At 28.4% G+C, this 210,483-nt stretch overlaps 7 protein-coding genes across 16 annotated transcripts; 4 read left to right on the top strand and 3 right to left on the bottom strand.

Moving 5' to 3' along the window:
* The first annotated feature begins 1,590 nt into the window (after window positions 1-1,590).
* LOC114122232 (netrin-B-like) lies at window positions 1,591-73,878 on the top strand. Its single transcript, XM_050203078.1, has 7 exons — window positions 1,591-3,327; window positions 43,349-43,537; window positions 66,731-66,880; window positions 66,948-67,058; window positions 69,741-69,809; window positions 72,145-72,319; window positions 72,432-73,878. Exons 1-7 carry the CDS (start codon window positions 2,070-2,072, stop codon window positions 72,574-72,576), a joined length of 2,097 nt encoding a protein of 698 aa, XP_050059035.1. The 5' UTR covers window positions 1,591-2,069; the 3' UTR covers window positions 72,577-73,878.
* A 4,018-nt stretch (window positions 73,879-77,896) lies between these two features.
* LOC114124540 (syntaxin-8) lies at window positions 77,897-80,429 on the bottom strand. 3 transcript variants are annotated; one of them, XM_027987824.2, is made up of 8 exons: window positions 80,279-80,429; window positions 79,948-80,077; window positions 79,511-79,705; window positions 79,347-79,433; window positions 78,523-78,701; window positions 78,340-78,432; window positions 78,179-78,280; window positions 77,897-78,119 (listed from the first exon to the last, which is right to left on the bottom strand). In XM_027987824.2, the coding sequence occupies exons 2-8, from the start codon at window positions 79,977-79,979 to the stop codon at window positions 78,061-78,063; spliced, it is 747 nt and encodes a 248-aa protein (XP_027843625.1). In that variant the 5' UTR covers window positions 79,980-80,077; window positions 80,279-80,429; the 3' UTR covers window positions 77,897-78,060. The 3 variants fall into 3 exon arrangements, with proteins under 3 accessions (XP_027843625.1, XP_027843626.1, XP_050059181.1); XM_027987825.2 differs by having other exon boundaries at window positions 79,948-80,177; window positions 80,279-80,377; XM_050203224.1 differs by having other exon boundaries at window positions 80,156-80,302.
* Window positions 80,430-80,580: 151 nt separating this feature from the next.
* LOC114124538 (transmembrane protein 184B) lies at window positions 80,581-94,053 on the top strand. 2 transcript variants are annotated; one of them, XM_050203223.1, is made up of 9 exons: window positions 80,581-81,133; window positions 85,352-85,511; window positions 90,042-90,207; window positions 90,308-90,398; window positions 91,276-91,443; window positions 91,510-91,679; window positions 91,751-92,004; window positions 92,113-92,197; window positions 93,785-94,053. In XM_050203223.1, exons 2-9 carry the CDS (start codon window positions 85,353-85,355, stop codon window positions 93,913-93,915), a joined length of 1,224 nt encoding a protein of 407 aa, XP_050059180.1. In that variant the 5' UTR covers window positions 80,581-81,133; window position 85,352; the 3' UTR covers window positions 93,916-94,053. The 2 variants fall into 2 exon arrangements, with proteins under 2 accessions (XP_050059180.1, XP_027843624.2); XM_027987823.2 differs by lacking the exon at window positions 93,785-94,053 and adding an exon at window positions 92,673-93,541.
* A 3,271-nt stretch (window positions 94,054-97,324) lies between these two features.
* On the bottom strand, window positions 97,325-141,635 carry LOC114124572 (BTB/POZ domain-containing protein 2-like). Of its 3 annotated transcripts, XM_050203007.1 has the most exons (5): window positions 121,774-122,314; window positions 112,070-112,192; window positions 106,531-106,734; window positions 101,983-102,451; window positions 97,325-100,617 (listed from the first exon to the last, which is right to left on the bottom strand). In XM_050203007.1, the coding sequence occupies exons 1-5, from the start codon at window positions 121,782-121,784 to the stop codon at window positions 100,033-100,035; spliced, it is 1,392 nt and encodes a 463-aa protein (XP_050058964.1). In that variant the 5' UTR covers window positions 121,785-122,314; the 3' UTR covers window positions 97,325-100,032. The 3 variants fall into 3 exon arrangements, with proteins under 3 accessions (XP_050058964.1, XP_050058966.1, XP_050058965.1); XM_050203009.1 differs by lacking the exons at window positions 112,070-112,192; window positions 121,774-122,314 and adding an exon at window positions 141,292-141,635; XM_050203008.1 differs by lacking the exon at window positions 112,070-112,192.
* Window positions 141,636-145,516: 3,881 nt separating this feature from the next.
* LOC114124550 (transcriptional repressor protein YY1-like) lies at window positions 145,517-149,727 on the bottom strand. 2 transcript variants are annotated; one of them, XM_027987841.2, is made up of 7 exons: window positions 149,254-149,727; window positions 147,730-147,896; window positions 147,484-147,622; window positions 147,174-147,408; window positions 146,939-147,108; window positions 146,725-146,864; window positions 145,517-145,984 (listed from the first exon to the last, which is right to left on the bottom strand). In XM_027987841.2, exons 1-6 carry the CDS (start codon window positions 149,589-149,591, stop codon window positions 146,741-146,743), a joined length of 1,173 nt encoding a protein of 390 aa, XP_027843642.1. In that variant the 5' UTR covers window positions 149,592-149,727; the 3' UTR covers window positions 145,517-145,984; window positions 146,725-146,740. The 2 variants fall into 2 exon arrangements, with proteins under 2 accessions (XP_027843642.1, XP_027843640.1); XM_027987839.2 differs by having other exon boundaries at window positions 146,725-146,867; window positions 149,254-149,723.
* Window positions 149,728-174,245: 24,518 nt separating this feature from the next.
* On the top strand, window positions 174,246-194,514 carry LOC114124565 (homeobox protein Nkx-2.4-like). Its single transcript, XM_027987858.2, has 5 exons — window positions 174,246-175,112; window positions 183,351-183,481; window positions 184,300-184,395; window positions 191,924-192,010; window positions 192,301-194,514. The coding sequence occupies exons 1-5, from the start codon at window positions 174,704-174,706 to the stop codon at window positions 192,655-192,657; spliced, it is 1,080 nt and encodes a 359-aa protein (XP_027843659.2). The 5' UTR covers window positions 174,246-174,703; the 3' UTR covers window positions 192,658-194,514.
* A 5,934-nt stretch (window positions 194,515-200,448) lies between these two features.
* On the top strand, window positions 200,449-207,733 carry LOC126551275 (uncharacterized). 4 transcript variants are annotated; one of them, XR_007605146.1, is made up of 4 exons: window positions 200,449-200,874; window positions 205,620-205,661; window positions 205,719-206,152; window positions 207,140-207,733. XR_007605146.1 is itself a non-coding variant. In XM_050204183.1 (3 exons), exons 2-3 carry the CDS (start codon window positions 205,706-205,708, stop codon window positions 207,185-207,187), a joined length of 495 nt encoding a protein of 164 aa, XP_050060140.1. In that variant the 5' UTR covers window positions 200,449-200,874; window positions 205,620-205,705; the 3' UTR covers window positions 207,188-207,731. The 4 variants fall into 4 exon arrangements, 3 of the variants coding, with proteins under 3 accessions (XP_050060140.1, XP_050060141.1, XP_050060139.1); XM_050204183.1 differs by having other exon boundaries at window positions 205,620-206,152; window positions 207,140-207,731; XM_050204184.1 differs by lacking the exon at window positions 200,449-200,874 and adding an exon at window positions 202,975-204,300 and having other exon boundaries at window positions 205,620-206,152; window positions 207,140-207,731.
* Window positions 207,734-210,483: the final 2,750 nt, after the last annotated feature.

Here is a 210,483-nt window from a genome sequence, read left to right as displayed (position 1 = left end):
TATATACCAACCAAAAGTTAAGACTTAAGGATTAAATTATTAAAAGATAAGCGGGTATTTTAATTCATATTTATGTATCTATACAAATACAATCTATATATTATTTTAACTGTCGAAAGTTGGTCACAGTTATGTGTCATTGTTATTGTTTAAGAACAAATAAGAAACTTCTGCACAAATTAAACTTCTAACAACTATATTTTAAATTACTTTAAAGACAATCGAATAATGACATTGTGTAAAATCAGTGTGTACTTTATACCTTTATATAAATTTTAACAATGTATAACTTTAAAATTTTCATTAAACAAATTAAGTTATATATTTAACACGAATAACGAACAACCGCTTGTAAATATTAAAAACACCATTCAATTATTTTCAATAAAAGTAAAAAATACAGGTTATTCTAATAAAGTAACAACGATTTAAAAAATAGTTGGACATTTCTTTAGACTTATATTTAACCTTTTAGTTTATTAATCTCATATAATTTCGACTGAGTTAAGTGCTAAAATGCTGTACGTCATATAGCCGTTATTATATAATATATTTTCAGTCTTTCAATTATTCAGATATTAGATTTTATTAGTGTCGTGAATATTGCATCGGTGGCGTATTTAAAATCGACAAAATATCAATCGAAGGACAAAAATATTGAATATACTTCTATAACTCAAAAAAATTATTGATAAAAAAACATTTTTAAAAACTTGTATTCATTAAATACAAAATAAATTAAATTAATTATTCATTAGGGATTGTACGAAGTACAAAATACATAAATAAAAATAAATTATTTCTCCTTGACGTTTGTAGTACATAACATTTCTTTGCTTCGTCTAAATCGTCTATTTAGGGGAAAATCTTGTTAGACGAAGTCACTTTTAACATAGATTTTAATTTTTAAACGAATCTGCATCTAACTGGATACTGGATAGGAGACTTATAATACTGTTAATTAATGACTGTAGTCGTACACACTAATGTGAGTGCCTACTACCGAACAGAAATAATTTTGCATGCGCAAGCTTACCAATTTCGACATGGTATCTTGCCAAATGCCAAAATCTCGTTGAATTCGTTTTTCAAATTTGTATCAACTCTTTATTTTCGCTTAATTTTCCAGTGGTGACAAAAAAAAGTCGACGTCCGCGCGTTTGACTTGCACGGGTTAAGTGGGTTCTGCAGTTAAGTCGACTCTCCAGAACCGTATGACGACGTATACCATAATGTAATATATACGCACATATAACATATCACAAATATATATAAGTGCGAAAACGATGATGTTATGTGTAGAAACCGAAGAAATCGCCGAAGACGAAAATAAAGAAGCGGCATCATCGTGGACACATAAAGCAGAGGCTGCAGAATCAGAAGCAAAAGAAGTATAGGTATCTATCTATAATAACCGCATAGGTACAGGAGATTTGCCCGATTGCCAATTTCACCTCTCCTCCCGCCGGCCGGCCGGCCGGCAGCAGCCCCACTACGGCGCGCGGACCATTTTCCACCCGATTGGAGCGCACGAGTCCCGCTCCGCCCCGGCCGCGCGCGCTAGACGCGCGGCACCGTGTCTGCCGCCCGAGATCGCGGCAGTCAGTCAGTCTCCGGTCCCGTGTATCACCGTCGTGGTCCGCGCGCGCAACGAGGAACGAACAGAGAACGACCGTTCGCTGCAGCAGTGCATGTGCGTGCGTGCGTACAACAGTGTGTTCCGAGCGTGTGCATCGCGATTTATACCGCCGCCGCAGTGTTCGTAATATTATTACGTGCGATTATATATTATAATATATTCATAATACTCATAGTCGTAACTACCGCGGCCACCCCGTACGCGGGGGAATGTACGCCTGGCGTCCGGCCAACTGCGCGTAAAAATACGTAAAATTTATAAAAGACGAGTACGACAACGTTACATATTATTATTATCGGTTAAATGGCCTGCGCTTTTCGGGTGTATCGCTGAATTCGCGAGTACTTACCCGTATAATATTTCGTATAATAATTCGTCGTGTCCGACAGATTGAGACATTATCGTGTTCACTTATAAAAATCACATCGCGATGGCGTGCCGCAAAAACGTCCGCGTAGCCTTCGCCGTCGTCGTCGCGTGTTTCGCGATCGTTTCGCGGGCTACGGTCTCCGACGCGTCCGATCAACCGGACCCGGCCGACCCGTGCTATGACGGCGACCGGGCCCGCCGGTGCGTGCCCGACTTCGTCAACGCCGCTTACGGCGGTCACGTGGAGGCGACCAGCACGTGCGGCGTCAACGGTCCCGAGCGGTACTGCGAGCTGGGACCCACGTCCCAGGGCGTGTGTCACACGTGCGACGATTCGCAGCCCAAGCGCCGTCACCCGGCCGCCCATCTGACCGACCCGAACAACCCGTACAACGCCACGTGCTGGCGGTCCGAGACTCTGTCCGCGCAACCGGTGGACCCGGCGTCCGCCCTACCGCCGCCCGACAACGTGACGCTCACGCTGTCCCTGGGCAAAAAGTACGAGCTCACGTACATCAACCTGCAGTTCTGTCCCAAGGCCGCCAAACCGGACTCGATAGCCGTGTACAAGAGCATGGACTACGGCAAGACGTGGCAACCGTTCCAGTTCTACTCGGGACAGTGCCGCAAGGTGTACGGCCGTCCCAACCGGGCCGTCATCACCAAGGCCAACGAACAGGAAGCCCTGTGCACCGACTCGCACCGGTTCAACGGGGCCGGGTCGTCGGCGTCCCGGGTCGCGTTCAGCACGCTCGAGGGCCGGCCCAGCGCCATCGACTTCGACAACAGCCCCGTGCTCCAAGACTGGGTGACGGCCACCGACGTGAAAATCATATTCAACCGGTTGCACTTCCCGTCCGCGCCTCCGGAATCGTCGGCCGGAAGCAGCAGCACTACCACCACCACCACTAGCACTACCACCAGCACGACCGGCAGCATCTTGGGCGACGGTATGGACCCGAAATCGGATTCGGACGAACCGCTGAAAGGCAACAAGACGGGCGCCGATTTGCTCATGTTGAACCCGGACCAGGAGTTGCAGGGACACGAACCCGAGAAGACCACGGTGGTCGTGCCGGTGACGACCGCGTCGCCGTCCGCCGGCCGCACGTACCACTATGCGGTGTCCGACTTGTCCGTGGGCGGCCGGTGCAAGTGCAACGGACACGCGTCCAAGTGCATACCGTCAGGTCCCGGGGGCACGCTGGTATGCGACTGCAAGCACAACACCGCCGGACGAGATTGCGAAAGGTGCAAGCCGTTCCATTTCGACAGGCCCTGGGCCAGGGCCACTGTTCGCGATCCCAACGAATGCAAACGTAAGTACCTTATTCTGTTAGATTAACGTGTAATACCTTAAATTTCGATTTTAAAATGATATAAATTGTATGCCTACAAACGCATAAGTACTGGATTCAATACTGTTATCACTATAAATGTTAATTTTTAACAGTAAAAATTAAGTTTGAACGTATTATGTATTAAAAAAAAACTCATAGTCCGTATATAAAAATGTGTCACTCTGATTGATGGTTCTTTTGAACCTCTGCGCAAAATACATTTCTGATCTTAAAATCTCGGTGTCTTAAGTACCGAATTCTAATTTTTGGGATTTTGAAGTATATTCAATGTTGACGTATATTTATTTTCAAATATGTATTTTATCAAGGTTTATTTGAATTTTACCAGCCCACGCAATACATTATACAATGATGTGAAACTGCGATAAATTTTAAATAACGATCGTAGGTAATGTCGTTCTAATACCAGGAACCTGTGAATGATATCATGCATTATAACTTATAAGTGATTGATCAGTCTTGCATTAACAGCTAATCTAATGCTTAACTAGGTTCGTAATGTTTGGAAAACTGGGCAGGCATTTCGTGGTTTCGGAAGGGTATTAAATATATGTAAATAAGACTCGTTTTGCCAGAATTCCACCACATTCACGAAAATCGACATGAAAACGGTGCACTACATGTGTAGAAAACAGACATATAAACATTATCTTTATAGATCTATGTTAAAAAACGGCCGTTGTTTTTCTTTTAAACTGACCAATGGAAAAAAACATAAACCACATAGAAGGCATAGTAACCTCGACGGCCGCGGTCTAAATTGTACTTATATGGTATACTTAAGATAAGTTAACGAAGATATTTTCAGTCAATAATTTAAAAACACGTTTGTCACTGGCATTTTTTTTTTGTGCATACATCATGCAGTTCGATTCTCGATCAAACTGTTCTCTCGTCTTGTCATTTGCGAGTACGTTTTAAGTATTATAGTGGTGTATACAAAATTCCAGTGGAACGAGTCTTGTGTGTTATGTAGGTACTCGTATATTGCGAATCTCATAATATCCGGTCCGACAAAACGCTTCTCCCGTTTCCCAGAGTTACAAGCTAAGAATGGCACGTCAAGGTAATAAGACAGTAAGACACCTTACTGTCTTATTATCATTAGATAATATATTATATATTATTATGTCAACTCGCTGTATTATTCACTTTGTTCCTTGTATCCTTTTAGATAGATGTTATGTTAAGCATATAGTTGGGATGTTGGGTTGACGCTTGGTTGGAGTTACTTCGAATTAATTGTATTTATGTAGTGTTCAAATATACGTGTATCTAAATTCTAAATCTAGATACTTGAAAAGTTTGATAGATCTTACTATTTAAAGTTAAATTTTAGTAATTTAGATACACCAGACACCAGTTCCTCCTATTTTCATAAATTCATACGACACATTTTTTTTGTAGATTATTATTATATATTAAACTAGGATTTTATTGTCTCCCAAACATCTTTTGTACCTAACAATTTCAAATTATTATAATGACGAAAAATTACAGTAATTACACAATATATTTTTTTAAACTGGAGTTACTTTTATCGTAAAAACTTTGGAAATATACTTCTTAAGCACAAAACAATCAAAAAATAATTGATTTCATATAGAATATTAATCGATAAAAAACTTGACTTTTCATTATTTTTTTTACTTCTACTTGCTTCCAGGAAAACACATTCATACCACTGTTTTTATAAGGCAAACTGTTAAAATTAATTATACCTAATTTAAAAAAAAAAAGTACACATTTCTTAATTCTGTAATGCACACTTTTATTTTGCACTACTCACTTTGTGTCGGAATTTATTAAAATATAGTAGGTAGCTGATAGACGAATATTGCGCAGTCCATTGATTATTTTATTTGATTTAGTAAATTACCACCTTCAATAACATTTAAAAAATGTTTCAAAAGAGGACAAGTTTGTTAATAAATTATCCAATATTTTATGTATGTAAAAAATTAATATAATTTGAATCTAAATGAGAATAAGTTTTATAATAAACATAAGTCAGTGACTCAGTTATACGATAACTTCAGTACTTGCCGTAATAGTTGTCTGCAGTTTCCGTAAAAAACCTCAATAATCATCGATTGTCAATGTATAAAATATTCTAGGTCCCTATGAATTAATTTACTTATTACGACCGTATGGTTTGGTTTACTTTAATTTTATCAATGAAATCAGTGCATTATTGTTATTAATTGTTTACACCTATACAATATTACAATAGCAAGTATAACTACTATAATAGTAATATATAATAAGATAATATTATTATATCATATTATACGAAAAAATATTCATGATTAAGCGCAATACAAAACATATTACATTTTGACTTCAATTAGCCAATTATGACCATTATAGGTAATTACAATTAGGTATACAGCATATTTGCACAACAATACACATTTTCTTTTGGCTTCTCTTTATCGTAAATATGGATTTTAAATTTATTTTTCAGTACTTATGTTATATAATAATAAAAACAAATACAACAAAAATAAACACTAAACAGTTTTTTATTATACGTCAATAAATCAATAGTTATCAACACATCATTTAGAAAGTATAAAATAGTTGATTAAAAACAAATTTGATGTTTAATAAATATCTAGTAAAATTAATTTTTTATGATTAAAAAAAAACTTGGAATGTATTTAGGGCTTAAATAATAATATTATTGCTTTACTGCTTATACCTATGCTAGGTTATATAGATCATATATCATAGATCATAGATCATAAGTATTAAATTACAATAGAAACCTAAATTAAAATATATTATTAGACACTCGTATATGATACACGGTTATCGTTATAAGTTTTGAGTATTATCTATACTAGACTATGGTGTATATTAGTATATTATATTATGTTAAACATTTTAAACATTGGATTTATTTAATTTTACTGTATATTAATTATATAAGATTTATTTAGGAATAGTTAGATTGTAATTGATTTTAGTGACGAATCGTTTGAGTAGGTACATTGAGAAGAAAGTTGTAAAACAATTTCTCGTGATTTTTGACTTTATAGTTTATACTATTCTGCAGACCTATATAATTTTCCTTAACTAGTTAAACTTATCGGTTTTACTTGGTTTAATCGTTAGAATTTATGGTTAAATTATGTTAAGTTTAGTAAGTTAAAAATTGATAAAATCGTGTTTGTAAATTATAACATTTAAGATGTATTTACACAATTACATCTACTTGCAATCTGAATTTTTGACTTAAAAACTAATAAAATATTAACGTAACGCTTATACAAAATAAAAGTAATTTTATTTATTTTATATTTTTATATTATTTTATATTTTATAATTTTATTATTTAATTCATATATAATAAAGAAAACACCATCAATTTTTAATTGTACTTATAATAATATCCGAATATATTGTCAATAATGTTGCGAAACATCAATACGTAGATTGTTGTATTATAAATAATTATGATTATTGAACAATAATTATAATTATGTACCCAAATAGTCTAAACTTTTAAATGCTAAATACTCATATAGTCATAAATAATAATCTGTATTATTATTTATTAACATTTTTTAGCTCTCAGTAACTCATGAATTATAAGACAATAAAACACATATTAATTTGACACCTCTGTTCTGAAAAATTAATTTCATCTTGAAAAGTAACCTGAAGGGTCGAACTGTATTTATTTGAAAGATCAATAATAATTATGGCTATTAGATTCTTGACAGAGCTATAGAAAGCGAAGATACTGGTTAACAATACACAATAGTAATCTTCTTTTATTAATACCTACTAAAAGATTGTTATTTTTGAGCTGTTGTGACTTGTACACTATTTAGTTTTATAACAGTTTAATTTTTTAACGTAGTTACAAATATACCATATGTACCTATTTATTGTGTACTATATAAAATAATACACATAGTATACTTATGATAATACTTATTATTAGACATGTAGTCGTACTAATCTGACAGTGATATATATTAAATAACTATACCTAAGTAGTAAGTATAAATTACTATAAATCTTTTATGACGCTATCGTCAGTAAAAAAAAAAAAAAAATTGGAACGTTCTTACTATACGCAAAAGGAAATATTAGTGGTTATAGACTATACCTAGTTGTATTAAAATCACGACCATATATTATTGACCCCGATTTCGATAGGCTCTACTGCAGATCATCAAATTGGCTAGTTCGGTCTATATATTATTTCGATTGTAATCGTTCAGTTTCATGCAATCGTGGATCAACTATCGTTGAGATTTAACAATGGATGAATTGTTATTTCTCTCTCTTTTTGTCATTGACCCCCGCAAGCTATACAGTCGACGACTGTACCCCATGGTACAGGCGTACAGCATCACAAAAACGCAGACGGACATCAGATTAAAATCTGTTTTCGTGTTATTTTTTTCCCCATCTCCATCTCTCTTGCATACGAACAAGCCGCAGCATACACTCACTATCCTCTTCCCATCTGGCCCAGGGTGTTTTGTATATTATGTACTCCTCGTTTTGGAATCTCTTTATTTATGAATCGATTCCGGTCACGCTGGCCAGCGTGAACCGGTTGCATAGGTGAGAAATAACAGGGCCGTTTATTAACGATATGACGTCCGCACGTGCGTAGACTTTTCGATTTCTTCTCAATGTAACAGCCATCATCCAGGATATATGTATTTTCAATTTATCATACACGCGAAACAACTAGTATGCCGTACTCTTTATTTATAAAAACGTTTCCTGTTATTTTAAGTGATTAAGTATAATTCTAATATGTTTGTGTTTCAAATTTAAATATCGACGTAATCGATGAAGTATATTTAAAACGATAAAAATAATGTTTATTGAAAAACATAATTATTTTCAGTGTTAAAAATTGTGTGAGTAATTAATAAAATACAATTCGTATGACAGTCTAGTGAGTTATCTTGTAAATATTCCAGAGTAAAATAAAATTGTTATTAGTAGTAGTAGTTTTGGCAGTCTGCGTTAGTTTGGAATTTATGTCTTACTATTCATTATAACTCATGTCTCATAATATTATGTTACTATTTAGAATTAGCAAGTTTACATTATTTTAATTAATGTTAAGCATGATGTACCTGTTGATGTAATTTTACAATACAAATGTTATTTTTTATAACAAATAATTATATTATTATGTACATACTTGTAACCATTTGTAATTTCTTCGTAACTATTAATTTGGTTGGTACTTAAATGTTAATACATTTGTTTTATTGAAATTCATTACAAAAAAGTAATACTATTTTATAACAAACATTATTGAGTTATACTTACGATTTAAAAATTAAAACAATTATGAATTTACTATTTTATTTACTCTAGCTTAGAAAATTTTAATTTTGAGTTAGAAAAAAATGTATTGCTCTAAAATTGCTTAATTATATGTACTGTATTAACAATTCATCACTTTATGCAGTGTTACATTCTCATGATATTTCAAAAATATAATGACATGTAAGTACGAGTATAATCTACTCAGTCACTCAGACAAGTGAAGGGGATGATAATTATTTAGGTTCATTGTAGGAATTTGTTACTCGTCATAATGTTAGGTATAAATACATATAGGTACGTACCTAAACTACACAGTTGGCTCAATATAATTATTAGGGTCGGTAGTTTATGGCTTGCGGCTATTGAAACATGCATGTAGGTATGTCGGTATGTTCTAAACGTTATCTAGATATTCTATGTTTTCTGTTTTAATACATATTTTTTTTTCAAATATATCGATTCGAATTTAAAAGAAAAAGAAAGGAATATTTATCAATTTTCACTATTTATTCTATATTTTATACTATATATACCAAATATATATTTTTTGGATAAAATTCATAGTTTGCATCAGTTTTAAATATTGTATTGAATTTATTAAGAGGTATTAGTGCTAAAGCTAAAGCTGTACCTATAGTTTTGACTGCTTATTCAATGTATACCGGTAAAATATATAAAGCAGTAAATGTTTTTGTGTAGACGGGATTTTAAAATTAGTTGTTTAATATATAATTTCAAATACTCTATAAAACCTAATTGAATAAATGTTATAAGTTCAATTTTTGTGTTCGATAACTATATTTCATATTTGATTATCTAATATTATTAATGTAGAATGTATATTTTGCGTATACCGACCTAATAATAAAAATTGAATTTATTTCTACGTATATCTTTATGTTTAAATTGATTCGTAAAAGTAAAATATGAAAATTTGAAAATGCGATTGTTAAAATAGGAACACAGAAATCATTCTAAATATATTGTCAGCTGCTGTGTGCTTTTAATTCATTGAGTAACTGTCAAATATTTAATCTTAAAGCCAGATAACGCTTTATCGAAAACTGAAAAAAATATTTAATATTTACAAAACATCTATAATCTAATTTAAATCTAATAGGTAAAATAAATTTAACACTAAAACGTCAATATATTTTGTAAATAGAATAAGTTGGTAGTTTTGTTAAAAAAAAATTGTTTTTTGTTTAGTTAGTAAATAAAAATATAGTAATAGAATAAATTGGGATTTATAAATCTGAGCATTGTGTGTCGTGACTACCGCCGTGTGAATATCGTGTTTGCAAAAACGGACTTGCTAATTTGCAAACAGGATCCTGTCCCCCAGTGCGTTTTTGCACTTATCCGGACGCCGCCAGACAGTTTTGTATGTATCCACGAGTTGACACTGCAGAAAGCTGTATAAATCTCCGTACGCCTTTCCCCTTATTGAATACATTGTTGTAGTAGGACAAAATGACACGACACTATCCCCATATGAAGAGATGGATGTTGTTACTTGTTATACGTTTAATGGGATTTAATTTTACATCGACTGTGTATTTCGTTTATTTTTTATAAATGTTCATTAAAATATTTATTATATTACATGCAATTATATTATTTTACATCGATGTTGAATATTGACAAAATTAAATTTGTTCATTTATTTAATTATTATGTGCCATATAATTATAATAATAATGAAGCTTGTTATAACGTTTGGGTTGGTTAATTGAGTTACCTACCTCTTCAAATTAATTTTCAATTTTCTAATTATTTTTATTTATTCATTCTTAAATAAAAATATTCCATGATTTATGATGTAAAATATTATTAGAAGTACACCGTATACACATATAATGTATTACGATAATAGAATGTATAATCGATATTTCAATAACAATTATAAATAATACTAGTATCGTGTATTTTGAATTTAAGGTTTTGTTTTTGTTTGCCGAATCATTTTTTTTCAATGGTTTTATTCTATAAAGTAACCCTTTAATGAAAAATGATCAGGATAATCCTGAGTATTGTTAATGTGCGATGAAATGTTATGCAAATTATCATAATAGGTGCCACCGCATTGACTAGAGACCACTCCCATTTCAATTTTCTCAATTACTCAACCGAAACGTACAGTATATTGATGATAGGAGATTTTTGTCAGTTGTGTCAATATAGCTGCATTTAACGTAGGAGTGTTAAGCTAGGTATGCAGGTGGAATTTATCAGACCTAATACAAATAAAAACCATGACTTTAAAAAATATCATATTTTTGCATCTAGAATCTATAGCTGATATTAAATGTATACATATCTATCCGTATATTTATACCCTGTTAAACAAACTTATAAGTTATAACCGTGGTGCTGCATAACCAAATATATTTATAATATGTGTTTTAATATTTAATATCTTAAAAATGCGTTCCGAACACGTATTGAACTGCTATTATGTTATTTAAGTACATTATTATGGTATATTTTAATTTAGTTTAATATTTAAAAAGTATAGGTAGTGCGTGTAAGTATGTAAGGTATGAGCAATTCAGTTTATATATCGTTGATTAATTTAAAATGTTTGTAGTGATAAGCGCATATAATATATTCCTTTAAAAATGTCTCGTTTATAGGTAGGCACTAGGTATAGTAGGTACGTAGCGAAATCGCAAGGTTGTCAAAATAATGTTATCAGTGAATACCATAAATACCATATATATATGTATGTATACACACACACACACACACGGTATAATACAAGTATTATATAGGCGTCTGAAACGTGTTGGGAATTCGAAACATTTTATTCGAGATTGAACTCATCCAGATTAGTTCATTCACGTGACACTTTTGAGACCTAGAGACCTTTGTGAGCGTCGCCTCCACTGCATAATATAGTATAATATTATATAATACACGTCGAGAATGCAATTCATATTATTCTTCCTCGGGCGTCGTCCACGCGCATAATAATATTAATAACAAAACGATATCGCGTATTATTTCGTTATGTTGTTATTATTATTATTATTATTGTATCATTCGCCTCCGGAGGATTTCCGCCAGACGCTATACTACCAGACGCATTTCGCGTTTTCCGAGAGCACCTTAACTTTGACAACGATATACCCGCTGCTGCATAGCAACCGTCGTATAATATGCCTTGGTTCGCCCATACAGTACATCATTGTACAACACATCTGTTTCACAACTCTGTGGCCGGCGGCTGTGGAGGCGCAGGGGCGGAAACGGTTTATTTTTGACCTCTCTGCGTGTACATTATTATAATTTATTATATTATATACGTATAATAATATATATATATATAATATATAATATACGTCGTCTGTCGGGTAAAAAGGAACGATTAAATAAAACGCGAGCTTAGGATTTTTGTCAAAACACGCGTGTAAAGCGCGGGGTCGTTTTGTCTAGCTAGCTGTTTATCGTTATTGCAGCCCGTTTGACCGTAATTAATAGCGACGTGCGTGAATCGCTCTAATAAAACTGTTAACGTACGCCGCCGCCCGTTAAGTACCGCCGCCGCCGCTGTCCGTTTGTCCTGTGTGACAATCGCTGCAGCAGTTGTGGTGGCGCACAGCGTTTTGTTGGCAAGGCGTAATGTCGCACCGTCGCGCCAACCGACGGGTGTATAACGCGCGCGTATATTATGAAAATGAGCCGTTTGTGTAGCAATAATAATAATAATAATGGTATAAAAATTTCTACACACGTTTTTATTGCGTTGGCTCGACGACAAAAAGGTTAGGTTTTTTTTTTGTTTTACTAATATTTTTTTTTTCAAAAAACCAGCGTGCGTAATCTGACGCGTAAATTATGAGTTCGACCGCGATCGATTGAAAATTTATAGCTTTTTCTTGATGGGATTTTATTTTGCGTCTTTGAATCTTTGCAGTAATAAAGGAATTAAGTTATTCTTTACATCGATTATACTATATTATGTCTAATAATTAATATACGACAAAATTCAATTTTGCATAATTTTATAATTTGCTAAAAGAGTGATAAAAAGTTAAAATCATTAAAATGTCGACTTAATAATTATTTACTTTCATAGTTACAAGTCATAGTTGTATATAGGTCATTAATGCGTAAATCAAATTCAATATTGTATATATTGAATTAATTACCATCTTTTTTTAATATACTACCCGAAAAAGATTTAATAAACTATTGTGAGGAATTGTCATAAAGCAACATTGGCTAAAATAACGATGACTGGAAAAATGGTACACATGTTCATCATTTAGAAAATAATATATCCATTCAATTTAATCGTTAGGTACAATTGGATTGTCAAATACTTATATATAATGATACTATATACATAATTAATATACCTATAAATGTTCATATAAATTATTATAGTTTTTAGAAATACATACTAATGATGTATTAGGTTTTAATAAATAACATTCGGTTATCTCGTTTCCTTTGTAGGTACTTATATAATATATGTGGTGAGTGGTATCACACTATATTGACGGTATTTTATATTTTAAGTGGATATGAATAATTTTGAATGACTTTTAGTTGACTCCAGTTTATCATATAGATACCTACACAATTAGAAACTAACTCTAGAACTAACCAAATATTTTAATAAATATGATTTTGTATAATATAAATCAATTCATTATCTTCCTGGTTTTTTTATCAGCATAAATATTTTAATTTTTGTATTGGTTTATTTGGTTGTAGCAATAAATTATTGTTTTTTAGTTTGTTCGTTTAGTGTGTTTCTATAGTTAATTATTTTATTTTGTTAAGTATCTTTTAATTCCACTAATAAAATACCGATCCCTGTTCATTTTAATTGACGGCTAATAAAACGTATCATGCATAATGTAAATATTATTAATTTTTTTTTAAAAAGAATATACATTTTTTTTTGTAATATTATTTCATATAATATCCCTCAGTTTAATTAACTTTTTTATAATGATGACTCCTACGGGTTAAGACACATGTGGTGATACCTTAAATAGTTCTCATAGCCACAATACTCTGCGATTTATCATGTTTGCTTTGCTTAACGGATATAAACTTATGAAATTTTTTACAATGTAGGGATTACTAACAAGATGTATTAAATTAATAGAAAACTGTATTTTGGACCTGCGTGACCCAACCAAACATAGATTGACAGTCGTACATAATTTAAAGTTTTAATTATGCCTATTTATATTTTAGTGTCGTCGTGAAATTTAATCCATGAAAACCAATCATAAACTAACCATAAAGTGAATAAAACGTACGGCACTGTGTACGTTTATAATTTATGAACCGGTATTTTTTAAATTTACAATTCACACCTACGGGCTGTCAAGAAGACCAAAGACTCACTTGAATCCGAATCATGTATACGACCCGTTTACTACTCTGATACGTTTGAGGCGCCAAATCTACAATAATATTTTTTTTCGTTTGTCGGTCGATCTCTCTCTCTCTTGCTCTCTCTATTAATTCTTAAGAATTATATAACATTTAAAATTAAGTAAAGAAGTCGAAAATATGTTTATCCAGTATATAATATTATACTTTAAGACCCGTCTTACACGCACAAGTGATTAACAAGGCTAAACTTTTTTTTCGTTATTTTAATAATTTAATCAAAACCCTTATCTTAGGTCAAAGATTTTACATAATATTTGATTTTAAGATTTTAAATAATAATACAAAATTGATATCGATATACAGAATATTCATAAGTCATAATAATAATTATACAATTATAATATTATTGAAAACACGTTTTTTTTTTGATTCGTCTATTAACATTATTTTTATTTAAACTTTGTATTAGTTCCGAATTAAAAATATTAAATTTCTACAAAGCAATAGTATTATATAAGTTATTTACCAATACATTTCAAGTTTAAATAACACGCTTGTCTGTATGTTTTTATAAATAATATACTAAGTACTATTAGTACTAAGTAGTAAGTAGTTATTTAACGAAGCATTTTAAGAAATACAATATTACGAAGAATTGAAAGTTAAAATAATAATAAATATTATCATCAGATAATAAAGATGTTGAACCTTAATTTTTGATATAATTGTACAGTTTTGTTTTACATAGTAAAAATACTGACTGAATACATAAAGCGGCTGATTTTGAGTATTAATTTAATTTCCCTTACTTCAGGACAGTATTATAGTAGTGACTGGCATGTTACAATATTAATTTTAAAATAATATTAAATCATGGCTCATTAAAAAAAAAAACGATTTAGGATGGAGATTGGTAAATACTGCACTTATGCTTAAATGTTTTCTCTTCAACACATTAATTAGAATTGTACATTTTTCAATGCTTAGAAACACCACTTTGAATGTCAATAAATGGTTTTTTAAAGTATTTTCCAATTAGAATATTAGATTCTATTTTCGATCTATATAATATCAAAATTTAACAGTCTGATATTGTGTAATTTTAAAACTTTCTTATTTTTATATTCATACATCATACGTGTACATTTATTTGTTACTTGAATAATTTTTTTCATATTTATTTCTAAATTTTATATAACATATATTACTTATGTATTAAAAGTATCAATGATTGTTAAAATGATGTTAAAATATATTTAATTATAGATGAATATATTCTGTTTCTAAAATATTAAATCTGAAAAGCAATATACCTACTTTTGTTGAAGAAACTTTAAAGTTGAGAAAATGATCTGAATAAAAAATGAACAAGCGATGTTTTTGTGTTGCACTTCAGTTTTTGGACTGTTTAATTAAACCGGAAAAAAGTTCTGTCGTATAAGTCTGTATGAAATATTATAAGTCTAGTATATTTATATATAAACACGATTATTATACAGAAAATAAGAATTCGTTTGGAATTAGTTGTAAAATATTTAAATATTTAAATGTACACAATGTGTCTTAAAGGAATTGGTTTTTACATTTTGACATAATTCTTGAATGGATCTAAACAGTTTGCTTACTAATTTATGATATAATTTTATCGTCCTCGACGAAAAGTTAATAATAATATGTTAATTTTATTGAAAACTTGATAATACAATTATCTATGTCAGAATGAATTATAATACAAATAATTCTTAGCCATACTATTAACATTTTGTGTGTAAAAATCGTGACGTGCTTACAATTATAATTATGACGTTGACTTAAATTTCCTTTACACTAATACACTATGATATTATATTCACATCAATATCCATTAATTTGATATGTCTTCAGTTCAAATATGATTGTATTTATCTCCTAGAAATAATATTAAGAAATAGGTAAAATTCCGTATACAAAAGTGAAATTTACTTATATTTTTAAATTATAATCATTTTAATGTATGAAAACTTTCAATTTTAGTTCCATAATTTTGGTTTTATATCAGTGGAATAAATAAATATTTGATTTTTTATCCTCTAAACTACATTTTATCACTACCTATTTGATTATTAAGCTATTATCAGTAATTTTTAGAAAAAAATATATGTTATAGGTACATATTTGTGATAGAAAAATTAAAATTAATTGATTAGTCAAATTTGAAATACATAACATAACATTTATATTTGAGTACAAAACTAATAGTTATATTTTATTATTTATTTCTTTGTTAATCTTTTATTAACTGATTTATATTGTGCTTTATATTCATAATTTAGATAAATGATTAATATTCATTTAATATATATTTTTATCAACATTTTAAACTTGAAAATTACCTATAAATTATGATTTATAATATTGCCAACAATTAAATGTTACACGTTACACCATTACATGACCAAGGATAAATTCAACGGAGTTAAAGGATCAAGCCACCCCCCCCCCCACTCCATGAACTCACGTTACATAAATACTATAAAAACAAATTTCTCGTGTAAACACACAAATTTAATCTAATAATCAAACTATAATATACTTAAATAAATAATGTGACTATATTAAATGAGATTTATAATTTGTAATTTAATAAATTATTTGAACTCTGGACATAAATAAAAAATAATTCATAAAAAGTAGAACAATTATTATGATAATACTTTTACATATTCGTTAATTTTAAACATTATATTCAACATTATATGTAATAATATTATACCATCTCTGAATAATAATTTAATAAAAATAAGTTGAACTAAGAATGAATTAGTATAATACTTCAAAATAAACACGATAAATATTTTGTGTGATGCACAATGTACATACTTCGATCTGGATCCATTCCTCGTTATTGTCTATAAATGCATAAAACAATAGATCTATTCCCGATTATCATAACAGATATAAGAAACATGTTTTTAGCCCTTCGGGAAACTACAATATTTATGCATAAACCCAACCTATTCTTATCAAACGATTTTACTGTTTCTACTAAAAATCGTTTATGTGTAGGTCTATAAATCGTGAAAATTAAATTTGTTAAGGATAATTTACTTTAGTAACTATTTCTAAAAATACTAAATCATTATCAATTATAAGTAAATAATTATCAAATAATCTTTATTCAAATTGGTTTTTTAAGATTGAAATAAACAAAACTTAGTACTTAAGTATTTTTTTTTTAATGTCGACGCAGTTTTATGATAATATAATGTACAATTATATTTAATTAATTAATTGATTTATAATTTAATAATAACTATACAATTTAAGTTAAAAAGCGAATAATTTAAACTATTCAAATTAAAAATATTATTAAATAGTTTTGAGTACCTATATAGATTATTATATTATGATTTATTAAGTTTCTTTTATAATTTATGTTATAAATGATAATTAAGTTCATATATTTATAAATTACCAATGATAAATATTTTTTTTGTTTTTTTGATTAACAAACACCTACTCGTCCTACTCATAGGTTTCGTCTATCCATGAAACTAAAATAGTATCATAAAAGTAATTTTTATTGACCTACATTTACCTTGTAATGTGCAACTTGCAGTAGTTATCATTTATATGTATAATATATTATAATTGGCTTGATATATTTCTTCGGTTATCTCGTTATCTGTATATAAAGTTATAAACGTGTATTACAATATCATATCTCGTTACAAATATCATGACTTTGTCATGACAGATATTATATTTTGTAAAAGTATTTTGTGTTAAACTTTGCCCCATCGGGGTGAAATGGATACCTATTTGTTTCTCAATAGTATTATATTATGTAGATTGTAGGTACCTACTATGTATGTTACTTTTCCTGTATACCAAAGTGCCTCTGGACTTCATGGGGTAATTATTATTCTCGACTAGGTAGTTGTTACTTTTTGATAAGTATAGGTATATATTATATATTTACATCATATTGTCTATAACAAGGTCCTGCCAAGGGTTTTTTTGTCTTAAATTTTTATTTATTGCTGGTCTCCGCCGGTTTTGAGAATTAACATTTGCCCGTTGGTGGTGTCTTCCTTAGGATAAAATGGAAATTCTAAGCTCCCACGCACACTTCTACGTCCGGTCATAAACATATCGGTTTTGTTCTGTATATTTTAGTGTGTACAAATTACGAATACCGTGCGCTTCAAAACTACCTACAAATGGAAAATATTATATGTTTCGTGAAAAACGATTGTTTTATGGAAGTGTAACGTCTTTGTTTGGATTTTAGTTATTTTTTTTTTGGTTATTTTTCTAAAGTGGCGGAAAATGTTTGCATAATTTAGTTTATTTGAATAATCATAGTATATATACCTTAAAATAATATCTAAATAATATGCATGTATACTGTATTAAAAATAAAATGTTGAATTACAATTCAGTAAAATATTATTCCACACAAATATAACACTTATTATTGTTTCATTTTAAAAACCATAATATTATAAGAAAGTTATGTATTTAAAAATATTTTCTTTATATAATTTTATGATGTCAACGGTTTGAACCAAAAATATAAATTATTTTTTAAACTAAAAGTGAATAATAATAACAGTGAAATATTTTGCTGATATGTTAATATATTTGTAATTCATTGGTATAAAATGACAACCCATTTGTAACATTCAAAAATATTGATAGGACAATGCATTAATACTACTTAAGTTTTGTCATAAATTAAATTTTCTATACTAAGTATACCTAATTAATTATAAGTTATATAATACATTGTCTTATTTAAATTAATTAATAGAAATTATTATACTTTAAGTCTATTTAAAAAATCGTATTTACTATTTATTTATGTTATAAAGATTCTACGTAATATAGGAAGGTTTTATTAATATATTATAATACATTTATTATATTATAACATCAGTCATCTATAATAAAACACGTCGTAATATAATTTTTGTGTTTTATAAGTATTTTACGCTGTAACAGTTCCTCAATAATATTGTATTGATAATTATTTTCCCATAACAAAGATAATTTTTCATTCAAAATTTTCATTAGAAAGAATAAAAGTATTTTGTATTTTTAACTGCCGCGAATACAAATTATTTTCGTACAAGCATTCGCGTTTCTCTAATAGCTACTTAAATTGTATTAGTATTAGACTATTAGACATTAATATTTATGTTCCACGAATTAAGAGTATAACAAATTACAACTTCACACAACTATTCACATTTATTGTGTGTTACGCGCTTGTAGTATTTTTGTTATTCTCGAAACTGACTCATCTTATAGTTACTCTTGTTACCTTTATTTATTTTTGCAAATAAAGTAATAAACTTATTTAATAATTTTAGATTTAAAAATAAATAAGAACATTATTTAAAAGTGTTTTAAATAAAAAAATACAATTTTTTTTAGAAAAACAAGTTTTGGCTATACGTGTTACAAATTACAATCAGAAATCGTAAATAATTCATGACCCATTTGTCCATAATCTCTAAACCGTTTTGTCCAGACAATCTTTTTACCAATATGATTTTATTACTAATAAAACGGTGACTTATTTTTCATCACCCCAACGAAAATTCGTAGAAATAACAATCGTAAAATGTGTCTTGCGTTTTTTTTACCTCAAATATAGGTGCCTATACGTACTCGATTATTACAAATTCGTTACTACTTCTGGAGGAACTTGTATTCAAATTTAAGGATAAAAATATATTATATGAGTACCTACCTTCAATTTATTGTATACGCTATTCATTTATGTACGTGTGTGTCGTGTGTATATGTATTATATTATTGTTATTATTGTATACGTTGCCGGATAATGGGCTCGTATTTATCACATAGTGCGAATATTGTCATTCATGGACAATGTTGCCCCGCGGATACTCTATTAATAACGTCCGTGTTTGACAGCACTGTAAAATATGCGATATGGGGTCGTGTTGGGGATCGAAAGAACAGAAAGAGATAGAACGAAAGAGAAATGGAGAAAAAAACAGTGGCTTTGTGGAGATTTTTATCGGCTGTAAGCATATATGTATACCGTATATGAGTATACACACACCGGTACTTGGGGTTTTATAAGCGGCGAGATATTATACTATAAAGAACCGGTGGACCACCTGCGCTACAATATTTTTGTTCGTCCGATATTTCTACAGTTTTACAGGATTCGATAATATTATTGCGTGCTTATCGTATAGAAATATTTAAAATAAAAATGATTTTGTAATATAGTAAAAAAATATTAAATATATAAAATATTAATATTATTAATATTATTATAAATGATGATTTAAGTTCCTTTGAGTTTATAAAATTTTAAAGTTAATGTTCATTTAAAAAAAAAAAACTGGAATAATAACCAACAAAAATATTGTTGTATACTTTAAAATTAAACATAATATGTTAGTTATTACACAGATCGATATTAATATAATATAATGACTATGGTCTATGATGATTAACAAATAACAAGTTATTTATAGTAATTAACCACCAATTTTAATAAAATTAAAGGATGGTTTGTGATGAAAACGTTATGAATAAAATATGTGTTGAGCGTCATGTGTCATATGTGATATATTAATATGAAGGAATTTAAATGATATTTAAAATTTTTTTCAATACCTAACGAATCTTTTTTTAACAGTGTTCTAGAAAATATGAAAATATCTGCTTGAATAATATTTTTATTTGTCTAATTGAAAAAGAATTTCTTATATTATTTTGAAAATTTTACTAAAAAAAAAAAAGAATAGTTATTTTATGTTTTTGTTCTCGATTACATGAATATTCTAAAATTATAGAGGATATAAAAACGTTGTACCTAAAACTTTAATTGTAGTCTTTAGAGTAGGTAAGATATGTAATTTTAAAATAGATATTATAATTAGTATAATTAACAACTGTATCAACTATCAGGTACTATGACGGGTATAATACGAATTATTGTGTACTGTAGATCACATTATTGATACCTTTTCTGAAATAAACATAACCTTATCTACTCCCTACCGCCTACTTAAATTTAAAAATACACCTGCACGATTTTTTTGTTTTCATTTACAAGTTACGTATATTTGTTCTACCGATACTATAAAATATTTATAAAAATATAAGTAAAATATAATTATATTTTGTTTCAAAACTTAGTTAATTAAATGTTAAAAGAATAATCTACATATAAAAGTTTTGTCTCAAACATATGATATGATGATAACTTAATATTCCATAATAACATAAAAATATATTGGCTAATTAATTATTTTTTTAAACAGTTGACATGCGTGATCTATAGATGGTTTTTCAACATTTTCCATTTAAAAGTTTGTTACTCTGTAAACAACAATATTATCTAATATCTATGTAATTTAAAGTTATTTAATTTCACTAAAATGTAAATACTCTTATATACTTACAAATTCATAATTTTTAGGATAAGATATATAAGATATATCATTTATAAAATAACTAATTATTTTTTTTATAATATTTTTAGTATACACTTGAATATTTAATGAATAATTTTGAGGATAAAATCTATTTAAAAATATATATTTTACATATTTCATTATAAGATTTATATTATATTCTTTACTTTTCATAGTAACTTTATAAGTAAACAATTTGAACGTAAATATTTGTGTGGGAAAATTTCTGAAACCATTTATATATTATGTAATTTTTATTACTTGCATTATAATTATGTCATTACCGGCTTTTACTTTGAAATTTCATTTTTATTCTTCATATGCACGTATATATTTTTCCTGAAATATTTTAAAATCTGATAACAAAAAGTGCATCATTTTAAATTTTAAATAGATGTTTAGTTTATTCATTAATTTGTCTATTTGCTAAAAATAAATAATATTCTTAACCTAAATTTTAATTTTAAAATTTATTTTAGATTGAATATTTTATTAAGTATAGCTAAAAATAAGAGCAAAGCAATGTTTATCAAGCTATATCTTATGTATGATCATACCAGGTTAGGTTATATTATTTTACTAAGAGCATTCGAAATATAATATCTACATAATAATTAAGATAAAATATATTAAATTGAATATCTATTTTTGTAAATTTTGTGGTATTTTAATTTAAGTCATATTATTTTTTACCAAACACGGAATTATATTATACTTCCAAAATATAATTAAATATTTCATATTTACCTACATGTTGTTATCATTATTTTTAATAACTAATAAATTATTATATAATTGACTATTAAATTTTAAGACTTAACTAAAGACGTATATTTTAATATCATATGTTTTAATGTAAGTACTCAAAAATGTATATTCAAATTTAAAATTATAATTAGATCGTAATACAAATCTTTCATGTGTACATTATATATTTTTATGTGTAATTACGTAAGTAATTTGATAATTAATATGAAGCCTTAATTTTTATATAGTTTGAACAAAATGTTTTTACACGCAAACATTTAAGAAATTAAAATAGCTTAGGTATTTATATTTTAAGCGAAATAATAATTTTTTTGTTTGAAGTAAATTAATCATTTGCAATGGGTTAGTTGAGTCTGTTAAAGACTTTATCTTTATTTTATGGAGGAAAAAACACGGTAAAAAATAACGTTCTGGATATATCTTTTACCATGAAGCAAAACCGGCCATCTGAGTTCCAATTTGTATTCAACAAGTATTCAGACTCTGTAAGTCTGTTTTTTATTTCTACGTTTCATTAGTGTCTCGCTACTCTTGTTGGAAATTCAGACAGTAAAGAAAAATAACTTATTCCAAGCACATGTCTTTTGTCTGAAGTCCGAAATCGAATTTTTTATTAAAATAATTTGAACGCTGAAACTAAGGACCTAGGACATTCTGGATTTCATAGTTTTGTTGGCTCAACAAAACTCGTTAGTTTTGTCATAAATTTTCTTCCAGACACCATTTTTAGCCGTTATACATAAAACACACGTTCTAAATACATTGAATGCATGAAATCAACCATTTCGTCATGGAATGAAGTTTTATACATATGGAATACTTATTGGTTACACATGTGTTCAGATACATCGCGTGCCTTTATTTTATTTTATTGTATTTAAGACAAACGCGCATATCCTATACATTCGTCGAACACATAATATTATAAACGTGTATAATAAATAATAAATCAGCCATTGTTGTATGTCGCGCCAAGCAGTCTAGTCCTACGGTCGTTTGTGTTTGTGACCCTTTTGACCTTAATGGTGCACAACCAATAGTAGATGGTTTTTTCTCATTATTACTTAATATTGACAATGTAATCGCTACCCAGTCATCGGGGATGATTTTCGAAGAACATAATATCGTTATAAGAAAAGGTCACGGTCAAAATTCTTTTTATTTTGACGGTCTTATGTTGTCGAGAAATTTCTAAGTAGGTACTGTATTCAATGTTAGAGTAATAATAAAGTAAGAATTTTAAAATAAAAATATGTATTTTAATTGTTTCATACATAATATTATGATATAGGCGGATATTCATCTACCTTCGTTTTTAATAATAGATTCTATTTTTCAAACTTTTTTCATCCACAATATAATCGATTTTAAATCCAAAACTACTGGATGAGAATACGTTTTAAACTTAGTATGAAATGCGCGTAGGACAGCGACTATACAGAATCATGTTCGAACATAGGTTTCCACAGCCAAAGTGTGTTGCTGGTTTATCCACACCATGGTTATGACTTATGACTGAAACCTGTCGTAAAATAAAACTTTCCAACCACCTACATGAGCAGACACAGTTCCCACCATTTTATGACCTCTTATATAGTTGTACAACAGTTCCATGCTGAAACTAAGGAGGGAGTTTTGTTGTACTCTGTATTTATATTATCTCACTCTCATGATGGTTATAGACATCGAAATAGAGAAGGCATTTTAAATAAATAATAACATTTTTACAGAAAAAATCCAATTGCTTAGACCGTTTGAATCTCTTAAACTAATCGGTAGATAATAATTATTGTAATAAACTAGACAATATTAAAAATAAAAAAATTATTTCGGGTATAAATTTACCTATGTATAAATATTCTATTGGTACAAAAAAAAAAATACATTAATACTCTTTGATAATTTGTAATATGTTTGGTATTTAAAATTAAAGATTCTTATGTTTAATGTATTTATTGTTTGTATATAATATTATATTTATACGTATTTGATGATTCATGCTATTACTGTATACATTATACAGAGCACAATTTAATCATCAATGTTTGTAAAACAACCGTCAATCAAGTGTAAAATTAAATGTTCTACCTTCGGCATTTCAAAGGCTAAACAATTTATTTTAAAAATGATACACAATGGATTCCTCAAACGATGTAACGACACTAGGTAGTGAAAAAATTACTCTCGGGTTCTTCAAGATAAGAATCTATATAGACCACGGGCATAAGAAAAAAAACAATAGACTACTTCCAAATTCTTTAAATACGTGGTCGGTTTGTTTTTGAATGACTACAGAATGAAAACACGTTCTCTTCGTTAGCGATTCAAGTATTGTTCATTGCGACTACCACATTTAAAAACTTCAAATTTATTCACCATTAAATAATTTGTTCGGTCTAATTTTTTCTTATAACGTTTAGATGTTGTCATACTTTTAAAGCTTAAAATCGTAATGGAATTTTATTTACGGTTTATACATATTTTTACTATTATTATAATTTTAATACAATTTTACAACCTGTGTGTGTTAGATTTTACAAGATGAAATTTATAAAAAACAATTTTACAATATATTTTCCTGCTGTATTTTTGAAACAGCTTCTAGTGGTAATTTCAAAGTATTTTCCATAGTGATAAAAAAAAACAAATTGACACTTTTTAAGAATGTCACATAGAAAAGACCATAAGTTAAATTTGTTCAAAATAGATAGGGCGATGTCGGGTATAATGCAAAATGTAGACGTCCATTAATATTAATTTAAACACTATAAATCTTAACAGATATATAAATAAATGCAAGGTTTTTTTTTTTTTACTTTGCTAATATAATTACTATTTTATGATTCCTCATTTTTAATTCGTTTTAAGCGAATAAAATATAAGTTATGTACTTATGTGTGGGCACATTTAAAAAAGCCCATGCGGTTTTATTTTCAAATAAACTATTTTAAATAGGTATATTTTTTTTATTAAGTTGATAAATCATGTTATTTGGATAATTAATTTAGATTAAGTATTTCTTTGATTGAGATTTGGGAAATTTTCTTAAAAATAAATTTCTATTATTCTACAAAAAAATCATTGTGCTTACGATATACATAAGTAGAAAATGCTGAATACATTCAACAAATTTATAAAATAAGTTGATCACTGTTAACTAATAAAATATAACATAATATGTAACAAATATAAAATATGCTTATAGGATTTTTTTATGTTTTCATTATATATTTAGAGTTCTAAAATAATTTGATATAACATATGTAATACCTATTCTAAATTATTATTTTAAAGTTTGTTTTTCAATTTGTCATACACTCTTTCAAAAAAGATATCAATATTATACGCATATTATTTATTCGTATCTTTTAAGTTAAAACATAATTTTGAATTCATTTTACTAAGTTAATTTTACATAGGTAGGTAATCAAACATATTTTTAAATGTTCGATGTAAATTTCCTTATTTTTAAATCAATTTTGAGCATATATACTTTGTGTTTTTGGTGCATTAAATTCACTACCCTGTTTAATATTATTGTTATTATTAATATTATTATTAATTTGAATTAAATTTTTGACACATTATTTGGTGACAAAATCCATTTGACAAGTACGTAACGTAAATTGGAAATCAATGATTAATTTTATTGATTAATTTGAAATATTTAATGATACTATTAAGATACACAATACACATATTTCGATAAATATATTTATTCAGCGCAACAGTAGTTTAATTTAAAATTGTTCTAAAAATTTAGTTTTAATGGATTCATTTTCTTAAAATGTTTACAATTTAGATATTATAAAGATTTGAGGCTGAAGTTCTATAGAGTCTTTTATCTAAATTTCGGGTATTATAGAGGAATACTCTCCGCACGTACCTACACTTATTTAGCATTTTATAAATATTAGTTTGTTTTGTATGAATAATCAGTGAAAAGTGAACATCTAATAAGGTTTAAAAACTAAATTCTCAATTATATACGGAAAAAAATATTTTCCTTTTTTTATGTTTACAACTGACTTCGTAAATTTAAAAGAACGTTAAAGGCGAATAATGGATTTTTTTACTTTGTATCCGAAACCTACTGTATAATAAATGGTCGGAGGATTTCGCTCCTTGGCTACAAATAATAAAAAACTAACGAACTGTATATTAATATGGGTGAAGGGTGTATATTACGATGAAAAGTATTTGAAATAGTGCAAAATATTTGAGCATAATGCTAAATACACTTAGTCACGAAGATATTATGGAAACACATTTTGGTCATACCTAACCAACAACCGGATGCTTGCAATATTTGGTTGCACACCCGTTAACCGTCACTCACCTGTCCTTGCCGACTACCCATTGTTTCAAGTAATTACAACTGGCTCGGATTTATTTAATTATATTTGTCCGGACCAACGAGCCTTTTGTAGTTCCACTATGAATACTTGCTCGCCCTAATGAGATTTACACTGCCTATCGACAAATCAATTCCAGCCGAGTAAACGCTTTCGTTGATTTTGATATTTATTATTTATATATAATAATAAAATGCAGCGGGTGTATTCAGGTATACTAAAATGTCTTGCAATTAAATGCTCTGTGTTGCTTGAATGTTTGCTAATTCCTAAATTGGAGTACACCTACACATTTACGAATTTTGATAATATATTACGTATATAATAGATGGTAGTTTATACAATAAATTATGACATAATGTTGTACTTATAGTATAATAGATTTTCCATTCCATAACATTTGTCTATTTATTAAAAATAAACCTATTTCAATAATTTATAATTTGTTAACTTGTATAGGTATTATATTATTATTACTTCATTGATAATAATAATATCTATATAGTATATATTGCATACTATAACTGTTGTAACCTATAACTTTTGCGAATTTATAACTACTATAATTATAGTGACATTTATTTTTATAACTATTAATTTAATTCTATTGTTTATTGCTATATTTTAGTATAGTGTATGAACCAGTAATAATTCATAACCATGACATTTAAAATATGTCTTATAAGTAGGTAGGTGTACAATAATTTTAAGATACATCAATTAGTATTCAATTTAGGCTCTGTGTTATATCAAATTACAGGTTATAATATTTTAAATACTACTTAACATAAACAAAAATTAAATTTTTAATGAATTATTTATTTGAGAACGTAAATAAAATAATACATATGATATACTGATATAGTATAATTTAGTTAACATTCAACTATAAAAATTGAAAACAATTTTATCTAAAATTATACTAAGTATAAATAAAATATGTAATCTTCAATTTTTTAAAAATATACATTATGTGGTTAATTCTCAATATATTTTTAAAGTGAAACTTCTAACAGCTATTTTCGATTGATCTATATTCTATTCTATATTTAATTATATAAAGCAAGAATAAGTTGTACAATAGGTACTTATATAGGTATACTATGAATGATGGGTTATAACCTTTGATAATTTTATAGTTACGGGTCCCGGTTGACCGTTAGTAAAACACATTACGAATTTAGGGGACCGCGCCGTTGAGAAGTGCAGCTGTAGAGTATAATATTAATATATATATATATATATATATATATATATAATAATAATAATATTGCGATTAAGGTTCAATGGTAGAACACTGGCATGCATAATTTTATCAAATTATCACTTCAACATTCATGCAATGCACAAAATCATCGATCAATACGTGGACTATTTGCTTTGATGGATGGGTGGTCTGGGTAGTGTGTTTTTTCTCATCTATCGTTTCCGTGAAAGGGCGGAAGTTATACTGCTATTTTAATCCAGACGATTCCATCAGGGACTGCTGCTGCAATAGTGTACACATCCGCACATACTATATAGGGAGGCGACCGATTCGATTTACATGTTATTGTATTTTATCTGAATTAATTAAAACGATATTCGTCGGGCAGTGTGTGCGTCGTATACACCATGTATAGGGGCGGCACCGGCTTCTGCTGGGGTGAGTTTCAAACCTACCCTGCGGCGAAATATCCCCTTATGCTTTTTTTTTTTTTTTTATGAACACTATGCCCCCGTTCCACGATGACGACCCTCGCAGGATAAACACGGACGTCTTGAATTCCATCTCCCGACGATAATTATAAAGGCGGCATAATTGAGTCGTTACATTATGACTCCCCGAGCAATCTCAACCGGCACAATGGTACTCTTAACGCGTACGTTCAACGTTTATCTGGCTTATTTTCGCTCACCCACTCATCCGCATCTTCTTACATTGGATACCTACTATTTTTCGTTAATACGATTCGAAAATTGCGGTACTTGAGAAACAAAACTTATTAAATATACATACTATATTTATATATATTACATACGTTCATTTCTATGTCTTATGATTTTTATCTCGAAACCACGTAAAACTTTCTTATTACATAAAACTATACCTAACATATATTATTACCGTTAAATATTAATGTATAGTTTTTTTTAATAGCGTATTAAAGTAAACAAACTTATAAGTTGTATTATTGTTTTAAACAAATATTTGCATATAAGTTATGAACTATTATAAGTTTTAAATGACTGTCACCGTCACTTTTTTTTTAATAAATTACTTTTACATTTAAAACGTATATTATTATAGTCATAACATTATAAAATAAAAATAACTATCATTTAGGTAGATACGTATAAACAATAAACATAAATACGATATAAATTATATGTAAATAAAAAAAAACATTATCTAGAGTTAATGTATTTAAAAAATAAATATTTTATCAATAGGAATAAACTTTATATTAAACTATACTATAAAAATGTTTCTTGGAAGTACGAACGATTAGTTTTGTGATGTTATTCATATGATAGTAAATGTGGGTGTAGTATTCTTTAAAGCCAAGTAGACTTCTCAAATTAAACTAAATAAACTGTGTCCATTTATTTAAATATAATTATAACCACATCAATTGTATACCATTAAAACTACAAGATTTTAAATTTAATATACAAAAACATTTTTATTATTAGTCATGTACTCAACTTTGGAAGTATTACAAAGATTAGAAATGTGAATTTATATTCTTTTATTCTTATTTTTTTTTTTACTTTTAATAATTATATTATATTTTTTCTTACTTACAAGTATATAAATCCTTTGAAGTATTATATAATTTGTTCTGTAGTTACTAATATTATGTAGTTTGTAATGTTTGTATTTATTCATAACCAGTTTAGACACAAACTTTTACCTATTCATCGTAGTTTATTCATCATAATATTATGATAAGGTATAATGTAATTTATCAAAGATCTACAATCAGATAGGTATCATGAAATATAATATGATATTGAAAACTTGAAATTTCGCTATGAAATACTACTACATTATACTATTATTTATCACCAGAACTACCTAGCCATTACAGAATATTCAGATACTTCAGTATAATATCCAAGACGTCTTCTATTACAATTTACAATTATATTACAATTTACAAGTGATGATTTTAATTCGTGTTTACATCGTTCATAAATAGTTGGATGTTAGACCACACCTGAAGTTTTCTTTATGTCGTAATCATTTAAATACACATACTTCTCTCGGGTCACGCAGCCTTAGCAATTAATAGCCCTCAAAGGTGTCGAGATTTATTGCTTTAAACTTGCTAAAAATTACAATCATAATAATAATTATTAAACAGTATGTTTTGTAAAAATATGTAAAATAAAAAAGAAACATGATACGCCTATATATATTATGGGAGATTGTTTTGTATTTTTGGTTATTTGTAGTTACAAATTATATACATACATACTTATTTTTATAAGTTATTTATATTATATAATTTTATAAATTAAAGTTTGTATTCTATAGCTAACATCATTTTTTGTTTGTTTCAGGTGAGTTTCATACAATTTTTTCTCGTTATAAGCAGTAAGTTATTAGAAATTAAGTTCTACTATGGGACGGTTTTATAAAATAAACACTCATAGAAAATATTGTTATTAAATTATCATTATTTTGTTAGTGAAAATAAATTTAATGAGGATAATTAGGTATTTTTTTGGAAGTCATGAAAATTATAAATACATTTTATTAAATATAAAAAAACATTCTGTTAAGTTAATTGCTTTAAAAATGTCCACAGCTATAAACTGTTTGTTATAAGTATTTTTAAATAAACAAACAAACAAAAAATTACAATACAATGAGATATATTTTAATAATCAATTAAAAAAACCTAAATTGTCAAATTATTTATTCAATTTAAAAAAACTGTTAATATTAACATTTTATCACATTTTCCTAGAATTTTTAAACGAAATACAAGGAAAACGATGAATATTTATGTGGATTACCAATATTATAAATATTTAAATAATTTGAAAGATTTAAATGAAAATAGTATAATTTTTGCATATAGTAATTATTTTTATCATTTAGTATTATTAGACTGCAGTTTTGAAACTAGAAGTGACTTCTTTTCTCTTTTTTTAAATACAATTTTTAAAAATGAATACGTCCTATTTCATGTAATTTGTGTTGGTATGTTTGTATAATACAGTTGTTGTTTCATAATTATAAACATTTAAGGAAGCATTTTGTCATTTCACTTCCTCATGTTTCCACGCCATCATTAATACATTAAGACTATGAAAATGTAAGTACTGTCACAAAATACGACGAATTCTTCTTAAAAATGTAATTCTCTAGTTCAAAAACACTTTAATTGCTAATTAAATATTCTAATATACCATAATATGTTACGTAGAGTCGTATTGAATGAGTTTACCAAACTTAATAGAATTTAGAATATTCATGCATTTAAATGAATAGTTATATTCTTACAATTGTAAACTAAACAAATCTTAAAGATAAAAAAAGGAATTCAATAAAAATTTTGAAATAGTTTTGTTTGTAATAATTATTTACAAAAAAAAATGTATCTACAAATTATTTGGTAATTATAGTTTACAGTAAGTTTGGACATTTTTAGAAAATTTTAAATTTTAGGACTAGTGTATAAATTAAATTAAAACATAATGTCAAATTATGAAACAAATATATTCATATTCATATTCTAATAATTTATTCAGTTTAGAAATTAAATTATAAACCATAATTTTTATATTCTATAAAATTGCAATTTTTTTCAATTATTTAAATCTTTTGTAAACAAAAAGTTGCATTTCAGATATTGTTATTGTAAATAACTCGATCTAAGTTCATCAATATATTATGTATTTAAATCTTACGACATAAAAGAGGTTACATATATATAGACCACAGTTCTATTTACACAATTTGACGTGGATCTCATTTGTTCATATATATACACTTTGTATGGTAACTTATTCTTTACAAAAGAGGGTCATTTACTCGTAGGCGATTACATACTTGAAAATCGAATGTGTGGTATATCCACATCTGTCGAAATCCCGATTTGGAGTGCGCGTCATACAACAATGAACACTCAACGATATCGGTCAAGTGCGAATGCAGGCTCGGGCGTTATGCTAATGAGAACGAGAAGCACCTGTATGATGTCGTTTATAATTTAGAGAATATACTGGAAAATAGACATCAAAACCCCGCGGGGAGGTTAGTATTTTCGGTCGCTAATCGCACCTCGAGCGTTTATCAGACTTTTCAATTAACGACCGTAAACCTTTGACCATTTTGTCTGCCTCGGGATCCGCAGTTGAACTCCCTAAGGGGTGTCTCGTAATTGACACATCATTCCATGTTTCTCCATGAAATAAATCCAATAGCAGACTCCCATTATTTTTTTCCAAAGCTCATTTGTATCAAATCATATTAGTTTGAAATGTAATCAATGTCGCGTTCAGTTTTAGAAAACAACTATCTATAAATGAATACCAATATAATAATAATATACCCTATTATTTAATATAAAACATTGATATAATTTTAAAAACAAAACACTATAAATATTTTTTTATATTTACCATTAAATTAAAAACAATCAGTGTATTGATTTACAGATTACTTAAATTTATTCTAAAATTAACTATCACAACTATAGATAAATAAATGATAAGAAATATTCTTAATTTTGTTTAAATTAAATTTTAATAATAGAATACTTCGAAGATTTGAATATATTACATTTTAGATTTTTAACTGATGAATAATAATTTAAATTTGTGTTGATAATTTTAAATTGTGAAAATTCGTTATGTACCTATGTATGTACCCATATAATTTATACTACATTTATACAGATAAAATATTTATAACAATTTTAACACTTTCTGCCAATTTGTAAGAAGTTAAAAACATGATTCGATTTGTTTTCATACTTACATATAAGTAGTCTCAATAGTTTGCTTTAACTTAGAAAGGGTGGCAAATAAACATTTCTACGTTCTTATTTCTTATACACATAGAAAAGGGAAAATATTTCCCCCGGCAACTAATTTCACCCTCGAATGGGCTTGAAAATCCATAAAAATCTTTTTACACGCGTCGATGTTTCCAACCACACACAGTAGTTTACCATGACCTCCACTTCCTCCCCTTTTCTCATGTACGCCGAAAACAACTTTTCACTACTCCTATATACATATATACACAGTATATAAACTAATAATGTTCAGTTTACTTGGGGTTTCCCATTGCCCAGTAGATATTGAAATGAAAAATCGCCTGAGTTGAATTAGCCACATAAATCAACAAACTGCATTAATTTATTTGACTTGGAGTACTTAAAAAATAACATTGAAAGAAGTATTGTATAAGACATTACTCATAAATATAAAAACCAATTTATAATATTTAAAGGATTTCTGGTTATTAATGTATCTATCTGTATATGTATGTATAAAAGGCAATGTGTATATTTTTGTGTGGCTGTGTGTATGGTTGTGGATTATAGAAACTACTAAAAAAAAAAAAGTAGAGATTTTCCAAAGTGATACTAGAAAAGTTCAGAGGGTATGTTGAATTATGTTCGATAGGTGGAGCAGACAATTTTTTAAAAATATTTTTATCAATTATACTTATGCCAAATAAATTATTATATTATTAGTTATTATGTCTCAATTAAGATAACAAGATAAACCTAGAATTGTAACCAATCCAACGCTGTAGATAGAATTTTTTTTTTTTTTGAGGGGGCATTTAATTTTTTTTTCTAGTTTTTGCAATGCTAGAATACCTACGTATCATCTATAACTTTATGACCCCTTTATTCATTAAATGTTTACTATACATATACTTTTAACTTATGAATGTACTAGTGTACCAGTGTACAACCAAGTTAATTATTACAGTATACATTTAACACTACAGTGTATTAGCATTATTATAAACCATAAATTAATGTGTTACTTAGTTTAATTTAAGTATATTAATATGGATTATAAACATATAACTTCATTTTTAATTCGAATATTGTTATGAAGCAACTAAACAAATTTAAATGATTAAAAACATAATAAAAGTCACAGTTTATACGTGAAGTTGTGGTAATCAATTAACAGTGCGACGGTGTGCGTTTGTGGTATTTGTACGATACTACAAAAATGGCGTACATACCAAATGTACAACAAATAAAAATAAATAGTTGTCTCCAAGTTACATTATTATAATATTACATTAAATTATAAGACATTCATAACATTATATTTTAAGTATTGTGGTTATATTCATTATCAATGTATACTGTAATTAGTGTGTGGTGCGCTCCTCGTATTTATAAATAAAAAATAAATATTGAAGATAACGATGAAATTTAAATTGATAATTTATTTTAATATGATGCTTAATACTTCATCATTAATATTTGGAATTTATCAATGCAAATTCGAATAATTTATATCATAGATTTATTTTGAATTTTACAAATATATTAATGATAACATAGAAAATTTCTGTACAAACCAACAAAAATATTTCGGCGCGTACCGTACCCTCTCTGTGGTCCCCCTTGACTACGGCACTGATCCGATTCCCAATTCACTGCAAACGTAGTGCCCACTTTTATCGGATTTGTCTACAAATCGAAGTATACTGAAGCTGAAATGCTCGTAAACTGAGGTACCTCGAAAACGAAATAACTGAATGTTGAATTTTTCCCAAGTCAAGTTAAATAATAATACAAACATTTCTTTTATATACATTCTAAATTAGTATTTTTTTTTGAACTCGTATAATTGTACACTTCAAGTTTTTCATATTTAGGTATTATGTATTATATATAATGATTTAAAACTCATTTAAAAGGAAATATAATAATAGATAATAGTATAAGAAATTGTTTTATTCTTAATAACATATCATCTATTATGTATCTTTAAGTCATGTACTAGATTATTACTAAAAATAAAAGATGCTCATACAGGTTTAATGTTTTTTTTTTTTGAAACGCAATATTATTATTACATTTTTTATTTTACATCATTTTTCTATAATAAATCATTTTTATTCTACATTTTCGGAGTTAATATTTTTTAAAAGTTCATATTATCCGTTAAAGTAAATATATTTAAATTCTTATTTTTACCGTCAAAAATAAAACGGATTCAAAGTTATTAGATTGTCAGGTGGTGATGTATGGGAGATATTTTGAGACTTCTTGAATGTATTGTGAGATAAGTTTTATTTTCTATAAAAAAAAAGTAATTTAATATTCCTAAGAGCAAAAAATTTCAAAACTGATTTTTCTCAATTCTAAATTTGAACATTTTATTTCTATGTTTTTACAACTATATGAAACTATCAAGGGACTAATTTTTAACATATGGTATTTATAAGATCTTCTACATTAAAAATACATATTATATAGCTTGTAAACTAATATTATTGTATAAAAATAATAATTATATACAATATATTGAATGTTAATTCAGTATCCATTATTTTTTTACTAAATAATATAATTATATATTTTATGAAACATTATTTTACACAGTTGAGTTTTGATAATTGTTATTAAAATAAATATTGTTTTATTTAAATAAGATGTTCTCATTTTAAAAACAGGTTTGTTCATTCAAAAACATTTTAATTGGTCATAATTTTGAGTTACGTGGTTATTAGAAGAGATCGACTTTTAATCTTCGTCAAATGCTATTCTATTGTCCACTATCTGTCTAAAAGTTACGGAATTTTAATTGGAAAAAATATTTTAATATCCTCCGTTCATAAAGTGTCAAATGAAGTTTCTGACAAATTCCGCGTTGACAAATAGCCCAATAACACTGTCTGTTTTGTTTCCGGAACCGAAAACGAAGGGCGGACGTTTTATCGGGGTTTGTAAGGGTCTCCCAAAAGTCAAAACTCTTTTCTTTCTAGGGTATTCGTTGTTTTTCGGCCTGTTCTATAACACAGTGTATAGGATGTCGTCATTAATCAGGATCACTGCAGATGTCATAATAGGTCCTAAAAAGAGAAGGAGTGAAGATAGAGTGAAATCGACAAAAAAGTTACATTCTCTGTTTCCTCAATGGAAGTTAGCCAAGCCGGTGTCTCGAAATAGATATATTAAGACTTTTTCTGTATCCCAAGCGCCTTCACCCAATGTTTTAGCGACCACGGTAGACAACAACAGGCAGTACACTGCCAAATAATTAATAATGACCATCCTTTGTAATGTTTGCTAAGATAAGATTTTCATGATGATATATGTACTGGTACATATACGGTGTACGTCATAACATTACATCTGGAACTGTAGCAATATTTTAGTAGTGACCTATAAAATAAAAAAATAAAATCAATCGTTTAATGATTAATGATAATTTAATAACAATAATAACATGTACTATAAATTCAATCATAAATGTAGGTAATACCAAATATTATACATATATATTTCATTTTTATATTTTTTTAAATATTTTTTTTTTATTCTGATGTTTTTTTATAATTGTCATTAAAAAAAATATGATTATTTTAGTGTCTACTTTTATCATTTACTTGCACATATACAATTTCAACCTAATTTTTTATTGTTTTTAAAAAACTAACTAAATTTTAACTTTTGGGTACAATAAAAAGTCATTAATATAGTTTTATGATTATAGATGTACAATTTTACTTAGAATAAAATGTGTAATATAAATTTAAAAATAGATTTCATCTGAGTTTGTGAATTTGGGTTATTATAATATAATGTATATTATTATTATATTATATTTGTCACAAATTCATAATATCTGTGTATTGTACGTATCTATAAAGTCTTGGGTGTTCGTTGTAAAAGAACTAAAATTTTCCGAAACAATAAACTTAAATTAGGTACCCGCTTTGTGTTTACTGGTACTTTGAACTATGTTTTACAATATCTTTACTCTTTAGTTACTTTTGTTTATATACATAAAAACCTTTCGTTACTTTCAGTACTAAAATTAATAAAATATTGCCCCAGTGGAGTTCTTTGAATATTACCTCCGGATAAAAAAGAACGTCTATTTACTCTACCAAACTTTGCGCATATTGTTTTACAAAATTATAGTCAGAACTTTACTGATACATCACACAATATTTAACATGAAAACTTTTACTTTTTTCACATTGTTGAATTTTGTTTTATTAAATATCCTGATTTAGTAGTGTATAGTAGTTAGGACACTTAATTGCTATTCCTGTTGACCTTTTCCCTTTCAACACCAAACTTTATTTTTGCTTTTTTTTAAATTTTACAAAAAAAATTACAGTGGCATAGCAAAAATGCAATTCTAGTTAATTACTATTGTCTGCGCCTTTCGCTCACTTGGTACAACAATTTTTACACGATTAGTACTATACACACGGTAATACAAGTTACAATAATATAGTAATAAAATAGTTATTTATTTATTGTCAATCCAATTAAATCTCTTTGTGTAAAGTTGAATTATATTTGATGACTTTATTTTCTATTCTGAAAAACTCCTCGTGTTAAATACTATTTTTGACACTTGTGAGACTTGTGAACGAGACAGTTAAACACATTTCATCATCTCAAAGTATCTATCTTTATTTTAAATTATAAAAAGCTATTTTTGTTTAATACGTTTTCTATATACCTACGTGACTAGACTAGCTGTATAGTCGTGATGACGTCTACATCGCAATATTTGGATTGTGTGACGATAATATTTGTTTCCTTGCCTCCAGTATGTATTTTATGTATTCGTATGTTTTTCTTATACATTTATGTACCGGTGTTTGCTGTCTTATTCCAAAGAAGTCAGTTTCCGCTTCACAAGTTTGTCACCACTCCATCCATATCTGTCTATTTTACTTGTTCGCGCGTATCGTTATGCAATCCATTCGATGTGAATTTTTTCTATGGTCGTATTCAGTCATAGATATTTATATTATAGTACGTGCAGTATAGTATTACTGCACTTTACTGTTCTACAATATTTGCATTAATAATAATAATAATAATAATAATAATAAAATATTTATTTCTACGGTTAAGTTTCATAACCAGTAATAGTGGTTACAAACGTACATCCATAATTCATTTGTATGCGTGGGTGTGGGTGTTGTGGACATGTAGAAGTATAGTATCTACCTATATATATTCAGTCGCAGTGACTATTACAATATGTATACTTTGGAGTTTGGAAAGTACTTGATAAAAACGGATTCTTTCAATGCTTATAAACTATTATTTCGACACTCGTCCCTGATACCGCACGTTTCTCGTGCAAGACTTTTAGACTTAACAGTACCTATAAATTTTTATTTTTCAATTAATACCTAAACCTATTTCTTGAGTATTTTAATTACCTATATGGTAAAATTTGATAATAATAATGATTTAGATAGTTTTCTATCTAGTTTTTTCTTTTGTTGTTACTGTGCTTTAAATTGATCGTCGACAAACAGATGGTCCGTCGTTATTAACTAAATTTTTATCATTTTTGAGAAGCTATTTAATTATTTTAGATTCATTGACATTATATTTTTAGTAGTACAAACAAGATTCTTCTTTCAACCAATGCTTTGTTTATTATTTTGACATATCTATAGGCTTTGCCAAAAGTAATATTTTACGTCGTTTTCGAGGCACCTATAAAGATTACAAATTTAACTTTCTTAAAAAAATGTTGAATAAAAATCCAATAAATTATAACATTTATGTGTCATGGGGATTTTGAAATACGAGTACATATTTATTATTTCATTTTTTTTTTTAAAGATTAAATTCTTTAAAATAAATTACTGCTAATATATATTATTATATATACATACTATCTTAATGTTTATTTTTTGTAATACAATAAAACTTACCTTTATATATAAAAAAAAAAATAATAATAATAACATAGTCGGATTGGCCGTTTTAATATACAACTTTATATTTTACAATGTTTTGGTAATTTTCACTTCAACTGCTAAACTATAAGCACTAAATTTATTTGAACAACACTTATTATTTTAAAATCTAAAAAATATTATTTTTACATTATTTTCAGTCAAGATAAAACGTTTATTTATTTTTTTAAGTTTTTGTCTTTTTTGAATAACAACATACTTTTAAAATTTTATATTATGAAACAAATTATTTTTCAGAGTATTTAAATGTATAAAAATTGAAATTTGGACGAGTAGTTAAAGTGTTTAAAACGTTAAAGTATTTATAGTTTAGGTGAGCAAAGTGTAGTGGTACGGGGTACCCCTCAAAATATTAGTCTACTAATCCGCTTTTTATGTACCTATTGAAATACTCTGAAAAATATTTTGCTACAGCATATAAAATTATAAATTTATGTGTCATTCAAAAAAGGTAAAAAAAAACTTGAAAAAAATAACAATATAAAATATTGAAAACTGTATTATTTTTAAGTATTATTTTATTTCAATTATAGAAATTATTATGTAAAAAAATATTCTCAAAAACGTTAATAGATATTAAAATAATAAGTGCCGTTTGATAAAAGAATCTCTGTATATAGTTATAAATAATAACAATCATCGTAATTGTAATAAAACAGATATAATATTATGTTACAGTTTATTGTCGACATATAATATGTAGTTTATTATTTTTTTTATTAACTAAGTATATAAAACTTAAAATTAATATTTGATAAAATAGTTAATATTCAATGTATTTTAACGAACGATTTAAGTTATTAATAATTTATTGATTTTAATTTTTTTGCATTTGCATTTGCATTTGCTCACATACCTATTATTGCTATTTTATGAAAATGTTTTCTCTGATGTAATACTAAATTTAGTTTATGGTTTTAATAATAATTCTACTAAACATTTATGATAATATTATATTAATATACTTGTGTAATATTTTGTATCGTGTAATCAAAATCAGTTAATTCGAGAGATTTTACCGTAAATAAAATGTTTTAACTTTTAAGTAAATATGGTCATTAGTTGTAACTAGTCCGATGTTTTGAAAGCTGAAATACTTGATTTGAAGTTATTCTCGATCTCGTACATACTTAGATTTTATTCATCGTTAACACTAAGTGCTGTAATATTAAAATTTTAAAATCTTCTTACTTCTCAGTAGTTAGTATAAAATGTGTACCCACGAAAAAGTTAATTGAAATTTTGTATTCCAGAAAATGATACCTAATAACCGTGCGAATTGCTTATAAATGGCGATTTCCATTTTTATTATAGACATGGATTGTAAAATTATCCGACAAAATCACAAATCATAACCAACATTGGCAGACTTTCTTACTATATTATACATGCAGGACGTCGCTTAGATTTTTATTTATTTATGCACGTTTGAAATTAATCAGGCTCAAACGGGTCTTATGATTCTTCTATCATTATATCCGATCGCGTCGGCTTTGATGTTACTAAAGAATTCAATTACACGGAAGATTTAATACCGAGCAATTAGCCTAATATACATTATTGACATCTGTATGGACTTGAAAATACATAGGTTCAAATACAGATACAATACACAGACTCTCACGGATTTCGCTTCCGATCGCTTGCTTGTTATTTAAACCGTAGGTGACGCTGGTTCATTCCATCTGATTACTCAGATAATATGTATAGGTACCTACATTTACACACGTGCTCTCACATACGTTCACAATCACGCTTTTTCAGTAGGTATAAAATATAATATAAAATGTGGTAGATAATAATTCCAGAGGCTTTTTAGATCCGATCTAAAATCCTTCCTCTGCGTTTCGATTTAATTAGTTAATTGACCATGATTTTGAGGTATTTTAATCCGCCTCTGACTAATAGTGGTCATATGCATTATACCTGTAGGCCATACGTGTCGTAACTGTACATTATGCCGCCGCCGCCGTCCGCCCATAATTTACACACGTATGGTTCCGGATTACCACCAATGCACACACGTCGGACATCACAGCATTTTGAGTAGGTGATAATACATAATTACTGATTTTGCATTTTTAATTTTCATCATACAATCCAGTCATTATTTCGATGAACGATTATAAGTGTAGTAGGTACTCAGTACTCACGCTCTTAATGTGTTAGTCTTAACGGATGTCAGGTTCGTATAGGTAGGTAGGTATCTACTTTTTTTTAAGTGTATCGCGCATAGTATTGACATGTAAAATCGATACGAGTTTCATTAATTATATGTGTACATTACAATTTATATATACAAGATTATGTTTATTTAAGCTTAATCTTTTCGTTCTGATTTGTTCGGTATTTGCTTGAGTGGGATGTTGATGACGATAATAATATTTAAACTTTAAAGCATAAAGATAAAATATACATTTATAATGCGCATAATACGCTTAATATTTATTTACGTATCAAATCCGAAAACGGTTTAGTGTACGACGTACGTTCTATAATCTATACCATTTATAATTACTTAAAAAAAAAAAAAAAACTATAAGAATAACATCATAATACCTATTATATTCTTTGACGACTGGTATCTACTAAAAAACTAAATGAATATTTGTGAGACGTTTGTAGTTTTCTTAATTTTTTTCTTATGAGTTATACCTAAGTAATTAGTGTGATAGTAATATAGTGAATCACTATCAATTTAGTCTATTGGTATACTAAAAAATTTAAACTATAGTGGTTATTTTATTACATATTATAAAAAGATTATATTTTAGTAGTTTTTCGATCGTGAATAAAATCGAAATATTTCTTTAAGATGATACAATTATTAGTATTATAGCTTTTTGAACTAGCTGGTAATTATTGTAGTATACCTATTATTACTTATTCTTGTATGAATATGGTGGTATATTGTGAATTACCGGAACTCTTTAAACCTTAACCCTCACAGTTTCATTCACTAACAGACCCTAAATATCATGTCTATATATAGATGAGTTTATTAATATGTGACAAACTCTTGATTTTTTTTCATCATCTTTCATCTGTCGTCATTCTTCATAAATGTTTCATTTCTTTGAGTACTATTCGAATGTTTAAATTTTATTATGCATTCGCGTTATACATCAATATTAAAAAATATTTATGGTTAGTAATAAACAAATTGTCTCATAAACATAATGCATTACCTAGAGCAAATTGTTGATAATATATTATTTATTTTTGATATTATAAGGTTTGCAAATATCCAAGAGTAAAATATAAGACTAAAATATAAAAACTAACAACTTACATACCTAGGTTAAATAAAGCATATAAGAATATTCTATATGTAAATAAGTTTTCCTGTGTTGGCAGTTAAAAACTATATACATATATCTAGCCATAAATGTTAAGTTGGGTTGGTTTATTTTATCATATATCATTATATTAATATGGTTTTTCGAGTAGTTATTTAAAATTTACATAATATGATTCATTTTTAGGAAATTTAACACTACTTTTCTTATTGTTTGGTATATTTTTGAATAATTAATAATTATAATGAAATATTTAATAAACGTGCTCAAAAATATGCTGGGATGTGCACATTAAAAAGTAGTACAGTAGGTAGTTTAAAAAAAAACAAATAATAAAGTGTTTAATTTTTAAAAAAAATGCTGTACTTATTATGATTTTAATTTAAAATACTTATGGTACCTTTACGGCTATATTAATAGTTATAACTAAAATATTTAATTATAATAAATTTTAATAGACTGATGTGTACATATAATATTGTTTTTTACAAGCCCCTGGATCAAAGATGAACATTTTTTTTTTTTTAATATGCGTGAACGAATTTTTAAGTTCTGCGTAAAAGTAAAAACTCAACAGAAATTGTTAGAAGTTTCTTTATGATGGTTATACTACCAAAAGGTGTAACAACCCATAAACGTGAGTCGAAAATTAACGAGCAAACGAAGGTGAATTTGTCAAGAAGTTAGAACTTGATAAAATGTGAATTCGCAATTATTACTATAACCATAAAAGCAACTTCGAGCAATTAAAACAATTGGCCTTTTAAGGGTAAAGCTTATTACGCCTTGAGTTTATAATATATTACTAACATAAATCAGTTTTTAAATAGAAATAATTTCAATTGTATTGCTTTCAAATGATTTAAATATAGTTAGTAAGTATTACTCATAGGTAATATTCATCATGTTTCTACCTATTGTAATAAAAATAATATAATAATAAACTTACTATATTAATTAATAATAATAAATATACTTATTACAAATAAAATACTACAAACGATACAATCGCATTTAAAGACTTGTTGAATAATAATGTTAGTATTGTAGTTAATGTTATGTAGATACTACCTATTATTACATAAAAAACAAAAATATGTAGTGTTATATTTGTTATAAGCATATTTTAATGATTATAATGATTTGTTTACTTTCAGAATGTAAATATTATTTAATGCATAAAAATTATTTTATCTTTTTTTTTTTGATTTCTTGTTATTGTTTTTGAATTTATTGAGATTTAGTTTATTAGCATATCCATTGAGTTTAAAATATGTTTAAACGAATACTATATAAACTTATAGAAGCAAACGTACACATAAACATAGGTATACCGGGTACTTACCACGCAACTACTAAGTATGTAGTGTAAGTACTAGTGTAGGTCCTAAACTAGGTGACACTGTGTGTTTATAATTATGATGGTATCTCTACAAATGAATAATGTAAAATGAATGTAATAATAATAATAATATTTTGTTATGATTTCAGCTTGTAACTGCAACGAACATGCAAAACGATGTCGGTTCGACGTGGAACTGTACAAACTGTCGGGTCGGGTAAGCGGTGGCGTGTGCCTCAAGTGTAGACACTTCACGGCCGGCAGATACTGTCATTACTGCAAGGAGGGATACTACAGAGATCCTACTAAACCCATGACACATCGAAAGGCTTGTAAAGGTAGGTAATTATTTTTTCTCTATTTTAAATGAAAAAAAAAACGATGAAACTATTTAGTACATAGCTTACAATAATAATAGAGAATAAACAACTAAAACCATGATTCATATAAGTATAAAAGCAACTCATTTAACGGGTTTCGTACAATTTTAGTAAACTATTTTCATGTTCGTGTTTTTAAAAATGTATTATTTTAATTAATATACACCTTGAAAATAGGTACTTTATTAAAACACATATTATATAAGTGTCATGCACGTGCCTTCGCGGTCTACAGCTAGGTATAAAAAAAAATATGTATAGTGGACTATAGTAGATTATAGATTCATCATAATTCCCTCGTTTGACTACATTAAAATATATAATATATTATATTTGATAATCTAATACAAATTAAAAATTTACGTTATTAAATTCTTTACAAACGTTCTATCCATGATCGTTTTTTAATTGTACAACATATTTTTTACTGGGTTTCTTTTATTTATTATTTTTTTTAATATAATATAATATACGAGTGTCAACGTGATATTTCGTGATAGAGGATTGTTGGTTGTTCATATGTGATGTGTGCTATTTCGGGTCAGCAGAATGGTTTATTTATGCAGACTTTCCTTTGTGATAAAAAAAAAAAAAAAATAGTAACATAATATTAATAATAAAGAAAAGAAAATTGAAAAATCGTGAGGATTTAAAGATACCGGGTATATAATATGCTGATGGTATGGTGAGATCCTCGCTTATGATTCACGAACACGGGTGAAGCGCTATCAATAAACCGGCTATATGTTGTTCGGGTGAAAAAACGACCGGGGGGTTACATTATTGCCTAAACGTGACTTATGGTGTGAGATTAAGAGGCTAACATCTAACGATGATAGGGGATCAAAGTAATCGAATGACACGAGGAAACAGGCAATAAACGAGACAATTAAAACGATGTTTTGCATACGAATTAAAATATATTACAAAGTATTAAATCATATCGATATATTATTCATATCAGACACGTAATATTTACATTTTTTGAAAGTGAAATTATAATTTAAATTCGTCTCCTTTTCTATTATAATCTATTAAAAAACAATTGTCAAATTAAATTAGCTAGTACGCCTATGCATTTGGTGTAAAATATATTACATTTTTTTTTTACTGATTTAGATGTTGTTATTCATCATTTTGTATATCATTGGTATAAATTTGTGATCTATATCTTTGTGATTCAATTATTCAAAGTACACCATGAACTGCATACACTTATGTAGTATAAATTAGAAGAAATAATCCTATTTATTTAAATGAAAATTAAACATGCAATATTTTAAAAGGTGGTTTTAAAACGTGTTTTGAAAATTTTAATTTAAACACATGGCGAGGAGAGATAATTTACTCGATAGCTATGTATTAATAAAACGATAAATATAAGTGTAGACATCGTAATTAGCATATAAATGTATAGACGTAAATTATTTTATTATACTTTATACGCCTTTAGAAATATTTTTTTGCAATTGAGAATAAACAATTTAAGCACACAATGCTTATTGCTTATCCTATTATAAGATTTTCTCGAGGATTTATTAAATTATTGATATTATTATTAATATATATTCTTTAAATTTGTTTATTCAACAATGTAATAAAAAATAAACAAACATTTATGAATTGTTAACGAGTTTAGTAGATTTAATAAATTATATTTTATTCATTTAATAATTTTCATGTTTTATAGCTTACTAATGAGAAAAACAAATTGTTCAAACATATTTGTATTTATTGTATACATACTTCAGTAATGTAAAACATAAACAATTTTATGACTTAAATATATTGGTAGGCTTTGTTGTACATAATAACTAAGTTTAAACATTGAAAGCTTAATGGTAGAAGACTTCTTAAAGTTTGATTATTAATAATGTATGTACGCAACCCCTTAACCTTTACCATTTTGAGCCTCTGAGGTGAGTCTTTCCGTAATTATACACGGATTATTTGATTAAAATTTAAATGAAGACCTACGAGATGATAATTAATTTTGGCTTTTGATATATTCCCCTGTTAATCAAATTCAGTAAAAGGTTATATTATATCTCATGATTCTATAGCAACTGCTTAACTGCAAATCTTAAACTTTATTATATTATACTATTTTTATAGATTTCCCGATTACTTCATATTATTTAGTACTATAATTAATGCGATAATAATTTAATTTTACTAAAATAAATAATTAATATTATGTATGCTCTACATATTATATTATTCAAGTCTATGTTTATAAGATATTAAGATTTTTAAGATTATAATAAACACATTCTATATATTTTATAAAATAAAACACGAGCCTATCTAAATCTTTAAAAACTCGTTTTATCTTCGAATGGATAAACAAGTTTTAAATCTTATGCAAACTCATACTTATGTGTTTTATACATTCACATAAATCATAACACTTATTAACCCGATTATACATTATATTATTTTAAACTATTTTCTATATACTCGTAGTACCCTGTACGCCAGTACAATATATTTTTAATTAAAAAACATTACCATATATAAACATTAACCATTCGATTGTTTAAAATATCATCAAAACTATTTAATAATTTCTAAGATATTATTAAAATATTACTACGAAATAAGAAAATTCGGTTTCATTTCAGTAATAACTGATACATTATTGTTTTCAATTTTAAAACCAATCAATAAAGGATAAAATACGACTGTAGTCTGCTCCTCGGATTATCATCATTTCAACTAAACATTTACTTTTCAAGCAAACACGGAAATACGGTTTTACTTCGGAAGTTAAGACAAAACGGATATTGCGTAGCATAAAACAAACGAATTGTCAATCGCCGTGTCTTTTTAGCGAAAAACAAACTTATTTCTGGGGCCTCTGGAGAATTCGTTCATACCTCGTAAAATCCTTTCGGTGCATACAATCACGCAGTTTTTAGAAATCAGAGCGATTTATTTCAACCGGATACATTTGACTGGGCCGGGAATGAGACCAAACTGGACGATATTTACCGTAGCTCGGGGCAAAGGTTAGACAAATTGATCCGTTTCCAGTAAAAACGGATTATACCCCTACACTCTCACTGCATGTACATATATCCATGCGCACCGTGCGCCCTGCGTGAACGGGCTTCTTTATCTCGGGGGGCTCGTCCATTGGACAAGTCAAAGTTGTCTACCTTCCGTCCTATACTCGACACACAGGGTGCATGTGATGTATACAATCGTTATACTATTGATGTGAGTAGGGCTTGCGACTCTGATGGATGTGTGTAAAAAGGCCCCTGTGACTAATGGACTTCTGTGTGGAAACGACCATAATGCTAGGTGCTTAAAAATGGAAAAGGATATGTTTCTTACTGCCCTCTCGCTCGTTCTTTTTTCAAGTGGTTCTCTTGTCTGTGAGCCCCGATAAACCTATGTTATTATATAAATAATATAAGTGTTCCAAAGTCTTAAGTATCTAAAGATTTTTTTTTTATGAAAATAAATCATACCTAATAGAGATCGAGTTGCATGGTTTTGTAAAATATATCAATTTAAGATTTTATAATATTGTTATAAACTTATATTGCAATTTTTTAATCGTATTTGTAGTATTGTTGTTTAGTTAATCGAATGTTATCATGCAAGTAATTGGATAAAATACTTTATTGAGTAATGATGATATATTACAGATATTTTAAATATTATAATCCAAATTAATTGGTCAACTTATTAACTAAAAACACTAGTGATAATATTTTGTCCCGATAATAAATTATTAGGTACCTAAGTAAATTATTATTTTAGAGTTTTCGCTTGTGTTATCATAGGTGACTTGATTAATAGTTTGAAATACTCTAAATGTTTGTTTTGTTTAGTTTGATGTTTTGACTGAAATGATTCTATGACCATCTTCAAAGTTATGTTTACTTATACTGGCGTTAATGAACTATATTATTAATTAAATTCAAAAATTGTATTCAATTTTTAAAGTGTTTCTTTAAAATAAACATTTAAAAAATAGAATGAAGTATTTATTATTTTATTAAAGATAATTCTCTGGTGATATTTTTAACATTACCACGGTCAAATGGTAATAAGCTAATAGGCATTATAAGTATAACATACAAAAGTATAACGAATAAAAAAATATTATACAAACAATACTATTATAACAAAAATTGTATATTCTTAAAACGTACCTAAGTCAAACGGTTTTTGAATAAAAAGCATGCGTACGCGTTGTTATCCAAGCGAACGTACTAATATGCAGAATATATTATTTTTTTTTCTTCAATGCGGCAATGCGCGCGCGTATGAGTGTGTGTGTGTGTGTGTATACCTATATGGCAGCATAAAATACTGTGTTTTAATCGCATTATGATTATAATGTTTTATTATTATTATTATTATTATTATACACACATAATTTGCTGTTGTTGTACAAACGATCTGCCAGCAGTTACTTGATTTTAAATATTTTTCTTTTTATTATTATACAAACGTAGACTGCGCTATAGTGCCCAGGGCACGTCGCGTCGGCGTTATTATACTATAGGGTAAACGAATCTGTTTTATTATTTTACAATTATTTTTTTTTCGGCTCCGACACGCTCTCCGTGCAAAGATTATATATGGTAATTCCGAATTCGGCAAATCTTATCCTCAGGTCAAATAGTTTATGATTGACGGTTGAAAAAAAAATATAACCGTCGTATAATACATATAATACGATTTGATACAACCTAAAAACGGTGAGCAACTGTGTTTTTAACAAACGTTATTATGCAAAGCGTTAGAAACTTTCCGATGTAGGTAATATATGCGTATATCGCGATATCGAGTTCACCCTGTACCGTACGATCGAGTACCTATGTATTTTTATTTTATACCTCAATGTGGGCAATACAAAGGCACCGACACCGCTGCTGCGCTCGTTATAACGTAGGTACCCAACATAATATTATACATTATATCACAATATTATGTACACAATTATATGTTTAACGCCAAAACTGATAACACCTACGATTTAGCCCGCAGGAACAGTAGTTATAACGTACGATATTCCCTCTTGTATTCGCGGCTGCTGACCAAAACCCGTTTTATCTGGAGCAATAATTATAGTCGCTACGTTAACATCGTCATTAGCAGTAAACCACTGGTCATTATTATTTTTCTTTGCTTTCCATATACGTGATATGGGTTTTTCGAAAAACTCGATTCATACTCATGTACATGTATAGGTACACGTTCTATTGTTGCGAGCTTCACTAATTAAACACATGGGACAAAAGATAGGTGCTCACAAGTGGATACCACAACGTTAATAATATCCGAAAGGCTATTTGACCGTAAAAAGAGCAAAAAAAAAAAAAACTGGGAGTATAAAAAAAAATGGTATTTTTCTTTATGCCAAAACAAGAGATTTGTCGTCGTTGTTAATACCCTGCAGGGGTTTCACTGCAGACAAAAATTATTACCTACACGAGAACCACAGTTTTATTACTAAAAATTTCTGGTAATATTTACTCTTATCAGATTATTATATTTGAACAAAACCGAAAAACATAATTTGCCTTGTAAAAAAAACAACCATCATTTTATATTTTTTGCAAACAAAAAATACTAGAAAACTATAAGAAATCTTCAAAATAAACTGTACTCGTACAGTATTCGGTATACATGCTATCATTATTCATTATTCATTTCTTATTGGATGTTATAAAACAAATCATACATCATAATATATCATGTATAAAATTATAAACTACTTATATACATTGCATATAAGTTATATACGAGAAATAATTATTTATATTATTATGGTACAATGGAGCATAACACTCAAATCGCATTTCTTAAACTTTGGTAATATTTCAAATGTAATCACAATGTACTCTGTAGGGTAGTGGTTAAGAATTGGATTTTTCATCATCGCTGTCATGAATCTTTTTGTAAATCATTAAAAAAAAGTAGTGAAAACAAGAATAATTGTTCTCGAAGCCCTTAGGCCAAAAACCTCAAGGGACCGAATCATGCATTGACACTTGTATTTATCATAGTTGACTGCTTCTGAAGATATTGGGGTAAAATAAGAGTTGAAAATCGCATCAGTTTCCTAACTATGAACAGTAAACACCCTCCAAACCCAATTTCAACTTATTTGGTTTTCCAAGTATTCAGGAGATGTACTTATTTTGTACATGGCTCCGAGTGAAAAATGATACAACAATGATGGATCACGAGACGTGTGAACTCAAATGTTTGAAGGTGAAAATGACATGGCACTTAAATCTAAATGGGTTTTTGTACTCACAACAGAAAATGGCTTTTAAAATTGGTAAAACAGGAATACAAGATATTAAATTTAAGTAAAATCTCTATGGACAAAAATTACTAAAGATGTTTTGTATACAAAATTTAACGTAATCATTTTTAGTTATTTAGACTTCAAATAGAGTAGCTAACAATATTGTAATATATTTTATTTTTTCTTAAATATATGTAGATGTACACAAAAATAATTAATTTACCTCATCTCAAATCTCAATATTTTACGATAAAGTGACAGTGCAACTTACAATTTATAAAACAAATTATTTAAAAATAATAATAATATCATATTATATATCTATACCAACCGATTACCACTAAGGTGAATTAATAAATTAGCCTATACTTTTCTCCTTAAAATAAAATACTACATTAGGGTTTACAATAATAACATTTATGTTTATAAATATCTGTTTTTAAATATTTTAATCATAAAAAAAATGTTAGTCTAAAAAGTATTTAGAAAAATCTCTATATATTAACTTAATTAATAATAATATATTCATCTTAGACTCATCATAAGTCACGAATATCGTAGATGTATCATTAATCTTCTTAGGTAATTCTATACAAAGATAATTGAATTAAAAAAAAACTTATTATATAATGCTACATATGTAACGACACAATGTACATCATTGCGCCAAATGATTGATAGTCCGTCAACACTTACGAAGTATTCTATCTAATTATAGCTTTAGTTAAAAAAAATGTATATATCTATAAAAGAAATGCATTTGGATATATTAAGTTTAAAAAAATGTCCCAAGCGCGAACAAAAATCTTCACAAAAACATTTTTATTTATAGTTTCTCTTTGTAAGCTAAAATATTACCATTGAGCAAACATTTTACAACAGTAATTTTACTTACAAAATTTCAATACTTCTAATATTATTGTATTTAAAAATTATAATAATAAACTTGTACATAAAAAATTATTTATATCTCAATAGTTATTATAAAATTATTATACTTAAGTCAAGTAAATGTAGTTTAGAAATATAAATAGTTTATAAATAACAATAAAGTAATTAAATAGAAATCATTTATAATGTAACAATAGTTTGTAATATTACGTTTACATTATAGGTTTACCTTATTAATTATTTTATTTAAACATCTGTAATAATACAAAGTAGTAAAATAATTAAGCACAAATATATATAATGTTTTTTTACAAAATACAAATACTATTTAATGCTACACCAAAAAAAAAGAGGGAAGAAATTTAATAGCCACTTGAAATAAAAATCTCTTTGATGTTTACTAGGCAGGCGCCATTAAAACCAAATAGGTATTTAAAAATAATATATACTATATAGGTATATATTTTTAATTGGTATGGTTAGTTTCTTGTATTAATAAACATAATCAAACTCTACTTTTACTCAAATAGATAGGTTTAATAGGTTTAACGATTTATCTATTCATTAAATGTTTAAATAACAGATCGGCAGGATTTTTTAACGATAATATCATAAATTCATAAAAATAAGGTGAAAATTCTTTTCTTTTTAATTTAAGCTTTATTAATTTTACTGTATTATATACCTGCGTAGCGTATTGTAATATTAATTGTAATATGTATTGTATACATTCATCGCAATATTCAGAGTAATCCAGTTAGTAAATTACTTCTTACTAAATTAATAATATTCATTCTTCGTAAAGTCGTATCTATAAAAAGTAAAAAGTAGTTAGAGATCGTCCAAACAGGTTCTTACCTATTATTGTGTTACAAAATGTTTTATTCACAGAAAACCTTACTTTACATATTATTTTCCTATTTTGGAATGTTTTTATTTAGTACCATACTATCATATTATAAGCTTGACAGCTGATGTTATAGGTTTTAGTTTGGTTTCAAGTAGGTATATATTAGCACAAAGCATTGTGTGTACATTACACGCATATTAAATTAAATGGTTTTTTAAAAAAATCAAAATCAAATTTAACAAGATAAAATTGTCTAACCTAATTAAAAAGAAGTAACATATTCAGACTGTAAACTTATTCTGTTAATGTTATGTGGTTTTTATCGTTGTTACACCATAACACATTTGATTTGGTTTTAAGTACATTTCGTATTTTATTGCTTTGGAATGTTTATATTATACATTCGAATTATCTTGTTTTGTTTGCGTTTTCTTTAAGTTTAATGCCAATCATATTAAATAAATTACATCGTGAGGTAGAAAAAATTGAGTTTGTAATATATAAACAAATAAAAAGTAAACTCGTCCGACTCGCTGTGAGAGACGCTAAAAATACCTATTTTGAATGTATATTCATCAACGGTGGTCCCGCAGTATAGTCGTATTATTAAAAAACACTTCGAACTGTTTCTCTAAATGATATTCAACACCTGGGTATAACTACGTTCGGGGGTCATCCATCAATGACGTCTGTCACATACCCCACACCCCCACCACGGCGATAAAATTGTTAAAGAAACAAAAAACCGGTAATCCGGCAAGCGGTAGTGCGCTGCTACCTACACCTCTGTCCTCGTATTATATATAAACATAATATTATGTACTTATTATACTATAAATGTGTGTATTTTAATATGCGTAAATTGTCATCTGTTTTTTTTTCTCTCATGCGATGCCACGCGATTCCTAATTAATAGGAACACCGAGCAATCCGCGATGTCAAATCGATGAAAATAAATTATTGTCCGAGTGCAATGATGTCCCCGCGCTGGTCGTGCGGGTGCTTTTGGATTTATTTTTTCTCTCCTACAATTTACGAGTGGACGTTTATTCGGCGGGGCGGATGGCGCGCAATATCTTCGAGATGGAAACCGGTAAACGGCTCTCCTGGGACAATTTCCTGCTCAGGGTAGATTGTTGACCTACACGTACGCGTGTACGTATATGTGCGTCTACTGTGCAGTATATAATCCCTTGGAGAAATCTTATCCTCGACAAGAACGGCCCGAACAACATTATCGCGGTTTTCACGATAAATCGCGTTTCTCTCATTTCTTCGGTTTCATTTTTGCTCTCTAACTTCTCTTTTTATTATTATTTTTGACAAATTGACCGTATATAATATCAATAAGTTTATTGTCGAGCACAACGAGATCGGCGAGGGAATACGCGATAAAACTTTATAATAGTTCATTAGTGCTATACCAATCGAGAACATATGAATTGTTGACAAAGCCCCGGCGGACCAGTTTTCGGGGCCATTGTATTTTAGTGTTGAATGAATCGGCTGGTGAGGAAAATATTATGTGCTTCTCGTATATTATATGCACTTGGAATTACATCTATAATGATAATATTGTTATGAAAAATATATAATACCGTAATAATGATACCTACAATACATTAAAAGGTGATATCTTTATTTGATATTTTTTAAATTATAAATATTTACATTTATATTATATCATAAAACGTGTGATGTTTGATGTGTCTCTACAATTTAAACTGTTTGAATAATTAAGCTTACCAATAGGTCGGTTATAACTTTTATTGCTGTGTGGACGGTAAAAAATTAAATTTATGAGAAAATGATTTTTAAATATTTTTAGTTTATCATTCAAAACTTTAAATCGTATTCGTCAAAAATAATTAAGTTTAAATAATATACACTTTTATTACCTAATACTATTTATATATTATGTTATTACTATAATGCTATTTCCTAAATCATTTTTATAGACTTAATGAGACACTTAGTCATCAATCAAAATAGATTCTAGAAATGAAAAAAATTATATACAATTGTATACATAATAAATTGCCGTATCTTGATAAGCGACGATTTATAAACATAAAAGAAAATATATTTATAAAAAAATATTCAAATATTTTTAGTTTTTAATTTAATTCAATAATCTCCTGTCAATAGTTTTATTTTTATTTAGTTTCCAACTGCATTTTTATGGTAATAATACAAATATCTTTTCCCTACTTATAATAAATACCTAATATCAATGTACATTACAAAATATTATACACTTCTGTATAAAATTATTTTATTACGTTATTTAAACAGCTAATGTTTCTTTTCAAAATTTAGAACAATTTCTGTATTAATATTTATTATAATATCAAAATATCCATACAAATTTAATATGTATATTGTATAGTTGATTTGTAAAAAACTTCATTTCAAAATTATGGCATTAAGTAGGTACTACTTACTAGAACAATTCTAAAAACTACATATTGAATGTTAAATTAAAAATAAAATTTACAATAAAACGATCATTCATATAATTAATACTTATAACAGATACTTAAAAGTATGTGTTCTTATAGTTTATAGATTTAATGTGTAAATACAATCCTTTTATTTACCTCCCTTTCTGTTTAAACTGTTGAAACCCGGAAATACGCTCTTACTGGACGTGGAACATCCCCTTGCATATGTGGGGGGACCGCATATAATATTAGGAATCTAGAAAAAATTACTGAAATGGTGTAAGCAGCACGTGCTCCGATTTTGCGGTCCGATAAGTCTAATATAAATCGGTTTTTTCATTTTCCCCCCAGACGTAAATATTAAAATCCGTCTAGAATGGGGGAGTATAGGGGGATAAATTTCGCTTTCATAAACGCGCTTAGGTCACCATCCCCCCTCTGTCTATAGTATACCTGGGTACAAACTACCATTGTGTCGCTCGGGTCCGACTTAGTGTCATTCACAGGAGCAGGCCCCGATCACGGGCAGATGTTCTGGTTTTGTTCGACCGGCAATAGTTGGTGATTGGCTGATTTCAAAAGTACTGTTTGTTTATAATAGAATCGTTAATGTTGTTTTGGAAGTTATTTGTAGAAAAAAAAATAAACGTTTATTATTTTGATCCATATTACAGCCGTCTTCCGTCTATAAACAACTTAACGTCTATACCTACTGCTGTACATAATATCCCTAGTTCTCTACAATACCTTCATTATGTATATGACTTCATAAATTCGGTTAGTTAGTTGAAATGATTTTATAGATAGGTATACGCTTAAATTTTTATTCTTAACGTAATCTGTAGCTAAAAAATTTATACAACAGTAAAACACATAAGTATTAATATTCAAACTTAGTATTTATTTATATTTAATAACCTACGGTATTATAATTGTACTAAAATTATTAGAAATATTAGTTATTATTATTGAGAACATTACTTACGAGTAAAATTATTAGGTTCATTATTTAGTTACTTAGAAATTATATTTTAAATTTAAATTTATATAATTTAGGTATTTGACAAAATTATAATAAATTTATTATTCTGTACAATCTTAACCCACTTATACTATAATACATTTTATAATGTTAATAGTTATGTGGGATGATATAGATACTAAGTTAGATAATTTTTTTCTTTTAGTTTTTATACTAAGCTATTAAAAATGTATGTATCAATACTTGCAATCTACTAAACAAGTCAAACTGTATTTATATTTTAAAGATAGTATAACACGATAAGATAATTATATTAGCTGTAAAGATATTATCTTTTTAGAAAACGAGAAATGTAATATTACTTTTATACTTGTATTAAATACCTACCTTAAGCTTTTCTATTAGACGATCCTTAGAGAATCATAATATATAAATTATTAAAGAATAAAAACGGTTTGGTATCGATACATTAAAAAAAGATTGATTAGCTGATTCGCATGTATTTTGCGTTTTCAAAAATTAATTAATAGTATATAAATTTAATATACATGTATAGATGATTTACTAAGCATACTTGCCCCCCCCCCTTTTTTTACTTCAACAATGCAGTTATTTAAAATGTGAATTTTGGAATTTTTGAATATGTAGGTATATAATTTAGATCCTAATATTAAATTCCTGATATGTTAGGTATGTACTTGTTAAAGAATGTTCTGTAGAAATACAAACTTAATTTTTTAAATGGGTACCTAACATTTTTTCTATTGTGCATTATTTAGAGGATTTTTTTTCTGAAAATTTTCTTACATCAAAATCAAAAGTTTAATGAATAGTTTTTAAGTCATTTAACTTTGTGTTTATAATTTAATAGATTTATAATAATGGGTTTAGAAGATATAGGAGTTATAGCAATTTGAAAATTTTTAATTATTGACATTATTCAATCATCATTATTAATTTGTAAAAATAGTACACTTATAATAAATACTAGATCCAACATCTTATTTTATATTTTTTTGAACCAATTTTTAATGACTTATAACCTGAGTTTAAACATTTTTATGATTGATAACTACTTAACCGAATTTTGAATTAAGTTAGTATATCAATATTTTCAAACAAATTATTCACTAAATAATTAAGAGTTTATATCGCCACAGGATGCTCCTGAAATAGTTTAAAAAACAACTAAATAGTTTCTATATTTCTGTACTAGATAATTTTTATTTTCTACTTAACAATCTATAATATAAACGGTTTTTTAATTTAAAAAAAAAACAGTTAATATAAAAATTCCAAAACTCTGAATTTGAATAAATTCATTATTCAAGGATAAAAGGGGGTGAACATGCTTGGTAAAACACTCTGTATTACTCTAGACTACAATAATGTTCTAAATCGAAAACCTCGATCCAATATATATTTCTTACAAAAAGCGCAATAGTAACCAACTGTTTTAACCCGACGGAAACGCGTGAGTCACCTCTCCCTTGTTTACACCATATATTATTGGGGCGCTGGGGATCAAACGGGAGACTCAATTACGGCCCAAACTCACTCCCTTCCGACAACTTGCACAACACATATAATATTATAATACATCGCGATTTCTTATTGGTATTATTACATATTTCTGTGGTCTGACAGTTCATGTGTTTACACCGAATATTGCGTTTACTGTTTGACAAATCGTTTTTTTGCAAGCGTTAAACCTATCCTGAGCAAAAGCCGACTCTGTTGGCAGGTTTTCATTTTGTGCCGATGCTATAAATGGTTTTTAAATTCCGCGCACGGAGATTTCGTTAGCGGTAAGGTCAAATACTGTATCCATTTAACCGTTCTTTTATACGCTATAACTGAATATATATATACATATATTACGTCATATAGACGTAAATGAACTCGTGCCGAAAGGGTTCTTCTTATCACTTATATTATTGTATATTTCGCGACTATACTTTGACCGATAGAATACAAAAACGATTTTTTTTCGTATTAAGTACCAAAAACGAATGCGGTCATTGATATTCTCTTGGAGACGAAAATAATAATAATAATATATTATAGCTACTTGGGCTTTGGACACAATGATTTATTGACGTAGGGTAAAATTTGTATTGAGGGGTATCAATGCGACGTCCTATATAATAATGTATGACGTAAATAATACAATACACATTATACATATTATATAATATATAGAATACGTGTTGTATATATAATAATGATATTTCAAAATTGACGACTGACGGTTTTTCAACGCTGGACCATATCTATATACATATGCAATTCGTACAATCATACTCTTTCAAGTTTCATTCGAATCTCTATTTTTCAGATACAACTATTAATCTATGTAGTCAAGTATGGCATTTTAAAAACGATATTTGTATAACGTATACTTATCTAATGTTATGTTATTATACATAACTTTATTAAGTATATTAGAAAAATACAATTAATAGGGTACAATTAGATTATGAACGTTCAGTTTCTGCTCAATTCTTAAATATTAATTTTTTAAATATTTTATATAATATAAAATAGAGAATTAATATTTAAAACATTTTTCCGTTAATACCAATAAAAAAAATTTTATTGAATCAAAAAATTGTAATGTTTAAAAATTTTGTCAAAATTGCAAAAGTTTGCAAATTATTTTGTAATTAAAAATAAAAAGTAAGTATATGAGTTTTTATTTTTATTTTTATTTTTTTTTATAAACATTTGAAATTAAAATTTGGACAAAAATAGATTTTTAAACATAAAATAACGAATTTAGTTATTTTGTTGTACCTAATCTAAAATATTATTCGTAGAACTTAAAATTTTTACGCAGGTGTATTTTTATAGGTATTTAATTATATACATAATGACATTTTCAAAACATTTAGATTAATTTTAAGCTTCTTCCTATTTTTATTATTTTTTTTTTTTTTTTTGTATGGATTTGTATCGAACCTATTCATGCTATTTTACGACGAATCAATATTTACTCAGAACATATTAAAAATAATATAAGTATCTACATTATAATATATATTCTTTAATATTGATTAAATTAAATATGTTTGATTTTTTTGGAAAATTAATTCAACTTACCGTATTACTAATTAATAATTTGCTATATACTGATAATAGCATATAAATTATTATAATAGCATTAATAATACATCATAAAATATAATAAACCTACTCAGTAAATAATATAGACTGACGATCTGTCTTCGATCAGAATTGTTTTTCGTATGTAATAGTTTATCATTATTCATTATTCATTAAATTTAACGAATACATAATATAGTGACTTATTCAATGGCGAAGTACATTCGACACCTTCTGTACAGCACAGATGAGCGTTTACCAGCTTTCCTCTTTTTATTTTTATATTTATACAAATGTAATTTGATATTCGGCGATATTTTAATTTATTAGCATTTTTATTAAATAAATAGAAAAAATATTTTGTGATTTTGTACTTGAAAACACGAATCACTTAAAATAAATTTAAATAAAATATACGCGTATATTATTATTAATATTATGAGAAGAGGGATGTGATTCCATTAAGCGAGTATAAATTAATTGCGGCGTAGATATTTTTAATAAAACACAATCTACTCGATTTTATTTTATTCGATGATATAAGGAACTAACTGAAAAAAGAATCTGAAATTAATAACTTTACTGTCCTTAGGTCTTGACATTCAATAGAATTTCTAAGTTTTTTAAAAGTTTAGTACTCAATGGATATTTCAAGAGTAATGAACTTTTAAACTCTATCGCACATTAATTTAAAATTTGTTTGCTTAAAATAAATTGTAAGTCAATTAATTTTCTTAATTAAAAAACCATCGTTCAAAATGTAGGTCTTATACACTAGATTATTTATTATTTTTTTTTAAAAAAATAATACAACAGTATTGTGATTTGATGGATTTTCTTTTTAAAACTATAGTGGATTTCGATTTCTTGGTAGCTACTCAAACAGTTAACAGACTATATGTACTTTAAAATTTCAAAAATAAAATTCTTTATAGAATATTCGCTGAGAACGATCTTTCTCAAAATAACGAATACCTTCTTGAATACCATCCCCTGCTTTACGTTATTTAACGCTTATTCGTATTTCGTATACGTCACGAGTATCCAGTAAATTGTTTTTTGGATGCGGTTTTTGATTGCCATCGACTGCCGCGGTCATCCTTTATAATATGCGCCCGTCCAATTTCGTTTATCACTGTCTCGTATATACACAAACAGAGGAAATAGTATGTGTAAAACCGGTAGTGTATATATGCGTACATATATATTATATCACATCCGTATATATATACACAGACAATAAATCGACAACTTATTAATGAGTGCGCCCTCATGTGTGTGATAGTTTGTCTGCGTCGCCGTGCGCCAGCATTCCAGCGTGGGTTATAGTATTATAATACAGGCTCGTTTGAAAATGCAGATTAAGTCGGACAGCGCGACAGGATAAAATACGTTTATTATTATTATTATTAATTTATTTTTCTCGTAGGGTCGGTAGTAGTTGTGGATCGGAGAAAGGGGGGGGGGCATCGATTTACGAAAACCTATGTCCGAAGAAGAGTTCGAGGTTACTTGGCGTAAATTCTATTTTACGGTTTTATTCAACTCGAATGCGACAAGTGGCTATATTATATACATAATATTATATTTGTTATGGATAGTGAAACTAGCGTCGGGCGAGGTCCTATTTCAATAATAAAATATGTCCGTTTGTAATTGTCATCACACGCAACTTATTTTCTTTTCTAACAGACTTTACTTAATAATATGCGCATATAATAATCCTTCATGGTTAGACCTAAGCAATGAACGAACACAGGACGTGGCTTATAACTCACGGTAATAAGTTATAAGTCTACGATCGATTCACCGTGGCACCAACTACCAAGTAACTATTACATAAATTAAGTCGAATGCAAGCTGCCAATGATAACACTTACTCGCGAGTATGGTATTAAATGTCTCTTTCTTCCATCTATCATTCAAATTTTCATTGTCGTCAAATTTACTAAAAATTCCACCAACCTTAAAATGCTTATTTTTTTAATCTCAAAATCACGTAGGTACCCAGTGTTGAAGTATAAATAAAATAAACAGTGTACGCTATTAAAGTTTTTAATTATAATTTTATGCTCAACAAACATATGTTATTTATAAAATTAAAATATTTATATAACTAAAATCTAAAAAGTTATATCACTTTTTAATTTATTTTTATTATCTACCTTCCTACATTAAATCTCAAGAGTAGTAATTTATTACAAGTCATAATAAATTAAATTTGAATATTTATTTTAAAAAAATACACTATTTTTAAATGTTTTAATTAATAGAAAATATAAGTATTGTATAGGTAAATTCAATAGTTCTAACGACGTGCCTGCAGTGATATTCGAAAATATTAATATTTAATAGTAATATAGAAGTTAATCAGTTTAGATTTCGATTGTATTATTATTATTGTTCTATGTAAATAAAAATCATTGAGTTTTGACTAGTTTACGTCCATTTTTCAATCAATTACATTTGTTGAATTATTAAAAAAAAAAAAATTATACACACGTAATTATGTGACGCACAAAACAGAACAGTATATTAATATACGATGTGTACATACAAACCAACTTGAATATTTTATATCGTTTTAACAATCAGATGGTTCGTATGCACTTAAAATACCAATATTTGTGCCATTCGTTTTTCCACTTCACGGTTGAATCCCATATACTACTAACAATATTTATACACACGTTTAACATTATAATATTTTATACAACAATTTAAAAAGTAATAATTTATAACATTTAACGTTTTCGATAATAATTCAATTTACATATTATATTTTCATTATTATTCCCAACTGCACTCGCTCGCCGGCGTTAAAATAAAAATAAGCCCGAAACGATTTATTAGTTTTTTATATTTTACACCGCGCACGCACGGTTATGATATGTGGACAACGTTACATGCCTATATACTGTGTGAACGTAACTTCGTTTGTCGGGTACCTACCTCGTGACCAAACTGTACCTTTTCGTTGTATATGTTTCGGGGGCTCGCGCGAAAGTGCACATTGCGTTATATTCTCAAAGAGCTTTTGCGGGTTAAAAGAGCCAGTAGGATTTAGCTGATTTATGTAAGTTTCCCCGTTGCCCGCAGCCTGCAGCAAACAAGCAGTTATTTACGCACTCGTGACGGCGGCGCATATATACCTATGCCCCAGCGGGTGCTATAATATAGTTTTCATTAAATCTTTCAGAAAGGTCGAAAAGTGATGCGATTTTTCACTAGCTTTACCGTGCACTAAACCTGCAGCCTTTCAGTTGAAATTTCCGGATTACCTACGCGTGAGTGTTCACCACCAACGTCCGACGTGGTAATAATAATGCGATTACGCGCACGGTTATATTTTGCAAATGTTCAAAGACCTAATTGCGTCTTTTATTAGGAACAGTGCGTATAACGTCGTCGCCACGTGCTTCGGTTATATACTGCGACTGGACTTGTAGCTAGTACCATATTTTCGTGGTTTGTCGTTAAATTATGATTTCTAGTGATCAACCTCGACGGTCATAATAACGATTATAATAATGATAATATTATGAGGGTCGTTACTTTTTAGTGATGTTTTAACCACGGCGGCGGACCGTCCCACGCATATGGTCGTCTTCATCGCCGTGCTACGGCAGTAGGTGTCTGTCGGTCCGCGCCTTTAGGGGGCTATATTAATTTCCATCGAGTTATTAGACAACCAAATTAAAAAAAATCCCCCTACCCTAAGTCTATTAACAATAAATTAAACGAGCTTCCCGTAATTCTATACCCGCGTGGTACGTTCGTATTATATACAGCGTGCATCCAAGACACGCGCTAGGCTTTTTTTCTTATTCAATTCAATTTAATTTTTATTTTTCGTATATACTCGATTTCGAATGATAAATACTGTATTATGAGTTTTCATTCATTATTTTATCAAATATAATAATTTTTAGAAAAACTCAAAGTAATAAAATATAATATAGTTATCATATAGGTACCTATAATGTATTTTCAAAGTTTATTTGATTTATATAGAATATATTAAGAATTTACGTCCTATAATTTATTCATTGATTTTTGTATTCTTTTTTTTTGTATCTATTATCCCTACGCCTGCTTAAGTACCAATCTATATATTAATTATATATCTAGTAATTTTTAATAAATATTCTAAAAATATAGCATCTAATTAGAGTAAAAATGAAACTATGAAAAACTACTCAAGTATTATATAAGTATATGTACTTATATATCAACCTATAGTATTCTATTATTAGTGCTTATCGTTATGTCAAGTTATACATGGATATTATATATACACATAACAAGTATAATTACAAGCCATCGTTTTTAGAATTTTATGGCGTGAAACCTAATTTCATCGACATTGATTACCCTAAACATATTTAAATCAATACACTGCAAATAATATAAATCTCGTTATAATGTACCTAATACCTGTACTGCAAGAAGGCCTATGTAATAAATATATTTTGTAATGGTTTTCGAAATGAGGATTAAGGTAGTACGGTACGACGTGCGATCGGTAAATTTCGTTAAAAAACAAACGCGAGCGTAAATTATTGGATCCGAACGACCCCTACACACTCAGCTTAACCCCGATTTAAGACTAATTGGATAACATTACCGGTTGGAAAATAATAATCGATTTTTATCCGTTTAAAAACTTTTCGAACAGTTTGCCGCGAAAACGAGGATTTATTGGGTCGAACAGACTCGCGGCTATCACGCCATTATGTATACTATAGTAACCCAAAAATCATTTATTTAGTACGCACTAGGTAGGTACATCTATATATATATCTAACTGGTAAACAAAAATGCGTTTCGTGCTCAGCGTCCTAAACTGTTTAACAGAAACGGATAAAATTCGGATAGAGGTACCTACTTCTTAATTATTGAAGCGCACTGAACGAATCCTTTTCTTACCTTTTTTTTTTCAAATAGAATCTCATTAACACTTCATTCTACTATGACCTCCGGCGAAAAGTGGCCATCAGTAGCACGCCATCATTGATTATTGTTATTCGTTCTAATAATTATCGTATCAATAAAATGTTTTATTTATCATCTATAAAATATCTCCGGGCGTTTGATATCCGCCCGACGCCTATAATATATACATAATATACATCTTAGTGGAAAAGTTAGTTAAAGAAGTGAATACTCAATAATCGTTCATGATTGATTGTCGTTTTTAATATTAATGATCACGAAGCGTGTAATTTAAATAATTATATTTGACACGAAAATAAACTAACGGTAACGAAACAATATAGCTTTGACGTGCGGGCAAACGTGTAATAATATTCTAATAAACTTTTTTTTAAGTCAGATAAATAATAATAACCGGAAGAATGTATATAATACGTACGCATCCATTACTATATTATTCATTATAATGTATGCATATTTTATTTTCTATATGGTGCGTACGCCCTCGAGCTACGCGGAAACACTCAAACACTAAATGCAAAACTTCGAAATGTCTTTCGAAACCTCCCCGGCAAATTGTGTAACATCGCTTTAGGCGATAATGAAGCTGTGTACAATAATGATGCAAATGTGCAGCGACATCATACTTATTTTTATTTTTCGCCTTTAAAGTATAAATTGCGCGCACGCTCACCTCTCTAAAGGGATGAACGGATTTATTAAAAAGTCTTAAAGGGGGTCGTATACACTTGTACCCGATCGCTTTCACCTTTTATAGTTGTGTTTGCTTTGCTACTGAACCTTTTGAACTGTAAACTAATTTTGTTGCCTATATTTGCAGTCTTGTCACAGACTTCGTCGTCTGCCTCTGCGACTGACAGAAGCGACTCTTTTGAAATGAAATTCTTGAAAAAAAAATGATTGTGTTATTTTTTTTTTCTAAATTAAAATATAATAATTGATATAGGTACATCAAAAAAATTATCTCTGATGAGATAAATTTGTCAAGAGTAACCCCGACAAGATTATTTTTATCATTTATGCGTAAAACTAAAAATAATGTTAAAACATATATTATTACCATGGGTGTGCATGTGTGTGTACGAATGAGTGAGTGTGATTGCGCGTATATAACGTATACTAAATCCATCCTATACAGTATGCCTACTTATAGTTATAATAGTGATACAATAATAGTTCTATGTCTGTAAATCAATCGCAGCTACGCGGGGAGCCATGACAGTCCGTAGGTGCAGTCCATTAAGCGGTTCACACTGTTCGACGATTTGGAAACAAATTCATTTCAAAATCTTAGTAAAAAATTAATGTATAAAAAAAAACAACAACAAAACGTTTGGCTATTTATTTAACTACATTTGGAACACATTATATTATAGAACCTATATATATTAAGACCGTTTCAACATTTTGTAATTAACACAATTCATCTATATTAATTTATGTACCTATAACGGAAATAACATAATATAAAATGTGTTCTAAATACAAAGGCAACGATTATATTTTATATTAAGTGCATACTATACAAAATAATGGTGTCAGCGTAGTTACGTGTATGATGGGCCTCATATATAAATAGTAAATATATTATAGACATTTAAAATAATTTGTTCACATGAATTGTCAACTCTAATGAAACACTTTAAGTTTTAACATTTGTATTATATTATTATCATTTGAATTATATTTTTTCACTTTATGAATTTAGAATAAAATATCTAGCACAGTAACTTCACACTCTGCATATTCATTAGTCATTATAGGTACAATTCATTAAATGTTTTCTTATGGAATGTAATACGAGTTAGGTAAAATAATCTCCAATCACCCATTTATACAGTAGGTATTAACGTTTATCTCGTAAAATTCGTTTGGGTTTTATTTTTATTCCGTTTATTTTTATTACTTACAGGTACATGGTACATGGATATTTTAAATTTGACTTTTTATCTATTGGATCTTAGTCGTAGATTTTTATTAACATAGAAATTCTCTTATATGACTATTCTATCCTTGAATATTATGACCGATTACCATTTCAGTAACTTAATTTATGAATACAAATTACGCAATAACCATAATATTCATAATGAATTCTTTGCCTATAACTATAACACATTTTATATTACATAATCAATCATAAAATATAAAACTACTTTATTAAAAATATGAAAATTTATTAATAGAATATCGCCGTGTAAACAAAATTAAAGATAATATATTTTTTTTAAGTATTAAATATAATTAAAAAAAAACGAAATATACTACCTAACTTATTTTGTATAAACAGATTTAATAGCGTACACTGTAAAATACAAGAATAAAGTAGTTATGATATATATTATGTATAAATTTTAATTATTACTGATGAACTCGTTAAAATACTTCATTATTATATTATGATTTTTTTTTTATTTTCAAGTTTAGATTACAAATAAGATTTTCAACCCCTAAGGGAAAATAACAATATTTTGTTATTTGGTGTAAACATTTTTGGCAGCATACTAATAAATATAATTTTGTTGTAAATAAAAACACAATATAATTGGAAATTGTAAAAAGTGTATAATTATAATTATTTATTGTTATTTTGTAAAATGCGACGTCATTATTAAAATTGTTTTTGGGGTGTTTGACGGGTGTGTCCCTAACTAACAAGCTTATAGGAAATTCTTCCAATAATTAATTTCATTCGGTTCATAAAATTTCTACAATATCCATTCATTATGGTAATTTTCCAAGGAATTAAATTCACCAATCGTCTGATTGGCAATTAAATATTTAAAAAAATACTTTTAAACTTATGCCCTGGGATTAATGCGATTTCGAGCCAAATTCTCGCAGTGGAAACTAATTTTACAGTACATTTGTCGAATATTCTAGTTTGTTTTTCAAAATATAACAGTAATAAATATCTTTTACCAGATCCTGACCTGTATTTGGACACCACTAGTGCACAATTCTTCTGGATTCAGTATAGTTACCCTCCGTTTTTTCATCCCTCGAGGCACCGGTGATTTAGCATCTCCTTAAAAAACTCCTATCTGATATACGTATACTTATCTCGGATCCCTTTTGAAATTACGATTCTATAAATTTATCGCAAAAATATATCGATTTTGGTTAAGACTCAGCAAATACATTCACCTAAATGTGTTTTTAAACCCTGTATTTTGACGATTTTACAATTACATTAACATTAAGCTAACTAGGTATATTTCTTTGTGACTAAAATAGATAATAAAAACTCTCCATTAAATTTATTTATCACTAAATAATAAATACGAAAAATAAACATTTTTCCTAGGAAAATTTAATTCTATACATAGGAAATCTATTTTTCAATTTATATATAATATATTATTTATTCGTATGGCAATGTATATATTATACATAATAAAACGTTAAATTTAATTTAAATACTGACTATATATGAGAGTTTCTAATCGTATAATCTTATAATTCGTATAGGTAGATACTTATAAAATATATTTATAAAAATGTTTTGATGTTGGTGCTAGTTATATCTATAGCTAAATTGGTTCTAAAGCTGTCGTTTTAAATGATAGTGAAACTATATTATAAAATGTAAATTTAAGTGCATTTAAAATAATTAAATAATTAAGCATATTCAATTTTTCAGCATGTAACTGTCATCCAGTTGGTGCATCCGGTAAAACATGCAACCACACTACTGGCCAATGTCCATGCAAAGACGGTGTGACTGGAATAACATGCGACAGATGCGCTAAAGGATACCAACAAAGTAGATCGCAGATCGCACCATGCATAAGTAAAATTCAATATTTCTTATAATGTGTATTACCTACATAAGATTATTAATTATTCGATTTTTGCAGAATTGCCGTCTAAGATTTTCGTGAATCAGATGTCGTCGGACGCTCGGGCAGCTGGAAATGAAGGAGGTGACGAAGGAGATTATGATGAAGATGACGAGGATAACCGCCACGGTATTTATTTTATAAATAACGCACCTAATATAATACTATAAATTAACTTAATATTTTATTATTGGTTCTGGGTTTGAAATTGTATTTATTCATATCAATTTTTTTACTACTCTGATTCGTATATTTTTTTTATAGGTACCTAACTAAAATGTGTATTTTTACTAAAGTATTATGTTGTCACTCATTTGAAATAAAACTAAAAAATATAATTTAATTTAAATCTCACCCTACAACAATCTAAAATAATGAGTGACACGTCATTTCACAAAAAATGTATTGAACATTCAATAAACAATAATACATACATATATATTTATTGCTATAAATCCGATTATCAAGTAATAGGAATTTGATCATATTATTTATTTTATATTTAATATTATGAAAAAATATATTTTTCTTTATTTTTTTAGCTACCAGCTATATGTAAATTCGAACAAAATCGTTCGAGATATCGTCCCCGAGGGATTTAAGAATTCATGGGCAAATAGCTAGGTTCGGATCGAATTCGGGTACGTCCAAATCGTTAATGGATTACGGGCTCGGCCTGACCGACCAAGGGGTGTGAAGCACATTTATCAAAGTCAAATTCCTTTTTTTTTTTAAAGAGAAAGAAAAGATAATCGACAACATTTAACACGTTCATCGCGATAACTGCTGTAGTATAAACACGATTCTTTTTTCTTACGGGTACTCATTACTCGCGCGACGGTTGAAGAATGCCTATAGCGACTTCTGGCAGAAAAAAATAAGACATCATACATATATTTAAATATTTTATAGAGATATTTTAATAACATTTTAATCCTTTTTTTTCTTTCGTAAACTTTACTTTACATATTGAGGTGTGCAGAGAGAGAGAGAGAAAGAGACAACGACAGGACACTCAAGAATATTTCCTAATTTAGATAATAGTGCTACGAGAAACATTTTTTATTCTTTATATCTGTATAACAGCCGACTATACATCTCGGAATCAAAAGCGAGTAATCGCATTCATTTGAATTTATACAATGTTACAATTATTTTTATACGAGCACAAACGATTAAAAATTTTCGATTCGTCCGTGTAGAATGCGTAAAGGCCAGTGTAGATAAGAACTTTATTGTTGAAGACGATGAGGGTTAACTTCTTTGGCTAGCAGACAGCCGAATATAAATAAGCCCGTACGCAATTTAGCGAAGATGTTATCATCATTAAGGGTAGACCGGAGGCGTATAATGACCAACAACCGTCGATATAACGCGTGCTCGTATATATAAAGTGGCGTGCGTCTCGCCCCTCTGTGTTTTCGCGTGGAGAAAACCGATGGTTTTCGATCTCGGCCCACAACGCATTACGCGAACTGCGAAGACGACATTTTATCGTATGAAACGCCATACCTATATATACTGTGCAGCCGCAGGTTTAACATTCGGAATAATAAAAATATATACTTACCAATACATATACGCCGTCGATGATACGATTCGTCTAAAACGGTCTCGGGGGATACGCACACGTTAAAGTTAACGTCATACAACGTAGGTACTCGTATATAGCGTGTACCTACATACACTAGAGAAAGCGAGAGCGATAAGTGACTACAAAATGTACATCTTAAATTTAAAACTTATAGACATATATAATATAATATTATAATATATCGTGTACAATATTTTGCGGTGGTGCATAACTTCGGAAAACGTGTAAGGTCCTCGTGCCTCGTAGGTAGACGTACTCGTCGTGCGTACATCAACATTACGGATGACTTTTATTTATTCGTTCGTACGTGTGCGTTATGCTTGTATATTATTATTATGACGATGATAATGTGGTGTGAAGCGTTTTGAGCCGGAAACCTGACACCGATTCGATGAGGAGATTGACAGTTGTTATATTACTCTGTGTCGTCTGCACTGGCGGCGGTATATAGCGATACATTTACGTGAAAGGTGGAGGGGTTAGCAGACGATAGCGCGCGGAAACATTAAACCTGCCGCGACGGTGATAACTGGGCCATTAATTTATCCACATTTATACATGGGGTGGTCTCCGTTCAACAGGTTTATGTGGCCCGAATTAAATATTTCGTGTTTCGACTGACGCCCGCTGTCCATATTATAATATAATATACACGCAGTATTGTGTACATTCGTATGCGTTACAACGCGTGGGTATTATTATAATGATAATAATAATAAAAAGAAAAGAAACGATAACAAAAAAAAAAAAAAATGTAACGTCCGTTAAACAACTCGTGCTCGCGCCGCCACCTCTTTGAGATTAAAAACTCATCGTAAAATCATCCCCCGCCTCAACTCTAATCCCCTACGACAAGTGCGACAGTATCTTCGGTCTTTCGACAGGATTTTCGTATTTACCGTTTGTAAACAAATACTTAACATGTACAGGTATTATAATAATATGTACTATAGCTGTGTTACACATATATTGGGTATTTAATATATATATATAATATGTATTATTATTATATACTGCGTATTAGGTTTACAGTTAATTCTAACTGTACAAATAATAATATACATATGACAATGCACTCGTGGTTTACGTATCGACAAACCAACTATTCTTGTACACACAACATTATATTATTATAGTTTCCTTTTTTTTATGGTTTTATTGCGATACCCTGGATAATCGTTTTATCGTGTATTATAAAAAAAGTTTTTGTTCTACAGATCAATGCGGCAAGTGTCGATCCGGAACCAAGAGACTGAATTTGAACAAGTACTGCCATAGAGATTACGGTACGTATACTATTATTCCAGGTTAGGTTAGGAGTTAGGATCCCTACGGTCGAATGGCGTAGGGGCTGTGTTAAATTGTAAGTTACATAAAAGGAGATAGATGCGGACCAGACATCAAACGGGAGTCGCGGGTGTTCTTGAAAAAGACGTATTACACATACATAAATGATTTTTAAACGTTAATACACAAAGAAATTGAAGTACTGTAGGTATAGCTTAATAACATTTAACGCGTTTTTAAACACGACAAATATGAAGAAAATATGTATATGCATAGTATATGTACGTGTAATGTAAAAATGTAAATTTTCCCTACACGGGTTTATACAGGTATACGTATGGTTTATCTTGTACATAGTATAATAAATCGCTTGTCGAGTACACCGACAGACTTGCAGGAAAATAACAATAAAAGACACTATCTCGACGGAAACATCTACGAACTGTTGTAGCCTCGTAGGTTTATTTGTATTTTAAAACTAAATTAAAATAAAAATAATATTCCAAAGGCATTGTTGTATTACTGTAAAATACTTGACAGTTATTTGGTAAACATTTTAATATTAATTAGTCACGTTTTGTCTGACATCAGATTATAAAATAGCATTTATTATATTGATAAATAAAATATTGAGTTCGTTAATCATTATTAATCATACATTTATTTATAATAATATAATAATATATAGTATTTACACATTCAACCTCAAATCTAAAATAATATTTGTAAGTATATAACTAGTCCATTATCTTGCATCGAGTTATAATAAATAGTACACATATAAAATCTTTTTGTTGAAAACATGAAATTTAATTTAAATTATATTTATAAATCTAGCAAAAACATGTCAGAATCATTTTGTTTGCAATAACTCAAGCGAAATCTTATATTATAGTAGACTATAAGATGCAAAATATTAAAAAAACTCTTTTTTAGTAACAAAATTAAGTTAGTTACTAAATAAATAAGTGCTTTTGATTAATATAAACAGTATATTTGTTAATAGCTCAATGTTAAAAAGGGCTGATCGTTCTTCATTATAATATTGAAAAATGGATTACTCATTTATCAATCAAAGAAATATAGTTATAATTTAAACATTTAAATAACTAATATGATAAAGATTGTTAGCTTTTACATTTTAACGATATTTTTCATATGTAATATCGTTATAAAATAGCTATATTTTTTTGCCATAAAACCGATATAATTAAATTTAACCTTATGTAGGTATATAATCATACTCTATTATTAATCGTAAATGTTGTGGAAGGATAATAAATTGTCCTGATGATAGCTGATTTAACTTACTATTATATGAATTTAACTGTGATAGTTTGCAAATTATTGGTTTGCTACTCTGCTTATCTAAAGTTTATATATTAATAACTATACTTGTTTGAAATTTTATTTTTATACGTCGAAATTTATAAAAAATATATTTTACTTCAGAATATATAAAAATTTAAAATGATATAACAATAAAATCCGTTTTTCAATGATTTCAAGTTAAGTAAAAAATATATTTTCAAAAACGTATATACATTTCTTGATATTGATTACTTACTGTTGAAAGAATCACCTAGCATATTGTTATAATAAATATAATACTCTATATACGTATACAGGTTAGATATACGGTATTCGTGTAGTACCTATAAATTACATTTCTTTACTTTTTTGCCTTTAACATTTTAAATAGAAACCGCCGATTGTATATCTATAGAAAAACACATAGGTACCTACTTTGCGGTATACTTTACTTTGGGTAATATTTCTTTTACATAAAATATGACTTTATTCTAAAAAATGTAGAAAATGTAGAAAATGTTTTCATTTTACGACTTTCGAATATCGTAAACAGCTTAAATTTTTTAAACCAAAACATTTTCACGAAAACCAATCATCTTGATGGCAATACGTACGAATACAACTGTACATGTATAAAATTCCTACGCAACGAAACACGATGAAATCGTTATCGCAAAAATACATACATGTATATATTGTTTGTATAAAATGAAATATTTAATCATATTATATGAGTATATTATATTATATAATAATATTAATAATATTTACTATCAAACACTAGTCGTTGAGCTGTATATTATAATATCTATGGTTATACCTACCTATATGTACCTATATACGGTTATACATAATAATACTTTTTCCTGTATATGTAAGTGTATTATAAAAAAATTTAAATAATTATTTTAGTGACTTTACACTAGGTATACTAATACGGGTATAAGTGGTTTTCATATCAGTCAAAATTCAAAAAAAAAAAAAAAATTAAATCATTTAAAACGAGATTATATTTTTTTGCAGCGATATTGGGCAAAATTTCGGAGCCGATAGTGACCAAAAACTGGGCCAAGTTCACGATGAACGTACAGTCGGTGTACAAACGCAACTCGGGGTCGAGACTTCGCAGGGGACCGACCACGATGTGGATGCATGAAAGCGACCTGAAGTGCAAGTGTCCCAAGATCAAACCCGGAAGGTAAATATTTCCTTAATAGAATATTGCTCTACAGAAATCGCACACCAAGCGGTTTACCGTGTAATTATTGCGTCGGGTCGATGTTAATTTTTCTTTTCGTTTCGGTAAATAGGCTTTACCTGATTCTCGGCCGGGAGAGCGACGGCGAACGACGCGACGGACTGGTATTCACGCAGAGATCGATAGTGATCGAGTGGCGAGACGATTGGCACAACCGCATGCGGCGGTTCCAGAAACGAGCCCAACACTGCGACTAAACAAAAAAAAAAAGGAACAAAAACGTCACAAAAAATTACAATATATACCCTCAGAGTGAAATCACTTTTAAGATACATGTATATATTATTATATGTATACATCACATACCAGAACCACCATCATCCTCCCACCACACAACCGCTACTACCACCGGCCACTGAGCCAACTTTTTTCGTTCCCTCCAGGCTTCCATAATAATAATAATATATATACATACGATACGAGTCTCCCCTTATTATATGATTCTTTTCGTCCTTATTTTATAAATATTAGGTAGGTAGGTAGGTAGGTATACGTAGGTAGTAGGATACTCTTCATCCGTATAATATATTATTACTACTATATTATTATAATATATACACAACCGTTTATTTATTATTTCTATATTATGTAGACGTTAATCGTTTTAATTCGTCGACGTGTGGTGTAATGTCATGTGTGTGCGTGTATATTGTTTGAGTATTATAGAAAGTACGCACGGCGTAACCGGTAGACACAATAATATATAATATATTACACTGTATGGCCACTTATCTATCCTCCGTTCACGACATTATGTTAAACGTTAAATTTATTCACAATATTACCGATACTAATATCATGATGTACCTATACTCGTATTTTATAATAATTCTTTAAGTCATTAGGTTAGCGTCGAGTACGTTTTTCGTTTATTCGTATATATTATCAATACAATATAATAATATTGAACATTTTTATTATATACTTACCCATATATATATATCATGAATGTTTAAAAAATATATAAATAATAATAAGAAGTAATCTAAGCGCGTTCGCATTTATACATTTATACAAGCATATTATATAGCAATAATAAACAATAATTCCATTACATTATTATTATTATTATCATTATCATTATTACTATATACGATAGTATTTTATAAACTATTTAATAATATTAATTACCTATATTATCTACAACCAAGTGCGTTCTAGAACGAATAAACTATCCTTCTTCCCTTTGTATACGATAAATGTAGGCACGCTGCTATGGTATAATATCACATAACTATATAAGTAACCATCACATTGGATTAGGATGAGCGTCAAATCGTTCACTGCAGCGGCGTCACTTATTTTGGTCGGCACCAGCCCATTAATATTTATCATATTGCATATAATTCACTGATAAATACCTAAATCAAAAAATCTTTAGTCATCTCATTAGAGTTTTTGGTGTTCAAATTTATACATAGTATATAAAATATATATACAATACGTGTATGCCATAATATTATTGTCATAATATATTTATACTACATTATATTCAGTCCTTATTATCATTATATTATTATTATTATTATTATTATTATAGTTATAGACTATAATTATCCGTATAATATAAGTAGTAATTAGTATCTTATACAACATCGGTAATTCCTATTAATTTATGTTTTAAGGTACCTTGGTTTTCAATTTTTTTTTTTTTTTTTTTTTAAATATATAAATATATTATATACGCTTATTTTTTTTCTTTACTGCGTGTTTGATACTTGTAAAGTGTACGATTATTTTATTTTTGTTTATTTTTTATTTATAAATGAAAAACGTTTTTTTATTAACATATTTTATTTTATATTTTTTAAACAATTATCTACTTATCCACTAGCATACAAAAAAAAACCCCCATAATGTAAATATGATTATTATGAATATTTAATTATTTAATAATAATAATTTTTACAGAAAAAAGAAACAAATTGTATTAATACAAATTTTTTTTTTTATATATATTATTATATTTGTTATTTAATTTTGTGTTATGTACATTTTAATTGTCTTCCTCACCACTCTAATTTATTTGTAAAATTTCACTGTAGAATGATGTATAATCTTTTTTTTCTATCCAAATAATAAAAGTTTTTCATGGTTACAAAAATTTTCACAAAATTTTAATTTTTCTTATTTTATATTATCATTGTATTATTTTGGAATACAAGACCACCTGACAAAATATATTTTAAACTATAACAGCCAGTATTCCTACTTGAACAAAAAAAAAAAAAATGCATCATAATTATAATTTATAAAGTAGTGTGAAGAATAATGAAACATCTGTAAATTATAGTTTTTTTTTATAATGATTTAAAATTGCATCGTCGAAATATTATGATAATGCAGGGTAGATGTAAAGATAGGTACTTTTAAACGAACGATCGGGGCCTGTATATTTGGTACCAAGAATCGTAAAAAGTTTAATGATTTATAAATATAAATATTTATATATTTATATATTATACACCTACAATCTATACGTGGTTTGGTTGTTAACGAATTATTGAAACCATCGTTAAGGTTTAACGAACGCGTGTTTAAGGGGATGAATCATCATCTCTGCAAATAGTAGATATTTTATCTTAGTTTTTTATAATTAATTTGTCTATAACTGAACTATCGTTGAATATTACATTACTATGAACAAAAATGTATATGAATGATAGGTACATAGGTATTATTAGAGTATTAGCAAATAATATGTTAAATAGTGACATTTGTAACATTTTATTGTCCTAGTGTGTGGTTAAAATTGTTTATTTACAACCTCTTAAGAATACATTGTACCCACACGTGTGGTATCCGTCTAATGAACAATAGTAAATTGTACAGTCATAATAATCCATTTTACTTTTTTGTTTTGAATACTAAAAGATTTTAACATCTTATCTACTCGTAATTTAAATAATATAAAATATTATTTAGGGCCTCAGTGGCCTCAACAAAGGTTTTTTTTTTTGTAACTTTAATTTTAAAATACCTATTTATGCTTTTACTCCCCCCTACCTCCCTCTACAAATGGTTCTAGGGATACTCCTATCGCTTTTTATCATATATGGTGTATAATATGCAAACTTAACTCACTTGATACTGATATATAATTCATAAACCAAAATTAAATTTTAGGATTAAAATTAATGCTAGGGTATCTTTTTTATTTTGTTATTAGTTAAGACGTCTACAATTAAACTTTAAGTATACTTATCCAATTGATCACGTTGTCGAAGGCAGTCAAGTGTTATGTGGAAAATGCACTGTGATGAGTGACCACACAGTCACGATCTGAACGTTCTCACTTTTTCTATTTATGGAGCATCTCTCTGGAGCAACCATGTCCTTTACGTAGTCGGTTATGTTATAGGTTAGTGTTAGCTATCGTTTAAAGATCGGGATATCCAAGTTCTTAATTAGGCTGCAAAACTAAACTATGCTAGAATTCTACCACATTAGTTTCCGATCAACTATTCCGTCATAAAGATTTTCAACGAGTCTGGTCGTAGATTAATACGCAGGTTTTATAGATTTAAATCTAAGATTCTGGTTACTTGACGTGTCTTAGTGAAGTAGAAGGGATGTGTAATGCGTTTGATAATTATTTTGACCGCTCTTTACATATACAGTTTTTTACGTGAAATATATATGTAACATGTTGTAAAGAACCGGAAGCCATTCTGTCGGCGTTGATTTGACAGTACCAGAGATAAAACGCATAAATTCATGAAGTTGAACATCGATCAATGCTACAATGCAAACTATTTAACCATACCGGAGAGGAATGCTCAGCGGGAAAGTAGACTAACGGTAAGATTGACGTATGGTAAATCTCTTATCGTTAACAAGAGGTGACCAAAACCAGAATTATTATATGATTCTTCGTCAGAGCACTATGATAGTTTATTTAAGTCTAGATGAATCACTTGTGGAAACAGCACCCGCTCGCAAACGAGCGCTGAATGTGTTTAATAACTTATAATTATACATCGTTTACAAAATTCATTTTAGAGTCCTATTCAAAGAATAGAATCCTTGTTAGGTCCGCCCGTTCTTACAATTCGTTACCGTGGTTACCAAAATCAATATTAATTATTAATTAATTTCTCATACGGTATGCATTACATTATCGATAAACGATGTCAAAATAATATTCGATAGATGGCATAATCAAACATTATGGTTTACTTTCGGCAATTATTTTTAATTTTTATCAAGCGTGACTATTGCAGTTTAACATTATAGCTTATAAATTATACTATTTAGTATAATATGGTAAGATATACATGCATCCTAATTATTTATTATTCAATATATTCGTATAGTTATACCTAATTTCCATTCATAATAATTAATGTATATAATATAGAAACAAACAAATCTAACATTAACGAATAAAGAGTGTTTTCCCCTAGTTTTTATCCAATTACAATTCAATATTATGTAACGATAATCCCACGGCGTTGTAGATAGGCTACCAAATGTACAGATAAGTAGTAACAGATTAACACACCAACGTACTCTTAAGATACACGAGGTGGATGTATTTTTGTACAATAATTGTATTTTAAATATACGTTGACACCAAGTCTGTAAACTATGATATTATTACACTAATAGAATAATATAGTCTATAGAGTATAGACCATATTAGGTTAGTTAAAAGTTTATAACTGATTATTTTATAAAAATATTAATGTTGTATCAATAAAATATAATGTAAGACGTATGTATAACAATTACAGAAGGAATGTTGTTATTTAAAAACAACTTTTTAGTAATTTATTAATTATTTATGATTCACCAATAGTCTTTGTTTTAATTACTTTTAGGCATTAATGATCAATTGTTATTGTTATAAAAACTATAATACATATTTTAAATGTTTAGATATTAATACAATCATTACGGAGACTCAATAATGCTTACAAGATTAATTTTATTGTAATTCAAAAATATTAATTGCCGAGACATGAAACATTTACATACATTACTATATTTTACTATACAAAACAACATTTTCGAAATGTTTAAATAAATTTAAAGCTATTTAGGTTTACGAACCTTCAACTTAGATTGGTATTGTTTCAAAAGTTAATTTCAATAATATAATAATATACTATAATATAGTATAAATATATACTATTATAATAATGAACGATATAATAAATGCAATGTTTTTGTCTTTTTTTAAATTATTTAACCTATACTTATGTAATACATAAACAAAAAACAAAACAATATAAGATACGAATAATATGAGTGTATAACTAAAAATATATTGATATTAATTTATACTTCAAAACTAAACATCATTGTTAAAATAGAACCAAATTATTTAATTTGGAAAATGTTTGCATTTTTTAATTGGATTTATTATGAGTTGTAATTGTAATTAACTATTGAACTTAAAACTATAAATACCCAAATTAAAACTCATTTGCCATCATTTTATTAAATTTAAAATGTTGAAGAAACTGGAAAGTGATAAAAGATATTATATTAGATAATGTAAATATAATAGACTTATTAAGTATAAAAAAAATTTTAATTACTTTATTTATTTTTACAAAATATCCAATTATTAACAATTATAATAAAATATTTGATTATCAATAAATATTAAAAAGTATAGAAAAATAATTTTAACAAAATTATTGCAAGTAAAATTTGAATATTTTAACCAGATATCACGAGAAAGCAACAACAACATTTGCAATCAATAGAAGAATAATTATCACCCAAAGTCCTGTAAATAATATAAAATTGTTACTAATATTTTACATATTATAAACATCAATGATATACCTCGAGTTGAATCTTTTTTTAATATCTGAACTACTTCCTTAGTCTCATTTTCAATTCCAGCAGTTGTTTTGTCCATCTTTACCAATAGGTCATCAACTAGTTCTATAATACAATTTTATAAGACTTATAGTCAATCACAACAAATTGTATTTTATACTAACCATTTTGAAGATCGACTTCACTGCTTATGGTAATAGCAATATTTTTCTGTCTTGATACAATTGATGCCAATTCATTTAATCCATCATCTTGTTCTGTATAATTTTGAGCATATAATGTATGTTATAATTCATAATCTTATGTAAAGGCCTAAGATTAAAATCTTAATACACTATAATTTTTACCTTTGAGCAAATACTGTTGCTGCTGTTTAAGTGTTTTTTCATTAAGTAATGGTTGTTTATCGTCATTATAGTCATCATCATCACTGTCCAGCCACCCAGTAGTTGGCATTTCAGTTTTTTTGACCATACTAGTACTTGGTCTCATCAACTCCTGACGTTCGAGAGAATAACTATTATTTCTAAAAATAATACCATAACATAACATTTTAAATGATTTATAATTTATATACACATTGATATACAGATTATTCTCACCCTTTTTTCCTTTAATAATGAACTTTTTCAAATTCTAATTTTGGGAAATTCTTAATATACTTAAAGATCATAATTTTAAAATATTAAAAACATTAGTACTACTTAAGGAATGTCTTGTACTTCTATTTTTCAAAAAAGAACCCCTTATGTACTGTTATATATTAAGTGGATGATTAAAAAAATAAAATTGATGTACATAAATATAAGATTTTAGTGACCAGTTCGTCAATTATTATTAAAATGTTTATAATAAGAATTATAAGCATTAAAATGGATTTACAAAAATATAAATTAGATGTATTTTAATATTTAATCTAATATTTATTATACTAACACCATTTTTATAAATTAAAAATATTGATTATTGATAAATTTATATTAATTATTAAAATTTTACAATATTTTTCAAACTAGCTACTAATTCGAATTCTGATTTTGATATGTCAACATTTTTAGAAAAAAAATATCTGCCAAATAATTTACAGTAGAAAATGAGGGTACTTGGATTATAAATTAATAATTATTGTAAAAATCATTTCACAACATGGCAGTTTAAAAAAATATATTACCGATTTTGAAAACGTTGATTTAATATAATATTTCTGCTTTGGAGTAGCTCAATCATACGTTGACGTCGTTCCTCTTCATCTAGTGTACTATGTTAAATAATTCAGGAAAAATTAATGGGATATTATAAAATCACTTAAAATTGTATTTTCATAGCAAAGGATACACGGCTTTAGATGTTGCAAGTCCTCTAAGTTTATAAGACAACTGTTGGACTTCATCAGTAAACTGTTTTAGCCTAAGCCGCACTTGTGATGAATACAAAACATATTTTTCAGAAGACTTATGTTCTAATTCTCTGACATTTAATAATCCTTCAATTTCTCTATATAGTTTCTCACATGACTCATGTTCGATCAACCTGAAAATATATAATTTTTTTTCTGAATAACAAGAACGAACAATTTTTACAAAGATAACTTGGAATATGGTTACAATTATTAATTAAAATTGTATCAAAGCTTAGTTTAACTCCTAAATAAATATTTATTGCATATGCCTACTATGGTTGTTGTTCATAACTAGATAATATTCAATTTGTTATTAGACACTTGTATACAAATATACAATAATAAAAGTGGCACATTTTTCTCTTTGACTTACCACGGATCGTTGTCGTTGAATACAAGAGCCATAACTGTGTTAAGCGTCTCAAACGGTCATCGCAAGACACACTGAAGACTGTGGACTACGGCAGGTTCTCCCGGAATCGTTTGCTCTCGTTCACCGGTATCTATTTGGACCGTTTAAGATATGTTTAAATGTTAAATTATTAAATGGTAGTTCGTTTAGTAATTCGGAACAATTGTACCATAGAGAATTATTGGCAATATCTAACAAAAAACCTTAAATTAAATATACTATATATTTTAATCTTTTAATCCATGCAAAAATTTAGTTTTCTGTACAGTAAATAGTAAATAATCTGTATTACTTTTCAGTCTGTCGCACGCTCATATCGTATACTGGAAGTCTGCAATAGTGCAGATCGCAATGTTTGGATTACGCACGCAACTACCATAAGCTCAAGGTTTATAGATAATACAATAACACTGATAAGACATGTTTCTCGACGTTATCACGGCTGGCGAGAGGCCCGTGATAAGAATCGGCTGTTTTGGTCCCGCGATTGGCCCCCCGTCGTCATCTGTTGCCACTATTTTTTTTATAACACCACCGACTATATAACGCCGCTGCCGACGACGACGTCACGACGATCCACTTCTCCTCCCACTGCTCCGGCAGACCACAGTCTGCAGTTGTTCTACTCCTCCACGATCCTCGTGAGTCGTGATCGGCGCGCGCGCTGGCCGGATCAATTATCGTCGTCGCGTATTAAACTTTTTCCCTACCAGCCCACCACCGCCGCGATCGTCGTCAGTTCTCTGTTCTACCTTCTGCTCTTCGCACCTAACGTCCGGCCGCTTCGTCGGCGTGCACCGTCCGCGGCGCTTATTAAGAAGTACATTCACTTTTCGCGCCGCCGACGCATACCCATACAAACCGACACGTCGGTCGACTTTCGACGCGTTTCCCCCCGGGTCATGCGAACGGCGTTCAAAGAGACTAGGAAAAAAAATGTCCGATTCTAGCCAACAATATGTCGGTGAACACTTCGGTCCATTAAAGTTCCGCAGCTTCCGCCATGCTTCTGCTTGGTAGACGCGAAATGGGACAATAGCTGTGCTACCACTGGGTGAACGCTTGCTGATACCGACCCACAGAGGACGCCAACGATTCCTCCGAATCTCTCGTCATCACACTACAGCTAAAACTACACGTGCAGCAGGTAAGTGAAATCCAAAATGTCTTGGCAGTTTGTCTTGATAGCGATGATGTACCTATTCTGGTTCTTTTGGTTAGTATTAACGAGCATCTTATTGGAGTGACCACAATTTGGTCGGCTTTTGACTTCCTTCTATTAGGTACCATCGACTCATTTATCATCAAAACAAAAATATTCTCACTGTTTTGTGTTTGACTCTTTCTTTGTATTTAATGAGTAGCAGTAGTTGTACCAAACGTAACAATACTGCATTTACTAATCACGGATCACGACCATCCATGAGTTCTGATTGAGGCTTATAATATAATTATTGTTTTATACATACATGATTTAATTTCCTAAACTATAATAGGTATTAAATCTATGTTTACTAGGTAATTGTAAACCAAAAAAAATGTATAAAGGACAATTAATAACAATTTTCATTTTAATTTAATACTAACAGTAAGTATATAAATAACAGATTATTAACATCTAATTACCTATAATATTTCAACTTATGATATTGTTAGAATGAGGTATGTGACAGTTTAAATTATTTTCTTTATCTTTTAGGTAAGTGACCAGGTGAGATAATGAAAAACAATTTTTACTTTGATAATAAATGAATAGGTACTTAGTCATGAGCTCAAATATTGTATAGGAAACTGATTTAAATTATTTATTCGTTATTTTATTTTACTATAAGTGGTTATGAAATTAAAAATGTTTTTCATATCACAGTAAAAAATATTTTATGGAATTATCAGTAATAAATTTAACTAAATTTGATACCTTTTCTAAAAACAAATATTATATATTATTTTTTTTAATAATAGTAATGTTATTAAATGTTATGTAATAGTAACAGATAGTGTTTTTAATTTATAATTATATAACATTCAAAACCAAACTTAATTTCTTCCACTTTCCTCTAAATATTCAAAACTATTATTCAATAACTAACAATTTTCAAATGTTAATTTTTTAGAAATGTTATTTTTGGTATTCTACCAAGTAATTATTATGGAATAAATACTGCATCTGTTAGTTTTTTTTAATGTCAGAAAATATAAATATATTCAGGTACCTATTAAAATTATTGTTTTGCTCTAACAATAAAAATACTAAAAAAAGTACGTACCTAAATTAATAATAATAATTTATATATTATTAAACAAACATTAAATTATTTTTTTTTTTTTTTATCTAGACCAATTTTATAAATTAACAGCTGTCTTTATTTAACTAGTGTTTTAATAAATAATAATAGGTACTTAAATCAATTTATTTGATGCATTTTAAATTGCTCATTACAAAATTATATTGCATGATTATAAAAAATGTGGGGTATCTACAGATGTATATAGAAAATTAACTATAAAACAAAACACTATATTATCAGTATATTACAGTTTATTATAGTCTCATTATATACATGTAGGTTAGGTTGTATGTTTGTCAATTTTACATGCGAGTTACTTTTAATATTTAAAATTTAAATGCACCTAGGTAGGTAATCTTGATTATAAATTAAGAGGTTTTAATTTTGTTCTTTTATAATAATTTGATTAAAACAATAAATCAAATTATGACATTACAACATTTTTCTAATTTAAAAACGTATTAACTAACATTTTTTATTATTTTATCTATAGACATCGATATGAAGCTAAATATTTTTAACACCATCGATTTAAAAAAAATATCCATTCAGTAGGTACCTACCTACATAACTGTTAATTAAAGTATAATATATATATTTATTGTGTATCTAAGTACTTTACAGGTTTTATCTTAATTTCTAGAAAAAAAAATATCTACCTATCTTTCTAATTCTATATAATATATTTTGATTAGTTTGTGTCCATATTTTCTACAGCCATCTTTGCAAATCCAACCACTGAACTATATGTGATATAGAATTTTATCTGAATATTTTGTCCAAAAACATAATAGGTATTAATAAAAAACAAATAATAATCTACAAAGCTAACAATTCTGGAAAATTAGTAGCTGTTAAATTTATTTATTTATTATTACATAAAATTAATTACATAATATTTTGTTCATTAAAATTATTAATTATTGTGATTTGTGATTTATTTTTAAAAGAATATAATAATCATAATAATTTATTTGTAACGTCAACTATATTATGCTTCAAATAGGTTATCGATACAGGTTGTTGTACCTATTCTTGTTACATTTAAATTAAACTTATACCTACTAAAAATAATAGCACCTACATTGATCTAGAAAATATCTAATACGATCTATTATTAAAAAACATGAAAATAATGTTGGGTACACTACTGTGATACTTATCTTTTTTTAAGAAGTAAATTGTTTTAAACAAAAACAGTATGAATTATTTTTAAATATAGACATATCTTTTAAAATAAAAAAAAATATATCAAAATACTAGGTATCTACCTATAATATTATCTTGTATATATTTGGTGTAATTGCAAATTGGTCAATTTAGTATTTACTCTAATAATTTTCAGACTGATTATGTGGAATATGAGTAATTTTGATATATTGTTGTTAGATATATTGTATCTTGTTATTATACTTGATATACATAGTATTAAGGGTAGTATTATCTTTATCTTTATCATAGTTTAAGTTGAAGATCAAGTTATAAATGATAGTAATAAACTTAAAGTTGATCGATAAATTCAATATTATAATGTATAGTAAGTACCTAATGTTTAGACACTATAAAAATCCATAAAAAATTCAAAATCAGACCTATTACCTATTCTAAGTATTAATTTATCTTATTACAATAAAACTCATTGATTGCCATCTTTATTTAACAGTATAGGTTAAATATTATAAGTAGTTAAGTATTATTTAAAATATGATAACTATATTTTTGATACCAACAAATGTTATGGGAAAAATAACTTTATATGTTTATACAGTTAACACTGTAAATAACAGTTAAGATATAAGTATTGAAAATAAAAATTTTAAATTATTTATAGCAGCCTATAGAATTATCTTATTAAACTTTTATAATAAAAACATTTTAAAATGTGTAATTTTACTTATATCTAACCAAAAATACCTAATTACAGCGACAAAAAATCAAGCTGTCAGATCTTTACAAAAATAAATTAAATCTTAGTGGTGCACTCGCAGATAAATTCAGAAAAGAGAAACCTCAACAAAAGTACCGTTTTAAAATTAAACCAATATTAATGATGAAAAAAAAATTATAAATATTGTGAACTTTAGTTAAGTCAATAATTATTATTTAGGCATCAAAAATGAATTTTGTGCACTTTTAATCTAAAACATATGTTACCTAGTTTAAATCAGAGTTTAAATTGTATGTGCTACAATCTAAAAATATTCTATTAGGTACCTAAATAAAAAATAATTTTAAAAAACAAAACAAATGTTTTAATTATTGACTTGCTTATTTATTATATTAGTATTGTTTTTCAAGTATATTTAATCTTTTAAAAGTATTAAAATATAATTTAAAAAAATTTAAAGATTAACAAATATACTTCTGTTTCATCTAAATTATTATATTTAATCGTAAATATAAATAAAAAAATGTATGAAAGTATGAAATTAAATGTGTTGTTAACGAGGTTGTTAATATTTGTAAATTAAAATTATTTTTTTTTTTTTTAAATCCAACAATAATAAATTTATATTTATTCATATTATGAGTAGAAATTTGATACAATGTTCATTATATACAGAAATTCAATAGCTTGAACATAATTATATTATAATGTATTATTTTGTCAAAGAGTATCAACAATTACATTTTGAATAAAAACTAATTCCATGCTTCCTCTGGTTTTATAAAATGCCTGTTTAAAATATTATATTGTTTTAATTTTAATATACATGCACCATATTTATTGATTACTTACCTATAGGTTGTGTGTTATCTGTAGTTATAAGAGCAATTCAAAATTATATTATTAACAAAAACAATTTTTTTTTTTAAATAACCATCAAATGTCAACTTTTTCCACACACTAGGTACAAAACTAAAGCACAAGTAGCTGTTTCTTAAGTTACTTGATCACTATAGGAACACTCTGAATGACAATATAAATTTTAAAAGTTGAAAAAAACTCATTTTTTTTAATGAGACCAAGCATAATTTATTAAAATCCATGAAATGGTTTATAAAGCCTAAAATATATTAATGATAAAAAAATGTATATTTTCAATTTATACTAATTAATGTTTATTTTTGATTAGGATGGCAGCTAGTAATAATACAGACCCAACAACTGAAACTATAGAAGTTATCACGCAACGGGCTATGACACAATCAAATCCAATATTTTTACAAACTACTGCTGCCCAAGTGATCGCTGGACTATTTGTTTGGACAGCAGTATTTGTTACATGCCAACAGGTAAAATATATCCTTTATTATATGTTTTAAAAAATCATTTATTTTATATATATATACTTAAATCTTATAAATTGTCATATTATTTTTGTCTTTTTTTGATACCTATTCAATATTTTAACAATAATTTTTTTTCCATTTGTTATTATTATTGACACTGAAATTTTTTAGAATATTGCATAATTATTCCTTATAACTCTATTAGTCAAGTATTTGTCAATTTAATTTATACTTATATATTTCAAAATGTTTTAATATTATCACTATTTCCTGTTTATAAAATGAGATTATCAGGAATTCTTATTTCTTTACATTTCATAGAAAGACCTTTAAAGATAATTCTTTGTTAGCTAATTATGACAGAGGAAAAATATAAGTTATCACAATCATATTGGATAAATTTAAATATTAAATTTCTAACTGTAATAAAACTCATTTCATCAAATACAAATAATTTTTTTTGTTAAATTTAATTATTAATCATTATTTATAAATTATTTTTATTTGTAACAGTATGATTTAAATATTTTAAAATAATAGTTGGTACATAATTTATAACTATAATTTCATCTAAAATATTTTTGTTGTGATGTCTAGCATTGATTAAATTATTGTTACTCCCAACTTAATGGGAAAATTTAAAAAGAAGGGGATTTAAGAGTATTAAAAAAGTGTAAAGTGTTGAGTTCCCAGTTTAATCTTAAAAAGGTCATTGATGTTTTTTTTAAATTGATGGAGGATTTTTGAAGATCCATAATCAGGATATATAAAAAAAAAAAGGTTGGGAAACACTGCTATAGACTATATTTTAATATCGTCAAAGTACATAATAATAATAATGGCGTGTCTAATGTAGTAATGATCCAAGGTTTTGGTACTGTCAAGGTGAATTGTGGCTACATCCAAATGTATTTTCTATTTATTTCCTTTGTGGTATTTTTCATAAAATATGATTTTGTTTTTAATGATACTGAAACCACGTCATATGTAATATGTTCCCCTTATTTAAATAATGTTATTTTTTATATACTTTTACCCACCTCATATGATTAAGTAGTTCATTACAATTGATTGTGTTAAGATAATTCAAAACACGATTTGTATACAACTATGGAACTGTTATACAGTTACTTTATCTACATAGTACTGGTATCCAATGATTAGTTCTGGGAAAGAAAACCTAAAGTACAGTTATTGCAACAAAATTGGTGACAATAAAAAAAAAAAATGAACAACGTTTAAACAAGTATTACAATAATTATTAATAATTTTATGGTAATTATTATATGTCTTAAGAATAACATTATTATAGATAATTGTTGTTGACACAACTAATAACTACAAAAACTACGATTTATATTAACAAATTAATAATTATAATTTTTTATTAAATTATAATTTGTATTATAGAATACTTAGAATAATAGAGATAAAGAAAGATAAATATAACATACATAACAATTTTATTTAGTCTAATATTTTAATTTTGTTTTAGAACAAATATAAAGGTTATTTTTTAAATATATTTACTATCTAATAACTATATTTTATATAAACATAATAATAGGTATACTAAAATATTTAAAACCATGTATTATATATCACATAGTTCATACATATTACACTTATACTACCTACTTATTATAAATTTTAAAAATAAACAATTTTTAAATTAGCCTCAATGAAAATGTATGTTATAGTCTATAGATTTAAAATATGAATAATATAATTATTATTTTAACCCTTTGAGGCATTTACTTATTCATTTTTAGAATACTAATATTACAAACAAATTAGATATGTACCTAAATACAATATATACATTTATATACCTATAATTCATTGGTGTTTAAATATTTCAAAACATCTATTTTTGTTGTTTGAATTAAAATTAAATTTTGAAAGTATGTATCATTTTACAAATAGATTAAATAGGTACTTACTACAATAATAGTTTTAATTAGTTATTAATGCATTTTTCTTATTCAGTTTTAATATAAATTTTCATTTTCTTATTTAGTAATATTTAAAATCTTTAATATGTATTTGACATATTATCATAATTATTAATTGTTTCACTTCCTAAGATTGATCAAAAATAATATTTCTTATTTATAATTTTATTATTTTAAGTTATTCTTAAATTAATCACTCATGCAGATATTTGGAACAGTTAAATATATTAACAGTAATATTCATTTATCATTATTAATTTTAAACATTAGTACGTTTAACTCTATTAGCGGTTTAAATTTACTACTTTTGTAATTGGTGCGGAGTTATGTTAAACAATAAGTATCATAAACACAAATAAACCACAATTGATAGAAAATAAGTATTTCGCTGCGCCTGCGTCGTGTTCACCAAACTAATTATTTTGTTGTAAAATCGTGATCGAGAATATCTTCATATTATTCTATTTCTATGTTCTTTACTTGTATAACTACTGCTAGCTGTTTCGCTTTGATTTTGTTTCGTTTCGGCATTTGTTGCAAAAATGGTAAAAAAGTCCGTCAATTGCAAGCGTATTAATTAAATATTGTTTTTTATTACCCATTGGCTGTTATACGATTAATTGTATTAATATAAAAAATAATCAAATTTTAATTTCAATTTATTTATCTTTTACTGCAATACTGCAATATTTTTAAATAATATTTATAAAGGCATTTTTTAGTTTCTTTTCGTGTAATTGAATTATTGTAAAAATATTATCACGATTATAAAGCTACTGAAAAATAATATTACATCCAAAATATTTTTTTATGTTTTATAAAAATGGTATCGTTTATAATTTATGATATAATAATATATTATGATCTTTACAAAATGATAACGAATAAATTCTTCAAGTTGCACTCATAAATATTGCTTTTTTTCATTTTTACAATAGGTTTTCCTACAATTTATAACAAATTTTCGTAAAATAATTTTAGCTACTATGTTCTATGTATTATACTGAGACAATAAAACTTGGTGGTTGTCCTCTTCACAAATTGCCCGTGTATGACTCGTTCCGGGCAATGCACACTATAATCCTCAAATGAAAACGACATTACTATTGGTATTTTAAAGACATTTCTATATTGCCTATGTCATACTAGTTATTATATCTAACAAAATAGATTTAATAGAGTACACAAAGACCAATGAACTTCGTGATTCCCTATTATAAAATACGTGTTAAATATAGATGCAATACTATAGTAGCTTAATAACTGCTTAAACTTGTAAATGACCCACATAATTATATTGCAAATTATATTCCACACATTGCTATGTTAACAAAACAAAAAAAAAAACAATTATAACTGTTGCTTGAATAGCGAATTTTCATAAACTTCAATACTGATCACTAAGCAAAATAAATTAGCATAAGATAATAGGGGTCATTGCCTAATTAAGTTTTAACTAACCGTTACAATTTATTTTAAATTTATATTAGTATTATTTTAAGCTATTTAATTAATATTTTTGAATTAATAAACAAAAAATTGAAAAACGGTATATGATTATTTTCATTTAGTTATTGCGAGAGATGTGTATCAATACGGACCAATACTTTTATTATAATGGTTTTTTATAGTCGACGACATTTTAGTAATAAAATAGATGAGATTATTGGCTATATTATTAGGTACTTGTTAGTAATTTGTCAATACATTTCTATCGTTCTGTTTATAGACATCCCACTCGAAAATGTCCGATAAGATTATTATTTTATAATAATTAAATATAAAAATATTACACAGTTTATATTATAATAAATTTATTATTATTATATGCATCTAACGCATTATAGCCCAGTAAAACGACGTTTCGACATAGCTAGGTACTTATTACGCTTCTTACACGTATATCTAATGTACGTTCCATGAAAATGTTTTATATTAGCAGGTCATTACTAAATAGTGTGTTGTGTATGAAATAATTAAAATGATTAATATCTATACATTAAGTGCACTTAATACAAACTATCTGTATTTATATGGTTCGTGACGATGTCCATTGCCCACAGTAATATTTATTGCAGTGATTTAGAAATTATGGATATTCTCTAGAGAGAAGAAATTTTCTCATAAACAAAACTCTATCGAACAAAAAGGGTCCGTGTTCTGAAAACAACGAATAAGATATTCGATTTCTCTCTGAAACCACATTTTAAATAGTCGCCACCAGAAAACGATTTCGAATTTATTATGCGAATATCGATTTAATAAAATTTTGTTTATGCGTACCTATACTGTATTTTCAAAATAATACTAAATTATATAATTTAGAAAGTTTAAATAAAGTAACCCGTAATAAATTATTGAAAATGACAATTGTCACAATTGACATTTTTTTTGTCGCCTTGTTTTTGAGATCGATGATCCGTAACTTTTAAAATGTATATACATTGAATTTTATTTTTGTCTAAGTACAGATGTTCACGAAATGTTGATAGGTTTTAAAACTATTGACTTAGGTATACATTAATACTTATATGAGTTATAACACACAATGAAATCATTGTTATTTTTTATTTTACAGATATATTATCATCTTCGATGGAATACGAATCCAGCCGAACAACGATGGATCATCCGAATATTGTTTATTGTACCTATTTACGCACTACACTCGTGGGTCAGTTTGTTGTTTTTCAACAATGAACACTACTACGTGTACTTCTTTACAATTAGGGATTGTTACGAAGGTACTTAAATACACGTTTAACAAAACAAATAACTATTAATGTGACTTTTTCTTTTTTTTTTTCATATATGTTTTTCATTGTATTTATTTTTTCCTAACAGCTTTCGTGATATACAATTTTATGAGTTTATGTTATGAATATTTGGGCGGTGAAGGGAACATAATGAGCGAAATTCGTGGGAAACCTATTCAGTAAGTTGAATATACATATTATGCAAAATTTATTTTTATAACTTTATGTACAGAATGATCCATTTATATAGCTACACTACTTGTATAAACTCATTATTGTTTTTGGAAAAAGAGTTAATGTATTATAAAAATTAAATTCTAAATAAAATTACAAAATTAAGTAAACGTTTAGTCTACTGCTCCATTCATTTAAACTTAAAATGCTTAAAATAAAAAAATTGCATTTATAAAACCATTGCTAAATAATTTTTTTATAAAAATATTTTTATATATACTCTAAACCAGTGGTTCTCAATTTTTTCTGGACCATGACCCAAATTTTCACCTAAAAAGCTAACACGACTCATATGATTCCATTATTACAGGATCAATAAGTAGTTCTGAAAAATTAAAGTTTATTTATTACTTTATAGTTTATACTATAAATGTTATAGGTTTATAATGAAAATAATTTTACAAATATATTTTTAATAATGTGACGTACGAGTACACCATATAATTTTTATAATTTAAGTACATCCAGTATAAAATATAAATATTAAATATCTTAGAATCTATATAATTAAAAAAATCTTTAAGGCCCATCAAAAATTGACTTGCGACTCAACATTGATTGGCGACCTACATGTTAAGAAACATTGCTCGAAACATAGTTTAAATTATATAAAAAATATATTTTTAAAAAAAAATCTACTTTGAAAAATAGTACAGTCAGCTAAATGAATATAATTTAATTTGAACAATGTACTATATTATAATTTAGTATGTTGATGTATAAAAAAGTGTTAAGCTACTTTTGTATAATATATTAGGTGTCTTATATTTAACATAAATAATTAATTGCTCAGTTTTAACATTTTTTTTCTGTTTACATTAGGTCTAGCTGGCAATATGGAACATGTTGTTTGACAGGACGTACTTACACAATCGGGTTCCTAAGATTTTGCAAGCAAGCAACACTACAATTTTGTTTAGTTAAACCAGCAATGGCTTTTGTTATTATATTCCTACAATATGTTGGACATTATCATGATGGTGATTGGAGGTAATACATTTATAACTATAATTACGTGTTTAAAATATTTTAATATGATATATTGTGTTTACATAGTATGAATGGAGGCTACTTGTATGTCACGGCCATTTACAATATGTCTGTTAGCTTAGCACTTTATGGATTGTTCCTGTTTTATTTTGCTACTCGAGATCTCTTAATACCTTTCGAACCGGTCTTAAAATTTTGTACCATCAAGAGTGTAATTTTTCTATCATTCTGGCAAGGTAAAAAAATCACTGGGTACCATATTATGGTCTATTATTTATTATTTAATAACCAATATGTATTTTTTAAGGTGTATTATTGGCAGTTTTGGAAAAAGCTAAATTCATTGATCCGGTCATTGATTCTAGTGGTCAACCCACAAGTGCCGGTACAGTATCGGCAGGCTACCAAAACTTTTTAATTTGCATTGAGATGCTGTTTGCTGCATTGGCATTAAGAGCTGCATTCCCATATGAGATATATGCTAATAACTCACAAACAGGAACAGGAAATCCGACTAATTCACGTACCGTTACAATGCAAAGTATTTCTAGTAGTTTAAAGGTACACTTAAAAATATATATATATTTATATATTATATCAAACATATCTGTTGATACTGAATTGGTGGTTTGTATCCTATCAATTTTTACAAAAATTTGTTTTATTCAGGAAACAATGAATCCAAAAGATATAATGACGGATGCCATACATAATTTCCATCCACAGTACCAACAATATACACAATATAGTTCAGGTATGATATTTAATTTAACTTTTACATGGCATGTGTGTGTATTTTTATTGTTGTAATAGCTGTTTGCATTATGGAAATATTATTTAAAATTTTGAATAGTATTTATTTTTTTTTAGTTAATAATTTATTGTTATAAATTCTAATATAAACTAAATATATATTTTATCTTTTAATATATCTTTAAAAATATTTTGACTGATAAAAAGTTTATCTAAAATATCTAAATAGTCAAATAATGGTAAATATATTTCATAATTTTTAAAATACTTATACATAACATACAATATGAATATAATTAATAAATTGTATTTTTGCTAGTTACATATTAAATTGGTCTATGAATGAAAAAACATTAGGTCAGTGTTTGGTGTTTTATTCATTTATTTTATTTTATTTAAATTATTTGAGATGTTGCTATTGTTTTAATGTCTTATATATTACTTACAGAGTTAGTTTATTTTTTTTTTATTTGCAGACGTTGGTTCCTCTCGACCTTATGAAAAATTATAAGCATGGACAGGTGTTTTAGTTGAATTTTGCTCTCTGCGTTTTATTTTTAACCATTATTTTTTTATGTATTTTTTTTTTTATTTTAGTTATTATTTTTTAAATTTTATGTTCATAATCATGTTTTATTAGTTTGATACTCATGTACTCACAATTTTTCTTTTATTTCAAAAGAGGTTTGTATAATGTATATGTTTGTAGTGTGTAAACTCCTATACTGCTTGATTTACTTTATTGGGTTGATGCAATGTGATTTTGTTAAATGTATTTAATTATTATTATTATTTATGTTATGAAGTACTTAACACTATTTAAAAATGTTCTTAGTTTTGTATAATTTTTCTATTTTACTATGTTGGTAGTAACAACATGACTATGTATATTTCCATTCTCTAGATAGATTATTTTCCCCATAATTCTTACTAGTCAACATTTTTCTCTAAAATAGTAAGTATATTGTTTTGTTATATAATATACCAACAAAAACTTGCAAACAGATAATTTTTCTATGCACTAATTATTTTTAAGACATTGATTTTTAAGTTTGTGATCTGTATTTAAAAACAAACTCAAAGTTTACTTTTAAATTATTATTTTAAGTGTACCTATTAAAAGTATTTACTTAATTTAATTTTAATATCTATGTAACTTAATAGATAGGTATTTATATTAAATTACGTATTTATTTAATTAAAATATTTTTATTTTTAAATTAGCACTATATTATTACACTTGTAATAAGTGTTTGGGGAACGATCCTCGCAAACTTGTATTTTATAGTTAATTAAAATTATTTGTACAATTTATAATAAATACAGAAGTTTTCTATATTAAAAATATTTTAATTCATTCTTCCATCAATTTATTAGAATATTAGAGTGTCTTTCAAAAACTATATAAAATCATATTACCATCATAACAAATATGTTATATAATTAGTCTTCGTAAAAAACCACTGCAGGTAACTTATCAGACACATTTTAATATATTTCTTAAACATGTTTGTTTGTTTAGATGAACTATGAATATTTTTGTTACTGTTAAAATCTAAAGTTTTATATCTGGTTTTCAATATTATAGGTGGACAAAAAAACTATGGATCAAAAAGTGGAAACAACGAAACCAGTGGCAAATCAAAAACTGCAAAGAAACAAACACCCGTATATAATGAAAAGGCTATGTTATTGAGCTCTGACGAAGAAATACCTTAAATTATCTATTTATAAAAAATGTTATGCTCTGGATTTATTTCATTGCTTCAACAACATCTATATTATACAGCATATTATTTATTAAGTATCATATGGGCATATAACAAAAACATTGTGCAATATACTAGTCAAATACAACTTTAGTGCAATATTTCTTTAATACTTTCTATACAGCCAATCGGTTTCTTCTTGTTATTTCTCTGATTTTAACAAATATTGAACTCTTACGGTTTTTGCTTAAAATCAGGACATTGAATGTTAATTTGCACAACCCGTCCTTTATATTGTTTATTATATAATCGTTACTTAAATAAAGTTAATTTATCAGTGATATGATGAATGATGTTTATACATGTTAATATGTTATAACATTCAGTTGGCTCTGTAGACTATTGATCAGTAATTTTATACTTCCATATTATAATATATTATAATCGACTACAATATATTCCTGACTGTAGTTTCATAAAATTCTAGTCGTATATTGTTCTATTCATATTTTGTTTTCTAGTTTTATATTTTGTTCCAACTTTACAAAAATCACTAATAAATGTAACGTATATACTCGTATTAAAAAAAAAAAATTAATTCAAATCATTTTTACTTAATACGTATATATATTAATATACGTATAGTTATTAATTTAATTTACAATTATTAAATGTATTAATATCTAATTAACTTTGACTAAAACAGAACTATTCATTATATATTAAGATATATAAAAATACGTAATTTAAACCGTTCTACTTATATTATTCTATATGTGATTGAAATTAATATTCATATTAATTATATAATATTGTTTTTACAACTAATTTATTTCATTCTACTTGACTTAATGTGTCAAGATTTAATTTAATTTAATTTTAAAAAAAACCTTCAAAACTATTTCATACTTTATATTTATACCTAAATATATATTACATCTATAAATATAAATATTTATTATTATATGTATAATGATTAAAATATGATAATTGTACAACATATTTTATATTTTATTTTAATGAAATCAAAAATTATTATTTATAATTACTTGTGTATACAAAATATTAATACTTTGTATCTCTGATACATTAAAACATCTTTAAAGTTAAAATATACTTATTGCATTTGTTTGTAATTTTAATCTATGAGCGGTCACGTCTGAATCGAATATCTGTGTCTCTTAATCAATTTATACAAATGGCAATTGTCATTCTAATTCATCATTATATGTCATTATTTTATTATAAAAAAAAATAGGTATTCGTCTTCCTTCTGCCACACACTAAGTGCAAGTACACAATAGAACAATTAATTATTCCAGATTTTTACCAAACCACTACAACTAAAAATTACCTCATAAATATAATTCTCATACCATCTTTTGCTTTAAAAGAATTTTACCTTTAATATCTGATTGTACTTTGTACACAAAGAAATGGTTGTTAAAAATATCTAAAACTCGGGTAAGATATTATAATAATTTATTCTCAAGCGATATGAGAAGTTTTTCAGAGATGATAAAAGTTACAAGAAGTGGTACAAACTTTGATTTTGTAAAGGCCGGTTACAATTTTGTCACCTCAATTTAAAATTAGGTACCTTTACCCCCAATGTATTGGATTAACAGTAAAATAATAGTTAGTTTTTAAAGTGGTGAGCTGAATTTAATAATTAATCAACTAGATCTAACTATCTATAATGGGTACATAGGTATAAAACTATAAAATATATTATTTGTAAAGTAATAAGTTTGGATTTATAAAACCCATCAATTTGTTCATTCAAAAGTACAAGAGTTATGACGAAAAAAGACTATAGCTTCCCTGCAGAGTGGGGAACAATGTCCCCCCCCCTACGCCCGTCAAAACCATACGAGTTGGATTCAGCATAATATACGTATAAAACGTACATATAGAAAGTCGAAAACGGTTTCCTACAACGGCTACAACAGCAGCAGACAGCTGGAATAATATACTTTGTCTATTATACATATTTTATACACCGAATATTGTGCAGGTGATTTATTTTACAGGACGATTCGCTAAACATGTTCCCGCCATTTTTTCATTTAGGCAATAACGAATTTATTAAAATTCTAATTTTTGGAATATTTAAATATATTTAAAAACCACACTTAAAAATTCTTATTTTTTTTTATACTATTTAAGGATGGTCCTGTTCAGACTTCTGATTTTCAACAGAGAACCTCAATAAAATTTAAAATAACCTTGTTGCGATAATAACTAAGTAGGTACCTATAAATCATTTTTTAATTAAATAAATTGTATACTATATAGTTGAAAAATCAATAACAAAATACCCATTTTATTGAGTAGAATGCTTTTATAATTACATTTTAGAAAATTACATAACTGAAAGCTTGCTTTCATTACACCACAGAAGTACATACAGAACACACATCAATCTAATTTTACCCGGAGAAGTTTTTCGTTATTGCTGACCGAGGGGAAGACATTCCCGTCAGTCGGTAAAAGTGGAAATCGTGTTTTTTTTTTCTAAAGTTTGACAGGACTTTGTTATAGTGTTTCGAAAACGGACTCGACAAGTATAGTAGCAGCTAGGTATCAATAATGAATTATATATCATTTTAAATTTCACGGGACTCGTCAGTCTTTCGTTCTAAAGGATTTTATCGGGACAGCATTGACGTGCAGCCCCGAGAGTCCACAATAGATATGATGAGGATCAGAGATAGGCCCGTTGTCCGGGCGCTCCTGCGGCGGCTGTATATAACAATATTATTATATTGAACGTATAGTCAAAGGACGACGATAGAGAGACGCGTCGCACGATAGGTACGGGAAACGTCAAACAGCTGTACGGCCGAGAGCCGGAAAGGACACGTGTCTGAATTTGGGTCACGCGAATACGCGACGGCGGTAACGGCCCCGGGGCGGGCGAAACAAAAAAGTAAAATAAAATAATAACCGCATTATAAAAAGGGGTAGGTACCACCTACGTATAGGTGTGATGGTCGACGGCCGAGTGAAATGTAGACCGTATCATCGTCATCATCATCGTCGCCGCCACCATTGTGCACATAAAGTATAATATAATAATAATATTGTAAGTATAATATATTATGGTTTACAGATGTTCCGACGAGAGAACGGGTTGTTACGAGCGCGGCCGATCGACCGAAATGACCGACCCGAGCGCGCCACCCGAACGCTGCAGATGTGTGCGAAATTCAAAAACACACGACTCGCGAGCAGGCCTCTCGTCCGTTTACGCGTTTCGCATGATGTATGATACGTATACATTAAAAACATTTTGTCGGTTACTCGTAAACGGTTTTTTTTCCCCGATCCGACGTGTACATATACGTTAAATATTAAAACGAAAGCAAATTATTTGTAAAAAACAGAGGAGAAAAAAAACGGAAACAACACAGCGGTATAATATACACACACACACGCGTATGTATCACGTGTGTGCGATTTATATATTTTTTTTTATATATTATTCAATGTTCGTACACAAAGCGCCAATATAAATATTTAAAACTAACATATTATAATATATTATATCGTAAATGGTATTGACTAGAGCCATATATTTTATATATATAAATCGCGTGCTAAACATTTTACCCTTGATGACGACAAAAATATAAACATTTATAGTTTAATAATAATAATATTGTTACATATAGGTAATCATTAATAATTTCAACTGCCGAAAACGTCGGCAAAAACAATTAATAAAACGACGATCTACGATTAATACAATGAATTTATCGCAAATACATAATATATAGAATTTAGATGGTAAACAATTTTTTTTTTCAAATACAAACCCGAAAGTATTTAAATTATAATAATATGATACGATCATATTATAACATCGAACAAAAAAGTAAATTAAACATGTACTAATATAACGGCTTAAAAATATGGTAATATCAATAATAATAATAATAAACATTTCGGGTTAAAGGTCATCGAGGAAGCTCCGAGGGTGGTGGATAATTTAGTTTTGAAATGTAAACAGCAACAATAATACACGATCGATAGGTAAATAATATTATTATAACAGCTCGATTCATAAAAACGCAAAAAATACAAATACTTAAAAATTAAAACACTTAGACATTACTCGTGAAACAATAAAAATATCAGTTTCGTCAACACACGATTGTTGACATAAAATAATAATAATAATAATAATAAAAATCACTTTTTTCACAAAATAAAAATAAAATAGTATAAAATATATAGTTTGTCCGTATTAGCCATGTATATATGTTTATATATATATATTTGAATAGTACTTATTTAAAATATAAATATGCGAATGACGAACGTGAGACTATATCATATTATAATATTTAATATTATTTAAATACTACTATTTAATATATATATATATATATATCGTGTACCTACGTTCCCTATTCGGTATATACTTTTTTTTGTTCAAAGGATATAGTGACAATAGTAAATTCAAATAACTTTTTAGCGCGTGCGAAGCAAAAAACACAAGTGCGGGGTCTGGTGAACACGGCCAGTGAAAAAGGTGTGTGGGGCCGTGGGGGGGAAGCGGACGTGAGTTGCAGGATGAAAATGTCATCGTCGTCTCGAGCAGCATCACGATAATAATAATATTGGTAAGTTCGCGCTTAATAATGACTACTACGACATAATATTAATAATAATATATTATAGTGATAATAATATGCGTATGGATAAATTTTTATGTTCGGAAAACGAAATGCGCACTGGAAAATAGAAAATAAAAAATAAGTATTAATTATATAGTTATTGCTCCTATATAAACCGTGATGGCGGTGTTATTATATATTGTATGGCTATAAAACGTAACTGGCACGAAATGTCGTTAAAAACAAATTTTTAATCGAGCCGTCAAGAGTGCGGTTTCCTCGTGGCGCGGACGAAAACATTTTTTGACGCGTAGTATACATTATTATTATAAAATATTATTTATATTATTATGGGCTGCTGCTGCACGTGCGTACCACCGAAAACGGAGAGGCGGCGTGTGTTTGTGCGCGGGAAAAGTGCAAGGGGAACTCGAGACGGAGTAGTACATTATATATATTATATTATTATATAGATTTTAATATCATTATAACGCGTAAACATTTTGTTGTTTATTAGTTATTATACTGCAGTTGGGTCGGGGCGAAAGAAACAACGTACCTACCGTTGTCGTCTAGTTCGTAAAAAATAAAACTTAAATTTAAAAACTATATGGCACTATAATAGTACAAAAATATTACAATGTAATAGGTGTGCGTATAACCGTATAGGGACTGTGTTGAAAAACTATTTTCGTTGAGCGTGATAATAATAACAAAAAATAACTATATATTATGGTATATTGGTATATGGATTTGGATCTCGGTTACTACGAATAATTTATCGACAATAATAATATATTATGTTATAATATTATGGTGCGTTGGACATTATAATAATCGTCAACATATTGTGAGAGCGGTGTGTCTACGACAACATTATTATGAATGAGTGGGTTATACGTTTGCAAAAAAAAAAAAAAATAATAATAATAATTCGTCAGACTTTTGGTATAATACATTGTACGCGGCGTGACTTCTCCTCGTAGTATATATTATATAATATAGGCACTGCACAATATACAAAGATTAAATTATATTATATACTTAAACGGTTATATTTGTTCAAAATTAGAGAAATAAAGGTTCTAAGAAGGTTCTTACCACTCCCGTACGAGGCAGTAAATATTTTTTTTTTTATAATTTTTGTTCATACGTTATATTTTTTAATATTATTATTGTTATTATACGTATACGCGCACCGATGACGCGCGTGGGGGGGGGGAGAGACAAACTCTGGACGTATATCATAAATCATAATATTAACATTTATAATACGTTTGATCGAACGAAAAGGAAAAACAATTATTATTTTGAGATCTTTTTGTGATTTTTTTTTTCGAGTTAAGGTAAATTAAATTTATCTCTACACACTTTATGAACGTACCACACTCAAACACAATGTAACGTACGATATTAGGTCTGTTCGCGTTTAAGTGTGTGTGTGTGTACGAGTGATGGTGAGGTGGAAGTTGGGGGGGGGGGAAGGAAGAGAGCGGCCGCGTTCAACCGAAACACACGTCCAAACAGTAAATTAGACAATTGCAAAAACAGCTGTCCGCACACTTTTTCTTGTTCTTCTTGCCGCCGTTCTTCTTGTTCTTTTTGCCGCCCGTACAGCACAACGACGACCGTTTTGGCGAATTTTCGAACTCGGACGACTGACTGCTGTCGTCGCCGTCGCCGCCGCCGCCGTAGTGGCGCGGATCGCCCGCGGCGCCGCCCCTGAACGACGACGACCGCCGCTTGATGACGTACGACAGACTGCCGCCGCCGGCGCCCGCCGTCCCGTGGCTCCGTTTCGCCCGGGCCGTGGCCATGTACTCGAGCGTCTCCTTGGTCAGCCGCTGGCACGTCCACTTGGGCTGTTTGGGGTTGAGTATGTGCTTCATGAGCACCGCCGTCTCCTGGGCGTTGAGCAGGCCGCTGGGCATGGGCCCCGACAGGAACTCGTTGGCCGTCATCTGCAGGTAGCGCACCGACAGCAGCACCGTGTCGTCCAGCACCGCCCGCCGGTTGGCCACCGTCAGTTCCAAGTGCTGTTGCTTGCACTTGTGCGTGCACCACCTCTCCACCGTCGCGAACAGCACCTGCGCAAAACGAGAAGTGAGCATTATTATAATACGCGACTACGTTATAATAATATTGCGCGTGTTCATAAATTATTAATGCGTCGTGCGATTACAATATACGGCGACAACGTGAAAATACATAAATTATTATCGCGATATTATGCATGTAAAACGTTTAATACCTACGTTATTATACTCGTATAATATACCAATACGAGTTTAAATCTGCACGTGTTGGACTTCGCCATGCTTATGCGGTATTTTGTGGTATATAAATCATTTTATATATGATATCGTGTTTTTCTTACGAGGAAAGAGTGTTGGTAATATCTACGCCACTGCTGGCTAATGTAAAAACCTAGTATATAGTCAAAGGTACTATAGAAGTGAACGACTACGATAAAAGCAATGAACCGCCATATTCAAATATCGATGGAGAATAATACTCACAAACAGAATTTATTGTCATTTAGCAAACAAAGTACGAAGCGGTGGAGCAAAGCTCATTAAACACGCGGCTAATAATATAGGAGACAGATCACTTGTATAACTCGATAACTCGGAGATCACTCGAGAAGCCAGAAATGGTTTAGACTTTATACCAGACATTTTATACAATATCTTAAACCCATTGATATGTGTAATCGGTGTAGGATCGTGAACTATAGAACATGAGAAGTCAGTGTATAATATATTATGCTTATATATTATATCAAAATTGAACCGATAATAAAATTAATAAAAAAATATAATTGCACCACAGGAGATTATAAATAGTATAGTAGAACATAAGAATGACTCAGACAAAAACAGAAGCTTAAGGAATTAAGGACGCACGATTGGTACATAGATGGTAGGAAAGCATTAGGCTATTTTTTTTTTTTTTTTTGAGTAAGAGGCTCAAATATTTTAGAAACTCGGGGTTACAAGGAAATTGGTCGATAATTGAAAACAACCAATCAAATAGACAATAAAAATTAATGTGTGTAGTATGTGTGTGGACTTGTATTGTCAACTACAGTTAATCGCTTATTGCAGTATAATAGTAATAGATATAATACGTCGTTGACATTCATCTATAGCTAGGTAGTTACTATTTTTTGTCGTACAAGTTACCGGCCTAAGCTATTACATGTTCACAAGCGTAGATACATTATATTCGTACATTTTTTTTTTTTAAAAATCTTATAATTTTTCTATAGGAAATGGCTGAAAACACATATTTTTTTGGTCACTGTGTGATTTTGATTTGGCGAGAGAAGGAGCACACGCACACGCACACGATACGCATATACTTATATTAAGTATAAATCATGTTTTGATTCGAACTTAATATATCAGTAATCAGTACGATATTATAATATTACACGAGCGTCGCCTCACCATTTCGTTGGACACTGCTAGTCCGTCGCGTCGCAGCAGTTCCCTGAGCTCGACCGTGTCCAGTTCGTCGACGCTCTCGTCAGTCATCACCCGATCAGCGTTCCTGTCGATGAACGCCCCGCAGTAAGCCAACAGCGTGTCGTAGTGCTGGACCATGCGAGCGAACGCTTCGGAGTGCGCGTCATCGGCGGCCACGGCCGCGGGCATCAGGTCTTGAAGCGGCGGTGCGGTGGCCCGGGCCGTGGGCACCGGCGAACAGGCGGCAGGCTGTTCGCGGCGTGGCGCGGTCTGACCGCCGTACAGCCTGGCCGCCTGGTACACCACGAGCACAGTGTCCACGGTCAGGTTGCGGGTCAGGTAGACGATGCACTTGTCCACCAGGTCCACGCACATGTACTTGTTGGCCAGCCCGAGCGTCTCGAGCGCGGTCACCACGGACTTCAGTTCCACCGTGTTCTTATACATGAACCTATAAGGCGAAACAAACGGTGTTAATGTATCAGACAGATATATAAAAATATCGGTATACATATATAATATTACTATTTCGTATTGGAAATTTCGAATTTCCCAGATAAGTATTTGATTTAAAGTTAATAACGTTTTATAGCTAAAGTCCCTCGTCCATTTCCTATATATTACAATCCAACCCCTATTATTAATCGACATTTCATTTTTATTACTCAACTTTCGTTCCAGCAAAACTTAGTTTGTTAACATAGTACAATCCTAAAAATAAATATTTATTCCTCTATAAAGTCAATAGTTTAAGCTTTTTGTTATTTTTTTTTTTTTTTTTATGATTAGTCACTAAGAAAAAAAAGGTTTTGAAATTAATCAGTCTACTGCGACTACTCGAATTACATTACGTAGATATACATAATAAATATAATATAAACAGACGAGAGTTTAACTGCATATAATATTTATGACGATGACAGCGTTAAAGTTATTCACTGTTTTATTTTAAAACTTTTCTTAGTAGGTATAATATATATGAATAATCTACATTATAATTAAAGCGCAAAGCATCGTTATGAAAATTAAAAATAAATTCACCCATGAAATGTCATTTGATTTATTGATTATATTAAATTGTTCCTAAAAATCTCCAAACCTCCAAATTTGATCAGCATAACAATTTTTTTTTTTTTTTTTGATGGCACTACGCCAATAAATACATCTTAATACCTGACATGATAAATAAAACAATTTTAGGCTATGATTAATAGAGAACGGAAAAAGATTCTTTAAAATCCTCCTATTTTTGTTATTATTATCAATTAAATGGAATCAATCAAATATTACTTGGGATAAATAGCAATAAACGTATTTGATAAAAATGCTTTTCTTGGAATACTCTACAGATTTTTATAATAAATCATCTGATAAATTTATGATCGGTAGTAAATATGAACTCAAATTTAAATTCACTAGAATTTAAGAATAAGCTATCTTACTATGATAGATCTAGGAAATTTGTATTTGTATTTTTTATTTTTATTCTTAAATAAAGCATTTTTAATCATATCAACTTAAAATAATTATGAAGTAAAAAAGTAATTAAGATAGAAGAAAAAAGTTATTTACAATAATATCTATTGCTAGTTATACGGAAATAATATTTTTATACCTATCCAATATAATATATTATCTAAACATTCTAAACGGTAGAAATAAACAATTCAACTTATACTCATCCACGATTTGTGTGTAAATTAAAAACATTTAAAAAAATTAGAGTAACAACTTTTGTTGAAAATTTAAGAAATTATAATACATTTAAAACGTTAGTGTATTTATCGTTTACTTATTGTTACTGTGCATAAATTTCCATTTCTATAAATAAACATATTCACTGTATGCGCGTGAGTCACTACTTCAGTAATACATTTTGTAAAGGATAATCTAAGAGACTAAAAATAAAATATAAAAAACTTAACTAATCTAAACTGTTTGTATTTAAAATAAAATTATATGGATGCTTTACTTTCCGCTTTATCGATTTAATTCGTTTAGGCAGTGTGTGAAATTTCTTATCGTTTATATCGACGGAAATAATGTTAAGAAGAAAAAAACTTAAGTGATTGATGAAAGATTAAGCAAGCGGATTAGGAGTGAGAGATTGGAATCTCTCACTCCTTTTAAAAATATTTTCTGTAACACAAGCCTGATAAAGTTACAAATAGTATTATATTCGTGCACCTTATAGAAAACCCTTATCCAAAAACACCATCATACAAGTACACAAATATAATATATATATATAATACATATATTGAATTTAATATACATCTGACATCTGACACCGTAGTTCCTTGAAGTATAAATTCTTTAGAATTTATGCTCATTGCTGACACAGTGACACACTATGATAACTAATAAATTTTAAATTTAAGCACAGATATTAGTTTTAAATTTTTAAGTATGCTCTATAGTTGCGTTCTATAGTCTGTAAACTACCTACTATATAGATACTTGAGTGCTCGTATATCCAAGGACAATAAGATATTATAATATATTAAACGAATGAAAAAAATGGTTTTAAATTGTTATAATGACAACTATATTCGTATTATGCCACACACGCCGCAGCAAAAAATAGTATATAATTTATTTATTATTTGCCATTTTCTTATCTCGACAGGAAAATGTATACATACACACAAACAGGATAGTAAATAATCGTTTTCGAAGTAAATAATAAGTGAAAAATTTGATGACTATTGTTTTTTTAATCTATTTACATTTCTGACCTAAATGCGCAACACATTGTAATTATTTCCATCAAAATAGTATGTGTTATAAATGTTATAATGTATCGCATACATTGATCAATATGTATGTATAAATATTAAATAGATATTAGATACTAATGATACTATATATATGCATATATTTTATATATAATTGTAGGCAAAAATATACTTCAGAACGTATTCTTCAACAAACACATTTTGAATTTAAATTTATTCATGTATACATAAAGCAAAAAGCAGTTGAAGAATTGTAAAGAATATTAGTTCCTGTTAACCCGCTGTCGAGTTCCATAAATTAAACCAACTGTTTAGTATATTAGTATATTATATTATAGCATACTCCAGCATTGGCTCACACAATCGGCTTAATTAAATCATATTATCAAATAATACTAAACAAACAATCAACTACAACTACTCTTGACACTTTTAAACTTAATATTTGTAACATTGTAAGTAAAACAGTTTCTACGTCCATTTCGGCACCTAAACTTAGTTGAAATTTAATAATATATTAATATTATTAATATGTCAATATAATTAATTATGATGAATTAAAGTCTATCATTTTGTATATTATATTATATCGACGGACAGTCTCAAATATTTTTTATAGACAACGAAGGTAGGATCGTAGGTTATGTTACGTACGTTGGTGTTGACACAGTTCTTTAAATATAAAATTATTACACGATGAATTATAATAATATGTGAGTACGATAATTACTATGTACCCATATACAAAGTACATAATATATTTAAATTTTCAAGCCAGTGTTTAAGATAAATTAATATTTCTAAACGTATGTATAACTTTTAATTAAAAATTAACGTTAAGCGTTATCGATATTTTATTATTATACTATTACACGTACGTACGTTTGGCATAAACTCAAAAATGTAATATTATAATTATTTCCGATTTATTTATATCCATAATTAATGCTGTACATACGGATTGTTGTAATTTATGTTTTTATTAAAAAATAAGTAATTTTATTAAATAGCGTGATTTCTAAACGACAAATTTCAAGTTTCTACGAGTAATATTGATCGATTCAAGGAAGTAGTAGAAACACACCGCTATCTGTCGTCCTTGTCTAATATTCTAACATGACGTGCTCGAGCAAAGTAAAAAATATTTTTCGTATTATTATTATTTCTTACTTATTATATTATTAAACATTATAATTAACTCTTTCAATTGTCAATAAATGGGAATAAACAAAAAAAAAAACCAAACACTATAATATTAAGTGTAATACAAAATTTTCACACGACGATATATTGTAATATAAATAAATGAATCAAACAAGCCATCGATTTTATTTTTTAATTTATTTTTTTTTAATTTTTGAACCAAATTATAATAGAAAAAAAGATTTGTTTAAATTGTTTTTAATATTGCAGTATTGAGTATACTATAATTAATCACGTTGTGCGAAACCCTTTATAGTCTAGGACAAGTTGCGATCAATATATTTCTATACGTATGTTCAACCGTAATGTAAAAATTGGGTTTAAAAAATAATTTAAAAAAAAAACCAACAGCTGTTTCTAACTGGACCTCTACATATTTGTACTTTAATAAAACATTTTGATTTGTTTTATAAAACTATATTATTAAATACGTATATAATATTATATAGACATTTCTTGATGTTTACTCGACGCAAATATGTCATCGTGAGATAAATATCTTTGTTATAGAGTGCCTATAAAGACTATAATATAGTATAAGTGTTTAACATTAAACAATTTATCGTAACATAAAGAAACCACAGCTCACTTGAGTAGGTTGTCGAAGGCTCTAGGGTCGTCATCCGGTATGTGGATCGGGGTGCCTTTTTTCGACCAAGGTTCGCGGAGCATGGCGTCGAACACCGGGTATTGACATAGCACATCTATATGCGCGGGAAACCTCCAACATTCTGGATCTCCAACTAAAAATATGACGTCACTGCCCGCTTCGTTGTTGTACAAGTTTTTCCACCTGAAATCGTACAAAACAATATATATAATAAATAATAATTATATATACATATATATATATATATATATATGTGCGTGTGGGTAGCTATATATTTTACGGGCAAAGTACAATATGTAGTTATACTGCACTATTATGGCCAAGAAGAGTCAATTTATTGTTATCGTTTAGTTAAGTGGTCAGAGTAAGTAAAATTTACACATTGTTTGGACGTAGTGCATAATGACCAAATTTCAGTGAGCACACTGTAAAGATTATAGGTACAGTACACTCAGATTACTTTCTGAGAATGCATTTATTAGGTTCTGCATAAAAATATTAATTTATATTTTTCATAATAATTATAATAAGATACCAAAAATATAGCAAGGAAAGCTAATATTTTACATTTTTTTTTAGACTTCTATACTATAACAATAGTAATTGTTTTAAAGAGATTTTTGAATATTTATAAAACATATATTTTTTTACTCATATTCTTTATGGATTTGTTTACAATGTTTTTCAATTACGTAAAGGTTAAATTTAATTTAAAATTTTATCTGTAATTATTATTACTCATAAAATAATTCACATCATTTTAAAATCTTTTTCTCAACATACTAAACTTTAAAGTATATAATTAACTTGATTTTTTTAAGTATATTTGAACCTAACTGCTTTTAATTTTTAAATTTAATTTATATAGTCGTAATATAAATACAAAAAATTATTCGTTATAAGCTGTAATAGTAGGTGTACAGGCAACGCATTAATGTTTCAATACTATTTTAATTTTTAACCAAATAATTATTAAATTTATCTAAGTACTATACATATAGACCAACGCCATCATCACTGCAGTGTATTTCGAATTTTCGAAAGAATTATTTTTTACACAAATTATACGATTTAGTTATTATGTTATTCAAAACAAATAAGTGTTTATTCCATAGAACATATTGCCCAAAATGTGAACAATGTATGAATATCATAGGTTGCTCGCAATATATAATATACAAATATTAAATATAGCCGCACGAAATCTCCCGTCAACTTTTGACTCTGCGACCATCGTATATTATATTGTAGTAAAATATGTTATCACAGGTTCAAGGACCGCCGTCACGCCGGCGTTTCAATAAAAACGTATTCGTCATCGTCATAAGCAGAGTTATTCGGATTAAGTTTTTAATGATAAAATATAGAAAATATCGGAAGAAAATATTAATTATATTATTAGTGTATAAACCAATATAATATAACTAAAATGTGTCATAATAAAATACATGATTTATATAGGTACATCGAATAGCGTTCATCAATCACGGTCGTCGAGGTCGCGCCGCACCATTGTCACAAATTAACAAATAACACTTTTTCTTACTACACACTTGTAATATTATTAATAAAACGATTAAAATATAAGTTCACGATATATTTTTATTTATTATTAAATGAGATCGTAAAATGCTCGGCATTCTATACGCATAGAGCCATAGACCAATAAAATAGTATGCATCAACTATGCATATAGATGAAGTAATAACGCATGTACAAATCGTACTTCGGGTGTAAGTGCATAACAAAAGAATAATGACCTGCTCTTATTCGAGTGACTATAGATCAAGCACAAAGATTCTTTTCTACATTCCAATAAATCAAGAGGAAAAACAATTAGATACATCGATCAAGACTTAATGGAAAAATATACAAAAAAAAACCAAAGTATTTAAGTGTAACATATTAATATTCTATAATTGATAGGGTAACGATGCTATAATTTTACATTAGGACATTGATATTTGTTTTTGTATTTCTAGGAAGAAATAGCCAATAGTGTATATTATTATGTTTTGTAAGACTCGAAAACAAGTCTAATCGCAGCAAACCACGGCCACACGTGTAAAAAATAAAAGAAATTACAAGTCGACAGAGTAGTTTTTTACCAAACACTAACAATCAGACAATTGGAGACTGGAGTAAGCGGAAGAATAGTTTATAATAATTTATAAAACGAGTGATGGGGGTTTTTTCATTTACACATTGCATCGATTAAGTATACGTATTCAATAAACACGTCTTATTAATGTGCAGTTGTTATTATTACATCCAAAAGGAATAAAGGATACTGTTCGTGATAGTGAAAACATCGAAATACATAATATAATAATATAATATAAAAATAAATAAATTATGCACAAAAAGTCGTCTATATACATTAACAGCGGGATACTTTTTTATTTCCCTATGCAATTATGAAAAAATTAATTAGTTTGTAAAAAACTACATTATATAATATGTATATATTATGTTCATAATAAGCACCACTTTGTCGAATGTAGCCTCCGATTAATACAACACGACTCGAAATCATTGAAACGGTTAAGAGTAGTCGCGCGACTGCTATCATATTATAGGTATATACATGAACTGAATAAACTGCCGAAATCGTATATTATGTTAATGGAACTCATGTAATGTGCATGAGTAATTTTAAAATGACTATTTGATTCTAATACATATTTACAAATTTATAAATATACATATATACACTATAATATTATATTATAGTGTTGGATAACAATACTGTTGGAGCTATATCATTATTCATTATAATATTATATGATTGAATAGCGCAAGCGCGTCATAACTAGTACAAAACCAACGAGGTTAGGTTAGGACGTTTCAATAATACTTTGGTAGTTTAAGAAGATTTTGTCGTTGCGAGATAGAGAGTTTGAACCGTTTGAAGATCTCCGCTAAGAAACCTACACTTATCGAAATCTGGAATATATTTCATCACTTTGATATACGTTGGCGACTATATATATTATATATATTTTTTTTAATCAAAAAGATTATATGTATTATATAAATAGCAGCTATAACAGAACAACAGAAATCAACTAATTCTATGTGAAATTATTTGTTGGTAGACAGTTTGAAAGGTTAGTTTATATAGTTTCATGAAAACTACATACACATTAGCACACAAATTCACAATGCAAAAATATCTTTTTGCATAATATATTACATTATAGTATGAGTGGTATGACTTATGAGTAAAAGTTGAAATCGAGCAAACCTCAGAAATACCCGGCGAACTCCCCACAATACTTGGCAAAATGTTTATTTCGGCATTTTTCCAGGTAAACCCACTTGTGATCAACCTCATTTGGACAAAACCGTAGGGACTTTAATCTTAAGATTTAATTGCGATTTTTATTACACGTAATCATTTTTTAGTTATTATTGTATTTTATATATTCCTTATATTAGTTATATATATATATGTATTATAAATTTATACAGAATACTGCACCTTATCTAATTGGTATAATATCGCAGAAGGGAAGATAATAACTGTATCATTAATCATTATTATTATAATTAGATGTAATTCTTAAAAATAACACTATACTTTATATCGTTATATTTTTTTAATTATTTATATTTTATATTATATAGTATTTAATATTCTTCAATTTTTACAAGATGAGGTTAGTCATATTAGGTCTGCCCGCGTGTTTTTGTGGTTTAACTGATAGGTGTTAGTGTTTTGATTATATTATTTGATAAGAATTGATCAAGATTTTCGTTTTAAAAAATAATCTAATTAAAAATTTGTTCTTCATTTCAATAGCAAACTAAGTCCAAAGACAATTTAAATTGTACGATTGTATATAATTCATACATATAATACGAGTACCTATATAAGAATAATCAATATATTATGTTTAATGTTAGTAGATAATAAACAATAAAAGACGAAAAAATAAGGATTATTTTAAGTTAAATCGGATTTTATTGATTTTAACACAATTTATCTGTACCTACCTATATGTTTTTAATACAATTCATGATAATATATAACGATATAATGGATGTTCCACAAAAAACGGAAGTACCTATCGGGTATCAGTATATAGCCTAATATATTACGGACTACGATACGATACGGTATTATATTATTGTCATTTTGCAGGCAACACAGCTCCTTGCAGTAGATAGTAGTAGTAATAGTAATAATATTATTATATTATTGAAAATCGAACAAAACACCGGATTCCCATTCCCATATAAATATATTATAATAATATAAAATACGACAATAAGAATACGAATTATATACGTCTCGACGCGGGGGTGAAAATGAATATATATATACATAATGTCTATCGGTTTATTGACAGATCACAGACGAAAGGGAAGACGATTACAATGTATACGAAGGCATTTTAGCATCTATATGACGAGGTATTATAGTACGTATAAAGCCGATGTACCTGCAGCAATATGATTTTACAACCGTGACACCCACGTGAGAAAATAATAAATATGCTAAAATTTGCAATATCGCGGGCGGCATTCAACCGCGGTTAACAGTGCGTGTATTATTATATAGGTCGTGCTATGCATTAGCTGGACAACCTTTGATGGTAGTACAATAATCTTTCATCTTTGTGGCGAAAAGTATGAGGTCGCATTCCTTCAACGTTATAATAATAACAATAATATAATATATCGTCCCGTATTTCTGCACCCCTTTCTACCGTCTTTTCTTTTCATTTTTATTCGCAGGGTGCGAAGTTCTCGCGATCTCCGCACTTGACCGCCGTTTTTGTACACATAATACACAACATAACGGTACAATACCACGTCGTCGGTATTATTATTATTATTATTATTATGTAGGTATACGTATGCCACTGCAGGGTCTCACACAATACATTTACACACATATATATATATATATGGCATCAGGGTGCTAACAATGAATATATAGAAAACGAGACTCGTACTATTATTATTATTATTATTAATAATGTCCATCACAGAACCAAAAAGAGATTCTCAAAACGGTAAACACATATACAGAGTATACTATTATAATATATATATACTTACAGGGTGTTTTGTATATTTTACTGTGAAGTAGCTATAATTTAATCTCGTTTTACTTGATACTACAAATGTGTATAAATGTAATACGTAGTTACTTAAGTTATGGGTTATAACAATAAATTGTTGGCACAACTTTAGAATAATTGATATAGATTTACATTAACACACTGCATGTGGAAACTAACATTTTAGCGGTTTATGAAGAAAGGTGGTGTGCAGTTTTTAATTTTGATTTCATTGTGAATGGAATAACAATTAACAATAACTTTTGGTGCCTATACAATTTTATTGTTGATTGGCTGCGCAGTTACGAGTATTATAGTTTGCAATATTGCACCTAATCGTGATATAGTAAAATCACCCTGTATATAGAATATAAGTACAACATATATATTATGTGTGCTACCATAATATAACTTATAATTTATTATATATTTGTATTATATCTTACCTGCCGTCTTTCGAAGCATTTTGCGGATACATGATTTTCTGCGACAACCCGCGGTTTTCACCCAATGGTGACCCTCGATCTTCTTTTACTGCAATAGAAGAAGATGGTCTTTTGGGGGTACCGCTGTGGAAAAAAATATAAATCAATTCTTTGACCTTGACGAATGTGTTGTTCTGACAACATACGTAGGTTTTACTTTTTTATAATACTATTTTTTTTTAGGTATAGACATTGTATTTAGTGCATTATAAATAAGCAGCTTAAAAATAAAATAGACTCACTACCTGCTCAACAGTAGGACTTCAAAATTGAATGTGACAAAAGTAGTAGAAATTATTTAAGAACTAACATAATACCCACAATTTTTGTCATAAAAATTTTTGAAGAACCTATGTATACATTAATTTCGTTTATTTCTGTGTGATCGACATTTTAAATAGACATTTTAAATCTCCAAAATGTGATCATTTCAAATTTTTCGATAGGTATTAGAAATATAATATAGGTACCTACATTACTTCATTATTTTTTAAGTCTTTCATTGTTGCTCTATAATAATAAATTTAATGTTTTATTTTAGGTAATACAAATTACAAATCGTATAGTAATATAAATAGACAATATTTTACTGAAAGAAATATAATTCTAAAACCAATTGCTACATGGTCATATGTAGAAATATCAATATTGAACAATTTTTAAGATAAATGTATACTGTATAGGATCGTATAATATCTAATATGTGTACTTTGATAAATATATTTTTTTATATTTGCAATATAAAATAACACAAGCATTATATACGTAGTTACAAGGCCGTAACTGGGAGGATTCAAAGTCCGGACTTCTCCCGAAATGTTTAAAAGAAGAAATATTGTTTTATTATTAAATAATTAATTATTATGTAAATTAAAAATTTTAATGACGACTTGTGTTTTAAATCACGATAATAATCAAATTTTATATTTTTAATGTAAAAATGACAAATGTTCAGTATTTATATTTAAAAAATGTTGGACCTCCCCCACCGAAATTTTTTCAGTTACGGCTTTGCGTAGTTATGTTTTTAGCCCATTAAAGAAAGCATTATGAAGAGGACGTTTATATCGAACTAGCATCAAGAAGTAACTATGTAGACTTACTGCAGTTGAACAAGTTTCTTCCAAAATTTAAAAAAACTCGTCAGATGTCGTACTAAATGAATTAAATATAATGAAAATTGTGATGAAAAATAGTGTAAGTTTTAATTTATAAAACTGATCGATAGATTTTAAATATTGTTTTTAGACTATAGGTACCTCGAAAAATCTTGTAAATAATTAATAAATTATTCTCTGACTTATTTGATGTTATAATATTAAAACTGAATTTGATAACTTCGGTTGTGATAGTTAAACCGTTGGATAAAATGAATATACGCTAAGGTATAATATAACCTGTTAACTGCAGCCGTCGATTAACAAATTAACTACCTGATGTTCTTTCATAATTGTATTTACAGTATTCAGCATTCAGAAACTCGGTGTAACTAAATTTTTGATATCATAATCAATATATGAATTGAAAATTGTATGTTTTTAAGTAAAAAAGTATAAAAATAAAACTGAATATTGTAAATTCTACATGGAAAAAAATTCAAAAACAATAAATTTAATCTAATCAAAATGTACCTTCAATAACGTAGATACGGGAAAAAATTGAAAATAAAAATAATACTGTTATTCCATCACTGACATACCTATTTCAGGAGGGCATTGCAGATGTTACCAGCGGTTCCATACCTACTGTGGCAGTAGGCTAACTACCGCTGGTAGCCATCATCAACCTTCTGTTGTCCATGCGAACACGTGAACCAAAGAATATTTCGCAAACATTTCGCCCAAGTCCCGTTAAACAGATATACATGGCAGTTTCGTTAGAAGTAAGTAATAGAATTAAATTGTCGTCAGTTATTCCTACCTAGAGTTGAATGAGAAAAATCATTTTCATCCGAAAAGCGATCCCGAGTATACAATATACATATATTATATATATATATATATATATGTTGTTATTAATAAATCTGTATCGTTGTATATACCATGAATCTCGAACGACCACACAACACAAGAGATTTTTTTTCGTTGTATCTCGACCGCTAATTAGTCAATCAAGCTCACACTTTAGAACGTACATTTTATAATAAATAATAATTGATATAATATAATATGGCATGTGAACATTATCCTCGGTGATATTTTATTTTTTTGCACGATCAATGCTGCCGCATTGTGTGTTTAATTTTTACATAAACAATTAATATAAAACCGAGATAAAATGAACTCACACATTTTATATTACATATTATAATATAATGTATACAAGGATGAATCGCCGTCTGGGTTTCTTCCAATCAATCACATTATGTATAAGTTACTATACATATCATGGGAAAATAGCAGTAGCCCACCCTGTATATATATTATTCTTATTACTTATACTTAAACTCATCGAATAATGATAATATAATAATTATCGGAAATTCACACCAAAACACACACAACGTTCGTTCTTTCCTGTGTGTCCACGAATACGTATACGATAAGGACACCACGCCGGGGGCAATGCACAGGAAACCTCGCCCTGCACGCATACACACATACACACGTCTATATACGAGTATATACGCGTAGAATGTACGATTTGTAATGGAAAATCGTTTCCCGGCGGCTGCTTCTGTTAGACATATATTTATAGGGACAGCATTGTGTGCGCGCGCTGTACATAATATACAATGTTATAGTTTTCGGGCTGAGTGTATACTTATGTGTGTACAACCGAACACATTGACGATGAGATTTCATCTGGATCGCGATTCACATTCGTTTATACAAAATTCCAGCCTCCAAGTCCGTGATCATAACAGTCTACTATAGCTATACAGTCACACACACACACACACACACACACTCACGCTCGCTCTACCGTATACATAAAATATTTGATTTGCTAATGTGTCTGGCTGGGGTAACTCCTACGTTTACAATATATATAAATATATAAACAAGAAGAATAGGTAATATAGTACGCGTATATATAGAGTATACTCATATAAGTAATAATGCTGCTGCCGCAAACGTATATTTTTATATGAAAAATATTGAAAACCTATACATTGATTTAATGTGTACCTATTTATATAGTATAACAAACATCAAATAATGATAGAATTATGCCGTATTCGCATTACAGACAGTTAGGTATTTTATTTTGGTAGATATATATTATACGCGGTACGATATCAAAAACCTAACCTAACCTTCTTGTCTGCGCTCGTTCCGCCTGTGAAACCTGCGCGGTTATGAAATAAATTAATTTATTAAATGTATTTTTTCAAACGGCATTAAGTTAAATATTAGGTATGATTTACGAGTCTTTACTCTTTATTATAAAGGTGAATAGTTTATCAAAATAAAACAAATTACAAGTCGAACATATTTTTGATGTATAATATTGTGTTAATATGTTATAGAATGCAGCCTAATTATAGCTATAATTGTTTTTAAAGTACCCATCTTAATTATTATATTATTATATAATAAAAAACATATTATTTTTATTAATAATTAAATCATAAAATATTGATAAAACGATCAAATCGAATAAAAAAAATCGACTGCCTATTTTTAATTAAAAAATATAAGTTATTTTTTATTAACTTGTTATGTAATAATTGTATATACTAATGAAAGAAAATATGTATCAATAGTTACTACTTCCTTCCTAGTGGAATTACTTACAAAGTTCCAATGTGACGATTGAATATTATTAAAAGAAAATTACGAAGCTTTCAACAGCATCGTATCATTAATAATGTATAGGTACTTGAATTATATATTAAAATGATTAAATTATAAATTCAATTTAATTTAAATAAATAATATTTAAATGAAATAAAATAACACCTACTGAGTAATGTGAGTGTGCAAGCCTGACGGATAGTCCTGCAGTTAGAATACAACTTTTGACGCTTAAGGACAACCGTCGTAGTATATTTTGTCCTTGTCGCTTTATTTAACCTTTATCCCTATTTAATCTGACATTGACCTAGCACCCTATCAGTTATTAATATGTCAATTTAACTTTTTTTTTATATATTATATATATTATTTTAACAGCATTTTAATTTATATAAATGTATTATTATATTCGATTTTTTTAAGGAAATATAAAAATAATATCTGTCATATTATGTCTACGTACAATCAATGATTTTTTATTATTTGTACATGCACATATTATGCTTATTTGAAAGTCTACCAGAATAATATTTCTTTTGAATTTTTTTAAATAATTATGATACAAATTATTGGTGAGCGAGAAAGTCCAAATAAGTTGGACTAAGTATTTAGTTAAAGGCTATTTTAAAGGAGTTTCAATGGTTAAAAATATCATTAGGGACCATGATTTAAATTATTTGTCCGTGTTTCTTACGGTCTTTGTTTTCTTACCATTTTATAATATAAGAAGATATTGATCGTTAAATGAACAATTTGTATTCTTTTATAATAATCACATATTCCTTTTAATTATTTTTATTAATTACTAGATAGAGCCGGATAGAGGGTATATACTCGTAGAATCGTAGATATTTGTTTTACAGCAATGTATGCTTTTTTTGAATGGAAAAAAATTACTGAAAGAGGAAGTCTAACAATTTTATGTAATTTATCGATGACCAATTTAAATGTTTTTAAATTTTGAAAATATACTATAAAATACACTTAACAGATACTACTTTATAAACTGTATGCGGTAATTTGGTATGTAATTTATTAAGTATTCAGGAATCACATAAAACGAAGATTTACAAATGTTAATAATGGTTAAGATATTATAATAAACTAGCGGTTTCAGCAAAACCTAATCATTTTTCGGTTTACTATTGGGTATTATTTTTTAATTCAATAATTAATCAGTATTTTTGATAGCCGATAACCTCTAACCTAACCGGTAGTTTCCAAATATATGTATTTAGTATCCATTTTTAACTATTTACAATTATTAGAAACATTTTTAAAACGAGCGTTTAATATGTTAGCAAACATTGAGAACACTTATTTGAATATTACTTTACATTTTTAAATAGTATCATGACATTGGTTCAATAAATTATTCGTTAATTATAATAGTAAAATCACCGATTGTTGCAGGGGTCATACAATAACGCGAAGTAACTATAAATACTAAATAGGTAGTATTACAATACACATAGCTTAGACTACGTGCACAACAATATACATCAATAACCATTGATCGTTTGTTTAAAAAAATCTAATAAATAAAGATGAAATTAAATAATCTGTCTGCAGAACGTTGAAAAATCGTTCACATGAATAATTATCGTGACGACTTGCAGCAGATACATTTATATATACATATATTATACATACTATATACTTGTTATCGTATAACATTATTATCCAACTGTGGGACACTGGGTACTTGTAAAATGATTCGTTAAATAAGTGCATAGCGCGTATGGCCCGTATTATAATATTATTCTTGATTCGGACAACGGTGACCGATCTGCGTGTCGCGTGTGTGTGGAACAAAATATAAAATAAAGAAGTATTATAATACCTACATATATTATATATTATATTGTGCTCAAGCAGACACAAATGCTACAGGACGTATAGAAAAACAAAATCACTGTATGATATCCCCCGGAAAAAGCGACATAGAACTTAAATTTTGACCATTTTGTTGTTTCAAGGAAGAGAGCAGTAGCCCTGATTTAAAATTTAAAATTCTATACTTATTTAGTTATTTATATTTGTTAAAAAAAAAACTATAAACTTTAAGTTTTATAAACATTTAATAATTGTTTTTTTTTTTTTATTTATTATTATTTACTAAATTAGATACCATATGTTTCTGAGATGGATAAGAGTTAAAACAGTTAAGAGCGAAAATGAGTCAACATTGCAAACCTCGAAGAATATAAATATACTGTATCCGCAAAGGCTCACTGAAGTCTCTGACAATTATCTAAAACAACGCTGTTCGGTGTATAGTACATAATATACTATAAATAAATATGAATCTGGTGTAAAAAAAAATATCGGTCATCCCGCCTCCGACGGTGCGTTTATGTATTGCATGAATATCGCATGCAGGCGCAGCGATGCGGCGAGCGAACGTAGTGCCAAATTCTTTCGGCGGCTATTTCCGAACGCCGAGAGGACTTTGCGCGTATTATTTTTATCGGACACATCACCGCGGCCACCGCATTGATATATTTCGTAGTGGTATTATAATATTATCATATACATGTTGATGCTAAGTAAAGACGATAATATTATTATTATATATTTAGACCTGCGCAGCTAAGTCTTATATCCATTGCTTAAAATAGGAAATCTTTGTTGATAATGTATAGATGGATGAAAGAAGATAGTATAGAGGTAAATGGGAAATGTTTAAAATCTACCACAAATGTATTTTATTTATCGATATTGTGGATATTCTAGCTGGATGACCGACGGAATAATGTGAGAATTTTTAGATCAAAGACAATATAAGTGGATAATATGATTATTTAATCTAACTGCAATACTTTTGGCATTTCCTACTGCCTGATTTGGGATCTACTTGCCTATTGGAATAAAACATGATATGTACCTATGATATATTATGTATAAACACTGCTAAGATGATATCACGCGGGATGCAACTCCGCTGCACGAACCTGAGTTACGTTAACGTAAGTACAAGTACAATACATATGCGCCTAAACGGACTTTGAAAAAACTATTATCTACAATGACGGCTCGTCGTCGGTCGGTTACTTTTTGTTTTTTATTCGTCCCGACGATACGACACAATAAACGGTCCACCTAAATTATAATGCGCTCGTATTTACATACGAAGTGGTTTTACCGGGAACGCGTGCATATTATATACATAGAAGTATAAGCCAACCAATAACCGACCGACAGACCATCCTACCCACCCAACCTAACTATATATAATGTAATACTACTATACAATATAGTATAATATAGTCTATACTCTATGTACAATCCGAGATGGCATGGCTGTAGCAGTGAAAACACAAAAGGCGAGCGCGCGCGCGTATTCCGCCGGTAATTACAGTATTTTTCCCCCGCCACCCACCGACCAACCACCACAACCAACGGTCTTCTAATAAACGGTAACGAGAAAGACAACGAAGAACGTATAATAACGTGTGTGTATACAAATATTATAGGTATTGTATATGCTGCAATCTTTGTCCATCATCGTATTGTTTTATATCGAGCACTCGATAGTAACGTTTTGTCGAAAAAATCTGATGGCAATATCAGATCATATGGTACATTGGTATCTATATAGATCAAGAAGTCAGTTTGGGTTTCGACCTCAGCCCTCAATGATACTATGTATAACCAATGATATTATAATAAAGATGCTGCACAAGTACCAATAATTGCTAAATGCCATATAAATATATTATATACATTATACATGTTACGGCGGTTATGGGTACCTAGTGTCTAATAAATATTAAATATAAGTAATACCGATACAACTACGGGTACTCCCGTCCTTAGTATATATAACACGATTTTGTGTATAAAATCTTATTGCTCGAGTTGTATAAGTACAAATAAGACGTTTAGCTAACGTTAAGTACCTCATATAAGGCGCATGAATTAGTATTGAACTTATTTTACTGGACTACCCGACTACACAATATAATACTATTTTGTCACTTAATATTATAACTACAGTATCTATAATATATATATGTGGCTGCGTATTTGCTATGTATGCATAATGTTCGGATAATTCATATAAAATGATATGGCAAGGTAATGATATATTTTATAGCTGTGTATTATACACGAACATATGTACATTCGTATTGGTTCGACTATATAATTACAAAATATAATATGTTCGATGTATGTAGTTAAGCAAATTTCGATTACTGTAATATTTAAAGGACATTTTTTTTGTTAAAAAATTGTGTGGGTCGGCGATATGTTATTGTTGTATTCAATGATTCTTGAAAAAATAAATATAATGGGATTGAGAATTATGATATTTTATAAATTCGATACAAAAACAAAGTACCGACGTATATCGGTGTATCACATTACATATACGTTACACCAAAAATATATAATTGAAAAAAACATTTTTTAAATATCTGCTGCTGTTGCAGTAAGTCATATCTTTCCACACATTATAATACAGAATATACCTTACATAAATTAGTAGATATTATACTTAAACACCTGGTGCTTATATTTGTAAATAATAATTATTATATAAGCACCTATTATAATTTATAATAATTAAGTAAGAACATAATAGTTTCTTGAATGTTTATTTATTTTAGTTAGATGTACACTAGGATGTACAGAAATGAAAATTGTAAAAATATATTAATTATTTTTAATTTGTTTACTTTCAACTACCAATTTGAAAAAATATTTGTACCACTAAATAACATCAATATCCAAATAGTACCTATCTGACAACTGTATCAGCTACTGTGATGTAAAATATTGCAAGATAAATGAAATTATTTTAAAAAATATTCGCGTATTTATTAAGTATAAATTTCGTTTTCTTGGAGGAGAGTATAAGAATTTAATTTAAATGGCAATATAATATTCAGTAAATAATTATGTATAAAAATGTATAAATGTACAGTATTATATTCAGAAAAAAATAATGAATATAATAGAATACACATTATATTTCTATAATAGGACAATAGCGTATATATATTTTACGAAATAGTAAATGTCTATTAATATAATAATATAATATACTTTGTTTATTAGTCGATTTTAAATTTAATTACCTATGATTGTTGTTGTTTTTGAGGTTTATAAATAATAAGATACCTAGTACATGAATTGTACTATATATAGACACGTTGTCTATGCTGGGAATTCACTATTAATTTAAGTCTGTTGTAACCCGTATTTTTGGAGTAGATACACATTAATTGATAAAAATTAATTTTACATAATATTATCCTTAAATAAATTCACTATGATAAGAAGCGTAATCAAACAATCCAATCAACCGTTTTACAGGAACGTAAAAAACGTTGATCTAGTACAATAATTATAGACTTTTAAACGCATTACAGTGGCATAGCGCGCGTCTACATTGACTAACGAGTATAATTATTATGATTGATTTATCGACGTATTCGGCGTGCTTACCTATAAATTTACCTGGTATCTACCTATATTTAATGGAACTTTGATAATAATTTATTGACCCGCTGAACAGCGAATAATTTATTGTCTTAATGTTTGTACTTTTTAAACGGTTGGGAACGTATTAAAATAATATTAATATAAAGTAGTTCTAACATATCACGTAGGTAGGTATATCGTATTATTTATTATTTATACATCATATACATACAAGTATTAAACGTACCATTTTATATACACGAATGTTATATAGCCGGACGACGACACTATTGACGTAGGTATACGAGATATTCGGACAGTTGCGATACCATATTTTAATAGGCAGACGAGTCACGAGTGAATATAATATAATATACTACCTATATTAGTGCGTGCCTGCGATGGACGGAGAAAAAAAAGCATGACAAATCTATCAAAGGGACGGGATTTTTTTATGCCAACGAAAAAAAAAAGAAAAGAAAAAAAACGACTCACCTAAGTCCCATGGTTGGCTATTTCGTGTGCACGTATTATAGAAATAAAATTGTGTGGATATTATAGAATATACGGTAACACGTGTAAGTATAACTACAATATTATCCAATACAATATTATTATTTAATGCGTGCGTTCAACGTTCGGATAACGGCAATGATATCGAAGTTCCGATCTCGTACATCGTGAAAAGAAAAAAAAACTCAAGTATAAGTGTAAAAAAGCTTTTCACGAGTTCGGGAAAGATTTTAATTCGCACTTGTAGCAACACATGCGGGCCGATTAATAAAAAAAACAACAAAATCTTCGCGTTTGATTTTTTTTATTCAAAAATTGGCGTACCGCAATCGGTAGTTATGATTTTTCGTCTTAAATAAAAAAAATACAATATTATAATCTCGACGACGATAACGGGCGCACTAGGATTCGAACAAGCGCGCGCGCGCGCGTGTCAATGCACACTTCGCTTAGAGACCAACAGAGCCAGTGGCGTCGACGGTGTAATCGCCGTACGAACGCCGGCGAGCACACTGATCGGCCGACGCGTGTCGTCGGGTGGACGACGACGACCAGGCCTCCTCCGCCGCCGCCGCCGCCTCCGCCGTCGCCACCGCCTCTTGTGCGATAAGGGTGCACGTCGTCGCCGCCAGAGAAACGGCTTCCCCACCACCACCACTACCTCCGTAACCGTGACCACTATGATTAGCGGGACGGTGGTGCGAGGGCGGCGGAGCATTTGGGTTTTTATATCGTAAAATATAGAGCTGTATAATAGGTGTATAAGTGTATAACACGATATGTATAACAATAATATTATATAGGTATATTTATATTATATAGGTAACCGAAGCAACCACCGCCGCTGACGGCCGAGGGTCAACGTACAAAAAATGTACACACACACATACAATAACGTTTTTTACATTATTATTACCTATTATGTTTATGTTTACGCGTGTACAGTGCCAGAGCATATGAGTATATTATATATATTATTATTTATTACTGTATTATGTGATTGTCGGGCCGCGTGCGTTATTGGAACGCGATATTATACTTATTATAACGCACCGAGTCGATAATTATATATATATAAATTTTTTGTGTGTATGTGTAAAGCACGCGCGCGACGAGCCGTTATTATTATTGTAACGAGACGATTGTACGAGATTATGGTATATTATGATTCATAATATCTATATAATATATACTCGTGTAGGTATTAGGTAATAGGCATAGTCAGAGTAAGTACTATAATATATTTTGAGAAACTACGAGTGTATAATAATATAATATGTATAATATTATGGTATTAACCACGTTTCGCGTGGAAAAGTGATAATTATTACAGTAGTTTTCTCTGACTGTGAGCATATTTTATTGTAATATAATATACATAATATAGAGTACTGTGTCGCCTAAGTCCGTAGCCCATACGGCACTATAATACTACTACGACGTATGCGCATTCACAAATCACAATCTTGAATCACCTACATAGGTTAATCGCTAATACACATATATATATGCACCCGTTCACGATTCGTAAACAATAATATTATTGTGAGTAAAATAGTCTCGCGGAAATACGATTCGTGGCACGAAATGACCAGAGGTATGTGTTATTATTAAAGTATATTATTATTAATTTATTTTTCAATAATTTTAATTATTATTAATAAAGTACATATTACAACGGGGATTGGAACCAAATTTCAAGAATCATACCGTCAAATAACCAAGTTATTTTCGTATTATATTTTCACAGATATTGTCCATATAGTTTTTAAATTTAAAATTGTTTTCATAACAAAATCATATAAGATTACTTTTTATATTAAGTATCAACTATTGTTCATTAGAGTATGTTGTATTTGTATGTACCAATTATTGAATTATTTCTCATACAGTCATACATGATAATATGATACGTCCCTTAGAAGAATAAAGAGTAGTGAGTCTATAGGTCTGTATTATATTTTGTGATAAACACAATATATTATAAATTATTTTCTATTTGAATTATTAAACACAAAATATTTAAAATAAAAAACTATTCCCACGATATAAATGCAACGTAACCATAATAATAATAATAATAAATCTACAAAAGTCATAACAAATTATTATGTATTTAAATTTTAAAATATTAGAAATATTTAATTTTCTAGCATCATGATAATATTATATAATGATTAATAAATATATATACATTATACATGTATATATATAACGCCAATTTCACATTGCATTCATATACTTATTTTAAATATAATTAAATTATTTATTTATGTAACATGATATTGCAAATCATTACAATGGACATGGCTCTGCTGCAGTAATGGTATCTGATTAATACAATAAAAACCAAATACACGAACATTTATGAAATATTACAATTTAGTACAATACAATACAATTTACTTTCGTAGAATTAATTAAAAAAGTCATATCACAATACAGTTTATATGATTATTTATACTTGATTAGCATATTATAAAAACTGAAAAGGTGTACAATATTGCAATATTTAATACATAAATGTTCATAAGTATTTACATTGATTTTATGTTTTTAGACTTCACAATTAAAATAAAAACAGTCCATTCTATTTGTTTTTGGCCCACTGCAGTGGATATCAGTAATATTAAACATATCCAGTGTTGTTATTGAATAATTTGCATCTCATACATTGATAAATAGTAATCAACTAGTAAATACATACATACAGTGATACATATATAATCCTATATATTATACTCTCAATATTACATACAGCGTTGGCGCTGATTTTCTTACATTTTTTTTGCCTTCATAATTCTAAGTTCAAACCATTGTCGCCTTATAAGTGACGACACGTGAGTTGAGAATACTATAATATACATTGTGTTCAACGATAAAGGTAACACAAAATATTTCAAATGTATGACCCTGAATTTCATTTGGATTTTTTTTACTAAATTAAGTACTTAAAAGTTAGAAACAGTTATTATTGAAAAATAATAAAAATAAAAAATCAGGTGTGCAGCAAAACTATTTTTTTTAATTGCACCCACCGTCTTTAAGTTCGAAATTAAATTAAATTATTTTTTTTAAACATCTTCAACATGTTACTTATTTCTATCTTAAAAAATGACTTATTATAAGAGTAAATTATACTCTTATTGATTTATACTCAATGCTTATTGTATTTATCTTTGTATTTTACAAAGTTCCGTACATGATTTCATGTGGTTTCTTATAACAAATGTGGAGTCATAACTCTTAAGCATTAAATCAGTTAAAACTTCGTTAAAATGTAGATAAACTGTTCAAAAATACGTTGAATACAAGATGCATTCTTCGATATTTTAATTTACTGAATAACTATTATTTTTTAAGATAGAAAAAACTTTGTATCAAAATTATTTAAAAAGTTAATTTTATTCTAATTTGAACTCATAAAAGAGGGAGGGGTTATTTTTTAAAATTATAATTATTATTATTATATTCAAATTTAATTAACATTCTAAAATTTATAGTTGAACCAGCTTATTTTGTTTGGATATAATTTTAGTTGAACTCTATTTTTCTTACTTACATATGAACAAATAAAATAAGAAATACAATGCATCAATTTAAAAATTAAAAGTTGAAATTCAATTTTCATATTAATACTCTTTTTATTGTAGAAACGAGTAAGAAGTTATTTTATTAAAAAATAAATTAACTTTTATCGGAGTTTTCATTAGCTATAAATTGTAAAAAAAAATAAAAACAATTTCGACCCTTCTAACTTAATATTATTACATATTATAAAAATATCACATAAAATGTTTGTGTACTATTCAATTAAGAATCAATTGAAGGATGAGGGTCGTTTGCTGATCTACGAATAGCACATATTCTTGTTTTTAATACTTGGATTTGAGTTCTAAACGACATAGTATTTTTTTACCCCTATGGATTTATTAAAACAAAACTCTAATTATATACTTAAAATTTTTTAAATTTAAAACATGACTCATCTGCGCGTGCACTTTAATAATAATAAAGTTGCACAGAGTCGTTTCGTTTGCAAAGAGGAAACGCGTTTATTGAAGACGAACAATGGACATGAATGGTACCAGCACATAGGATTACCACATACATATGTGATTGGAATTCGTAATGAATCAAGATGCGTATCTACATCGATTATAAATTAATTTATGCATTTTTATTTACTGTTATTTAACATTAAAAGGTATATTTTTTCTGATAACATTTTAGAAAGAATGGGAATACAATGAACTTAAAACCAAATCGATTAAAATATAATTATAATAATCGTACGTCAATAATATTACCATTTTTAACTAATTATTTATAATTAACCAGTAATAATTATGAATTATAGTTTTATGTTTGCTCAATTATCGATTTTTTTTCTGTACCTATTAATTGTATATTCCATAATAGATATACCCACTATTTAAATTAAATATATGTAAATATGTTTATTTTTAGTTTTTTGACCAAGAATCTATTTAAGTTATAAAAATAAATACAAAAAACATACAATTTAGTTATTATTTGTTAAAAGATTATAACAAAGTACCTATCTCAAAATACACTATGATGTTAATCTCTCTCTTTTTTAATGTAGATTATATAGCAAATCAGTTATTTGCTATGATAATAAAATTTTGAATTCCCCCGTTAAGTCAGTTAGAAAAATCTATTGTTTTATATAGATACTTAGGTATATTATAATATTTCTAAACTGTTGTAGTTTCAATTTTATTTATCTGCTTTTTATGTTACATAAGCTATTTAAATTTACTACACAAACTTTTATCGGATAACACATCATTTTTTTTAAAATTAACCTTACATGTAAACTAACGTAACTACTTGATATAATTGATTAAGTAACTTTTTTTTCTCGTTCAATAATCAGCTACTGCCTCTATTAAATACGTTTGTATTTTGATTTTAGGTCATGTATGAATGTTTTAAGAATAATTAGGTATAATATTATAAGAACATTCAAAATAAAATTCTACAATTATTTTCACTTCAAACACATAATTATAATTATTTGTTAAATAGAACCACAAGACTACCTTGTATTATCATTCAATAAGAAGAGGTGGTTTGAAAATTCGGAAAACACATTTTTATTGCTGTTCAAAGTGTCGGTGAAAAAAGAAATGACCAGTCATCGCATACATACAGAGCTGGTCGTCCTTTTACCGTAAATAATAAATTAAATAACGTAAAATAATTTTTGATCAAGGCCAAAGGATGTATTACACTACATACAGATATAATATATACAAATATAAACTGGTCTACCTAGGGCGCAAAACCACAAGATTTAATACTCTCATATATTATGTACATAATATAATAACGTATTAAAACTAAATGAAAAATCGAACGTGCTATATGACGTTCATTATAGATACATTTTCAACTATAAGTAGACTGAATACGTACACAAATGATAATAGATACGCCTGATTTGATCTTTTCTTAGTTCTCGAGGGCTTATATTATTATTGCCAAACATTTGACCCGTTTTTATTTACCTAAAATGGACGCCAAGGACTCGGGTTTTAATAAGTTCTCAGTGTACGTATCGATTGAATTTATGTTCGACGCTATAGATTTAAATATTATTTAAATCAAAACATCGTATGACTGATATAATTTTTTTATTGGTTTGGACAAAATATATTTACAGAAATCACACTGACACATAATGGTTCATATAGATGAGATTAAACGGTATTAACATATTCATTAGATAACTTTTCATAGGTACTAATTAGGTATAATTATTATAGAAGATAAATACCTATTCAAAAAAATATGATTATCCCTGTTAAATATTTATTTTACTTTTACTATTATATATAATTACTCAAAACCCAAAATTTATCTTCTTATTAGTGAGCTTAAAGAAGGTTAAACTTATTATTACTACAGTTTACAGTAACCTCATAAGCAGCCATAAGTTATAACTATAGTATATAAATTTACGATGAAGTACGTCTTAATTATTCAAATTCAAATGTCAACCGTTATGAGGTTTTTACTATAATGCGATATAGGTGAACATATGGTTGTATAACATATTTTTGAATCCCGTGTAACTATCATCAATACTTAATGTTAATGGATACATACACCATACACGACTATTGAGTATTGACTATGGATACAATTTACATTTTAAGGATACCTATAAAGCAAAAATGTTTAACACTAAACTCAAGTATATATTCGTGTGTCTAGACTAATGCCCAAGAATCAAATGACAGGTTTATTTAAAAACCTATGTATACAATATACATATACATAAAAAAAATACTTATAATAATAATATTAACATAACAGCCACGGTCTGAATAATTATTATATCGTAAACGTAACTGTAGGCTGCAATATAGCATCTATATTCTATATTCTGTATAGTTTGAACCAAAAATGTTTATAATCGATGTCTATTTTCTCAGTGAAAGTAATTTGTTCACTAACAAATTTTTATCTTCAATTAGATTTAGTATTCATAAGATTATAAATAATGGTAGGTATAGGTTATATTTTATACTGAGGGTGATTTTGTCCCATAACTATTTCTTTTAATAATATATCTCGTTATCTCGATAAAATTGTCTTAAATATTTCTATAATATTTGTAATTTTAATTCAGTGTCTACTGAAAGTAATCAAATATCTTAGCACACATTATTCCAATTATTATATAAATGATGATTTAGAAAAATTTACACAATAACTTTTGAAAAATTTATAAAAAAAAAAAGACATCGTTATTTTGATCAAATTCCTCAAGACTACAATTCTCTTATACTTCGCGATTAAGTATTTTAGGGTGTTTTATTTCATCCCCTTAGAATTTAAGTCTATACATACGGTTATATATAAGTGTGTACATTGCCTTGAAATTTGACAGTCACCCTTCAGATCACATACAAGAGTGTAATTTTTACCATTCTTCACGAACCCGATATCTGTTCAATAATACATCTGCAAACTGCAGGTGCGTCTATCGGCGAAAGAGAAAACGGACTCAATGTCAGGTGGTCCGGCGGTCGCGTATATTATGTATAATAATAATTATATACAGAGAGACATTCGTATACAGGTTATATTATTTCATGTTTTGTTATTTTTTTTCGAACAAAAAAATATGTATAATTTATACGCCATCACACGCGTTCTGAAGCAATTATTCATCTGGACCCTGCCACGCTGTTCTAGTTGGCTACCGGGTTTTGCTTTTATACGATCCACACAACCGGAGGCTTTGCAGGTTGAAAATACGTGTGCAATGTGTGTATATATTATATAACATACATTCAATGACTTAGATCTTTTGTTTTTCCAGTGAAAAGCCACTATGCGTGCTCGTGTGCTTTAATTACTAACAATTTTTTTCTTTCCTCAATAGACAAATAAGTACACCAATATATTATGGTAGCAATAATATAACTTCCTATACGTGAAGTATTATTATTATATGTATATACATTATATATCACGCTTACCCCGAGGAATACTGATATATAAATATATATATATGTTTAGACAGCTATACAGCTATTCGTCTCCATATTTTGTTTAGATCTTTTGTTGTAGAGTCATTTTATGCTATTGGGTACACCGTACACGATAATAAGGACGTTCATTTATGATGCGACAGTTATTGTTTTTCACGTCGAATCGTTCAAGGTGATTAAAAGTATTACTCGGTGTAACGTGTAACACAAGGATAAATATATTATATCATGCGCAGTCTTACACCTAACGGGTGTTTCCAATTACGATTGAAAGTGCTAATAAATGTAATGGTGTATTTCTCGCAAGTCAAGGCATTTATGATCATCACCGTTATTATAAAATTGATATTGATATGTACTGCAGACTTTATAATTTAAATTCGTTCAATAATACAATTTAGCGTATTAAACGTGCATATATATAATTAACTAAAAAAAAATATTTATCTATTACAGCCTATAGTCCTATTACAAGTACTTAATCAGATATAAATCATATCTATTATAATAGTAGTGTGTAGTTATTTTTAAAATGTTTTATTAACACATAATAAAAAATATATATTTTGTCCGTTCTATTTAAAGGTATTATGTGTGCAGGAATATGCTGAAATTCAGAGTAGAGTTTTTTCTGTCATCTTTGCAGACAATAAGAAAACCTTTTTGAGACATTTAAAAAAGGAGTATTTGTGTATAAAAGAAACATGTAAAAAACGAGAGTGATTTGACTAGATTGTAAAATAGTCCTATATAACTGTACTATATGTATTATACACAAATATATACCCTGCACCTATTGAATTTCAACAGAACGTCCCATTGTAAAAAATCGACGTTTTTCTAACCCCTCGCATTGACCTTGTCACTCAAAACATTATGTCCCCAAAATATCTTATACACATACATTTATGTATAATTTTTTTTCGTACAGTTAACACACGTATACTATGCTGACAAATATACATACACTATATGTTATACATTATTCACATTACACACATCGAACGACATTTATTAGTTTTTGATATTTTTTATAAATTTTTTTTTTAGATAGTCCCGGACGGATTCATCCTAAGTCAGCCGAAATGATGGTGAACCAAGCGTGTGATCGTGCAGTACGCGTACTCATTATAGTATTATATATACAATTTATTTTCGTTATTATTTTTCGTCCGGGATCAGCACATTTTTTTAAAACCATTGAGGGCGAGGTTTCTGATGGCCAACAATTGTTCTACTCCCTGGAACCCAATAACAATTCGTGCTCGTACTCAAACAAAAACACACGCTCACGCGTGTAGTGTATAGAAGAAGTTTTTTTAGGAACATTTTTATCCATCTAATACGATCGTATTTCCATACAAATATGTTATTATTATATTATTATTAATAACATTACACTCTGTCCTCTCGCGGTTTTCGTAGTGGGCAGGAGCGGGTGTTATTGTAACACGCCGTATATTAATAATAATAATATATTACACCTATACTTGGAATTAAACACGATAATAAACACGAAAATGATATTAGGTGATCTCACAACTCATATCGATATCCGCCCAAAGACATTTTTAGCAAGACTTGAGGTGAATGACCTATGTGTCTTGGGTGACATTTTAATGTATATGGAAATACATACTTGAGCTTATAATTAATATAACTAAAAATATTAATGTTACATAAACTAATTTTTGTTCTAATTATATACAATATAGTATGGTAATATACTAATATTTATATGACGACATATATTGTAGATTATATTATAATCATAACTACAAGACTCTGACAGAGTTATCATTGTAGTTTTTCATGGTCGACGGTCGACAAATTTTATTACGATTACTAATTTACTGCAAATATATCTTTTTCAGATGTATTCCATTAATAAGGTTCCAATAGGCAATAATACAATAATAATATATTTTATACACATAATTATTAAGCACGCTCACCCTTTTTTTCGCTAAGTTATCGAGTAGGAACGTTTTTATTTATTATACCTATTTAAGGTAATTTTAGGCACATACAAACAAAACTAAGGAAGAGGGGTATAAATAATAACGAATTACGAATATAAACCGTAATATAGGTGAAATAATGTACGTCTTACACTCTTACCTTAACGCGTCGCCAGAAACCTATGATCTTAGGTCAAAGGAATTTGAATTTTTCTAGATTGGAAAGATGTTGATGAGGCTTGTAAGTATACGTACAAGACTGATTCCGCTTGCAATTTTCATACTGCTCGTCGCTATATTAATACTCTTCACAGATAATGACACAACAAGGATATCTATCAAAATTCAAAAATCGAGTACCGAATGATATTACAATGGATGCTAAGTAAAAAGTCCAGAAATTATCGCATTTCACTAATACTGATGGTCATCAGACCATGGCCAAAATCAAAAATATAACGGTTATCCATTCGCGAATATTTGATGAGTATATTTTGCAATAAATATAGTGTAGTATATGTGTCGTATACCATGAACAATATTGACCGTGGTTGCCGAATTTATACAGCGGTCAACGCATCTGAGTATAACCACGGTCGATGCGCAATTACTGCCGGCCTAGTACAATATAGTTAACGTTACTTTGAGCAAATTCGATAGCGAAAAACATTAACAATGCACACATTAACAATTAATAATAGATAAATTCTGGCTGTCCGTTAGCTAAACGACGGAGTAAATGTTAATAAATATTGTAAACACTAAACGCAAAGTGTATGGCATTTATATATAGTTTGCTTAGTTCTTGTACAGCGGTATAACCAGAACCGCAACTAGAGCTGAAATTATGTAAGACGGGTTTCCACTACATACGTGCGTAAAAATGCTTTTCTGTCATTGGTTGTGATATACATGATAAGCTTTTGGTATACCAGAAAGTTCATACGTTCTTAGCTCACGGTGTATAACCACGGTACCATGTAGTTGAATCTAGTTCAACTATTTCCGTTTGAATGGTCTGGATATTTGATTTCAGTATGATCGATCACTTATGAGAAACCTTCTATTATATATTATTACGCTTTTTTATAGAGCGAAAACATTTTTAAAAAAAAATTTAAAAAAACCTAACAATGATTAGAGTAAAAAAAACAAAAGGTAATTTGAGCATAAATTGTTTTTGTAAGAATCATCGAATTTGGTCATAATTCATTAAATTTTGTTTCAATACGCTATAGGTACGCATAAATATATAAATATAGTATGATTATTTTTATTAAGACTCAAGCCTCAAATACCCAATAATAATAATTTATTTCACCAAATACCTATGCAATAATTATTCTAATATAAAAATTAATTATTTACTGATAAAACTAATAAACAACATAAATCAAAATGTAATGGTTAATTACTTTGATACTTGAAACAATTCAGTTTTGTGTGTGTAATAATATTATTTAAATTTATTAGATGCCTCATAGACCGCATAGACAGAAGTTGCTTAGTTGCCAAAGTGAAATAAAGTCAACAATTTTATTGAACAATATTGGCAAATGAGCCTATGACTAATAACTATCCGCTGCTGTTTTGATCTTTGAAAAATATACTTAGATATAAAAATTATAAATAAAAACTAAAATTATCTTCTTTCATCTTTTGATTTAAAATTGAATAATAACTAAAATGATTTTAAAACGATTTGAAATATATTATAATGCATATTGCGTGTGTATAATGTATATAGTATATGTAGTTGTAGTAACCACGTCGATAGGTAGGAACTAGCAAGGTATTAAAGGATTATTTGTAAACTAAAAATATGCATTGCATTTTGTATTAATATGTTTAAAACTTATTTATTATTTATTTGAATAATGAATATATCTATAATACGGCTGTTGTACAACTATTATTATAGTTGATTAGATGTAATTTATACTAATTATAAACTAGTTAAGCCCGACCTCTAGGTAAGGTTCTTCGAGACTAAATAACACTTTTTTAAGACACAAACACAACATTACTTATTAATTAAAGTTCATATAGTAAAGTATTGCATTCTACAACTGAAACATTTGTATTGGATATGTTATTATTTTCGAAATATCTGTATCTCTAAGTTCTTAGTTTTAAAGAATTTTAATCAAAAAATACATTGTGATTAAATACTTATTAATTTTTAAGTAAAATAAAATTGATAAAATATAGTATTTTTTTACATGTTAGTGTCATATTAATATATTATGTACACTTATCTTATAAATGATTTTATAAACTTTTAATAATTTTTTCTGGTAAGAACACAATTTTCCAACCAAATTAAAAACTGAGACCAAATAAATCCATATAATATTTAGAATTATGACTGACACACTCTATAAAATTCGTCCGTCGCCACAGAGGGCACAGACAACAGTGTTTGATTATTATGATGTAATATATTATATTTACGTTTCTAGTTATGACTTATGAATTATAAATTATAATTAGAACAAATTTTGATTTAAAATTAATTGTTATAAAAATTATTTTATGAAGGTAGTTATAAACTTATAACTTATAAGAATTAAATGATTCTTTATTTGAAAATATATTTTACCTAAATTAAGTTTTGAAATGGCCTTTTACTTTATGCGTTGTTATTTTCAGACCAAACAATATATTCGAAATTGTTTGTTATTGGGTTAATTTATTCGCATTCTTTCGGTCGCTTCGAATTTATGATCTCAAACTAATATTTACATTTTGCGACCATTTTTGTAAAAAATACAACATAATGGTAGGTAAACACTAATAAACAGTAATAATATCGTGTAGTGCATTTCTTTCTAACGGTCTCGTAATAAATACGTCATTTTTGAATGCGTTTAAGAATCCATTACGATAAAAAAAAAAATACGTATAAGGCTACCTATTGACTATTAGTTATTACCTATACTACCTACCTACTATAAATTATAAACATGCAAAGAAAAAGAAAAAAACATACCTATAAACATGAAAATAAAATCTGTTTACTTTTAAATTCCAACGTACCTATACCAATTGAATTAAAATCATTCGGATCGAATTACTAAAACGTCTTTATGACGTTAAAACATAAATTAGAGAAGTTGTAGTGCATTTTTAAATTAATTTACAAAGGTACGATCAATATTTTAATATTATCTTAAATTTTCGATTGCATTTAAATATACTGACTACTGACCAGAGACTGTATTGTCGAATGGGCTGTCGCACTATTTGCATTATATTCATAAATATTAAGGTTTTCTTGTATCTATATGATTTATTCATAATATGTTTATGATTATATATTATACTCATAATTTATATAATTAGACATTTAGTTATCGAGATGAGAGATTTAAAGTAGTTCAGTAAAGCCGACCCAGTACATAGGTACTTATAAATAGTAACTAAATGATTTTTTTGTACGAAAAAACTCATGTTTTAATGTTTAGATTAATATTTGATTAAAACGCAAAAAATTACAATATCTTTGATAAATAATAATATAATCATGATAAAATAATATTATCAATATTTTGTCATGAACATAATATTATACCACTTTTATAATATGCAGTATAAAATAGTATTGATCATGACCAAAATATGTGATTGGTACCTTACCACTTAGGTATTATATTATTTTATCATTTGACATTTTAAAATTCTCGCTAAAACGGAAAACTTACGTTATGACGTATCATAAACTTTAGTCACATTATATAAATTAAAAATAATAGTTATTTGATGTATTATTTTGTAATTTACTAAACTGATATTATTAAGAATATTTATATGGTCTCATGGTCATCACTGTGTTTACTCTTATCATTTATGATTTTATGATAGTCTATTTTCTCCTTAAATAACTCATAAAAGTTGAAATTAAAGGTGTTTTAACTAATTCTAGATGTAAAATTAGATATATCAGCACAAGTTTTTGATCAATTTTTTGTATAAACTTGATTTTTAGGCTTGATTTAGGTACTGTTAAAAATATTATTTGCTGATGATGTTTCTCAATAATCATTAATCATGTTGACTGAGGAGGAGATATCCTATTTTTGATTAACACGGCAGAATATTCCTGAATAATATTCAGGTAAGTATATTATATTTATAATTAGTATTTGAAGAAAAAACACAGCAATTTATAAGAAAATAAATTAATGAAAAAATTTCAACAAAATATCTAAATATAGATTAACGCCCAATAAATCGCTGTTATAGTGTTATTATACGTAATATAGTAAATTCAATAATATACTATATATTTATAATTTTAGAAATTCCTATTATGTATAGTGTTTGTACGTTTACAATATTCTTTGACAACATAATATAACAAACATAATATTCTGTAAATCGTGTATAATACCTATGTAGAAATAGAATAATTAAAGAATATAACCGACAATTAATATCGCAAACAAATTTATAAAAAAATTTGTAATATTGATAGGTAGATATTAGATAAGTAATACGTTCAAATTTTGTCAAAATAGGATATTTAACGAAAATAACTATTTTAGTTATTTTATGGTAGTTCAATATATTTATAGGTAATAAATAAATTATAATTTATATTACCTAACATGAAACATTCAAAAATTGAAAAATTACACCATTTTTCTCGGATAAAAACCTTTACAAATATATAAAAATAAAGTTTTTCATTAGTTTTTTTTTAGAAACTTAAAAAAAACGATAGTGCAGATGAAGTACATCACTTTTTGATACATACATAGGTACTTTTAACTTATACATATTAATATTGTCTATAATTAAGCATACCTATTTTCTATTACTACACTATAGTAAATATTGTTTTGAGAAATAATTAATTCTTCCTGCTGTTGCTGTAGTGCATATAAAAAGTCTATTCTCCACTACTACATTGAAAGTAAAATAATAAATCAAGGTAAAGACTAAGATAATATATATATTTTAATCTTTATCAGCTACATGATAAAAATTATAAGTAACAACGAGTTGAGCATCCGAATGTATAATATAATATAATATTATATTCCTACAGCAAACTAATATAATTTTCATTTTACCTGAAACTTTATTGATTCCACAAATTCTACAATATTATGATATTTAACAATAGACATTGATCAGCCTGGTATAGGGAAGCATGACAATTTAAAATTCAACAATTGTTCAAATGATAGGTATTGTATTATATAGCAGCTATATTGGTACCGGCGCCGAGTATCGCCGACGCGGTCGGCCCGCTTCAAAATTCAAAAATACCCTTCTAATTTCTATAATAGTCTTGACCTACCGCGAACAACCACTCATAAGAGATTTTGAAAAACAGTGTCTTAACAGTATAATATGTCATCCCTAACCCATTATATTCAATTTGCTTGATGTCTCAGTAGTTGTAGATCTGCACTTTTTATCTTACTGAAACTGGAGTCTCAAGTCCTAATATAATAGAGATTATACTGATTAGAGGTATAACCAACAGTAAACAGTACACAAAAACGTCGTTTAATAAATTTTATGATAAAATACCATTTAACAATTGTATGGGTAAATATTGATCTATGGTAGTAATTGTAATACCATATAGACCTAATAAGGAGAATAAATTGTAATTATAGACTTGTAGTAGGTATCAGGTAGTATATAGTATGTAGTATAATATAGTGAATAGGGATTGACACAACTATATATGGGGGAAGGGAAACACAGAATGCATTCCAATTTTAAAAATGAGGTCCACAAAATGTTTCTTTTTATAAATAACACTAAAATAAAATAACATTTTAGTTGTTAATAATAATTGACGAATATATTAATAATTTAGAGGCCATGCAGAGGGGAAAATTAACCATAATCTGGGGCATTAGAATTTTCAGTCAAAAAAGTTTTATTCAATGTTGAGTTTAATTAATTGAATTTGTATAGGGCATAAGTACATAAAACTAATAAAACATTAAACATTGACTTAGAAAGTTAGAATAGAAGTAGGTATGCATCTAAGGCACATATTGTAGGTAATAATATCTGTTTATAAATCCGAACTAGGGAGAGATCTTGCATTCTTGTTAATCGTGAACCAGTGGTATAATCAATCTCCTAACATTTCAGAATGAAACACAATGCTGATATTATGACGATATTAGGATAATCTCAAATAATTTCGTATACTTGTCACAATAAATCAACTGAAGAGTCTCCTCTAGTTCTCTAAATCGTTTCTACATAACGATACCAAATGTGAATTTCTGGAAGTTAAGCAAAAATCCTCCGTTGTTGCTAATACAATTTATAATCAATGAATTCTTAATAAGTTTCAAAATAATAGAAGGATCAATTTATTTTACACGTTTTTTATATATTTTATATACATATATAATATTATAAATACCAGACACCTATAATATTATTATGTTGAATTAATTCTCATCAATAAATAAAACGAGACTTATCTTTATTCCCTTCTACGAGAATATCAATAATGTACAGAAATACAGAATACTGCATTCTACAGACTATAAAATTTACGATATTTAGATTTCAGAGCCGACAACGGTTACCATATAGTTATGAATAGTAGGTACCATTGATTATTAACATGAATAACATCACTACAGTTTTAAAATGATAGTACCACATATAGCGCCATCTTGTGGTCCAAAAACTACCCGTCGTCACTATATTCAGAATCAATTTTAAGATCTCAATCAGTCTACAATAGTAAAGTTGTACTGGTGTGGACCCTCGTTGCGGTATTCGCAATATTGTCATTTGTAATTAAATTTTCAAGTTACAAGTTTTTATCAGAAATTAGAAAATATTTAAAATCATTTAAAATTTTTCATATTATAAATGTAAGGTATATTTTTGTATTCATTAGTGTACTTATTCACTTATTATATTTTTATTTTGCTAATACTACCTATGTATTTTATTTTTATATCGTATTAGTCATGTTATAATGAATTGTGAGAACATACGTATTAGGACATAGGCAATAACCAATATCCAACACAGAATTATAGGAATTTAAAGGTCATTAATCGCACGTCCCACCTTAACTTTTACATTGCAGATTCAATAATAGTTTTATTATAATATTATTATACCACGTATACCTAATATTATGTTTATTTAAATTAAAGTTAAAGGCAGCGGCTGTACGCGATTAATATTTTATATTCCGCGACGGGCCACGGAAAACAATAACGATGATTAGGCACATTTATTTTTGATTGGACAGCTGTTCGCGGTTCTAATAGCACGATTTCGATGGCGAGATAGCCAAAATTGCGGATTTGATTGAGACAACTCGAAGGGAGAAAAAATCGACACGACACACGGCCGTCGTGTGATGTGTTCGTATAGGAGGTATATCTATATAAACTTGTGCAGTAACCTACAGGCTACAGTATTGATCTTTAGGGTTACAATGGTTATATAATATGTTATAAATGATAATGTGAGCTCGAAGCTTTTTTTTCGACGAATTCTGTTGATGATTTTCTATTTTTTTTTTTTTTTTTATTTCACTCTCGTCGTAAAATCATAGGACGCCAATAATATACAATAACGAAACAGACCGTCACCACGAATTGCTTAGTGCTTAGGGTCGGGTCGAGTGACCCCGTGAACTCATCGAAAAACATAATATATTATAATTTATAATGTACATAGCAACGTAAATACACCTCACGCATCGTAATCACATAGTCATAACACATTAATACACAAACACACACACACACTCATATATATTATATACTAAAAATCTTCTCAATGTCGTCGATCATATTATTGTATATTATAATATTATTTACATTCACACACGTCGCTGAACCCTACAAGACAATAATATAATATATATTAATAATATTTAGCAGGTAATTGTTGATTGGCTTACGTTCGTGTGTGATAATTTAGTTTTTTATTTTATTTCACGTCTGACCAATGACCATAATGAAAATTCAGGGATGAAACATTTTTAAGGGAGGGAGTAAGGCTGGATATAATTCTGAGGTCATAACGTCTCCGTAGAGGAACTTTCAGCTTCATAGGTCATAGACCCCTTATATGACGGGCCCTCAATAAAATCTTACACGCTTGAACGCTTCATGCGTGAATCATAGCTTTATATGATATAAGATACTTATATAATATGTTCAATGCTACAGTTTTGTGTAGGCACTCGTATACTGTATACCTATACGTAGTATTACAATTAATAAGGATTTTAAGGGTCTGTGTGAGAAAATTTGAAAACCCTCTGGAGTATCAGAAACCCACATTTCTGATCGGAATTTTTTCAGAAATTCTCATTTTTTTTTTTTTAAATTACTCTGTAAAATATCGATTGTCACAATTACAGAAAGAATATATTACGCCCTATCAGTGAATATCATTAATTATCTATCAAGTTGGCACTAACACTTTCTAGCAATATTGTACAAAAAAAAAAAAAAAAAATAGCTAGGAATTTTCTAAATTATCTTTAAAGTTTGCTTGGGCATCTAAACTTTGCAAATCAACAAACATGCCAGTGCCATCATAGCAGGCACACAGGCACATTGTCTGATCACAAAAAATACATGTGTTTAATTATTCAAACGAATTTGCTAGGTTTTTCTAGGATACTTGTTGGCTTCGTGAGAGGTTTCAAATTTTACGTCAGCACCGGCACATAGGCTAATTCAACATTCTATGATATAAAAACCCAGCAAAAAAGAGTAAAATATTGAATTTAAATACTACGTTACTACATTAGTTACTCTTTTTTATATTTTCTTAAAACTGTGATACTAATTCAAATATTTTATACTTACTATGTCACTTATTAATTATTATACATTATACATTATTAAATAGGTATTCTAGAAGTTATAGGTCTATATTATTTATTATACATTATAGCCTATAGGTCAATAATTATTTTTATTATTTTAAGCGTAGCCTACAACATCTATTATATAATTATCATTACAGTAATACACTAATATGTATTTTTTAATGCCTGGATTTAATAGAACAAAATCAAATAATAATTGTTTTGTTAAATTTAAAAATGCTAAGACAAATGCATTTGTATAAATTTAGTATTCAAAATTAAGCTATATCTGTATATTTTTTTATCAACAAAGATTATGATAACAAAACAGGGACATTTAAAAACTAGTAGGTTCCTACTTACTACGTATCAATTTTATTTGTTTAAAAATAAATTGTTAGGTAATTTTATATTATGTATCACGTATGCCTTAAATGTATCCCGAACTCAGCTATAATTATTATTATAATATTAAATAGGTAATATTTATATTCTATGTATAGTAAGTACATAGTCGACAGATTTTATTCTTTGAAGTTGGCAAAATCCTCCCCGAACTCCCTAAAAATAAATTTTAAAACTGCATATGAGATCCAGATGTCATAATATTATTATACGATAAATATAGTTATGCCTTTAATAAATTTATGTTATGGTGCTTACGTAGTCACCTACGTATATATATTTATAAACGCTGTATATTAGGTATTGGTATTATATAGTATAATAATATTTTTATATCTTCTACTGTCTACTATACCTGGTAAATATCAATATGAAAGTATAAGCTGTATGAAATGGCATGCTGTATAGTCTGTATAGTGACTATATTAGATTTCATACAAAGTAACAACTAACAATATAACATGTCAATATAATAAAATATATTACACTCGCTGTATAATTTTGTATACACCTATAGGTGTTGTATAGTATAATATTAGCAATAGTCATTGATTATAAATACTTAGTATTTATAATCAATGGTAATAGGTATATTTGAGAACCAAAAACTCAAATACAAATTGAAAAATTACAAAATACGCTTCACTGTTTTAGCATTTGCGAAACGTATCGCAATACTTATATATTATGTATGTAGGTATATTATAAGCAGTCATACCCGCGTGCGGAGTATCTGATGGCTATGCTATTGCGTGTATGTACCCACCTAAATATTGGTATTTGGTAACGATGGTTGGCTAATAGAACGGTGCAACGACGAGGGTGTACGGATTTACGCAAGTACAGAGAACATAATAAAAATAAATACGCGAGTTTTTATTTGTATATATATATATTGTATTATTAATCACAGAGAAAAGATGAATGAATAGACAATAACAAAAAACCAACAAAATACGATTACATCACAGCCGCACTATATTATTAAATCCAACAAAATTCACGAGGAGCTCGCGACCCCTTCCCGACAGGGAGGAGAAACCAAGACTACCCGCCCGTTGCGGACTATGTCGCGACGACGAACTACCATATAATACAATTCATACATAATATATATGTATACATACAGTATATAAAGCCTACCCGTTGGCGACTACACAGGGCTGATCGACCTGAAGATATGTGTATATACAGGACACTCGACGCTGCACTAGCGCTTCGAGCGAATTCTGCTTGCAACGAAAGTTTCGATGACTTTCCGTCCAACACGCTTCCCCATGCATGGCGCCCTCCCCTCTTTGGTTACGTACAAAATTCATGTACAACACTCATATTATGGACGTACTCGTTCAAAACCAATCGGTTTTTGTAGGTATGCATATTGTATAGTTATAATTCAAAAATAATAAAAAAGGTATACTATCTATTTAGGTAATTAATATATATTAATATTATGTGCATACAAATGTCAAATAATCGCGAAGTAATAACATCGTACTTACAATTTTTTTTAAATATAATTTTTGATAGCAAAAAATTCAGATATTCAGATTATTTTTGATTATTGATGATGATAACAAATTACCATAATTATCATCAAGGTATAGATTTTCAGAGAGGAATACTTTATTTTGAAAATAATAATAATATGAAAAATTGGATTTGTACTTAAACTAAAACTAAGTAGTAGGAATGTTGTATAATATGTAGGTATATATAATATATATAGGTGCCTATTCTTATATTCCAAGTATCTACTTTAAACTTTTCATTATAATGCATATTAGTTTAATAATTAGAGCAAATTATCATTATAATTTATAATAAAATATTTAACATAATTATTATTAACGATATTGCGAAAATATATTTATAAGTTTAAATGGCACTTAAATATAAAAAATAAAAATTCAAAATGTTATTTTTAATTTATTGATGTATAATATGTAAGGTATTTTTTTTTTTGTCATATTTTTTTATTTGTTAATGAATTTTCCATAAAGATTATTATTATTATATTATGCTGTGGATTGTGGTACATTATCTGCTGCATAGGTATAGTGTAAACTATAAGAAGATGGATGTATAACGACGTAACGTATCAAACTAAAAAGTTATTGAGTATTTTTTTTTTCGGTATAGTCTATATTAGTATACCTACTATTACATCATCTGCAGGCAAATGCGACAGTGTTTATAAACGAAAAAAAAAATAGTATGGTAGTGTATAACATTGAATGATATAACAAAACGCCAATTAAATTTTACCTACTTTGTAAAAAGGATTATATATACAGATATACTACCAAATGCCTTTGGAAATATAATTTTCTTTTATATTTGTTGAAAATTATATTATATGCTCTTAAAATAGTAAAATATTTTGGTTTAAAAACTGTCTATAACTCGTGAGACGTGAGTTATGCACAAGTATACTCTAAAAATATTAGTAATTTTAGACACGATTGTATAAAACATAATATATTAATACGTTATGATTACTTTTTACAGTGTACAATTACTACGATTATTCGTTAAAAATATGTAAACACGTATAAATTCTATAATCATAATTATAGATAATAGATATGCGTATAGACTATAGATACTATCTATCACCTATGTATGCCTTATAATGGTTACATTCTTACTAAAATAATAATATTTCAATCACAAACACAATTAAACAAATTTTTGTAGAATAATTAAAAATTAATGTTTCTATTTTTTAGGGCTATTATTTGGCTTATTACTCAAATGCTAAAAAGTTAAAGGGCTCTTCTCTTTTTCGAATAAATGTAAGTTTATGTCTTTAATGGTGTATTTTATATAGGTATACGAAAGTTATAACAGAAGTTTAAGTTTTACTTAACGAGTTTTTAAATTCACAAATATAGTTCATAGTTGTCAAAACTCAATAATCTGCGTAACACCCATGAATTCTACTTCTCTTATGATTTTTTTAATTTTTAAATTTTAACAAATATTTTTTGTTAATGACCAAAAAAACAGTTCCTATTCAGAAAGGCCACTAGACTTAGAGCAGAAATGTCTATTCCCTGCACTCGCATTTTTACACCATTGGCTTTACGAAAAATAGCGTACCTTGCTGAACGTTAAATAATCGTTGGTGATGCCATAATAAATCTATGGGATATAATTAACTGATATTGTTTATAAGTAATTCTAACACACACATAAGATTTTATGACAAAATTCTACGGCAAAGCAGCACCGTATACGGACAACATGTACCTACCAAAACATAATACCTGTAAAGGTTATGTTGTTATTAATAATATGCGTATACAAACTAGCATTTTCTGACCTTTGGGATTTCTCAGTCGTTTTTATTTCGTGACCTTAAGTCGCCACCACTTGCCGGACGGCTGTACGGTTAAAGTTATTGCGCCGGCTACGTGGGCAAAATCAATACTCTCATTACAGCGGCGATGTTCGTCTGTTTTAAAAAGGCCGCGCTATCGACATACATACATTTTATTATTTTTTTTCGTCAATGTTGTGTAAGCAATCGGCTGACAGCAATCTTCAAGTCCCCAAAAAACTTTTATGTGATTTTTTTTTTTTTATGATTTCATTTAGTAAATAATGCCATAGTGACTACCATTGCTAGCAGCTATTCTGCTATTTATAATATATTATATTAAGTACCTACATACTGCACTATTGAAACAGAATATATTTTTAGTAATTGTTAAATATTTTAACTGAAAAATATCTTAATTTTGCAAGAAAACCATTATATTAAGAACGAATTATAAAAAAATTTAAAAACTTAAATCACTATAAATATTTTGAAAATTTGTGTAAACAATAATAATTGTCTTTAATTTTTATTATAATATAAGTAATGGCCGATCATTGTATTGAGTACCTAACCTTATAAATGGGCATAATATGTAATAAATATGATATAGGTATTGCTCCATAAAAAAATATATAACTTTATCATAATATGGTTATGGTAATTTATGCAATAATATATAAAAAAAAAATTAATTGATGAAAAAGATCTTATTTTAAGTAAGTACCTAAAAATTAGTTTGAGGATAACACTCGTTTTTTATTTTTTACTTTAGGTACTGACCTCGAAAAAAATAGATTTATTTGTACAATCAATTAATATTTTAACTTTTATTTTTATATAAATGGGGGAAAATCTTTTAAGATTTATCATCTTAAATTTAATTTACTTAATCTTTAAAGTATATATTGACAATTTAACTTTTTAATTACAAAATTAGTATTACAATTAGTTATATTATGATAACATCATCTTTGTATCGAGGAACTGAATCCATGAATGTTAACTTATTTACTTTTTAGTTTTTTTTTAAATTTTTAAGAATTTTAAATGCAATTTTTTAACAAGTACATTAAATTTATACCCTTTAGGTACCTTATATATTACTAATCATAACTTTTGTAACCTTAAATAGGATGTCTCTGATTATGTTTCAAAAAATGTATTTTGTTGTGCCTAGCGCGGACCATCAATTTATTGTGATTTGTAACCAACATATAGAGATATTTTATTAAAACTCCAGTCACTCAGCTTCTTTACACAGTAATACTTATTTAACAGAAAGTAATTTTACTACACTAAAGCTTTTGATTAATATTATACTAATAATATACCTATTTGTAGTTGTTTAAAAATTATTCAACTAATTAAAAATATTAAGTATTTCCTTATTACATATTCTAAGATGTTATCAAAAATGTTTGCACCTTAAATATTTTTATATCTAAATTTTATTTTTATTAAGAAAAATTCTTAATTTGTATTATGTAATACTTTTATCACTAGAGTATTTTAATCCAGTAGTTAGTTTATTAAAATACTTAATTTTGTGAAAATAGAAGTAATTATTAAAATTTATAAATATAATATTTAGTATTCACATTCTACTACAATTTGTAGTTTAGAATATAACTTTTTTTAGACATGATAAGACACAACAAAATAATAAATATTATACAATACATATAATAAAATATAATATATCAATTTATCTTTACATTCAAAAATATAAATATATTACATACATAATATACATAAATGATTATCTAAAATGATCACTTAAAAAAGCCATATAAATTAAGTGTCTTAATATAAGTTAAAAAAAGAGAAATTAAACTTAACCTCACATTATTTGCTCTCTATTATCTTTGCAGTCTTATTTAAACAACTAAAAAGTTGTAAGTATATATTATAAAAAACAATTTATAATTTTTTTTTTTTTAATTAATTATTAACATATCAATTACCAACATGATCATTCAATGAGAAGGATTTTTAAAATAGGTATTTTATGTGTCTAAATTTACTTATTACTTAGTAGATATGTACAAAATTCTGCATTACATATTTGCTCTTAGAGTAGGTTTTGATTTCAGTCACGTGTTTTGAGGTACTAATTATCATCACGTTACACCTGAAAAATGTATAATAACCAAAATATTACAATTCTAATATTTGAATATAAGCAAATAGTTTATATTTATCTAATTGACATTAATAAAACGACAACTATTTGCAATATTATGATGTCAATTTTTTTTGTTAAATTTATTATAAAAACTAATAATAATAATAATAATAATAAAAATTAAACATTTTAAGTTATTATTAGGATTTGAAACAAATATTTATTTTAAACATATACACTATTTTGTGTAGTAAATTAGTAGCATAATTTATGAAAAAACCTGATATGCTGATCATAAGATATATTAAATTTTAGTGTTTTCACTAAGACAATGGATTTGGCTGTCACAACCAGTATAGATAAAAACATAATATTATCTTTAAAATTCATCAACATCTTGCAGTATACATTTCCTATTTCTTAAATGAGAACTGTGTATTTTAATGACTACACAACTTAAAAAAACTGATTTTACCTATAGATTAATAAGAGAAGTATGATATTGGATTAACATTATTGTAGTATTTGTAATTTATAATCAGTAACAATTGCATATTAGTTAGTTATTTATTAAATAAGTATATTTTTTGGTTATATACTTATAATGTAATATTTATTTTTCAATGCGTAATTGAAAAAACGTATTAATTATATATTATTTTCAATGTCTTCAATTAAATTAATAAATGATAAAAATAAAAAAAAGAACACAAAACTATAATTTTAATTATGAAGTTGTAACTTACTGTTATATTATAGATATTATTCAGCATAAACAATAAAATGCTGATGATCAACATCGGGTATTTCAACATTAACATACTGTTGATTTAGATCATCTGGTACCTGGCTTATTGACCGATTTGGTCTTGGTCGTGACATATGTCTACTATAAAATAATTTTTGTCAGTCTTTACATTTAGCTATATATTATACACAAATTAATAGTTCAATACATACTTTGCTTTTGCATGTGTTAATATATGAGACTTCAAGTTAGTTGATTGGGCAAACTTTTTATTGCATGCATCAAATGGACACACATATGGTCGGTCACCTGTATGTATCCTCACATGTGTTCTGAGATTGAAGTCTAATGAAAACCTCTTACCACAACCTTCAAAAGTACACTGAAAAAGTATGTAGTTCAATTAATAAATGAATAATAGGTTTATTTAAATTATGTCTTATATACCTGAAAAGGTTTTTCGCCAGTATGTACTAATTGATGACGTTTAAGTTTTGAACTTTCAACAAATGCCTTACCACACTCTGCACACACATGAACACGTGGTCCATGAGTATGCAAATGCTTTCGCATAGCTGAGTTATCGCGAAACATTTTTGAGCAGTTTTTGTTAGGGCATGCAATAGTGCGGTCCATCATTTCTGAACTATAAGATTTTTTTGCTTTTGACTTATGACCAGGTCTATAAATGTCATAACATCATAAGATTAACTAGTATGAACAAAAAATTTAGATATTAAATTTTAATTGAACATACCTCGCAAAGTCTGAGAGTTGTTTTGGATCACTAAGGTTTATTTGAGGTATTTCTTCAGAAATTGTTTGCTCAGTCATATATTCTTCATAATCAGGATCAGGATCAGGTTCAGGGTTGCTAACCTCTTCTAAAATGTAATCTATATTATGATAAAGAATTATTTTAGTTTTTGATCATCTTGAAATAATCGAACAATTAACATAATATAATATAATATAATATTATTATAGTGATAATAATTTATACCATCATCTGTCCCGGAAGCCCACATAGTAACAGAAAACTCTCCTTCCAATGTTCGAATTTGAACTTGCTTCTGTTCCCATTTTCTTGGTCGACCAATTGGTATTGGTTCAGGAGGTGATGGATGCGATTGTGCTAAATAGTGGTCTTCTGTATTTTCTTTCTTAAACCTAAAAATATTAATAATGAAAATGTACAACAATTTCTAATTAGTCTTTCACAACCTTAAAAATTACTTAAAACAAAATACATGTTGTTTAATTTATGTATAATTTGTAAACTATGCTAACTTAATTTTCACATAATTACATTTCTATTTATTCAAATACATAAATCAAACATAAGAAGTTTATAAGTTACACATTTTAAAACATTGAGTATGTAAAACGAATGGGGGCATTTTCTCATGCATTTCAAATTTAATCATAAATATATTTTTATCTTACAGTTCATCAAAAGATGGGTATCCTACAAAAATATAAGAATGAAATGTAGTTATATATAGTTAATGATAATATATGTGTAAAATAAAAATAGCTGACAAAATATAATGTTATGTATAACTTTTTTTTAATATATTATGATTAACAGTATTTATATAATACCTATCTAAGATAATAATAAAAATTAAAAAAAAGTTGTTAAGAATAAGTTTTCATACAACAAACTTATAGTTTTTACATCAATTTGTTTTTTCTGTTATACCATCAATTAATCTATTTAATATTTTTCCATTATTTAAGGTAAAGTAGTACCAAATCATTTCATACCAAAAACTATACTTAATTTTAGAACCATAGTTGTGAAGTCTACCTAATTTTAAATAAAAAATCAATATTGTCATTTCAAAAATTGTAATAAATGATACTGTCTGTTTAATAATTTATGATTATCCATTATACATAAAATAAGAAGCACATAACAAAGGTTAAAAATGTTAAATGTCTTTGAAGTTAACAATATAATATAGAGGTAGGTATCTCCTAACTTATATAACGTATCATAATCATTAAAAAAAATTAGTTTTGCCCTACACTGTTGAACAAACAACATAATACTAAAACTAAAATTCTCATTTATAATCAATTCAAAGATTAATAACAAAAACTATTATCTTTTAATTAGAGTGTATTTTAGAATTGTTATTTTAAATCAATCAATGATGTATTAGTGTAAACACAAGCTATAATTCACAAATAAACATAAGTAAATATTGATAATAGTGGACAGAGGGATGTACTGAATACAATTTCATATTTAAGTACATTGATAAAAATGTTGTAAATATGAAATATTGAAATCTTAATACATAACATTTTAGTTTGATCATAGAAGACCTACATGGGACCTCAACATCGGAACTTGATGTAGCGTGAAAATGTTCAATTATGTAGTTTTACAACCTTTATTAAGAGAAATCAAAACACATCCTATATGAACTACATAAAAAGTTTGGAGCACAAACTCTGATGATGGTAACAGTCAACCGTTGGCTACTGACCAGTCTAGTATGTACAAGCGGTTTACCTGGACGGTCCTGGGCTTTCAGGCTGGGCATACAGCTCTTGGGGTACGACACTCTCGTAAACGTAGGTGAGCTGACCATCATCCATATCTTGATGATGGTGGTGCTGGTGTTGGTTATGGTGCTGGTGCTGATGATGGCCCTGTAGAAGCATAGTGGTGTTCTCGTTTTTCGTCAGCCCTTGGACAGGCGTCATAATTATTTGCCGGCCGTTCTGATCAACCACGGTCTCGACGATTTCGCACGGCATTTCCACCGGTATTTGCTCGTTCAATTTCAATTCATCATCTTCGTCGACTTCAGTTTTCAATGTTTTCATGTAATCTGCCGGCGACGCCATTTTGTTTGTTATTGTTTATAGTACAAAAAATATGTCGCACGCACGTCCGAGCAAAGGTACGCGCGAGGAAAATGGCGACCGTCGAGCGTGCGCGTGTGAGCGTAGATGGTCGTCAGAGTAGACGGACGGGTAGTCGAACGACGCCATTTAATGTGGGAACAAAGTAATTTGCGGACAGATGGCAGAACATAGCGCGGTCAAAAAAAAACGTATTCGATAACAGTGCCACCAACCAAACAGGCGGTTGCGCGTCGCGTCCATGACCGTCGATGGCGTTATCAAAATGCTTCCGCGCGATCGTGAACCGCCTGTCTTCAATGTTTGCATCACTGTGGTAACCACACTAGCGCAAACCACGGATATAGATTAGAAATTTAAAAGTTTAGATTTAGAACGTCTCTAAGACTCTAGAGCCGTCAAGGCATAGTCAAGTTATTTTTACAAATTTTTTAATATAATAATATATGAAATTATGAAAGGAAATAATGCAAAATTTAAATAAGGTTATCAAGTGCAATATTTTTTCTTGGTTCTATTCATGTTCAGTTTTTTCTGGCCGTCGATGTTAACTAAGTATTTTATTCATTGCTGTAGTTTTAAGATTTATTTAAATTTAAGAAAAATTAATAAATATGTATTTACAGTATTTTTTATAAATTTGTGATCAAACCTGATATATTAGTGATTTACTTAATAAATGAGTGGTATGTTGTTTAAAATTATAGGGTCCAAGTTAAGACGAGTTCATAGAAAATAATCAAAGTCATATGTACTTAAAAATTATTTTTATGTTCTAAACTTTTAAATGTTACTTGATTGTTTTTTTACTAAACTGTCCTGGTTATTTTATAAATTTATCGAGTGTGTACTTTGATGCCATCACCCAATTCCGCCAATCTACCCGCTATGGTAAAATTATTACCACTTAAATTCACAATAATTTATGCTGATTATTTATTAGAAACTTACATAGGTGAAACTATAACATTTCTTCCAAAAATATGGGCATGCATGACAAAAAGTTTATGTCTAATTACTTACAATTGTGAATCTTTTCATTCACCCTTAAATAAACAGTAATATAAATCACATACAAGATACAACTATAAGTATATTTTTAAAACATTTGGTTGAAAACGTCCAGGTTAAGATGAATGAATCCACTTTATTAAAATGTACTAGGACTTAAAAGACTACAACTGATTTTACTGATTTTAAAAATAAAATATCTCATTACTCTTACAATATAAGGAGTGTTGCATTTAATTATTTCAAGTTAAAACTTTATTTTATACCTTAGTATATTTTTAAATATAATGAAACAATATCTCAAACAATTTTATGTATTTATGAATAAGTGACTTAATTTATTATAGGTACTATACTGACTTTTTATTTATTTTAGTTATTAGTTAGGTATAATATTCTTTTTCAACATTTTATGTTGTCATAATATAAACAATGTACAATTATTTTAAGTTAAAATTTAACAAAACAAGTAAATAATATGGATAATATCCTAAGAATATAGAATACCTGTATTGTAATAATTTTACCATAACATGTAGATTAGTGGAAACAGGAATCGAACCTTTTTTAAATTGGTGGAATCAGACAATGGTGGACACTGTCATTTCAAATTTTGACGGAAACGGGTAATTCCTTTTTTATCTTATTATTTATATGATAGATAATTTTTTATAATATATTGTTTGTTTTTATTTTTAGACTTACTTGACTCCATAAGTCATCAATTATTTTATCAGTGAATTGAAGATTAACAGAATACAGCAGCTTAAAATTATAACACTAGAAGCTCTCTAAAATCAAGAGTAAAATAATTATTTAATAATATAATGGAAATCAGAAAAAGAAAAAAATAAGAAAATTATGACTGAATAAGAACACATTAATGAAATTCATCTTTTTGTCATAAAACATTGTATGAACTGCTATTTGTATATAGCACTGCTACTAATACCATTATGATAGTTATTGAGACCTGTTATGTTGTATTATATGCTAAAATATTAATTATTTGGAAGTTGGAAATGTTGATTAATTTAATCATGCAATATTTTATTTATAATACGACTTATTTAAAGCTCAACTGAAACATAACATAATTCACTTAGTGTCTTAGTGATGTTATGTTAAGTTCATTATTGTTATAATGTTTTAAATTCAATGGAGAACTAAATTATCATATGCGTTCAAATAAAATTTTAGATAAATTACAGTGGAATCTCTATTTAACAAACTTAAAAGTTCTTTAAAAAAATTTACTATAAAAAAGTTAAAAATTAATAGAAATTATACAGAAGTTGTATTGAAAAAAAATAATATTTTTTTTATTAACTCAAAAAACTAATTTTTAATGTATAAAATTTATAATATGTTTGTATAATATTAATAAATTAATTAGAATAAAAAAATAGGTTTAAATTATATTATTAAGTATGTATATCAAATTTATTCTTTGTTGTCGAAGATAAGTTTCTCATATACTATTATACTGTTGTATAAAATACCTATGTACAATTTTGACCGTACAATATGTTTGCACTTATTTAAATAAATATTGACAAGTGTGTAGTTTGTAATTATGTATGAATATTGAATACAATAGTTTTTAAATTTGTTATAGAAAAATAATACAACATTAATTTTTAAATAGTAACATTTTTGAATGAAAATTGTATGGTTCCATAAAATATTTTATTAAATAGAGGTTCCAATGGTTCAACTATACTAACTTAAACTTAACTATATACATTCAATATCTATGAAGTAAATTTTGTTATATTTTACGGACAACCATTTTTAAAACTTTCTCTTGTTTATCCACTTTATCCTGAATTTAACTTATAGATAGGTAATAAAAAAATCTATAATATATGACTAAAGCTTTCCTTGTTCAATTTAAAAATAGAAATACTAATTTTGTTTTAAATACACAATATGAATCATATTTATTATAAATCATAAATGTTTTTGATAGAGTTAGGTACCTACTTGTAATTATTATAATGAAATATATGTAAAATAACTTCTGAATGATTGAACTGTTTACATATTATTAATTTGTCGAGGACAAAGATACAAATCTTTTATATTAGTCATTAAAAACTATAGTATGTATATAATATAAATTTGAATTATTATTATTATTTTGTACCCAGTAAGGAACAGATTCAAGTTACGGTAATAATTTTTTTGTTGTATCTGTGTAAACTTTAGTTTGATGTGATACCACTGTTATTTATTTTTTCTTTTATACAAATAGTACTTTAAACTTTTAGTGTTATGAATTACAAATTCATAGTTGGCTAACATGATGTATTTGAGAATCAAATTTAATCATACATATTTATACTTTTTTTTATATTAATATATTTTTAGAACAGAAAACAATTAAGATAAATTTTAAATCTCTTTAATTTATACTCATATCCAATTACTGTATTAAATACCTTATAATAATAATTAATAATAATATTAACAATTTTTTAAAATCTTGAATAGGTAACAAATAAAAATTATAGGTAAAAGATTAAAACTATCGGTATTATTACATATGGAACATTGGAAAATCTTAGATCTAAAACTCATTTAAAATTTACATATTAGAGAAAAATTTTACCTATTTTAACATTTAAATTTTTTAATCATAAAAATATGATTTTAATAATTTTAATTAACTTCATGTCTTCATCTATATAGTATTAATCGTAATAAAAATATTAACGAATGAAGTGTTTTAAAATCCATTTATTATACATTTTCAGCCTGCAGACTTATTTAAGTTAACACATTTGCCATTTTTATTAGGTACCTACTTATTTTATATTTACCTATACATTAAATATTAATTATTTTTCATAATTTTTAAGTATACTTAAATATATAATATAGAAACTTCTAGTAAATTAAAAATGCTATATTATATAATATAGCCTATATATAATACACCGCCAAGAACTCGGGAGAGCTCAAGTTTAAAAAGCAAGTACCTGTCTAGTATGGACATTTTGGTTCTCCAGCTTGACCGAATTATGCTTGAGATAGATACCTGTTTATGATGAAAAACTTAACAATGGTGTTGACATTTTAAATAACACCAGTTTTAATTATTAAGCGAGATAATACTTTGCAATATCTATCATATAAATTAATTTATGGATACCTACTTGCAAAATATTTTTACTAAACTTTTTCTCAATAATTATTTATAAATGGTAAGTAATAAGTGTTTATGAACATTTTGATAATGTTAAATTTTACTTAGCACAAATCAGATAGTTCATTCAATATTGCTATTAAACGCTTCAATCAACATTAGATACCAATTAACTATGATTCAATTAAATTCAATATTTTTGGAACATAAATTATTATTTATTACTATCGCATTATTTGGCACAATATAATTTTAAATGTGAACAAACATATTTTTTTTAGGTATTACAAAATGACTAACAATTAACAACGCAACAAAACAATAAATAAAATTAGTAATAACTAATAAGGTAATAAGTAGGTATATGTGTAGTTGTTACTTATTATGCTGTATTAGACAGTTTTTTAAGGAGTAAAATATAGGCAAACACACAATCACAACCAATTGCTATAACAAGAAGTGTAAAGAAATTAGATAGGTAATTTAAAAAAAAAATACTTGTAATTTTAAGATGAAATACTTATTTCTGATGTAATTACACAATTAGATTATGAACGAAATGATGACTGTATTAATTTTTCAATGATATGTGCATAACTAGTCGAAATAATGCTTTAATTTCAAACTTCGGGGGTGGTTTCCGATGGCAAAATGAAGATCTTTGGTGCATTATAGAGGTAAAAAGTAAACATTTTCTAACAGTTTTCAAAAAAATGATGGAAAAACGGGAATTATTACATAAAATCAATTTTCGACCAAATCGATTTTTTTATATGGTTGTAATTCAAAAACTAATACTTCAAGTAAATACTTGAAATTTTCACCAACTGTTTATATTAGTGTTATCTATATACAGTAAAGTTTTCAAAATATTTTGAATTTTTGTGCTATTTATAAACCACTAAAATTTTCGATTTTTCTAAGAATTTTTTTTGAAGTGTCGATAAAAAAATTTTGGATGACCAAAAAACCTTGAAAATTTTAATACAATATTCCTTATGAGTATAATTATAGTGATTAAAATATTATAAGAACATATAGTCACAATTTTTTTTTATTAGCATTTGAAGTTCAAATATTGACAAAAATTCGTTAAAATCATGAATATTTGCAAATTATTTTGTAGGTATAATTCATAAAAATTTCTGGATGAGTAGCTTAAAGCTGATAATTTATTACAAGATTTTCCATTATAGTTTAACTTACAATAATTATAAAAGAACTTAAATTTTGGTGTATTCAGACCATTAAAACATAAACCACCTTTGTCACCAACCACTGGAAATTATATCCTATAGGCGACAAATCATCTTCGTTCAGAATCGTATTTCGTATGACGTGTACAATGATAGGAACTTATCATTGGATTCAAATTTAACACTCCAATAGTGTATAATAGTGATCCACACGGCGCCTAATGTACAGCAGAGTGGTACCCACATACCCGTTTTTTACTTATTGTAGTAACAAAAGTTATAATAATTGAAAAGTTAAATAAAAGTATGGTCCATGGATAATAATATAGGTAATATAAGTTATAATACGAGTACAAGTAAGTGTTATTGTGTTAACATGCAACTTATAAATGTAGTTTTGCTATTATGGAGGTAAATAGTTAATCCAAGTGAATCTATATAGTGTACTTTATAAAGTTAAAAAAATTATTATGTACGGGAAAACAGCAGACTAAAAAAGGCTGTGCCATTAAACAAAATATCTAAAGACTATTAGAGCAAGTGAAACAAGTATAGATAGTAGACCTATTTTAATAATTCATATTCCTCAATGTGATTGGCTATTGGCACCTATATTGGCTATATTAATCACCTATTCATAAATAACCATAGTAGTTTCAGTCTTCAATAAGTGTACCAAGAACCTATACTCAATCTATTTCTTTGTTACTTTAAACCATAGGTGTATTAACGGAGTGAGACTTTTTTAAATTTTTGATGAAAAATTGTTTAATTATTTAATATTTTAAACTGATTATAGAGAGTATAGGTTAGTAAATATATTATCGTATATACAATAATATGTAAATTAATAATTGTTTTTATTTTATACAATAGGCAATAATAATATTAAATTTACATTTGATATTTTTATTTTCATTAGGTAACAAAAAAATTTTAATTTATTTTAAACTAATAACAAATCTTACTGAATTATAGTAGATCAAGCAACCCTTTCTAAAATAATTCTGCACACCATGTGAAAAATTCCTGCGCACGTCTATGCTTCTAACTTTATGTATGTAGTCATAATTATTACAGGTTTGAAAGTTAATACATTTTTTTTATATAGGTATAAAGAGCTAAAATAGACTTTTCATCTATACGTTACAAGTAAGAGTTATACCTATTTCAACGTTTAAACTTTCAAACTTTTACTTAAATCTCTATAACAATATACGCCTCTATAATAGGTACATATAAATTTAACTTAAAAATGATGCACGGGTACATATTATAACGCACGCAATTAAAAGTTTGGTCAAGAAAAGAATAACACGAAAACTTTTTTGTTGGCCGTGGATGATCGTATAGTATACAGTAATTATCCAGGATCTGCAGTGCGTACTCGTTAACTGTATTCGACAAATATATACCTATACAGTATACATATATTATGTAGGTGTATGTATAGAGCTCTGTGTAATACAGACAACTAGTTTGTTCCTATTGTGCACAGGCTACCGAATAACAACAAGGGGGATACGGAGAGAGTTTGTTCGGATTAAAGGGATAATAGACAGATCGGTTCATTGAGCTCACTGTTCGGAGATCTTTTTTTTTTAGCCGTACAAGTGCATTTTTTTTTTTTTTTACCTCCGTCATTATCGTCGTTGTATAATAATTTGTATTATATTCTTTAAAAATGTTCATTGTGCGGGTGCGTGTTTGTACCCATTGCGTCGGTTCGTATTAGATCCCACAAGTGCAAAAACACTGTTCAATCGACCGGTTCCATCGATAATGGTATTTACACGCTTATTATATTATGTAGGTACGTGACGCTCATCATCCATACCGCGAAACGATAACGCTACGGTCTTCCGACAGTCGGTTCGCTTACAAAGGAGTCGCGCGCAGGAACTATGCTGCATTTTTGGTATACCGGAAATTCTTTCGGCAACATTTAAACGCGCGTATTACACGGGTCACAGCTACGCAATATAATATATAAATCGCCTTTGTCGGTGATTTTATTTTACCGACAATAGCAAATTGGACCTTAAATGTCTCCTCATATATTACTACATTGTGTATAGGTAAGTAATTAAACGGTTTATGAATGCGCTAGCTGATCGATAAAAACGTCGAGATCCGATGCGACGAAGACGACATACAAAATAAAAATAAAAAATATATACATCAAATGGTCGGACAGGTAGAATTAAATTCGGGTATTTAGACTGTGCATTATAATGGAAATATCGAGGGTGTGCTAATACGACGGTGTATTATACTGCGGGTACCTTTGAATGGAAAGTATTACAAAAAAGCCGTGAGACCCGATTGTATGATTTTGTATTTATCCAAAATGAACATAGTATTGTGTAATAAACGGATATAGGTTATTATTATATTATTACTATAAAAGTACCTATACTGAATAGTGGTAGGTACCTATGGTGTATTTTAATGATGAGAGATATTGAAGAGTAGGTAGGTATAGGTTAGACATTTAGTTAATATTATACAACAAATAATGGTTAATCGATAAATAAAAATAATTTTAACTCAGTACAAATATCAACTACGAGTATATAGCAGCTGATATAATAATATAATGTATAGGCTCATTTTAAAATGTACTTTTATAGCTATGATATAATTCAATATAGATACTATGACTAATGTAGAATATTTGAATATTATATATTTCACCTACCTTTATGGCTGTACAGAACATAAACAGTATACACACTTGAACATTTCAAACAAAAGTTCTCGTGTGCTGAATTATTATATACTGACATAGGTGCATGTTATATAGTAAGTATCTTATTATATAATATACTGGTTGAACGTGGTGGAGTGGTGTAGAGATACCTCACAAAATGTTGGTCTACTATTCCATTTCTGCACCTAAACTTTAAATACTTAAAACTAGGGCTCAGATATCAAAGGATATGCTTCTTTGTTTATGTATGCGATAGAAATCTAATTTTTATACATAAATTCGTTTCACGACGTCATTTTAATTCCAGATAAATCAATTTATTTTAATTTTTTTTTTATGTAAATGGTTTTTTTGGCCTTTTTTATTGCTTATTTTTAATTATTCTAATAGTGGATTTTTATAATATGTTTATTATTATTAATAATAATAATAATAATAATAATAATAAAAAAATTATTTAATTAGAAATGTAAAAACTTGAAATACGGACTATATGTTTATATTAGGTTATTATTGTTTTTGTTATCGGTTTGATTATCGACCTACATAGGTACCTACAGCTTACAGTACCTACGGTCAGTACGCCTTTAAAATCGATATCGACCATTTCAAAATTTAAGATTTAGTGTTGTAATTTGAAACCTCTTGTATGAAGTATACACCGATCACTTTAGTGGATGTACATAGGTAGTTCGTTTTCTAAGTATAAAAACGTTTTATCAAAATGGAGCTCATTCTGCAGTCGGACAATAGATTCAGTTTCACTACTGCAAATCTAAGGAAATATATGGTACCTAGTTAATTATTTTTTAGATTTAAACTAATTTTTCAAATTTTTTTATGAATTTTTATGACTAGTACATGTTAATTTGTGGTCAAGCTTTTTTTTTGATTTTTTTTTTAAATAAAAGCTTAAAAATTAAGACTTATACGAATTATTACTCGTAGTAATAATTTATTTAGCCTATCTATATGATGAAAGAATTAATCCTATACGACGTAGGGGCTTATTATCAAAAAATGATAGATAAAGAATTTATTATTAATATTTTTAAAAATAGTTTCATTTTATATAACTTAAAATACGGCCGAAGGGGGGCTAAAGCCCTTTAGCCCCCCCCTCAGATCATCATGGAATATTCCATTGACCATTGAAATTTATTTTTTTGTTACAAGCTCGATAATTTTAATGTGAAAAATTAAACATGGCTTAGAACTTCTATATATCAAGACTAAATATATACGTATATTTTACATATCTGTATAGTCATATACAGCGAGAGAGATATATCTAATAATATTTCTGCAGAATGTATTTTAAATCAATTTTCAAAATAAGGCGTTCTTCAAAAAAAAAAAAACAAGATTAAGTATACTTAAAAATGTATTCATTTTGTAGTTTTATTTGTTTAAAATATTCAATTGTCATTTACTTAGTTATGGGTGGGCATGTAGAGTGATAATCCCTGCAATTATCTTTCATCGGAATAGGCTTGAGTAATTATTATAATGTATAATTAATAAACTATAATAAACAAATTTTGTAAGATTTCAAAAATACCTTTAAGGCTTTAAAGATATAAAATGAAGTATAAGTATAGCTAGTATAGGTTTATATTTTAATATGTGTAATGGTCACTTATAAGTTATAGATAGGTACTACGATTACATATTCACCGGTGCAGCTCGCGATGGTTATGGTATATTGGTATGTGATACATAAATAGTTGTTACAAAATAACATTTAATAACATAGGGTACTTAATATTGTTTTCTCATAATATTCCTCATTAAATATTGGTTTAGAACGTATGGTCGCTAACGGGCTAACGTAATTATACAATTATACAATAAAAATGATATACCGTTCTTATTTTATCCCCTTGTTACTTCTTTATTACAAATATATATATACGTATTTTAGGCGCTGCGACGTTTCTACATCACATGAGATCGAAAGTGCCGACGTCGCGGCCGAGTGCACAATTAAATTGTGTCAAATCAAATTATACAAAAAGCAGCAAGGTATATAATCCGATGAAGTCGCATTTTTGTTTGAGTACAGTATCTACCTCACCCTTCATATCGCGCGTATGTAATATTATAATTATATTAACCGTGGAAAGAAATGGCAAGAATATTAATTCTGCGAAACAATGTACGATATATTATTTACCCGTATTTTGATGCTGACTTTTGTGGGTGCGATCGTATGAGGCGGGTATGCGTGGAGGTGACGAACCACGAACGAGGAAAAATAATATTCACCCAATTGTTTAGTTAACTGAGTCCCTTATGTACATCGTTGGGACCTTATATATACCAGAATATTTATTAGGGGCAAGTTCATTCATACAGGGTGTTTGAAATTTTTGAACTTTAAACTCCAAAGTTCGAACGAGTAGTTTATGAGTTATTAAAATGTATATAATATTAAAGATACTAGTCCTTAAAAATGGTTTTATAGAAATTTTAATTATGTGTTTACGTGTAATATTTAATCTACATAATATTGGTACTTATATTTAACTTGAAAAATGTTTACAAATTACCTATAAAATATTAATAAATTATATTGATTAGGGTAGTAATTTCTATAATTTTAAAATCATCAAGCCTCCATACCTACTTCTAAAACTTATAGTAAGTATATACAAAGTTCGATAACTTAAAAACTTCTCTTTTGAACTTTGATTTAAATACATAAAAATGTTATTATAGTGTTACTTATAAGTTATAATGTACATAGTTTTGGTATTGTTAAACCATCAATCATTATACAGGGTGTCGCACCGTTTGCGAATTTGGCACTGACCCATTATATTATATTAAAATAAACATTAGGAATTATAGCTAGATTTTGATAGTTATTTTTTGATTAGGATAATATTTTTTCAGCATTTAATTGACGATCATAGTGATATTATGTGTTTGTTCTCGTATACGCATATATATATAGTATATACACACATAGATTCAAGTATACCACTCATATTCTTTTTCACACCTCTGTCTATTTTAAAAAGTACATAACTATATGATATTACTTGTTTATAGTTAATAAAAATTAGTAATTTAATTTTTCAAATAGCTACACAAATCAGCTCAAAACATTGGCTATATCTTTAATTATATATTTATGTAACAATAGAAACGCGCGTAAACAACGCATTTTTCTTCTATTTTGAGTAGGTACAGGTTAAAATACTATGCGAATTCGAATAACTGAAGATCATCCCTATTGATGAAATAATATAAATGTATATATATATTTTACAAAATCGTATTATTTCAAAAATACGAATTAAAACAAAAACGACGAAACACCCTGTATTGTGTATAGAAGCGCTGTCCGCTGAAGATCGTGTATATACGATGGCACCGACTCGGTGGCGGCGGAGTAGGAAAATAAATATTGCCCTCTGCTTGTATACGTATATAAGTTTATGTACAGTATATATAGATACTCGAAGAGCCGGTAGCGGGACGGGTCCAAGATGCGCGCGAGTTTTGTGTTTGACGACCTCTTGGATTTGTCGGGGCTCCGGTCGGCGTCGTGTCCCGTGTAAATATTTACCCGACAACCACTACCCCGCACCGCTGTACCGTGTGTCCCCTATATATATATATATAATATTATATATTCTCGATTAATCCCTGCGCCTCCTCCCCCCACTTTTGGTCTGGTTGGCGAAAACCTTTAAAATTTTCAAAACGTGTATATACTCGCTATATATATTTAACATTATAAGTGTGCGCATATACACGACGACGTTCCCCGTTTTGCTGCTGTTATTATTGCAGCTACAGTGATCCGATATATTCATATATATTATTATTATTATTATTATTAATATACACTCAGATATATACGCGTATAGCCGTGTGGGGAAAGGGTTGACCTTCGTTAGCCTTATATACATATATATATAAAGCATAATATACACGTACATTTATATTATGCCTTTAGTTTATGTCTATATACGTCATTATTATATGTATTATGTACACACGCATACATTGTATGTATAATATATTTTAGTATGGGAAGTAAATTATTAACAACTAACCCTTACCCGTTCGGCGGCAATCGATGTAATAGTTTTGTATTGTTAATTAGTTTCTACCCTCATATATATACATATACGTACACACTGCACACACGGCAGTGTACCTAACCTAATGGACGAGGAATAATGATGATAATATAATAATAATGACTTATCCTATTTATTGTAGGTATTGTGTTTGAGTTGTGTGCGACATCAACTGCACGTTATAAATTAAACAACAGTAGTTGATGAGTTTGTAGGCAAATGATTTTAAACGCCGACTCATTACGATGTATAGTTTGAATACTCGTGATGCTGTGATTTTTTTTTTTTTAATACTTGAAAATAATGTTATTTTTGAAATAATGCTATTAAATTAGTATAATAACTACGATGTGTGATTTTTTAAGTTATTTAACATTTTTTGAGACCTATGGAAAAAATCAAAAAATTGTCTATGTGCTGTACTTATCCACGAAGATATATTTTTTTATTATTGTTATTAAGAAAAATATAAAATTTTGCTTATTGCAGTTTAGGAATTAATTATTATTTTCTCTAATAATAATGATATATGTATTACAATATTTTTTATTTTTATTTTTTATACAATATACGATATTGATATTATAAGATGTAGGTATCACAGGAACAATAATAATTTGGATTGCACATTTTTATGTGATAATGTTTTTGTTGTGTAATACTGTAACAGTGCTGTAACGTTGGAGTTAGTAGATATAGTATAGATTTTGAGTGATGGTTTGTTTTTACTTTTTTAGTTGCCAATTGTTACAGTATAGTGAAAAGTATACTACTATACTGTAAAATATTTTCGGCCGTTTATAAACTTTAGAAATCTATAGAATTTTTTTTTTATAATTGGTTAAAGTTAAAATATTTAAAATAAGAAATAATATTATATTTATACTTGTAGTAATTTTTTAATAATTTTCATATTTTTTCTTTTAGTAAACCACAAAAAGTATTTCTTTTTTTTTTAATAATATACCACCGGTTCTGTGCTAAGAATCCCATGTCTGAATGTTCTCTACTTTTTTTTTTTTTTGAAATATTTTACATATGAAATCATTTTACTCTATTTAATATTTATGTCAGTATACGCAAACTACTTAATCGATTCTGGAATACATCAAGTCAGACTTCATAACGATCCCGGCGTCCATTGCCTGCTCTAAATGCAATGTACCTAGTCAAGAGTTTTGTAAACATCCGAACTGTACATATTATAACGGGTGCTCCCCTATATTTACGATTTATAATAATATTCTCTTTTGCCTGTCAGAGTATCGAATTTAATCCACTAAAACCAATTTTGACACTGAGGATTTATTCATTGATATTTTAAGAATAATATCAAATAATAAGTAATATTATGAATACATTATATTAAAACGATTAAAATTACTTAGGCGTAAACGATGGTATAAAGTATATTTTGAATATGTTCATTTTGAAAATGTATTTTAAATTTTAATATACATAGGTATACACTATACATAATACATATACATTATACACTATACAGGATGCAACTTGTCTATTTGACATTATTGCATTTGCACTAATATCGTATTTGTCAAATAAACGAATTACACCTTGCAGTATAGATGTATTTATGCTTACACATATATATGTATAGGTATATATATTACTATGCAGAAAGTCAGAATGTTAAACAACATAAACATTATATTGTATAAAAACCTACTATACACTTTTTTATATAGTATATATTTTATTTTGTATTAATTTAACTATTTTTTCAATATTATAGTAGTATAAAATACATCATTATAAATCATACTTTTTTGTTTGTCATATATTTATAACAATCATAATTCCACACGTCATGATGAGAGATAATAAAAATAAAAATAAAATAAGCCCCTCGCGTTCTGCTCTGCTTAAATAAATATATATAAAAGAGCAAAAGAGTAAGGTCCCTGAAGGTCCCTAAGATTCCTGCTGTGGAAATGTGGTTTGTACAAATTATAAGGAACCGTCATAATTGTGGAAGAGTTTAATTCAAAATCATTCCTTTGGAAATCATATTGCGTCGTTTCCTCCGAGCGGATTCTTTTAGGCCTTTGTCCATTTTTGGTTTTGTGTTATAAACATAAAAAAAAAAAACATCACCGAGGGTACGTTATTTTAATCCGGCAATAAGTACGAGTATATACCAGTGTACAATATAAAATTTCATACTAAAACATTCATAAATATATTTATACACACGTATGCATTATTTTGATTTCCTTTCATTAAAAAAAAAAAAAATATTATATGCATTACGCAGTATCTATATTTGTTATAAGACACATTAGAAGAGCTGTGAATTTATCGATTAATCTTATTCTGTATTCAATTATAAGCGAGGTGAAAATTAGATACAATACAATATGTCTGCATTCTATTTATTAAATTATATTTTCATACAACTATTGTTATAGTGCATATAAATATATAGTTTTATGTATATACATTATACAATGTAACAGTTTAAAAAAAAAAATATTTTTATCTATTTTTAAGAAAATATTGTAGACCAAGAGTTTCATAATAATGTATATTTATTATTTTTAATATTTTCATGCATAATATTGAAGTATAATATAAAATATTTTAGTGTAAAAAGCTTATTTTTCATAAATTATTTCAAAAAATAATTTTATTTATTGTAATTTGTAGTAGACATTTAGTTATTTGTTTCTATATATTTTAAATATTTTATAAGTATTATTTATTTTATATTAATTAATATCAAGCCATATATTACTGTGAATTAATTTTATCAATAGTTTATTTTTATATAATTTTCCATATTTTAGAATTGCTGGTGTATATTCCTCTACTAGTTTATATTTTCATAAGCGCATAATATCATGGTTTAATTTTAATGTATTAAACGGATAGCTAAACTTATAATCCTGTTCATTAAGATGTTTTTAGACTTTTTTATAAGTTGGAGATAAATAAATTTTAAATTCATAATAATATCCATGTGTATTTAATATTTATATACTACTTATATATAATATTTTAGAATTCAAAATATTATATTATGGTTATCAGGTTATGTGTATAGATTTAACATTTTTAAAAGTATAATAATAAACATAATAATATTAGTTTTATAAATAATTTAATGATATTACTATATATATATATACATATTAGATTAAGCAAACATGTTTTCTATACCTATAAGAATAGTAATTTTTAAGCACAATATCCATTTTTTTTCAATGATATAAAATCATATTATAATATTACAAAAAAGATAATATTGTATTTGATCTCGAAATAAAACGTTTTAAATGCTTTCGCGTATGTACATATAGTGTATTTAGTATCTACCACTTAAATGTTCATTTACCGTATATTATCCATTTGAGTACAATCGAATTTGTTTACAATTTATGTTTCGTTTAGTATACGGCCATACGGGTACCTTTAGATATTATATTATTAGACCGGTACTTAGGTATGTATATATATGTATATCATATAAGTAGTTATATAGTGAATCTTATATTATTATTATACCTAAAATATAATATTGTGTGTACGCGGGGGATGTATCCGTCAAGTTTGTTTAGTCCACGGACCAGGTGAGTTTGCTGTTTGCCATTATAGTAACGCACGTTCAGAATAATCGATGTTTATCTCTTTAAGTTTGCGTTTTATTGGTAAGCGTGTTTCATGCACGTGAACTGAACCGGAACTGATCTTCGAATTGACAATAATCGCTATGTATATTATTATGAGAACGCACGAGGGTCGCTTTTATATACCTACAAGTTTTTTTTTGCTATATTATTATGCATTTTCGCTCTTCGACCAAATTTCTTTTTGTGTTTATTATATGGATACTAAGTTTTTATAGACTATATACGATTTAGCTAAAATGAAGTAAATAAGTATACAACAATGATGATAAGATTATAAAATGTTTCTTTTAACAGCTAACTATAATAATAATAATATAATCGTACAGAAAAATACAAAAAGAAAACGGTTTTCGTACCTACTACAAACATTGATGGCTGCTGCCTGCTGTAGCAGTAAGCACCTAAAATTCGTATATTTTCGTTTGCAGGCTAACTGAAAGCAAAGCCTTAATTATCACGAACGAAAACTCGCGAATCACACGCGGGGTGCCGCAGTCAGATTTAATTTAAAAAGCATTTTTAAAAATCCTACTGTTTGCTCCCGGTTATTTTTATTTGTTTTGCAAAAACCCTGGCGCGTGTGCTCTTTATTAGTATTTGATTGGTGTGTACGGCCTCGCTGACATGCAATAATTGCTGCTAGCCCCACTGCCGCCACCGAAGCCACTGCCGCCGTACTACACCCGCTGCTCCGTACAACCGGTCGGCCGTTCGCCCGCACATCCCAGAACTACCCCTTTTGTTTATTATTATTTCAAAAGTCGCGTGCGTCGTTAAGGCCCACCTAAATCGTTATAAGTCGACAACGTAGTAATCACTAGGGATTATAACTACCTCAATTTTTAATGCAGGCAGCTCCCGTCAATATAATGAAAGAGGAACATTTATAGATGGTATATTTATAATAATAATAATAATAATAATAATAATAATATATAAGGGGCATGTATGACGTGCGCCACGTTTATAGAATCGGAATTCTTCACTATGTTAAATACGAAAGGAAATAATAAAATAGAATTTTTGTTCGAATGACCATAATTTACAACCAAATGCACGCCATTATATATATATAATATTATACGTTACCAGCAATTCGAATAATTTAGACGTCAAGCTTGATGCTATATGATTTTAGGTTGCATACATAATAATAATTATTTTTTAATTTAATTCTCATATTCATTAGGCATTATATAAAATTAATATTTATTTTATAGAATGGCCGCACACATATCATTTCTTTGGCTATGCTTGAAATATAATATTTATTCAAAATCGAATGTACAGTTTATTATCTATTATTTATTATTTAGAGAAACACTGAAGTATAAAAATGAATACAATTTAAAATTTATTTTAAATTATAGTTTAAACAAATACACTATTTAATTTTCAATTATCATTATTTTTTAAATTAATTGTAGTGTATATACTTTTTATCCACTAAAATTAATTTTAAATTTTAAATTTTAAATGGGTATGCGTTGTGCTTTATTATTAGGACTAAAATTGTGATAATAAATAATAAAATCAGAACTCTTGTTATTGTGTATATATGCGGTGTACGCATAATATCTATATAATTTCAACTGTTGTCATGATATTATTGAAATTGGATTTAAAATATTTTATGCTTGGCCACAATGGGCAGGCAGCAGCCTCTTCAACCAAAATTAAAATTAACAAAATTCAAATCCTCCAAAACAAATATTTGAGAATATTTCTAAAAGCTTCATGACTAATGAGAAATAGGCAAGTTGAAAACGACACAGGAATATCTCTCCTATCAGGGATGAAACTCAGTTTGAAAATCTCTATACATCAATCTCAAAAGCACTGATGGAGCATGCAATCTTATAACCTGAGAACTAAAAAAAAAACCGACGTTTAAAATTACAACGTATCAGGTCCATTATAAATTTATAAATAATTAAATATATATATAATATTATACAAGTATATTATGTTTTATAATTTATCATAACTTGTCCATATTTTGTGAACAAAGTATACATTAACCATAAAATTAAATTTAGAGTATAGTTATGATGCATTTAATGTATATATATTATATATAGTATATATACCTATGATTTTTATTTTATTCTTTTTAATTAAAATAATTATATTATATAATTATTATACCTAAATTTCAAGGTCTAACTTGATTTTCGTTTAAAGATTTTCTACACATTAATAAAATATATTTGTTTATTGTTTATATATAATTGACTTACATTGTAGTTAAATCACATCATATACATTATATGTTTCCCCATAAATCGATTTCAATCTGAAGTTTCATGTAATTATAATTTATAAAAATAATGAGTAGGTAGTTTTATTTATTACACTTATTACTTTTATATAATGGAGGTGAAAAATTATGTGTTTTCAATAGGTAGCATTATTATTGAAATTACACGATAGCTGGTATATAATTTGGTTTAACCAATAAAAAGGACGAGGTGTGGACTGATCAAGTTTCAAGTAGCCAAGACGGGTTCTTCGAGCAAAGAAAGAGGACACTCAAAGTTGGAGAGGTGCTCAAAAAGCTGCCGCTTTGTTGATGTTTCCGGGCGGAAACGGCACGCTCAAATAAATTTATTTCCTTTTACAAAAACCTCAGAGCTAAGGTGTCAGTTGATGAGAGGCTCTTCTTTACAAAGTACCCTATTGAATAATCGCCAAAGCTGCCATTGCTCGTTATTATACATTGACACATTTTCATCTTGTTAATATTTGTGTATACAGCAATATTTCTATGAATTACTTCGAATCATCAAAACATAAGTGATTTTTATGACGCATGTGGAAAACGTGTATTGAATTTGAAAATAAATATATTGTACAAATAGTATATGATTATTATTCATATAAATCAGTAGAAATTTTACAAACTGTTACTATATAATAAGAAGAGTATCAAAACATTTTTTCTCATTAATAATGTTTTACATAAACTAAAAAAAAAATAATCAAACTAAAATATAATTAAATAAAATTAATTAATTTTTTTTTTTAGTTTTATTTTTTGTAGCGGTTGGTGAATGATTTTCGGTGTAAACACGGTATAGAAGATAGTTATCTTCTATACCGTGGTGTAAGTGAACCTCGCGGATTTGCCGGTTTGCAAAACTGATCGAGAATATATATTTATATAGGTACCAATCTAATTATATTAAGATAATATTTTTAATTTTGGGGATTTTTCGTTTTGTAATGTTGGTTCCAATGATTAAACAGTCAAATGAATTTCTTGTGTATTTTTTCAATAGGTATAGAAAAGTTGTTGAAGACTATGTTTTTGTGTCTAGTCATTATAGACTTTACCGAAGTAAGCCAAATCCGAACAGGAAGATTTGACGAATTGTGAGAAGAAACATAATGTGAGTATAAAATGATTTATAACATATTATAACCATCTGTTGTATTAAACAAGAAATAATGCATTGCCGGAATCTGTTTATAAATAGTAATTTCTGTTAACTCAAAGATATATACATATAATACTTAGTATTGATTTCGGTTTGTGTAATATACTATATAATATTCACATAATATAATATATGCATTATGGAACGTATATCGTATACGTTGTACAAATATGTGTGTAACATACTACATTAAAATCAATAGTACAGAAACGAACTATCTGCTTTATGCTCACATTTAAATCTGCAGATTAGTTGTCAGTTCGTTGGGATGGAAAATCGTAAAAGTGTAATGTAATAATATTGTGTAGGTTGTCCGTAGATATATAGTGTGTACTACTGGATATGATGTTTGGCGACATTTGTTTTATATACACACGTGTAATAATATATAGGTATTAATGTCTAATGTAACTACGTATATATATTTATAAATCACCCCTTATATAAAATATAGTGTATATTTATATGTATACTCGTACGCGGGCAGACAGGTAGATACATATTAATTTCAGCAGGCTGCTGTAACTGGATACGGATTGAAACGCGATGCGCGAGTCGGGGCGTGCTCCTTCGCCGCCGTAGTCGCGTGTCTCGTGATTATTTTTGACTGCTGTAAAACGGGAACAATGCGCGGGGGAGATTTGGTGTATAATCCGCCGTGAATTCGAAACAATTCCAATATAATATTATAGCGACGCAGTGCAACGGCAGGTGAAGTGGCCAATAAAACGGTTCAAAAGACTTTAATCTTCCTTGCCCCGTGATGCGGAAACAAAAGGTCGGACCCGTCACAGCATCATATATATAAAATGCAGCGTATCTAATCTGCGTTTATGGGTCGTGGGTCATGGACACTCTAGAATCTAAATCACCCCGCAAAACAAGCAGAACTTGTTTGACGAATAACGCGTCAAACATAGGTACCTATATGTTATCATATTATATATACTAAAGGTATTAATCTTATTGTTGTAGTTTACTTGATTGGACATAAAAAAATTAAACTGTATTTTAAATTAAGTAGTGTAGTCAGAGGGCGACTTTTCCAATCAAACCGTCTTCATTTCCATTTAAATCTTGCATTCTCCAAATAATTTAACTGTATAAAAAGTTTATAAATTTTATAATTCCAATGAAGAATAATAAAAAAAATATATTTAAAATCTTTAATTATATATAATGGATTAAGTGGTGTTTTGTCAAATAATAAAATATAATGTCTATATAGATTATATAGTATATATTATTATACATTAATGTAGTAAGTTATTAAAGCCTGATGTTAAATGCAAATAGTGTAATATTGTTTGTATGTTCTATAGGTTAATGCATTCCAAGTAGGTACATAATTCATCTCATATACATAGTTATATATTCAACACTAGCCGTGGTCTAGTGGTGTAATAAATATATCAAAAGCGTGAAACTTTTATTTTGCATTTTTTAGCATTTTCAGGTCATTTTTAGATTCTGAATAGAACAATTTAACGTCGTAATACTGATTTTACAATGTGTGTTTCTTGTGCCTGCCATCACTATCATTTAAGCTAATAACAATGCTTAGGTTTTTAACTTTGGGGATGGTTCTAGTATAAAATTGTATTTACTTATGATTAGCCCGAGTTTTTATATTTTCAATTGTTTTCTGAAAAATTAAGAAAAAAAATCAAAGAAAAATGGGAAGTTTTGAGATAAATCAGTTTTCAGCAAATTGATTTTTTTATTTTGTTATCTTATAATGCATGAATTAATGATAGAATATGCTTGAAATTTTCGCTTTATATTTGTATATTACCATTTTCTATACATGGTATAATTTTTATTTTTTGAGATATTTTAAGGCATGAGAAATTTTCGGTTTTTTCTTTTGTATTTCTACAAATGTCGATAAAAAAATCATAGTTTACATCATTTTGATAAATTTTTTTTTTATTTTATGTAATTATGTTAATGATATTGATATTATAATATTATACAGAACTAAATTTCTCATCATCATCGTGTAATCTATGTTTATAAAATTAACTGAAAAAATAGGGTCTTCAGAATTCTCAGTTATTTCATTGTATTTGTGCCATTTTTAACATACTAATTAGTAATTATTATAAAAAATATGCATTCAGTTATCATATTTTATTTTTACGATTTTTATCAATATCAAAATGAAGTGATCAAAAGGATTTTTAGTAAGAAAAACCAGGTGGGTATTATTTTATGTAAGGAAAAATTTTATTTATAATACATTGAAGTGAGTTGAAACCGTTAAATGACTTTTATCGTTGACCGTGATAATATAAAAATATATAGAAATTTCATAATTTCCTCTTTACTATAACTACACTATTTTCTCGACTAACTTTCCTGAATACATTTGAACGTTAAATGTACATAGTATAAATAACATAATATAAATATATTAGTTGAAATTCGGTTTTCTTTTATTTCCATATAGATTTGGCAGTTTTAACTCCAACTATGGTTGAATGGGTTTATTGAAAACGCGCGCCCCCTAGCAAAAATAATAACATAACAGTGCCACTCGAAAGTCCATTTCTATGTCACCACAATGCATTCCATTCGTCGATTAGTGATATTGCACCAGGTATTTTTTTTATTATTATTATCGTTTTGTAGTTCTAACAATAATAATTACACGTCCGGAGGAGAAAATATATTATTCAAGGGGGGTATTTTGGAGTACTCTTAAAAACAACGTTCCTTATACCCCCCATCCGTGATGTAACGGAGTTTTTCTAAAAATGTACATGCTCGACATTCAAAACAATGGACTCTCAAATTCTCCTCCACCTATAAATTATAATACATGGGCATTAAAAATTTATTTTGAATAGAATTCATTTACTGGGGAATAAAATAAATCGTGTTTTGAGATAAAATCTTGAAGAAAAAAATTGACTTAAGGTTTTTGACATTTATTATTATATGTCTACCTATGTGCGGCTATGTTGAATTTGATTTTAATACGTTTAGGTTGAATATGTTACTGTTACTCTTCAAAAAAATGCTTTAGTTCTGTATAGTAATAGATGAAATAAGATTTTTTTATTAAATTGCCTATTAAATATTTTCTAAAATAAGAAAAATTGAGACTTATGAATTTTATTAAATTTACATACAGGACCAACTAATAGTATTATTGTATAAAATATTGACATTATATTGAATATTATGAAATTATAAATAAATTGTTATAACAAATAATAATGCTTCGTTTAATGGAAATCTTATTGACAAAAAATGTAAATACCTACTTGATATTCAATAGTTTTACAATAGTTTGAAGTAAAATGTGTTTCATATTATTGTGTTGAAACAAAAGATTACAACTTTTAATTATTTTAACATACGTTATGTACTTATATCTATAGTTTAATGTTTATTATTTTTATAATAATGTATATATTAATGTTAAAATATTTATTTTACTCACTATATATTAGTATGATAAATAAGTATTCGAAAAAATTAAGTATGTACTACCTAGATAAAAATGATTTTGTATACAATAATAATAAATTTAAACATTTGTTTTAAAAGCTCAAGAAGTCGCTCTAGTGTTTATATAAATAAGTATATAGGAGCTGGTATTGAATGTTCAATTCGAATTCAATGATAAATCATTGGCTATTGAATTTGAATAAGATAAACGACGTTTCAACCTCTATTTCCAAGGAAAATTTAGAAATATTAAAGAATGTTAGGTTAGGTACAATAAAAAAGCCTTGTATTTGTAACAGGCAAGCATTTCAAAATACCTTTTAACGCATAGCGTCAAATAGAAGACTTAGTTGTATAATCAGGTACCCTTATGTACAGGATAAAAAAAACTATTTTTTATTTCATAAAATTAATCATTAACGTATGTATATTTCAGTATATTGTGCTGTTTATTATATTATTAATTACATTTTAAGCGTATTACATAATAATAAATATATGAATTAAGAACTATGATTAATTCAAGATCATAATACGTAATAATAATAGATTATATTGTGTCCAATTGCTCATTATTGAATTATTGAACAGACATATAATATTATGCTTTTATATACACTGGTGGTTCAAAATATTTTAATATTTATTTGTTTTTGCTGAGCTTAATTATAATCAAAGAAATATCACGTAAGTAATGTAGCTTACTTTCAACGGATTCCGATTGTAATCTAAATATTCTGTATACTTATTTTAAAGATTGTATTTATAAAATTATACCTATACAATATTCTAAGTATAATGGTGTATATACATATACCTATATGGCTATGTGTTTTGTGTATATTGTGTATAATAGTTATTATATATTATTTTAATGAGTTATAAGACGAGTTAAGACCAGTAATTTATGTTATATATAGGTATCATTACACTGCAGCAGTGAGGTTTGAATATATTATTTGAATTATTGTTGTGAAATTTGCTTTGATGTTTATCGAGCACTGTTCAGAAATATTTTTTATACAAGCCATCCTGTTGCAAAACATCGCAAGTTGGATGTAAATCGAAACTTCCATCTCACGTTGATCCTTATATATGATATATACTTATAGATAAGTACACATGCCACAATAAATATTATATAGATAATAATATGTATCGCACACGTATATATAAGTATATATCTACATCATATCGACGTAACTTTCGGTTAACCGATTTAGGATTCTTCATACATATGTGTGTAGTGTGTATATAGTATATACCTATATATTTGAAGAGAGTGCAGCAAGCAAAGTATTTGGTATATGGTGGAGTCGATGTGATGCACTTGGTTAAGTCAAATGGTGTTGTCTTTCGCGGCGATAAGTACCTCTCGCCAGTACTCGTTTTGCGTGTAATTGATTACGCTACTTTGAGACGATGATGCTTCTAGCGCGCACGAGAGCCTCCCCCCACCATTGCCACTGCTATAAAATCCTACTTTTCCCATCGGCTCGGAGTGCCATATCAAAACCAATCCTGTGCACTTCGAGTATTTATTTTATACATATGACTGTTATGCCCCATATGTATACCACGTACCTAAATTATATATACATATAAAGGTTTATACACGACCGGAAATATCGCTATTTTTATTGCACCCGGTAACTGTTTTTATCTCCGACCCCACCCCTCCACCCACCCACCGATCCCCTTCCGAATTGCTACCGATTGTTATCTACGATTTTTACCCTTCGTACACGTATACGCGCGCTGCAGTGTAAAACATTTTTTCTTTTTCTCTCTTTTTTCTCTTTCATTTTTTTCATCGCAACCTTTCGCATTGTGTCGACACAGGTACCGTAGCTATTGGTCGCCGTTGGCCACGCCTCCTCACGGTTCCGTCCCACGGCCGGTTGGGTCGCGCGGGGCCGAGGGGCTCCGCCACTCGAGTGCGGCCCTCGAGTCCTCTCGTCGACGTCGAGTAGTCCAGTTTCGAGTGACACTAGTTTCGGGTGGTGCTCCACACACGAGAGCCTCAGAGTTTATTTATTTTGCGCTATTATTATTATTGTTTTTCCTTTTTTTCTTGGCTGCGCTACCACACACGCGGACCGCGTTCAAAAAAATTCGGAAAAAACCCGTTCACCGCGATGAAGTGATAGTGCAGTCGTCGATTTCCGGATTTTCTGCATTCCACCGTCGCCGAAAAATAAAAAACGGCGAAAAAAATTCGACGCGACCGCGGCCGCAACGTTTTTTCGGGTAAAATTTTTTCGGAAAAACCGCGAAAGTGGCTCTCTCGGTGACGGCCGCTTCGTCGGCGGCATCAGCCGTGTTCTCCGAGAGCTCGGGCGACCTGCTGCCGGAGCTCAACAGCGCGGACCTAGCGATGTCTCTGAGCCCCAAACCGCACCATCACCATCACCACAACCATCACGCTGCGCACACAACACCGTTCTCCGTTACCGACATACTCAGTCCAATCGAGGAGTACCGTAAGCTTGAGCTTTGTGGCTCACCTTCCCCATACCACAGGTCCAGCACGGCCGGTAGCACCGGTGGAAGTGCTTCCGGAAGCCCGGGAGCCATGTCCGGCGGTGGAGGTAATAACAACAACAACAACAACAATAACAATGTCCCGGGAGCGGTCCCGGCCGCGGCCAGTTGGCATCACGTGCATCCGCAATTCCCGGCGCCGCCGCCGCCGCCACCTCAATATTGTCAACCGGATATGGTCACGTCGTACGGGAATTCAGCCACGTGGTACGGAGCACCAGCTAACGATCCACGGTTTGCAAGTAGGTTTATATTATATAATAGTATTATAAGCATTAAGCACGTACCTATAAAAAAATGATATTAGCAGTAAACGATGTTTGATTGATTTGGAGGTTGCTATTTTGTGAGTTAGAATATTTTCTTTTACTGTGGTATGAAATAATTTTCAAAAGTATATGAAAATTAAATAAATATTTCACAGTCAGATATAACATTTTTTCTCAATAAAACATCAGCAGATTTTCGTGTATAATGTATATATATTTAATTTTTTTTTTAATTAATTAATTTAGACTATAATATAGTAAGAGTCGATTTAAAGATGATTTATATTGTCGATATTTGAAATTAAAACAAAAATTGTTAATCATACAGCAAGTAATATTATATATAATATAGGATTTATCTAACCTATATATATAAATAATTTTTAAGAGTATCCACATATAAAAACGTGTTAAAATTTTTATATTAAGTACTACGATTATACATATATTTACTAATTCACAGATAGTTTTACCTAAACCAGTTAAAATATTAGATAATTAATAATGTAGGACGTAGGTATATAAATTATGTAATTTGTAATAAAAGTTTATTGTTTCATAGTTTAATGATCATTAATTTCTTAAACCTGACGACTAAATTTTTAAAAACTGCCTAGTACACAGTATGTATTTATTTTTTTTACGTTTCTTTATTTATTTAAATAATTATATATTAAATAACTTATTACTATGGGGCTAAAAAATTATAGTAGTTCGGTTGAAAAATTTGTTTTAAAATGTTATCTTTTGCTATCGTATTGAATATTTGACTACATAATATTATGCATAAATATGCAATAAAATATTTAAAAATTAAAAATATTCCTATTTACTGCGACATCGATGGGTAATATAAATTAATTTTTTTCCTAAAAAATATAATCATAGACAATTTGAAATTTAGTTACAATTATTATTGTTACTATAAATATTGAAGTATTAAAAAATCATATTTCAACTACAACATCATATTTGTTGGTAAACATGTAAGGTTATTAGACCTATGTCCTATTTATTACTTATTACTGATTTATAATCATGTATTAGTATATAAATAACTGCACTAAAAACATATATTAAGTTTAACTGTTTATTGTTTAAGCTTAAAATAATGCGTTTAAAAGCAAATTTGGCAATAGTATAAATAATATATAGGTAATAATAACATTATACCTACTTATCTATATACTTATTATTACTTAAAAACATCAGCTGTTTTATATAATATGTAAATATTATTAGTATTATTACTATTATACGTATTAATCCATATAATTGAATTTTTTTCCACACGTTTTTATTTCAAATTAGACCTATAAAGATATATTATCGTTAATCGAAGGATGTTTATGTTTTTTCACACAAACATGCCCAAGCGACCGTAAAATACGCTGGGGGTGTGCATTCAGGGTGTCATATTGGATTAGACCCGGAGCCGTTTATACGAGAACCCCTTTTTCCGCAAAACATTTGCCGCGGGATGTACATTATATCTAACCGGTTATTACAACAGTCGTTATAATGTCATTATCCCTCTTTTTATTATGAACCTACCAAAGATCGAATAGCCCCACATACGCCTCGGTTTTGATCGACTGCCTAAAGCTTTTTATGGGCGGTCCTTGTCATTTTACATTCTATAAACACGTTAACACTATGAATTGATGAGTAAAATAAGATAAGGTAAATTATCTAACTTATACATACGAATATAGTATTTGTAATGTATGATTAATTTTTTTTATTATTACTATTTATAAATTGATAGGTATATTAGGTATATACTGTATATACATATATATATGTATATTATTTTAAACAATACCTTTTTTAACATGTGATTGTTAACGATCGGGTTTTATAGAAATTGAAAAATGTACACGTAGGACTTTGATACAATACAAACCCATCTATAAGAGCTTAGATTAACTTAAAAAGTTAAAAGCTATATACAATTATTAAAGTTCATTTATCAATAAATGAATAATCAATTTTATTCATTAACTTTTGTTGAAATCTATTTAATCTTGTATACATAGTGAATTAAATAGTATAATAGTAGTTTACACGAGCGTGTTGAAATTTTATAATATTTTAAATTAAATTGAATTAATTAATTGTATTATTTTTTTAATGCTCTATGAAATAAATTAAATATACATTTTTTTAACAATTTAGAATTAATATGAAAGTATTTTATTATTATCCAATAAATATGAAAACCATTCATTTTATAATACTTCAGATAAGTTAAATTACTTTTAACTAAATTTCCATACTATTCATATAGCATTGCTATCTGTTAGTAGATAAATGAGAGTTAGATCATAGTATTATTTAATTTCCAAAAATAATTAAAATAAAAAATAACAAATAACATAATATATTATATACATAATATACTTGTTATATTTTAACAAAAATATAACAAATTATATAATTCTGAAAATATATGCATATAAATTATTATTATTTATTAGCGTTATTCATATTTGCTCCTATTACTATTAAAAATTAAAGAATTAAATTATTAATTATAATATAGAAATTATAATTACACAAAAATAATATTTATAAATTTTATATTAATGTTATTATTCAATTTAAAAGTGCATGTATAAAATGCATTTTATCATTTAATTAACTTTTTAAAACTAAACAAAACTACCTTATTTTAAACGTGTTAAATGAATTTAATAAACATGTAGGTGTTCATAAAATCAAATATTTTAATTGAAGTACCACCTATACATATATTGTTTTCTTAAATCTCATAATGAAATCTCTTCGAACAAAAAATTTGTCTATATATAAATAATAAAATCGTGTTTTAACCATGTGTGCTTTGTGCGTTTAGACATGTGAGAATATTCTAACAAGGCTATAAATCGAATGTCTAAAATAATACTATGACCTCCATATACTACGAGTAACAATAAAATCGATCAGTATAGTCATAATAATGTTGTAGAGATATACCAGCTACGTAAGCTACGTCTGTTAGACGTTACCAAGCACATTTTTTGATGTGTGTTTTCCAATGATGTCCATTATATTATATACATATTATGAATGAACCATGCTCAAGCACGTTATACGAACTATTGTGCGTCTCGTTTATTCCGTTCAGCATTAAAATAATATTTGTCACCCTGTACATAGCTCGTGCAGTGTTTGCCTAAGAAATATTTCCAAGGTCTGCTGGACCTGTATTATAATACGGACCGGCTACCGATGTTTGGCAAATACAAATACGGCGACCGAAACGAATTCCATTCGGGAACGAGTGATGACGACTGCAGAAAGGGGGAGACGGGGAAGACTCATTAAATTTTTTATACATCGTGGCTTCGGAAACTTAGAAAAACATTGACGTAGTTTTGGTTTTGACAAACAGGTAAAAAATATACGCTTCCCGGACGCGCGCGCCCGACAATGCGCTTGTTATTGGTTTATTTCAATCGTATATAAACGAACCCTCTCCCTCGTCCGATAGCAATCAAGCTATCAAAATATTATCTTTTCTACCGGGGTTTTTTTTTTTTTTTGCTCTCACTCCTCTGGACGGGGGACACCCACGACGATACAGCAGTGATGTAGTAGAATGTTAAGATCACTACAGCAGGTATATCTGCTATAATGCGTTTTAAAAAGAACCTTTCAACGCGTTATTTCGTGTACACAATAAAATAATAATAGTAATAATAATATAATAGCCGAATTTCCCGATTTGTCGACCAGATAATCATCATTCATTCAAAAAATCGGTGGCAATACGCACGTGAAACGCCCACTCGAAAGGTGCCGGATGAGTCAATCGCGGACGAAAAATGCAATACCCATCCGGATATCCTTTATTCGATCACGCGTCTTATATTATGTTGAGTGATGTGGTTTCACGCATATTGTAAATACTAAATAGGTTTTCAATACCGAACTATCACGGTTGTTAACGCCTGTCTTTTGTGATATAATATGCATGTATGATATGATATAATTTATATATACTATATACGTCTATATCATAAATATTATTATTATGCCATGTTGCCGAACCGATGGAAAAGGAAATGCGGAATTATTGATGTGGGCCATATACGAAGGGGCGGCCATTAAAATAAATTGTGTTCGTCAAGGTCTGTCAAACCCGACCATATTGTTTTTTTTATACATATATAAAACGTTGAGCGGAACTCGTGGGATAATTGTACATTTTTCTTTAGGTTTGAATGTTTGCCTTAATACTGAAATCAGACAGAAAATTACGTGAGAAATCGAGGCTTGTAAATAGGTATTCTTTTTATTATATATAACGGTAACGAGTTTTTATATGCTCTAAAAAAACGGTTATTTTATAATAGACATACATAACAGTTTAATTGAAAAAAAAACATTAAACTGGTGTGATTTTGATTGTGCATTGATGAAAATTAATTTTTTTGTTTTGGTGAAAAATAAATGTAAAAGATGTCTTAACACTAATTAAATACTGTAAGATAATTAATTCATATTTCATAGTAAAAATCTATATATATATATAAATGAGTCAATTAATTGCTATGTTAAAAGTAATGGGTCCATTTCACAAAAACCGTGTTTTTCATATAGTGTCATTATTATTTAGTGATCTTTTTTTGTTAAATTCTTAAGCATCTTTATTCTATTTATTTGTTTATATGAAATTTAGGTATAGTAACATAATATACGATGGTGTAAATACCTACCATAATATTTTCATGGCCATACTACTTTTTGCAACTGTAAATCAACTTAATGATATAAAAATATTATTATCTCTCCTTAAATAAAAAGAGAAATTGATTGTGAAATGGTTGAATAATTTCGTAAGCATAGTTTTTCAATATTATAATAATTTTTAAATGGCTTAGCAATATAAAGAATAATATTGATAGTTATAATAAGTACATTTGTTATCCTTTGAACTTTAAAACTGTTCTTCAAAGTTTCTAAGTATGAATCTCAATAGTAAACACTAAAACATATTTTAAGCATTGAAAATACTAAAACGATAATCTTATAAGTTACTCGGAATAACAAATTTAAACACTTTCTTAAGTATACTAGAGTATATTATATTTCAGATTTAATATTATTTGTTGACTTGGAAAACATTATGATCGGAATTTTTAAAAAAATCCTTTAAAAATACCAAAAATGTTAATAATAATTTTATTGTTTTAAGACTTCAATTAAAAACCAGTATATTTCTATTGTAGGTATTATGAAGTCCTTGTAAAATAAATGCGTATTATAATTTATAGTCTTAAACTGTATTCAATAACATTTTTTTTTATTAACGATTTATTGGTTTTAAGATGAATAAGATATTTTACAAACTATAGTAAGTATATTATATCCAATTATTGACTAATAAACAATATACTAAATCACATATTAAGTTAGAGATTGTTTTGTTTTTATAGTCTATACATATATAAGGTACAGTAGAACCTCGATTATTCGTCCCCCGATTAATAAGGGCCAAAACTTGCACAGACTACTTGTGTGTTGTAGTAAAATCGTATTACCTTATGTATGAAAATATGTATGTAAATTGTAAATAATAAAAAATAATAATAATAATAAGGTCATCAATATGCATGTTATAATTATTAAAAAAATGTTTGTTGCTCGCTTACCCATCTTTTCGATTATCCGTCAAAGTTCGTTTTGTAAAAGAACATTTATTTTATATTATATTTTATAATGTGTGATCGCAAGCGATAGAAGATTGAACACTATAGATATTGCTTTAGTGACTTCTGCCTTAAAATATCGTATATTATCGTGTTAATGTAAAACATTCACCTTATCTTAATGTGAGATTAACTTATATAAATTATAATATTATACGTACGAGTGTATGACAATTAATCCGTAACAATAGCTTAGAAGCAGCCGTGTGTCTCAGATATAATTTATAATACAGCCATTTAAATTTTTTTTTGCATTACAACAATATAATAAACAAAATATTAAATTTATGTAATTATATTTTGAAGTTAATATATTAAACCTTACTATATAGTATACATAGTATTATTATTCATAAAATATGATTATTTTTTAGGTAGGTACAACTCGTTTCCCGCATATGCGCTTTTATTATATTATATACTTACAGGCATATATTTATATGCAAGATCACATAAATAATAAGTACAACACGCAATTACATACATTATACACATACTGCAACGCACTCGCGCGTTTTTGTTCTTACACCGACACGTGTCTTCGAATATATTATTGTTATATGAACAGGGTGTTTATCGATTCCTTAACCCCCTCCCCTTCACGACGATCGGCAAAAACCTGTCAAAAATCGTCTCTGGATAATGCGCGCACAAAAAGCTCGGAACCCATATCGCACGCTCCATTTGTAGTTGACAAGGCGCGGCTATATATAATATAGTGTTTGCTTTGTGACTGGCATGAACAATGTGCGCTTGTGTGTGTGTGTGTCTGATGGCTGAGAGGGTACATTAATATATATCGCCAGTTATATATATATTTATGTGAGCGTGTGTGTGTGTGTGTGTGTGTGTGTGTGTGTGTGTGTGTGTGTGTGTGTGTGTGTGTGTGTATGTACATTGTACGTATGTACGTCCTGTCATCAAAATAATAATTGGAACCTACTGTACTTGATTCAAACTATTTCGTATACACTTCGTCATAATTCAGACGTGCAGTTGCAGCGTAAATAATAAATATATTATAAATAATAATTATTAGGTATATCTCAATATCCTAATCCCGATATAATCAAGGAATTTAGAATCGTGTGTTTAGATCATACTTGGATTGAAGCCGTATCTACTACGAAGGAGTAATATATTATTTTATGGTACATCTTTGATGACTTAATTTGTGAAAAAGTCTAGAGAAGAAATCGCTCTTGAAGTCTTGAACAGCGATGACCATATCGAGTTCAGTAAGTTCAAAATGTTCAGATGAATGACATTTTGATATAAAACTGTAGTTATAGTTATTTTAAGTTTGAAATTTTTATATACCTATACAGTCGCTGTACTAAGTCGCTATACCTATACGGACACTAATATAAGTAATAACAATATGTCAATATTCGTCATAAAGTTCCTACGCTGGTAGTCGAATACCTTTGATATTGTTTTATTTTTCTATGTTCTTGTTAAATAATATTAGAAAACTAAATAAAATAATAATGTAATATATAGTTTATACATTTTATTATATTATGTAGTTTTTTCAAATATACATATAAGTATATAGGTACCTTACCTATACATGAAATATATAAAAAGTTGGTTAGTGCGAGCAATTTACACTAATTTATTAATTAATTGTGAGTTTTTTAGAATTATTTTCTATAAGGTTATGGATGATTTATGTACATTATAAGCTCAATAAATATTTATTTCATGTATACCTATATTATATATTATGTAGTAATATATATAGTAGAAGGATTATTAGTATTATGTTTTAAGACGAAATATCAAAATCTTTATATTGATGAGTGGTGTTTCATTAGATGTATATTATATTGAAGTACTTTTTAAAATCCATATTATTCTTAAATTTTTATTAATATGCATATATATATATACATACGTATTATATACCTACACACCTATTGAATAAAGGTCTAAACAACTTTAAATTCATAGGTAAAATGTATTGAGATGTAGTTGTACAATTAAGGACCAAGGTAACAAATAACAATACATATAATATTATATTATTTTCACTCACTAGTCACTATATCAATGATTAAATTTACTAGTATATATTTAATAAATTCTGATATATACCTACATGATATATTTTAATGAGGTGATAATATTATGCAGTCGCTTTTAGAACATCTCAATTACTTACAAATATAATACAATATGCCAATAATCTATATAGAAAATGTATAAAAAGTGAATAAAGTTTCACGTAGATCAAACGATATAAGCTTGTTCATATATACATATATATTATATTGTATTATGAAATATTCATGAGTTAATAAACGAGCATCTTACAAGGTGGTTTAAAGGGGTGTTGCAGGGATTATTCGCCAGACCCTTAAGTATATATGGTTTAGAGGTATAAATGTAATGAATTCCCAATGAGCGCTGTTTTTAGGCTGAAAAGTCGTTGACCTTTATTATACCATGCCAAAAATTCAAATTTAATAACGATCGTGTGTTATTGCAGTATCAAGATTGATGGGCTCGTCAAACACCCCGATGAATGGTATGACAAACATGGAATGCGATATCAAACCACCTCTACAGTTTCCACTTACCCAGAGACGAAAGCGGAGAGTGCTGTTCACTCAGGCTCAAGTACGTAAAACTCTCTCTCTATATTTATTATATATATATTATTTTATTTTACATAGGTGCAATTGTGTAATTTTGAATACGTTTCAATTCTTTATAATTTGTTTTTACGGATTCTAATTTTAACCTAATTATAGAGGAATTAAGCTTTCGATTCAGAAACAATATAATGATTTATTTTTTACTTTTATGTATCCGTAAGAATGATTTAATGGATATTATAGTTTAATGAGTGATTATGTAATACTACATTTAGTTGCATACAGCTAATTAAAATAATGTATAATTGACAATCTTATATTATTTTTAAATTAACTTTCTAATTATTTATTATCTTTATTTAAATGTGAAGTCATATCTGAACAAAGTAAAACATTCATCTAATATCCAATTCTATATAAAGTGTAATTTATTTTTAATGTTTTTAGTTTGAGTCCTTATACCAATAATGCATGTGTATTAAATAATACATTTACTTGTTATTTTTACGTGTGGACCTATTCTGAAACCCAAAACTATATTTACTATTCAAGTTCATAGATGTTTACAGCGCACTTAAACTGTCTCAAAACCCACATTTCTTGTATAAATGTAAACACAATCAGGCGTCACGTCAAATCCACGAAGGCATCGTTTTGACACGAACCACATCCATCCCATTTGTACATTTTCTAAACATCCACCCCCTTTGGGCTTTGGCTTGTATATTTATTTATTTCCTTTTCAAAATCGATGTCTTATCCTAGTAACCCTATATGATTTACCTTAGAAGAGACAAAATAATCAATAATATTATAATTATTGTATTGTTACTTTTACAGGTTTATGAACTAGAAAGGAGGTTCAAACAACAAAAATATTTATCAGCGCCCGAACGAGAACATTTGGCTAGTCTAATTCATTTAACTCCTACACAGGTAAATAACAAGTATATTCATAATATTTTTAAGCATAATCTACAGAAACTTTAAGGTATCAAATTCATTATTTACCTACATATAAGAATAAGTAAAAATAGTATACATTATTTTGTATATAAAAAATTATAAAATATAAATTATTCAAGTTTTTATGAGTTAAAAATTAAAAAATAATTATTAATCCTTATACTATAGTATAAACAGTATTATTATCAATAAAAGTTAAATTTAAAAACTATTAATACGATAATTTTTAAATACTTAAAATTCAAAAATATTTAAAATTCATAATTTTTATTTCCATATATAATTATCTTTTACGGTATATTATGATATAATAATAATATTAATTATTAACTATAAAATTCAATAAATTTACTTCTAACTTATTATTTAAACTGAATTTTCTAGCACGCAATTCGTAAAAGAATCAGTAATGAGTTATGACTAATAGTCTCTTCAAATGATCAAAAATGAAATTATAATATATACAGTAATGACTCAATAGTATAATTTATCACCAAATTCGTTTTTTATTGTTTTTCTCTCTTCTATCACGGTCACTGCCACGTAAATTGCTATGTAGTATATTGTCGATCCAATATAAATTTATTTTTATGACTGACAATGACAAAGGGTTCTAAGCTTTGCGACACTCAAGGATTTGCTGAAGTTCAATAAATAATATTCAACACAATAATAATTACTTATATAAACTTTATACTTGAAATATCAGACCACAATAGGTGTATTATATAATTTGCATACTACACGACTTGCTGAAGTACATATTATAAATCTGTAGATCATAGTTTATAACATTAACACAATTTACACTATACACTATACAGTATGTTAATGTACACAATCAGATAATTATATTTTTGGATATTATAATCGCTATAAAAATTTTATTTTTATATTTATATGACTCTATGGTCAATAAATTTAATGAACCTAAATAAAATATCAAACGTACATATACTTTTGATTGCATCAGTGCCTATAAAGTTTTTGAAGTGAAAATTTAATAACTGTGAAAATATCGAAGACTCATTTCCAAGCATGTGTGGTGTTATTTTAAAAATATTAGTTTTTTTTTGTTCTATAAAGTATAAACGCTTAATAAAAAAATAGACAAGTTTTATAAAATATTTAAAACGTCTTCTTAACTAAATAATATTATAATATAGTAAACACAGTTGAAATCTGTACTAAATTTGGACTCATTTAGATTTATCGTCGTATCTATTCGTATGTATATAATAATATAGTACGCCATTATTCTGTTCGAAGGTGAGCGAAGCTAGCTTATAATTTTATTACATCGAGATAGTCTATAGATCATACATTTTAATACCCTGCATGATCTCTGTACTTATATTTATAATTTATTATTGTGTTAGTATTATTTCTGTGTATAATATGTATAATAATATATAGTAGTATAATACCGTATTAAATTTATTTTTGGGATAATATTATATATAATTCGAGAGGAATACACATGCAGGGTATGGTGGATAAGAGGGTCAAACCATGCATATGTGCCAAGGTTCTGGATATTGTATAATAGTTATAGTTTAAACGAGTAATAACATTTTTGGATAAAAGGGTCAATGAGTTCAATTAGGAGGACATTTTTACACAAAATCGATATAATTAATTTTTCGGCTGGTGTGCAGGACAAAAATAAAATACATATAGTTAATAATATATTTAATCGTAATTCGTATTGTTTAAAATGTCGATTGGGTAATGAGTCACTTGATGTTTTATATAATAACACGATGATATGAGTTGAAGTAGCGCGATTTCCTTGAATCGGTAATAGAACAAATAGGGGTAGTAATAACGCACTCGTTCGCGTGTATAACTATGTGAAAATGGACTGTTGGCGTCCTGGTATAGTAATATTTACGTATAATAATGTTCAGAATAATCGCTGCATATTTATTATTATACGTTCAAAGTTATATTATGTTTATAATCGTATCCCACAATTATAAACGGGACGGATACACTATAATATTACGGTAGGGTAGTTATTATCTAAGAAAATGTTTATTCAATTTAGTACTCATCGTTGCTTTTATACCGGGGAAATGTACCTATATTTATTTCAATTTCAACTTCATATCAATACATTTACATTTGTATAAGTCGATACCTATACTTCCTATAAGGAATAGTTCGTGGCGAGAGTATTATAATGATAATTGATTATATTTTTTTTATTAAAGTAGGGTTCGTCGTCTTCAAAAGTCGAGTGCCGTTTAAGTGGACATTTTTTTGTAGTTTATCACGGTTAATGGTCGATGAACGATAGCCGCCTGCAATGATTGCGACGGCCAATTTTTTTGTTTCCGATAAAACAGACACAGGACAGACAATTATTATTATTAACGAGTTATATACGATGGCTGGTCGGACTGGTCGGTATACTCCGCGTATAATAGGTAAAACGCACATACCACCTAAATTATTATCGCCGTAGTGTACTGTACACATTGTCCGTCGCGAACCTATACATTACAATTTTCACAAAATTTTTTTTCGAAATAAAAAAAACAAACGGCCTCTCGTAATAGACGATAAACGCATGTACCTAACAATAATAATCTGTACGCGTGTAAGATTTCGGATGGCGTCGCGCGGCGAGATTATCGCGGCTCGACCGATGAACTACGCCCTATTGAAATCATCCGGCTTAAACGTTCGGGCTGCAGCGTGCGGTTAATGAGGCTTAAACATTTTCCGGGGTTACGCGTGCGTCGGGTGCCCGCCGCCACTCCGCCACCGTTCGGGTCTCTCGCCGCGCGCCGCGCACATATATATTAAACAATCACTACGATGATGCGATGCCATCGTCAGGGGACCGCTGCAACTCGTATTATTATTATTATCGTCTCTCTGGTCGCGCCGGTTTTCTCTGGTGCGCCACCCGTCGTCGCCCCCGTCCCGCTCGTCTCCACCGTGTATCGCACCCACCCGTCGTAATATACGGTGCGACACCGGGCTTTTATGTGTATTCTGTTTTTTTTTTTTTTTGCTCCTAGAAGCTTAATCGTATTTATCAGTGGCGGCGGTCGCTAAAATGTATTATTATTATATATATATAATATAATATCATACGCGCACATAATATTATAAGCACATGCGCACATATATAGAACGCGGTGGTGCCGCCACTGCTGTAGCGCGTTGCGCTGGGGGGGCACAAAAGCGTATTCATCGCGAGCCCTCCGAAAAACGTACGTCTGAAGTGGCGAGTGTATACATGCGCGGCGGCGGCGGCACCACTCGAGATGATGATCGGTATATATACGTACATATACCCGGTGTGCGCGGTGGCGGCACAGAACAATGGCCGACAGATTGTGCCTGGTACATAATGTACGCGGTATACGCCGGGGCGCCAGATGTTGCGGCAAAGACCCCGCGAATACCGTACACACGCTCACACATAATAATATATGTATTATATATTTTGTATAATCGCAGCGACTACTGTTTAGGTTTTTGTGCGCCCCCCCCCCCCCAACACGAATCACTTTTTCGGGCGCACTCGGGACTTATATAGAATAATAATAATGATAATACGCTCCTTTCCCCTCCCCCATATAGCCGCTGCTCGGAACGCCGAAATGTCGGTCGTCGAGAGCTGCGTCCGTATACTGGCTATACGACGAATATATTATAAGAATAATAATACATTTTTTGTGTGTTTACATTACCAATACCGTATTATTATTATTTATATTGTCATTATGTATTACTGCTATACACCGCGGGTACACAAACGTTAGGCGCGTATACGCTTCATAAAATAAATTATACATTATATTGTGGGTCCGACCGATTTTCTTTTGAATTGATGTTGTTTTTTTTTTTTTATCAGTTTTCGTTCAATAAACACGCGCAGGACTTCCTTGTCTTGCGCCTACGCGCGTATTCCGTGATCATGACATACAGTTTAGTAGTCGACGCTGATTATGGACTCACTTCGGCGAGACCTGCAGAGGATCTGAGTCCATTAACCCGAGTCAATAACGCGCGAAAGGTCAAAGAATATTAATAATATTAATTCTGCAGGGGATGTTTACAGTTCGCTCAACGATAGGATATTGATGTTTTTAGCCCCCTTTTAAGACTGTATAACAAAATAGTGACAAAATAGTACCAAGCCAAAGATGTAAAACAGAAATGTGATTTGCATTTTACATTATGATCGACTTTATTATATATAATAATATACTAGCTGTCACCCGCTGTACTCCGCCCCCGTGGATAGATGTTTCCAAATTGTGAGGCTGTTTCTTTGTCTTATAGTTATTTCGATCACAAAATGATATTAAGTGTGTATACCTTGTATACCTACGCAAAATAAAATAATAGATAGTTTAGGTGTTTATAAATGTTCATAAAATAATATATACTTATAGATAGTTGGGTATAACATTCTGTGGGTCTTCGCATCATACAACCAATCAGTGCGCTACTGACTTAAAATACTACTTTTCTATTAGTTATTATTATTATTATTATTATTATTGGATGCGTTTTAATCTATTTTAACTACTCGAGTCTCAAGATTAAGTTCGTCAGTTGTAGTTGGAACGCAGTGATCTATACTTCAAACCCCACAGGACCGTTCAAAGCACCGAACCGTTGCACATCTCATATACGTCGACAATAATAATTGATTCATCGTCAATCTTATATATACACATTTTGAGGTGGGTCGTGGGCGATTGTTTAACTATAGATATGTTTTAAACAATTATTTTAATAAACTATAATATACAAAACATATACGTCGAAATTCAAATTTTACAAGAGAGATAAACACTTATTTTGTGTAACTTGTTGTATTCCCTTTTCGAAATAAATGAAATACAGATACACATATACTCACATACTGTTACTATAGGAATACGTAGATGTTTACTAGATGTTTCGTTTTCACACCAAATAGTGTGTTTAGATACAAATAACATATTTCTGTAAAGATCTGATAATGTCAAAATATTGGACATGTTCCCTAAAAAAGTTGTATTCAGCAAACAGTAAAAAATTTGTACAATGAGATAAATTTATTCTCATCTAGTTTTGGCTCCTGGTGTCTTCCATCGCATCTTGGATATAATTTAAGCTCTGTAATTTCAAATTTGGGATGAAAACTATATAGTTTTCCTATAGTAATTACCTATATAGGTTATTTTGATGAAATCTGAGAACTGTGTTTTTTTATGGTGTATATATATTTTAACGTCATGTCCTTATCTAATAAATTTTTAAAGGGACTTATCCCCTAGCCTCTTTTATTTGTCCTGTAGAGTGAAGTAGGTACAGAAAATTTTTAAGGTCAATAAATATTTTTTTTTGTTTTGATATTTCATGATTTTTACAATTATTTGCAGAGCCCACTTCCTGTAACTCTGCTGATACTCACTGTTAAGTATTTCCTATTTTTCAATGTATAATACGGGTTCTAAGTATTATATTATTTACATTACTCGTTACCGACGTTATTATATATAATTAGGTATATAAGACTATACAAATAATATAGTGTACCTATACCTGTAGTTATTATTGCAAATTGCGTCCGAAAACTATGACGAGAACGTTCATAAACAGTTGATGTTTCATAAATATAGAACTTTTTATTTACTTATAATTTTTCACTCAATCGTTTATAAGTTTGGTATATTGTCGTAACGTTATTACATATTATATTATTATCGTGTCTATGTTTTGTTTTTCGAGTTATCCTGTATATAGTACAATAATTGCAGTAAGTACTTAATATTATACGTACTTGATTGGTATGCATTCTTATTATGGGTGAAAGTTGAAAAGTCGTTTATACGATTTCTTATGTTTTGTTGATATCAAGATCGTAAAATATGAGTTGTGTTAAATAATAACTTTAAAACAAATTTATAAATTTAATTTAATTTGAATTCTTGTCAATTAAAAATAACAATTTAACTAAGCGTTGACGTATAAGTAATATTTCTTGTCATAATACATATAAATTATATATTGAATCATAAAATATTCAAAGTTTCCTAGATGATACTTGATTCGTGATTGATGATTACAAGCTTTCGATATTAGGAACATAATTGATGAATTGTACTACTCTCTTTCGTATAATTGCGCTGTTTTTGTGGGTTTTAAAACATCAAATCCATCGCATTGAGTGGTTTATTCATATAATTAAACACTTGAAATTATATAGCTATTATACTTTATAAGTATATAATTTCATTATCGTTGGTCTTTGGTGAATACTGTATAATTTACGCTCAATTTCAATGTCATCATAACATATTATATTACTATAATATCATTAGTACGGCAGTAATTCGCGCGTCGAGCACATACTTATTGAAACAGTGGGACAACAAATGTTATAATAATGATACATAATGCGCATAATTAGTGTACTCTTGTGCGGAATATTTTAAAAACCTCGTTGGCGCGTGTATACATATATTATATATGATATAATAATTAGTATCGGTAGGTATCGTCATTGTCTCAATGATCACCGAATGACGGGTAATGCAATGATAATACACACTACACGATATGCATACGTACGCCTAATAATAATATAATATTACGTATGTCATTTGTGTATACCTACTCGTATAATGCACACATGATAAAAAAACAAGGACCATTTATACAACTGTCGGCGGCAGAGGCGGCGGTACAGACGTAAAAATCTGCGTGAATGGCGTGCGCTCGTATCGTTTATATAATATACGGACAAGTAGCCGAGTAGAAGCCGAGTACTTTTGAAAAGTGAAGTGAATTTATGTAGGAATTATTCGCAGATACTCGTAGCGGCGGCGGCAGCCTCAAGTATGCACGGCGGCGGCGAATCCCGTTCGTTCGGTCAAAAGAGTTAGTCTTTAAACCGTTATCCAAAAGCCACGTAGAGTGCACTCGGTTCGCGAGCACTTTTAAAAACACCTCTTCAACTTTATTTCCACTTCGTTCCCATTCACTGTCAATATTAATGTTGGTCATCTTTTGACTTTCAACAGCAACTTATATATAAATGCTCAGTTGGATTCGTTTCTATTTATATACTTTCCACTTCGCCTTTGACAATGTAATATAATTGCGATAATAACAATTATGTATACATTTTATATAAGTGTAACATTAATTGAAACCATAATTCACGACAACCGATAACGCGATAATGTACACGATCGAGTGCATATAAATTACCCTATTTATAATACGAGTACATACTCGTATACAATATACACGTACAATTGTAGGTGATTTTAAATTGTTTTATTTTTTACAACTGATCGTGTTGTAAAGAGGAGTAGTAGTTATAACAGTAAGTCGTATGTCTTTCGAATACTACGATTGACGGTCTGTACTCTATAGTCATCTAGAATAATATATAAATATAAAATATATGATACTTATAATATGTTATTTTTGTACATTTAAACAAGTATATGATTAATGGTTGTGTTTTTTACAGGTGAAAATATGGTTTCAGAATCATAGATACAAGTGTAAACGTCAAGCGAAAGAAAAAGCTATGGCCGAACAAAATGCCCAGAATCAGGTAAGATATTTTAAAAGATAACTGCGTGTAATTTACATTTAAAAATAAAATATTAATTTAGCAAAGAACATCGAAAGATAGTGTTTTGTTTAAACAGCAAAAAGTATTTGGAAAAAATACTAATTTTAATTTAAAATAATTCATTACTTATAATAATGGTACTTGTACTTGAGGGTACTTATCCTTTATTATCCTTATGTATAAGTAAAAGTCGTTTAAAAAAAAAAACCGATTAGATAAAGTACCTATCGCAAGTTAATAAGTCTTATTGGGTTTACTCTTATTTACAGGCTCAGAGTTCACCACGACGTGTCGCTGTACCCGTTTTAGTGAAAGACGGCAAACCGTGTTCGGGTACGTCAGACGCGTCCGGCCAACAGCCTCCGCCCGGTGGCAATAATTGCAACGGCCACAGTCCCGCTATGCATCACGGTGGCCACGTACCCGTCCCCGTCCACCCCCATCACCATGGTCATCATCACCATCACGGGTCGCCCAACGTCGGGCACCACCAGCAACAGCACCAACCGCCGCAACACCAATTGCTGACCAACACCGCGATGCCATACCCAAGACAGAACGTCAGCCAGCATCACCATCAACAGCAAAATATGTCTTATTTATCCATTCAAGGACGTGCATGGTGAGCTGTGGCCCATTACATTATTACCTATCTTATTAATAGACGAGTATTATACTTAGTGTAGACTTTCAAAAAAAAAAAAAAACTTCATATTGTTTTGTTTCATCAATACGAATTTTTTCGTGTGAATATGTATATTTTTGATAATATATATATACACACACCTACATAGGAAAACTATGCTTGTATTTAAATACATAGACAATTTTAAGCATGAAATATTTGAGAAAATGCAATTATATAGTGAGATATTAGGAAAAATTCTTTTATATTAAAAGCGTAGGATAACTATATATTAAGCCCGTTACGTATATAAGCACATGTACACATTTTTTATTTAATTTTATCTTGGACTCTCTAAGTCAATTAAATATTATTTGTACTATGTGTCTTAGTATTCTTTTTCGTTTTATAATTTGAACGTCCTACCTCCAAGTCACGTATATACTTATCGATGTGTAAAGTATTTTGAAACTTTTTGAAAATTATTGTGAATCGCAATATTTTTTTTTTTTTTGTATAGATGACATATACTATACATAGGTACTTCAATGTTCTGTACTACTCTGTAGGATAAAATATAATATAGCCTTATTCGAATAAGGCGATATTATTTGATATAAAATAGTGTGAATTTGTTTACCAAATTCAGCCCCTTATATTTATGAGAATATAATATGTGTTATACTATTTGATTGTCCCGTGATAGTTTCACTTTGATATTTTTTTTTTTGTAGCTACATAAAATAATTTTATCTATTTATTAATTAATAAGTTGCAAGTATATATAAAATATGTATACTTATGTATAAACCTCAAGTTTTAAAGCACTATAAATACTATTCTTAGTTGTATATTATTATATATGGTTAAGAGTTTTGTAAGTAGGCTTTAATATTATACAAAGAAAATAGACTGTTGAATAAACCTAATAATATATCTAACCTACCTGAAATGTTATTGAACAGTTTTTGTGTAAATTTATACAATCACTATAAGATGGTTGAACTGAAATGAATGTAAAACATTTCATCAACTATCCTATTATTATAGTCTCATATGTACCTATATGTATCTTTATACTAAGTCAAAGTTTAATTTTAAATTATTTGCAATGTATAAACTGTTGTGTAATTAATATAATTATAAAACGAATCATGTTTAAAGCTAAAAAATCCATGTCAATGTCCTATACCTATATTGCTATATATATATATATACCTATTACCTATGTTGCAATATGCATATTTATTTCAGCGTTGGTATAATTTATTTATAATTACAATATATAATACGCTTATATATATATATATATATATATATTATATTATATTATATTATATAGACATTGATTGATTTAAATTATCATCATCTGCAAAGGATTATTTCGTTTCTTTTTATTTATAATTTATATTAATAATAATGTCTAAAATTAAATTATCAAAATAATAAAGGTATATTGTACGTATAATATGTATATAGATATATATTATATGATACATTGGTATATGGTATATCATAGAAGTTTGTCGAAATGTATGTTACAATTTATGTTTGTTTACCCCTCCTTTATAATATATTATATATTATTATGTCCATCTGACACAATAAACATAATATTATATTACACACACTTGCATTAACTTGCAACGAGTTCTTATATTAATCTCATTGTTTTAAATTTAAATAGGCCCGAATATGTATACATAAATATATATTAAATATGTATATTGTGTATACATCGGTATGCTGTTGCCTGTTAATATATATTATGTGGAAATGTCTTTTGTCTTTTGCACGACCCCATTTAATGTTATATTTATAAAATGTGCTGTAATTATACCTTGTAAAAATTACTAAACGTTTGTATAATTATTATTTTTTTTTTCTGTAAAATGTGATGTATAATAATATCTACGTGATTATAATATACGAAATAAACAAAAAATATGAAAATAGTAAACGTACCTATACCTACATACAATAAACGATGTACCTACAATAATATAATATGATGATATGATTTGGTCCTCTGTAAGTATAGATAATTGCGATTTTCCTGCCACCGTCGTCCAAATATATTATATATATATATACCTACATAGCGTCGCGCGAGTTCTGCAGCGAGGAGCAAGAAAATCGTTTAGGTAGGTACGTCTTGTGTGTTCTGCGCATATCCTTAAGTCGGAAGCAACTATACCTATGTATACAATAATATATACACATATAATGGATATGAATATATAGTCGTTAATGAGTAAACAGTAGCGTTATGCGGCACTATGTATACCTATACAAATATATAATAATATGTATATAATAAAACACAGGAGAGAACCGCATAATATATGACGAGCGGAAAATAGGCGGAACCACGACAGGCAGAGGACCGCGCCCCCCGACGCCATGACAGTGCCCTCTATATAGTATACATTATTATTTATGTGTGTGTGTGTGTGTGTGTGTGTGTGTGTGTGTGTGTGTGTGTGTGTGTGTGTGTGTGTGTGTGTGTGTGTGTGTGTGTGTGTTTGTGTGTGTATTATTATTATTATTATTATTATTATTACTGCGCTGCACGCTCCCGGAACCCGGACGATCGTTTTAACGCACACGGCTGGAGGGGAAACACGATTTAATAAGGCACAAAATATGTGTACAATAAAAAACCGATCGACCCCAACAATTGCCGGTGGCGAAAAAAAATGTATATTATTGTATACATACGAACTCGTGCTTTGATTTGAATCCAATTATTATTGGGTAGCTAAAATATTATAATGTATAAAGGTCCTGGCAAAAAACGACATCCATATACAAATAAAAATGTTTGCTTTTTTCAAATTATTATTGTAATATAATGCAATATAGCCACGTACAAAAACCAAATTTAATTACTTTTTAAAATCGACAGGGTATGATGTATACATACTATACGTATTTATACTGAACACATTAAGTTAAAAATGTGCCGTGTACCTATATAATACGATTTAATTGATTATACAATCATAATATAATATTCGTGGAGAGTATTATATATATAGAGAAAGTGATCCATTTTGTAAGACTACACATCTAGTGAGTATATATACTCATCATATTATATATCTTACGTTAAAAAGTGATCGCAGCATATATATATAAGACATAATGTACTATAAATGTACCATTTTTAACCTTTTTTATACCTATATTATATAGATAAAAAATATACCTATTACCTATAAGATACATGTATAATTTTCTTTCATTACTTAAAATTTTTTAGTTTTTTTTTATATAAAAATAATAATTTTATAATGCATTTAATGTGTCGCACATTTTAATTTAAATATACATATAGGTATATAATATAACTAAGATATAATAATAGGTATAGAATACAATTTTAAACAAATTTTAATAAAAACATAAAATAGGTACTTAAGTAGGTTATTATAGTATTAATATGAGTAGTAAGTAGATGTATAAAAAAATGTGGTAGTAATAGAATTTTAATTTTTCTGCAGTAAGTATATACCTATGTTTAATGCATTTATATGTATTATGTATGTATATATATGATTAATAAGTGTGTTTTAATTATCATTATTCATTAATATTATTGGGTATTATTATTGTTTATTATGATAAATTATTGGCTATTTCAGACACATATTATATTATACTATTATATACCTACTTTATTTATGAGTACCTATTATATGGTAAAATTAAGCATAAATATATTATGTAAAATATTAATATCCCACCTATATAATTGGTGCTTAATATTTCCATAAACAAAAACTAAAATTATTCCACTGCCAGTGAATAATATACCTACTGTGTAATATATAATATATATTATACTGTAAGAACAAAATTTATTTTATTAACTATATTTAATAATTTTAATAATAAAAAAAAAAAGTGTTAATGGCTATAATGATTGTAATCGAATAGGTATATATATATATATTCGAGTATAGACCTATAATAGAAGTATTAATGATTTGTGTTTAAAAAATTAAGCGATAAAGTTTTTATACATACTTGGCTTATTAGGTACCTATATAGTTCGAGATTAATTATAATTTGTAAAAGCTAAATAACATTTTATGTGAATCACGCCGTATTAAACATATTTTGTTTTATGATATAGTCAATTATACCGTATGAAATGATGGGAAATAAAAGATTGTGTATTGAGTGTATTATCGATTAATATAATTAATGCCATTAAATATTTTTATTGGAAGCTCTTCGCTGAAAAATAATTATTGACAAATTATAATTAACATAATTAATAATAATAATAATACTAAAAAAAAAACATAAGCACTCAAACCGCCTCTACCGAGTTTGACGTATTGAAGTTAAGGTATATATGTATATTTAATGTATTGAACTAATTATGTATAAACTAAAACAATTAAACTGGAATTTAAAGTGGTTTGAATAATACATATACCTATAAGGGCATAGGCTATAGAGTACAAAGAATCTACGAGGTACAAAATCTATATTATTTTATATAAACGGTTATTATACACGTATATAAAAAAATATAAAATCACTCTTACACATACAAATTAATATCATATCGCATAAATATAATATGTAACTTGGAATAAAATATGAATGTATGATAATAAGTACTCAAGTAGAACACCAAATATTTCGATAACGAATATACTTTATAGCAGGTAGTTTTAATGTTTCATTAAATTATACTATAAATTATGCAACAAAGAATCACATATATATATATATAATATTATTATATAATTATTATTTATTGAATACACATTAACATTTTTCAGGTGACCTAATTAATTCTGCAATAGAAATTCATTACAAAAAACAATAATTTTTTACTTATGCATAATTTAATGTCTAAAGATGTGGCCAATATAATGTTCCTACCGATGTTCAAAAAATACATTACCCACTGACTTCGTCATGAATAAAATAGGTAAGCCATGATTAAATACCTATACGATGTTAAATTCCATTTTTATTTAAATTGTGTGAAATTTACGGAATCGTGTTGATTTTAATAGCTACTGATATACATACATTACATACATGACTACACAAATGCCATATATATATTCACGATTCCGAATAATTTTAAATGCAACGTTGCCATTTCAAAAACAAAATATTATATATTATTGTAATAAGGGCCGAGCCACACTAGAGTGATTTTGGGGCGCGGTAAGCATACAACGGTGGCCCCTATAACGCGCGTTTTTGCCGAGTGTCAAAATCGCTCTATAGTGTACCTATGACGAAATAACGATATGACGAAAATCTCGATTTACCGAATAAAACTGTTATTATATTTTTATATGTTTTAAATTGTATAATTATTAGTTGATCATTTTTTTGTGAATTTTATAACTACTTATTATTATTTGTTTAATATAATTGTATTCAATATTGAATACATAGCACCATAATATCATCCCATAAAACTTTATAGTTATTGAGTAATTGATTAAGTAGCCGCTAGATGAAATAACTTGCACAATTGCACGCAGTTTTACTAACCAAGAAAAAATTTAATTTTTCAAAAATAACAATTTATAATAACAAGAGTAATTATTTGTATGGCAACGCGTTGCATTTAAAATTATGGGGAATCGTGTATATTATAATATATATATATGTATGGAATATGCGGAGTTGTGTATGTAGTAGCTATTAAAATCACGATTCCGCAAATTTGAGTATACCTATAACTATACGGCAGCCGTATAGATTGTAGAGTATTAAGGCTATACCTATAAACAGCCTATTCTCATACACGATACCATTATATTGTTCGATCAATAATAATAGGATTTTTTTTTTTTTTACAAAATCAAAAATTAATGTACATTATATATTATATATTATTATAATGTACATTATAATACAATTACACTAAAACCGTCTAATCCCTCTTAAATTTGTTTTATGATTAATTATATAACATGATTACTTGTCAATAAACTATAAAAATAACACAAGGCAAATTTAAAAACTTATTTGTACAAATTGTTATTAATTCCAGATTTTGAACGGATCGATGAATGTACCTATATATGTTGTAGGTTTTTCAAAGATATACATATTTTAAGTTCCTTCATCCCGCCATGATAAAATTTTCGTGAACAAATTCCTAGTTAGAGAATTTCAAAGTATAACAGTAAGTTTATTCCTAGAATTTGTAAGAACTTTTAACTTATAATTTGTTCAAGTGTGTGTGTGTTTTTTTGTTATAATTTATCACCTTTAGGAATAATAAAAATAGTAAAAATATACACCAACCATCAACTTTTTACATAGTTTTTCAATTTGAAGCTAGTTGGCACTTATTACTATCAAAAGTATTGCAAACTTATTAACTAATATTAGAGATATAGGCTATACATATAAGTCTAGATTTATATTAGTCAAGTCTGTATTTCACAATGCTCAGATAAAATATGAATACCTATACATCATTCGTTTGTATAAAAGCATAATGATTTTCAAATTTTACATAATTAATATTTATAACTTTATAAGTTCATGTGTTATAAATTATATGACATTTATCAATATCAAAAAATAATTTTATTTTAACGATAATACACAATACAAAAATAATTGCTATATATAGGTACACTATACCATAATATTTAAAATTGTTTACCGAGTTTGAACGTTACTTTTTTATTGAGTGGAGAGCATTTTTAAATTGGAAAATTAATATGTATATTTTAATAGTTGCATACTTATGCATACAACCGTTCAATCTTCTCATATCCCTACATATTTTTATAATAACTAGAGCCAGGACTTTTATGTACTAAAAATCATCAAATATACATTTAAAAATATGCACTTATCCAATAAAAATCAAAAATATGATCTAAAAAAAAAATTACACGCCAATCATATTACGCTAAAAAATTACATTTTTTCTTTACATATTTTATTTATTTTACTTAATTTGTACAATTTTTTATGTTCCCATAGGTATACAATATACATGCATATAAAAAACAACCAATAGAGATCTGATCTAATTTAATTTACTCATTGCGCTCGGTAAGATAAAAATTAGTCTCTAATAAATCCTTTCATAAAAAATTCAGTTTAATATAATCGTTGACTTGATTTAAGAAAAATATTTACCGAAGTGCTTGATTTTCGATAAACTATATCAAAGTACACATTATAAAAACTTGAAATATACTCTAATATTCAAAATTATGTCCTTTAAACCCGGAAACTTCAAATTATGCAAAAATATGCACTAAAAACTTTGAGTATTTGATCACAAATGTTGTTAAATGTATTGTGTACTTACTATAAGCATATACGATAAAGTTAATCAAAAAATATGCAAACGCGTGAAAGTCCTTGCTCTAAATTAATAATGAGTATTGTATTTGTCATTATTCTATAGCAAGTGTATAATATAAATTATTCATATGGTTAAACACGCTGCACATAAATAACTCCCCTGACTCCCGTAAAATAAAAAAATTACAATCTATACATGTATTATAGCGAATTTGTTTATTGCAGATTAAAGCATAACGTTTTTGCACATATATAGTTTCTTTTTTTGATACTTTTTTCGATCGTATATAGAAAAAAATGCTATACTATGTTATTTGTTATAATACCTACGCTATAATAACACTTCGAATCATAATATTATACATAACAGAATTTTTTTTTTCGATAACAAAATTCGACTATACATACATATAACGTTAGTTATACGATGAAAATTATTCGAGTGAATTCGGTTAAACGGCCGTTTCACGAATTATCGTAAATTCGCATGACTACGTTGGGTACCTATAGGTACCTATACTATAATATATTGTGATAAAACGTAAATGTGAATCAGAATTTTGGCCAGTATATAATAATAATATGGTCACATCATGTGAAATACTTTCGCACAGGTCGTCGTCGGCGGCGTTCCCCCGCGGTGGTGCAATCGCCGCCGCCACCACCACCACCGCCACCACCGCCTCCGCCGCGGCCGTCGTCGCAGTCGTCATCGGTTGCTCGCTGGCCCGGACGGGACGCGGGACACAGACTCGCGCCCGGCGGTGGTCCGCCTCTGTACGCGCACGGTGGTGCGCGGGTTCCGAGCCGCCCCATTGTTTCGTCGTGTGAGTCCCACGGCCGCGTTACCAGACCACCGCGAAATCAGTGAACACGCATTAAACATATTATACCACAGGTAAGTTAACTCGGAAGTGAGCATTACAATATAATAATAACACTCATACCTATACACATATTGTCGCGTTCTTATATACATGTACCGCGTGTGAGAAATAGCGATGATGCATATATAGTGTAGCGCGCCCGCGCCCGCTAGCACGCATTTTTTTCGAAACAACTCGATCGGAAATGAACAAACATAAAGTTCGACGACGAATTCCCACACGCGTAGCGATGACGTGAGAAACTACAGATGAGAACATATATGAGTACCTATGTATACAGTTGACGTCGTGCACCGTGGCGTATACGTATATACGGTAAAAGTGGATCAGTCGTACTTACATATTATAACGACGGTACGTACGCAGAGTCAGTAAACCGTACCTATACGCATTGTACGTCACGGGAAAAATTGCGAAAACCGAATTTCAAAGCGGCGATTCGGACGGAACGGGCGAGCGGCCGTTATTGTTTGTACAGTCGTCGCATTATACATTACCTATATATTGCAATATATATTTGATGTATTATGATGTGGGTACTTGTGTACGTTACGTTACGTTACGCTATAGTATAGTATTGATTGTCTGCTTTTGGATTACTTGATGGTAAACTAAAGCACGGTTTGGTCTAAGGTCTAACTAGGTCTAACTACATACAAAGTTATGGTGTTTAACCCTCATTAGTCTTCCTCATCACATCCTCGCAAGTTTGATGGCATCAAAGTCCGCATCAGATTCCTTAACGTTAACTCTTCCGATGCCTTAGAGGCAGTTAGATATAATCTGCTCCTCGTATAATATTAATGGTTTTTCTCTCTATATATTATAATTCACTCGTCAGTTTTAGTAGCACTATACCTACACTATTGTCCTGCTACTATCTTTCCTATAATCTCGTCACATATCGTATATACGACGTGAATTAACCTATATTTCATCCGATATTTCTGCTTTCTCAACAACCTTCTCATTACTCCTATATAGACGTAGGGGCATCGCATAAATCCATAAAACGCTCTCCTCGCGCGTCCGCACATAAAAGTCTAGAAATTCTCAAATCGTTATAGTCGCAAAAATACGATAATACGCGTTGTAACAAAAATAACTAACTACGACTGCTGGGCGTTTTCATCGCATACGTATATTTTATAATAATATAGCGTTCCGATTCGATGTCATATTATGTGGGGTATTTTATTGCATTCGGTGCAGTGGCGAGCGTATATTATCGTCAGTGCGGTATATTATAGCGCCGCGACGTCATTACGCACGCGGTCCATGGTCCAGCCCGTGCCATTTTCGGCGGAGGCTGCTTGCTGCAGTCATAAACACACGCGACCACGGCCGAGGCTATTAAACACGCGGCTAGTCTGGCGGCTACGTATACACGAAAGTATATGTATATATATATCATGCACATAGTTTAGTGCACCGCGATAGTACGTGACGTGTACATATATATATATACGTGGTAAGATCGGGATGGGCGAACGATGATGAGCGGCGGGGGCGGTGGAGTTAATAAAAGTGTGTTTAAACGGGTGCGCGCGAGTATTGGCGCGGGGGAGAGATATACTGTCAACGACAGCGGCGGTGGCTGTATTACTGCCGGACAACAATGACGTTTTTGGGGTGTTAAGAATTTTCGGCGCGAATTTATCTTCGACCCCTGTCACGTGTCTTTGGCACCGTGAAATTCGAAAACTGGACTCGGGATTAAAACCGGGCCATTTAAATATGAATGCGCGGACGTATATATATTTATAAACAAATATATATATATATAAGTATATTTGTGTGTGTGTGTATATGAAACACTCGCGCAACTGCAGTGCAATCATATTGTCGTGTGTAATATGTATGTATATATGTATTTTGCATGTGTGTATATTATATTATGTGCGCGGTCAGTGAACTATGGAATAAGATATTATATATTATACGGTCCAGTTGCGACAGCTCGAAAAAAAAAATTTGACTACATCGACTTTCTTATAATTCCTCACTGTATATTATATAGGTGTGATCGCATTATTTTCAAAACGATACTATAATACATAGGACTGCATGCCATGCTAATGGAATATATTATATAACTATATTCAATATTGCGTAGTGTTTTACTGGACTGCATGATGGATTTCGTGGTTATTTAATAATTTAAATTTATCACGATACTCTATCGTTGTCACGCCATATAATACGTATTATACTATGTTAGAAATCCGAATCATAACGATTAACAATAATAATCAAATATTTGATTAATCGGAAGATTATGTAATAAATTGCAGACAGGTTCTGCAGGTGCTTTATACCACCCTTGTTGCTGGTTTAAAAGATTTACAAGCTAGAACTCATGTATGATGTTTTGCCATTTTTTAAGTAGTAAGAATAATGATCGTGCAGCAAAAGTTTACGGAATAACGTGTTCGATATAGTTACGATTAAAACAAATATAACAGAGATTCCTGATTCTGGGACAACCTAGCCTATAGTGTTGACTGAACTCTGTTCGATTCGTTTTTCAAATTACGTCGACAATTTTTCCCACTTTATGTCTATATATAATATTTATATATATAGTGTATACATTTTAATACGGTACAATACAATAGCGTAAATATTATAATAGTAAAATACGACTGCGTAATATTATTGTACGGTCGCATATACTTGCATCGCACTAAAACACGCAGGTCCGTTTGCAGCAGGACATAACGGCGTGGCGCGTTGTAGTCCGACTATATTATATGATGCTGCAGTCGCAGAGACCGACCTCACCGAAGGAAACAGGCGCCATCGCGACGTGGTGAAAGCGCCACCGCGAACTTGTGTCTTATTATTGTTTCTACACCACCGTACGTTTAGACTCGAGATTGTGGCCAATTTCCGAACGGCCCCGACGAACGGCAAGTCATCGCCTTCGTGTGCCCCGTGGGTGGTCGTCCCGGCGACGTCATACATATTATATATATATACCCATCGGCGTCGACGCACGTCAGATGGATGACGGGCACCGATAGACTGACGACTGACGTCCGCGTATTATGAGTTTGTGTGTGCGTATGTGTGAGTGCCAGAGAGAGAGAGAGAGAGAAGCGCTAAACGCTAAACAATAACGACCAGCCGACAATGCACGGCGGCAGTCCAATATTATATACAGGTAGATACCTATATGTGTAGCTTCGGCGTGATGTCTTGTTGTCTCTGCTGCGGCGACGTAACTGTACATAGTGTGGAATATAAGTGCGTAGATCCAGCTCCCCCAGAAATTAACGACGTGTATTTTTGTACAATATTATATAGGTATCTACTCAAACGTATAATGATGAATAAAAGCTTGAAAATTTATGGTTTTTGGAAATCCAAAGGAAAAACTATCAAAATGCGAAGTGTACTTACCTATAGCTGATAAACAAATGCGCGCAATAATAGTACGTATTATAATATTTATAATAATATAATGTACGGTATACGACATGTGGTAAAATACGATAAAGTAACGTACGTTACTAGTGTACCGTATGATTCTATACTTTGTCAAAATGAATATATCCGTATATTTACAAAAATATCATTGATTTTGACAATAATTTTTTTCTCGTTGATATTTCGTGTCACCCCTAAGCTAGGTCCATGTCACCCCGGTTGAGAACTACTGACTTGGATAATAATTATACTAAAATTTTCAAGTCACCATAGTTCCCTGCATATTTTCCAAACCTATGGTTAAAGAATTAAAAAACTTATCGTTCAAATTTTAATTTTGTATGTCGGCATTTTTAGAAAAATTATCCACCAAAATAATTTACAGAAGTAAATTTTATATTTATCTCAATGTTATTGCATTTAGACGTAACTGTGTAGATGTGTTATTTCTAAACCCCTAAAGCAGATACTAAAAGTTGTTTGTGGTTACAAAAATTATTATATTAACCCTACATTGTACGATGCACACGTCACGCTGACAGTGACGCAATTATAATGATCGCCGATCAGCTTACTTTTCGAGTGGGAACATTTAACAACTCAAGTCCAAGGCAACGCAACGAGAAAATAATACTGTATACATGCGAATCAAATGTTTTTTCAAGTACTGTGAATGCTCCTTAATTACGCCACACTAATGCCTACGAACGTCTATGCATATATTTGTTTATTTAAATTGTATATTTATACCTTTATGGTCTAGGTAGTAGCTGCAGGTGACTACTATATTATAATACTAATAACACTGTGTAGGTATATTGAATGCGTATACATTTATGCGCACTGTCAATCACTTCACTGTCGGATTCCTAGTATTCCGTATACTAGGAAATATTTTATCATTCATCATCCTTGTTAAAAATATTACCAATATTATACCTTTATTTATTATATAATAATTGTTTATATTTAAAAAAAATGTTTTTAAATTTGTATTAACTAATATTAATTATTTTGAATCCCACGTGTTAAACCTTATTCATATACACATGAGTATAGCTACACACGAATTGTGTCCTAAAAAAATAAAATAAAAAATAGATACATTAATTGCGTCCGGTTTAATTTGAGTCTGATTTTGAAAAAGTAATCCACTAATCATTATGAATCGTGTGGTCATCAAGTTCAAATGAAATCATGCAGGTTTCATTTAGCTTAAAATTGGTGGATAAAAATTCAAACGGTTTGTTTAAGTCAAGAATTTAAAATTCAAGTATATAATAAGTATTTTCTTAAAATATTTTTTTTGTTTCAATTGATTCAGGATTCAAGTGATGTTGAGGTGGAAAAACAGTTGGCTAAATAGGTAAGTGTAATAATAAATTAATAACAGTAACATTTTTACCCATTATGCGGTCACCAGTCTCTGCCCATCAAAATCTAATAACAACACAAGTCGAACTTTTCCAAAAGTGGCGGAACTCTATAGCCACGAGATACCCGAGCCGTCGCAATGAATTGGCATGGACGCCGGCAAAGTCTTTTCCTCTCTATCGTACTTGTCGTGGATTTTCTTGCAATGTCATGGATCTTAGTAAAACACACGATGGAAAGAGTCACCATGATGTGAATAAATGTGGTAAGAACCACTTCGATAAGCATTATGGTAAAAACCAACATCGGAAGCATTGTAGTAAGAACCGGTGTGATAAGCCCTTTGACAAAGACCGTCACAAAAAACACAGTGCTAAAAACCGAAACGGCGACGGTCGTCATGGCAAGAATTGCCATAAACAAAACAAGCTGCAGAAGATGAACAACTGCAACAAGCGCAAAAAGATTATGGTGGACAATAAGGTTAGTTTCGTATATATTTTTAATTTTTTTTTTCTGAATCTGTCAAACTGGTGACTGGTGGGGCTACAAACACTATCGAAAATATTATAAACGCTCTATTGGTAAAGAGCGTATTTCAATTATCCTTTCTTTACATTTGTGAAGTCATCCCGTATTTTTTAATGGTTTTTTTTTTCAAAACAATATGTTCCATCTTAGGATATCATTAAGATACAACCATATTTGTTACTGAAATTTACTTAGCATAATGCAAAAAATGCTTGTAATTAAAATTTGAGAGCATAATGTAAATTGCAATGAATTAAATTAATACAATGGGTAATAACATATATATATAATGGCTCAAAACCTATTTCAGCTATGTGTGGATGGTTACGTATATTTATAATATATTAAATATATATAAATTAGTAAATAAAGTTATCAGTAGGTGATTAAAATATTAAAGTAAAATATTGTTTTAAATTTTAAATAACATGTTTATCGGCGTTGTTATGGTCGTTTATAAATCGATAGTGGTATAAACTGATGGAAAAGCGGATAAATCACAATTTATATACAACACTTTAATAATTTTATATTAATTGATAACCGGGCAATTAAACAATAATTAAACCAAAAATTAAAATAGTTATTTTTAAAATTTCAAAATATCGCATAGAATTTTTCGATTGAACGATTGCAATCCGTGTATCGTTTTATTGTGATTATTATAGCCTTTAAATAAAGGTATTCGCAGACCTGCAATTATTTTATTATGATAATTAGAGCGGAGTCGTAAACTAATATAATATGATAATGTTATTACTTTTAAAAGTACAATCAAAATTACTGTTTTATCGCAATGTGACTTACGACTTGAGGTCCTTAGATGCATAGACCACACGTTGAATTCCATATTAATAAAATAGTTTGCACAGTTATACAGCCACTCACTAAGTATACGTGTTTTTAATTTTTATAGCGATATGTCGTTTGATTTTATAGGTAATTGTCAACATCAATAAGGATCGATCGCCTAGTCCGACATCATAACGAGTAAAAACAAAAGTACCAGTTCTGGTCTCGACCACGCATAAATGTGTTGAGCAGAATAGTAGTTTCGGGATTTTTGAAATTTGTTTACTGATATATTGTGTATCTTTCATACTATTATGGTATTATAATTTATAATATACGTCTTACACGTACGTGTGTGATATAAAACCACATTTTTACATAATTTGTGGATAAAATACACAATTATATTTAATAGTTCACGTTCACCGTTCGCTAAATTATAATAATATTTAATATATATATTTATTTATTTACTTGTGTAACACTGTCTTAATCATTGTACAATATATCGATGACATAAATGATGATTCTAGCAAACTATAACTCTAACCTATAAACATATACATAATATTATACAAATATGTTCGTTCAGACGATATTTTAAAGGCAATAAAATGTAGCAGTACAATTTTTTTTAGGAATAAACTTTTTATTGGAAATTAATAATTTATCCTATACCTTTGCAATATATTATTATGGCTTGACAATGCTTTTACTGAATTTGTCAAATCATACATGTGTGACGTGCTTGATAGTATATTTGTAGTCCAACTAAAATTAAATAAAATATTTTGCTCGAGTAAAATATTATTTAATATTATTATTAATTAAGATTCTATATAGTATAACTGGTATACGAACAATTAAAATATAATTAGTAAAGTTTTAATAATTGTAAAAAATATAATTAAAAATTAAAAATTAAAATTAAAAAATAATATAACATTATTATTATATTATTATTATTTAATAATATAATTATATCAAAAATTAAAATATAATATAATGCTTTGAGTTGCAATACAGGCACAGTTCGCCCATATCCTGGTTCATTTGTGTACCTTATGGCTTATACTGTATACATAGAGGTCACATTTTTTCAGCATAAAATCGTATTAAAACTTTGATCCCCTATTCCCATGTAAATAGAACTTTTACTTGAACAAGTATTTGATCCATAGGCACTATATTATGCATTTATGCGTGTATAATGTATATTACTCATTATTTTTCGATAGTATAAATACCTGGTGTAATTATGTATACTTATATATTTTATTTATGTGTTTTTTTTTCATAAATGTTGTGTAAATTGTATCATGTTCATAATATTTTACAACCAATACTCATAAAGCTTTATATTATTATAATTTTTATATGTGTATATTCCATATTTATGCCAAGTCCTATGCCTTTCAATGGTGCCTATAATCAAGTTAATAATAATTCACACGTTAAAAACCTATAGGTATGTCTACTACAGTTATATTCTATATCACTTGGGGGGAATTGCACTTACCAATTAGCGGTAATTAGACAATTGCGTCTTAAGATTTTGAACGAAATTGAATTTTTTATGGGATTAAGTAGGTATTTTTTTAAATATATTTCAAGAGTTTTAAAGTAAGTTTTATCAGAACCACTGCAAAACAATTTTAAAACCCCTTTTAGTTATTTCAATGAAATACGTATTGTTCTTCAATATACAATATGATGCAGTGTAAAAATAGCATTTAACAGCTAAAGTACTTCCGAATGTATGATTACCCCTCTTCAAATTCGTATTGTATAAATTGTATTTTAAATAAGTTATATTACATTATATATTAGCAAGTAGCACTATTATATAATATCGAGTCGTTAAATGTTTCGTGGTTATATAGCGAGACGATGAAATTATACACTTATCCAAGACCAAGGAATAAATGTTAGTGAAATAAAAAATTTAAATTCTCCACGATCCTCGTAAGCTCTACTGTATAGAAAAAAATCAGGGGGGGACGTTTTATTGGCCATGAAAATATTGGTGTATAATAAATTTCACTCGAAACACGTCGAAGACAATATTAAATAATTCATCTCGTAAAGTCTGACGGGTTTATTGTTAACGTCAAAGGTTAATCTGCCGCTAAGTCTTTTAGATAACAACGGTGCCGTGGGCCTTTGACTGTCGGTCAATATAGGTGTGCGAACGGGTGGCGCGTGGAGTTATATCTATACGCATAAAGGCTTTTCACATATTTATATGTATATATATATATATACGCACACACCACGTTAGAACGTGAGGGATGAGGGGTGGGCAGGTGAGGGCGTCGCAAAGGTCGATCATACCGCGGTATTACACCGTGTCGCCTGGCAACCAAAGTCCGGTCACCATGGTGACAGCGATTTATTCGCCGGCCACACGCACGCACCACGGTTCGGGTCAAGTGCACTCGAGTGCCGACCTCTTCCCCGACCGCCCACGCCGACGCTGCCGACACCGCACGTCGTTTCCCCTGTAACTTTCTCGGGACCACTCGACTTGATCGTCGTTGCCAATTTCTCTCTTTTCCTTCCACCGCTCCTCCACCCACAACAACCGCCCATCCTCTCTCACGCGTATATATATATATATATAGAGAAACGGTCTTATGTTTTATTTTTTAATAATTTCACTCCCCTTCTGACTTTTTGTCTAACGCTTTTTTTCTCTTTCTTTCTTTCTTTTTTTCTTTTTTTTTTTTTTTATCATCGTCGCATCACACACATAATACCCCCGGAGGTCTCCTTGAAAAATGTTTTTGGCCTTGTCATCTTTTTGCGTACGGTATTTTTCGGATTTTTTTGTCGAGTAAGATATCCGAGTACTCTTAAAAAAGAATTTTAATCTAACGCATATCTGTTTTGACATTGTAATTAGGTTTTTACATTCGAATACATATAGCTAGTAAGTATATAATAAACACATTTTTCATTTTTTTGAAACGTGCCTAGTACCTAAAAATGTATGAGAATAAGACACGAATACTTTATTTTTTTAACGTTATAATATATGGTATGAACATGTATATAAATTTATGTTTTATACAGTTGTATTTCTTTAAAATATATTATTACGATTCATTTTTTTTAACGGCCTTTTATGCGTTTAAAGGTTATTTTAGAGTAATTTAAAGGTTATCGATTGATTGTAACTTTGTTTTCTGAATTATATAGCGGCCCAATAAATAAAACCACCTCCATTAAGTAAAAAATTAATACATATTAACTAAAACCTTTTTTACTGAATAATTAACTCAAAGAAACATCAAGAATAAAGAAGTATTTTCTTTTAACATAAAAAAGCTTACAGACAATTACAAAGGATATTATTGATAAATTATGGAAACTATTTAAGAAAAATGAAATGTTACATTATAATTTGATAAAACATTTTATTAAAATTGTATTATTTTTTTCTTATTATTAAGATAGGCAATTGTTAATCGTTCTTAATAAACTCGGAA

Source organism: Aphis gossypii, chromosome 3, assembly GCF_020184175.1.
Source record: "Aphis gossypii isolate Hap1 chromosome 3, ASM2018417v2, whole genome shotgun sequence".
In the NCBI taxonomy this organism is placed as follows: domain Eukaryota; kingdom Metazoa; phylum Arthropoda; class Insecta; order Hemiptera; family Aphididae; genus Aphis; species Aphis gossypii.
This window is presented reverse-complemented; position numbering and strand designations above follow the sequence as displayed.

What these genes read in the sequence shown, in the direction of transcription:
- LOC114122232 (XM_050203078.1), top strand. Translation starts at nt 2,070, where the DNA reads ATGGCGTGCCGCAAAAACGTCCGCGTAGCCTTCGCCGTCGTCGTCGCG. An exon ending in TGACGAGGATAACCGCCACG is followed by an intron (nt 67,059 to 69,740) that starts GTATTTATTTTA and finishes TTTGTTCTACAG; the next exon opens with ATCAATGCGGCAAGTGTCGA. An exon ending in GTACTGCCATAGAGATTACG is followed by an intron (nt 69,810 to 72,144) that starts GTACGTATACTA and finishes ATTTTTTTGCAG; the next exon opens with CGATATTGGGCAAAATTTCG.
- LOC114124540 (XM_027987824.2), bottom strand. Translation starts at nt 79,979, where the DNA reads ATGGCTCTTGTATTCAACGACAACGATCCGTG. An exon ending in CTTGCAACATCTAAAGCCGT is followed by an intron (nt 79,434 to 79,510) that starts GTATCCTTTGCT and finishes TATTTAACATAG; the next exon opens with TACACTAGATGAAGAGGAAC. An exon ending in TGAAGTCGATCTTCAAAATG is followed by an intron (nt 78,281 to 78,339) that starts GTTAGTATAAAA and finishes ATTGTATTATAG; the next exon opens with AACTAGTTGATGACCTATTG.
- LOC114124538 (XM_050203223.1), top strand. Translation starts at nt 85,353, where the DNA reads ATGGCAGCTAGTAATAATACAGACCCAACAACTGAAACTATAGAAGTT. An exon ending in AATTAGGGATTGTTACGAAG is followed by an intron (nt 90,208 to 90,307) that starts GTACTTAAATAC and finishes TTTTCCTAACAG; the next exon opens with CTTTCGTGATATACAATTTT. An exon ending in GTATTTCTAGTAGTTTAAAG is followed by an intron (nt 92,005 to 92,112) that starts GTACACTTAAAA and finishes TGTTTTATTCAG; the next exon opens with GAAACAATGAATCCAAAAGA.
- LOC114124572 (XM_050203007.1), bottom strand. An exon ending in GCCTTCGACAACCTACTCAA is followed by an intron (nt 102,452 to 106,530) that starts GTGAGCTGTGGT and finishes TTCGCCTTATAG; the next exon opens with GTTCATGTATAAGAACACGG. An exon ending in TAGCAGTGTCCAACGAAATG is followed by an intron (nt 100,618 to 101,982) that starts GTGAGGCGACGC and finishes CGTTTTGCGCAG; the next exon opens with GTGCTGTTCGCGACGGTGGA.
- LOC114124550 (XM_027987839.2), bottom strand. Translation starts at nt 149,591, where the DNA reads ATGGCGTCGCCGGCAGATTACATGAAAACATTGAAAACTGAAGTCGAC. An exon ending in CAACTCTCAGACTTTGCGAG is followed by an intron (nt 147,409 to 147,483) that starts GTATGTTCAATT and finishes TGACATTTATAG; the next exon opens with ACCTGGTCATAAGTCAAAAG. An exon ending in CTGGCGAAAAACCTTTTCAG is followed by an intron (nt 147,109 to 147,173) that starts GTATATAAGACA and finishes ATACTTTTTCAG; the next exon opens with TGTACTTTTGAAGGTTGTGG.
- LOC114124565 (XM_027987858.2), top strand. Translation starts at nt 174,704, where the DNA reads ATGTCTCTGAGCCCCAAACCGCACCATCACCATCACCACAACCATCAC. An exon ending in TTCATTTAACTCCTACACAG is followed by an intron (nt 184,396 to 191,923) that starts GTAAATAACAAG and finishes TGTTTTTTACAG; the next exon opens with GTGAAAATATGGTTTCAGAA. An exon ending in AACAAAATGCCCAGAATCAG is followed by an intron (nt 192,011 to 192,300) that starts GTAAGATATTTT and finishes TCTTATTTACAG; the next exon opens with GCTCAGAGTTCACCACGACG.
- LOC126551275 (XM_050204183.1), top strand. Translation starts at nt 205,706, where the DNA reads ATGCGGTCACCAGTCTCTGCCCATCAAAATCTAATAACAACACAAGTC. An exon ending in AGATTATGGTGGACAATAAG is followed by an intron (nt 206,153 to 207,139) that starts GTTAGTTTCGTA and finishes TTGATTTTATAG; the next exon opens with GTAATTGTCAACATCAATAA.